This window comes from Ursus americanus, chromosome 1 (assembly GCF_024610735.1).
Source record: "Ursus americanus isolate L20-20 chromosome 1, mUrsAme1.1.p, whole genome shotgun sequence".
In the NCBI taxonomy this organism is placed as follows: domain Eukaryota; kingdom Metazoa; phylum Chordata; class Mammalia; order Carnivora; family Ursidae; genus Ursus; species Ursus americanus.
The window spans coordinates 106,750,570-106,988,846 of NC_142127.1; the positions used below are offsets into that span (position 1 = coordinate 106,750,570).

The 238,277-nt window shown below is 55.6% G+C and overlaps 5 protein-coding genes across 18 annotated transcripts; 3 read left to right on the forward strand and 2 right to left on the reverse strand.

The window, feature by feature from the left end:
* The first annotated feature begins 6,066 nt into the window (after nt 1-6,066).
* On the forward strand, nt 6,067-70,934 carry CROCC2 (ciliary rootlet coiled-coil, rootletin family member 2). The gene is made up of 29 exons (XM_087861062.1): nt 6,067-6,147; nt 15,081-15,231; nt 16,243-16,391; nt 18,405-18,511; nt 19,886-20,051; nt 24,144-24,247; nt 24,838-25,065; nt 26,284-26,380; nt 26,564-26,653; nt 26,801-26,989; nt 27,330-27,541; nt 29,288-29,479; nt 29,926-30,070; nt 30,369-30,962; nt 38,778-38,971; nt 42,556-42,683; nt 43,180-43,349; nt 43,901-44,077; nt 45,195-45,308; nt 48,141-48,284; nt 51,727-51,944; nt 52,536-52,695; nt 53,744-53,911; nt 55,481-55,838; nt 55,971-56,152; nt 56,527-56,647; nt 57,426-57,559; nt 63,112-63,261; nt 69,169-70,934. The coding sequence occupies exons 1-29, from the start codon at nt 6,067-6,069 to the stop codon at nt 69,253-69,255; spliced, it is 5,010 nt and encodes a 1,669-aa protein (XP_087717188.1). The 3' UTR covers nt 69,256-70,934.
* Nucleotides 70,935-75,492: 4,558 nt separating this feature from the next.
* On the forward strand, nt 75,493-160,644 carry SNED1 (sushi, nidogen and EGF like domains 1). 7 transcript variants are annotated; one of them, XM_045795875.2, is made up of 31 exons: nt 75,493-75,997; nt 102,805-103,092; nt 106,069-106,209; nt 106,914-107,076; nt 109,933-110,058; nt 110,314-110,427; nt 112,416-112,529; nt 112,636-112,749; nt 119,817-119,942; nt 120,174-120,281; nt 120,532-120,645; nt 121,192-121,308; nt 122,710-122,826; nt 123,015-123,131; nt 123,317-123,430; nt 123,707-123,880; nt 133,377-133,490; nt 133,824-133,937; nt 134,964-135,077; nt 135,526-135,822; nt 137,362-137,545; nt 139,317-139,429; nt 140,259-140,540; nt 141,653-141,797; nt 141,877-141,959; nt 143,482-143,607; nt 151,188-151,304; nt 151,911-151,998; nt 156,268-156,354; nt 157,301-157,344; nt 160,551-160,644. In XM_045795875.2, the coding sequence occupies exons 1-30, from the start codon at nt 75,785-75,787 to the stop codon at nt 157,335-157,337; spliced, it is 4,161 nt and encodes a 1,386-aa protein (XP_045651831.2). In that variant the 5' UTR covers nt 75,493-75,784; the 3' UTR covers nt 157,338-157,344; nt 160,551-160,644. The 7 variants fall into 7 exon arrangements, with proteins under 7 accessions (XP_045651831.2, XP_045651830.2, XP_045651833.2 ...); XM_045795874.2 differs by lacking the exon at nt 160,551-160,644 and adding an exon at nt 159,120-159,212; XM_045795877.2 differs by lacking the exon at nt 160,551-160,644 and adding an exon at nt 159,120-159,212 and having other exon boundaries at nt 143,482-143,595.
* A 2,527-nt stretch (nt 160,645-163,171) lies between these two features.
* MTERF4 (mitochondrial transcription termination factor 4) lies at nt 163,172-167,931 on the reverse strand. The gene is made up of 4 exons (XM_045795882.2): nt 167,648-167,931; nt 166,236-166,731; nt 164,245-164,429; nt 163,172-163,549 (listed from the first exon to the last, which is right to left on the reverse strand). The coding sequence occupies exons 1-4, from the start codon at nt 167,666-167,668 to the stop codon at nt 163,172-163,174; spliced, it is 1,080 nt and encodes a 359-aa protein (XP_045651838.2). The 5' UTR covers nt 167,669-167,931.
* A 1,500-nt stretch (nt 167,932-169,431) lies between these two features.
* On the reverse strand, nt 169,432-207,796 carry PASK (PAS domain containing serine/threonine kinase). 5 transcript variants are annotated; one of them, XM_045795870.2, is made up of 18 exons: nt 207,729-207,796; nt 198,599-198,770; nt 196,621-196,853; nt 195,869-196,039; nt 194,993-195,133; nt 194,334-194,468; nt 192,213-192,473; nt 189,990-190,158; nt 188,044-188,200; nt 182,875-184,712; nt 181,828-182,009; nt 181,266-181,433; nt 177,312-177,437; nt 177,062-177,196; nt 174,140-174,339; nt 171,822-171,955; nt 170,618-170,764; nt 169,432-169,995 (listed from the first exon to the last, which is right to left on the reverse strand). In XM_045795870.2, exons 1-18 carry the CDS (start codon nt 207,774-207,776, stop codon nt 169,886-169,888), a joined length of 4,527 nt encoding a protein of 1,508 aa, XP_045651826.2. In that variant the 5' UTR covers nt 207,777-207,796; the 3' UTR covers nt 169,432-169,885. The 5 variants fall into 5 exon arrangements, 4 of the variants coding, with proteins under 4 accessions (XP_045651826.2, XP_045651825.2, XP_045651827.2 ...); XM_045795869.2 differs by having other exon boundaries at nt 169,432-170,764; XM_045795871.2 differs by lacking the exon at nt 207,729-207,796 and adding an exon at nt 206,891-207,710 and having other exon boundaries at nt 169,432-170,764.
* Nucleotides 207,797-207,841: 45 nt separating this feature from the next.
* On the forward strand, nt 207,842-237,090 carry PPP1R7 (protein phosphatase 1 regulatory subunit 7). Of its 4 annotated transcripts, XM_045795887.2 has the most exons (11): nt 207,933-207,995; nt 210,587-210,648; nt 211,062-211,202; nt 214,909-214,964; nt 215,605-215,670; nt 216,201-216,331; nt 216,645-216,807; nt 218,498-218,614; nt 219,418-219,522; nt 222,885-222,971; nt 235,957-237,090. In XM_045795887.2, exons 2-11 carry the CDS (start codon nt 210,639-210,641, stop codon nt 236,131-236,133), a joined length of 1,053 nt encoding a protein of 350 aa, XP_045651843.1. In that variant the 5' UTR covers nt 207,933-207,995; nt 210,587-210,638; the 3' UTR covers nt 236,134-237,090. The 4 variants fall into 4 exon arrangements, with proteins under 4 accessions (XP_045651844.1, XP_045651840.1, XP_045651841.1 ...); XM_045795884.2 differs by lacking the exon at nt 210,587-210,648 and having other exon boundaries at nt 207,850-207,995; XM_045795885.2 differs by lacking the exon at nt 210,587-210,648 and having other exon boundaries at nt 207,850-207,995; nt 211,062-211,190.
* The last annotated feature ends 1,187 nt before the right edge of the window (nt 237,091-238,277 follow it).

The window sequence follows — 238,277 nt, forward strand, 5'->3', positions numbered from 1 at the left end:
TGCTTCCACGTCCCAAGAGAGCTGAGGGCAAGTGCGCAGCTCCTGCGCTTCTGGAGTTCCCGGATGTGCTGGAAGAGAGGGACCTGCACACAGCCCACCAAGTAGACCGTGGGGTCCAGCGGCAGACTCCGCGCTGCCTTGGCGTCACGGGATCATCTGGCGGGACGGTACCGGGTGGGCGCCACTCGAAGCCGCGGGTGAGCCTCCTGTGGCTGCTGTGACAGAACGCCAGGCTCAGGGGACTTAGAGCAACACAAGCCTATTCTCTGCTGGTTCTGGGGCCGGAAGTCTCAGATCAGCGTGTGGCAGGGCCCTGCTCCCCGCAGCACCTCCGGCGAGGATCCTTCCTGCCTCCTCCAGGCCCGTCGGTGCCTGCGTCCCCCGGGTGGCCCCCGGGCGTGTCTGTGTCACATCCTCCACCTCTGTCTTGCAAGGACCCCTGGAGGACAGGCTTCCATGCACAGCCCCGGCCGACCTCACTCACAGTCCTCCGCTCCGGCTCACCTGGGGCCCGCTCTCTACCTTGTAACAGTCACAGCTTCCAGGGCCCAGGAAGTGGCTACGCTTCACACCCAGTGGGACGGCCTGTCAGAGCCTCTTCCAGGACGCTGCCACGTGGCTCCTGTGCTCACCAGCCCCGTCGGAGAGCGTGGGGCTGCGGCTCAGATGCCCAGCCCTCCTGTCTGGGCCGCGCTGGCAGCTCTGGGCCGGCCTCCAGACGCTAAAGCAGACGCTCCTGAGTGGCCAGGCGCGATGCCCTGAAAAGGGTCAGCGAGGTCTGAACCAGCCACTGATGCCTGCGGCGACCCCTCCCTCTGGGCCCGGTGGCAGGCCCTTCTCTCCAGGACCTCATGGCCTCACTCAGCCCGCGTGCTCAGAGCACCTGCCGAAGCCCTCGCGCTCAGGGGTACACACACCACGGTCGGACCTCAAGAGAAGACATCCAGGAGCTGCTCTGCTGAGACTCTGGGCAAGCCACTGGCCGGTCTGGCCTCAAAGCCCTCGGCAGAGAAATGAGGAAGCGGCACAAGATGGGCTCCCAAGACACGTCCACGCCCTGATAGTGGCCGACAGCCTCTTGGCCACCAGCTGCCCAGAAACCAGCAACGCTTTCCGCACGATGCCCCTCGTGGGCCAGCAAGTTCCCGTGTGGCGTCGCTGAAGGGGCTGCTGAGATGAGTGGTCTGGGTGTGCCCAGCACCAGAGGGTCCCTCCCACACGTGGCTTCTGTGGGCTTTAGGCCGGAACAGCAATGCTTGCCGAGCTGGACAAACCTGGTCCTGTCTCCCGGGGGCCCTGCAGTCCCATCGTCATGGGGTCCTGGTCACCATGGGCAGCCCTGTCACGGCCTGAGCCTGGTCTGTGGCCCGACAACATCCAGGACACGCAGTCAAGGTGGGCAGGATCCGATACGTGTGTCTGACTGGCCTGGACGTGGCTGGGGGCGCTCATTTGTTGCTTCTGTGGAATAGTCAAGCCTAACAGGCCCCGTATGTGTGTCTGCCACGCCTGGTCCTCCTTCTCCTTGCTCGCCCCAGGAAAGGTGGCAGCAGCAGCAGCGAAATGAGGTGCCGCCTGTGCTCCCAGTCCCGGGCTCTTCCCTGGAGCCCCGCTTCCCTCCCAGCTGCCTCCAGCCTGCGATCAGGGCTGTGGGCCTCGGCCTCCTCACCTGAGGGGTGGGTGGGGGATTTGAGGCAGAAGTCCTACAGGAAGCACAGAGGCTGGGAAGGAAGCTGGGGTGGGGTAGGGGGACAGGGTATAGCCTGGGTGGACCAGAGCAGCTGGGGGTGGGGAGAGCCATCGTGCTAGTGGGGTCGAGGCCTGGGCCCCAGGAAGGAGGCCTGTCCTCCAGCTCTGGGGCTGCTGTGAAGTGGCCCCAGGGTGTGGACCCCGCAGCTGAGCTGGGCCCTCTGTGGCCCGCCCACCACACGGCTCCGTTGGGCACCAGGGTCCGTGGTCACTCAGGAAGGCTGCCCCAGGGGACATGAGGCAGGAGCCGGCAAATTAAAAATCCCTGTGGAAGGGAGAAACAAGTTCCTCGCAGTCGACACCAGCCCGGGTCACCGGGCCAGGCCTGAGCGGCTGTCTGACCGGCTGACCAGCGCAGCGAATGGAGCACTTGGTTGCTGGAAGTTTCCGGCCGGAGGGGCAAGGAGCAGACAGACAGAGCAGGAAGGAGGGCTCAGCGAAGGCCGGGCCCCACGAGCTTCAACACAGGACCCTCACCTGGCTGGGGGGCCAGCCGGGCAGGAGTGACAATCCCAAAGTGGTGGGGGGCTGGCAGAGAAGGGAGCCAGGCCCCGGGAGGAAGGGTCCCCAGCCCCTGATGAGACCACAGCCAGCACCCCCGTCCAGGCTTCCCTCAGAGATTTCCCGCTTGGTGTGGTCAGAGCGAGGAGACAGCTCCGGCCCTCGGCTTCCCCCGCGCCCTGCACGGCCGAGTGCCGGCGGTGCGTGGGCTTGTGCTGCCCCTCCGTTGCTGGTGCTTTCTTGAAGGCATCTTCCATCGGGTCTCCGGACACGAGAGGCACAGAGCACAGTAGTTAAATCACTGCCCCTTGTCCCCCAGGTCCCAGGGGCTGCCCTCCCGACCCCCCGCCCAGCACTGCCCAGGGGCGCCGCGGGTCTGCTTCCCCGCAGGCAGCCTCTCCCAGCCTCCCCAGCACGGGCCTCCCTCCCCTGGTCTGGGGAGGACACGGAGGCTGTGCCACCTGCCCAGGAGCCTGTGGTGGGGGGCTTGCTGCCCGGCCAGCTGCCTCCCCTCGCAGAGACTGGCTCTGGCATTAAGGCCGTCACCCGCTCCCACCTGTGCCGTTCCATCCGCGGGAGGTGAGAGGGCAGCCCCAGGGGTGATAGAGGGTGCCGAGGAGGCGCTGGGCGGGAAGCAGGCAGACCTTCTTACGGAAGCTGCACGTGCGGCTCGTCCGTCTGCTGCAGCTGCTGTCCAGGTGTTTGTGGACGCTCAGGATCCCCAAGGAGAAGCAGGTACGTGGCCGCCCAGCACGGTCACCCGGAAGGTGGCCACCCCAGCCAGCGGCAGAGGCAACAGGGAGCAGACAGGTAAGCCGTGAAGCTTTCTAAGGCGAGAAGGAGGCTGGGTGTGGCCACAGCCCAAGATGGGGACTGGCAGGGGCTGCGGGGGGAGGGGGGGCCTCTGAGGTCTCAGATCCAACCACTCCGTTGCATGACCTCCACCTCTGTCCCCTGGTTGGCCAGTGGCCTGGGGCACTCACCCCGCGGGCAGCAGTCCGCAGTTCTGGGTGGTGCCCGAGCCCGAGGGTCCAGAAGAGGCCTATATTTTAATATAGCCACAGAGTGCGAGGCCTGCTTCCTGTCCAGCACCTGCAAGGGACACGCCCGACAGAGGCCACGAACCCGGGTCAGTTGAACCGTGGCTGCCGGCAAGAGCCACTCCTCTCCTGAGCAGTCGCACCCCACACCCCCAACGGACTGTCACCGAGGACAGCTGGCTCCTCGGGGGAGGCAGGTCCCCAGGGAAGAGTCACTGAAGAGCACAGACTGAGAGCCGGTCAGATCCTAGAGCCAGTTAGGGTGGGACGGAGGCCCTGAGGGCCTGGGACAGAGGCAGGCCGTTCCTCTTTGCGGTTGCCCTGCATGTGACCTGTCTTCAGAGGACATGTCAGGGCCACATGTCCCATCCACGGCAGGCCCAGCCGCACCCGCCCCTGTCCTGTCAGGGCAAGTACAGGAGACGTGATGAAGGGCAGAAGTGGTGTGGCCTTCACACCAGGAAGCCCGTACTTTCGTGCAAGTTTTGAGGTCCCTTCCCCTCTCGGGGAGGGTCTGAATCAGGTGTGGCAAATTCTGGTGCCCCTGGGACCGGTGGTGGACAGAAAGAGCGGAGGTCATTCTCTTGCCCTGGGTCAGGACCAGCCATGGTCTTCCCTGAGCCCTGCCCTGCCCATCCCACAGAGGGTAAGGACCTCTATCACACCCTCCATCCATTCCAGAACATTCCCCAAGGGCCATGCCCAGGCCCAGGGCTGCCCTGTCCTGAGGGCTTTCCTTCTTGTCCATTGATGGCCCAGGACCAGGAGCCACAAGCGTAGACACCAAGCAGTGAGGCCTTGGGGTCACGCACAGGGCCTGTGGAAGTCCCAAGGGGCTGGGCTTCTCCCTGGAGGAAAAGGTACAGGGGTGGGGGCGAAGGCTGGCCACGGTAGGCTTCTCTGCATGGCCTGAGGGCTTAAAGGGGAGAATAGGCCGAGGTGAACATGGGGGTGGGGGGGCGCGAGACATGGGCAGGATGTCCCACCCACGAACTCTCCTAGTTCCCTGAAAGTGACCAGAGATAATCACGCCAGCCCCCACAGCCCCCTCGCGCCCCACCGTGACACGAATGCCCCACATGAGTTCCCCAGGCAGGAACTCTCACCGGAGGCAGGCCACACCCTCTTGGCCCCCAGAGCCCACCTCGTTGGGGTCAGATGAGGCCCAGCCTCTGAGCAACAGGAAATGCTGCCCCCCTTTGCCTCCCTGAGGACACCTGCCGCACACCTCTCCCAAGCTCCTCGGGCTGTAGATAGCCTTGGGTGCTGGGAGGTGGGTCCCCTGGGCCCTGAATCTGGATCTCAGCTTCGTGCCTTCGGAAGCTGGAGTTCTTGCTAGTCCAGAGGGGCCTGGGGCAGGACTGGCTAGGCCCGCTCCACTGACCTGTCCAATGAGCCCCGTGCCAGCCCTGGATGCCCGGTGGGACCGTGTCCAGCCGGAGAGCCAGACCCGTCCCTGCATGGGCACTCGGGAGCTGTCCTCCTGGGGGGCGGCGGGCAGGGCCCTGAGGATGCCAGGACAGAGCACACGTGTTTCTCAGGGCAGCTCCCTTTGAGCACAGGTGACCCTGTCTAGACTCTCCACTTTGAGGAGACAGCCTGGCCCCTAGCAGTCCCTCAGCAGCGCTCCCACTGAGCACCCCCCTCACCCCAGGTCCCCTCTGGCCTTGCCCTGGCAGGCTGCCTCCATCCTCCCGGGCTGCCTCAGAGGAGCCCAGGCTCTGGGAGTCTCGGGGACATCCCCAGAGTCCCCACACTGACCTCCTCTCATTCAAGGGGCAGTCATTCCCGGCTGCTGGGCCCAACTCCAGTGGCGGCCCCTGTTCAAGAAGGACTCTGCAGGGAGAGGTCAGCTTGGAATGAGGCATGCGGAGGAGACGCTCCAACTAGATGCCCGGTGCCAGATTCAGTCCAGAGGCCCCGGGAGGCCCAGGCTGAGAGGGACACAGGTCTATGCCTGTCCCTCACCTTGCCTTGCCCCTGGGCCTGGGTCCCACCACCCCAGTGGGTGAGCTCTGAGTGTCCCTCACGGTCCTTTACGTGGCTCTGGGAAGCTTTCAGTGACAGGAGTACGGCGAGTGTGGGACAAATCACTCATGGAGTAAATTACCCTGAGGGGGGCTCCAGAGGGAAGTGTCCAAGTGCAAGGTTAGGGTGACAGGCGTCTCCTTTGGTCCTTGGGCAGCTGGTTTCTCCTTCCCAGTGCTCAGTCTACCCATATGCTGGACGCCATCCCGCCACTGACCTCTAAGTTCTTTTCTAGATGTTAGAAAAGAAAGCCAGAGTGTATGATTCTCCCTCAGGGGGAAGCTGATGTGCGGCCCCAGGGCACACAGTCCTCCCAGGGAGAACGCCCCCTGGAAGGCTGGGAGCCCTTCCCCACAGGGTGCAGGGCGAGGGCTGGGGGACAGCCAACGGCACTCCTGGGTGTGGTCGCCCAGGTGGACAGCTTCACCCAGGGCGCTTCCAGGTCTCCAGGAAACCGCTTCCAGACAACAGCGTTCCTTAGTCCGCATGGCAACAGGGCCTACACGCCTGTTTCCAGGGAAACTCAATCCTCAGCGTCGCGGTTGCCACAGCAACGCCTCTGGGCTTAGTTGGCCGCTTGGTCGCCAACCCAGAGGGGGCAACTGGGCGCCCTGACGGGGGAGCCAGGTGCCGCGCAGGTGTGGGGCTGGTGCACTGAAGCGGGTCCCGGCCGGGCCAGGGTTCCGGGAGGAGACTCACCGGGTAGCCAAGCCCTGGCTTTCTCCCGAGTCCCGCGCTCCCGTCCAAGATGAGTTCCGCCTCCAGTGAGCCTGGCGATGGGGATGCTGCGGCGGAGCAGTCCCCGCTGGGGCTGGACACCGTGATCCAGGTCAGTGGGCGCCCGCCCTCCGGCACCCTCCTGGGACTAGGCTCCGAGGGCACGTTGGGAGGGTGCACGGAGAGGCCACACCTCCCCAGCTCCAATGGGCACTGGGTGCTCACATGGTCAGCATGAGCACACGCATGCGTGCGTGCACGAGCGCGCGCACACACAGTTGCGGCCTCAGCGCAGGAGAGGGGCCTGGGGAGAGACTGGACTGGGCACGGGGAGCCCTGAGCCCAGCGGCCAGCCTCCCCGTCCGTGCCCGCACGAGCTCAGGCTATCAGCCCACTTCTCCGAGCCTCAGGCTCACAGCCTGCCCACCGCGGGTGGGGAGGGACAGACGACCGTTCCCCACTGGGGTCCCACGTGCTGGGATCTCATTCGCTGCTTGCTTCGTGAAGGCAAGAGTGTGGGAGCCGCGATGGCTGGGTGGGCATGGCTCATCCCAGTGTCTCTTCGGTGACTTTCAGAACTTCTCCGAGCACTTAACAGCAACAACAGCAAAAGGGCTGGGAACTACCCCCATGCGCCTCTCTCCTTCACTCCCTACCTCCCAGAGTCAGTCCAGCGCCCAATGCCACCATCTCACCCCCTTAGGTGCCCACCACTGCCATCACTTGACTCTGGCCACCACGGCCAGGCAGTCCCCACCCTGAGTGACCCCTCGGGGATCCCAGCGAACCCTCGATGCCCCGGCTGACTCAGAGTTGTTTATTAACCCAGTTCTTAGACTCTCAGACTACGCTGTAGTAGTCAGCGCAGGTGGCCCTACATAAACAGCACAGGTGGCCAGAGAAGAGCACAGGTGGCCCTACATAAACAGCACAGGTGGCACCAGCTGTGGGCAATTGCCACGTGATTAAATAACATGGTGGAGCCACCTTCCACACGCGCAGGCACACACACACATACACATGTGCACGCACACACTGATGCCTACACAGGATACGACGTGATGGGACAGGATACTTGAATCAGATGATGCAACAAGACAAAACAAGGGCCCTTGACCAGCTCCCAAGGGGTGTCAATTCTCTGGATGGAGAGGACAGGTGGAGGGAAGGAAGGCTTGCATACTACAGTTTCAAGACACTTTCAGCCAGGCATCCTGTAGGGTCCTCCTGCCAGTCAGGACGATTCTATCATCCTCTCTGGATTCCAGGAAAATAGAGGCTTGAGGGTCAGAGCATGTTGCTATGGTTACCAGCGGTTGAGGAAGAGACACCGGCTGGGGCCACTGTCTGGCAGTGGGCATGGGTGCTTGGCAGACAAGGCTGCCCCCAAATCCCCAGTGCCTGTGGGAAACTGTCATCTGAAAGTCACAAGGAGTCCCAGCCCAGGTCTGCTCTGCCCACCTGGCCAACACCTGTTATTTGCATTGTGGTGATGGAGATCTGGGTGCCATCGCCCTGGGGGTGAGCAGGCAGGCAGGCGCCAAGAGATGCCCAGATAGGCCTGTCCAGACGGGGAGGCAGGGCCCAGGGCTCCTCCAGCCCCTTTGGCTGCAGACAGGGAAACTGAGGGACCTGGGCAAGGTGTGGCTTGCGGATGGGGGCCTCGTGTGGGACCAGGCCTGAACGTACTCCCCACGCCTGGGGAAGCCCTCCCTGCAGCCCCTGCCTGGCACCCTGGAGTGCCCGGTCCCTGGCCGCCCCCTCAGAGCTGGGTTCTCAGAGGGCCCGGACCCAGAGCAGACAGAGGCGGACACGGGGAGAGCCCCAGGCGGGGAGGCCAGTGCCAGAGGGCCCATGATTCCAGACTCAGTCCCCTTAAGAGCTACCGAAACGACTCTTTCTTTCAGGTGTAGATTCTGATTAGGGGGTATTTTCCTCGGAATTTGTCCACGATATCTAAATTTTCAAATTTACTGACAAAAGTTGTTCCCGACACGTTCTCGCTGTTGTTTCGATGTCTGAGGGTCTGAAGCAGGTAGCCGCCGGCCCCTGGAGTTGAGGGCTGGAGACAGGACTTCCTGTGGCATGCGGGGCATCCGGGGCAGGCCGAGAGGAGTCGGTCGCCCTGAGCGATACCCTGTGTCTTTCTGACTTCGGCCATTGGTTGATCCTTTTTACGGGACTTCGCCTTCCATCTCGTTAGTGTATAGATTTATCATTCCTTTGCTTTCCGGTTCTTTGGGTCTGTTGCTCACTAATTTTTTGAGATGTGTGCTTAGCTCATTAATTTGCAATCTTCTTTAAAAAAAATTTTTTTTTTTAACGGGGCGCCTAGGTGGCTCAGTCGGTGGAGTGCCCGACTCTTGGTTTCAGCTCGGGCCATGATCTTGCGGTTGTGGGGTCAAGGCCGGCCGTGGGCTCCGTGCTCAGCGCACAGTCGGCCTCTTATTTTCTCTCCCTCTTCCTGTCTCACCTCCTCTGTCTCTCCCTCTGCACACGTGCATGCAGGGGCTCGCTCTCTCTCTCTCAAATAGATAAATAAAATCTTCTTAAAAAATGTTTTTTTAACTTCTTAAAAAATTATGGCAAAAAATATATATACACATAAAATTTACCATTTTAACCATGTTCACGTGAGCAGTTCAGTGGCATGGAGCACATTCAATTTGTGCAGCCATCATTACCATCGCCTCCAGAACTTTCCCACCTTCTCAAACTGAAACTCTGTCCCCGTGAAACGCGGACTCCCCAGCCCCACGCGCCCACCTTCTGCTCTCTGCCTCTGTGAACGTGGCTACTCTCAGGACCTGAGAGGTGGAATCAGGCAATATTTCTCCCTCTGTGCTGATCCATTTCACTCAGTGCGATGTCCCCCTGGTTACCCACGTGCTAGCCACGGTCAGAATGTCCTTCCGTAGCAAGGCCGAATCACACTCCATTGTGTGGATGAATCACGTTGTGCTTCTCCGCTCATCTGTTCACAGACAGCTGGGTTGTTCCCACCTTTGGGCTGCCTGGACTACGCTGCTGCGAACATGGGTGTGCGAGTCTCTGTTTCAGTCCCTCCTTCTCTAGTTTTGGGGATACACCCAGAAGGGGGTTCTGGGGTGGTAACTATGTGAGGAGCCACCCTACTGTTTTCCACAGCAACTGTGTCATGTCCCACTTTTTCTTTTTTTAAGTATGCTTTTCTTTCTAAACAAGTTAGCTACATCCCATAAATTTTGATATAATAATTTTCATTATTCTCCAGTTCAAACTGTTTCCTAATTTCCATTGGGATGTTATCCATGGGTTATCTAGAGGTATAAATACCCTAATTTCCAAACATGTAGACATTTTCAAATTATTTTCTACACCTCATTTGACTATACTGTGCTCAGAGGTTTTGTTCGGAACATCTTAGAGTGGACAAGCCTATTAGCATCCAAGCGGGGACAGTAGGGAGGTAAGTAGACCTATGGACCTGCTCTCAGGGAAGGCTCCATGCTGGAAATAGACATTTGGAGTTGTTGGCAAGTGGGCAGCCGGGTGTGTACATGGCAAGAGGGGCTGGAGCACTCCCACACTTAACGATGGGAGAGGCAAGATCCTTCCAGCCAAGGAGACCAAGACGGGGGGCCAATGAGGAGGATACGTTTCAGGGAGGAGGTGGTGACCCACATGCTGCTAAGAGATCAAGGAAGATGGAGACCATGGACCACTGGGTTTAGCAGCCTGGAGGTCATGGGTGACCTTGACTGCAAGGGTACCTCATGGGGCATGTAGGAGCAACACTTTATTTTTTAAAGAGGGGCATAAATTAAAACAGTTTGTGTCAATAAGAATGGTCTGAAAGAGAGAGCAAGACCACTGACACATAAGCAGAAGGCAGGCTTGCTGGAGCGATGTGTTGGGTACATGACAGAAGGTGAGTGGGATGGACGGGATGGATGGGACGGGACCTGAGAGGGCCCACCCATGGGACAGGAGTTGGCATTGCTGGAGAGCATCATGGGGTGTGGCAAGCCCTCATGAGTCACCAGCCAAGGGCCAAGCCCTGTGCTATTTCCAAGCAAGCCAGGGACAAAGGCGCTGCCCCATCTCCAAGTCTTCCATCTATTTGCCCTGCTGCAGCCAAGGTCATGTCAGAGCGGGTCAGATTAACCAGCTACGCTAATCAGAGGGGCCACATCCCCCTCCTCATTCAGAAACACCGCTCTCCCCGCCGCCACCCCCTGGTCCAAGGGGACTGCGGCTGCACACCCATCAAGGGGGCAGGCACTCAAGGCTTCCACAGGGTCCTTTCCTGCCTTGTTCCCCCCGCCCCCGTCCCTGCACCCTCCTCCGCCAGGCCCCATGCAGACTTTGAGAACCCACCCCACTGCTGTTGCTTCCACTCTTCCCTCCACTTGGACAGCTGACCTGTGCCCCTGCTAGCTGTTGGACTCTTGCTTACCCTTCCAGGTCCAACTGACCTGCCACGTCCTCTAGGAAGTCCGTGTGGGCCCTGTGAACACAGGGCAAACAAGATCAACAGGGCCCTTGCCCTTCCGCGCATTCCTTAATATAAATCATTTTGTAAGTTAGTGATTTATCCCTTAGGCTGTGTTTTCCATCATTCACCTGGTGACCTGTGCCAAGCATTGATCATGCTGGGAACTCAGAGATAAATGACAAGCTGTGCCCCTCACCCCCAAAGGCCTGTTCAACGCCTGGCCCGGACCCCATTTATTACGAGTTGAGGACCAAACTGCCACCCATAAGAAGCATGGCCCTGCTCCTGGGGTGACACCCAGGGCCCCAGGGGGCTCCACAAATGCACTGGCCAGTGCTCAGACACAGCAGTCAGAGGCCAGCTGTGACCCCAGACACAGAGAAGCTCTTTCTCCTAAGGAAGTGGAGCCTGGCAGGCAAGCACCCCGGCCAGGGCCCTCTCCGCAGCAGGCCAAGCCACAGAAAGATGGCAAGCAGACGTCCGGTCCCTGCCTTGGCTGCAGGCCCTGTCCGCAGATGTGTTCTCCCAGCTGTGCCCGCTCCTGGCAAAGGCCAAGCCCGCACCGAGGGATGCAGGCAGGCCCGGCTCTCTGTTCCTCTGCCATCTGCCTGGGCTCGGGGACGTGCCGCACCGGGGAGGACACCTGAGGCCAGTGTGGCTGCTGAGTCCCGATTTCCAGCCGCTGGGAGGGTGCTGGGATCCACTGCTTTTTGTGAGCACACGACCTTGGGTGGGCCTCCTCACCCATAAAGTGCACGGGAAACCTGCCCTTTCGGGTCACGACAGCGGGTGTGACAATGTTCGCTAGGAAATCCTCAGGGGTGAACGCCGGCCTCGTGTCCTTCACTTCTCCGGGGGCAGGTAAGCCACGCACCCTTCCGAGCTTAGGAGCTGGGGCAGGCGCAGCCCCTGCAGACCCGCCGGCGGCCACACGGCGGCACTGTGGGAGCTCAGCCGCCCAGCCCCGCCGCTGGCCAGTCACCCGCCCAGGGGCCCAGGACAGCTCCTGAACGCTCACTCCCTCCCTCCGTCTGCCCTGCCCCGGGAGGCCGCAGCCTGTGGCCTGGTGGAGTCGGGACCGTCCACCGGACACTCTCCCAGGGTGGTGATTTTAATCCGAGGTTCTGCTGCCCCTCCCCACCTGCCACTGGGCTCATTGAACCCACCCTGGCGCACCCAAGGGTCTCCCTAAGTCAGGTGCGGGGAAACCTCGCTCTCTTCCATCCCGAAAATGCCAGGGTCCTCTTGTGGACTCATCCTCGCTCCCCCCGGGTAACGGGCTGTCTGTCCTGGTGCCCCTGGCAGCCTGGACATCCAGGGGGAGCTACTCAGGGACTTCTGAGGCTGCTCTCCAGCAACAGGAAGCAGTGAAATTGCTCTGCGTGATTTCCATTCCTGACCGACAAGCGGCCTCCTGTCCCAGACTCCACACCCCACCCTCCATAGAGCTGCAGCAACCCCCTTCCCATTTCACAGAGGACGACCTGGGGGCAGGAGACACACCTGGGGTCATGCGGTGCACTGGCTGTGGCAGGACAGGAACCCCAGCCCAATTCTCCTTAAGGGGAATCCTGCCCCGATTGGGGTGGGGTAGATAGGGGAGCCCATGTTTCTCCGTATGCAGGCTGTCCCCTCCACATAGCCACAATGGGGGGGGGGGACCGGGACCAGGGGGTGCTGCCCCCTTGGCCAGGATCTGTTTCCATGGGCCTTGCCACGCAGGGGCTGGGACCTTGCAGTGGCCTTTAGCGTAAGTTGGGCTGAGAAGGGCGCCGGGGGCAGGAGGAAGGGACAGGGCTGGGTTCAACTGAGTCTGAGGTCTTTGGGGAAACTGACGTCCTGACGTCCGTCCCTCCGACTGGCTGAGAGTCCTGGGAGGAGGGGCAGCCTTCCAGAGGTCTCCCTGTGCACTGCCCTGACTAACAGACGCCCACCCCCCAGGGCCCGGCCACAGATGGCCAGCCGTGGAGGCCCCCGGCCCGCAGAAGAGGTGACCCGTCCGGACCTGCAGGGTGGCAGGTGGCAGCCGGGGTCTGGAGACAGGAAGGTCTCGGGGCTGAGCGGCTCGGAGTGCGCAGCTTCTCTGGGCCAGACGCAAGGCGGCCGGGAACAAGCAGCGAGCCCCGGGCTCCCGCCCAGAGGTCCGCGAGGCCCCGCGCCCGCCCCGGATAGAGACCTGGCCTCTCTCCCGGCCCCGCCCCACTCCCGGCTCTACCCCTTCCCCTCCCGGCCCCACCCCCTCGTGGCCCTCCCCCTCCCGGCCCCGCCCTCCCCTCCTGCCCCTGCCCCTCCCCCTCCTGGGCCTGACCCTTCCCCGCCTCAACACCCCACGGTCCCTCCCCGCCGCGCGCCCCCCGCCGCGCCCCCTTGGCTCCAGCTGGGCCGCGGCCCATCGCAGGCACCCGGCCACAGCTGGAACCCATTACGCCCCCAGCGCCTCTTGGGACGTCTCGGCTAATAAGTGACCCTCTGTAAATGTTAGGAATGAGTCAAGTTTAGGCCGCGCTGCTGCCTTCCCGTTAGCGGGTGGCGCCTCGGATGCCCGAGGGAGCGGGGCGGGCGGGGGAGGGCGAAGGGGCAGAGTCGTTCCTGGCCTCGGAGGGAGAGCTTCCTGCAGTTCATTGTTCCTACAGCGGGGCCGGGTGGGTCTCGCTACCCCGCTGAGCCTCAGTTTCCCTGCGTGCAAATACAGGGTTTAGGGCAGACAATGGCTGAGCCCCTTCTGCCGCCTTTCCTCACTGGAGGACAGGAGAGGCTGTTGATGGTCTTGGCACCCGTGCCTCGCTTGGCCCAGAAAGGGTAGCAGGCACATCCCCCCCTGCCCCCCGAGGCAGGCTGCTCACTTCCCACCCGGAGTAATACTGAAGGGGTCATGGTTGGGGGGGGATGTTGGGGGATGGCGCCTTCCCAAGGCCCCCTGCCGGCTCAAATTCAAACATCCCTGCGCAAAGTAAGGCTCCAGCCTGAAGAAGGGCTGGAGCCCAGGTGAACCAGGACTAGGGTTCTCACTGCAGGGGGAAAGCAGTGGAAGTCGGTCTGCCGTATTTGCTCAGTGACCATCCAGCCACTGGGCTGCTGCTGGGGATCCGAACGGGGCCTTACCAGGTGTCATGCAGGAGCCTAGGTCTCAGGGTGACTCTTGGCAGTCTGGTCCGGGTGGAACATGCCTCGTGTCCAGGGAGAGTTTGAGTGAGGCGTGTGTGCAGAAGATGGCAGGTTGGGATCTCGCGAAGGAAGAACAGAGAGAGTGCACCAGGGCAGAACAGGGGTGCACCCAGGAAGCCCTCCACCCCCGCCAGCCAGGGGCTGAGGGTCAGAGCCAGGTGCAGGGGTCTGAACCTGGAGAAGGACTTCAGGGAGAGCCGGGAGGCTATTGGAGGAGGGAGGGGACAGGCAGTAGGAGGCTGCTCAGTGGTCACTCATCGGGACCCTGGGCTGGGAGGGAAATCGGGGGCGTCACAGGGTGGGGGAGCAGGCTCTGAGGGACCACAGGGAGAGGGGTCCTGGGAAGCTGGAGGAGGGGTGAGTCTGAGCACATGGTGGTGAGTTTCGGAAGTCTGGGACTGGGTGGGGCGTGATAGGAAGACCCTGGTTTGCAGCCCTGGAAAGTCACTGGGAGCAGACATCTGTCTCCAGGATCCCCTGGGAAGCATCCGGGGATCTTGCCACAACAAGCCCTCTCACGTGCAGAGTGAAGCGCTGTTTCACAGGCCCCTGAACATCCTTCCTATGGCCAGTGCCACAGTTAGACCTCGGGGGCCAGAGGGCGACCCCCAGCCCTCCCCAGCTCTGCCCATCTCACGGTGCACAGAATCCCCAGGGCCAAAGCAGCGTGTCAGCTCAGAGCCCAAGACCTCCCAACACTAGTCTCTGGGTATCCAGGACCCTGGGATTTCCTGCCCACGTCCAGACCTACTGAGACCTCTCCCACGGCAGGTCAGCTGCTCTGGATGGTCCAGGAAGGAGGGCTGTCCTCACTGTCCTTCCATAGCCCCTCCCTTGGTTCCTGCCCTGCCCTCTCCCAGGGCCCACACGTGCCCTTCCTGGTGAACAGAGAAAAGCCCTGAGCAGCTGGCCATGTCCTAAAGGGAGGTGGGTGGGTGGGCCTAGATCCTTAAAAGTCATCAATCCCTCCCAGCAACTCCCCCTGTGGAAGGGGTGAGACTGCGTGCTGCAGGTGGGCAGGAGATCGGGTCCCATGACCCGGGCAAGGGCACATGCCTCCCAGTGCCCCTGGAGAGACCCACCGTGAACACTGAGCCCGGCAGATGTGGAGCAGGGCCGGAGGGCAGGACGCAGTGACCAGCTAGGGTAGGCGTTCTCCTGGTCCCCAGTGCTCAGAGCACCGCCAGGATAGGCAGGGTGCCATCCCACTCTACAGGTAGAGAAACCAAGGCATGTGCTTTGGGTGATAGCCTCAGGCAGTCCTCTCCAGGACACTTTACTGCCGGGGTGGGGGAGCCCTGTGGTAGCCCCCACTAATCCCAGTGGGCTCGTTGGGAGGGGAGTATTTGGCAGCTGTCCAGAAAGCTGCCAGCCCCAAGCGTGTCTGGATGGCTGTTTTTCAGAGGCTGGAGGACACCGTCTTGAGTCCCACGGCCAGCAGAGAAGATCGGGCGCTGACAGTACGTGGGGAAGGCTGGCCGGCTTTGCCCACGCCTGTGCCTGCCCGAATCCGTGAGATCGTGGCTGGCAGCCTAGGGGACGAACCACACCAAGGTGACGAGCAGTGGCAGGGGTGACGATGGAGGTGGGGGTGGGCACCAGGGGAGCCACAGAGCCACCAGCTGGAGTCCAGCATCCAGGTGTCCCCTGCCCCCACAGTGTCCACCTCGGTGTTCCCAGCCCCACCTCAGCTGGCACCTCCTAGCCTGTCCTCTTGCAGTGAGATGGGGCATGAACCCCACCCTCCCACGGGGTCACCCACAGGGGTCACATGTCGAGACCTACAGCTTGCTTACCATGAGGCCACAAGGACTGTCCAGCGCTGCATTTCTGTTTGTGACACATTTGTGACTACCGGTTTTCATTTCGTCGTATGTGTGTTTCATGAGATGAGTGAAAATACCGAAGGTCCACACCCAGGAAGCACAGACACTGAGCAGGCCCGCCCCGCCCCGCCCTCTGCTCACCCAGCCCGCAGGCCCCGTGGGGCAGAGCGCTTTGCAGCCGAGAAACTGGCCCCAGTTTGGTCCCTGCAGCGGGGCCACCCAACTGGTCAGGCAACTTGGCCCTAGCTGGTGTGTGGGTTCCGAGACCCCTTTCTATAGTAAGGGTCTGTCCAGCTCCTGAGGAAACCCGTTGCTCATGGGGTGTGTGTTAAGGAAGAAGAAAGCCCACCGTGTGGTTGAAAAAGCCACTCAGATGAGATCCGGTTACCCCGAATCAGCAGTTGTCACTGCTTACCAGAGGGCGGGGGTCCCCAGGGTCCAGGCCACTCCCACACCCTCCACTCTAATTGGTTTGGGGCTGTGTCGGGGTTAAAGGTGTGGATGAGAGGTAGGACGTCGGTGGCCCGCCCTCCGACAGGAGAGGGAGGAAGGCCTGGCGCGTGAGGTCCACACACCCCACACCAGGGTGCCCCAGGTCAGAACTGGAAGAGCAGGGCAGACCGGCAGTGGGAGCCCAGTGACCGGCCCAGAGGCCCACCGTGGGGACAGCGTGCGGTGGCTGAGGAGGTGGAGAGGCCCTGGTCTGGCCACCTGGGCTGAGCCTGGCACCACCCCCCAGGGGCGCAGGAGCCGCTGGCCGCCTCGGGCCGCGTGCAGGAGGAGAACGAGCTCCTGCGGGAGGAGCTGTCCAGGCTGCAGAACCTGCTGGCCCAGGCAGGCTCAGAGCAGGACGAGCTGGCCAGCCGGTACCACATGCTCAGCGAGCGGGTAAGCACGTGCCCCGGGAGCGTGGCCAGGCGAAGGCGGCGGCAGCCTGGCCTGCGGCGAGGTGGTCACCTGTTGGGACTGGTGGTCCAACCTCTGGGTCCATTGTCGAGTCTTAGGACATAGAATGACAGATGATGTCAGCCACGGCACATCGAAACCGCAAGCCACGGTTGGGAAAATGGGCTGGAGAGGGCAGGGTGAGAATAGGACGGGTGTCCAGACCCTCTCCCCACCTCCTCCAAAGTCCCCCCAGGTCTCCCAGCCCATGTGTCCTGGCTGCCTGGGGGCTTTGGGGGGCAGCCTGGTCAGTCCTGAGCCCTCAGCCCCAGCACTTCACTTTTGGGGTCTGCTAGGAATTGGCCCCAACCCTCAGACAGAGGTCGTAGAGAATTGGCTCCAACCCCCCCACCTTTCCCTGACAGCCGAGGCCAGTGCAGACCTCAGAGGACAGCTGTGACCCCTGGGTCCTCGGTCCTCGGTCCCCAGGGGCACCCACAATGCCTTCAGCCGCAGCAAGAGGCCCTGTGGTTATAAAGTGTGGGGTTGGGGGTGCCTCCTGTCGTACAGGTGGGGAAACCATGGCAGAAAGCTGAGGAAACTTGCCAGGCCAGAGCCTCTTTGCAGGGTCTGCTGCCCCGAGCTCGATGGCTCCTGAGGCGGGACTGGGCCGGGGATGCCCAGCTCCCAGTGTGGGGTGCTCAGAGCCCCTGCTGCATCTGGCCCACCCCACCACGGCTGTCTTCAGAGTCCTCCTTGCACTATGTGGCAGGGTAGATGACCCCACTTTCCGGAAGAGAAAACTGAGATTCAGAGCAGCCAGACTTGCCCAGGGCTGTGCTGCCAGTGTTGGAGCCAAGACTGAACCAGGGGCTGGCCCTTTCCCCAGCGTGACCAGGGACCCGTGCCAGCTGCCCAACGGCCCCAGGATACGCGGGGCTTCCAGGAATCAGCGGCATCACCAGCCCCCACACTAAACACCAGCTCTCACTGCTGCTCCCGCCCCTAGGGAGCCCCTCAGGGCAGGACCACGAAGGGCAAAGGGCGTCCTCATCCCCATCAGGGCCAGGAGGACGTCAGCGAGCTCGCCTGCCCTCCAGGGCTGTCTGTGGCCTGGGCCCAGTCGTGGGGGTGGGGGACCTTCCTAGCACAGGGTGGGGAGATGTTGGGAACCGGCGGTAGGAATAGAAGCCAGAAATCCTGCGGACAGATGAGGAAGCCTCATGAGTCAGAGCTGAACTCCCAGACCCCGCAGTTCAGCGCACATGTCCAGCTCCCGCGGGCGTCTCAGCACTCCCGCCTTGTGCAGGCGCCAGAAGGGACCAGGCCTCCCCCATGTTACCCCAGAGCAGATGGGCAGGGCAGGGCGGGGGTCAGGGTGGCCAGTGTGACTGCTTTGTGGACACCCAGCCCCTGCCCTGGCCTCCTGGCTCTCCTGATCTCCCCGTGTCTCAGCCCCCCACCAACCTGTCTGCTGGGCTTGAGTTCCCCTCCCCAGACACCCCAAGCGTGCTCTGGGTCGGCACAGCGAGGGGCAGCCCCTAGCACTTCCTGTCCTCTTGGAGCTCCAGGTCCCCATCTGCTCAGGCTCCAGCAGGGAGCCAGGAAGGACGCAGGCTCTGGGGCTGACCTGGTCCAGCTCGGATGACCCCCTCCCCACCAGGCCCGCTGGGGGCTAAAGCCCACTCATGGTGGCCTTGGCTTTCTGCCCACCTGCTGGAGGAGGCACTGGGAACACAGACCCCAGCACTGGGCGGGGGCAGGGGGGCAACGGGCCCCACACTTTCTCTCTCTCAGCAGGGGTGACCGCAGGCCTGCCCCGGAGACCCCCTCCCCAGCCAGCCACAGGCACTTGGCACAGGGTCGGGGTGTGAAAGCCTGCCCCCTGCCCCAGCACGCGGGGGGAGGGGGCTGAACCTCAGCAGAGCCCTGCTGGCAGCCCGGGGGAGCCCTCCCTCCCCGCCGCTGCCTGGTGGGCTCGAGAGCCGTGGGCTCGTGGGCTGCTGTTCCCCGCAGCTGCAGGCCCGTCTGGAGACCACCGAGGCCCGGCTGCGGAGGTCAGAGCTGGAGCACAGCGTGGACCTGGAGGAGGCCCTGGGCCGTTTAGAGGCCGCTGAGCAGAGGCGAGTCCGGATGGATGCGGCGGTCAGGGCTACCGGGAGCTCGGCAGTCACCCTCAGAGGCAGGAGACCCCACTGTGCCTTAGGGCTATTGGCCAGTCTCTTCCCAAAGCGACTCCAAGTCAGATTTGCCTGGACGCGTTGGCCACAGGCTTCAGAGGCAGGGGAAGGAGTGCGCAGAGGTGGGGGGGGGACCAACTGGCTGTGGGCCTCAGGTGTGGGGTGTAGGTCTCACAGGTCTGGGGGTCTCACTGGCCCTGCACTCCCAAGCCTGCCACCTCCAGGCCCCCGGCGCCCACCAAGGCTGGTGTTCTGGTGAGCACAGCAGGCAGGCCCCCTGAGCTGACAGGGGCCCTCGTCAGCACAGCCAGTCCTGGGGTATCCATGGGGGCTCCCCCAGCCGCACCCTTCTTCACGCTCCGGCCCTGACTCCCAGGCCCCTTGGGCTTCAGGCCACTCTGATTTCATGGTCAGAGGCTCCTCTTTTCTCCATCGGCCAGTATGTGTCGTGGCCTAGCCTCCCCAGTGGTCACCCCAGCTCTCCAGAAGTAGCCCCGGAACCCCCAAACTCCAGGACACCGTCCCTGGAAGGGAAAGGCATGTGTCCACACTGCAGGGAAGACAGCCAGGCGGCGTTGAGCCCCTGACCTCGGCTGCATCTCCAGACCTGGGGGGGTTAGGACATTTGCGGAGTACTTCCCGTTAATTGCTTCATCCTCGGGGACTCTGGAAACACAAGGAGAGTGCTGAGAAGCATATTGAAAACCAGTTTTCAGAAACAGTGGGGGCGGGGGTGAGGGTCACAACCCAAGAGGAGGTGATGCCCAGGTTGCAAAGAGGAGCAGAGAAGGTCCCTTTTGCAGCCTTGCAGCCTGGCTGGGAGGACTGGCTCTCGGAGGGCTGCTCCACCCAACACGGCCGGTTTCAGTGGAGAAAGGACCCCACGCCACAGGGGGGCTGCCCCCTTCACAGGGCGTGCATGACTCCCTCTCTCCACTGCCCTGCCCTTCCTCCAGGCCCAGTCCCCTCAGCTGCCAGCACCACCCCTCCTGTGTGTCTCAGGGCTCACTTCTGCACCTGGGATGGAGCCAGGCACACTGGTGGGGCACAGGGGGACACTCAGCATGGGAGGAGGAGGGAGAACAGGCGTCTCAGAGATGGAGGAGGGTGCCAGGGGGGCACCCAGATACTGGCTCCCGTTTGAAGAGCCGTGGGGACCCATGGCAGGTGGTCACTGCCGCTAGGGGTGGCTTGGGGACCTTCACACCCGAGCTGGGTTGGCCGGGCCCAGGAAGCATAGGGCTTGGCTCTCAGGGAGCCTTTCAAAGGAGAAGCCACCTGCCCATGGTCAGGCGGCTGCCATTTCTACCCATCCAGGAGCACCGGCCTCTCCCAGGTGAATGCCCTTCTGCGGGGACAGCTGGAGCACATGAAGAAGGCCAACGACAGGCTGGCCGAGGAGCTGGCCAGGACAACGCACGGCGTGCTCCGTCTTCAGAGCAAGCTGGAGCTGAGGGAGACGCAGCACTGGACTGAGAGACAGGTGCTTTCCCACTTGTGCCTGTCGGCTGAGGACCCCTGTTCCAGCGCTGGCAGCTGGTGGCAGGGGCAGGCCATGGGGACCGGGAGCGGGTGAACGGGCTCTAGCCATGCTTCCTCCTGGAGGACAAGGCCACTGCCCTCCTGCCATACCATGTTCCCCATCCAGCTAGGCCACAGCAGTCTACAGAGTGGGGGCACCAGGGTAGGGAGGACCTCCCTTGAGAACAGGCAGGCAGGACCCCAAGATCAGACTTGGAAAGTAGAATGAGACCACAGGGCCAAGTCCTGGTTCTGGCACGGCCTGCCCCATTCTTGAGAGAGAAGGAGGTCTCCGTAGGCCTAAATCCGGCTCGGGCTGCGGGGGTCGGGGGCACGCAAAGGAGCCTGGGGCCACACCGTTGCTCCCAGGCCCTGGCCGTTGCCAGCAGAGCCCTCCTGCGGCCTTGCCTGGTTAGCCTTTGAAACCCTAAGCCCTTCAGGGGCTCAGGGTACAGTGCCCCAGGCTGCGGCCTCGGGAGCTGGTCACTAATGGCAAGCCCCCCCCCCCCCCCGGCGTGAGCAGGGGAAGATACTCGGGACAGATGATGCCCTGCTGCCTTTCCTGGTCCAGGTCTTCCCACGGCTAGGCTTGCGGCCACAAAGTGAAAAGAGGCACTCACTCCTCTGCTCTGCTCTGTCCTTGGACACAGGCCCCTGAAAGGGGCACGGCCTGGGGCAGGGCAGGCCTCTCCAGCTGTGGCCGTCCCTAGAGGGGGGCAGGTGTCCCCACGGCCTTCCCCCTGTCCTCTGCAGGTGCCTCTGGCACGATTTCTCCCAGACCCTGCCTGGAAGGTGGCCGCTTCCAGGTGAAAGCAGAGGCCAAGGGCATCCAGTGTGCCCGGGCCTCAGGCTGACCCCACACAGACGACCCTCAGACGAGCCCACCTCAGAGGGCCATCCTGCACTGCCCACCCAGCATCAGGCGGAAAGGACAGCCGGCTGGGCCCCCGCAGGCCCGGGACACGGCTGCCATGTGGGAGGGCTTGGCCCCTGTGCCCAGCCGTCCGTGGTTGTTGTTCCGTGGGAGGCTGGGCGGGCCCTCCTGCTGCGTGGAAGGGGAGGGGCAACAGAGAGAGGGTGCTGTCTTGACAGGGGTCACTGAGAGGCCATGTCCGTCACTTCGGGGTAGCAGCTGACAGCAGGGCCCCGAGTGAGGCAGGGGGCCAGTTAGACGCAGCCCCACGTCCCTGCTTCTGCCTCTTCCGACGGCCGGGCTCGGGACTGCCGAGCGGAAACGAACAGGTCTCTAGTTCTGCTTGGATTGGCTTGTCAAGGGTCTTCGTCTCCCCCTCGGCCTTGAAAGGAAGCCTCGCTGGTCGTCAGGTGTTCTCTCTCAATACTTTAAAGATCCTTTCTTTGTCCTCTGGCTCCGCCATCGCCATCACTCACTGCCGAAAGTGGGCGTCCAGGGCCTTTGATGCTGGCCTCCTCGCAAAGGTAACCTGTCCTCCCACCTGGCAGCTTTAAGATCCCGGCCTTGCCTGTTCCGTGGTTTTCCTAGGACGGGTCTCTGTGCAGATTTCTTTCTGTTTATTGTGCTTTGGATGCATCATGATGCTGTGTCTTGTTACTTCTGGAAAGTAGCCCTCACATCTCCGAGCGTTGCCTGCGCTCATCCTTGCTCCTCCCGACTCCAAACAGACCAGCGTCGCTCACAACCCCCCGACCCCCTCAGGCTTCTGAACCTGCGTGTCTTCCTTTTGTCGTCCTGGTTCGTAGTCTAGACAACTTCCTCAAATACCCCTCCCTGGTCAGCCAGTCTGTCTCTGGTGCCCAAGCTCTGTTAAGTGTGCCTGCTTTGCTTAAATTCCAAATGTTGTATTTTTCATCCGGAAGAATTCCAGTTGATTCTTTTCCATACACCTGACTCTGAGCTCACCGGTTCAGCCTCTGGTTTACTTGCTGACGCATACTGAAACCGGGTGCGTTGTCCGGGGTGTCTCACGTTCTGACATCTCCAGTCCTTTAAGGTCTGGTTCTGTTGCTTCTGCTGGCTCTCAATCATACTGCTCTGTTTCCTTGTGTCTTTACCGATTTTTCTGTTTTAATTTTAAACCAAGAGCTGGTTATTTTGCTTGGAACTTTGTGAAAGTTCTTTGGAACCTGGAATGGATGTGGTCTCTTCTAGAGAGGATTTTTGTTTGCTTCTGACAGGTGCGTAGGGGCTCTGACAGTGAAGCAAATTTTCATCCTGAGTCTTTTTTAAGCCACCAGGTTATATGACTTCAGACTGAAAACTGCATATAGACCGACTTGTGGCCCCATGTCCGCAGGGAAGATACTTTCCCTTCCCGTCTTACCATCAGGCTTGCTGTCACAGAACCACAGACCGAGGCTTACGTGACGCTCACAGTTCTAGAGGCAGGAAGTCCAAGATCAAGGGGAGAGACCATTCCGAGTGTGGCCAGGGCCTCTTCCTGGGACCTGGACAGCTCCTTGTCACTATACCCACGCACGCACGCACACGGAGGAGGGGCAAGGGAGCTCTCAGGAGCCCCTTTTATGAGGCCGCTAACTCTATCACGAGGGTGGAGCCTGAAGGCCCCACTTCCACATCCCTTCCCACAGGGGACTGGGTTTCAACATTCAAATTTTAGGGGACACGGACATTCCATCCCGGTTCCTCCCGGCATTGCCCTGCAGGCAGGCAGTGCGTGTGCACGCGTGCGTACGTGGGTGCATGTGTGTTCTGGTCAGTCACGGCCGACGCCCCTTACTTAGCAGCTTTGAGATCTCACTGGTGAGTGTGGGCAGATTCCCCCTTTGGATGGGCTCCAGGTTTTTCTCTCTGTCCCCTGAGCCCCTGTGGTCAAGGAAACAGGTTCAAGTTGCTGAGTTTGGCAAGAGGTTGCCTGTGTCCCTCTTGAGTTCCTGACCTCGCCGGATCCTGGCCTGAGTGTTTCTTCCCACGTTGGCCAGCCCAGGCCTGCCTTCCGGAAGCTTCGAGGTCTGGAATGTAACGTAGTTCATCGTAGTTATTAGGCCAGGCCAGGCCCGGCACCCACTCCTCCGTGTTACCAGGAGGCAGGTCCAAGCCCTGCTCCTTGATGATCACGATGGGGGTTGGGGGGAGCAGTGCAAGTAGACAGATAACTCTGGTCCCAGGCGTGCAGGGGCATGCCGCGGAGTGTTACAGGGCTCAATGAGGGGACCTCAGATATGGGATCAGACAGGGGCATCAGCAAAGGCTTCATGAAGGAGGGAGGGTGTGTGGGCCTCGAGAGCCAGCGGAAGCAAAGGCACTCTGTCTGAGAGGCGCTCCTAACAGGCAGGGAGGGCAGAGGGAACATGGGGCAGCGCTGGGCACACGGTGAGCCCTCTGGGGTTGCGGGAGCTCAGCACTCAGGACACAGCCAAGTGCAGGGACTGGGAAGGTGGTATGGAGACCCAGGACCCCTGGGCTTCAGCTCAGTTCCCTGAAAGGCTGGCATTGCTGGCCACACACGGCTCGACCCGTTACTGCCCCCAACTCTGTCCCCGGTCCCTCCCCCACAGTCCTGCAGTGGCCTCCCGCTCCGCCATTAACACCTGACTTCACTCCGCCCAGTCTCAGCGGGCGGCTTCCCCCCCCCCCCCCCCCGTTTCTGTGGCCCTGGCACCTTCAAGGACTGAGCCCTACACCTGGCCGTGTTAGGGGTTCCCCTAGAGTAAGAGCTGTTCTCCTGGTGCGGGGGAGGAAGGGAAGCCTGCCCTCTACGCTGGCGGGGGTGGGAGGCGCATTGCTGAGGGCTGCGGAAGTGCTTCCCACCCCAGCAGGGAGACCAGGCTGGGGGAGTCCTGGTTCTGGGCAGGATCTGGATATGGTCACCTCCCCAAGTCCTCTGGGTGAGGGAGTGAGCACTGCCCCCCAGGAAGCAGGCGATTGGTGTTATTTGGGAAGATAAGCCCATGGGAAAGGGGCTGCAGGACCATAGGTGATGCCGAGTCTGCTCCCTGCCGTGGGCGCCAACCCAGCTTGGCATCTGGAGGAGGGGGTGTGTGGAGAGTGTGAGTGGGGTGGCAGGGCTCCTCTCACCTCCCACGCCTGAAACGGACTCCAGCCTCTTGCTTTCAGAGCCAGAGCACACGCTCGGGGGGACCCCAAGACTTCCTCCTCCTGTGGAGACAGGTCACCGCGCTCCGCATACAGCTGGCCGAGCTGCGTGAGACCACAGAGAGGTGAGGGCACGGGCCCACCGGGGTGGAGGAGATGGGGCATCTGGACCGCAGCTTCCCCCGTGGGTGTGCAGGAACGGACGGGAGAGGCAGGCGATGGGGGAGAAGCACAAACAGAGGAAGGTAGGCAGGGGTGCCAGGGAGAGAAGGCAGTGGGGCAGGCCAGTTAGGGGGACACGGCAGAGCGGGGATCCACACGCACGGAGCTTTGGGGCCCCTCGGATCCCTCTGGCACCTCACACAGGTCTGATCTGGGATCCTTGAGGTACGTGTAGGCACCCCCGTTCACACAGCAGGACACTGAGGCTCGGGGAGGGGGGTCCCAAAGGCTCAGGGGGTCAGTTTGTGCTGGAAGCAGAGAGCTTGTCCTCTCCGGCCTGGCCCAGCCCCTGCTCCCCCTCCCCTGCTGGGATGTGGCCACAATCCACGCCTTGTGCTGGGGGCTTCTGAGGATGGCAGGGGAGGGGTCGGCTGTGGGCAGAGAACAGGGCCCACGTGACCAGATCCTGCCTCTCCCAGCGGCTTGCAGCCCTCGGGCCGGAGCCCGCGGACAGTCCTGAGGCTCAGCTGGGGGTGCTGCCCTTGTCTCCCAGGGGTCTCACTGACATGCGAGCGGAGGCGGCCAGGACGGCCTGGCGCCTGCAAACGGCCTGCCTGAACCTTGACTCCAACCTGCGGCTGTCGGCCAGCAGTGGGGAGGGCGCCCGGGAGCAGCAGGCCTCGCAGGCTGCACGGCTACAGCGGCAGCTACGGGACAAGGTGCAGGAGATGCTCCAGCTGCAGGGCCGCTGGGACACAGAGAAAGTGGCGCTCCAGGCCAGGTGGGTGCCGGCCGCAGGCTGGCCTGGGCCTGGACCTCCCACCCCTCCCCATCTCCCGAGCGGCTGCAGGTTCCGAGACACATGCCCACGGCCTGCCTGCAGCTTTCCCTCCTGATCTGCGCCCAGCATTCCCACGCCAGGGCACCTCCCGTGCTGCCACTCGTGCTCCCGATCGTGCTCTTGGCGGCAGAGGGACGGTCCCCAAGGTGGCGGGCTCACGTGTCCCTAACCAAACCCCAGAGGCCGAGCTAGAGCACCCAAACTTTGAGGGATTCAGGGAACACTGCAGTGGACACATTTGACCTGTGTCCTCATGGCTGGTTCCCAGAAGTGGAATTTCGGCCTCGAAGTACCTCCCTCCAGGGGTGGGCACCTGCTTTGAGGCAGACCGTTCAAGAAGCCGAGGCAGGTGGAGGGGCCCAGGTCTACTCCTGGTGCACATGAGACCAGGGCCCCTTCTGGGGTCTGTGAGCCTCAGAGCAAGCATACGAGGTTTTGGCACCGAACCACGTTGGTGGCTCAGAAATCTCTGGAGGGCACCTTCCGCGGGTAGTGGGGAGACGGCGCCCCAGGGAAGGCCTAACCTGCTGGCCCCGGGATCCCTCGGCCACAAACACCTGCCAAGCTGAGGGGAAGAAACCTGCCCTGCCCTCAAAGGGCCAGTTGAGTCCAATGAACCCCAGACCAGCACCAAAGGAGCATGATGGCCCAATGCAGCCTCCCGGGGTAGTGCCCCATGGCCGAAGACGCTGGGGCCACAGGAAGGGAGACCCAGGTGCCACCGAGGGGAGCCAGGGGTCTTTGAGAAGAAGGTGGCTCCTGGGAAAGAAGGGACAATGATGTCACTTACTCTCGGACTTTGGGTGGCAGAGGTGCTCCAGGCAGAGAAGCAGCTGGACCAAAGGCCCTAGGACGGGGGGGCCTCAGGGGGCCACTGGCCATGATGCTGGAGAGCAGAGTCAGGGTCGGAGTGGGGCCTGGAATGCCAAACTCTGATTCTGCACGTTCCTCCAGAGACAGTGGGGGCCACTGAAGGTTCTAGAGCAGGAGAGAAGTGTCTGACCAGACAGGGGACTAAGGCCCACTCAGCCAATGCAAGGGTGTAGGCCACACCGCAGGGGGAGGACACAGCCTGGGCATCGTTGCCCCCCACACACACACTCTGGGCTTTGTTCTCTGCTCTGACAACCCTTTCCCCGGCCGCCACCTTTTCTGCAGACTCTCTGAGCAGACGGTGCTGGTGGAGAAGCTCACAGAGCAAAACTCGGAGAAGGAGACGGCCATCTGCTCGCTCAGGATGCTCGTTCAGAAGCTGGTGCGCGGGGTGGGGAGGCGGCAGCTCTGCAGGAGGCGGGCGCGGGGAGGGGTGCGGGCGCGGGGCGGGGTGCGGGCGCGGGGCGGGATGCGGGCGCGGGGCGGGGTGCGGGCGCGGGGCGGGGTGCGGGCGCGGGGCGGGGTGCAGCTGCCGGCCCCACTGATGAGTCTGCTCCGGCTACAGGGGTCCCGGCGCACCGGAGGCCAGCCGGCGGTGGGCACCTGGGAGGAGGAAGTCGAGTCCCTGCGGCGTGTTCTGGAGAGTATCACAGAGGTGCAGGCCCGTCTCGGTCCTTCCTGCGGCAAAGCGGAAGAGCCGCTGGGATCCTGATGGCTGACCCTCCTCAGGATCTGGAAGGGCCCTGCTTGGCCACAGCCCTGAGCTCTCTCCCCTCCATCCCTTCCTCTCTGCGCCCTGAAGGTGGCCCGGGCGGACGCGGGGTACCCGGAGCTGGTGCGGGACGGCAGCACTGAAGCTGAAGAGGCCCCCGCACGATCGGTGTCCCCCCAGCGGGGCATGTCCCCACCACGGGCCCACGCCCTGGACACCCCGGACCCCGCACTGCAGGCCGTGCAGACAGCCATCGAGAGGCGGCGGCTGCTGGAGCAGGTGGGCGGCCACGGCCCACAGGGGCACCGGAAGCCAAGCTGCGCCCTGGTCCCCACCAGGCCCGAAGTGCCATTACAGGGCCTGCCCGCGGTTCACCCAGGGCCGGATACCCTGGGGCCACAGGAAGGGAGGCCCGGGTGCCACAGAGGGGAGACAGGGGCCTGTGGGAAGGCGGTGGCTTTGGGGAAGGGTCTGGACACAGCCAGCGCATCTTCCGGCCGGCCTGAGCTACAGCCCGAGGGAGGGGCTCCGGTCTTCAGTGCGTCTCTCCTGGGGGAGTCTGGTCAAAGGCCCGCCTAGACCAGAGGGGGCTTACGCGGCACCCCCCGCCCCGGGGCAGGAGCTGCGCCTGCGGCTGGAGTCCTCCCAGGCGGTGGCCGCCCGGCTCCGGGAGCAGCTGTCTGAGAGCCGGCAGGAGCTGCAGGCCTCAAGGAGGCTCCTCCAGGAGCGGGAGCGGGAGCAGGTGTGGGACCGCGAGGACCTCCTGCGCAAGCTGGAGGCACAGGGCCGGGAGGCACAGCACTGCAGGGCGACCAGCGAGCTCTTGCGAAGGTGACCGGAGGCCAGGGCTGGGCAGACCAACTTTGGGGGTGCTTCCAGCAGGGGACAGAGAGGGCCCCGTCTCCAGGCCAGAAACTGCTCCTGGCAAGACCACCTCCCTTGGCTTCAGCCCCACAGCCTCCTGCCTGCTCTGAGTCTCCCTGCCCTCATCTGGGCCTACCCGGGCTGCCTCCGTCCAGGACGCACCTTCCCAGAGCCCAGCTTCAGCACGTGCCCTGCCCCCTCAGTCTACATCCCCAAAGTGCAGCCTGGCTCCACTGCCACACCCTCTCCCACCTGCGGCCTCCCGCCTGACTCCCGGGACTCCTCCCAGGGGTCCTGTCCATCCTTCAGAAATGGTCCATAAATCCCCCAAACTCCCTTCTCCCCACATCCATTGGGGCGGCCTGAGGGCTCTCCTGGGGTGCCCTATGGATCTGGCAGCTTAAAGTGCAGTCGGCCATGAGGCTTTCCAGATGTTCTGTGCACGTCTTCCTGCCCTGGGGTTGGTGCGAGTGGGGAAGCACGGGACAAGAACCTCCAGGACCCACAGTCCTGAGAGAGGGGCTAGGTGGAGCTTCCCAAGTCCACACACTGCCTGAGCTGGGATGTGGGCGGCCAGCAGGCTCTGGCTGGAGGAGCAGAGGCTTCCCAACGGGGCCAGGAGAGGGAGCAGGTAAGGAGGCCGCTTCCCCTCATCACCCCTGGGGGGTCGGGACTGCGGCTCCCTCGAGGAGGCTCCTTCTCTGGGTGACCCGACAGTGCCCTCAGTGCTGAGACAGGAGATCGGAGGAGAAAGGAGCCCCGACCCTGCCTTGAGAGGCACCCAGGGAAAGACACGGGCAGAGGCGTTCAGCCTGGCGTGGGGCGTGGGACGTGGCACGGAGGGGTGGAGGAGGGTCTGGAGGGCTGAAGCCTTCCTGTGCCAGGGGGAGGCCTTCCCAGGGGCAGGTGGGAGCAGAGGTGGGAGAGCACAGAGCCGTGTGGGGAGCAGGGTCAGGCTGGTGGGGGCCAACACTCCCAAGGAGCAGATGGCAGTGGGGGCTCTGGGGGCTATTAGCAGGGGGCACCACCTTCCAAACCCATGGCTTGGAAGGGCTGGGCTGGTTGCTGGGGGGCAAGCTGCAGCACCCGGGGCAGGTTGGCTGGCCTGGGGGTGTCCTCAGAGTGGGGGGAGGAGGGGCCAGATCCCACGGGCATCTGGGAAAGGGAGGCTACAGGACTGGGCGCTCCAGGAGCCAGGGCCCGAGGGGGAGCCGCTGAGGTCCAGATTCCTGGCTGAGGGGTGGCATGCAGAGAGGACTGGGGAGTGGATCAGCCTATGAGGGCGGCTTTGCAGGAGGGTGCTATGTTTCACGGGCCCGGGGCCCTGTCGGGATGAGGTGGACGGGGTGCCGGCAGAGGAGGGGTTCCTTCCTTCCCTCTGAGCTCTGCAGCTAGCTGAGCTTGGCCTGTGAGCAGCAGAGGGCTGAGCTCAGGATGCACCAGGGAGCAGGACCCTTGAGTGCTTCCGGGGCTCCCAGAAGGCCTCCATGAGAGGAGCAGCCCGCCGGGACCAGAGGGGGTTGGGTCTCTCCTGTCCCCCACCACGCTTCCCCAGGCTGCTGCTCTGAATGGCCCCGGCCTGGCGCCCACCTTGCCCTGCCCACGCTCCTGGCACTCAGCCAAGGCTTGACTCTAGCCAGGACGCGTCCCTCAGCTCCCCTTCCCCAGACCCAGTCCTGGCACTGCCCCAACCTCGGCCTCCCCTGCTCCCAGAGAGAAAAGGGCTCTGGAGACTGCGGTGGAGGAGATGAGGGGGAAGGCGGCCATTTCAGACACAGAGAAGCAGCGGCTGGAGGCCCTCGAGGCCGAGAACTCGGAGCTGCACAGGGGCCTCCTGCTGTGGGCAGAGCAGAAGGAAGAGCTGGTGCGGCAGGGCGAGCGGGGCCGCCGGGAGCTGGAGACCAGGTGCGCCGGGAAAGGGGCCGCCGCGCCTCTCAGCCTCGGTGTCCCAGCCACAAACGGGCTCATCTCCAGGCAGGACAGTACACTCCCCCAGGCTGGGCCATCACACCCACCCCTACACCCCTGCTCCAACCTCTGGCCCAAGGCCTACTCCCCACCCTGCAGGGGCAGAGGTGGGCGCCGTGAGCTGTGCTTGCACGCATGTGCACACGACACACACTCACACTCCTCCTCCCCCCCGGCTGTCGAGGTATGGACCAAGAACACCCCCACCCCCACCCCCAGCCCTAGCCCTGAAACAGGACTCACGAGCCCCTGCAGGGCCACCCATGCTCCTTTGGGGCTCCCTGGGCTCGGAGGGAATTATGGGCCCTCACCCTGCCCATTGTGGCCCCCATCTTGCGCTGAGGTGACCTCACACTCTCTGCCCTCTGGCTTCTGGACCTCAGTCAAGGGCGCCTGGAGCAGATGGAGGAGAAGGTGTCGGGGCTCAAGAAGGAGCTGGTGTCAGCCCAGGAGGCGCTGAACTCGGCCCGGCTGCAGAGGGATGTTCTGGAGAGCGAGAGGGAGGGTCTACGCAGAGCCCTGGCCCGGGTACCCCCCCCCGCCCCCCTCCTACTTGTCTCCTCACCCTCCGGGGTCCCCAGCCAGTGGGGCTGGCCTACCCTCCCTGGCCACCAGCCAAAGCCGCTTCTCCCTGTGTCTCCCTCGGCTCCCCTGTCGCCTCTCCCGGCTGCAGCCTGGTACCCAGGGGGCCACCGTCCACCTCAGAGCCGCCCCACCCTGTCCCACCCAGAGCTCACTCCCTCCCTGGCCCAAAAGCGCTGCCTGGGCAGAAGGTGTGCGCGTGGATCCGAAAGTGTCATCGGGGTGACTGTGCCCTCCCCCCTAGGCCGAGGCCAGCAGCACCGACCTGGAACTGCTCGTGACCCGGCTGAAGTCGGAGGGAGTGGAGCAAAGGGAATCTCTGGCCAAGATGGCTGCCCTGACCGAGGCGCTGGCTCGGGACAAAGGCAGCCTGAGCCAGCTGGTCCTGCAGGTGAGGCTGGTCCCAGGGCTGCTCTCGGCGCCAGGCCCCCCTCGCGATCCCGCCTCCCCACTTCTCCATTCCTGCCCCGACAGCGGCTGTCGGGGCAAGAGGCCTAAGGGAGACTGCCAGGCCCTGCGCTGGCTGGACGGGGTGCTCGGCCCACGGGACTGGGGTGCACGGCGCGTGGTGCATGGGCCTGGACGCAGCCCCTCCCCCCGGTGGCAGCTGGAGCAGGAGCGGGACCAGCTGCGGGAGCAGCAGAAAGCGCTGGAGCAGGAGCAGGCGGGCGCCCGGGCGCGGCTGGCGCGGGCGGAGCAGCAGCTGGAGCTCGTGCAGTCGGAGCGCAGGGCCCTGCAGCAGGCCTGCGGGCGCCTGGAGGAGCGGCGGGAGCAGCTGGAAGGCCAGGCAGCCCGGTTCCGGCAGCAGCGGGCCCAGCTGCAGGAGCAGGTGGACCAGGTGAGGTGCCCGTGGGGCTCCCGCTCCCCCCGGCAGGGCTGCCCGTCTCCCTGGGCGTGGAAGGCCACAGGTCAACTTTAGAAGTCACACTGGCTCAGGACGTCAGCACCAGTGCCGTCCGCTGGCAAAGCTAACCGCTAACCCACGCGGCTTCCCGGTGGTGGGGGGTAGGAGACGGGGGAGGGATATGCGGAGAACGGGTACATGGGGCCTATCCCCGGTGTCCAGGGCCGGTCCCAGAGCCCCCCTCAGAGAATCGAAGTCCTCCGCCCCGAGACTTCCACACACTGAGGGGTCAGGAGCTTCACTGCTTCCCCCCGTCCTGCTTCTGTCCCCCCTGGACCGCCTCTGTACTTGCTCTTCGCTCATGCATTCCTTCTCCGACCTCTGACCTTCCGTGGACCTTGGCCTTCAGAGGAGGGCAGGCTCCGTGGGCAGTGGCACTGGAGCACTTCGCTTTCCTCCAATCCCGGCCTGTTGCCCCACGTGGAACCCTGTGCCTGCAGTCTTAGGCCCCAGGTGGCATTCAGACCCTAGGTGCCCTTTCTGCTCTGGGACGCAGCTCCATGTCTTTCTGTTTCTCCGGCTCTGTCCCATCCTTTTCCGGCTGACTTCTCCCTCCTCCTTTCACTGGAGTGTGATTTACACTCAGGACCAGTGTGCGTTCCCCGACTTGCGTGCACCGCCTGGCCAGCACCGAGAAGTGGACGGTCTCCCCGGGGCCTCGGGTCCACCCTGCCCCCAGGCAGCCTCTGCGCACCCCCACGCACGAGCTTCACCTGAGAGCTTCTGGTAAATGGAGCCGTGGTGTTGGGGCCGTTTAGTGTCCACCCCCTCTCAGCGTGATGTCGGCGGGTGTCATCGCATTGTTACATGTAGCAAGAGCTCGGGGTTTTTTGACTGCATGGTAACGTTTCGTGTGCAAATAAACCACATTCGCTTTCCCATTTCCTTGCTGCTAGACATTTGGGTTCTTTCCAGTTTGGTTGTGATGCACAAGACGGCCGTGGACATTGGTGTGCAAGTCGCGGCCGGTGCGGGGAGGGAGATTGTGGCCATTTGGTAGGTGTGTGTTGAATTTAGAAAGAAACTGGCAAGCGGTTTTCCGAAGTGCTCGTGTCAGTGTATCCACCGCCAGCAGCCCGGGGAGCTGTCCGCTGCTCCCCGGCCTTGTCCGCATTTGGCATCACGCATTTGTACTTGTCAGCTCCCGTGTGTGCGTGTGAAGTTATGTACCGCCGTGGCTTTGATTCGCATTCCTGGAGAGCCACTGGAGCGTGTTTTCATGCGCTCATTGGAAATTTGTATATCTTGTTTTGTCAAGTGTCTGTTCAAATCTTTTACCCATCTTTATTGGGTGTTTGTAGTTTGGTTATGGACATAGAGGAATTCTTCACATGTCTTCATGCTTAGTCAGACGATGCGCTTAGAATAGTTCACTCATCTTTGTGACTTGTCTGTACAATTTCTTACTGTTGTTTTTGGTGTACAGAAAATTTTAATTCTGTTAAAATCCAGTTCGCCAAGTTTAAAAAAGTGTATAGTTAGGATTTCCTAGATACTGTCTGAGACATTCTTGTGTGTCCCAAGGACAAGCCAGCGCCCTCCTGTGTTTCCACCCAGCTCTTCCAGGTAGGTCTGTGATCATTGCAGGTTGATTTTTCTGTATGGCAGCGGTTCTCAAAGTGTGCTGCCCAGACCAGCAGCAGCAGCACCCGGGAACGAGCTAGAAATGCAGATTCTCAAAATGCCGCACGGAACCAGCGGAATCAGAAACTGCAGGGTGGGCGGCAGAAGTCTGGATCTGAGGGAGCCCTGCGGGGGATTCTGATGCCCCACCATGTGTGGACCGCAGGTGTGTCGTGTGAAGGAAGAACTCAAGTCCATTATCTTTCACACTCATGTCCAGCTGTCCCAGCACCATTTTTAAAGATTGTCCTTTCTCCCTTGAATTACCTCGGCTACTTGTTGAAAGTAAATTGAACATACATGTGCACAGGTCAGATCGTCAATCTATGCAAATCATTCTGCTCACTCTTTCCCCAAAGCCACACTGTAGCTTCTCAGTAAGTCTTGAAATTAAGTAGCATGAGTCCTCTAATCTTATTAGTCTTTCTTTTTTTTTTAAGATTTTATTTATTTATTTGTGAGAGAGAGAGAGAAATAGCAAGAGAGAGCACCATCAGGGGCTGGGAGAGGGAGAAGCAGACTCCCCGCTGAGCAGGGAGCCTGACGTGGGGCTCGATCCCAGGACCCTGAGATCATGACTTGAGCCAAAGGCAGACGCTCAACTGACGGAGCCACCCAGGCGCCCCTTTATTCTTCTTTTTCAAAATGGTTCTGACTGTTCTAAAGTTTGTACATATCCACGTACATTTGAGAATCAGCTTGTGAATTTCTGTCAGTCCCCCCGTCCCCCCCCCCAGAAGCTTGCTAGAAACTTGATTGGGATTATGTTGACTTTATAGGTCAAGTTCAGAAGCCTGGACTCCTTAGGGACATCACAGTGTCCCTCCATGAAGGTGTGGTATATCTCTTAATTCTCTCAGCTGTGTTTTGTGCTCAGTGTAGATGTCTTGCCCGTATTTGATTAAATTGATTCTTAAATTGGATACTGTAAATTGCCATGCCGGTTTAATTTTATTTTCCTAGTGTTCATTACTAGTGTAGAGAAGTACAGTGTTGTCTATGAACTTTGAGTCATGCAACCTTGCCACGTTCACTCGTGAGCTCCGGGGTTTTCCATTTTCGTAATCATGGCATCTGTGAATTGCATCAGTTTTCCTTCTGATCGCGGTGACTCTTGTTTCTTCTTCTCTTGATGCACTAATTAAGGAGGTGCAGAACAAGGTTGCAAAGACCGTGAGAGTGGCCAACATTCCACCCAACCCCGTCCCGGGGAAGGAAGTCAGTATTTCACTTCTGTACGACGTTATCGATGGGCCTTTCACGGACGCCCCCATCACACTGAGGATGTCCCCTTTCATTCCCAGTGTGCAGAGAGGGGTCCTCGTCGTTATTATCATGAGTGGGTTTTGAATTCTTTTAAATGCTTTTTCTTTATCAAGATGATCACGTCATTGTTTTCCTTATTCTGTTAATGCACTGAGTTATATTGGCTAAGTTTTTGAAGGTTACACCAACCTTCCATACCTGAGATAAACCCTACTGGGTCATACATTAATAGCCTTTTTATGTATTTTTGGATTCGATGTTTGGTGAAGGATTTTTGCATTTATATTCATGAAGACTAGTGGTCTGCGATTTTCTTTTCTCATCATGTTTTTGTCAGATTTGGACGCAGGGTCTCCTAAAATAAATTGGGAAATTTATTCATTTCCTGAAAGCGTGATGACGTTGGTGTTATTTCTTCCCTAAATGTTGGTAGAATTCACTAGTGAGGTTATTTCAGTCCGGAGTGTTTCCCTTGTGAGAAGAGTTTTGATAATGAATTCAATTTCTTAAACCAGTGTAGGCTCTTGGGGTTCCTGTTGCCTCGCTGTCTGTTCTGCGTACTGATGACCACGCTCGCTGTGCTCTCATCATCGCACAGATCAAGCTATTTTCTCACTCCCGTGTCACTTCTTTTCTAACCTGTGGTTATCGATGTATATTGCCTAACTCCAAACATATGGATTTTCCAAGTACCAGCTTGTTACCCATTTCTAATATAATTCCATTGCACTCAGAAAACATACTCTAGGGGTGCCGGGTGACTCAGTCTGTTAAGGGTCTGCCTTTGGCTCAAGTCATGACCTCGGGGTCCTGGGATTGAGCCCCACAACGGGCTCCCCCGCTCAGCGGGGAAACTGCTTCTCCCTCTCCTCCCTGCTTGTACTCACTCTCACTCTCTGTCTCTCTCAAATAAATAAATAAAATCTTGAAAAAAATAAATAATAATTATAAAAAGAAAACCTACTCCATGCTATTGGAATGGATTGAAAGGCATGCTCTATGGCTCACACACGCTCATGTGAGAAGTGTGCACAATGCTCCTGGTGGATGTAAGATCTATAAATACCAATTACTTCCAATATTGTTTAAATCTTCCATGTCCTTATGGGTTTTTTGTTTGTTTGTTTGTTTGTTTGTTTGTTTGTTTTTCTTGTTTTATTTATCGGTTTTACTTGGCTGGTTGTTTTGTCTACTTGTTCTAACATTTAGTGCTGGAAAGGCATTAAAATCTCTATCTGTGATTATGGAATTGTCTATTTCAAACTTGAGTCCTATCCATTTTTGCCTCATCTTTTGAATTCCTATTATTAGGTGCATACACATTTGTCTTCATAATGCATGGACTCTTTATCATTATAAAATGTCCCCTCTTCTCTCCAGTGACACTCTTTTCTTTGACATCTAGTTTTTCTGATATTGATAGAGCCACACCAACTTTCTCATGCTAAGTGTTTTCATTCTATATCCTTCAATATATTTACTTTCTATTTGTCTGTGTCTATATACCTAGAGTGTGTTTCTTGTAAAAAGCATATGGTTTGGTCTTGCTTTTATATTTACTCTGACAGTTTCTACTTGTTAATTGGAGTGTTTGTACCATTTATATTTAGTGTAACCATTGATATGCATGGATTTATTCTGCCATCTCAGCACTTGTTTTCTATTTCTCTCATTAAAAACACATTTTTACATTCCTTGTTTCTGGCCTTATTTTGGGTTAGTTCTATATTTATATAGTATTCTACTTTATGTTCTCTATTGGTATTTCTAAGCTATACTTCTTTTCCTCATTATTTTAGTAATTACTCTAAAATTATGATATGCATAGTTTATATTCAAATAATATTATACAACTTCAAAAACAATTTAAGACCTTCACAACATTTATTACATTTATCCCTCCCATCCTTTGTGCTCTTGTTGCTATATATTTTATTTCTACATGTGTTGTTATAAACTATACAATATATTACTCATATTTTTACCTTAAATGGTCACTTTAACTATGTACACACACACACTTCAGTTATCTGGCGAAATGCTTTATCTTCACAGCATATTAATTATAATCTTTTTCAAGTCTTTGATAACTCCAACATCTGCATCTCCTCATGGGTCTCTTTCTATTGTCTTTTATCTCTTGGTTTTCAGTCACGTGGTCTTGCCTCATGATATGCATAATAATTTTGTTGAATAAGACTTTGTGTTTTTGCAGAGCTAATTTGAGGCTCTGAATGATATCAACTTTTTCCAGAGGGAATTTACTTTTTGCTTTTGGGAAATCAGAGCAGGGGCAGATCACCCTTAGCCAGCATAGGCTCACTCTGGTTTGTAAGTGGGTTTCAGTATCCTGTGAGGACCAGCCTATTTCTGGTGTGCCCTAGGGTACAACACAGCTCTCCCAGGCCCCTCACTGGACGTGTTGGATGCTGACCAGGACCTCTAGCTTCTGGTGAGCCCTACCTCCAGGTTTTGTTTTTTCAATTCTGTTAAGACTGCCCAAAGTTCTACCTGACTTCTCAGATTCTCATCTGCCACTTCTCATTCAGATTCACAGTTCCTTGGCCCTGTACTTCTTTGGAGTTATATTTAAAAAAAGAAAAGAGAAGAAAAAGCAGTACCATTTTTTTAAAAGATTTCATTTATTTATTTGACAGACAGCGAGAGAGGGAACACAGGCAGGGGGAGTGGGAGAAGAAGAAGCAGGCTCCCAGTGGAGGAGCCTGATGTGGGGCTCGATATCAGGACTCTGGGACCATGCCCTGAGCCGAAGGCAGAGGCTTAACAACTGAGCCACCCAGGCGCCCCAGCAGTACCATTTTTAAAAACAATACAGAATCTGAGTCTCCCCTCCCTTGTGATGTCTTCACCTCTCAAACCCCAGCTGCTTTGGTAGCTCTGAACTCCAGGTTAGGTCTCTCTAGTCTCGTAAGCCTGCTGAAACAATAAGTCAAATTCCCAGCCTTCTAGCTAAGGCCTTATCTTTGGCTGCAAAGGCTCTGGGCCTTGGAGCTGGCTGACACCACAAGGAAAATCTGTGGTGGAGTATTGGGCTCAGCTGGATCCATGTCTCCTTGGGTCTCATTTTGGCGCCTGTTAGGCCCTCATATGGTTAGTTATGTTGCAGGTACACTGCTCAGATTTTCTTGCTGTTCCAGGTGGGAGGGTTGGTCCTCAACAACCTCCTTCACCATCATGAGAGCAAAAAGTTCTGGTCTCTATGCTTGAAGAATTTCTTTACAGGTTATAGAATACTAGGATAGCCATTATTTGCCTTCAGCATTTTGATGAATTCATCCCACCATCTTCTGACTTTCCTTCTTGCTGCTTGGAAATCAAATGTCAGTCTTATTGTTGCTCATTTTAACTTCACATGTGTTTTTCCCCTCTGGTTTTAAAAGGTGTATTTCTTTATCTTTGGTATTCAGAAGCTTTACTAAGCCTTGTATCTGTGACATTTTCTTTGTATTGGTTCTGTTGGAGGATCATGGTTCATTTTAAATCTGTGGTTTGATGGATTTTACTGGAATTGGGACATTCCTGTGCAGTATCTGTTCAAATATTCCCTCTCCTAGTGCAACATCAATTGCACACATGTTGGACCTTTTTACCATGTCACATGTGTCTGTTACACTCTCTTCCGTGTTTTTCATCCTTTTTTCTCTTCATGATTCAGTCTGAATACATTCTTTTGTCTATCTTCCAGATGAGTAGTCCTCTCTTCTGTCTAAGCTGACATTGAACCCATATATTTATTAATTTTGGTTACTATATGTTAAAATTAGATTGTTTCTAGCTTCTAGTGCTGTTGTGAAATTCTACATCTTGCTATCCATCTTCTCAAATGTTGAATCACAGCTATCTTAAACTCTATGTCTGATAACTCCAGTATCTGAGTACCCAAGAGGGCAGGGAGGCATCAGGGTTTCTGTTCTTAAATGTGTTTTTTGCCATATGATCCTATCTCCTGATATGCCTGGTAATGTTGAGTAAATGCCAAATATCATAGGTAAAAAATTGTGGAAACAACTTGAGGATCCTGGTGACACTGTTCTTCTTCCAGAGAACACTTACTTTTGATTCTGGCAGGCAGTGAAGGTAAACGATCACCATAGTCCCTGGTTGAAGTGATCCAAATCTGAGCTTCAGCTTTTACGAGGCATGATCTATTCCTGATTCAGTTTCACTGCCAGGGTGAATCCCTGAGGTGAATGCAGCTAAAAGCTGGGCTGTTTTCTAGGACCCGTCTGCTATGAGGGCTCTGAACTTGAGTTTTTGTTGCGCTGAGGCCATATTAGTATCACAAACTCTCAGTTTTAGAAACTGAGAAATGGGGGCCATAACTTCTAGATCTGCAAATTCTGAGGAGAGAAGAGATGCCAAGTGGTGGGCTCATTCCTCCATGTCCCTCCCTCTAGGTCTCGGCTCCTTCAGTCCCCACTGCCTTGGCAGCTCTCTGAGGCCTTGTACAGCTGCCCATTTCATATTCTGTCCAGAGTCTTGTGATGTTCTTGATGGAAGTGTTTACAGCAAGTTAGTCCTCTGCCATCTTCTGCTGCCATTGCTGTGTGATGTTTCCTGCCCCTGGACGTTTGTGGGCCAACCAAGGTTATCATTTAGATTAGCGCCTGGCTCTTCCCTGGGATGCTTGGTTCAGGGCCTTCTCCACCATGGCTGTAAGAGTGGAGGCCCCTCTGCTGTGGAAACATGCACGTGCACTTCTGAGGTCCAATCTGTCTTCTGTCCACTCTCCTCCCCAGCTTTTCTTCCATGCCATTCTGCACAAAATTGCTTCCCTTCTCTTGAGAGACCCCTCGCCCTCCCACTCTCTGCCAGACTGTCCCTTCCCCCCTCCCCTAGGTCACATGCAAGAAACAGGCCCTGGAAGAGCAGCTGGCCCAGAGCCTGCAGGACCAGGAGGCCCAGATGGACACTCTGCAGAGGACCCTGCAGGAGAAGGAGGCTTTGTCTGAGGAGCGGACCCAGCTGCTGGCAAAACAGGAGGCCCTGGAGAGGCAGGTCCAGCTCACAGCTGAGGAGGCAGCTGACCTCAGGTACCTGGGGCCCTACCAGCAGGTTGTGTCCACATGGCCTCACCCTTGAAGAGCCTGGAGTGAGGCAGGGGCAGGCACTTACTCAGAGACTGTAGGGCACAGAGCAATTCTGTCTACTTGGGAGAGAGGCTTGGGAGAGGGGCAAACACGGTGCCTGGATCCGAGGAGCATCTAGAAGTGAATCTAGTGAGAGCCCTGGGATGGCCCTCCTGAGCAAGGCGGCTACACGGGCCAGATTCCAAGTAACCAGAAACCTAATTCAGACCAGCAGAAGGAAGGCATGGGATGTCTTGCTCAAGGATCTAAGAAGTTCAGGGTGCACACGGCTTCAGGCAAGGCTGGATCCAGGTGCTCCCACAGTGCTATCAGAATCCTGCCTCTCCCTGCTCAGTTCTACTTAACTCAGGGGATTTTGTTCTCAGCAGGCTCAGGGTAAGAGGTGGCAAATGGTCAACAGCCACTCCAGGCTCCCTCCTCCAGCAGACATATTGCCCTTCTCCCCACAAAGCCCCAAAGCTGCTGCCATTGGCCAGGATGAGCCACTTGATGTTCTGAACCAGTCCTGGGAGTTGCAGGGCTCAGATTGGCGGGCTGGAGTCACGTGCCCATCCCTGAAGCCAGGCAGTGTCTGCCCCAGGGAACCATGAGATTGAGGGCAAGGTGAGCTTCAAAGACCATCAGGGGCCACTTCCAGAAGACATGAAACAAGCACTTGGAGGTGAGAACAGGGTGCCTCTGGGCTACTGCCCAGGTAGCTGAGCTGGTCCATGGTCTCTGTGGAAATCCAAAGCTGGTGGCTTTCTGCTCCCAAACTGGTGGGCTCTCGAGAACATCTAAGTATTTTTGTAGAAAAGTTTCTTCCTGGAATCCCAGTTTCTGGGGGTCATGAGAACCCTTAGAGTCCCAAGTCCTTAAACATCCTCACAGACAAATCTCTTCTGCAAATGAAAACTGACAGAGACATGGGAACAGAAGCCTAACGAAGACTACTCTGGGTCAGCAGAAGCAGAGTGTCCCTGCCTGTTGCCCCCTCCCAGGCCCCCGTGGGCACTCAGAAGAGCAGGGGTGAGAGGCCCCTGCCACCTGCCAGCACCTGCTGCCCGGATCACCGGCAGAGGCTGGGCAGAGGCCTCAGCAGCCCAGGATCCTCTCTCCAGGCTCAGCACTGACCTCTGGACCCAGGACCTCTGCACATGGCAGCCCAGTGGCCCCCAGACAGAGCCAGCTGCTCGTTAAACAGCGTTTCACAGTGAGCAGTCTGAGCCTCTGCTGACAAGGCTGCGTGGGATTCGCCAAACCACGTCCGCCCAGCACACAGGATCCCCCGCGCGCGTAGCAAGCGTCCATCTGGCTGCTCGGTGGGGCTACAGGGTCTGACCATGGCAGTGTTAATGAGTCCCAGGGAACGCTGACAGCCGGCAGGTGCAAGGAGTCCTGCTGCAGCTCTTTGCTTCTCCCGCGGTGGGCTGGATGACAGTGACAGAGGACCCCCGGGTTCAAGGTCCTGCAGCCCCCATAGCCAGGCCCTGACGAGGCTGCAGCAGCAGGGACACATTCTCAGTTCACAGGGTGCCGGCTCCCTCGCCTGCCAGAAAGGTGCGTGGAGTCTCTCCCTGCGCCTGCCTGCACCCTGGCTACTCATGCCAGGCCTCTGCTTCTGGAGGCCGAGACGCTCCAGGGCTCCCACAGAAGGAGAGATTGGACATACATACCCTTAGATTCCCAGGCTTTGAGGTGACGGTGCTGGTGTCTGGGGGGTGGAGACCACTTCTCCCAGAGGGGACCAGGCTGGTATCTGGGAGGAGGTGGGATCAAGGTGTTGGGGAGAGCATCCCCCGCAGAGGGGGTGCTCACACAGAAGCGGGGAGTGGGGAACGGGGGGGTGCTGGCAAGGATAGGGACTGGAAGGGGGGGACTGGATATCAGAGAAGTGAAGTTTCTGGGCTCTACAGGCATCAGGGAGCCCTGGAAGGTGTCGATGTGCCTTACCACCCCCCACAAAGGTGGCAACATCGTGCAGGGAGATGGGGGGCCCGTCAGGGTCAGCAAGGTTCCCCATGGCCCACGGCCTTCCCTGAGCCATTAATTTGGGTGGGGTTGTGTGTTTGCTGTTTGTGTGTTCGTGTTTGTGGTGTTTGCCTGTGTGTTGTTTGGCCGGTTGCTTTCTTCGCCCTGAGTCGCCTGGTGCAGGGCAGAACTTCGTGGCGATCGGGCCACTCTCGTTGGCTGGTTGATGCTGACGGCTTGACTGTCTTCTGACAACAACCTCAAGCCACGGTATCACGCTCCCCAGAAACGAATGCTGCTGCGAGTTGCTGCGTACCGTGCCGTGTACTCTCTCGACATCGGCGTCCGCGTGCGCAGACACAGAGCAGCCCCGCGTGACGGCACCGGGCCGCGTGAGCCCTTCTGCTTGGCACCCGGCTTCTCGGGTTTCCACGCTCTCAGCGACAACTCACGAGAAGCACCATCGTTTCTAATGCTCTGCCGTTGATCAGCCCGGAAGCCACGTCCAGTCAAGGCCCCGACGGAGCTGCGGCGAGCATCTCGTACATGCCGTGCCGCTTCCTCTGTCGTTTCTAAAGAACTGGCACTTGGCAGTGGAGTTGCTGGCTCCAAGATAGGCACACTTAAAATTTTGAAATTTCCCGGCCTCCCCTCTGCAAAGACAATGGTCCTCACGTCCTTGCCCACGTTGACTATTACCGCTATTTAAGTTCTGTCAGTCCCATGCACGCGCAGTAACCTCTCACGGCGGTGCATTGAACTTCCTTGAGCGCCAGAAAGGCTGAGCAAGTTTGCATGATCATTCTCCCCTCGTGTTTTCTTTGTGAATTGCAGTCATTTTTCTCATGTTTCTGTAGAATCAGCTGACTTTCTGTCACTGATTGACAGGGGCTCTTCCCAGATGGTGGATATTAACTCTTTGTCTGTTTAGTACAGATTTTTTTCTTCAAGTCTCTCCCTTGTCTTTTAAACCGGTTTATGCATCTTTTCTGCACAACCAGCCCCCTGCCTTTAAGTGTATTTAGATCTGCTGGCCTCTTTATTTTTGCCTCCTGGCTTTTGTGTCTTACTTAAGATTATAAAATACCCTTCTGTGGTTTTTTTGACTTTTTTTTAAGAGAGAGAGCATGCGCACGAGCGTGGGGAAAGAAGGGGTGAAGCAGAGGCACAGGGAGAGAGAGAATCGTAAGCTGGCTTCACGCCCAGCATGGAGCCCAACACAGGGCTCCATCTCACGACCTCGAGATCATGACCTGAGCTGCAATCAAGCGCCAGACGCTCAACCGGCCGAGCCACCCAAGCGCCCCTCTACTATTTTTATTGTTCTGAGTTGTTTATTTGTTGTTTGTTTTGTTTTGTTTCATTTAGCTTTTTAACCCATCTGGAAGATCATTTTGTGCAGGGCCTGATGTGGTTTAAAGATTTAAAATGAATGAGATGTGCATTCTCTGTGTCTTCTGGCTGATGAGCCTGGCCTTGGCGGGCACCGTTCCATCGTCCAGCAAGTACACTCTGCACCGTCCCGCATCAGCAGGACTGCCTGGGTGACTGGCCCACTGTCTGATGACTCTCTGCAGGGCCGAGAGGGACTCTCTGGAGAGCAGCCTCTTCGAGACCCAAGAGCTGTCAATGCAGCTGCAGGCACAGCGGGAACAGCTGGCGGGAGAGGCCCAGAGCATGCGGCTGGCTCAGCAGGCCCTGCAAGGTGCTCGTCAGGCAGGCTCTCTCTGCTCCTCTCCCCCCTTCGGTGGATCTCTTTCCCCAGATGTGCTGCTCCCACTCCCCAGTCCCCTGTAGGGGCACAAACACAGGCTCGGAGCTCACGGGGCTGAGCGGCTCCTCCACTACTGTCTGGGAGGGATGGGCCCCCACCCCACCCAGTGCTGGGTCCAAGCGCACCACTAGGCGGTGGCCTCGGGATCAGCATGCTGGCTCCCCGCTCCTCCCCCGTGCTCCCGGTGCAGCCTGCCCTGCCTTGGGTGGCCTGGCCATAGCAGCACAAGGTGAGAATTTAGGACACACACACTGCAGTGGGGCACAGAGTGCTTTGCCACCCCTCCCCCAACTCTGGCAGCCCCTTCAGAGCAGGTGGCTTTCCCTCTGTGGGGCCGGCTCTCCACAGGGAGTTCGTAAGGACCACAGGGGGTTCCATGCTGTGGGGGCCTTGCGTCCAGTCCCTGATGGCACCTGTCACTTCACAGTGGAAATTCAGCAGCTGACAAGTACGTGGGAGGCCCAGGAGACAAAGCTACAGAGGGACGTGGGGAGGCTTCAGCAACAAGTGGCACAGCGGGAACGGGAGGCGCAGCTGGCCCTGGAGAGCCAGGCGCTGGCCCACCGCGAGGACCTGGCTCGGCTCCGCAGGGAGAAGGTCTGCTTCCGTTGTGCCACCCAGCTGCCTGGTCACTTCCCCAGAGTCCACCATGTCCCAAAATGCAGCAGACACTTGCGGGCGGGAGCCTAGGAGACCAGCCAGGAGACAGAGGAGCCCCAGGCATGCTGTGGCTGGGGCCAGAGGAGGACTCTTCCTAATTCGAGTGAGCCTGGGCTCTCCAGGGCCTGGACCGTGTGTGCAGAAGAGGCCAGACCTCAGGGGGGCTGAGCTGGCTACAGTCTGAGGGCCAGTAGCTGGAGGGAGCTTTCCCTGCAGGCCTTGCTTGACATATTTTACAGCTCATGAATGTGGAGGCTCAGGAGAGGGTTATGAGCCGCTCCATAAACGTGGGCGGCCAGGTGGTGAGACCCAGCTCCTGCTTCGGTGTCACTGTGCAAGACAGGGGGTATATGGCTGACTGGAGTGAACCAACTCTGGGGACCTGTCCTGCCCTGATGTCCCATGAACCAGATCTCACTTAGGACCTGCTGGTCTCACATGTCCTGACCTACGCAGCCCTCACAGCCTGTCCCTTTGCATCGGCCCAGGAGACGCTGAGTCTGTCTCTGACAGAGGAGAAGGAAGTGGCAGCTCGCCAGTTGGAACAGGAGAAGAAGCTGGTAGCAAAGAATGCAGCCAAGAGGGAGGCTCTGAAGGAGGAAATTCAGAGCCTGAAGCATGAGAGGGATGAGAGTCTCCTCCAACTGGAATATGAGATGCAACAGGTAATGGGGACTATGAGGCAGCAGGGAACCCTCACATCCACTTCACCGTGCCTTCCCTGACCCAGCAAGAGGGCTCTGAGGGCAAACTTTCTAGGTCACTGCTATTGCAGCTTTGGTCTTCCACAGCAGTTCTGGTGGACAGACATCCACCCACCTACTCATCCATCCACCAATTCATCTACCCATCCACCTACCAGTCCATCCACCCATCCACCCATCCATCATCCATCCATTCATCTATCCACCAATACATCCATCCCTCCACCCATCCACCCATCCATCCATCCATTCATCCACCAATTCATCTACCCATCCACCTACCAGTCCATCCACCCATCCACTCATCCATCATCCATCCATTCATCTATCCACCAATACATCCATCCCTCCACCCATCCACCCATCCATCCATCCATTCATCCACCAATTCATCTATCCACCCATCCACCCATCCACCCATCCATCAATCCATCCATCCACCAATCCACCAATCCATCCACCCATTATCCATCCATGAACTTGACTGTCCCTCCATTCATCTGTCAATCATCCACCCAGTCACCTGAGTAGCCATCCTTCTATCTATACACCTAGCTGCCATCCCACATACATGGCCATCTATCCACATACCCGATTTTCCATTCACACACCTAACCATACATCTGTCCAACAATTTGCTTAAACACCCATCCAACCATCCGTCCACCCAACTATCCATCCACATGTTCATATGACCATCCGTCTATCCAACCACTCACTTGACCATCTGTCTATCTATTCACTTAAACATCCTTCCTCCTCTCCACACATCCATCTGTCCTTCCATATCCACCATCCATCTCTGTGTGTGACCATCCACTCACCTGATCAGCCAGCCAGTGTGTGGAGAGCTGACTGAGCGAAGGCACGGAGGCTGGGCCATGTCAGACAGAGCGAAAGGTCCCGTGGACCCCACTCGGGACAAGGGCTGCCCCTGGGCTGACGCTCCTTCCCAAGCAGGGATGTGAAGTCAGGAGCACACCACGTGCTGGCAGAGGCTTTAGCTCCCAGTGTTGTGCCGCAGCCTCTCCTTAAAGAGGTCCCTGACCCTTACAAGCACTGCCTCCAATCCCGCCAGGCCCTGTCACTGAAAGAGGCAGAGGGGAGGCTGCTGAGGGAAGAGCTCTCCAGGTCCATGCAGGAGCTGCAGCATGTGCGGCAGGAGGCCCAGAGCCGCCACGAGCAAGCCGAGGTGAGCCCTGTGGGCCCAAGCAAGACCCTGAGCACCCGGCCTGGCCACCGGCCCTGCCCAGCAGGCCAGACAGACCCCAGGTGCACCCCCTTCCTGCCTGGTCCCGGGGACACAGGCCCCTCTATTCTGGCCCCCCGAGCCTGAATTTCACCCAGAGAATGTCCAGGTCTCCTGCTGGGAGGAAACACTGCCTTAATGGGAAGGAAAGACCCAATGAACCAAAGCTGGTGGTGGGTGGGGGCTGTGAGAGCCAGTCCCTGCTCCCCAGCAGCAGGCTCGGCCAGGAAGAGGCCACAGGTGAGCCAGCAGTAGAGAAGGGTGGAACCCAGACCTGGGCCCCGGCCAGCGCCACAGACACGCAGCCCTGCCTGTCTGTGAGCCTGAGCTGCACTTGGTAAAATGGGACTTCAGGGAATGTGTGCAACACCTCCTGGGGCTGGCTCATTAGACAGGTGTCTCCAAAGGAGAACTCCAACCTGGGAAGGCTGGCATTGTGCCCGAGGCAGACCCTCACTGGGAAGGACACCCACACAGAGGCATCCCCGAGGGATGAGGGACGGGAGAGACCCCCGTAGGTACCAGCCCCCGCTGCACTGAGGCTGCCTCGGGCAACCAGCTGGGGTCACCTGGGACTCCCGACTCCATCAGGAGCCCGTGTCCAGGGGACAGGGCAGGCAGCAGCAACTAGGACTCGGAGTGGAGGCAGTGACCCTGGGGGCCCTGTGCCTCCATCCCATGGGTGGAGCACCCACTGCTGTGTCCCATGGGGGGGCCTCAGCGACGGCGTCTCTTCACCTTCCACCCCCGCCCCACTGCTGCCTAACATGGTCACTGGGAGCAGAGCTGCCTGGACGGGCTGCTGGCACCTAGGAAAGTCTTATCCAAGAGCCTCTCTCCCTGGAGCCCCCACCCTGCTCTGTCCCACTCTTAGGCTGGGTGGCCCTTCCATGGGCACAGCTGGGAGGAGTGAGGGGCCCAGGAGGTTGTACCCTCCTTCCTCCCATCCCCACTGAGCTGCCCCCTCAGTCCCACCCATGGTCAGGGAACCAGCAACGCCCCCCAAGACCCTGGGGGCTGACACCCCAGCTCAGAGAGAGGCCTGCTCAGGGGCCTTCCCTCATGCTGGCTCTGAGTCTCTGCCCGGACTGGGGCTGGCCTGCCAGCAAGCGGGGCACTTCAGGGAGTTCGTTAAGGGTCCTTTTGCCACCTTGGCATGGAAAGTGGAAATTAAAACCAACAGAGGAGGGAGAGAGAGGAGAAATGCAGCTGAGGAAAGCCAGTTGTGGGATGCCATCAGAAACACCCCTGGCAGGCGGAGGGTGCCCTGTGTGCCCTGTCGCTCACAACCCTCCCAGGGGCTTCCCGGCAGGGCCCCCACAGCAACGCCAGGCCCGTCCTGGGGCACAGCCAGACCCGGCCACTCAAGGTGATACCTGTCAGTGGGGAAGGACAGCAGGGGCCAGGGAGGCTCCTTCACCAAGAGCAGGAGACAGGGCCTGATGGAGCCCCAGCCAAGTAGTGCCCTCGCCCTGCAGCGGCCGACCGCATCCCAGCAGGCGTGACCGGGAAGGTCTCTTAGAGACCCGCACAGGGCCAGTGGCGTGGGCACCTGCGCCTCCCGGAACAGGAAGCCAGCTCTGCCCCCCCCCCACCCCGCTGAGGAAACCACCGCCTGGGGGCCCCGACCACCCTGGAGCCAGGGCAGGGGGGAGGGCGGTTCCAGGCAAGGAAGCTGGGTCGGCCTCAGGCCCCGGGTAAGTAGGTGGTGTCCTTCCTCGTGGACAAGGAAAGCTTCGAGCTCTGCCACCTTGCCTGGGGCCCAGAGCACACGCCCCTCCTCCACGTGCCCACCGGCCAGTGCTGGAGAGGGTCTGCTTGAGTGCGAGGCCCCAGGAGGGCGGACTCCGTCAAGCTGAGTCCCAGATGGATGTCTAGGCTGCCTGAGTGTGGCTGTGAAGTCTCTACGGGGGCGGCCCCGCAGCCCCGCGGCCCCACGGCCCCTTTCCAGGCATGTCTTGGCTGCTCACACGTTTAGGCCTGCAGCGATTGTGCATATCCCCCACCTATGCGACAGCTCAGGAAACCAAGCGCCAGGCTGAGGGGCCCCTATGTTCACCTGGACTCAGGGACAGGGCTCCCCCTTCCCCACCACTGCCACGGCTTCTGAGCTGGGGTCCGCCTTTCTGGCCCTATGTGGACAGGCAGGGTCCCAGAGAGGGGGACTAGAAGCCCTTCGTCTGGGAAGGGTGAGCCCCCCGCACTGACCCCAGTGGACGCCCCGCCCATAGGGCCCTGGGACCTAGGGGGCTTCTCCCGTGCCTGGCAGGCCAGCGAGGGTGGAGGCCCAGCCCTGAGTTCCTGGGTGTGAACACCGAGCTCACTGCCCAGCCCAAGGAGTCCCGAAGTCTGTGACATTTGAGGGCAGGGCCCTCTCTCTGCCAAATGGCTGTTCTTGGCCCCTCAGCGGGGTGGGCCCAACAGCAACATTTTAGGGATGAGAGAGGTCAGCGCTTGAGTCCCTGACTGGGCCCCTGCCACCCACCCTGCCCTGGCCTTGGGCCGGGAGACCCCAGAGGAAAGGCGTGGGCGGAGGGGTCAGCTCCCCCACCTTGGGGAGACCCCTCTGGGGCTTCATCACCTTGTCCCCTGGGAACCTGACACCGGTGGCGTTGGCAGCAGTGGGCGAGAGGACCCTGAGCCCCAGGCCGCGCTCTGCCCCTGCCCACCTGGTACAGCCCAAGCGAGGACAGCATCTGGCTGCTCGCTTGGGCTGGAGCAGACCCCCAGCTGCCCCAGCCTTGGATGCTGTGGCCGGCTTGCTGCTCCCTCCAGGCCACCGTCAGCGCCACGACTGCGGAGCTGGAGGCCCTGCAGGCCCAGTTCGAGGAGGCCATCTCGGCCCATCGGAGAGAGGCCACGGCTTTGGGCGAGAGTCTCCGGGAGATGGCGGCAGAGCAAAGCCACGCCAGGAGAGAAGTGAGGGGGGTGTCAGGGGAGCGGGGAGGGGAGGGGTGCTGGGAGAGGAGGGAGGGGAGGGGTGTCAGGGGAGGGAAAAGGGGAGGGGGGAGGGTGCCAGAGGCAGTTCCAGGAGAGCAGGAATGCAGGGAGAGGGGAGAGGTGCCTGGAGAAGGGGAGAGAAGGCCTTCCCAAAAGGCAGGTGTGACCTGGGGAGCGGGGAGGGGAAAGTCGAACCCTCAGCCCAGAGATCCCTCCAGCGTACCAGCCCTGGGAAGAGCTCGGGTGAGGTGGTGTTGGCCAGGCTCTGCCTGGAGGCGGCAGGAGGTAGAGACCCCACGGGACGGGGCTCCAGGTGGGGTGAAGCCGCCCTGGAGGTGCCTGGGGTGGAGGGGCAGACATGTGGGGGCTTTGTGGGGTTTTCAGGGGCGACCATGCACGGACCTGGCCAAGGCCTCGAGGCCAACACAGGGGCCCCCAGGAGCCATGTGACGGTGCCCGGTGCCCCGTGGTAGGAACAGTCCTGGGAGAGGCTGGCCAGGCTGCAACACAGCAGGCAAGCAGATTGGGGAGGTGTTTCTGAGGGAGCTGTGACAGGACCTGGGGAGCCTGGGAGAGGGGAGGGCAGGAGGGCCCGGGGATTTGGGCTGGGGGAGGGTAAACCGGCGCCCAGGTGGGGCCCTGAGGACGGGGGGGGGGGGGGGGGGGCCTCGTGCAGTCCCCGGGCTAGGAGCCAAGGCCGCAGGCAGCGAGCACGCTGACCCAGAGCTCAGGGGAGCGCAAGCACGACCAAGAAGCAGAGAGGAAAGGGGCTCCTCGGCCCTCCCCCAGCCCCCAGGGGCAGGCCCCGGCAGTAGAGGGAGAGGGAGGGAGAGAGCATGATTTAACATGACAGGCTGTTTACTTTGGCCCCCAAAGAGAAAGGTCTCCTTTCAACAGATTTCAAAGTCAGGCCTGGTCAACGACCACACGGGGAAGCAAAATGAGATTTTAAAACTAGGGGCTGCAGGGGAGGGGCCAGGACGCTGGGGGCACATTTGTTCTGGCGACGTGAAAGAAGAAAGCATAGGCCTCCTGAGAAGTTCAGGTTCCCAAAGAGGGGGGCCCCCGGAAAGGAGGGGGGCCCCAGAAAGGAGAGGGACCCCCAGAAAGGAGAGGAACCACCAGGAAGGGGAGGGACCCCCCAGGAAAGGGAGGGGCCCCCAGAAAGGAGAGTGGGGGAGCAGGAGGCTGAGGCGAGGGGGCAGGAGGAGCAAGCCAGGGAGCAGCCTGAAGAGCCTCTCAGGCGCCAGGCTGGCCCGGTTGCCATGGAAACCCTGACGTTTTCACAGCCTTTAAACTGAAGGAAGGTCCAGGCTTCTCACAGCCCTGCCTAAAGCCCTACACGCGTGTGCACGCACACACACACGTGAACACACGGCACGGTTCATACACGTGCACACACCCCATGCACGCACACACCTGCACTCATGTGCAGACACAACACTCACAGGGAAACACATGGACACACACGCAACTGCACGCGTGCGCACACGCATCACACATGTGGACATGGGTCTGCACGTTCACACACGTGTGCAAATGCACACACGCTCACAGGTGCTGCATGCATACACACACGCACACGGAGCGCACATATGTGTGCTCGCACACGCGCGCAGGCCAGAGCCCCGTAACACCCCTCCCCTGCTTTCCCGCCGGCTGTGCAGAGTCCTGGGGCCACCCCCTGCAGGAGATTTCAAAAGACGCTGTTGATACAATTTCTAGTAAAGAAATAATTATTATAATCCCATTAAGTGATTTGGCTGTAAAATTCCTGTAAGAAGGACGGTTGTTCTCATGAGGGAGGCCGTGGGGGTGCGGGGGAGGGGCCTTCTCCGGCTTTGTTTTGCTTGTTTTCACCTCCTCGGCCCTGGGAAATGAAAACAGTTTCTGTTATGATGGATCGGGCCTTTTGCTGGTCCTTGACCTTCGCGGTGGATTTTTGCTGAGCTCTGCGGAAACTGCTCCACACGGTTGTGGCTCCCACATGTGAGGGGTGGGAGGGGAGCAGAGGAGGGGCTCAGGCCCTTCCCCAAAACAGAACAACAATAACAGCGGGTGGACCCAGGAGCCAGGCTGGCCGGGGGCCTGGACAATGTCCCACCGAAAGAGCCGGCAAAGTGGGGTTTGCTTTTGGCAAAGTGGCGCCTTGACATTGCTCAGAATTTTTGTGGCTTCCCCTCTCTCGGTGCTGCTGGCCTCCTCCACCTCCTCCTGGGGGCCGGCCAGGCCTGCACTGACCGCTCTCTAGAGTGTCCTGCTCAGGACCAGAGCATAAGCCTGGGAAGCAGGAGACCAGATGTCCTGGCCAAGCCTGGCGACCTCCCACCCTGTCGCATGCGTGCCGAGGGTGGGCTGGCCCTTTCCCGGGTCTGCACTCTCCTCCAGGAACCCTCTCTGGGCGTTGGGGGAGGGGGTGGTGCTGAGGAGAGGCACCCTGTGTCCCAGGGCAGCGTGAGTAGAATCCCGGGCCCCACCCATGCTCTGGCCCGGGCTCAGCTCCTGGGCCTCCCACAGAACCACAGAATCGGCAGGCCCTGCCTAGAAGCCCCCAGAGGGTGTGGAGGGTCCTGGTGTGGGGAGGACAGTGTGATGGGTGTCCCCTTCTGGGCCTGGAACAGGTCTGGCAGGGACAGGGGACAAGGACTCACCCACAGCCCCTCCCAATCTTGGGTCCGCTTGCAGAGGCCAGAGTCTGGGCTGCTGAGCCCCGAGACCGGGGTGGAGGTGCAGCGCGTGGCTCCCGCTGGCTCCAGAGCCTGCCCCCGGGGCCCCTGGTGCCGCCACCCCCTTGTGCTTGCGGTGTCCGCGCTGGGGAGCACTCTGCACAGAGCACTCGTGAGACACTGAGCACCTGCCACCTGAGCGGTTGGATGGCCTGGTCCGGGGGGGCCTTCTAAGGGCCACCGCCCAGAGACCACCCCTCCCCCGGCCTCCCATATGATAGGGAACTGAGGGCCAAGGCAGTGGATGTGCCCACAGCTATGCGGGGTTTGGGAGCCCAGGCCGCTGGCCCTGCTGCCCACATCAGGGTGGGCAGTCCCCTGTGCCATGCCATCACTGTAGGGGACAGCAGGTGGGGCGGGCCATCAAGCACAGGCCGCTGGACCTGAGTGGGGACAGTGCGGACATGGGGGCTGACCAGTGACCAGCATCCCCGGCGTCTAGGGAGGGGGCAAGGGGCAACACGAGGCCAGGAGGGTCAGAGCGTCACCTCCCCGGGCTCCAGGACCAGCCCTCGTGAAGCTCCTGCAGCCTCACGGCGTAGGAGAGGTGACCCCCAGGTGGGCAAATCCAGGTTACCTGCTTCTCCTTCAAGCACTTGGGGACACAGGGCTGGGGGTACATTGGTGCTGCCAGACCAGAGCCAGATGCCGATCCACAGCTCCTGACCCCCATACATCCCATGCTCTTCCCCCAGGCTGAGAGGCTGCAGGCCCAGCTGGACGAGGCCCGGGAAGGGCTGGCTGTGCTGCGTCGGGAGCTGCGGGCCAGCGAGGAGAGCCGTGAGGGGCTTCGCAGGGAGGTCCTGGAGGCCCAGCGGGCACTGGGTGATGAGGCCCGTGAGAAGGAGGTGCTGCAGCGTTCCAACACTGAGCTGCGGGCTGCGATCCGCAGGGCTGAGCAGGAGAAGGCCAGGTACCAGGCCCCTTGGAGCACCTGTCAGGGAGCCTGCCCAGCCCCAGAGCTCATCCAGGGACAAAGGATGTGGGGTGTGGGCGTTCTCCTGACACGGGCCAGATGGTGGTGGGGTGGACTCACTAAGCGGACCCAGGGTGCCAACTGCCCACGTGAAGCTCTACAGTGCTGACGTGCGGGGGGAGGGGGAGGCTGAGATGCCGACACCCCTGTCCTGCCCTCGGTGCATCCCACATGGCCAGTAGGAGACAGCCAAGGGCTGGGGAGCAGACGGAGGCCGCGGGGCCTGGTCCAGGGCTCCGGGGACAGCGAGGCTGGAACTGTGACCCTCGCAGAGGTGCTGGGCTGCTGCTGGACATTGGGTCTATGGGAGTGTGGCTGGAGAGAGGAGCACAGCAGGGGGAGGGTCCAGAGACACGGCGAGGGGCAGAGCCAGTTGGGCGCTCGGACCTCGTACGCCCCGAAGGTGGTAGGGAGGCAGCCCCAAGGAGGAGACCCGAGCCACGGGGGAGGCTTCTGGCCAAAGCCAGGTGGGTGGCAGGAGGTCTCTGTGGGAGATACTAGACCCCCAGCCTGTGACACGGTGCTCAGTTTGCAAAGATCCAAGGAAGAAGGGGAGCAGAAGGTGCTGGTCCTAGAGGAGGCCCGAGCCCTGGCCCAGAAGGAGGCCTGTGAGCTGCGAGCCAGTCTGAGGGAGGTGGAGAAGGCACGGGCGGAGGCCCGCCGGGAGCTCCAGGAGCTGGGCAGACAGGTGAGGGCGGCCGTCCCAGAGCCCCACCCCCAGAAGTGTCCCCACGCCCCATGCCTGGGCCCCGCTCTCCCCCCACGCTCCGCAGGGCACTCACCCCCTGCAGTGGAAGCTCCAGGGCATGGCCTTGCTGCCTGTGTCTCTGGAACATTCTGTCCCCACACTTGAAGCCACCAGCTGGAGGGCCCTGCTTAGACCCATGGGGCTCCCGGTTAGATGTGCCCCAGGGGGTGCAGATGACAAGCCTCAGACTTAATGGCTGAGAACAACTGCTTTGACACTCATCAGCGCTGAGGATCAGGAATTCAGCCAGGGCGCGGAGGGGACACCTTGGCTCTGCCCCACGGTGCACACGCCAAGAAGCCTCACAGAGGGAGACTTGCGGGCAGCGCTGGGCCGGCCTGCAGTGGCCGGGCTCATGTGGCCCGGGGCTGGCCTGACCATCAGCTGGGGTGCCCCCCGGGCCCGGCCAGGGCTTCCTCCCCGCATGGCCACCTCGGGGCTCAGGGAACGGCTGCCCTGAGTCATCTATCTGCCTCCACTTCCAAAGTCAAGAGCCACTTAGGCTGAGTTCACCGGGTGCCGAGACGGCTCAGAGGAGGGGCCTAGACACCCCTGGAGGCCGGAGGCCTTTCCAAGCCTCTGCAGCCAATTCTGTCAAACTCCTTCAGACTTGGAGAGGTTCGTGAGATGTCCTGTGCTCCCTCCGGACCACGCATTTCCTGCACCTACCTCCTTCTACCCCCCACAGCCTTCCTGTGAGGAAGGTTCTAGTACCTTCCTTTTCACATGAGGCCACGGACACATGGAGAGGTGTGTGGGACCAGGGTCCCTGTGAGTGAGAGCCGGCGAGGACCCGGGAGCCGCACCCCTGACGCCGCCCCCAGCCTGCTCCTTCCCACACGGTGTCCTGGCTCCGAGGGCACCCCCGCCTCCCATGTCCTGAGTGCGGGCACTGCCCCGAAGGAAGGCTCCCTGCCCCCAGGACATGCGAGCAGAGGCAAGGGTCCAGGAGGGCCCCGGCAACCCCATCAACGCCGCACACTCACAGGTGAACATGCTGGAGGCTGAGAACCGGAGAAAGAGCCAAGAGGTGAACCAGCTGCAGGTCCAGGGCGCACAGGACGCCCAGAAGCAGCAGCAGAGCCGGCAGGAGGTGCTGCAGACGCAGAGGCTGGCCACAGAGGCTGAGGCAGCCCGCGACGGCGCCCGGAGGGAGGTAGGAGGGCTGCCGGAGCTCCAGAGGGGCTGGGAGGCAGGGCTGCCGGGCCAGCTCTGTGCGTCCACCTGCTCGTCTTGTCTCCCACTTCCCAGCGGGTGCAGCCGGGGTGGAGGGACAGGGGCTCTGGCTGAGCTAACGCAGGGAAAATGGTGACCCCTGTGTCCCCTAGGGTTCTCATGTTTCAGAAAGGGACAGTCTCACCCAGGCGATGTGAGCGTTCTGAGCTGGGGGATAGTCAGGGGCCCCCAAAATGCCCAATTCTCAAAAAGCCTCGGGATTCGGAGTACACCCACATACACCCACACCTGCACGTGTGTCCGCAAGGCCCTGACCCATGTGCACGCGTGCACACACTCCCACCAGCTCTCTCCCTGCACACCTGGGTCCTTCTGCCCCGACAGCAGCTCAAAAGGCCCTCTGTTCAGGCCTGGCTCTGTGAGCTGCATGTGGTCAGGTGGCCTCATACCCACCCCTGCTCACAGCCTGGCCTGCCCGGAACCCCCGGCTCAGGCCCGAAGTCATGCACACAGTGGCTGCATTGACCAGAAAACATGGACTCCTCTCCCACGACCTGTGTGACCCCCTGTGCGACCTTGCAGCCCCTCACCTCCAGCTGTGAATGGAGTTGTTAATGCTGTGGCTGCCCAGAGAGGAACTGAGACGAGGCCTGGCCTTGCCCCTGGGCCAGGCCTACCACCCAGGACTTACGGTCTGGCACAGGGTCTGTGGCCTCCAAGTTTGTCACTTCCCTAGGGGTGACGATGTCCCCGGTGTTCCCACTGTTCGCTCACAGTTATGGAGAGGGCACCTCGTGTGGGTGCAGGTACCATCCCAGGGGCGCAGGGGCACGGGTCAGGCCGTGAGCAGGGTCTGCAATAGCAGACAGAGCGGTCTAACTGGAAATGAAGGGGTGGGCTGCTACAGACGGGCAGTGGGTCAGGGAGGGCCCCTCTGCGCCTGGGCCAGGCCGCCAGAGAAGAGAGGGGAGTAGGCCCAGCAGAGGACCCATGGGGAGGGGTGCCTGGGGGGCTGGAGTGAAGCAAGAAGGGAGAAACTGTGGCCCAGGCCGAGAGAGGCAGGGGGGCAGCCCACGGGTTCTGTGGGCTAGGGGAGGCTGTGGGGGCTGGGCCGCCCTCCACTGACCCACCGTGCTGGCCCTCAGAAGCCCGTGGCGTAGCGTCAGGCACCCTGAGGCTCCCCAGCCCTGGGCTCAGGAGGATGCTGACCCGGCCCGTGCCACCACAGGCCACAAGCCTGGGACTAGCTAGAGGTGGGGCCACGGCAGGCCACAGGAGGGGACAGCCTATGGTCTCAGTTCCGTCCGGACTGGGGTTTTCACGTATCTGCCAGGATGGGCTCCACGTCCTGGGGTGTCCTTCCCCACCTGGGCTCAGGGGTTCCCACTGCCAAACACGACTGGGAGGTGGGTCCTAGGTCCCCCCAGCTGTGACATGCCAAGGAGGGCATCTGAGGGGCTCCCTCAGGAGTGGACAGGACAAGATGCCTGGGGGCAGGGCTTCGGAGGGCAGGGGGCTCTGGGCTGAGGGCTCCGCGTCCCTCCCGCAGGCGCTGAGGCTGCAGCAGAAGCTGGCGGAGGTGGAGGCCGGTGCGGAGGCCCAGAAGAAGCAGCTGGAGGAGCGTCTCTACCAGAGCCAGGGGGCCGAGCAGACCCTCCGGGCTGAGCTTCGCATCACCTCTGAGAAGCTAGAGCAGGCCAGCGTGGAGGCAGAGGGCCTGCAGGCACGCCTGGACGAGGCCGGTCGCCAGATCCACAGCCTGGAGCAGAAGCTGGCTCAGGCCGAGGGTGCCAGGCGGGATTCGGAGGGCCAGCTGGGCCGGCTGTGGTCCACGCTATGCCGTGGCCTGGGGCTCCAGGGACAGAGCCCCTCAGGCTCCCCCAAGCGGCCCAGCTTCCCCAATAAAGGTCAGTGTCCTCAACGGCTTCAGGCAGGCTCCTGTCCCGGCTCTGTACCCCCCCAGGCCCCCCCAGGCTCCCTGTGGGTGCGGGCTGTCAGCACATCCCCACCCCGTCCCCTCAGCTGGCACCGTCCCGCAGGCTCAGATGGCATCCAGGCTCACTCCCGGCGGCAGAGGGCCAGCCCCCCTGCCCGGTCCTGCTCACCAGTGCGATGGCCCTCACCTACACCTGGGGTCCACAGCCCAGAGGTGGACGTGGTCTCCGTGCGAGACGCCCTGCGGGACTTCGAGCAGAAGCTGCGGGATGCCCAGAGGGAACGGGTAAGGTAGTGGGAGGACACGCCCCGGGAGCTCCTGCAACAGGGGAAGCTGCATATCACTGTCCATGCATCCATCCCAGGTTGCTGAGACCCTAGCAGGGCCCCGTGGGTCACTGGGCACCTCCGTGTTCACGCTGTCCTTTGTTGGGCACGATAAATAGCAGTAAATACCCTGGTCTCTCAAAACTCGACCGCCCCAAGTGGCTCAGCGTCCTCTCTTCCTCCGAAAGGGCCGCAGGGCCCTGGCTCCAGGTGCCGCTATGATGCCCACTGGGGTCCAGGTCAGCACGCCCGAGCCCCCCAAGCCTCCCGCCGGACACCCGGGCCCTCCACTCCCCCACCAGGCGGCCCCCTGACCTGGGTCCTTCCGCCCAGGACGACTGGCACTTCCAGGCCGCGAGCCTGAGCAGCCGGCTGAGTGAGGCGGAGAGCGAGTGTGCCCAGGCCAAGAGCCGCGTGAGGCAGCTGCAGAAGGCGCTGGCGGAGGCGGAGGAAGGTGACCTCCCTTCCCTCCCCCTGCCCTCGAGGGTCACTGGGAGGGGCACACCACCACCTCCCCAGGGGATCCCCAGGGTCCTTGCCCCTGGCTGCCAGGCGTGTATGGTCCTGGGAACTGCTCAGGCGTGGGCCGCGGGGGTGGCACCAAACCCGCGTGCCTCCCTGAGATGTACCCGGCACGTGGCAACTGACTGGCGGCTTTCCCAGCAGTGGCTTCCCCATCACAAGGGAAGAGAGTCCAGAGACCTTGCAGGGCCCCTGGACCCTGCCACACTGGCCTCTTACAGTTCCCACCTCAGGGCCTTTGCACTGACTGTGCAGACCTCCTACAACCAACCCTCTTCCACAGACAGTCATGAGGCCCACCTCCCCATCAGCTCTCTGACCCCTGTCACCTCAGAGAACGCCCCTGCCCTGCTGGTCACCCCCACTGCATTACTGTCCTCCCTCCATCAGCGGTTCTGCCCGGGAGGTAGGCCCAAGGCCTAGCACACTCTCGAAGGAGGAATGTCTGTGGAAGGAAAGAAGGTGGGAGAGAAGGAGAAGCAGGCAGAGGGAGCCAGGACCCCAGACCCGCCCCCAGGGACCCTTGAGCTTCAGATGGGAGAAGCGGGGAATTACTAGAGCGGGGGGCCTCTCCAGCCCCCACCATCCAGAGGCCAAACACCTAAATTGACAAAGCCTCAGTTTCCTTGCCTGGGAAATGGGCGGGGGCGATCCCCGCGTGGCAGCCCCTCAGGGCTTGGGAGCCAGGCAAGCCTCTGCTTGCCCCACAGCTTGGCGCCAGGCAGAGGGAGAGATGAGCAGCGCCCAGGCGGCAAAGACCCTGCAGGGGGCGGCGCTGCAGAGGCTGGAGCTGGAGCACTTGGCAAACACACGGGTGGCCAGCCGAGAGAAGCGGAGGCTGCAGGTGGGGCATGCGGCCGGAGGTGGGAGGGAGGAGACTAGGAAGGCTTCTGGGAGACAGGCGGTTTCTGGTCCCCATGGGCAGAGGCACAGCTGGGCCGGAGCAGGTGGCCTCGAGGGACATGGTGGCCCTGCAGAGCTCATCGGGGGCCCCCTGGTAGAGCTGTTTGGGAGCTGGTCCCTGCCCTTGTTTTACAGACTGGGGAAACTGTCCTGGGTAGGGAGCGACCTGGCCTCCGTGGCAGAGCTGGTGGGGGCCGGAGGCAGGGCAGATCCGCGGTCTCCCCGGCCTGTCCATCTCTCTGTGGCCACATGGGCAGGCCTAGGATGACAACAGCCCAGCCTCGGAGCCCTGTGTGGGGTCACAGTAACACAGCTGCAGGGCCAGCTCACCGTGTCACTCAGAGACAGAAGGGTGCTACACAGGATGAATTTGGGTAAATGTCCCCACACAGGGTCTTTATGCTGTGAAGGTGGCCTTGGGTCCCCTGCTTTCAAGTGAGGAAGCTGGGCTGGGGGTGAGGAAGGCCTGGCCGGACAGGGGAGCTGGCAGGGCCGCCGAGGACGCAGCACAGAGCGCCTCCGGAACTCTCCCATTCCAGGGACCGGGAGGGTGAAGGCTCCGTTCTCAGGGGCACGGTAGGCGGGGGGCGTCCCCGGGCTCCTCCTGTCCGGCACCTGCCTGCGAGGGGACTGGGGGCCTTGGAGGCCTCCCCTCCAGCCCGGGCCGTGCGTCAGCATCCCCGAGGCTCTGGCAGGTCTCCGTGCGAGGCTGCCACGCATGGGTGCAGAGGGCTCTTCTGAACGGCATTCAGCTCCTCTATCCATGGTAATTTTTCTCCTTAAGAATTTACTTAATTTTTCACTGAAGTGTGGGTACAAAAATCTATCAGCATCATGTCAAGTTGTTCCTAGAATTCTAGTGATTCTATTTTTAGGCCACTTGATTCCGTCTGCCTCCATCTCGTCGGAACCCCCAAAGTCTCTGGTCTCCAAACCTGAGGAAGGTTTTTCCCAACTTTTGTAACCTGTTGGCCATTGAGGTGGGCACCTGGGAGGGCGATTCAGACCCACCGGAGGCCCAGAGGCCCCAGGCCTTCTGACGAACAGCAGGTCCAAGCAGAAGTGTCTGCAGGGAGCGAGGGGCTCAGGTCCCGCGGCCACACTCCCTGCCGCCTGCCCTCAGCAGGTCAGGTGGCCAGGCCACCAGCGTGTTCTAGAGCGAGGTCTGCCTCTGACATGAGTGCTTTCACTTTCATGGACTGGGTTTCCCCCCGTTTCACATGAGCCAATGTGTTTGTCAAGAGAAAGTTAATTAAAAACATATTTTTCTAATTAAATGGTAGGCTGTGCTATGCAAACAGTGAGATTCTTGTTTGAGAGCGAATCCCTCCCCGTTTCCAGGGCTACTCTGGGAATTCAATAGGTCAACAATGCAGAAGGGCATCAGGACACGCACCCCACGCGGCACCCAGGGTCCTGCAGGCAGCTGGTGGCCTCCAAGCAGGGGGAGCGCGGGCGCACACGCCCCTGGGAGAGGCGGCCGGTGGGGTCCTCCTGTCAGAGCCACGTCGCAGCCTCCCAGGCAAGAGGGGCTCGCGGGGTCCTCGCGGTGCCACCAATCCTTCAGGAGCCACCCCGCGGCTCTGCACATGCCGCCCTCCTCTCCAGAGCCCTCCTCCGGGGCCCCAGCTGAGCGTCAGTCCAGTTCCAGAAGCTTGCGGGCTGGCAGACTGGGCCTAGCAGGCCACAAAGGTGGGCAGGGTCCACCCAGCTGGACGCACTGCCCCGCGCCCGGGAGGGAGCCAGATTTCTGAGTTTGGCTGTTACGATGGTTCTCTCTTCATACGATGAACCAGTGGGCTTTCCACCTTTCTCTGCCGCCCGCAATACACTGCCCCGGCTGCCCTGAGAGCCTGTGGCTTCCCGTCACCTCCACAGGAGCGGCTCCTCCCCCGCCTCCTCCCGCTCCTCTTGGGGCCCCTCTGGCCATCGCGGCCTCCCCCCTCCTACTGTGGCACGCAGGGCTGAGGCCCTACACGTGTTGTTTGCTTGTTGGTCATGTTATTTACATCGTCGTCCTGCCCGGAGCTGGAGCCGTCCTGTGCCCCGGCCCGATCGTGTTTGCGTCTGTGTCGTGGCCGTACCTGTCTCGTGGCGCTGGAGATTTCTGTTTGGTTCTCTCAATTCCACCCGCCAACCGTTCGTCTGTTTTGTTGGTCTTTTCACAGAATCAGCTTTATCTCTTCTCTCATTTGTACCTACGGTGACTCATTTTGGCTTCTGTTAATACTGCTGTTGTGATTTCCCTCATTTCTTAAACTGAGTAAGGGACGGATTTACGTGCGGGCTTTGTCTCTCGACAGAGCGTTTCGTGTTATCCCATCTCCCCCACCTGCAGTTGAGTGTGTGTGCCATGGATTTCTGGCATGAACTCTTTTTCTTTTCACCAGTTTTCTAGGAGTTTCCGTTTTTACTACTTTAATGCAAGGGTTATTTAAAAGAATGATGACGTGTTTGTGTCTCTTTCTGTTGACATGTAGTCCCACTGGTGAGGGGAGGCTCTGGGGCAGTTGGGCTCTTTTGATCAGCTTCTGGGGGATCTGTGTGTGTGTCCTGGTTTGTAGGTGTCGGTCGGTTGCTTGCTTTCTTGGTTTGCTCTTGTCCATTTTTTTATGGTATGTTTGGAGGGAAACAGGGCACGATGATTGCAAAGTTTACGGAGAAGAACAGGTGTTTGAGATTTTTAATGGAAACTTTGAGAAACGACAGCAAAGCTGATGATAAGCCTAGTGTGGTCAAAGCAGGAGGCGTTGGCACAACGGTGGACAAACCAGCAGGCAGACAGCGCAGAGTCCAGAGGTGGCCGGCACCAGAACCTTGGCTCCCGCCCAGGGACCAAGTCCCCCTTATATCTGAGCGCCGCCCGGCACTGGGCTCTCCTGGGACAGGCCCGAGGGCTCCCAGAGGGCAGGACCCTGTGTGGGGCTGCACTTCCCTTTTTCCCGCGGCTCCTTGAACCCTCAGACTGAACCTGGGTCTGCAAGCCTCGCTGGCCTGGCCCACATCTCCTAGGCTCAGAACCTCACCAGGACTCAGAACGAAAGCGACCCAAGAAAGGAGAAGAAGTCAGTGGCGCAGCGGGCGATGTTCATAACGGGGCGCCGTTCAATTATTACGGTTCATTTGAATTCCATAAAAGTTGAGTCATTACAAGAGGAGAATAAGGCTTCACATAAGGGGTTTGGGCCTCTTTAAAATACCACGAAATATTCAAGCCATATTTGAAGGGAACCTCTGCTTTTCTCCTGGAAACATGCACAAATAGGAAATGGTAGTGTCCAAACTTGCAGGGAAGGGTGAAACCTTGCCGTTTTAGGCGCAAGCACCGGCATTTGATGTCCATTTCTAAAGTACTAAAGCATCAGACAAAAGGAAATGCGTCCAGGCTCAGCCCACTGGCCCCTCCACCAGGGGGTCACTCGCCTCCCTCCTCTGAATCCACCTCCTCCATGAGCAGGGTCACGGTCACGTCAGCATTTGGGATGACTGAGTGAGAGACAGGATGGGGAGGCCCCCCAGACACACGGCACCCGGGACACGACTGCTGTGAACGCTGTGTTCGCCGGCACAGACAGGCACCTGTGACTTGAAGGCTGGTGTCTGCATGGCTCATTGGGGGTCCCGGTGCCTTCTGGCTTTCCTCTCCGGCTCCGTGCCCAGTCTCCCTCTTCCTAAACAAACACCCTCTTGTGCCCCCCCCATCCCCTCCCTTCTCTGCTGGCCCTGTCTCCCCTCCCCCAGCCAGGCTTCTGGGAAGAGCTGCCCTTCCCTCCACCCTCACTCACACGCACACGCACAAAGGTCATCAGAAACATTTGGTCCCATCCAAAGGGTCCCTTTTGGGTCTGTGTCTGCCCGACCTCTTGGGGCGTTCCACAGAGACGATTAATCTCTCCCTCCTGATTTCTGCCAGCCCTCTCGTCCTCCCTGGGCTGCCGTCTCCTCCTCCTCCCTCTGTTCTAACATCCACTTGGCCCGGGACCTGTGTTCTCCCTTTCTGGCCTCTCACCAGGACAGTCTCCTCTCCCCTGGGCCTCCAGAGCCACCTGGTTCTGTGACACTGTCCCCCACATCCAGTGACTCCTGGGCAGAACCTCTCAAGACTGAACTCAGAAACTTCACCCCCAAATGCCCTCCCGTCCACCTTCCCATCTTGGTAAGGGGGTCCTGGACCACCCCAGCAGTCGACACCTGGGAGTCCTTGGGATATCACTTGCTCCTCAGCCCCCACACAGGCCCCCAGGCTGTCTCTAAATTCTGAGTCCTGTCCTTCCACTTCTTGCCCCCTTGAGTCCAAGCTACCACCAGCTCCCGTGTGGACTCCCCTTAGCGCCACACCTCTGCTTTCCCGCTCAGCCAACCGAAGCATCAGCAGGTGCGACCCCGGAGTTTCCAGAGTCCAAGGTACAAGAAGGCACTGGCCACTTCCCCATGAAACACCCAGAAAGGTTCCATAGCTGGAGACTGGCCTGGTCTCACAAAGCATGGGACACCACGGCAGGACCGCGAGTTCCCTAGGTGACACCTGTAGGCTTCTTTGTGCTTGTCTCCTCCTGAGAGTTCTCCAGGCCTACGGTGCATCTGCTCCAGGGCCCAGGCGCTGTCCTCCTGGGCAAAGCTCAGAGCAGGGGGTGACAGCTGCAGCAGAGCAGGGACGATGGCCAATGGGAGGCCAAGCATCCCTGCGGGGAAGCCAGCGCAGCGCGGCCCGTGGGCTGAGAGGACATCGGGCGGTGCTCCAGGCAAGGGGCGGCGAGAGGCGCTCATTCGAGAATGGGCAGGGCAGTGGGTTGGAAGGGTTGGCCATGTTCCCTAGCCAGTTTTCATCCTGAAGCACCCTTCAACATACAGACTCAAATGTGTGGCCGGGCCACCCTGTGGGGCCTGCCTGCGGACAGCAATGGGAGGGCGCCGCAGGTGCCTGAGCAAGGGGTGATGGTTTGGGCGGGCTGAGGCCAAAGGGCCAAGGATGGGGCAGGGGTGGGTGAGTGGATGCGCAGGGAGGAGAAGGGGCCGTGGGCCATCCCAGGGGCCTGGGCTGTTGGTGCCTGTGGGGCAGGGAGCGGTGTGCGGGGCTGGACGCTCCTGGGCATGCAGCAGGGTCGGAAGGGCTGAGGCAGGGGGACACGTAGTGGTAGATCTCAGAGGCAGCAGGCGGGGGAGGGGGTCCAGGGGCTGAGCTCCACAGGTCCCATGGGCTCGGGGGGACTGTCCTGTTCATTCCAAGGGCTGGAAGCAGGGGAGGGATGCCAGGTGTCCTCTGAGGCCACTCTGACCACAGCAGAGGACCTGCCAAGTGGAGCCTCTCAGCAAGTCCTACACCCCGCCCCTCCCCACCAGGGTGCCGCTCTGAACTGCCTGACCTGCGCACATTGTCCTGGGCCTGTTCTCGCCTCTTCCCAGCAATCTGCGGCAGGGCCCGAGCAGATGCCCTGGGCTTCTCCTTCCCGGGGAGCCGTGTTTCCAGGAGACCCTATGCCTTCCTCTCCCTAGGAGCAACTGGACACGCTGCAAGGGGCCCTGGAGGAGAGCAGACGGCACGGCCAGACCCTGGCCCAGCGAGGGAAGCTCCTGGAGGAGCAGGTCGCCCGCCTGGAACGCAAATGTCAGGAGGCCAAGGGCGCGCAGGAGCCCTTCCTGCAGGTGAGGGGCCCCAGAGGGCAGGGCATTCCCTTTAGGGAATCATGCGTCCCTCGGGCGGAGTGAAGGGAGGCACTGGGAGATGCCAGAGGCAGGTGTTCACACCTAGAACCACCCTCTGGCTGACAGACGGGGAAACTGAGGCGGGAGGGAGTCCTAGGCTCGAGGCCTCTCCACAGTAAGCACCCCTATGACAGAGGGTCGGCTGTGGACGCGCAGCTCAGGGGGAGACAATCTGTGGAGCCTGGAGGCCCGGCCCAGGCACTCGCAGCCGCAGCCAGAACACGGCGAGCGGGTTGCGGGGCGCAGCGAGCAGGGAGGCTCGCCCCGCGGGACCAGACGCCGCGCCCGAGCAGGCCCGCCTGCAGGGGGAGCTCGCGGGGCTGCGAGCGCAGGGCGCAGGGCTGGTGGGCGGGCCCGCGGCTCCAGGGGGCGGGGAAAGGGGGCGGGGAAAGGGGAGCATCCGATGGGGGTCCAGGCCGGGCGCGCTGCGGGAGGCGTTGCACAGGCACCTGCTGATTACGAAGGGTCTGCTCTGCACCTGCCCACCCCTCTCCAAGCACAGGGCCGCCCTGGCACCGGAGGGTGACCCTCCACACCCCCCTCCCTGGTGGTGATACTCCTGCTACCTTTGCTCTCCTTGGAGAGGTACCACGGTCATAGCAAATCAGCCCGGCTTTGCCCTGCAGGGAGCTCTGTGGCCTGGCACACTGCCCACCTCCGGAGCCCCAGATTCTGCTGTCCGTGTTGGAAACGGCCCTGGGCTCAGGGCCCTACCGACTGGACCAAGGCAACGGGTGGGGTACACATAGGCCTACCCAGAGGGAGACCAGGAAGGCACACGTGGTGAAGGGGAGAAGCCGGTCTCACCACCCCAGCAGTCTCCACACAGGGCTGGGCAGGACAGCGAGCAGGCCCCCACCCCTGCAGACAGACAGGGAACACAGCAAGGCCGAGGGCAGGGCCCATCCCAGGGGCCCACTGGCCAGAGATTTTGACAGCCAAACTGTCCCCAGCTGTGAGTGGATCCGGTCTCCATGTATGAAATAGGTCAAAGCAAAGCTATTCGGGTTGAAATTGGGGCTGGGGGTTTCCAGAGCATCTTCCTGGGGCCCAGAGAAAGGAAATGGCATCCCTGGAACCAGGCAGAACATCACGCAGGCTCCACCCCCACTTCGAGCTCTGTGGGCCCACCTTGCGGAGCCCGCCACGCAGCGGGGCCTCCCCCTCACACGGCCCAAGGGGCAGTTCCCTTGTCCTGGAGGGGCTGCCTCAGCCCCACAGGAACAAGAACAGGGACAGGGATGTGTGGCAGGCCCACCCCGCTGCCTGCCACGGAGGGCGCCAGCCACGTTGTGGGCCCTGGGGTTCTAACACCCTCACAGCCCACTCCAGGGGCAGGCAAGATGGGGACTAGAGCGGGGAATATGGAGGCAATAGGGGAGGTTGGGGACAGCCTTTGCTGGGGTGACGATCTGGAGTCCGAGGCACCTAACCCTTTCCGCTCAGTGACCCCATCCACACAGTGGGAGAGCAGAAGTCCTGATGTGTGGGGCTGCTGAGGGCCTCAGCCGTGGTCCCCAGAGTCGGGTGGCTTCCCAAAGCTTCACTGGGGTGAGGATATGGATGTGTCCTTCTGCCCTGGCAGCCTGCCAGGCCGTGACCGAGAACCTCAGTGAGCATGCCTGGCCCTCCCTGGGCAGAGACCCTCACCGCCTGTCCCCTTGAGCAGGGGCTGGAAGCCGAGTGCGGGCACAGATGAAGGAGGAGCACAGGGACCGGCCCTCCCACCACAGTGCTGGCAGAGGTGTGGGAGAGGTGTGCCAACGTGGGCTCACCTGCACAAAGGGAACCAGACCCAGAAGGGCGGGCTTTCCCCACTCCTGGCTGCTCCAGGCAGCACGTGTGGCCAGGGTCTCTCGAGGCCGCCTCCGATACGGGAGATCCCTGAGCTGGCCGCCGCATCCCCTGCTCCCCGAGACCTGCAAAGACTGGCTTTGTGTGGGGCACGCTTATCTGGGCACTGTGGCCCAAGGGCAGAAGGGCCAGGGGACCAGAGAGCCCAGGCGTGGCCTCACCACCCCGAGTCATAGCCTATGGAGTGAAGGACAAGGTGGTGGGTGCCCTGAGCTCGCAGACTCTGGAGGAGAGAGGTGCCAGTGCGGGATGTGGGCACCAGTGAGGAGTGGAAGACAGAAGCCACCAGCCACAGCAGGAACAGCAAAGAGGGTGCTGCGTCTCAAGCATGAGCAGAACCCGGAGCAGCCAGGTCCCTGTGAGAGTGACAGCTGCCTTCGAAGCCCACCCTGTGCCCACCCCAGCCTCCGGCCCTAGCCTCTGGCCCCTCTCCAACAAGGACTGACCAACAGACCCCGTGGGAGAGCGGTGAGGCCCCACCAGGCAAGGGCACTGCTGGGCCTGGAACTGCCAGGAGGGTGTCTGCCCCACCGTGTGTCCCCAAGCAAGCATTGAACATCTGTCCTGGGGCAGGCCCTGGCCGCAGACACACACTGTCCAGCTGACATGGACTTGGGGACAAGTGGGTTTTCCAGAGGGGCGTGGCCAGGTCAGTGGGGTGGCAGTGGGGGCAGAGGCCCTGGGAACAGGACCGGGGTCGGGATGCAGACAGAGAGGCTAGCAGATCAAGACAGTCACTGGAAGTCACCGGCCAGCTGGTCCCTGCAGAGCCACCTGCCCTCCCAGGAGCCCCTACGGTCACAGGAATGCTGCTTGTCCTGGAGGGCGGGCCGGTTACAGAGCCTCTGAGCTAGGGGAGCCAAGGCCTCCGTGGCCTTTGCTGGGAGCAGTGGCCCGGCCACAGTGGCACTGCCCAGGGCAGCAGAGCCAGCTGGGGGCCCCCACAGCCCAGGTCGGGGAGGGGAGCAACAGCTAATGAGATCCAGGAGGTCAGCTGTGAGGGGCCCCCAAACCCATAAACCCTTTACTGGTGTCCCAGGAGGGGAAACCCGGATGTGGCCGTTTATTTATTTTGGATTTCACTTTTCTCTTTTCAACATGCACTTCCAGGAGTGTAGCTGGATTTTTAAAGAAACAGGACTTCCTTTTCCAGTGGACGTGGACTCTTTGTTTTTCTCATTGCTGAAGAAGAAAGGAGTCCTTATTTTTTGAAACTCTATCCTCCTATCACTGACCGCATAACTTTCCGGGCAAGATAGGGCCACCACGTCTCCTGGACTCTGTGGGACCAGCCCCGAGGGCGAGAGCACAGGGAAAGAAGACAGGGAAGGGAGGGCTGGCCTGGAGGGCCTCAGAGAGGCCGCCCCCGCCCGGCATAGGGGCCCACGGGGCAGGCGTAGCAGGGTAGCTGCGGGGGGCCTAGTTTGGAGAAGGGCCTGTGTTCTGATCCTGCCCCAGCTGCTGACGGGCCCATCGCCCGCCCAAGGACTTCCGGAAGGAGGCCGTCCATGTCAAGCACCCACAAGGCATGACCTGGGGCATCAGTTCCTTCCACCACAAGGATCACCCACAAGGGAAAAAAGGAGCCCCTACCAGCCTTCCCGTTGAAAATGCTTGCTTCCTCAATCTCTGATATTTAACCCCCTGTCCTGTGACTGGCATGGTGGGGAGGGTCACCAAGAAGGGCACTCTGCTTGGGCACTTTGCAGCTCCGAGGAAGACAGACAGTGGACAGAGACTTGCTGGGATGGGGTCAGTGAGTGGACAGGGCCTGGGAGCTGGCCGCGGGGGCCTGAGTGCCGGGGACCGAGGCTCCATGAGGCAGGGGGATGCCGGGAGGGGCAGGCCCAGGAGGCCACCCCAAGAGATGGAGCTAGTCCTGCCGGCTTGACACAGGCTGGCTCCTTGACCCTGTGCTCCTTCAGCCCCCTCCCTGCCTGCTCTCAGGGGACCCAGAGCCCTTTCCAGAGCCCTCGATGTGCTCCCCAGAGTGAAGGCTAGCCTGACCCCACACCCCTGCCACAAGGCCACCGCAAGTTCCGCCGTCTGGGCTCTTGCAGATGGAGCAGGAGATGCTGAGGAGGGAAGGGGACAGGGGACAGCCAGGGGCCGAGAAGGAACAAGGGCAGCAGGACGCGGACAGGGCCCTGAGGCCAGACCAGCAGCTGCAGGTCAGCTGGGCCAGTGGGGCTTCATGTGCCCTAGCCTGGGGGGTGGGCCAGGGCGGGTGCATCCAGGTGGTTGTGGGTCTCAGAAGGGTGCCCACACGCCCCCACAACCATGCCTACACAGGTGGGAAGGATGGGCTGGACCATCCCTACACTGGACAGAAAAGGAGACATGGCCCCAGACGACAATAGGGTCTACCAGGGTCACACCTCAAGTCCCAGGCAGAAGTAGAACCAGGACCCAGGGCTCCATGGACCCCTCCCAGTCTTCTCTCCGAGGCCCCGTGGCAGTGGTAGCATGGTCAGGGACCTCATGAGCCAAGGACAGACCAGAAGAGGGAGGCGTGTGGGAAGCACAGGGTCAGACAGGCCTATGGGCAAGTCCAGGGGCTGCCCCTGTGCATGTTGGGGGCATCTCCCCTTCCCCTGCTGGGCAGACCCCTACCTCTATGCAAGGAGTTGGCAAGTGGAGCAGGGGGCAAGAGTCAGCCTGTGAAGCCAGTGGGACCCCCCGGTCCAGCCAAGCAGAAACTAGGATGCCATTAAAACAGCTCTGAGGCCCACCCTGGCAGCCTAGGGAGGGCTCGAGGCCAGAGAAGGCCCAGGGGCTGAATGTGTGTGCTCACCCCTAGGTCTGCTTGCCAGTCCTGGGCTGGGGCCCGAGCCCGGCAGAGGGCAGTGAAGCCAGCTGGGGGCTAGATGAAGGAATAGCGGCCCTAAGGGGAGGGCAGGACACCTGCCCTGGGACTCCGTGCAGCTCTCAGGCAGGCGGGCAGCAGTGAGGTGCCCAGGTCCAGAGAGCGGAGCTGAAACCGGCCTGAGCCCCATGGCTCTGGGAACCAGCAGCCCAGCACCAGCGAGACCTGGCCCCGGAGGCCAAGCCGTGTCACAGGGTCCGGCTGCAGGCTGCACAGGCCCTGGAGAGCCGGGAGCCCACCACCCGTGGCTAGCGAAGGTCCTGGAGGAGCACGTGGGGCCAGACCTCTTTGTCCAGGCAGAGGGAGGGGTGCGGAGGGACCAGAATCCTGCAGTGGCACCCGCAACCTAAGGCCGTCCGGCAGTGGGATCCCGGCACTGCAGCCCGTGGGCTACAACCAACCCGGGACTCTCACACTTCCATCCGGTCACTCCCCCCGCTCACTGAGGGGCAGAGCGAGGATCCTAGGACAGGTCACCACCCTCTCTGTGCCCTTAAGAGGAGTGGTGGTGACAGTTCCTGACTCAGAGGTCACTGCATTTAAGTGTCCAGCAGCACCTGGAACATGGCAGTTGGAGCAAAGCTGGTCCCTGCACCTGTCCTTCAGAGTCACGAGGGGAGAACAGTGGCATATGTGGCCTTGGGTGTGGACCCGCTCTGCCCCCCTCCCCGCCACGCAGCTGTTGGGGCTGACCCTCGGGCTCTGAGCCATCAGGCACCTGGGAGCCCCCTGTCAAAACCCTCGTTTTACAGCTGAGGGAACTGAGACCCAGAAAGGTAAAGTGACTACCCAGTGTCACCCCCAAGTTAGTGTCCCTAACCCACCGAGCCCCATTTGCCAACCGTGAAGCCAAGGAGCATGTATTTCCTTATCGCCCTGAGCGCTTTCGCGGCCTGCGTGGAGCGGGGGGTCTGTCCACTGCAGGCGTGCGGGTCCCTCAGTCCCTAGGACCCGCACGCGTGGTTGGCGTCCCCATCTGGCAGCTGGCGAGCCTGCCCTCCTGCCTGATGTTTCTCTCCCACACACGCCCCCTCCCCTCAGCAGCCACAGAGCTCTGCACACCCCGTGCCGGGGGGTCCTGGCCGCGGGGCCTGCCCACCCCACCCGAGCTCCTGCCCTGTCCCCAGGTGGTCAGTCTGAAGAAGCAGCTGGACCAGGAGGTGCCTCGGCGGCAACGAACCCGCCTCGGCCAGGCTTCCCAGGCCAAACAGTGAGCCCTGCTGCAGAATGCCCCCGGGCGGCCTGCCCACCACAGCCGTGACCAGCCAGGGGCAGCGGAGCCCCCGCCAGGAACACAGAGGCCTCGTGCCGTCCTGAGAGCGTGGTGCGGGCAGCCACGGCCCGGAGCCCACCACTCCTTCCCCAGGGGCCCTGTGTCAGAGGCACCCTGCGACCACTGAGCACAGAGCTCCTCCCGGCCCTTGGGACCCCGGCTCCAGGACGCCCCTCGGCCACGCCCCCCGCTGCACGGAGCCCCCACAGCCCGCACCCGGCCTGGCACTGCTTCTGCTCAGGATGCGCTGATCTGGGCAGACCCTGGTAGCCAGGCCCCGTCCGGCCAGCCTCCGTGGCCACAGGCTGCATTCCATGCCCTCAGCTCTATAAACACGGGGAAACACGTGGAACATGTTTCCACCAACTGGAGCCAAAAACATAATGTCCTGCGAGGCCCAGCCACCACTTCCCTCCGTCCAGAGGCCGCGGGACCTTCTGTATCCAGGAACTGCAGGCCCGTCCCAGTGGCAGGTGGCTGGAAATGACTCAGAAGCAAGTCCCTGTGACTCCCTGGCCACAAGAAGTGCCGGCCTGTGAAAGTTAGAGCGCTCCTGAGCCTCCCACTTCTCCAGCTTATAAACTCTGGGAAATTCCTGCGGGAACCCAGCCCGTTTGCTGCGGAGACCGAGGCCGCCATCTCGGGCCTCGGAGGGGCTCACCTGTCGGCATTTTTACTCACGCCCCCATTAACACTGGTCAGAGTGACTTGCTCTCCTGTCTGAACGGCCTCTCCTGTTTTGTAAGTGGCGCATTCACAGTGTGGGGGTCAGCGGACCGTGCGGGGCGCTCCTGCAGGCACGGGAGCTGGCTGCCCTCCAGGCCGTGGGAAGGGCCACGGGCCCGTGGAGCCCACCTCAGCGCGGGCACCGCACCCAACAGACTGTCCCATCCGACTTGGCCTTCCGCGTGAACACAGCAACGGCATGAGCGCGTGTGGTGAAGTGTGCAAAAGCAGGGGCTAGAGAGAGATCGGCCACGGGCTTCCCGCTCTGCCCGGTTATCGGTGGCTGGGTTGAGAAGGATTCTGAAGTTCAGCTCAGGCTCAGAGGGGAAGAGCAGGGTGATCGTTAACAACGGTCGCTGTGGGCAGAGGGGCTGTTGGCGCTGGCGTCTGCACCTGACACCGGCCAGTGAGGGCGGATCACAACCAGGGGAGGGGAGCAGGTGGGCGCACCCCTCCTGATGGAGAGCGTCCTGGCGGGCGGGGGGTGGTGTGGGGGAAAGGACAAGAAGCTGGAGATGCGAGTGTGTGGGCGCTTTCCTCTCTGCCTGCCCGTGGCACCCTGGACTGTCACACATGCCACCCCTGGGGACTGAAGCTCCCAGCCCAGAAGAGCTACCTGATAAATGCTCATGGGTGAGAGGGGGTGCCCTGCAGATGCCAAACAGGTCAGGGTGGGTCCTCGGTGTTCAAATGAAAGCCCCCCGGAACCCGCCGGCATACTCTGTGGCGATGTCTGTGTTTTCCCCACATGCACATGGGGAACATTCAAAGCGCCTGTGAGACCTCCGAGACGTGTGTATTTTAACAAATAGTTTGGTCCATTGAAATGCTATTTCTGTTTATTCAACATAAAGCCATATACTTAGGAAAAAAGATTTTCCTAATGGAAGTAAATTGGTGTTTTCTTAAGCATCTCCAGCAGGGCGCTGACAATTCCCATGGACCCTGAGGAACCTGGCTCTGTCCCCCCAGCGGCTCCCTGGGGCGCCCATTGACAGGTGAGGAGAAGATGGGGCCTCTACAAGGCCTTGCTTCTGGACCAAGGCCACGGGGCAAGAGGTCAGGTGAGGCCCAGAGGCCCCAAGCCCATGCGACCAGTGAGGTTGCAGGCACAGTGTCCCGTTTACCGGAGGACAGAGACGGGCTGGGGGCACCGAGCAAGGTGAGGCCCAGTACCTGGGCTGCTGGAGCCCTGCTGGGCATCCCCCTGTCCTCACACACACCACCCACCCCACCCTCCTGGAGGTGAGGTCCAGGGAGAAGGGCCTGGGGGGGCAGGCTGAGCGTGCAGGAGGGGGGCCTGGACGGCTACCCATGCCCTCCCTGGAATCCGAGGGGACAGGCCACCCTGCGTGGAGGCCTCCAGCCTGGAAGAAGCCCAGCGGCCCCAGAATCCGTCCCCTCCCGCTGTGCAATCCTGGACAGGCTCTCTGGCCTCAGTTTCCTGTAAAATGGGGCAACTCCACCCCAGAGGGGCATGGTGAGTCCTCTATGAGATACGGCCCAGATTGGCAGCCATCATGAGCTCTCGGCGACTGGGGGCGGCACCATCACCCTGTGGCCCCTGTGGGTGGGGACCGCCAGCCATCTAGAGCAACAGCCTTCCCAGGAGTCAGAGAACAGGCCCTGCGCGCACAGCAGGGTGGGGGCGAGTGAAGGAGGGGCGCAGGAGAGCCATAGAGAAAACGCCACTCTGGGAGCCCGAGGGAGGCCATGATTCCCACAGCACAGGCCACGCCGGAGAGGGTGAAGGACACCCTGAGGGGACAGGCCCCAGCCCCCGCAGCTCCCTGGCTTTTGAAGGGACAGAGGTCTCCACTGGGACACAGCTGGAGCAGGAAATGGGCCCCAGGACCAAGGAGGCCAGCTGGAACCAGGGTCATTGATATTCGGGCTTCTAAAACATTAATATTTTTCAAATAACTGCAAATAAGAGTTTTAACAAAAAAATGTATAAAAAGAAAACCACCAACAACCATAACCCATCAGTGCAGACCCTAAAACCGGAGCACTTCCTCTGGCTCCGTGCAAGCCCGGGCCGGGTGCCTTCTGTGCCGTGCACACTGCGTCATCACATACTCTTGCTGAGGACTCGTAGTCGGCACTTTACCATTAGGTTTTTCCCACGTCATTAAAAATGCCACAGAAGCCTGATTTCATCAGCCGCCAAACCTCCCAGTGAAGGGACAGGCCATGGGCCGCCTGAGTGCCCCTCTGTGGCGGCTGTCCCTGGCGGCTGTGGAACAGTCGGGAAGAGGAGTCTTGGCCCTGTGCGCCGGGGGAAGACCGATGAGGCTGCCTGTTGGCAGAACAAGGTGTCTCTCATCACCCGAAGGGAAGAGAGAGCCCAAACCTGAGCCCCCCTCTCATCATTTTTGGCCTCTCCCTGCCGATTCTCCAGCTCAAAGTGTTTCTAATTCCTCTCTGTTTTTTAAAAAATAGAGCAGCAGTGAATATCCCAGGAAGTAAATGTTAAACCCCATTCTGGTCATTTCCCTAAGATCAAGAGCAGAAGTCCCGTCATGGGTGTCCAGGTGTGTGGGGGCGCTCAGAGTCTGTGGCCCTTTGCCGCACATAGGGGGAGAAGCCAAGTGGGCCCAGGACTCAAGGACTGTCCCTTCGTGTGAGGAGTGCTGCGCCCCTCTCGGCCTCAGTGGACCAGCTGTGCCAAGACCCCATCCAGCCTCACAGTGTAATAACCAGGTCGGTTGGGCTTCCATGGGAGCTGGACTCGACCTGCCCCTCCGGGCCCTATCACTTCCTAGCCTTGCTCCCGGAGCAGGCGGGGGGTTTACCTGAGGCAGGGTTTCTGGTTTCACATCCGTGGAAGAACCAGCCGCTGCCCCTGGAGAGAGAGATGTGGGAAGTACAGCCAGTCAGGTTCTGCCACTATGGCCCCACTCGGAGCCATGTCAGGGTGCCCTACCCCAGCCCTGTAGGGACCCGCCAAGCAGGCCAGGTGCATTGAGGGGAAGGACACTCCCCACCTTGCCCTGAATGGAGCCCCACGTCCTGGGATATCCTGAGGTCGACTCCAGGCTCCAGGGCTCCCCCATCTAAATTACACACACACTCGGGCCCTAAACTAAAATGTCACAGGCCTGTTGGGGAGGCTCAGATTTCCTGGCCGCGGAATATGAGCCTGCTTGATAAAACGATTTTGGTTTTGATAAATGTGGACTTTCTGTGGCAGAGACAAAGGCGCCCTTGAGTCCAGAGGGGAACCCTAAAACGGCACATTGCTGAAAAGTATTTCCTGATAATATTTTTAGCACCTGAAAAAAAAAATCAAAATATTTTTCCATCTTTTTTTGCCTGTGGAGTTGTCGGTGGGGGGTTGTTTTGTTTGGGGTTTTTTTTTGAAAGGTAATGCCCAGCAGTTGTGGGGCCTCATGTTAACCCCCAGTCTCCCAGACCAGGTACAAACTGGCCCAGCGTGAAGGCTGCAAAGAAGCAGCGAGGCATGGGCCCCAGGTAAGCTTGGCCTCACTGGGGGCCAGGACCCAAGGGTCGGCCTGTGGCTGGCTCCCCCCTCGTCCCACAAGCACCTGCTCTCTGGGGTGGGGCCCAGGCCTGAGCATTTCACGAAGCCACCCAGGGGATGCCCTTGTGTGGCCTGGTTGGCACACCCTGTCTAGGCCAACCACTGCCACCATGTCTGGAGAACGGTCCTTTTCTGGCTACATCTAGTGGACACTACCGTGTTCCCACGGGTATGCTGGGCCCTGGGGCAGCCCTGCTCCCTACGAGCCCCAGGCGGACCCAAACCTAGCCCCGAGACAGCCTTGACTAGGTTCCCCTGACGCATGCGCTCAGGAGAAGGTGCTGAAGAGGTCCACGTGGGCATGTGTGCACAGTTGTGTCTGTGAGCAAGTGTGTGTGAGCACATGTGACCGAGCATGTGTGTGTGGATGTGTGAACACTGTGTCCATGTGCGAGAGTGTGCATGCACGTGTGCATGAAAGCAAACGCAAGCAAGTGTGAACGTGCCCTTCCTCCCCAGGTTCTTGCCGGGAGCTGTGTGACCTGGAGATTCTGTTCCCAGCACAGCCCGGCCATCAGACGTCATCTCTGACTTTTGTCCTCCAAAGATGGGAGGCCTTGACCTTTCTCATCCTTCACTGAAACACACAGTCATCCTGCTGTCCTGGGGGTCCCCAGGGCAGGAGCCTGGCCCCAGAGCTGCCCCTCTCACAGCCGAGGTCAGCAGAACTAGAGAGAAGTTTTGGGGGAACTTGCTCTCGGGGTGGTGCCAGTGTGAGGTAGGCCCCAGCTGTGGCTGCCTCCTGAAATTCTGAGTCTGCCCTGATTCTAGCCTACACCTGTAACCGCAGAGTCAAACCGTCGCCCTCCGAAGCCCTGCCCGCTGTTTCTTCAAAATCACACTAAAGTTCCTAGCTAACTGCAAAACAACGCTCGCTCACTGAAGACGTTTTAGGACATACAGAAACACGCGGAGTCAGACACGAAAGCTCCCGGAAACTCAGCGCTAGTGATGGCTCTGCCTGCTCATCTTCGGTGGGTGCGCCGTTGTCTTCAGGGGCTCCGCGCTTGGCTCGCAGGGGGGACAAATGCTCAGAACAAGGTGTGAGGTCAGTTGTCCCAGAGGCGGGAGAAGAGCTGGAATGGCCACGAGCTGGGGACACAGAATCCAGATTGTGGGCTCTGGAAGTTCTATGCCATATCCACCAGGCCCAGGAGCAGCTTGCCCCCTGGCCACGTGGACCTGTCTTCCCCCACTGACAGCCACCAACCCAGGAGTCTGCTGGAGATTCTCTTGCTGTGAGGTGCCCTTTGGACCCTGAACCCGTCAGGAAACCTCCCTGAGATTTCTCCTGATGTGGCTGTGCACAGTGCAAACACCTTATCTAGTGCCCTAAAGTCCCCCAGGCCAGGGACCCTCGCAACTAGATGGGACCCTCACCCCCAGGGCCCGGAGCAAATAAGAGTCCACAGGCTCAGAACTCAGGGAGCTGCATGGTGCTGGCCTCCGGGGGACTGGCCCCCTTCCACAAGGGTATCCAGGCACTGTTAAGCGGGAGTGGCCCCTACTGACGACACTGCAGGGGGTGACCGGGTCCCCTGGCAGGGCAGCCACCCAGACCCAAGATCTCAGGCAGGCCTTAGGATCTGTCCCAGAACTGCCCTGTGAGCAAGTCGCCTCCTCTGGGCCTGCCCTAGTCTGGAGACTAGGGACCCACAGAGGAGGACGGTCCCGGCCGCAGGACGCTCGTCCGCGAAGCGCTCACCTCACCAAAGCAAGGGACCAGAGAGCCGCACCTCCCCGCCAGCGCTGGCCCAGCCGGGCGCGTCTCCAGCGCCCCCGCCCTCCCGCGGGGCCTGGCGCTTTAAGAGCGGTTTTATTTGCATGACCCCGCCCAGGCCCCGCCCAGGCCCGGTGACCGCCCGGCTGGATATTTAAATCGCGGCCCCTGGGGCGGGGCCAGCCCTGAGCGCGGTCCCGCCCGGCGCCTTCCTTCGCGGTGCGGCGACCCGAGCGCCGCCCGGCCAAGCGCGCGGAACCCCACCGACGGCGCGCCGCGCTCCTCGCACCCCGCCCGGCCCCTCCTGCTGCAGCCCCGCACGGGCCGCCAAGCCCTCGGTCCCCCTGCGTCCTCGCTCTGTCCCCGCTGCGTCCCCGCTCTGTCCCCGCTGCGCCCCCGCTGCGCCCCCGCTGCGCCCCCGCTCCGGCCCCGCTCGGGCCCCGCCGTGCTCTGCTGCGTCCCCGCCGCCGATCCCCGGCGATGCAGCGCGGCGCCGCCTGGGCGCTGCTCTTGGCCGCGACCCTGGGGCTCGGGGTGCGCGGGGTGCGCGGCGCGGTGGCCCTCGCCGACTTCTACCCGTTCGGCGCGGAGCGTGGCGACGCTGTCACCCCCAAGCAGGACGACGGCGGCTCCGGGCTGCGGCCGCTCTCCGTGCCCTTCCCGTTCTTCGGCGCCGAGCACTCTGGACTCTACGTGAGTAACCTCGAGCCGCGGGGGCGCCGGGGAGGGCGCTGCGCCCCGCCGCTGCCCGCCGCCCCGACTCCCGCCGCCGCCGCCGCCGCCAGCAACTTGGCACCGCGGCGGCCAGAGGTGGAATGAGGACAGCGCTTCCTCCCTCCGGCGGCCAAGGCCGGACAGCGGCCCGCGGGAGAGGCGGGCGGGGGTGGGGTTCGAGCTGCAGCCGGGCCACCTGGGCGAGGGGAGAGCGGCGCGCCCCGGCCCGGCCTCATCCGCCTGGAGCTTGGGCAGCGTGCGCGGACCGCGTCTGCCCAGAGACCGGTCCCCAGCGCGGTGGCTGGAGTCCTGGTCAGAAACAGCAGTGTGGCAGCAGCCACGTGCTTCCCGGGTCCTCAGTTTCCCGAGTCGGGCACCTGACCCTTTCAATTCCTCCCTGGGCCTGCTAAGGGCTCATCCTCTCTCCTGGACACTGAGGCCCCGCCCCCAGTTGACACCTGAGGCCCCCTGCCAGGGGACTGGGACCCCCTGCCCAGGCAGTCAGGGCAGGTCCTGCTTCTCTGCAGACCACCTCCTGGGTGTGGTGGCTGGGGGTAGTGTCCCCTCTGGCCATTGTCTCCCTTTCTCCCTTCCTCGGAGCTGGTCACTCAGGCCCATGTCCCAGACAGGACTCCCAGGGGGAGCTCTGGGGCCCAGGACTCAGGACAGCAGAAACTGCTCGGGCTGAAGAACAAGGCCTGAGGGCTGGTTCTGCGTCTGCTGCTCCCAGTGGGGGACACGGGGCCACAAAGGGCATGAAACGTTACGTCTCAGCACTGCACTGCACCTTTACTGTGGGAGGGCCCCTGGCACTGGCACCCACCATCCCCTGAACCGAGGCTAGAAAAGTGTTGGGCCAGCCTGATGGTACCTCCCCTTACCTGTAACACCGTCACCCCAACCATGACCTCGGCCACTTTCAACACCATCTACCACCACTGTCGTCAGCCCACATGAGCACCACCCCCTGCACGCCCCCATCCACGTGGCCACCTGCTCCGTCAGCTCTCTCCTCCCCACCACCTTCAAGGCCACCTCCACCACCACTCACACATCTTTTGCACCATGGACATCCTTACCCAGCTCTGTCCGAGTGGCCTCCGCCAACGTCATGTGCTCCCTCCACCAGTGGCCGCGGCGGCACAGCCTGGCAGCTGCCTCTCCCCACGCCTGTGCGGGACATCTTCTGCACCTCGGCAACAGCATGGGGTAGTGGCAGTGGTGGGAGGGGCAAGCGTCCTCTCTGTAGATGCCACCCTGATGAGAGATTCCCCCCACCCCCCGGCCGGGACTGACCTCCAGGAGTACGTGGTGGACAGCGTAGAGCCGTGCTCAGGGTCTGCAGGGACCAGAGGGGGTCCTTGCATTTTAGAAATGGGACAGCTCAGCTTGGCTCCATTTTCACAGAACACCGTTAAAATATTCTGTAAGCTTCTGGGCCAGGCTCAGCCTTCCCATCAAAGTTGCAGGAGAAAATATTATTAAAATGGTTGACCCTCTTCATATCCTCACCAAAAAGATCTACCCTTGCCAAAACCCCCAGGAGAAATGGCTCTAACGTGGAAAGATCTACTAGGAAAACAAATCGTTTCATCAGAAACAAACATTATAGCCGCTAACAAAACATATGCCTCCATAAAAACTTTTTCCTGAAACAAAGAGAGTATCGGAAAAACACTTGCCCGTGTGGACACAGTGGGCACGCTGTGCCTTCTCTTTCTTCAGGGAGAAAGACAGTGGAATTCCTGAGGGAGCAGTGCCCAGACAGAGGCCGGACAGGACGGTGAAGGCGCTGCGGTCATGGAGGAGCAGGGCGGGGTGGGAGGCAGGTTATAATCAAAGCTAAGTGAGAGAAGGGAAGGTGTTTATTCCACAGCACGTGATCTGGCCAGTGCCTCCCGTGCCCACCGGGTGCCTGCGCCTGGCCGATCAGAGGGCAGGTGGGGAAACTGACGCTCAGAATGCATATTCCAGGGCCTTTAGACCACTCTGTCCAGCTGCCTCCTTACCCTTCCATCTCAAACGTAGTGGCACCCAAAAAGAGAAGTCCTGCTTCCTCCCTGGACACACTGTCGCCTTTTGATGCTTCCCTCCTTTCCTTTGTCGCCTCATTGTCAGAGCCTCGGAAACACATCCCAGCATCTGCACAGGCACAGCCCTGGGCCTGGCCACTGTCCCCACTCATTAGGATGTATGTAGGTGCCCCCTTGCAGGCCTTGTCTCCTGGCCCTGCGCCTCGAGCCTGTCTGTAGGAGCGCTGCCCAACATGAATGAGATCCTGACTCTCCGTTCAGCCCTTAACTGCCGCTGGCCTCGAGGCTGCCCTCCAGCCCCTCTGCTCCAGCCACACAGAGCAGGCCACGCTCAGTGGTGGTGCTTGCTGTTGTTGTGGCCGGGGGCTCTTCCCCAGACATGCAGGTCTCGACAAGGGCCCCCCACTCCCCTCCCCCAACCCTGTCCCCTGTGCTCGCCCCTGACCCCACCTTGGTTGTTTCCTTGCCTGGTGTGCTCCTCCTGCCTGTGGACCTGTGTCCTACAAGCCGCATCAGCATGAACTCATAGCACATATAAATGTGTGTGTGTGTGTGTTCGCGCATGCGCACGGACACTGCACCTGTGTGTGTGTGTGTGCACGGATGCTGCACCTGTGTGTGTGTGCGCGCACACGTGGACGCTGCACCTGTGTGTGTGTGTGTGTGCACGGACACTGCACCTGTGTGTGTGTGTGCACGGACGCTGCACCTGTGTGTGTGTGTGTGTGCACGGACGCTGCACCTGTGTGTGTGTGTGCACGGACGCTGCACCTGTGTGTGTGTGTGTGTGTGCACGGACGCTGCACCTGTGTGTGTGTGTGCACGGATGCTGCACCTGTGTGTGTGTGTGCACGGATGCTGCACCTGTGTGTGTGTGTGTGTGCACACGTGGACGCTGCACCTGTGTGTGTGTGTGTGCACGGACGCTGCACCTGTGTGTGTGTGTGTGCATGTACCGACACTGCACCTGTGTGTGTGTGTGTGTGCACCGACGCTGCACCTGTGTGTGTGTGTGTGCATGTACCGACACTGCACCTGTGTGTGCACACGTGGACACTGCACCTGTGTGTGTGTGCACGCACGGACGCTGCACCTGTGTGTGTGTGTGTGTGTGTGCACGGACGCTGCACCTGTGTGTGTGTGTGCACGGACGCTGCACCTGTGTGTGTGTGTGCACGGATGCTGCACCTGTGTGTGTGTGTGTGCACACGTGGACGCTGCACCTGTGTGTGTGTGTGCACGGACGCTGCACCTGTGTGTGTGTGTGCACGGACGCTGCACCTGTGTGTGTGTGTGCACGGACGCTGCACCTGTGTGTGTGTGTGTGCACACGTGGACGCTGCACCTGTGTGTGTGTGTGTGCACGGACGCTGCACCTGTGTGTGTGTGTGTGCACGGACGCTGCACCTGTGTGTGTGTGTGTGCGCGCACACGTGGACGCTGCACCTGTGTGTGTGTGTGCACGGACGCTGCACCTGTGTGTGTGTGTGCACGGATGCTGCACCTGTGTGTGTGTGTGCACGGATGCTGCACCTGTGTGTGTGTGTGTGCACACGTGGACGCTGCACCTGTGTGTGTGTGTGTGTGTGCACGGACGCTGCACCTGTGTGTGTGTGTGTGTGTGCATGTACCGACACTGCACCTGTGTGTGTGTGTGTGTGTGCACCGACGCTGCACCTGTGTGTGTGTGTGTGTGCATGTACCGACACTGCACCTGTGTGTGCACACGTGGACACTGCACCTGTGTGTGTGTGTGTGTGTGCACCGACACTGCACCTGTGTGTGCACACGTGGACACTGCACCTGTGTGTGTGTGCACGCACGGACGCTGCACCTGTGTGTGTGTGTGTGTGTGTGCACGGACGCTGCACCTGTGTGTGTGTGTGTGTGTGCATGTACCGACACTGCACCTGTGTGTGTGTGTGTGTGCACCGACGCTGCACCTGTGTGTGTGTGTGTGTGCACTGACGCTGCACCTGTGTGTGCACACGTGGACACTGCACCTGTGTGTGTGTGCACGCATGGACGCTGCACCTGTGGGTGTGTGTGTGTGCTCTCGTGCGCGTGCACGGACGCATTTCCTGGCTCTGTCCACTCGGGGAAATGGAAGCTACGATACCGCATAGCACTGAGCACTCTCCTGGCGCTGAGCTCCTGGTTGCCAAACGTCAGTCTCCCTGGGAGGAACTAGGGCTCTATGGAGACAACACGGCCCAGGCAGGGAAAGTGCAAGATGACCCTGGGAATCAAGAGCATGAAGAAGTAAGACGTGCTCCAAAATGGTCAGGATGTGGCAGGAGGATACAGAGGCCATCAGAGGGGCTCTCTGGCCATACAGGGACAATCTGAGCATGAGAAGAATAGTAGCAGTAGGTTTTCATCCATCAGGTGAACAGGGAACCAGGGAGCTCGCGCTGGTAGAAGTCAACAAGTGATTACATGTGTGAATAAGGGGAAGGAGTGTGGGCAGGACCGCGTCAAACTTCCCTTTCCTGACTTGGGCTCCATGCGTGTGCTTCCAGCAGAGTGTCCTTGGTCGTGGGTAGAGGTGATCATGTCTGCCCCTTGCTCTCAAGCAGCTCGGGAAACACTGTGTGCAGACAGACAGACAAGGCGAGAGCCCGCACCCAGGGCACATCTGAGCGGCGGGTAGGTGTGGCTGGAGTAGGAAGACGCTCCTTGCTGTGCTCTTGCCGTTTTCCTGTCTGTGAAAGCAGAGTGAATGCCTGAATGTTCTCCCGCTGAGAACAGGCTTCTGTGTGTTTTCACCTGCAACTTTGATGGGAAAGCTGAGCCTGGTCCCAGAGCACCTGGACACGTGCCCGGCCCCCGGGAGGCCAGCCTGGCCAGCTGGGAATGAGTCTGGAGTCCCTGCCCCTTAGCTCTCTGCATGAAGCCAGAGCTCTGAGCTAGAAGTGATGCACTCACCAAACCCTGTCCCTCCAGATAGCTCACCGCCAGCACCGGGAGGATTCATTCCGCACGGACTTGTGCATTCATTCTCTCCAAACCTCAGCCGAGCCCTTGCACTGAGGCAAGAGCTACCGGCGGTGTTTTGGTTTTAGTATTAAAATCATTTCTGGGGGCACTGGGGGGACTCTGTCAGTTAAGCGTCAACTCTTGGTTTTGGCTCAGGTCGTGATCTCAGGGTCGTGGGATCGAGCCCCGCACCAGGCTCTGTGCTCAGCATGGAGTCTGCTTGAGATTCTCTCTCCCTTTCCCCTGCCCCTCCTCCCCTCTAAAACAAAATCATTTCTATTTTGTTCACTGTGCTGCCCCAGCTTCCAGAAGAGAGCTAGCTCACTCAATGTCTGTTGTTCATGTTCTGATCAGTGGGATGATACATCCCAAATCCCACCATCCAAAAATAAGCACTTTTAACATTTTGCTGAAATTCTTCTTGATCTGTTTTCAAGCATACCTAGGGTCCTGCAAGGCAAACCTAGGGTGCCACTTCATATAATTCCTATTTCCCATATTTCTTTCACTATTTTATGCCGTGAGCATTTCCCATGCCTTAAATTTGCAGAAACATGCTTTCTAGTGGCAGTCTAATATTCCATCCTGTGGCTCGGTCATAATTACCTGAATTGGCCGCTCTGTTGACTGCTGACAGTGGGTGATCTCCGTGGCCCCCATGAGTTAGTGATGTTCTGGCACAGGGCACCCTAGCCACGCCTTTACACGGGTCTCCCGGCCCTTCCTTTCCTTACAAAAAAAGTTCTCCAAGTGGGCTGACTGGGTCTGAAGGAACGCATCTCCCTGCTGCCCCCTGCCACCCAGAAGGGCATCCTCATTGGCAGCCCCCTCTCCTGGCCCCCAGCTCCAGTGGCTGTCCAGAACCGCATGTGCCCCCAGAGCAGGACCCCAGTGTGCGGGGCTGCCAGGTCACCTGGGGGCAAGGTAGGAATGTAGATCCCGGGGCCCTCCCAGAGGACCTGATTCCAAAGGCAGGCAGGGGCCCTGGAATCAGCATTTTAACCGGGTGCTCATGGTGCCAGTCTCGGGCTCCATTTGAGAGGTGCTGTTCCTCCTGGGGGCACCCACTGACCTGCCCTCCTGCCCATGGGTGGCCTCGGACATTCCTAACCTTGCAGGCTCGAGAGTTGCCTGGACAAGCTGCCCCAACAGGGCCCCAGGCACAGGTTCTCCCAGCCTCCAGGCCAGACAAGGCACCCATATGGTCTAATGGACGATGGGGGTGGGGGCAGAGGGCAGGGGGCAGGCTCGAGGACAGAACAGGAAGCGGGAGGAGCTGGAAGAACCTGGGCCCCAGGGACGCTGCTCCTGTGCGTCGGTGAGCAGGCAGTGGGGCAAGGCACCCAGCAGCTCTCTCCCCAGCCCTCGTCTCCGAGGAAGGCCGGCCTTACAGCCACAACATCCATAAACTGGTTCTTTACAAAGTGGGGCGAGTCAGTCATTAAACCCCTACTGTGTGCGTAGCCACTGCCCCACTCCCCTAGCACTCAACAGAGACAAGTCTGAGCTGGCAGGCCGGGTGCAGGCAGGAGGAGTGGGAAAAGGACAGGGTCCACGCTTGGGTCCCTGACCCCAAACCCTCCGCACAGCGGGGCAGCCCAGGACCACACTGTCCTCTGAGCTGGTCTGGGGGTAGACCAAAGCCAGCACAGGTCAGAGGGGGCATGGGCACAACCAGCTTTGGAGGCTTGCTGGGGATGGGGTCTGGGATGAAGCTGGGGCCCAAAGGAGCGAGTACTGTCCCCAGCAGTGAGACTGGCAGAGGGAGAGTCTGGGTGTGTGTGGAGAGTGGGTACATGCCAGGCTTGCATTTGGCGTGCTTCTCCAGCTGTGGTGGTTACGGGACGGCAGCGGACCTCACGGTGGAGGCAGGGGTGCAGGGTGGCTGAAAGAGGGCATCTCTGTCTGAGGGGTGGACCAAGCTGAGGGGCAACAAGGTCTCAGGGAGGCAGCGGCTCAGGCCAGTGACAGGCGCAGAGGGAGGGCACGGTGCCCAGGTGCTGCGGGACTGTATTCCACAGGGAGGCATGTCCAGGGGCCACTGGGGAGCTGGGCTCTGGGCCTGAAGGGGCACCTGGCCATGGTGTACCCGAGGAGAGGCAAGGAGGAGGCTTTGCCAGGGAGGGGGAGGCAGGACCTGCCGTCTACAAGGAGGCAGAGGGAAGACAGCAGCAGGGACAGGACGTGGAAGCACAGGTGCTGGGACGACGGAGAGGCTGCCCCTATGGGTGGGGCCGCCGACAGCGTGCCCAGGGGAGACCAGAGGGTGGCCGCAGGGAGCCTCTGGAGGAGGACAGGGGAGGGGAGGACACCGCAGGAAGTACAGCCTGGGGCTCCCAGCCCAGGAGGGCTTGGCCTGGGAGGGAGGAGCTGCTCCGAAAGACACACTGAGCTCCGCTTTCCCACCGTCCAGGGGAATCGCTCCAGCCCCCTAGCCCGCTGGGGGCCAAGCCCCCCCCCCCCAGTTCTGGTGCCTTCCCCAGGAAGTGGGCCCTGAGGTAGCCCCCCCGCCTCCATCTCCTGGGGTCCTCCTCCTGCAGCCCAAGTGCTGTTTCCTAAGGCCGGCTCCAGCTCTCTCCCAGTGCTGAGCCAAGGGCCAGCCTCCCCTCCCCTGGGCTGGGCGCGCGGCAAGCTCTGGCTCTCCGGGGCTGGGCCCGACCTGGCCTGTGAGCCCCAGGGGCCCTGCCCACTCGCTGCCCTGCAGGCCGGACTCCAGCCCCCAACTGTGCCGTGGGAGGAATCCTAATTACCCAGAAAGCTGCCAGGAAATAAAAAACATGCCTACATTTTTCAAAACAAGCTTATAAAAGGCCTCAGGGGCTTTATTGTTTTATTCTTGGCAGAGAAGTCAAAGCGGGAACCAAGACCCCGCCCTTTTGGGTATGATGTTTTCAGAGCTGGGGTGCTGTGGCCTCGGGGTCCCTGGCTCCCCTCCAGGCCCTCTCAGAGCAGCCCCTCCACCCCGCAAGGGTGGCACCAGCAAGCCCTCGAGCTCCTGGCTCAGGGACCAGCCAGACCCACGTCACATACTCTGGGCTGGAAGTTGCCTCCGAGAGACTCTCCAGGACATTTCCGCTCTTTCCTGGTTGTATCCAAGTCGGAAATGCCACCAGCACCATCCCTCTGTGCTTCTCCTGAACCAGAGTGGGGCCGGCCTGGGCCTGCAGGAAAGGTGTGGGCGCCCTCTGCCCAGCCCCCACACCATACCGCACACACGCACTCATACACACGCACAGGCTCATACACTCGTATACATACACACTCATGGCCATGCACACGCACGCACACACTTGTACACCCGTGCACACACTCATAGACACACTCATACACATACACACCCTTGTACACACAACACACTCATAGATAAACACTTGTACACACTTACGCTCATACACACATGCATATACACGCTCATACCCCGACACGGACACACACCCACGTTCATACACACTCACACTCATAGACACGTACAGTCATATACATATACACATGTATACATTCATACACACTTGTACACTCATGCACACACTCATACAGTCATCACATAACACCCCTGTACACACAACACACTCATAGATAAACACTTGTACACACGTACACGCTTACGCTCATACACACACTTATACATATTCTTATGCAAACACACTCATCTCACACACACACAGGCACACACGAGCACACACGCACGCAGGCACGGGCCCCTCCCCCCTCCCCCTAGACCTGCCGCCCTGCAGTTCACAGGGTCCCTGCAGCTTCCTGTTGCATGGGGTGGCTTCGGGGCCACCCCGGGGTCACTGACCAGCAACTCCCTTCCCAGGACCGTCAGCCTGCTCAGAGGGGACAGGAATACACCCTCCGTGGACTGACCGCAGGCTTCCGGCCCCCGCCCGGGAGAGAAGGGTGCAGGCAGGGTGTGGAGGGTGCAGCTGCCGGCTGCCCGCCCCTGCCCTCAGTCCTGTCCACCATGCAGGCCTCACAAGGCACCCTGTGTGCAAGTCCCACCCCGGGCTGGGACACCCGGGGGCAACCATGTTCCAGCAGCAGGTGCTCGCACCTGGGTAGTGAGGTAGCACCTGTGTGGGTGAGGCCTGGCTTGGGGAGACCACAGGGAGGGGCTGGCAGGGCAAATCAGCAAGTCCTCCTTCCCCTCTGCTCCTGGGGTCTCCCCGCATTTCTGTGAGAGTCCCAAAGGGCTGGGTGGGTCCCCCATACAGGCCTCAGGTCCTCACAGCCAGCCGGTGCAGGGTGGCTGTTCTGGGCCCAGGGGCCCAGCAAATACCCAGGCCCACGGTCAGGTTTCTGGGAAGTCAGTGGCTAAACAGTATGCAGGTGGATCCCCACTTCTCTAAGTCCCAGAGGGGGATGCAACCTGCCTTGTTCAGCTATAGGACATTTGCCTGTCGCAGGGGGCATCTGATGGGGAGTCTGGGTCTAATCCTTCCTCCTCGGTCTCCATATCCGTATCACATGTATTATAAAGTACTACTGCACGTAGAAAAATAGTAACAAAATTGGTATTTCGCGAAGTGGCATTTTCCCTGCCCTGAAGGAGGAGAGGGACCCCTGTGGGGGGTGGAGAGGGGCTGCTGCATGGATCCCCTCACCCCCCAGCTCCCTGCTCTGTGTCTGCTGCACCCAACCCTCTGGTCCAGCTTGCCCATGCCCCCCAACCCCCACCGGATGTGCAGATGTTCTCATCTGGATAAAGAAAGCCCAGTGAGGTTCCTGTCCAGGTGGGAGCGCCTGCCAGCAGCCTGCTTGCTCAGCCCGGGGCCCCCACCGCCTTCTCGGCTGTGGTCCTGGCCCTGCCCTGCCCTGCCCTGCCCTGCCCTGGCAGAGAAACAGGGCCGGCTTGTTCTGCCTCCTCCCTGGACCCCTAGGCTCCAGGCCCACACCCCCAGTGCGGGGAGGGCAGCAGCAGTCTGGGATGGGGGCAGGCCAGAGGCCTCTGCACACACCACACGCACCTGGGGGCTGGACTGGACTTCAAAGAAGGCAGAAAACGCAGTGGCGTGTCTGCAGGAGCCGTGGGTGGTGGGGGCCAGCTAAGGGATGCGGGGAGGGCTGTGCAGGCTGGTCCCACCCCAGCAGGTGACGCATGGCTGCCTGCAGGCCCAGCCCAAGCCCAGGGGCCCCCACTGCCTGCTGCCGTGGCCTCTGCCCTTCCCATCCACACGCACCTTTTCCACCTGTGACTTCTCACCCTCAACTCTTTTCCTAAACACACGCAGAAGAGAGCACCCACGAAATGTGCCGCAAAGGGGCGAATGTAGCGCCAACCTCGGTGGACCCACGGAGTTACACCAGCCCCTCCGTGCCCCTCAGGATGATACCCTGGCCCCCTTCCCCGCCCTCCCAGCACCTACCCCTAAGAGCACTCGCCAGCTCCATCTGATGGAAGCCCACGGAGTCCTTTCTCTTGCACCGGCCTTCTCTGCCTCAGGTCTGCCAGGGCCGCCCGCCTGTGTCTGGGGTAGCACCTTAGCGCACCCGCGCTGTTTAATTGTATGAAGAGACCACAACTGCTTGACTGTGGTGGACATTGGAGTTCCTGGTTTTAGACTCTTACCAGTGTTGTGTATGAAAGTTCTGGAACATGTATCTGGGCGTTGGGCCGTGGGGTGCACCTGTCTCCAGCTTCATTAGACACGGGGGCCTGTGGGTATTCCCGCCACACAGTGCCCTAGCCAACACCTTTACCCAGCTCGTAGTTGCGTGCTGGTGTGTTAACATGGCTTTAACTCCTTTCTTATCAGTGAGACCGAACACATCCCGTGTGTGTTCACCGACCATTGGACTTTCTTGTTTATAAAGTCCTTCCCCTCTTGTCTATGTTAGCTTTCTCCTGTTGATCTGTAGGAGTTCTTGACAAGCTCAGGTCACAAGCACTGTAAATTCTTCTTCCCATTCTGTGCCTTGTTTCACTGTTCTTTAATGGCATCTTTGGGTGAACAGGCGTTCTTAATTCTAATATAATAAAATGTGTCCATTTTTGTTTTTATGGTTAGAGGGGTTTGTGCCTTGTTTTAAAAATCACCACCAAAAGTCAGGAATATAGTCTCCAACAGCATTCATGCTGAATTGTTTTGTCATTCACAGTGAGGTGTCAGACACACCTGGAGCTGGGCTCTGTGTGTGGCACGAGATCCTGACTTAGGAAAGGAGAAGCACACTCCTCAGTGCCCCTGCTGTGTCCTGCGTGGGGGGGGGGGGTCCTGGCTCTCCCTGGCGGGGGCACCGTGCACAATCTCAGCGTCTGGCACAGCAAGTCCATCTGTCCTGTTCTCCAGAGGGTCTCGGTCATTCTTAGCATTGCATTTTCATATAAAATTTGGAATTGGCTTATCAAGTTACACGCATACCCATACACATACTTGTTGGGATTTTTTTGAGACTGCATTGAATATATAGAGGCATGTGGGAGAATCGGTAACTTCACAACATTGGGTCATGCAATCCGGAGCGTGGTGTTGTCTTTAATGTTTTCAATCAAGGTTTAGAATTGATTGCAGAGACGTCTTGTGCATCTTTTGTTAAATTTATTCTGAAGGACTTGATATTTTTATACTGTTGTTAGTGGTGTCTTTAATTTCTACTTATTGCTGGTTTGAAGAATCACAGTTGATTTTTTATATACAACCAAACCAACCCTCTTATTAGTTTTACTAAATTATCTGGGGAATCTTTCAGATTTTCACAACCACGTTCATAATGTGCACAACTCACGACAGCTGTGCTTCTCCCTGTCGAATCTTTTTACTTTTTTATTCCTTTTTTTGTCTCGCTGTGTTGGCTCTGGTCTCCAGGGCATCGTATCGTGGAAACGGTGTTAGCAGGATCCGTATCTCGCTCCCAATCTCAAAAAGAAACTTCCGTATTTCACCATTAAATGATGGTGTTTGTTCTTGTTTATTTTGAAGACACCCTTGATCAGATTATATTCCCTGATATTCCTAGTAATACTCTGAGAGTTTTTATCACAAGTGGACATTGACTTTTATTAAATGCCATCTCTATACCTAGTAAGATGATCACGTGATTTTTCTCCCTTAATCTGTTAAATCGATCATTTAAATTAATTAAATTAATTGGTAAAGCCAAGCTTGTATTCCTAACAAAAATCCAACTTGGTGGGGCGCCTGGGTGGCTCAGTCAGTGAAGCGTCTGCCTTCCTTCGGCTCAGGTCATGATCCCAGGGTCCTGGGATCGAGTCCCGCATCTTTGCTCTGCGGGGAGTCTGCTTCTCCCTCTCCTTCTGCTCCCCCACCCCCGCTTGTGCTCTCTCTCTCTCTCTGACAGATAAATAAATAAATCTTTAAAAATAATCCAACTTGGGGGGGCACTTGGGTGGCTCAGTCGGTTGAGCATCTGACTCTTGGTTTCAGCTCAGGTCATGATCCCATGGTCATTAGATTGAGTCCCACGACAGGGTCTGTGCTCATTGCGGCATCTGCGTAAGACTCTCTCTCCCTCTCCCTCTGCCCCTCCCCCTCTCCCTCTGCCCCTCCCCCTGTTCATGCTCTGTCTCTCTCTCATTCTGTCTCTCTGAAATAAATAAATTAATCTTTTTAAAAAATGCAACTTGGTAGTGATAAATTGTTTCTACTATTTATATATTGCTGGATTCAGTTTGCTGATTTATGGAAGATTGTGGCAACTTTTCGCCTCAGTGAGATTGGCCCGCTGTTCATCCACGTACTGGCCTGGCTGATCTGAGCCTCACGATTGTGCCAGTCTCGTGAAATGAATTCTCCTAGTTAAAAGGGCTGATGTATTTCTGGAGTTATTCCTTACGTGTGTGCTGGAGGGCACTGGTGGTGCCATCTGGAGCTAGAGTTTCCCCGGGGGGAGTCTATGCCGATTCAACATCTTCAATAATTAAATTTAAAAAATAGGTGTTCTATTTCTCCTCACGTTTGGTAAGTTGTGTTTTTTTAGGAAAATTTCCATTTTATGTACAGTTTCAAGGTTGTTCACATGAAACTGTGGTGGTCTGGGATTTGTGTGCCCTCCTCACTGGCTCATGCTAGCCTGTTACGGATTTGGGGGTGCTGGCCGGAGACCCCAGAGTCCTGGTTTGGAAGCATAGACGTTCACCTCATGGTGCAGCAGGCAGCAAAATCCAGTCGTCTGCAGCACGGCCTCTTGCTGCTCAAGTCCCACGGGGAACAGAGGGCCCCCACTGTGGGCTTGTGTCACAGCCAAGAAACACTGAGCTGGGGGAAACCTGCCCTCTGTCCGCAAGGGACACACCTCATCCTTCAAGGCTGATCTCTGCAAACACAGCCCTGAGATACAGCCCAGGGGAAGCAGGCAGAGCTTTGCATTCTTGGCATACCCAACAAAAACACACAAGGCACTCAGGACCCACGGCACATTGCCTCTCCCTGCAGTCCACCTCCTCGGCCCTGCACGTTCTTGGCCAAACTCAAATTTTCACATGGCCATTCCATCAGTCACTCCGATTAATCGGACCACAGAAGCCAGGACCAACTCTGTGTGATTGGGCTCACGACGCATTTAACTGAGGCTACTACGCCCAGGCTCTGAGCGGCGACGGGAAGCCCCGCAGTGGGGGCCTCTGCCTGGCCCCCAAGCTGCAGGTGCAACCAGCTGTGCATTAGCCCCAGAGAGGCCATGGGTCTTATTTCAGCCAGGACGTTGCCTAAGGCCAGGCTATTGTCCGTTGTACCCACACGAGGAGTTCACACTGCCCTGCTAGTCTCTGACGTCACCACCGATAATTACAGAGGCAGTAAACGGGCCAAGTAGGTGACACCCATTAGGGCGACCCTCTCGCCCTGCTTTCCGAAGCTTCTGGGGCTCAGCACCGAAGGGCCCAGGAGCCCCCTGGTCTCAGGCGGACGGGGATGGTGGACCCCTAATCCCCAGCCCCTGGACGGACATTCCGTGGCTCTCTCTCCCCCACACGCAAACGTATGACCCGGGGGGCACAGACCCCTGCGGTTTGAGATTTGACGCTAACTTGGCTTGGATCTCTGCCTCACAATCTGGTTGGGGTCTGCGGGCCGTGTTCACCACACAGAGCATAACCCAAGGCCAAGCGTGCACTTGGGTCTGAAAGACCGAAATGAGGTTGTATCCTCTGTGCATTTACACATTTTTGTGTCAGGCACAGCAGAATCGCTTGTGACGGGCTGCGTCCCGGGGGCTTTTCCATTTTTCTAGCGCACAAACAAATGCAAACCCAGCACGGGGCAGCTGGCAGGCACAGGTGCTGCCCGAGGCAGGGAGGCCTTGGGGGCTTTGCCAGGTGCTGGATCTAGGAGTGAAGAGCCATCATGCTTCCTGACGCCCGAACCCCCAGGTCCGAGGTGGTCCCTGCCCGGTGTCAGGGTGGGTCGCTCCCTCCACAGTGTGCCCATCTCTAGTGCTCACCTTCTCCCCACTCCCCTACTCACACAGTGGCCTCTCACCTGGAGATTTTAGGAGCAAAAGCAACAGGGGCATTCAAGTGAACTTTATACGGACCCATTACAGCCTCCGCTTTGGCCCCCGGGGACCCCCAGAGACAACAGTGAGCAGCATACTCAACCAAGTGACCTGTGTCTCCATGCCTGAGGGACGTTTTGGCCCAACAAGAAAATCCGGATGGCTGAGCGAGAGTTTCCTTCGAACCCTGAGGCCCCTCTCGGCCGGGCTGGCGTGTGCTGCTGTGAGGGGAGAGGGAGGTGCGCAGTCATGCCCAGAAGCCACGTAGAATCCCCAGCTTTCAAAATAGGCCTACACAACCCCGCATCAGGCTCCTCCCTTTTGTCCTGGTTGTTACCGAAGGGCAGCCAAGAGGAGGCGAATCCTGGCTGGGGACGGCCATGCTGAGTGAGCAAACGGCCTGACCACGGTGCGCAGACCAGGGCCGTGGGCGGCAGAGGCGGACGTCTCTGGGCTGCAGTTCGGGGAGGTGGAGCCAGGGCTCAGCGATGCCCGATGCCGGTGGATGGTGAGGAGCACGAATGGTCACCGGACACTGGTGCCACTGCACGGCGGCCCGTGACACAGAGGGCGCGTCTCTGTCAGGCACAAGTGACCCAGAAAGGTCACTGCAGTGATATGCGGAGCAGGCGGTCAGGCTGCAACAAGCAGCATCAGCACCGAGAAAAGTGAGACTCCCACGCTGGGCCTGGGAGGGGGTCAGTGGTCCCTCCCAGCAAGACAGAAACCAGGCCAGCTTCCAGGAGCTTCCGCACCTGCAGCACCGAGGTCTTTCTTTCTGCCGGCAGCCGGCGGTGGCTGCGGTGCCATCTCCGTAGAAGGAGGGATTCCCAGAGGCAGCACCCGCCCGGGAGACGCCTCCATCAGTGGCCTGTCTCCATCAGTCCTGTCGGAGAACGCCCCTCTCTGCGGGCCCCTCCGAGAGTGACCCAGACTACACCTGGGGGCCGCAGGGTGCGCCCAGGCTCGCAGGCCCCAAACATGGGCGTCGTTAGTCGGGCCGGCTGTGCCCTTCCAGGGTTGATGGGATGGGAGCCGGCCGGCTTTCTCAGCAGACGGCTTTCTGGCGGAAGGGCTCTGTCCATACTGAGCTGCGAGCAGCCAGGGGCAGGGTGCGAGCGGTGCCCTCTGTACCCCTGCGGAGCTTTCTTTACAAAACCAGACCGGGGGTCCGCCCAGGACAGCCCAGGAACCTGGCCCAAGGCCTGTTTGGGTGTGGCTCTTGAGCTAAGAATGTTGTTGATATTTTTAAAGGGCTCTAAGAACAAAAACAAAAGAGCAAAGAAGAGTATGTGATAGAGACCGTGTGTGGTCCCCAGGGCCAAACACATTCACTATCTGGCCCTTCACGGAGCAGTCTGCGGACCCTCAGCTAGACCATTTGCAGCAACCCAGAGGTCAGTAAAATCCGGGCGTGTCTAGTGAAGAGTCCCTCCTCGGCCAGGGTGGCTGCCTCCAATGGCTGACCTTTCCACGGGCTTCCCCGCTGGAACTGGGGCTGTTGCTCCTGGGGATGGCATCGGGTTCCAGCTTGGCTGGACCATCAGCAAACCAGGCAGGCTTTCAGGGGACGCTCAGGGGACCCTCTGTGATGGAGGGACCCCTGACCCAGCAGTTTTACTTGGGGCACTAGAGTGAAAGATGCGGTCCCCCAAATGGGGAGCTGCCATTTTTTCACGTAAAACCAAGATGACTTAGTGTCCGTGCCATTTCCATTTGGCCACCCACACTGCTCGGCCCTTCCCTGTTTACTGTTCAAGTTCGAGTTGACCCACCCCAAATGGGGATATTGGGCCAGAGTCACGAGGCCCCCATGTGTCACCCTGGCTTCTGCAAACTCTCCGCTGGGCCCTGCATCAGGCAGGGGGTGCTGCTGCCCTGGAGAAGCCTCTAGGGCCTGGCGACTCCTGGACTCCCCCGGTTTCTGCAGAAGAGTCTGGAGGCGGGGCTGTGGTGCTCTCTTATCTCTCAAGTGCAGCAGTCCCCAAAAGGAGAAGCCCCAACACTTCCTGGCAGAATGGCAGGCAGCAATCACACGCTCGGACCCCACCCACGAGGTCCCTTATGCTTCCTGTCCCCACTGCAACCTTGTCTCCCCCACAGAGCACTTCGTGTGAGTCAGGGGACCATGCCGTCTGCCTCGGGGAGCCCAGGGAGTGGGGTGGTGTGCACAGGGGAGGCCACCCTCTTGTGCAGGCTGCAGCTCCAGGCTGACGCCAGTGCTCCAGCCTTGCAGCCCCCTCCCTCTCTCCCTCCTTCCACTTGACTAAGATATAATTCACATGCCATACAATTCACTCTCTTATAACTCAATGGCTTTTCCTATATTTAGAATTGTACATTCATCACCACCATTTAGAACATTCTCCTTACCCTCCAAAAGAAAACCTGTGCCCCTCAGTTGTCACTCTCCAGCCCCCCAATTCTGCTCTGACCTAGGCAATCACTAATCTACTTTCTGTTTCTATTAATTTGCCTATTCTGTACATTTCATATAAATGGAATCATACAGTTTATGGTGTCTGGCTTCTCTCCCTTAAGGAATGTTTCCAAAGTTCACGCATGTTGTGGTGTGGATCGGTATTCCAGTCCTTTTTATGGCAGAATGATATTCCGTTTATCTTATCCACGTGTTAGCTGATGGGTACAAGCACTGGCTCCACCCGCCGGCTCTTGTGAATAACGCTGTTACGAACACTTGTGTGCAGGTTTCCGTGTGGACGTGTTTTCAGTTCTCTCGGGTACACGTGGATATACCCCTACCATGGAATGGTTGAGGCACAGAGTTATGCTCTTTTTAACCATCCGAGGAACGGCCAGACTTCTCCAAAGTGGCTGCACCATTTTCTCTCCTGCTAACAGTGTCTGCGGTCTCCGGCGTCTTTACATCCTCTCCAACACCTGTCATCGCGTGTCTGTTCTCATTCCAGCCATGCTAGTGGGTGTGACATGATCCCTGGCTATGGTTTTGGTTTGCATTTCCCTGATGGTTAAGGATGCTGAGCATCTTCTCATGTTACTTGCATATCTTCTTTGAAGAAATGCCTCTTCACTATTCAGGTCCTTTGCCCATTTTTTACTGGGTTGTCTTTTTTTAAGATTTTTTTTTTTTTAGAAGAGTTTTAGGTTCACAGCAAAATAGAGAGGAAGATACAGACATTCCTCATATACCCTCTGTGCCCCCACATGCACAGCCTCCCCATTATTAACCTCCCCCACCACAGTGTTAGCTTTGTCACAATCAATGAACTTACATTAACACATCATAGTGGCTCAAAGTCCACTGTTCAGGTTAGGGCTCACTCTTGGTGTTGTGCACGCTATGGTTTTGGACAAACGTATAGTGACATATATCCATTCGTATGGTATCATACAGAGTATTTTCACTGCCCTAAAAAATCCTCCGTGCCTCACCTATTCATCCCTCCCACCTTCCCTCCCTCCTCACCCCTGGCAACCACTGATCTTTTTACTGTCTCCGTAGTTCTGCCTTTTCCAGAACATCACACAGTCGGCAGCACACAGTGTGCAGACTTTTCAGATCGGCTTCTTTCACTTAGCAAAATTCCTTTAAGTTTCTTCCATGTCTTTTCATGACTTGAAAACTCATTTCTTTATAACATTGAGTAATATTCCATTGTCTGGATGGACCACAATTTATCCATTCACCTACTGAAGGACATTTTGGTTGTTTCCAAGTTTGGGCAATTATGAATGAAGTTGCTGTAAGCATCTGTGTGTGTTTTTGTATGGACATAAGTTTTCAACTCCTTTAGTTAAATACCAAGAAGTGCAATTGCTGGATCCTATGACAAGAGTATGTTTTATTTTGTGAGAAACTGTCAAACTGTCTTCCAAAGCGGCCGCACCATGTTGCGTTCCCGCCAGCAGTGCAACAGGGTTCCTGTTGCTCCACACCGTCAGCCACACTTGATGGTGTCAGTGCTCTGGATTTTGGGCATTCTGACAGCTGGATGGTGGTGTCTCATGTTTCTTTTATCTGAATGTCCTGATGACATAAACTGTGGGGCACCTTTTCATGTGCTTATTGCCATCTGTATATAGTCTTCGGTGAGGTGTCTGCTAAGGTCCTTGGCCCGTATTTGATCAGGTTGTTTTGGTTTTTTATTATGGAGATTTTAGAGTTCTTGTATATTTTGAGACAACAGTCTCTGTCAGATATGCCCTTTGCAAATATTTTCCCTCATAAGTCCATTTTGTGACTTGTCTTCTAACTCTCTTGATACTGCCTTTCACAGAGCACAAGTTTTTAATTTCAGTGAAGTCAAGCTAATCAGTTATTTCTTTCATGGATCATGCCTGTGGGGTCATGTCTAAAAGGTCATCACCGAACCCAAGGTCATTTAGATTTCTCCTATGTAAGCTCCCAGGAGTTTTATGGCTCTGTGCTTTGCCTTTGGGTCTATGATCCATTTTGAGTTAAATTTTGTGAGGAGTGTAAGGTCTGTGTATAGATTCGGGGGGTGTGTGTGTCTGTAGACGCCCAGTTGTGCCAGCATCATTTGTTGAGAAGATGATCTTTGCTCCATTGTATTACCTTTGTTCCTTTGTCAAAGACCAGTCGACTGTACTGATGGAGGTCCACTTCTGGGCTCTCTGCTCTGTTCCATTGGTCTACTTGTCTATTCTACCACCAGTGCCTCTCCATATAAACCTTAGAATCACTTCATTGATTTCCACAAGATAATTTGCTGGTATTTGTATTGCGACTGCATTGAATGTATAGATCAAGTAGAATTGACATCTTGAAACATTGAGTCTTCTTATCCACAAACATGAAATATCTCTCCATTTATTTACGTTTTCTTAGGTCTTTTTCATTAGAGTTTTGTAGTTTCCCCCAATATAGATTTTATACAGATTCCATTAAGTGTATAGCTAAGTATTTCATTTTGGGTATTGCTAATGTAAATGGAACTGTTTTTTAATTTCAGATACCCCTCCCTTGTTCATTGCTGGTGTATAAAAAATTGATTTTTAGGACTCAATTGAGAATATTGCCATCTTAACAACATTAACAGTGTTACAGCATCTGATTCATGAGCACGAGATGTTTTTCCATTTATTTAGATCTTCTTAATTTCTTTCAACAATATTTTGTAGTTTTTAGTGTACAAGTCTTGCGCCTCTTCAGTTAAATTTATGCATAAGTATTTTATTCTCTTTGATGCCATTATAAATGGAATTGTTTTCTTGATTTCATTTTTGGGTCATTCATTGTACTGTGTAGAAATAAAATTAATAGCTTCACTTTCTTTCTAGGGTGAATACCGTTTATTTAATTTTCCTGGGAGCCCCTTTCTTTTTGTTGCATACATGTCACCATAGTTTTACCCCACAGTCCTCTGAGCCTTCAGCCACCTCTGCTCCTGGCACCACTTTCCCCTAATGAACGGGTAGGATGGCAACTTGGGTGCCTATAACCAACAGAGCTGTAAAAGTTTGAGTCCTTCCCCTCTCTCAAGTCCCCTGCCATACTTGGCTTTTTTCTTAAAGCAGCTAAAGTCAGGATGGAGGAGGAAGCAAGGATCCAGGGACACAGCAGAAGACAGTGACTACACCAATAAGCAAGGCTTTGCATTTGCCACTCACACAGCTCAACCAAATGGACTTTCAATGTTTCTGGTCCCCTCAAACTCTAAATCCAAGAAAACCAAAAACCCAAACAAACAAACAAAAAACACCTCTAAATCCTCATTGCTAGAACCATTTCTTTCAGCTTTGGGAATCTTTTGACTGAGTTATCAGGGTCCTTCTGCTTTTTCACTGGGGTCTTGAAGGGTCGCTGCCCCTTTGTCATTATAACAACAACCAAAGCTCTGATCAGGTGGCTTGTTTCAAGCCTGCCTCTCGCTGCTCAGCTTAATAACAGGTAAAACGGTGGGCATCCTCACTCCCCACCCTCTACTCATCCAACACCCCACTTGTGGAGAACACCATCTGCCCGGATCCTGGGGAGTCTCCTCAGTTTCCCTTGGCCCAGTCCATGCAAGCCCTTGTCCTTCCTTTTCTAGAAAGTCATGACTCTATCATGCTAACACCCTTTCCTCCTTTATTTCTTCTTAAACCAGTTTTGGTAAGCTGCATTTTTCTAGAAATTTTTCCATTTCATCTAAAATTTTGAATCTGTTGTTATGATGAAGGTATTTATAATATCCTCTTATCTTTTTTGACAATGTCAGAGTATAAAGTCATATTTTCTTTTTCAGTCCTGATATTGGCAATTGATACCTTCTCTTATTTACTTAACCAATTCCGCCAGAAATTTATCTATTTTACTAGTAGTTTAAAAAAAGCAACGTTTGGTTCTCGTTTTGTTGATTTTATTTTCAGTGTTTGTATTCTAGTTCATTAACTTGTGCTCTTAATTTTTTATTTTTCTCTTCCCCTGGTTTTTTGTTTGTTTGTTTGCCTGTGTGTGGATTATTTACTAACTTTTTGGTTTATTTACTAAGTATACATACAAAGTATACCTACTAAGATGAGCATGCAAGGCTACCAATCCCTCTTTAAGTTCTGCTTGCACCGCACTCTCACAAGTTTTTGCTAAATAGCACTTTGTGTTGTCTTTCAGTCCAAAGTTATTTATATTTCTTAATTTCCATACACATAGAAGTGTCCTACCATGTTGGGGTTAATATATTTAGTATAATTGCACTGTGGCCAGAGAACAAACTCTATATTTTTTGCGATCACTTGAAATTTGTTGACACTTGCTATGTGGTCAGTATATGGTAAATTTTTTAAATAATATTCTATTTGTGTTATCTATTAGGTCACTTATTATTTGCATTGCTCAAATTTTCTGTATCCTGACAAGACTGTTTTGTCTGTCTAGTCTATTTTACTAGAGAAGGTATGCTAAAATGTTCAACTATGATTATGAATTGGCCTATTTCTTTTTTCACTTATATATGTTGAGACCTTGTCATTAGATATATAAAAATGCAAAATTGTTATATCTTCCTTTATTATTACGAAGTGGCCCTCTTTGTCTCTAGCTGTACTTTTTGCCTTGTGATCTGTTTTTTCTGATACTAATATAACGATAAACTATAGGTTTCCTTTGGTGAGCACTGGATAGCATATATTTTAACCAGAACATCTAATTCATTTTCATGTAATGTGTTACTGATGGAGCTCTGTTTCCATCTACTATCTTCTGTGCTGACTGTTCCACTTAGTTCATATTTCCTTTTCTCTCCTTCTTGCCATCTTATATGTCAAGTATTTTAATCATTCAGTCATATCCCCTCTATCAGTTAGGACTATATACACTGTTTATATTCTTTTGGTGATTATCCTAAGTAGTACAATATTCATTTTTACTTATCAATATTCACTTATAAGTTAACTAATGCCTTTATCCTTTTCCTGGAAGATAAAATGAGCTTCGAACACTTTAATACTCTCCCAATTTATAGGATAATATCATGAATTTTAGTTCTACAGATTTTTTTACACAATTCCACAAAGTTTTATTTTTTTATTTTTTATTTTTTTTAAGATTTTATTTATTTATTTGACAGAGAGAGAGACAGCCAGCGAGAGAGGGAACACAGGCAGGGGGAGTGGGAGAGGAAGAAGCAGGCTCCCAGCGGAGGAGCCTGATGTGGGGCTCGATCCCATAACGCTGGGATCACGCCCTGAGCCGAAGGCAGACGCTTAACGACTGAGCCACCCAGGCGCCCCCACAAAGTTTTATTTATATTGTTTCTTTATATGGTCAGTGTTCGTTTAGATTTTTTTCTCATACCTTCTGTTTTAATCTGTTCTGGCTGCTATAACAAAAATGCTATAGACTGGGTGGCCTAAGCAACAAACATTTATTTCTCACAGTTCTGAAGACCGGGAAGTCCAAGATGAAGGGGCTGGCAGATTTAGTGTCTGGTGAAGAACCACTTCCTGGTTAACAGACAGCCATCTTCTCGCTGTGTCCTCACACATCAGAAGGAGAGAGGGAGCTCTCTGGGCTCTCTGTTATAATCTCCTCCAAGAAGGCTCCACCCCCATGACCAAATCTCCTCCCACAGGCCCTGCCTCCTAATGCCAGCACAGTGGGGATCAGGTTTCAACACAGAACTTTGGGGAGACACAGACATTCAGTCCATAGCACCTTCTTTGCCTTTTTTCCTTCTTGCATCTCTGACTTTACATTTCCCTTTGACTTGAATTTCTTTCATGTGGGTCTGCTATTTAGTTACTATTTATTTATTTATTATTTATCTGAATTATATTTTGCCTTCAGTAATAAAGAATATTTTGTCTGGATTAAGATTATGTTAGCAGTTATTTTCTTTCAGCATATTAAAGATATGATCCCACTGCTTTCTAGTTCCCGTCATTGCTTGTGAGAAATCAACTGTTACTCTACCTGTAGGGCCCTTGATGGTAATTTATATGTTTTCTCCTTTTACAGTTGTCTGCTCGTTATTCATTTTCTGCATTTCCAGCAGTCATTTGTTATTGCTTTATTTTTATTTTTTCCAGCTAGGGAATCACTGGTACTGTTGAATATGTGACCTGGTGCCTTTCATCAGTGCTAGAAATTCTCAGCCATTGTCTTTGTAGCTCCTTACCCTCTGGTACTCCAAACCATACATTTATCTGATCATCCTACTGCTTCATATAAGTCTTATTTTTTCTTCTCTACTCTCCATCTTTCTGTCTCTGTTCTAAATTCCAGATAGTTTCTTCTGACCTATCTTCTAGTTCCAGTTCACTTATTCTTTCTTCAATTGCTTCAAATCTTCTCTTAAATCCATCTACTTAGTTCTTCATTTGTTATTTATTTAGTTTAAGTGCTAGAATTTCTATTTAGTTCTTTAAAATGGCTTTTTAAAAGATAATTTCCATCCCTGATGATTTTTTTAATCCCAGGCCTTTTAAAAACATTACTTATTTATGTAATCTTCACACCCAGTGTGGGGCTCAAATTCATGACGGTGAGATCAAGATTTGCGTGCTCTACCGACTGAGCAAGCCAGGTGGCCCCCCAGCCCTTTTTTAAATCATTTTTTTTAATTACAGACAAAACACATAATATAAAATTTACCGTCTTAACCACTTTTAAGGGTACAGTTCAGTGGTATTAAGGATATTCATGTTGTGCAGTCATCACCACCTCCCACCTCCAGACTTTTTGTCTTGTAAATGTGAAATTCTGTCCCCATCAGATGCTCCCACATTCCCCACTCCCCCCAGCTCCTGGCCATCCCCATTCTACTTTCTATGAATTTGACTACACTAGGTGTAGTGAAATCATAGCATTTGCTATGATTTTTGTGACTGGCTTAGTTCACTGAACATAATGTCCTCAAGGTTCATCCATCTTGTAGAGCATCAGAGTTTCCTTCCTTTTTAAGGCGAACCATATTCCATTGTGTAGATAGACTACATTTGCTTGCTCACTCCTGCACTGGTGGAACTTGGCTGCTTCCACCTTTGGGCTGTCATGCATAAAGCTGCTATGAATATGGGTGTACAAATATCTTTTGAAGGCCCTGCTTTCAATCATTTTGGGTATTGTTGTGGATGAATTGTGTGCCACCCAAAATTCATCTGTTGAATTGCTACCCCTGCAATGTGATTGTATTTGGAGACAGAGTGTTTATGGAGGTAATTAAAGTTATATGAGGTTGTATGGGTGGAGCCTTAATCTGATAATAAGAGGGAGAAACCCCAGAGAGCTCTCTCCCTCCTCATGTGCATATGGAGGAAAGTCCATGTGGTGACACAGCATGGAGGAAGCCATCTACAAGCCAGGAAGAGAGGCCTCGCTGGAAAACAACTCTGATGGCCTCTTCACCTTGGTGTCTAGCCCCAGAACTACAAGAAAACAAGTTTCTGTTGTTTAGACCACTCAGTCTGATATTTTGTTATGACGGCCCTAAGCAGACTAATATATGCCCAGAGATTGAATTTCTGGATCATGTGGTAATTCTATTTGCAATTTTTTTAGAAACTGCCAACTGCTCTCCACAGTGACTGTGCCATTTTACATTTCCACCAGCAGCGCACAGGGGTTCCAGTTTTTCCATATCCTTGCCCACACTTGTTCTTTTCTATTTTTTTGATAGTAGCCATCCTCTGGATATGAGGTGGTAGATCATTGTGGCTTGGATTTGCGTTTCCCTAATTATTAGTTATGCTGAGCATCTCTTCTTGGGCTTATTGGCCATTTGTATATATTCTTTGGATAAATGTTTATTGAAGTATTTTGCCCATTTTTTAATCAGGTTGTTTTTGTTGTTGTTGTTGAGTTGTAGGAGTTCTCTCTTTATTTAGGATATTAATCCCTTATTAGATATATGATTTGCAAATATTTTCTCCCATTCTGTGGGTTGCCTTTTCACTCTGCTGATAGTGTCTTTTGATGCAAAAAGTATTTTTAATTTTGATGAACTCCAGTTTGTCTTTTTTTTTTCTTTTGGTGTCATATCCAAGAAATCATTGTCAAAGCCAATGTCATGAAGCTTTTATCCTATGTTTTCATGTTTAGGTCTTCAATCCATTTTAATTTTTGTATATGGTGTTAGGTAAGAGTCCAACTTCATTCTTTTGCACGTGGATATCCATTTTTCCCAGCACCATGTGTTGAAAAACCTGGCCTATCTCTATTCGTCTTGTCACCCTTGATGAAAATCATTAGACCATATATGTGATGGTTTAATTCTGGGCATCCTATTCTATTCTATTTGTCTTTCTATCTTTATGCCAGTGCCACACTGTTTTGACTACTATAGCTTTGTGGTAAGTTTTGAAAGCAGGAAGTATAAGTCCTCCAACTTTGTTCTTCTTTTCCAAGATTGTTCTGGCTATTCTCTTGACAAAATTTAAAGTTTGTGCTTTCTTGGAACACAGTAAACTTAGCTATTTTATGGTCTTTGATAATTCTGATATCTGATGTTTCTCTCATTTCTGCTTATTTTTGTTAATGGCGTCTTGCTTCCTTGTGTGCTCGATTATCTTTGTGTCCTGGATTTTGTATCTGAAAAATTATTTATATGAATAGCTTGAGGCCTAAGATGATGCCATCTTCTGCCAGAGACGGTTTTCTATGCTTCTGCTTGGAACCTTGGAATGCTACCCATTAAACCAAGCCCAGGTTTGAGGGGACCTGGATTGCTCAGGTGAGGGGACAGTAGAGTGTGAGGCTACACAAGGACAGTGTACTTCAAGTTCACCCCACTTAATGTGGGGGTTTATCCCCACCCCTGAGTTCTGAGCTTCAACGTTTCTCTCCCTTTCCTTCCATGAGGCTACTAAAACTGCAGGTCTCCTTTGCAGCTGTTGCTTGTGAATCTGCAGATGCACTCACTCGGGGGGAAAGGAGCTTTGAGTGCCAGGCTCACCTCCAGTCCCTCCCTGTCCTCACTTTGGAATTGAAACACTGAAACTCCCTCACTTCCTTGTTTGCTCTTTCAGAAGAGAGCTGTGCTTATCTGTCTTTTGTATTGGTCTGGATTACAGAGATGGCTCTCACCTAAAGGGGAAGTCCAGAGGGTCTTTTCTAAAAGCACAGTTCTGACCACAATCTTATTAGGAGCAAATCATGACACTCTAGAGCCCATCTCTATGATCATTAATTCATTCAAGGCTGTCCAGCATCCTGGAGGCAAGAACTAGTGTTACCCCATCTCAGAGGTAAAAATCCAGAGCACAGAGAGGCAAGGCTAACTTGCCCTGTGGTTGCACAGCTAATTGACTGGCAGGATCAGCACTGGGACCAGTTGTGTCTTAACTGCAGATACTGCTCCCCCTTTTCTGCTTAGGAGCCTTCTGGGGCTCCCCACTGTCTGGAGTCCTGAGCACAGACCACCACCCCCCAACCCAGCCATCAACGCCCTTCCAGCCTCCCTTGGCCACACTGGCTCCTGCCCATCCCCAGCTCTGCTCCATGGGCGCTACCTCCTACTCGCCTGCCCAGACCTGGCTGGGACGCTGGAACTCTGCTGTGCCCTCCCAAGGCCCCTGAATAAAGTGGGACCCAGGGCCCCGAGCACCCCACAATGGGAGCTCCCCAACGCCACAGCACCAACCCAGGTCCAGGCACTCTGCAGGATATCAGGTACAGCAAACAGGTCAGAGCCTGTCCCCGAGCACAGGCCTGTCTGCAAGGGGATGGAGCAGGCCCAGGGGTCCCTTATCAGGGACCAGGAACTGTCAAGCCATCCTGGGGATGCCTTGCTCAAGGCCAGCTTACCCTTGGAGGGTGTCTGGTGGGTGAGGCAGGGGAGGCCGCCGGGCCCACCTGCGACCCCTAGGGGCCCATTGTTCCCCTCTCTGACTTTCTGACAGGTGAACAATAATGGGATCATCTCCTTCCTGAAGGAGGTCTCTCAGTTCACCCCAGTGGCCTTCCCCATCGCCAAGGACCGCTGTGTAGTGGCAGCCTTCTGGGCAGATGTGGACAATCGACGAGCAGGTGACGTGTACTACCGGGAGGCCACTGACCCAGCCACGCTGCGCAGAGCCACAGAGGATGTCAGGCGATACTTCCCTGAGCTCCCAGACTTCTCCGCCACCTGGGTTTTCATAGCCACCTGGTACCGTGTGACCTTCTTTGGAGGCAGCTCCTCTTCCCCTGTGAGTTTTTTGTCCTGGGGAAGGGAGGACATCAATTTGGGGTCTAGGGTCTCCCCCAGGGGCCCCATCTTGCTGAGGTGGGTCAGATATAATCACTGGTCCATGCCTGAGACGGGAAAACCTGGCTCGGGGAGGGAAGTCACTCTCCCAGGGTCACAGAGCCAGGTTGGAGGAGGACAGAGCCTTGACCTTCCCCAGCCCTCCTGGAAACCATCTGCCTCTAGGAAAATGCCAAATGCCCTGATACAGTGGTTTATACAGTAGTGGAAGTTGGGTTGTGTCAGAAGAATTTCCATTTGGAATGGTTCCATTCTCAATAGGCTAAGTGGGAAGTTCATTCTGTTTTACCCTTTATTCTGTGATAATGCCGGACAACAAAGGCATCGGGGACACGTCTCTCCCCGGGGCACATTCTCAATGCCAAGCACGAGAAGTGCTCAGCACAGCACAGCCAGGGGCAGGAACTCTCCCTGAGACTGCTATGCAAGCCACATGGGGTTCCGAGATGGCGGCATGGGATGGTTCAGAGCAGCCTTGAGGGACGGCTGTGTCAGGATACTGGGCTGCAGGGGAAAGGCAGAGTGGTCAAGGTCAGGGCGAGGTTTCCCGTCCTGCACATGGCTGGGCAGAGGGTGGGGGCAGGGGAGGCCTTTACTCAGGGTGTAGGGGTGCAAGTGCTAGGCGGGCATCTGGAGGTGTAGCTGGAGGCCCCAGCACTGGTGGCTCAGGAAAACAGTGCGAGTGGGAGAGAGGGCTGGTGGGCAGGGATGTGCGAGTCCCACGTAAACCCTGAGTTCTTCCAGCAGCCCAGACGACAAAGGGAATGCCAGCAAGCACGTCAGCCAGGGACACTGGGGGACCAACATGGTCACTGGTGGATTTCTTAAAAGGAGTATGACAGTGAATAGGGAAAGATGGGCTTTTTCTGTAAACGTTACTACAAATAAATGTTTACACTGGGTGAACTTTATTCAAGCACAGCCCCCTAGTATTTTGTCAGTTTTATTTGTTTTTCTTACCATCAATTTGTAAGAAAAACATCTTTGTAACAAAAAGCGAAAAAAGAATCAGTAAGTCCACTAGCAAGAGATCCCTCCCATTAAACACCTCCTGTTGTATCCTGACACACACTTTAAAAAATAAATAGCAGCAGCTAGAACGTGCTGTTTTGTGTTTTCTTCACTCAGCGGTAGCAGGGCATCTTCCTCTCTGTGGAGATCGCTGTCATCTCTGCAGCCACTCTGGGTATGCCCTTCCCCCTGGGAGGAGGGGGAGCAGAGCCCCTCCTGCGCCGAGAGAGGAGTCCTAACTCCTCCAGTCTGCAGGCCCACAGGCCTAAAGGCCGAGATGGGGGCTACGGAATGGTCATCCAGGCAACACAAGCATCCCTGGGAGGGATCAGAGTTCCGGGTTTGGGCTGGAAGCTGGTCTGTAACCTGGGAGCCTCCCGGAGCCGACTGCTTGACGGGGGGGGGGGGGGGGGGGGGGAGAGCACAAAGCTCCACGTGGGGCCTGGGTCTCCTCACACACGGACCTCGCCAGCTCACGAAGCCCCACGGCCGGCCCTGCTGGCCGCAGTCTTGCCCTCCCTCAGCTTCCCCGCCAGTCCGCCTTCACGGCCAAGGCGTCCTGGTTGTCTTCAGAGTATTAGCACCAGGTCTGCCTTCCCGAAGGGGAGCACTCGGTCTCCCTGCTGTCCATGTTTATGTAAGTGAGAGCACAGACCCTGTGCTGTGTCACCGGGGACACCTGCAGACCAGCCCAGCACCGGCAGCACCGATGGCTAGGCCCCGCTAGATTGGGGGCCATTTCCTGGCACAAGTTTTCAGTGGGAAGGCTGCTGCCTTCAGAGTCCTGCCCTGCCCCTCAAGCCTGTGCCCCACAGGTGAGAATAAGCCAGGTGCGGAAACCCAGGTCCCCCTGCGCCCAGCCAGGGGCCCAGCGCGCTGCCCCTTGCCGGCCGTCCCAGCACGCGAGGAAGGCCTTTCTCTATTACGCTTCATCCCTTTGGCTTCTAGTGTGGTGAATCTGTCCTGTATTATCAACTAGCTGTAGTCAGTGATAATGCATCTGTTCACACAACCTCAGCCCATTTCCTGTCTTTTTCTTACTGGCCCATAGAAGTTCTGCTTGAATTAAGGACATCAATAGTCTCACCTGGACCTCTGTTCCAAATACATTTTCCACTTTGCTGTTTGCCATTCAGTTCGGTCTACAGCACTTTTTCATATGCAGAAGCTTTTGTAGTCAGACATCTGAATCTCCTTCTTGGTTTCTGCGGGTAACAAACGGTACATGTGAAGTCCTTCCTTGATGCAGCCCCACGTGTTCTCCTGTATTTTCCTCCAGGGCTTTGATTTTCCATTCACAACCTTACTTGATGTGGGATTTATTTTCACGAGTGATATAAAGCTCTAATTTTATTCTTTTTCAGACAGTTTCCTATTTGTTTCAAGATCACTTCTGCAACAATCCCACCCTTTCCCCAATCTGAAATAACATCTCATATATATATACCACTCAATAATATCTTCATGGAAGAGAATTCCATGAAAAACAAAATTAAAACTGCTTCTCCTTGTTTCTTCTTTTTATCTGCCCCTCTTCACATTTTTGTTTCACATGAGGCAATTTTGTGGATTTGACCTGGTAAGCACTAACCCCTAAGCCCCAGCCGCCACAGGGCGCAGTGTCTGCTCCTGGCCCTGGTGGGCCCTGGTGACCCCTCGGTGTGTCTCCCTCACAGGTGACAGTTCTTAGGTGTCCTGACCTGTGCCAGGGCCTCAGGCACCAGGGACACAGTGGAGGATGAGGATGAGGCCATCAGCCCGATGGCGGATGGCTGACCAGCTAGTTGGGAGGACAGAGGAGCGGTCAGTGGCTGAGGACAGTGTGCAAAGGCATGCTGGAGGGGGCAGGGCCTTGCAGCGTGGATGAGGGAGCACAGAACCCTGTTCAGGCCTCACTCCTTGGCAGGTCAACACGTTCCAGACCGTGCTTGTCACTGATGGCAAGTTCTCCTTCACCATCTTCAACTACGAGTCCATCACGTGGACCACGGGCACACACGCCAGCAGTGGGGGCGACGCCACGGGCCTGGGGGGCATCGCAGCCCAGGTAGGGGCCCGGGTCCCCCACCGGCACGACTGTCATAAGCTGATGAGGCAGGCAGGCCCCCCTACACATACCCAGTACTGTGCAGAGGCCAGTGTGAGGCCTTCTGATGCCAACCCCAGTCCAGACTCACAGAAACATCCTGAGGTCAAAGCCACCTTTGTCCCGACCCACACTGCCATGGCCTCCAAGGGCCAGCTACAGCCGAGGCAGAAGGGCCCCTGGTTCTGTGTGCTCTAACTGTCCGGGGTCTGCCCTGGCCCGTGGCCCACAGAACTGTGGCCAGCAGGAAATCACAGGTGTGAAGGGAGAGGTCAAGTGCAAGTCCCCAGGCCCAGCAAGTGCTCTCTCACGATGGGAATACCCTCACTGCTTCCTAGCCGTCTACTTTCTTCTGAGGTCACACCTGCCTCTGGTCCCCACGGGATCCAAGAGGCTAGGGAGGGAGCCCCTCCGGGTGTGTGTGAGGGGAGCATGCTAGGGCCCGACAGTGTCGGTGGCTGGGGTCAGCACCCGGCTGAGAGGTCGCTGATCAGGACAGCACAACGTGGAGGGTGGTACGGGTACCCCGGAACCCATAAAGCTCCAGGATTGCAAGGCCATCTTCCACGTGATCTCTTTGGCCATGGCCACCGTGGCGGGGGCGGGGGGGAGGTCTCAGGAAATTTACTGCAGACCATCCTGTGCCTGCCCCCCGCCCCCCCCAGGCTGGCTTCAATGCAGGTGACGGGCAGCGTTACTTCAGCATCCCCGGCTCCCGCACAGCAGACATGGCGGAGGTGGAGACCACCACCAACGTGGGCGTGCCCGGGCGCTGGGCGTTCAGAATCGATGATGCCCAGGTGCGCGTGGGGGGCTGCAGCCATACAAGTAAGAGGATGGAGCCAGCGGCTCAGGGCTGTGGGGGTGGGGGTGGCTCAGGGAGTGGGGGGATGACAGGAGGGGGCTGGACCCTGATGGGGGTGAAGGGGGTGCTGGAGGAGGGGGCAGTACGCTGGGGACGGGGCAGGCCGTTGGCCAGGAGGGCATGGCCTCCCCCACCCATGAACCTGGGCAAGTACCGGCTTGCCCCTTGAGCTCCATCTCTTCCTGGGGAGGCTTTCCTACCTCAGCTCCGGGGCTGGGGCCAGGGAATCTGCTGGAGAACAGGGTTTGTGGTACAAAGTGGAAAAACCGGGGTTGCCCCTCTTTGGGGCCAGGAATCGACGCTCTCCCCTCATTCTCTCCCAGACTGCATCCTGGGCCAGGGAGGGGCACCACCTCAGTGTCCTCTATCCCCAGGACCACCTGGAAGGCAGGCGCTCTTTTCACCCATTTCTCCACATTTGCCGTGGGCTTGCTGCTTCCTGGGATTTGGTGCTTGTTACACATGGGGGGAGGGTTCACCCCAGGGCCGAAGGATGCATCCTGGCCCCTTCCCCTGTGTGGCCCTGGAGGAGGCACAGACCCTCCTGAAACATTATGCTTATAAATGGAGAGGAGGTGTCAAATGATTGATTTAGCCACTCTATGGAGAGCTAACCACAGGCCCTGCAAAGACCACAGTGAGGCCAGGGTCAGGAGGGTCCTAGTGGACTCGACTCCCACCCACAAGGAGGCAGAGGCCACCAAGAGGGCCCCTTCTCCACTTCTCGGAACACCAACTCTCTTGAGAGTGAACCCAGCACGGGCGGAGCCCATCCAGACCGGCCAGGGGAACAGGCACTCACTTTTCAGGGGCCAGGACCAGGGAGGGCAGGCATGCACCTGTGGGTAGGAAGGTCTCACCAGGACTGGGGATGATGCCCCAGTGAGAGATGCTGGGGGAACCCCAGCCCACCCACTCACTGGAGCACCAAATACGTCCCAGACTGAGTCTGAGCTTCGGGGATGGGAGAACTCTCAGGCCAGGGAGCCCAGAAGCCAATCATTTTGCCACTCCCCCACAGTGGCAAGTGGGACACCCAGGAATGCAAGCTCCCCTGCAGCCCCAGGCCAGTCCGCCTCCTCTGCCCACCTGGACTCTGGTGGGCCAGGGAGTGGGGGCGCTATTCGGTCTCTGATGGCAGAGAGGTCTGGTTGCTTGTCAACTCCCAGGAGCCAGGGGCTTGGGCTGTGGTTGAGGACCAAGGCACGGGTGCGGATGTGAGCTGCCATGAGCAGGCATCAGTGCAGCGTGAATGCAAGCCTGAGCAGCTGAGCAAGTGTGGGGACAGGTGGGGACTGGTGTGAGCAGGTGTGGCTGTCCGTGTGGGTGCAGCTGTGTGTACAGGTGGGAGTGTAGGTGTGGGCAGGCCCATGCCCCCTACGAAGGCTGCAGGCTGTGAGACCCTGAGACACGGGATCCCTTTCTCATGCAGACGTGCTTCTCCCGCTGTCGCAGGCTTCTGGGGGGAGTAGATGGAGGAGGCATCGCTGGGCCTTCCGAACCAGTGCACACAGAAGCTCACAGGAGCCCCCTTGCTTCCCCGTGGCCACACTGCAAGCCCAGGAGATGGAGCAGACCCCTTGGCTTTGCTGGGAAGGGAGGGCCGGGTCCCACCTGAGAGGCTGTGCGTGCACATCTGGAGGTCTGGCTCCTGAGAAAGGCAGGTCCCGAAACGCGGCCCATGCGGACAGCCAGCACTCTGCAGGGTGGCCAGACCACGACCGGCCGAGTGACGGTGTGGCTGAGTGGGAGGGTATGTGAGAGGAGAAGGAACAGTCCAAAAGACTCCTAGCCTTGATGGTGTTCCTTCCGGGAGTGCTCCCCCTTGCTCCCTTGATGCCACGCCAGATCTCCCAGGCCCCCCTCGTAACAGGAGATCTGAGACCTTGGGGTGCTCTAGTTACCCGCCAATGTGCGCTCCTTAATTGCCAATGTCAGTAGCCTTACTTCTCCAGAGGGGTAGGGCCCCCTGAGCTGAGCTCTGTGGGCTGCCTGTCCTGGAAGGCCCAGGCATGGGCTCGGGTGGCCCTCGGGGACTGCTGGGGCCCTCTTTGGCCAGGAGGCCGTGATGTGAGAAACCCTACCTTCCAGAGCTCTGAGGGCCTTGTTTTACATGACGAGACCTGGAGGGGCAGCTGGGCCTGTGTTTCTGCAACTACTGGTGGCAGCGCTGACATCAGACTGCACCCCCCCGAGGGTCTGAGGGCCCCCCCATCTCCGGTTCCCACGGGGTCCCCCTTTTCCACGTCTGTGGATGTTCTTCCCATGAGGCACACTCACGTCTTCCTGTGTTGCTGGGCACCCTTGGGTTTGCGTCTTCTTAGTTCCTCAGACAAATTTGGAAGTTGATGGATTAAAGGGATAAGAAGGTGCTGTGGGGGGCGCCTGGGTGGCTCATGTGGTTAAGCCTCTGCCTTCGGCTCAGGTCATGATCTCGGGGTCCTGGGATCAAGCCCCCTGTAGCGGTTCCCTGCTCACTGGGGAGCCTGCTTCTCCCTCTCCCTCTGCTGCTGCCCCTGCTTGTGCATGCATGCGCGCGCGCTGACAAATAAATAAAATCTAAAAAAAAAACAAAAATAAAAAAAATGGTGCTATGGGTATGACGGACACTGGGGAAGCCAGAGTCCCAGCTCGGGGATCTGAATGTCAGCGGGACACGCAGGCAGGCAGCCGACAGCAGACGCACTGGGCACCCTGGGGAGACCCGGGAAGCTAACCGTGGGGGCTGGACTGCCAGCAGACCGCACGGCCATTCCTCAGAGACGGGCCCTTTGGGTCAGGGGAGGGAAGGGACGGCTCGCTCCTTCCTGTGTCCACAGCCTCGGTGTGCCTGGCCCTGCGCCCGTGCCTCAATGGCGGCAAGTGCATTGACGACTGTGTCACGGGCAACCCCTCCTACACCTGCTCCTGCCTCTCAGGCTTCACGGGCAGGAGGTGTCACCTGGGTGAGTTCATACTGCCGGCACAGCTAGGGGCCCCAGGGCCCGAGGTCAAGGGTCTCTGTCCCCATGGTGTGGGCGCTGGGGGGGGGTCCGGGGGGAGTGCACGAACGCCGCGGCTCCCTGACTGGGCACGGTGGGCGGGTGCTACAGCTGCCCCTTCTGAGCCAACTCCCCTGGAAGTAAGGACCAGAAGGGGTCCAGGCAGATCCTCGTCAAGCTGGCTTGCTCCACTGAGGCCCAGTCTGCTCTGTTTTTCAGATGTGAATGAATGTGCTTCACATCCGTGTCAGAATGGCGGGACCTGCACACAGGGTATCAACCGCTTCAGCTGCCAGTGCCCGGCCGGCTTCGGGGGACCCACCTGTGAGGCAGGTAAGAGCAGCGGGCCAGGGCCCTACAGCCCCACTGGGGCAGGATGATTGGAACGGTCCTGCCCAACGAGGAGGGTGTGGTCTGCCTCACGGGAGCATTGGGTCAGCATCCACAAAGGGCTTGGCAGTAGGCCCATGGGGGCAGAAGCTCAGACTCGAGAGGAAAGCCCCATCTCGTGGGCATGGCAGGAGCACTGACCACAGCACTCAGGCCTTCTGGGCCCTGGTGTTCAGACAGGGATAACATCTTGAAACAGGCCAGTGCCTGGTTCCAGCTTGGCCATGGGGCCTGGCTGAGAGCCACCCAGGTACGATTGGAGCCATCACTGCCCCTCAGCTCTGGACTGGCTCGATGGGAACGTGGGGGTTCCTGAGGTCAGACAGACCAGCTGTGGGGTGCAGAAGGGCACAATCCCCCACCCCACCCTCTTCCTGTCTGTATCACCAGAACACCAGTAGCTCCCAACAGGACGGGAGGCTGTTCCTCTCCAGCCCCCAGGGTCTTACAGCCTAGGCATGGGTTGGGGTCCTTCTTGAGACCCCCTTGCTGCTTCCAGACAGCAGCTGCACCCCAGTGTGCCACCCCATTTCTGAGCGTGGCTCTTTTGAAGCAATGCTGGCAGATCCAGCTTCCACTTCCTGCCCTTCATCCAGCCCTCTCTGGGGCCCCTTCACTCTGGCTCTTTGCCCACCTGGTGAAGGAAGATGGGCCCCCCACTGCTGCCCCCAGTCTCACCGTGGGAAGCTACTAGGGGAGCCCAAAAAAGAGAGTCCCTTAAAATCAAAGCACCATGACCTCTAATCCCCACTGGGCTGGACCCACGCCCATTCCCCTAAATACACTTACTGATGTGTAACCATTACTTAGAAACACATGTAACACATTGTTAAATCAAGTGTGTACAAGTAACAATCGTACAAGAATGTCCCAGTCTAGAAGAACTATTTCTAAAGCGACTTAGAGCCACAAGAAATGTGTTAAAGTTTGTGACGCCAGTGTATACACATGTCTGGGCCCAGCGAGGCCCCTAGGAGGGCCTGACGCTGTATCCAGTAGCCCTGTGCCTTGGATTCCTCATGGCCACTAGGGTGACACTGACAGGTCCCACGTCCCCACGGAGGCTCACTGGTCTCGGGACACACCTGAGCCCCCTGACCACACAGCAGCAGGGATGCCCAGCAGCTTCTAGGCAGGGACATGTGTGCTGCTCGCCGGGAGCCTCCCCTCCCCACAGGCGCCCAGCGTGGCTCTTCGGTGGAGACAGGGGTCACCTAGCGCTATGGCCACCAAAGCACCCCCACACCCCCGTCCTTCCTCCCGCGGGTCCCCACGAGTCCAGGGAGGGCCACATGCTCTGAGGATCCCTTTGGCTCCTATACAGAGTTGTTTGGGGCATGCGCTGTTATCAGGACACATGACATAGCTGAGGGAAGGCAGTGTCCCCCCACCTTCCTGGCTCAGCTGCCAGGGCTCACGGGCCAGCAGCCACCAAGGAGTCTGACAGGCCAGCATGCTGGGTGAAGGTGGCCAGAGGCAAGCTCCACTCCAGCTCACTCCCACCTGATGGGGGCTGAGGGCCTTTGCACCCTGCCCTGCAGCAAGACATGTGACCTCCCCACCCCCGCACCCCAACCCCAACAACCGGCCCCCTCAGGGCCATTCAAACCCTTCCTGCACCTCTGCACACTGCACCCCCTTCAAGACCCCGTCACAGGCTGTATCCCTCTGCCCTGCCCAGAGGAATCCCACCAGCTAGTGCTCCAGAAGTCCGCTCCGTGCTGGCAGCTGAGAACAAGCACCCACTCGCCCCTGCGCCCCCAACCAGCGCACATGGCCTCCTTCCACCCAGGCCGTACTGAAACAGACCCCATGCAGCCAGGCACAGGGCTGCCGGGTGGGGACTGTCTAGCCAGGCCCCCCACAGCCTGACGCCCTCCAGAACGGGGTTCGGCAGGAGTCTGACGCCTGCCACCCCTCTGCCCTGGCAGCACTGTCTCCATGTGACGCCAGGGAGTGCGAGAACGGCGGCCGGTGCCAGGCGGAGCACGGTTCGGCGGTGTGCCTGTGCCTGGCCGGCTACACAGGCATGGCCTGCGAGACGGGTGAGGGGCCGGCCCCGGGGGGCGGGAGAGGCTCCCGCCCGGCCACACCAGGTGCCTGGGAGTCAAAGGCTGGCTCGAGCCAAGCTCCCACCTCCGCTGCCCCCAGATGTGGACGAATGTGCCTCCAGCCCATGCCTCAATGGGGGCTCGTGTGTTGACCACGTGGGGAACTTCACCTGCCTGTGCGCAGAGCCCTTCGAGGGACCTCGCTGCGAGACAGGTAACGGCCTGCGCCCACAGCCCCCAGTGACAGCAGTCCCGTGCAGTCATCTGGCCCCTTTCCCTCACTGTCCAGCTCAGCCCCGCTTCTGTCCCGGGGGGTTGTCTCCCCAGGCCTGCCTGTGCTAGCAGGTCCCTGAGCTGCCAGCTGGTCCCAACTCTGCTGCCACGTGTGGTGTGGGGCTGAGCGTGCCTCCTGTCTCCTCCAGTCTCCTCCAGTCCCGGTCACCATCTATAAAATGCCCTGCAAGATGGCCACCCTCTCGTGGCTCCTCTTCCTGCTCAGGAGATTCCTGGCTTTTTAACATCCTTCTTTCCTACTCCAGACCCCTCAACGTGCAAGGGAAGAAGCCACGGGAGTTGGCAAGAAAACTGACCTTTATTACATGTGATGAAATCTGCTAGTTTCTACTTCATGTTGTTTTAAATGCTGGTTATGACTTGGTGGATCAGTTAAAAGACCAAGTCAATTTTACAACCCACAGAATAAATTCAGGTTGTGAGCATCTGACATCGCCCTGACCGCCAAAGGCCTCGCTCGGTCCCTGATAGCAAAGTTCACAGCACGGGCAGCTGCTCCCCAGGGAGACAAGCTCAAGACAAGCTTGTCAGCTTTAGCTGGAGTCTAAAAATTTAAGAAGGAAATTAAATTTTACCCATAAGTAAGATATAGATGGATGCTGTGCCCTCCATCAGTCTCTGGTCAGAGGGCCACACAGAGGACAGGCTGTGTCCTGAGGAGAGGGTGAGGCTCTGCCATGTGGAGGGGAGGGAGGGAGGGCAGCAACCTTACCTGTTCGGCTGCTTAAAATCACTGTAATGGTCACAGTTCACCTTGGCCAGATTGTTATCTAAATATCTGTGTATTTAACTGAGCTCATGTTAGAAAACAGATGAGTGATTTCAAAAGATTTTGCAAAGAAACCACCTTTTGTACGGAAAGAATAATGGAAATGAAAGCAACCAAGAAGAAACAACAGAACTGACACCTCCACCCTTAATAAAAGCTTATTAGTCACATTACAAGGTGCCACTCTGGACATTCTAACCAGATTCAACAGGAAGTTTGCCAAAAATTAGAGCTAATTTTAAAAAATAGTACCCATTCTTCTGCTTCTGGCCAAGAAAGATTGACTGCTCTGGGAATTTCCCTCACCATCAAAACTAGAAAACCAGACAAAACATATGAAACAACTGTTTTCAGCCATTGAAACAGGCATCACAGGGTCGTTACCCCTGGGAGGAGGCACTGAAATGAAGTGCACCCTACAGTTGCGCCCAAGTCTGCCTGCAGGAAGTTTCCAGGCCACTGTGCAGCAAGCGGATCCAGACTCTAGCAGTGCCTCTGAGTCTCTGGGTCATGAAGACAGAGTTTCTTGTTTGGTAGCTACAGTTTGTGGGGAGAATTCCAGAAAGGATGGAGTTGAGGGATTGGGGAGAGAGCAAGAAGAATCTCTGAAGACATGCAGAGGGACCCCTTGCCTCTTCACTCAGCACCGTCAGATGAAATCCATGAGGCTGGGGAAAGAACCACTGGGAGTGCTGAGTCAGACGATCCCCGGAACTCGAACAGGCTGGGAATAACTCACTTCTCTACAGCCAGAGTGCATGCAGAGCTCCTCACACCCAGGGCCAAGACTGAGTAGAGTCCCCACTGGGGTATCAGCTTGCTGGTATGGATAAATAAACTCTAGAACAAAGGCTAATCTGACCTGTCCTAGCAAATATTACAGGAAAGTTTGAAAGGATCAACAATCCCAAGTAATTTAACCATATGCCAGAATCAACCCCTATACTCTTCAAAGGAATATAACAGAATCGAGGACCTCAAAATACCCAACCAAAAATTATCAGGCATACTAAGAAGCAAGAATATATGACCCACAGCCAGAAAAAAATAGATCAATAGAAACAGATGGCAGAGATGATGAAATTAGCAGATATGCACATTTAATCATCAACTATGAACATGCTCCGTGTGCTCAAGACCGTTGAGGAAAAAAGACACAGAAGTAGAAGATACAAGAGAAGAAACTTCTAGAGATAAAAAACATAAAATCTCAATTTTAAAAATACACCGGCTATATTAACAACAGGTTACACATCGCAGGAGGAAAGATCAGTGAACTTGAAGAGAGAAACAAGCCAACAAGCAGCACAGGAAGGAGAGAGACTGCAACCAAGACCATCTCTTCAGTGACCTGTGGGGCACACACCAGGCAGTCTGGTGTGTGTATGTGTGGAGTCCCAGAAGGAGGGAGGGGACCAGAGGAGCACAGAAAATGAACGAGGAAGTAATAGCCCAATATTTCCTAAATCTGATGGAAATTAAAACCCACACATCCAAGAAAAGCAAGAGGAAAATCACATGAAGCATGTCATTATCAAACTGCTGAAAACCAATAACAAAGAGAACATCCGAAAAGCAGCCAGAGGAACAAGACAAGACGCAGTACACACAGAGAAACAAGAACCGCGACAGACTTCTCATCAGAGACGACGCAAGCCCAAGGACAGTGCACGCTTGACCTATGGTCTACACACAGGAAAATTACCTTTCAAAACTTAAGGTGAAATTAGGATATTTTTATAGACAGCAGAAACAGATAATTATCCATCACCAGCATATCTGATTTATAAAAAACATTAAAGGAAATCCCTTAGACTGAGGAAAAATGGCACCCAATGAGAATCCAGATCTACACAAATGAATGAAGAGCTCTAGAAACAGTAAATGCCCGGGCACACCCCATTTTACTGCCCCTCACTGATACTGTGTTCTGTGCAAACTGAAGCTTTGTGGCAACCCTGCACCAAGCGAGTCCAACGAGGCCACTTTTCCAACAGCATTCATTCACTTTGTGTCTCTGTGCCACATTTTGGTAATTCTGCGGTATCTCAAAATTTTAAATTACGGTGATATTTGTTATGGTGATCTGTGGTCAGTGATTATGACTCACTACATCTCAGATGATGGTTACCATTTTTTAGTAAAGTATTTTTTAATTAAGGTGTGCACATTTTCTTAGACATGATGCTATTGCACACTTAACAGACTGCGGTGTAGTGCTGACGTAACTTTTATAGGCACTAGGAAACCAGAAAATTCATTTGACTTGCTTTACTGCCATATCCGCTTTATTACAGTGGTCTGCAACCAAACCCACCATATCTCCAAGGTATGCCTGTAAAATACTTTTCTTCTTAATTTTTAATCTCTTTAAAGATAATTTTAACACAAAAAATAAAAATATGTTATGGGGTTCATAACATCTATAGAAATAAAACGTATGACCTCAATAGTTTAAAGCACAGTGTGTGAGCTTTTTCTGTGAAGGGCCAGATATTAATAATTTTGGCTTTATGAGCCATGTGATCACAGATACTCAACTCTGCCCACACAATGCAAAAGCAGCCAGCCACAGACATACATAAATGAACGGGCATGGCCGTTTTCCAAGGAAACTTTGTTTTTAAAAATGGGTGGCAGGCAAGATTTGGTCTGCAAGCCATAGTTTAGCCATGTCTGGCATAAAGGATAGGAAGGGAAAGATGGAAATAATATACTAATGACCTTACATTATATATAAAGTGGTGTGATATTGTTTGAAGGTAAACTACAATAAGTTAAAGATATAAATCCAGAGGAACAAGAAAAATAATAATAATAAAGAGTTATAGCCAATAAACCAGTGGTGGAAATAAAATGGAATCCTAAAAACACTTTATCCAGAAGGCAGGAAAAGAAGACAAAAGGAATAAAGAATAATTGGGACAAATGATAACCAAGAGCAAGATGGTAGGTTTAATCATATTGATAGTTACGTTAATTGGTTAAACACACCAGTTAAAAGGCAGACATTGTAAAATTGAACTGAAAAGCAAGATGCAACTATACACTATCTACAAGAAACCTACTATAAATATAAAGACACAGATAAATTGAAAATAATTTGAAAATTGGAATGGGATTCCGGTTTGGGGTAAGATGGAGTAAGCACACTCTACCTTGTGTCTCCCACTGAATGCAGCCATAAATCCTGGACAGAATGCATGGAGTAGCTATCTGAGGACTCTGAAAAATAAATAGTAGCAGGTGGATTGGGGAAGAGGACCAAGCTTCGAAGCACCACAGAACCAGTGGTGAGTTCACCATTTTTTTCCTCTGGTGTCCCCCCTGCCTGAATTCAAAGCAGCTCCCAGACCAGAAGTGAGCATCAGATGGATGGAGAGAGCTCCAAGAGCAGCCACCAGCTGGGCACGAGAAGCAGGACCAACAATAGCAGCAAGGGGGGGGATTCCCTCAGGGGCCTCAGTGGTCTGGACAGGAGGAAACTTCCTCTCCAAGTGGAGGTCCTACAGCTCCATGAGGCTGGGCAACTTCCATCGTTTTTCTTTTTCTCTGTCCACTCACCACTTGGCCCAGACATGAGTGTTCTCACAGGAAGTAAGTAGTAGAGTGGGGCCATAAAAGCCCATCTCTCTTGCCAGAGGACTATAAAGGGCAACCCCAGAGCACTGGAAACTATGGGGAGGTTGCAGAGAGGGGGATCTTGGGGCTGCAACCCTACAATCATCTATGAACTCCTGAGTTCCCTCCATTGGGCATTGTAATCTGATCCAAAATATTAACAACAATACCATTTATAATAGCTTCCCTCAAGCTGAAAGACTTTGGTATAAATCTAATAAAACATGTACGGGACTTGTATGCTGATCTGAATAAATGGAAGGACATCCCATGTTCATGGATTAGAAGACTCAACATAGTAAATATGTCAGTTCTCCCCAAACTGATTGATGGATTTAACATGATTCCAATCAAAGTTTCAACAGAGTTTTCTGTAGCTTTGGACAAGCTCGTTCTAAAATTTATATGGAAAGGCAAAGGAATTGAGATAGCCAAAACAATTTTGAAGAAGAATACATTTCGAGGCATCACAATACTTAGTGTTGAGACTTACTATAAAGCTACAGTGGTCAAGATCCTGTGGTATTGGCAAAGGGACCGACGCACACATCCGTGGAACACAAGAGAGGGTCCACAAGTAGACCCACACAAATAGAGCCAAGGTTTTTTAAAGGCGTGGAAGCAATTCAGTGGAGAAAGGATGATCTTTTCAACAAATGGTATTGGAACAATTTGACATTCTCATGTAGAAACTGAACGTCAACCTCACACCTTGTACAAGATTAGGTCATAAGGAATCGTGACCATAACATTCTTAGAAGAAAACATAGGAGGAAAATCTGAGTGACCTGTGGTTACATGAACAGTGCTTAGATAAGACCTGGAGAGTACACTCCAGCAAAGAAAAACAGAAGTGGGCCTCATCAGAATGACACACGCTGCTCTGTGAAAGACACGGTCAAGAGAACGAGAAGACAGGCTGCGTGCTTGGAGAGGTGCTCAAAGCACTCCCATGTGACAAAGGCCTGGCATCTGGAACACATAAAGGACTCTCCACGCTCAACTGTGAGAAACCAACCACAACACGGACAAAAGATCTGAACAGATATCTAACCAAAAAGGATATCTGGAAGGCAAAGGGGCAGATGAACAAATGTAGGCATTTGTCACTATCATTAGCCATCGTTGAGTTGCAAATTAAAGTCACGATGAGACGCCACCACAAACCTATCAGAATGGCTAAAATAAAAAGTGCTGACTGGTGAGGACACAGAACTGTGGGAACTCTCACGTATTTTTGGTGGTGATGCCAAATGTTTAGCCACTGTGAAAACAGCTTGGCAGCTTTTCATAAAGTTAAACATACACTTATAATATGATCCAGCAATTCCATTCCTAGCTATTAACCCTAAAGAAATGACAACTTACATTCACACAAAATACACAAATGTTTATAGCATGTCTATTTACAATCACCAAAACCTGAGAACCCAAATGTCCTTCCCTGTTCGTGGGACACGTGACTTCTGATCACACAACTGAGACAGACCCCCGAGGCCTTATGCTGAGTGAAAGAAGCCAGTCTCGAAAGACTGCGTACCGTTCAAGAGTAATCTTCCACTCTGGCATCCTTAAAGCAACAAAGCTGCAGTGATGAGCAGATCAGTGGTTGCCGGGGGCTCAGGAGGGGAGGGAGTCTACAACCCTGAAGATACAACAAGGAAGTATTTGGGGTAACGGAGTATGCTGTGTCCTGACTGTGGCGGGGGCAACACAAATCTACGCACGTGTTAAAATTCACAGAAGTGTACATCGAGCAAAAGTCAATTTTGCCATATGTTATTTAAAAGATAAATTCTGAACCACGAAGAAATCAAACATCTAAACAATGAAAAGGGATAGGCTGACAAACACTGAGCAAGAGAAGTCAGAGTGGTTATACTCATGGCAAACACTAAACTCTAGAGAAAGGAGTACTGCCAGAAACAGAAGGGTCTTTTATGACAAAGGTGTCAAGTCATCAAAAGGTAGAGCAATTCTAATGTACTTGCCCCTATGAACACGCATCAAAATACATGGGAAACAAGGAGAAATGGATCTGTAAGCACAGGCAGTGGTCCAAGCCGCCGCTCTCAGTGATTCGCAGGATCAGCAGAGACCTCAAAGACGCAAACAGCACCGTCAGCCCACCTGACCTAAGTCATGTTACAGACACTCACATCCTTTCCAAGTGCTCATGGAGCACTCACCATGAGAGCCCATCCTGCAGGACATAAAATAAAGCTCAATCAGTTGAAAAGGACTGTGTCCTCTGATTACAGTAGTTAAACCAGAAATCAACAAAAACTGTGTCTGGAAAATCCCAACCACATTACTAACATAGATGCTTGAGTAGAAGCATCTGTTTGGAGCCCTCTGGTCTTAGCTGGGCCCTTTGGTGCATACCGTGGGGTCTCCATACTCTTGCTTTTGCCTTCTGCTCCACAGAGGAGGCTCAGATGATGAGGCGCAGCTAGAAACCAGCTTCCAGAAAGTGGGCCTCGGGCTTAAATCCCACTTGCACTGAGAACTGAGTGCTGTAGGGCCTGGGCAAGGGGGCCCTCGGCCCCAATCCCCCCATGCTGTGCAGCCTCTGGTGACCTCTGTCTTTCTTGCAGGGAACCACCCAGTGCCAGATGTCTGCCTCTCAGCCCCTTGCCAGAATGGGGGCACCTGCGTGGATGCAGATGAGGGCTATGTGTGCGAATGCCCCCAGGGCTTCACCGGCCCGGACTGCAGGGAGAGTGAGTCTGGGCTGGGGCTGCCAGGGCTGCGGTCCAGGGCAGGGTCCTCCTGTGGGTAGTGCATACAGGAAGGCAGACAGGTGTGTGTGCGTGTGTGTGTATGTGTGTGTGTGTGTCTGCACAGCAGTGTTCATGGGAAGATAGCCACAGGAACAGGGCAGGTCAAGAGCAGGAGACGGCCCCAATCCTCCAGCACCCCCACATTGGAGCCTCCCCTTTGGTCTACGGCAGGAACCCCTGACCACTGTGAGTGCCGTAATGGTGGCAGATGCCTGGGGGCCGCCAACACCACCCTCTGCCAGTGCCCCCCAGGATTCTTTGGCCTCCTCTGTGAATTTGGTAAGTGCCCAGGGCTGCAGTGGGGCATGCTTCCTGCCCTGCCCCTGAAAATCCCCCAAACCAGAGTATAGCTCGTGGCTTGGGTCTGGGCCCAAACCCTTAACTAGCGGTCCCACGATCCCCGACTCCCACCCCAGGAGGGGGCCCGCCACAAGAGTGCCTGAACCAGGCCACCCTGGCGGGGCCGCCTGACCCCTCTCAAGAACAAGAAGTCCCCAGGAAGACGAACGGGCCTCTTCCTTCCCTGCAGAAGTCACAGCCACTCCCTGCAACGTGAACACACAGTGTCCTGACGGCGGCTACTGCATGGAGTACGGCGGAAGCTACCTCTGCGTCTGCCACTCGGACCACAACGTCAGCCACTGTGAGTGGGCCCGCCTGGAAACCAGGGAGGGGGGGTTAGGAGAAAGTGGGGGCAAAGTAGGCAGAGGCCAGGGCTTCTCTACTGGCCCACAAGAGCCCCGTAGGTGCGTGCGCCTGGTGTCCGCTGTAATAGGGACCTGGCAGTCTACCCCCTCCACGGCAGGAAGCTCACAGCTGGGAAAGCACCTCTGGATGCCTACAAGCTCTTCCCTAGCTTAGCCATTAAAATAGTTCATGGCTGTCTAATTAAGTATGTGATGAAATACTACTGTGTATTTGTGAGTGTACAAATAATGAATGGCTTGCATAGTGTATAACTACACGTGAAGCTGACGGAGGTGCTGGTACAAAACCATCTGTGCACCACAGCTCAATTCTAGCTCCTAGGAGAGGTAGGGTGAATTCTGGAGAAATCGAGAACAAAAGAATTTCCAGGGAAGGGCCTTAGAGCCTGGTGTGAAGAATCAAAACCCCTCTCCCCAGAGTGTATTTTAAGTGGCCTTGGTTCCAGCTGAAATGTCAGGGTGACCACCCTCTCCCCCTGCAGCACTGCCGTCCCCCTGCGACTCAGACCCCTGCTTCAACGGAGGCTCCTGTGATGCCCATGAGGACTCCTACACGTGCGAGTGCCCCCGAGGGTTCCATGGCAGGCATTGCGAGAAAGGTGGGCAGCAGGGGAGGGCAGCGCGGGGCTGGGAGGGCAGGGCAGGATTAGGAGGGCAGGGCGGCACAGCGCAGGGCTGGGAGGCCAGGGCGGGGCAGGGCAGAGAGGGCCCCGCTCACCCTGAATTGCTACTCTCCTCGGTCGCCCAGCTTCCGTGTGTTGTGCCCCCACGGCCTCCCCCTCCCGCCGCCCAAGTGCTGCTTATTCAGATAGTGGTTCTGCTCCGTGGCCTCCTGGTCACTACTTGGTTTTCCTTAGAATAGGCATCGCTTCCCGCTCAGCATTTTTCCAAATCGATTTTAGAATCCTTGATTTTTTAAAAATTCATTAGGGCCTTATTAAATCTAATTGAACTTGGAGAATGTTAGCGCTTCACACTTCTACATATTAGCGAATGTCTTCTTCCGTGAGAATGTGGCGGCGGCGCCATCCCGCCAGCGCCTACCCTGGCCTGTGTCTTCCGCGCATTCAGACGCGGTGCTCAGGGCTCTGCAGTGGTGCCCCTCGGCAGAGCCCAGCGGGCCTCAGCCTGTCTCCTGGAGCTCAGCACCTGCGCCACGCACACGCCTCTGGGCCTCTCACTTGTGCCGAGAACAGAGGCCTCGGCGGCTAACCTGGAAGCCTCTTCTGCTCCCGTGGTGGTCCTGAGGGCAGGTCCCTGCTACTCTGACCCACGGAACCCACAGCTTCGGCCACCCCTGCAGGAGGAGGAGGGTGTTTCCAAAGTGAAGCCCTCCAGCTTGGTTCCCTGCAGAGGTGGCCGAGGTCCTTCATCTTCAACAAAGGCATCCATAAGCGGGGACACGGGGCGGCAGCTTTTGGGGGAGGGCGGCTGGAAGTTAGACATGCAGTCTGTGAGGCCCTGCAGGGTGTGGGGTGGTGGGGAGAGGAGGGCTGAGCATGGTGACAGGCAGGCCCCCTTCCTGCTGCACGTTGCTCCCAAGAATGTTGAGGAAGCCGAGGGTCTACACTCCTCCGTGGGCCTCTGAAGGTGCCACTCCTCAGGGTACAGGCCTTTAAGTATGTAGACGTCTCAGGCACAGGCCAGCATGTGAGCCCCTCAGGGCCCTGGGAGGGTGTTAGGACCCAGAGAAAATGCACTGGTGCCACTAGACACACAGAAAACAAAAATCAGACTGCAGTGGATTCCAGCTGCTATCAGCTGCAGCTGCGCTCCCGGCGATGCGGGCCAGTTCTCCACCAGGAAGGGCCCAGTGGTCCCCAGGGCCTGGGACAGACAAGAGAGGATGGGTGGGCAGAGAGCTTTCAAGGGCCTGCGCCTTCTGGGTCCACAGGACCTACCGGTTGAGATGTGAGTAGGGTGTCACGGGTGCTGCAGGGCCGGGAGGCTGACCCTGTTCACCTGCTTCTGTCTGTCTCTCCCTATCCTTGTCCACACAGCCCGGCCACGCCTGTGCAGCTCGGGGCCCTGCCGGAACGGGGGCACGTGCAGGGAGGCGGGCAGCGAGTACCACTGCAGCTGCCCCTACCGCTTCACCGGGAGGCACTGTGAGATTGGTGCGGCCCCCTGCCAGCTGGAGTCAGCCTGGATGGGGGGAGCCAAGTCCCGACCCAGCCACCACGTGTCTGCTTGTCAGGAGCACCCCCCTGAAGGCGCACCAGCTCTGGGATGTTGGAGATCAGGGGAGGGGCGCTGGGTGGTGGGTGCATGACACCTGACTCCCATGGGGTCCTTTTGTTTCCAGGGAAGCCGGACTCCTGTGCCTCAGGCCCCTGTCACAACGGCGGCACCTGCTTCCACTACATTGGCAAATACAAGTGTGACTGTCCCCCAGGCTTCTCTGGGCGGCACTGCGAGATAGGTAAGGTGGGCAGAGGCCAGTGGGCTAGACCAGCTGGGGGCAGCACAGCCAGGGTGCCTGAGGGCCACTTCTGCTCCCAGTAGGCAGGGGTGGCCCTGCTTCAGAGGAGTGGGAGGCAGAGCTCCCATGAAGCCTAGAGGTCTTTGGGGAGGACACAGCGATGATGACCCCTTCTGTCCTTGCAGCCCCCTCCCCCTGCTTCCGGAGCCCCTGCATGAATGGGGGCACCTGTGAGGACCTGGGCACAGATTTCTCCTGCCACTGCCGAGCAGGGTATATGGGACGCCGGTGCCAGGCGGGTGAGAGGGCTGGGGGTTGGGGTGGAAGGCATGGGATTTCTTCCTAATCCCAGAAGAGCAGAGCAGGGCCAGACAGGGAGCTGAGAGGAGGGAGGGAAAAGAAGGAGAAAACCAATGGGCAGCCACTCCTGAAGTCAAGGCACTTTCACCCTGGGAGGGCTGTGCGGGGAGCAGGGGTTCCAGGCACTGCAGCCTGGCAGAGCAGAGGGCGAAGCAGAGGGAGGGGCCTCAGGCAGGTGCCCCACAGTGCAGGACAGGGCTTCTGTGTCCTTGCAGAGGTGGACTGTGGCCCCCCAGCGGAGGTGAAGCATGCCACACTGCGCCTCAACGGCACTCGGCTGGGCTCCGTGGCCCTCTACAAGTGTGACCAAGGCTACAGCCTGAGCTCCCCCAGCCACGTCCGAGTCTGCCAGCCACAAGGCGTCTGGAGCGAACCTCCACAGTGTCACGGTGACCTGCAGGCCCTCTGGGGCAGGGGCGGGGGGCAGGCGGGCGGAGCCAGTGGGGCCTACACCCTCCTCCCCAGGGCCACTCAGAGGAGCACAAGGACCGCAGTTCTGACCCTGGCCCTCCCCCACCTCCCACAAAGAGAGGCCATGACCCTGTGGGGAAGGTGGTGAGGACTAGTGCCAGCTCCACTCCTGACTGTTCACTAAGGGCTTCCCTGTCCTCAGAGCAGGACGTCCAGCCCATATGCCCACCCTGCAGATGAAGCAGCTGAGGCCGGGAGGTAGCCTGAGGGCAGCGTCCTCAAGAGGCAGATTAGGATTCAGGGCCTGTCTCCTGCCCCTGGCCCCACCCAGACCCTTGGAAGCAGACCCTGCATTTGAACAAGGCCCCGAAGAACCCCCATAGCCATTTGAGGAGTGCTGCTTCAGAGAGCATCGCCTCAGGCTCCCACAGTGTGCCAGGGTGCATGGCTCGGAGGCAGGCCACCCCCCCCCCGACTGATGCCCCTGCAGACAGAGGGACACTAACACAACTGCAGGTGTGTTGCATTAAGCCTAAGCATCCCTAACGCTGTTCGTCAGAAAACCTGTGCGATGTTGACACATCTTTCACAAAACAAGGATTTTTAAACAGAGTAGCTCAGGGACCACAACAGCACCCAGAGATGGGTGGGGCACATAATGTTGCTCTGTCCCAATGCCCTGCAAAGCCCAAGCTGTGTGGCCCCACACAGGTGAAGAATTTCGGAAGACAGATGGGGCTGCCTAGCCCCAAGCGTCTTTCCTGTCCTCCTATGTATCCAAGCCCAGCCCTCTCCAAAGGTAGCAGCAATAAAGTCCAAACAACATATACTGCTGGGAGCAGAACTGCAGAAGGTGGACGAGCAGATAAGTAAGCATGGCAGACGTACAGAAGGCAACATGGCACTGGTCATAAGAAACAGCGTGGATAAGTCATTTTTAACAAAACAGAGTGGAAAAGAGGACTGAAAAACTGTAATAGTTGAAATAACAATTTATAAAGGGATACAGATGAAGGCTAAGTTAATGAGCTAAAAGACAGTTTGAGGAATCTTCCCACGAAGAAGCAGGGAGGTCTGTGTGAATGAGATGCAAGCACTGTGGAGGGTACAAGTGCCAACACTGAGGTAACAGGGGTCCAAGACGAGAGAAAAACAGAAACACGATGAAATGTTGGAGCCACTATGGAGCTCAGTTCCCAGAATGACAGATGAACCACCACAGGCTGAAAGGGCCCCAGAACATCAAACAGGAGAAAAGAGAAACATTAGCACATTATAGCAAAATTTAAGAATATCAGAGACAAATGGAAAAAAATTCTTAAAATATCTAGAGAAAAAAGGAACAGGAATCTTCAAAGGAACAATAACCCCGTTGGTACCAGACTTCTCAACAGTGACATGAGATACAAGATAATGAAATGGTACATTTTAAATACTGAGGAGATCCATTCAGTGAGCATGGAGACAGTCACAAAATACCATCACTCTGTAACATCAAGGACCCAGAGAACCTGTAAAACCATATCATTTAACCTATCAGATTGCTGAGTATGCAGAGAAGTACAAATGAGCCCTTCCTGGATGAGAAAGACTAATGGCTGCTCTCATCCCAGGAGCAAATCCACTGTGGACAGACCATTCTGAGGAGCTGGAGAAATCCAACTAAGCTTTCAGTGATTATGTGAGGAAGCACGATGGGCTGGAATCAGGAGTCACAGATGCAGAGCAAGCGCTCAGCACCCACCAATTCTCCCCCCCACAGGATTTTTACTCAGCGCATGGGAATCCAGTGGCTGGTCCGGAAAGCAGAGAGATTTCATACCCTCACGAGGCTGAGATTTCCCCAGTCCACCTGGAGGGAGAGGTCTGTTCCAACCCTCAAGCATCTAAAACCAATCATTAATTGGCACTAATGAGCCCTGCGCACCAGGCCTAGCCCAGCTAACCTCCGGATGATATCAGAGATCAGCTGCTCAGGCTAGTTGTCTGACACAGAGTAGAGCATGGCCATCCCAGGGGTAGGTATTTTCTACCTTGGTCTCTCTGTTCTTGTATACAGTATGTCTAAGAAGCAAGAAATTATGACATATAATCTCACAAAGCAACAGTCAACAGAAACAGACCTGCAGATGATCTGCATGTTTGAATTAGCAGACAAGGACTTTAAAATAGCCATTATAAATATGCTAAAGAGAAGCAAGATGAATGAGAGAATAGAAAATTTGAGCAGAGGAAAGAAAACTTTTAAAAGTAACACAATAAAAAATACAACATCTAAAATGAAGAATAAATTGGATAGACTTACCAATAGCAAGGATACCACAGAAGACAAAGTCACAGAACTCAAGGACAAGTCAACAAAATTATTCAAACCAAAGATCAGAAAGAAGAAATAAATTATGAATTATTTATAAATGAATTTTTTTTAAATGGAGCATAAAAAATCTGTGGGAAATATCAAACAAACAAGCACATAACTGGAGTCCCAGAGAGGGCAGACTAGGCAAAAGAAATATTTGAAGAGATAATGACTGAGTATTTTCTAAAAAGGAAGAAATACATCAACCCACAAATCCAAGAAGCTCAGCAAATACCAAGCAAATAAACTTAAGACCTAAAAATGTCTATTCAGTCGAACTATTACTCAAATGTGAGAGTGTAATAAAAAATACCCTCTCGCAAACACAGCTTCAAAGACTTAGCAAAAAAGGGTGGGTTTTTTTGGAGATAGTATTTGAATAGTAAGATAAACCTAGAATATTCTGTAAGCAGTAAGAGAAGGGAGGATTATCAAATATTGCAAGAAAGTCTGTCACTCTCTAAAAGGAGAAAGAAAAGCAGAAAAAAAGTGGCAGGGTTAATATTATGATGGAAAAAAATGCAGACAAATAAGAATGAGCTAAATTCTCCAGGTAAAAGACAGACTGCCAGACTTACTACAAAACAAAACAAGCTATGGACAGCTGGGCAGCTCAGTTGGTTAAGCATCCAACTCTTGGCTTTGGCTCAGTTTGCGATCTCTGGGTCATAAGATTGAGCCCCACACCAGGCTCAGCACTCAGCACAGAGTCTGCTTTAGATTCTCTCTTTACCTCTCCCTCTGCCCCCTTCCCTCTCTCTAAAATAATAAATCTTAAAAAAAAAAAGCTATACTCTCCTAGAAGAGATACTCCTAAATCATAAACAAAAAGACAAAGTAAAAATATGGAAAAAATATCAGGTGAATACAGATCAAAATAGAGAAGTCACAGATGCAAGTCACAGTTTAGCTACACTATTATCAGCCAAAACAGACACCAAGATGGAAAGCATCATTAGGGATGAGAGGGTCTCTTTCAATGATAATTGGTTCCAATTCACCAAGATCATTATAAACATTCAAGCTCCTAATACGACAATGTCAATACATATAAAACAAAAATTAACAGACTGCAGGAAGAAACTGACAGATTTACCATAATACTATGAAATTTGGAACCACCTCTCTCAATTCAGGTTAAGAAACTCCCCTCCAAAAAAAAAATCAGCAAAAAGAAGATTCAAATAATACAACTAACAATTTGAACTAATTCATTCTCTGAACACACAGAAAAAATTAAGTTATTAAGGACAAGAAGATAAATTTTAAATCTCCATGTTTAGATATTTTTAAAGATACTTTGAAATGGCTTATGGATCGAAGAAGAAATATGGACAGTGACAAAACTTTAAATGAATATTAATGATCATTTTCTATATAAATACTTGTCTGATGTAGCAAAAGCAGTGCTTCATGGGAACTCAACTAAAGGAATGAAAGGAGTACTTAAAGCATTTTCCCACAATGAAACTCCAGGACCAATGTTATAGGTAAGTTCTACCAAGTTGCCAACAAACAGATCATTGCAGCATTATACAGGTTCTTCCAGAGAGTAGAAAATAGGGATTATGTGCCAACCTATTCTGTGAGGCCAGTATAACCTTGATACCAACACCAGATATGGACAGCTGGAGAAAGTAAAATGATGGATCTGTTAAACATATGAACAATAGATGCAGAAATCCAATAGTCTATTAAGACTATATATACCATTATCAAGCTGGATTGTTGCAAGAATAGTCTGATATTAGGAAAACCTGCTATATTAACCAACTGGAGAAGAAAAAGCATATAAGCATTTCAATAAATGCATAATAAGCATTTGACAAAATTTATACCCATTTGTGAAATAAATTCTCACTAAATAAGGAATAAAAAAGTACTTTCTTACCAGATAAAAATCACATCACACATACGCACACATGTACATACACACCTCTAATACCATGTGGTATAAAATATATAGGATTTATTGGAGGAAAAACTTAAAAGAGAGATGTAGCAGAGCCCACATAACCCCCGAAGTGTGCATCATCCCATAGAGAGGTGTGCTTAGGCCAGGCATAGCCAGACTAGCACACTATGTGTGGCCAAGCAATAACACTTCACACATTTATAGAGAAAGAAGTACAGGTTACATCGCGAGAGCTCTGGAACAATGAGTCTCCTGATCCTTGTTATGCAGAGGTAGGATCTGGGACTCAAAACCTGTGCTTCTGTTGATCTGACTCAGTCATGCTGAGTTACCAACAGGGGGAAGGAAATTAGCTTCTGAGGTAGTTTTAGTGTGCCTCTCCTCAAACCTCAAATACACATTATCCTAAATAGAAAGACATTCCTCTTAAAATTGGGGACAACAAGGGGAGCCTGGGTGGCTCAGTCAGTTAAGTGTCCAACTCTTTTTTTTTTTTTAAGATTTTATTTATTTATTGGACAGAGATAGAGACAGCCAGCGAGAGAGGGAACACAAGCAGGGGGAGTGGGAGAGGAAGAAGCAGGCTCATAGTGGAGGAGCCTGACGTGGGGCTCGATCCCGGAACGCCGGGATCACGCCCTGAGCCAAAGGCAGACGCTTAACCGCTGTGCCACCCAGGCACCCCAAGTGTCCAACTCTTGATTTCAGATCAGGTCATGATGTTAGGGTTGTAAGATCAAGCCCTGTGTCAGGCTCCACACTGGGGCATGGAGCCTGCTCAAGATTCTCTCTCTCTCTCACTCTCACTCTACACCCTCCCCACCTCTCTCTCTCCCTCTCTTAAAAAAAATGGAGACAAGGATGCCCACTGTCACTAAGCCTCATCAATATTATCATATTGATATCAACATTCCAGATTGGAAGTACTAGCCAATGTAATAAAGTAAGAAAAAGAAATTAAAATCATGAAGACATGAAGGTAGGGAGTAAGAATGTCAGTATTTGTTGTCTTTAATCTATAAGCAAACTTTACTCTATAAGCAGTATGGTTGTCTTTGATCTATAAACAAACTACTGAAAATGATAAAAAATGTAATATGTTTAGTGGATATACGTTATTATAACAAAATTGCATTTCAATACATCAACAATTAGAAAATGTAATTATAAAAGATATATTCAGAGAAAATCGACGAAACCAAAAGTTGGTTCCTTGAAAAGTTCAATAAAATTGATAAACCTCTAGTTAGACTGATCACAAAATAAAAAAGAAAAATTAGCAATATCAGAATGAAAGAGAAGACATCACTAAGGATCCTGCTAGCATTTAAAGGACAAGGAAGAGACTGTGAACAAGTTGAGGCCAATATATCTGACAACTTAAAGAAAAGGGATAAATACCTTGAAAGACACAAATTACCAGAAATGACAGAAGAATAAATAGAAAATACAAATAGCCCCGTATCTATTAAAGAATTCTAATATGTAATTAAAAACCTTTCTGCAAAGAAAATGGCAGGACTGGACTGCTTCACTGATGAATTCAATCAAACACAGAAGAAAAGAATACTAACCCTACACAAGCTTCTTCAGAGACTAAAGGAAGAAGAGCACTTGATTCATTTTGTAAGACCAGTATTGTCTTGATACCAAAACAAGAGAGATGTTAGTTTTTTTTTTAAATGAAATTAGGGGCACCTGGGTGGCTCAGTGGGTTAAGCATCCAACTCTTGATCTCAGCTCAGGTTTTGAGCTCAGGGTCATGAGTTTGAGCTCCATAAAAAAGAAAGAAAAGAAAGAAAAGAAAAGAAAAGAAAAGAAAAGAAAAGAAAAGAAAAGAAAAGAAAAGAAAAGAGAAGAGAAGAGAAGAGAAGAGAAGAGAAGAGAAGAAAAAAGAAAAGGAAAGGAAAGGAAAGGAAAGGAAAGGAAAGGAAAGGAAAGGAAAGGAAGAAAAAAAACAAAATTACAGACTAATATTCCTCATGAACATGGACATAAAAATCCTTACAGAATATTACGAAATCAAATACATTGTTACATTAAAAGGATAATATATCATGACCAAGTGGGATTTATCTCAAGAACACAGGTCGGTTTAACACCTGAAAATCAGTAAGTATAATTCACCATATTCGGATATGAAAGAGAAAACCATATGATCATTTCAATAGATGCAGAAAAATCATTTGAAAATATTCAACTACTATTTAAAACTCTTAATAAACTAAGACTAGATAGAAGAGAATGTCTTCAACCTGATGAAGAGCATCCATGAAACAGCAACAGCTAACAGAGCACTTCATGGTGAGAGGCGTACTGCTACCACCGGTAATAAGGCAGAGTGTCCTTTAAACTCATTTCTTCCCACATTGTCCTGAGGTCCCAGACAGGGACACAAACAAGAAAGGAAATAAAAGTCACATCTGCTGGCAAAAAGATGACCTGGTCGTGCACGTAGGAAATCCTAAGAGATTCTACCAAAAAAGCTATAGAATAAATAAGCAAATTCAAGTGGGTCACAGGACAGGGACAATATACAAAACCTTACTATTTTCATAGTCAAGCAGTGAACACCTGGAAAATAGAGTAAAATGAACAATATTATATATAATAGCACCAAATATGATAAATGTTTACATATGTGAAATGAATTATAGACATTAAGTGTAAAAGCTAAAACTGTAAACTTCTAAAAGAGCATAAGAGAAAAATCTTCACAACAGCAGGAAAAAATGGTTATGCATTTAGAAAAATATTAGATTGTTCCCTACTTTTCACCACACACAAGAATTCATTCCAGATTAATTAAGGACTTAAATGTTTTTCTAAAACTATAAAATTTTATGTGGAAAATATAGGTATCTTTTTGGCCTTGGGATAAGGAAAGATTTCTCAAGCCACAAAAAAAGCACTAACTATAAAAGAAAAAATGGACAAATTTGACTATATAAGAATTACAAACCTAAAATTATCAGTCCTAAGGAAGAAAGTGGGATATAAGCTACAAACCAGGAAACGAGATATATATATATGATTGGTTTCAAGAATATATAAAGAACTCTATGAATCAATAAGAAAAGAATCATCAACCCAGTAGGAAAATCAGCAAAACACACTGAGTAGGGCCTTTCATGGAAAAGGAGATAATAAAGCCAACAAAAACAAAGAGAAATATCAGTAAGCAGTGAAATGCAAATCAGAAGCACAGTGAGGTGCATTCAGTTGACAAAACTGCAAAGTCTAAAAAGCCATCTACTGGTGGTAATGCGGCTCAACAGGGTTTCTTACAAATTGCTGGAGGGAGTGTAAACTGATACACTTTGAAAAGGGTTTGGTAATCTGCCTGTCAAGTTGACCATGCATAGAAACTGTGTCCCAGAGACACCACTTCCAGGTTTAAATTTAAGAAAATGGGCACATTTATACCAGGAGCTATGAAAGGAAATAGAAGCTTTTTTTTTTTTTAAAGATTTTATTTATTTATTTGACAGAGAGAGAGAGAGCCAGCGAGAGAGGGAACACAAGCAGGGGGAGTGGGAGAGGAAGAAGCAGGCTCCCAGCGGAAGAGCCTGACGTGGGGCTCGATCCCAGAACGCCGGGATCATGCCCTTAGCCGAAGGCAGACGCTTAACAACTGAGCCACCCAGGCGCCCCAGAAATAGAAGCATTTTAAAAAATAATAACAAAAAGTCTGAAATCAACCCAAATGCCCACCAAACAAGAATGGACAGAGTATGGTAGACTCCCGCTGCGGATTCTGACTACTACTGTCATGCTCACACAGAGACCCACAACAGTTCAGAGATAGCTCATTAATATCATTTTGAGCGAGAGAGGTGTACATATATCACAATATCCTTTTAATAAAATTCATAAATAGCAAAAACAAAACCATACATTGTTTAGGTAATTCATAAAAATTAAAACACTAAAGAGACAAGGACATCATAACCCCAGAAAACCACGTCACAAGAGACAGGAAAGTGCGTGTGACGAGATGAGCCAGTGAACATTCTAGCTCCTGGGTGTCATTATTCACCACCATTTATTTACTTCGTTACATTTTAAGCATTAAAATTAAACTTCTCTATATTGAACATTATGAATTCCAGACCACAAGTCCCAGTTTAAAATAAAAAACAAGCCTGTGGCAAATACTCTTAAGTAAAGGCCTCATCCCCAAACGTACTGGTTTTATACGTGGTCACTGTGTATGAAATTGGCAAGATGGGGCCTGGCCACCTGGCAGCCAGTGCAGTGAAGTCCCACATGGTCTCTGTGAGGTCATGATGAGCAACCCCCGTCCTGGGCCCGCTGCCCACTGCTTCGTCTCCAGGGTGTTTCGGGCCTCTCCAAGCACTGAGGGGTGCTGGAGAATTCCATCCGGCTCCTCAGAACAAAGCTAATTTACATCCATCTTATTTGGCTTCAAGCCACTGCTTCCAGTCACAACACCACTTTATTCTTGGGGTCTCTCCCAGTGCCTGTGCACCTGGGCTTCCCTCTCAGAAGCTGGTGAGTGCGGATCCCAGCCGAGCCTGCATGGGAGCTCCTACCGGGTCCCTATGGGTCTCCCGCACAGGGCACAAAGGAGGCCCCGTGTGCCGGGTAAGACTCCTGCTCCGCTAGGCTGCCTGGCCCAGCATGGCCTGCTCTCTGACTCCTGCCTCTCTTTACAAACATCTCAGCCTCCACCTCCCCAGGGAGACTGACAGCCCAGCTGAGCAAGCTGACCTTGACCTCCTCTTGCCTTCTGCAGCCCCTGCACCAGGGGTAGAGAGGGGGGGTGGAGAGAGTCATACCCTGACTCCTGGCCCTGTGCTCCAAGCAGGCAGAGGGAGGTGAGGCCTGCAGGGCACACTGGGGGACGAGCCCTGTACCCCTCACACCTGGGTAGGGCTCTAAGCCCTGAGATGGGCCTAGCCCCTGAGAAGCCTGACAGTGACATGCTGGAGTGACCTGGGCTAGGGCCTTTGTCAGGCAGACAGTGGAGAGGCTGGGTGTCAGGCTAAAGCCTCAGAGCACACATGATATCCCGGGGGCTGTGGAGGCTCCTGGAGGTCCGCATAGAGCCCACGCAGGGCCGTGCAGTCCTGTGTAGGGCTGTAGGGCCTGTGTCCCACCTATGTGGAGCCTTATAGGGCCTTGCAGCCTCCTGTCCTGTCTCTGCAGAGACAGACAAGTGCCCCTGTCTCTGCAGAGACAGATGAGTGCCAAGCGCAGCCCTGCAGAAACGGAGGCTCCTGCAGGGACCTCCCGGGGGCCTTTGTCTGCCAGTGCCCTGCAGGCTTCACTGGAGTCCACTGCGAGACAGGTAGGGGCTGTGCTTGGGTGGGTCCCCTGAGTGGCTGGGCCCTCACCCACATTCATGATGCCCTGGACGGCCTGGACAAACCTATTTTCAACAAGCATAGACCCTGGGCCACTCAGCAGAGGGAAATGGCTGGGCTCCTGGCCCAGCTAGACAGCCCCCCCCGGGGGGGGAAGGACCCCGGGAAGGGAGCTCTGAGGCTGAGGGGGATTTCCCCAGCAACCCCCCCCCACCCGGCATCTCTCCTCGATCCCCCTTCCCTTCTTCCCGCTGTCCTCTCCTCCCTCCCCCAGACACCCCCTTGCGGCTCTGGCCGACTCTCTGGGTGTTCTCCAGAGGTGGATGCCTGCCACTCCAGCCCCTGCCAGCACGGAGGCCGGTGTGAGAATGGTGGCGGGGCCTACCTGTGCGTCTGCCCAGAGGGCTTCTTCGGCTACCACTGTGAGACAGGTAGGGATGCAGGAGGCAGGCCCCGGATCTTCCAGAGGCCCCTTCCTCTGGCCTCTGCTGGGTCCCCTGATACAAGCTACCCAACTCCTCCTGCACTTGCCCCTCCAATGGCCCCACCTCACCCCACGAGATGGGCTGGCTCCGTGGCCAGCCTGGACAGGTGGAGCTCACTGTAGCCCCAGCGTCCCGGCACCCACCTCTCCTTACACCTGGGAACTCTCCCCACATTTTCCTCCTTTATAGGACTTGCCATACTCTGGAACTGTCTCTTCAATTTGCTGGTCTCAGCTCTCCTCCTAGAATGGGTGTGTCCTGGGGGCACATCCTGTTCTAGCCCCCAGGCTGGGCTTGGCTGGCAGCAGTCCCTTGTGCGGGGTGCATGAGGCTGCTGGGCTCCGGTAGCACTGCAGGGCAGTGATGCCTGTGCTGGGGGTGAGGCCTAGGGCCCCGGGACTGTGGGGCCTGGGAGCCTGGGCATAAGCATGATGGGGACCCTTTGTGCCCAGGGAGTCTCAGGGCACAAGTTTGGGGTGGCTGAGGGCACACCTGGAGAACCAGGGTCAATGGCCGTTGACAGTGATAAGGGGCCCGTGTGGCTTCACTGGGAACTGGCGGGCAGTGGCCCCGGCTGGGGCAGCTCAGGTCCCCTCGGTGCCCACAGCCCCAGTGCAGAGGGAGGCTGCCCCGGCTGCCAGTGGCTCCCCAGGAGGGGCCAGCCCTGTGCTCACCCCACTCTGAGTCACCGCCTGCCAGGCTACCTGGGCTTGGAGTGGTGGTGGGATGACCTGGCTCAGAGACAGAAAGGCAAAGCTACCCAGCCTCTCGGGGAGACCTCTGGCAAGCCTTGCGTTTCCCCTCAGAGAGCGGCCCCTCCTTCACCTTCTCAAAGCGCTGCCTGTTACGGTACTACCCACATCCACCCCACAAACACGCCCACACAGGAAGGACCTGCTGCCCCTGAGAGCAAGGGCCCACGGGGGGAGCAGATAAGGCCCCAGCGTTCACTGCTCCTCTCCTCTTCCCCAGTGAGTGACCCCTGCTTCTCCAGCCCCTGTGGGGGCCACGGCTACTGCTTGGCCAGCAATGGGTCCCACAGCTGCACCTGCAAAGTGGGCTACACGGGCAAGGACTGTGCCAAAGGTGAGGTGGCAAAGATGCCAGCGTAGGGGATGGGCCCCCACTCATCCATGAGGACACAGACCCCCCCCAGGGGACAGACCAAAGTGCTGAGCACCCCCAGGGCAAAGCGTCTAGGCAGTTGCTTACCCGGGCTCTACCCAAGAAGCAGGGAGGGGCAGATAACCGCCCAGGAAGCATAAATGCAGTCACAGGTGCACACAAACCCGAGACCCTCCCCGAGAGTAAAGGCAGTCATCTGTGCACGCGCACGGAGACCCTCCAGGGGGCACTGGTCAGAGACCAAGTAAAGAGGTCCACTGTGGCAACAGGAGCTGGTCCCCCACCAGCAGTAGCTCACCTCTGCCCCGGGGTGGCAGGCCCGAGAGCCACCAGGTGAGACGTCTGGCCAGGCCTTCCGTGGCTGACAGCTGACCACCCCCTTCCCTTGTTCTTGACTGAAACCCTGAAGAGCTCTTCCCACCAACGGCCCTCAAGGTGGAGCGAGTGGAAGAAAGTGGGGTCTCCATCTCCTGGCGTCCACCTGAAGGCCAGGCTGCCAGGCAGATGCTCGACGGCTATGCGGTCACCTACACTTCCTCGGACGGGGCCTACCGCCGTACAGACTTTGTGGACCGGAGCCGCTCCTCGCACCAGCTGCGGGCCCTCGCGGCCGGCAGAGCCTACAACATCTCCGTGTTCTCAGTCAAGCGCAACGCCAACAACAAGAATGACATCAGCAGGCCGGTGCTGCTGCTCACCCGCACACGTGAGAGCCTGCTGGTGGCAGTTCTAGAGAAGAGGGTGGGCAGGGAGGGTGCTGCTGCTCACCCGCACACGTGAGTGCCCACCTGGATGTGCCTGCAGCCACCTGCAGAGATGCACTGGCCGGGCACCCAAGGCGCCATGGCTTAGCAGTGAGGCCGGGGAGAAGTGGGGGGGCTCCCTGAAAGGGCCCCTGCCACGAGCCAGCCCATGTTGTGGGGTGCTGAAAGGACAGGCAAAGGGCCCAGGGGATCACCGAACACACTGAGGGAGACAGCAACACCAAGGGGGTAGGGAGGGAGCCTGCTGGTGGCAGTTCTAGAGAAGAGGGTGGGCAGGGAGGGTGTGGCTGCACAGGAGGGGAAAGCATAGTCTAGGGAGGCCTTGGGGCCTTACCTGGTTTGTCTGCTTCTGGGATCTACAGAGGAGGGTCTTCCACAGGGAGGAATGGATGGTGGGCAGAGGCCAGGGGACCGTGGGAGACTGTGGAAGGGGCTGCTGGGGGCTGGAGGAAGGAGCATGGATGAGGCAGTGGTCCCCTGGGCAGCACAGAGGGCCCATGAGGGCAGCTGGCAGGGGTTCAGAGCGTGGCCAGCACACAAGGGTCTCTGCTCCCACCATACCAGGTGCTGGCACAGGTCAAAGCAGGAAGACAGGGCCAGCCCCATGAGCACTGTGAAGACAGACAGCCATGACCCATCAGTGGGGACTCAGGATGGGGAAGGAGGGAGGCGAGGATGCTCAGAGGCACGGACAGGAACTTCGTGGGAGGAGGAGGGAAAGTACCCTGGTGTCACCTGCTGGCCCGAGACAGACACTGACCATGAGGACATTGAGGGCCAAGTGAGGGATAAGATGAGAAACTCAGGACAGGTATGTGGTGGGGAAGGCCAGCCAAGAGGCACTGAGGATGCACCTGGGCCAGCAGGAGGGCCTGAGTGAGCTTGTGTGGCAGAGCGGGTTCAGCCTGAGCTTGCTTTAGGAAGAAGCGGCATCCCTCCCCCTCCACCGCCAGAGTGGGGTCTCCCCAGGAGCCCGGGGCGGGCAGAAGGCACCACTGCCCACTGGACTGGTCACTGCACTGCCAGGAGACAAGGGCTCCCCTCCTGCTCCTGAGGTCTACGCAGACCCTTCCCCACAATAGCCCAGGATTTTCACAGCTTCCATCCTTGGTAGGCCCCAGCATTGCCCAAATGTTCACTGTCAGTCACCAAAACATCCAGGGAGAAGGAAAAGGAGGTTCCAGGGTCCATGTGTCCCAAGGCCCCGCCCCACTGCCCAGCATGTCTAAATAGGCAAGACTGCAGGCCTCTGGTGGAGATGTCTGCTCTCCAGCCCCAGGCAGGAGCCTGTCTGATTGACCCTAGTCCCATGGGGCTGAAGGCCGCACCCAGCAAGCCCAGGTGGGCCGGCGCCTCGCTTGGGCCCTATCTCAGTGACCCCCCCAGCGCACTTCCTGAGCCCTGTCTCACGGTCTTAAGCCCCTGCCCTCCCCTGGAGCAAGCAGGTGCTAGCATCAGCTGAGGGGCCGATTGCCCCCCAGGACCCCGCCCGGTTGAGGGCCTTGAGGTCACCAACGTGACAGCCAGCGCCATCTCGGTGCAGTGGGCTCTGCACAGGATCCGTCACGCCACCGTCAGCAGTGTCCGCGTATCCATCCGGCATCCTGAGGCCCAGGAGGACCAGTCCGCTGATATGGACAAGAGTGTGGACAAGTTCACATTCGGGTAAGAGCAGGGAGCCATCCTTCCCTCAGGGCTCTGGGGCTTCCTCCTTTCTCCCTCTGTGCCCCTCCCCTGCCATTCCACACCCGCCCCGCCTGCCTTGAGAAGTAGGGGTGTGTATGTGCCTCTTGTGTTGCAGAGTCCCCCTCTGTCCTGGGCCTCGGTCCTGCCCTGCCCCATCACAGGTGCTCCCAGATGGGTGTTTGGAAGTGCCCTGACAAAGCAGGGACGCTCTAAAACCCGGGGGGTCATGCCTCCTGCACAGATGAGACCGAGCCACCCAGAGAGTGGCAGAGCTGTCCCAGCCTGAGACACGCAGGCCCCTCTGAAAGGGGGACACAGGGCATCCCTACACTTACCTTAAGTTTTTCTATTGTTCAAACCCTGTGTTAGAACCTTAAACTAGGCGTATAAATGTCTTATGCTTAATTATTACAAATCAAATACAAACAAAACTGCAAAGTAAATACAACTCACATGAACATCAGTCATTCAAACTGGCTGAGGACGGAAGTAAATGCTGGAACGGCCCCACAATGAAGGCTCAGACTTCACAGCCTCGGCCCCCTCGGGTCTGTGACGGGCCCCTGGGGGTGGTTCGCCAGCCAGAGAGGCTTCTGACACCTGCTGGGGGTGGTGCGAGATGACGGAAAAGTGGGGAGGAAGACTGGCTGGGGTCCCTGTGCCTGCAGTGAACACAGCTTCAGGGGAGGACCCTGCCCCCCGAGTCGGCTGTGCCTCTGACAGCAGACAGCCGGTCGGCTCTGTGGGGACAGACCAGCAACATCCTGCCTGAGCAGCCACAGGCTGTGGCCATGGGGAGGGGCGCCTGGAAGGTGGGCAGGGGTTGGGGCAGGCAAGCCAGGCCAGGAGGGACACTCGTCCCCTCTGCATCCCGGAGCCCCCCATACGGTTGCACATTTCTAGTTGGCAGACTCATCAAGACCCTATTTTGCCTGCCTGCTGTGCTGGAAACAAGACCCTGCTTTGTGTTTTAAGTGTTGCTGTGACCTTTCTTGATTGATGTCCTGCTCACTTCCAAGGACTGGTGTGACAAAAACATACATGAGGTCCGGGGTGGGCGCTTGGTGACTGAGTCAGGGTCCCCAGGACCACCCAGCTCAGTGACTCACGAGGGTCCCTCCCAGACTCAGCAGAGGCTGTGCTCCCAGCTGGGACTCACAACAGAGAAATGGTGCAACACAAAGAAGGGAGAAGTCGGGGGACAAGGGGTGAGCTTCAGGGGCACCTCGTCCTGGAGTCACACAGGCCACCACCAGGCGTGACGACGTGTGAGAGACGCAGCACCCAGGGCTTTTAACGGGGGCTGGGCATGGGGCACCCCGTCTGCTGTCGATTCGGGGTGCCCAGGAGGAAGCGGGTGCTCAGCATGAACGACGTTGCACCAGGTGTGGGGGCAGCGAGGTCCTCGCATCCATGAGGGTGCTGGGAGTCTCCCGGGCACTCCCGCCGAGGGCCACCCAGGAGGGCACCCTCTTCTGCACAATGACCTCCAAGTGCCCTTTTCTGGCCTTTCCTGCCTGAACACCGCCTTGGCACCAGGGCCATCCTAGGCAGCTGTAGGCCATTCTTGACCCTTGCCCTGTACTAGCGAGACAGACCAGGAAGTAGCTCCTGCCTGAGGAACACACGGGTCTCAGGCCACAAATCCGGTCATTCTGGAAGCCACCTGCAGGACCACCCACAACTCATCCCACCTGTGTGGAAGTAGTTGCAGTCCAGCAGTGGTCTCTCCCTGGCCTCCCTCCCACAGGGCCCTGCTGCCAGGAAGGAGATACACCATCCAGGTGACTGCCCTCAGCGGGCTTGGGGGACAGGAGCCTCCCACCGAGAGCCTGGCCTCAGCCCCACTACACGTGTGGACTCGTGAGTACATGACCTCAGGTCTTGTGAGACCTTTGGAAGCTCTCCCCTCCCTCCAGCCCGAGTCCTACCAAAGTGGCCCTGGCACCCCAGAGGTCTCTTCCCCACAGGTGCCAGGAAGGGCAGGCCACCAGGAAGCCCTCTGTTTGGGTGTTCACCCAGCACCCAAAGGCTCCTGGGTTCCTACCAGACGGGGGTCAGAAGTAAAAGGCCAGAGGGCATGCAGGTGAATGCCCATGCTGTCCACTCTCTGGTCTTCACGTATCTGGTGGGGAGGAGGCCCGGACCTCACCATCCCTCCCACCCCAACGCAGAGGGGGACACAGTGCCATGCTGTCCACACCAGGGGGACCCGTGAACAAGGGGGGTGCGTGGTGAGGAGGGAAGGTCTGGGCAGGGTCTCAGTTCCAGGTTCCAGGATAGCCCGCCTGGGGGACATGCATGGACAGCCCATTGTGGGGTGGGGGGTAGTGAGGGCCGGCTCAGGTCCTGGTGCTGACCTGAGTGCTGGGGCCCTGGCCAACTCCCAGCCCGTCTGGCCCCCTCCCACAGCCCAGGGCCAGGCTTAGGGAATCAAAAGGAGAACATGCTGACAGGCTGCACAGGCACGGGGCCTCCGTGGCTGCTTCCAGGCAGCATGCTGGGGGGCCTCGCAGGCAGAAGGATGCACTGCTGCTGACCCAGCTGCAAACACCCCTCCACACCAGCCTTTAGGACTGTAAGGCTGTCCATCATGAGCACGTGGGTTTCCAGGAGACTTCAGCAGTCTTGTCAGATACTTAAACTTGGTGGTGGCCCCTTTCACCTCCCTACCCTGCTCCGTGCCTATCAGGGCCTCTGCCGCCAGCAAACCTGACAGCCGCCAGAGTCACGGCCACCTCTGCCCACGTGGTCTGGGACACCCCCACTCCAAGTACCTTGCTGGAGGCATACGTCATCAACGTGACCACGAGCCAGAGCACCAAGAGCCGCTACGTCCCCAATGGGAGGCTGACGTCCTACACAGTGCGGGACCTGCTGCCAGGAAGGCGCTACCAGCTATCGGTGACCGCCGTGCAGAGCGCTGAGGGTGACCAACTGCACAGCGAGCCTGCTCACCTCTACATCATCACCTGTAAGTACGGCACTGCCAGGGACGGTGGGGCGGGGACGGCCACGCACACCAGGCCTTGCAGTCTGTTCAGGACTGATGGGGCCATGAAGGCGGCCCAGCCCCTCATGCTCACTGCAGGCCCCCAGCAGGACAGCAGCCTGGGGATGTCACATCCTTGCCCAGGAGACACCTCAGCCCCAGGACCCACACGGGCGATACTGTCCCAGAGACTCCAGACAACCGCAAAACAGGACTGTGTTCACACAGGAGAATTTGGGAGTGTGAAGATCGGTGGGGAAGAAAGATTTCATGGACAGTTAGTGCAGGGTCCGTGCACCAGGAATCGGTAAACATAAGCGTATCACTCCTCACCTTGTCCCCGGGGAGTGGCCTTGAAGCCAGGCCTGACCCATGAGAAGCCTCTGGACAGAAGGATGGGAGAGAGGGCCAGGCTGGCCACAGGGGGGGTGGCCTGGGAGAGGCAGGAAGGAGACCCAAATGGCCAGATGGAGGGAGGAAACAGCTGAGGAGCGCAGAGCCTCAGGCCACACGAAGGACGTGATCTGCTCCTCAGTGCACAGGAGGCCCGCAGGGTGCCACCAGGTCCGGCACGACCCTGCTGCCATGTTGCAGCCCAGCAAGGTGCTGTGGGAAGATGGCGCATCCGGACGGATGCTGCGGGGAGGGCAACAGGGTGAGAAGAGGGAGCAGGGAGGCGGACAGTAGCTAGGGCAGAACGGAGCCCCAGAGAGTAGACACACAGCACCTCGCAGGAGGTTCAGACCCTGTGCGGCTGCAGGCACACCTGCCTGAGGGAGGGCTGGGGCACAGTGAGGGGACAAGGACCCACAGAGAAGCCTCGCCCTCACTCTCCGGGCAGGTGGGGCTGGGGGCCTCTCTCAGATGTCCTGTCAGGTCCGAGTGGCTGACCATGCCCTGCTGATGGAGATCCTGGGCTTAGGGTGGGCAGAGAGCAGGGCCTGGGGCTTCCTAGAAAGCCACAAACCCACTATGAGGCCCCACAAAGCCGCCATGAGGCCTCAGGGCCATGCACACCGTCTCCAGTGCTCCCCTCCGAGGGGCCTGGCGGGACCAGCCTCATGCAGCCACCCACTCCTCCCATCTACCTGCAGCCTCCAGGGACGGCACTGAAAGACGCTGGCACAGGGAAGGACTGCATCCCCGGGTGCTCAGAAACAGACCCCCGCCCGCACGCTTGCCAGAGCTGCGCCTACTCAGTGACCGCGACATACCTGAAACCCAGACCCTGGCCCCCAGGTGCAGCCTCGGCCATCCCCCCACAGCGCGCGGCCCCAGGCACATGCTCCGCAGTGACCCGTGGTGACTCCCTTGGCAGGTTCTCAGAGCTGGTGGATGGCAGAGGGCGAGTGAGTGCGAAGTTTGGGGGCTCACCTGGCAAATCGTTCACCACGAGATCACGTGAGTGCCTCACCCAGCCCCAGGGGCCTCACTGCCACCTCCTCCGGCCCATGTCCCCAGCACGATGAGGGACGAAGCCCCTAACACCTGGGCTTAAAGACCACCCCCAGCGCCCGATACCACTTCCAGCAGGGACACAGCACAATGCAGGCCCTTGCACCTGCATGGGCTCACAGAGGCCTTCCCGATACGGCAGAATGGGTTGAAACAGGCTGCTGGCAGGGCTCAGGGTCAGAAGGTGGTCTGGGGTGCCCAAGCTGGGCTTGCCAAGCCAGGAGTCCCCATGTAGCTTAGTGAGCAGGACGCAGGAGAACACGGCACCACCTAACTCCTTGCCGCTCAAAGCGAGGTCCTTGGACCAGCAGCACCAACCTGGCCCAGGGGCTTCTAGGTGGGCAGGATCCCAGCCAGAGCCGTGCAACTGGAATCTGTCTTCGGTAAGGAGCCAAGTGATTGGCATACACACCACAGTCTGCAGACTGCACCTCTCCGTCCCAGTAACAGACCATGTCCCAGGTTCAGATCCTGCTCGGCCTGGACTAGCGGGACCACCTGTGGCAGACCAGCGGGCCGCTCTGCCTGGCCCCAGCAGCACAGGGCATGAGCGATGGGTCGAGATGGCCTGGCCCCTTCCCACGTGGTGTAGCAGGAAGGAGTGGGCCAGAAATCTGTCTGCAGAAGGTCTTCCCCAAGACTGTGGCACAGCAAGCCAGAAGCTACATGCCCACTGGCTGACCCTACCCTGAAGGGCCTCAGGACCCTAGCCAGGGCAGCCCAGGCCTAGTCCTCACCTGTAAACTAGGTCCTGTTCTCATGGAATTCCCTGGCACAGAACCCAATTACCAGTTTAGTGAGAATTTTCAATCAGCACAAACGTTCCCAGGCCAGGGAAGAAAAGGGACAGTGATGAGCAGGTGGGGGCGTCGCAGCCCCAGTGACCAGTAGAGGAGCAGAAGAGCTCACTGGACATGATGACCAGGAAGAGGTGTCTGAGAAGCTGGGCAGGCGGAGTTGTGACCCAGACACCCTCCTAAAGCCATAGAGGCAGTCATAAAAAGCCCAAGTGCATAGGCAGGGACCCCACAGAGAAGCTGACTTGCATATAGGGCCGGCCAAGTGCAAGGTCTGCCTGAGGGTAGATGTGGGGGAGGAGGCACCATAGTCCCCAAGAAGCAGGGGTAGAGGGGGAGGAGAGTGGAATTTGACCATAAGAGGGACAGCACAGCATTAGCCACCTGGAAGGATAGGGCATTCGGCCCAGCCTCGGGCCACTGGTGACCTTCACCAAAGCAGTTCTGAGGTTCAGCAGGAGGATGAGGGATGGCCCCCATCTAGAGAAAAGCTGTCCTACTGGAGGCAGCTCTGTGCCCCAGTGGTGGGGATGGCCAGATGAACAGGCCACACTGAGCCCTGACCACGGCAATCTCCACACCCCGAGGGAGAGAAGCAGCTCAAGAACAACCCTGGGCATGAGGCAGCAGGCTGGGGGGTCAGCACGCTGGGACATTCTGATTTCTCCTAGAACCCACGGCTCCGGCACAGCTTGGGAACACGGAGGAGGCCCCCAAGCAGGTGCCTGAGCAGGTCAGCCTGGCCCTCCAGCTTCCTGAACACGGCAGTGACAAGGACATGGAAAGTAAGTCAGCAGGTATGGACTTTCAGAGCTGACCACCCTACGGGGCCTTAAGGGCTGTAGGGGGGGGGGCACCCAGAGTGAAGAAGTGTGAGACTTAGAGCTGTGCAAGGGGCAGCCAAGCATGCCATTCTAGAAAGGGTGGGGGGAACCACACCACGCTTTTACAAACAAGGAGCAAGCCTGCAGAGCAGACCCACCGAAACTACCCAGGTCTGCCCCGGAGGGACTGGCTCTCATTGCAGAGATGTCCCCTCCTTCCCTCCACGTAAAGCTGAGCTCACCCCTCACCTGTCCACAGAGGAGCACGCTGAGCAGGATGCAGCGGTCATGGAGGGGCAGCCGCTGAGCGTGCTCCAGACGGAGGATCGCCGGGCAGGCCAGCAGGGCCTTGCTGACCACACAGGGCATGGGGCCTGTCTGGTGACCCCCACCCCTGCAGGACATTCTTACGGGGCATTTCCCCTTTGGGCACGTGTTCCTTACACCAAGTCAGACTCTGGCTCTACCTCCCCTCCTCTCTCTAACCCTTGGGGCTCTGTCCCTCTAGGGACAGTTCTTCTAGGACCCAGTGGTTCAGACTGTGCTCGCACGTCAACCAGACCCCAAGGAAGGCAGGGTACTCACTAAGGGTAAGTGAAGTGCCCCTCCTGTAGACCCGCCCCAGGCTACCCGAGGACAGCTGCACACGTCAAGAGCACCTACGCCAGAGGGCGTGCTGGCCAGTAGTGGCTCCACTAAAGCCACGGCTCCGCAGGCCCCTCACAACGGGAGGCGTGGAGTCGGGGTCAACCCCGGTGAGCGGCAAGAGGGCTAGTGTATGAGTCAGGTGCAGCCAGTGAGTGATTCTGTCAGTTATGGTGGGGTTTAGAGAAACACACACATGCTACCGCTGCTCTGTCAGTGACAGAGGCACACGTTTCATCCGACGGTTCATGTTACGTGAGCCTTCCCAGTGTCAGACGCTGAGTTTCATAAAACTCAGGAACTAGAGGGATGTGAATGAACTCCCCTGGGTCCCTTCTGAAGGACAGATTCAAGGTGGCACCAGACTGGTCCCAGATGTCCCTGCAGTCTATAGTGTTTGGTAACGCGAGAGATGCAGGCTGGCTGGGGGAGGGGCAGAAGGGATTTTAGGTGATAAATAGGGGGAAAAATCATTAATGGAGCCCAGGTACACCCAGTGAATCGTGGTTTTTCGTTCCTGTTACATCTAGTATGAGTCCGTGACAGCCCCTTTCGTCTAGGTTAGTAAGTCAGCTCTTGCTAATTTTGGATGTGGAACCCGACCCATGAACTAGAACATGAATAGGAACTCGTATCGTATCTTGCTGTTCTACCCCCGTTAACCTCGAGCCTGGATTTTGTGTTTACAGTCCCTTTGCTCTGCGGCAGGGGGGCGGAGGGGAGGAGGGCTCTCCCTACATATCCACGTGTGCCTGAACAGCTGTAGGCTTCTTGTTAGAAGGTGAGCGTCTGGCTGTGCCCAGCCTCCCCGACTTGTGTTTTCACCCCACGTCCGCAGTGAGGCTGGTCAGTGCTGCTGTGTGCGGCCGCAGCTTGCTCACTCACTACTGAGTGTCTGGTCTGCCAGTGACTTCATCATAGCCTCGTCCGCTCGGCTCAAAGGGCGCCTGGGCTGCGTTTGGCTGTTATCAGCAGGGCCGCTCTGCTCTTACAGACGTCTTCTGGCACACGTGCAAGAATACAAATGCTAGGGCTTGGGATGCGTGAAAGCCCAAATCGCAAGAGAACACCAAGTTGTTTTCTAAGTAGGAACATCAGTTTACAGTCCCTCCAATTGTGATCAAGAGATGTGGTTAATCCAGTCTCTCCAGGCCTGATCTTGCTGGGTTTCCAGATCCTGCCAGCAACATGCGTGTGAAGTGCGCCCCTTGGGGTCTGGATTTGCGTCTCCTGGATGCTGATACGGTCAAGCATCTTTTCATTGGTATTGACCAAAGGCTCTGGGTCCACGGCTCTGTTCCACTGTTTGGACTTCTTGGAGCCGACACCAGGGGTTTCAACAACACTATCTTTGGTGAGGCTTGCTGTCCTGCAGTGCCCACCTGCTCACTTTGACCTCAGTGTCACCTGCTCTTGGTCCTTCACATTTCTATAAAAGTTTAAAATCCAGCTTGTCGAGTCCCATCAAAGTACTTGTTGGTACTTCACCTGGCCAAATGTTTGAGGCCCTACATGCCTGAAAATACTCTTAGTAGCTCTCACATTTGAAGGGCAACTGGAGGAGGTATAAAATTCGAGGTTCAGAGTTCAGTTCTTCAAACACTTCCCTGTCATCTTCTGTCCAGCACTGCTGTCCATGGGTGTCAGTCTTGCTCTCGTTTCCATGTAAAATATCTGATCATTTTCTCTGAAAGCTCTCATGGAAAGAAGGATCTCCAGAGAGCCCTAGACACCCCAAGAGCACAATTAACACTGGCGTTTGACTTGACTGGCGTTTCCTCACCAAGCAACTCTCCAGGTTAGGGCCGCACCTTTGAGCTCCTAGGGGAAGCTCATGGAGAGGAGGAGGGTCCCCAAGATTGTAACCTGCCACCATGGGGATCTGGAGTGGACACTAAAGCTAGTCAAATTCTTCCTGTTTTCCCCAAATTCTTACCCCAGGAGGGCTTTGGAACTCTCCTGGTTTTATCCCCTGGACACCACAGAGAGGCAGGCAGTGTCCATCCTTGGGCGATAGCAGGCAAGGGCAGAACTTAAACTTCTTTACTCTGTAACTTACTGTCACGTAGGAGCCACCTACTGCCACCACCCCAGACTGCAGCCATATCCCTGTCCCCCACCCTATCCAAAACAGCCATCTCTCTCTTTTTTCTTTTACTACAGTGGGCATGTCTGTCACAATAAACTCAGGATTCAGGGGGGCTGACTTTACAGGATGAGGCTACAGTGGGCAGTGCCCTGGTAAAAACCCCAAGGCTACAGGAACTGCAGGCTTCAGGCCTCAGCTGCCCAAGAATGGAACAAATTATCAGTCAGGCTCTGCAGCCTGGCGTCCCAGTTACAAAGGGTGGGGACTGCTGGCACAGGATCACAGGTTCTAAATACTCCGACACACTGCCATGTTCTGTAAGGTTGTCATAAAATATCTCTGGACAATTGTTTATGTGTCTAAATTTCATATCCTATTTGACACCCCATTGTCAAAACTTACTATAAAGCAATGGTAATCAGGTCAGTGAGATGCCGGCACAAAGACAGACTTACGATGAATGGAATAGAATTGAGAGTCAAAAAATAAACCCATACATCTGTGGTCAACTGATTTCAACAAGGGGTAAGACCATTCAATGGAGGAAGGAACAGTCTTCAACCAATGGTGCTGGGAACACGGGATATCCACATGCAAAAGAATGAAGTCAGACCCCTACCTCACACCATTCACAAAATTAACTCAAAACAGATCAAATATCTAAACCTAAGAACTAAAACTATAAAACTCTTAGAAAAAGACAGGCATAAATCTTCACGACCTTGGATTTGGCAAAAGATTTGCTATGACGCCAAAGGATGAACAACAAAAGAGAAAAAAATACAAACTGGATTTCCTCAAAATGTAAAGCTTTTTGTGCTTCAAAGGACGCCATCAAGGAGTGAGAAGGCAACCCACAGAATGAGATAAAATATCTACAAATCACATACATAAAGGCATTTGTATCTAAAATATATAAGGAACTTCTATGACTGAATAAAAGGAAAAAAACCCAATTAAGAAATAGGCAAAGGATCTGAACACTTATTTCTCCAAGGAAATGGCCAACAAGCCCATGAAAAAGATGTTCGACACCATCAGCCATCAGGGAAATGCTAATCACGTCAGCGAGATATCACGTCACAGCCACCAGGACGGCTGGAATGAAGAGACGCAATGAGCGCGGGGAGGATGTGTAGAAGCTGCCGGGGATGCAGAGTGGTAAAGCGGCTCTGGGGTAAGAAACAGTCTGGTAGCTCCTCAAAGAATTAAACACAGAGTTATCCCATGACCCAGAAAATCCCACTTCTAGGTATACACCCAAGAGAAACGAAAACAGATGCCCACAGGGGCACTTGTACACGAATGTTCATAATAGCATGATGCACGACTGCCAAAAGATGGAAACAACCAAAACGTCCACCAGCTGAGGAACGGACAAACAAAACGTGGTCTAGCCACGCAAGGGAACGTTATCCAAGCACGTGAAGTACTGACACACGCTACAAGATGAACCTTGAAAACATCATACTAAGTAAAAGGAGCGAGGACCCCATACGATTCCATTCCCATGGAAGTCCAGAACAGGGAAATCTACAGTGACAGAAAGTCCATCAGTGGTTGCTTGGGACTGGAGCGTAGGGGTGGAGGTATGGGGGGGGTGACAGCTAAAGGGTATGGGGTTTCTTTCCAAAATAATAAAAACATTCCAAAAGTGACTACTGTGATGGGTGCACACATCTTTGAATACGCTAAAAACTTAAAATGGGTGAATTATATGGTATCTAAGTTATATCTCAATAAAGTGGTTTTTAAAATGTAATGTGCAGAACAGTGTTTAGGGTATCCCCTTTGTGTAGGAAAGTGGGGAAGGGAAATACGAATATACCTATTTTCTTACATTTAGAAAGAAATAAAACTAATAAGAATGGTTATGTGAGGAAGGGAAGAACAAGGGAGTAAAAGTACGGAGGTGGATACCAGACTTCTCTGAATGTATCCCGATAGTTTAGATATTAGAACCGAGAAAAAAAATTTTAATGACACACATAAATAGCAACACCTAAGAATTGAAAACAAACTGAAATAAACTCATTTATCATGTTGATGGCATAACCACACAGGACAAAGGTATTTCAAGTGACTTTAAAAATAGCCTTCCAACTATTCATTCCTAGAGGGATACATTCTAATAAGAATTCTTATTACAGGAAGAATTGCAAGAAATTTAAAGTGGCACTCGAAGCTCTCAATGCTAGTAGTAATACTGGTAATATTTTTTTTAGAACTGTTACGTGTACATTGTGGGATAACGAAAATAATTATATCAATGTCACCAAGATTTTCAGCGTAAAGAGATACAGTATAAAGTCAAGGGAAGTTAAGGGGCGCCTGGGTGACTAAGTTGAGCATCTGACTTCGGCTCAGGTCATGATCTCAGGGTCCTGGGGTCAGGCCACGCGTCGGGCTCCCCGCTGAGCAGGGAGTCTGCTTGTCCCTTCCCTCCCTGCCCTCCGCCGCTCGTTTTCTCTCTCTCAAATAAATAAAATCTTTTTAAAAATTAAAAATTTTTTAAAAATCAAGAAGTAAAAGCCCTGTGTTTCCCTTAACTACTGATATAAACTCATAATTTCTTTATTTTTATTTTTAAATCTAAGTTCCTAGTTCTGTCTACTGAAAAGGCCTCAAGCACTGACACCCCAGGAGCAGTGCGCACGTTGGCCGCCCAGATTGTGGGCTCTAGATGCCCAATAGAAGGAGCCAGAGGTCTTTGAGAAGTGGCTGATTCCAATCCTGAAGTGGAATATGGGCAAAATGTGCCCAGGACGTACTTGTAGAGCCAGCAAGCTTTTCAAAAACAACTGGGAGTGTCTACAGGGCACAGGAGTCAACCTGGAAGGCTCCCGCAGGCTGAGGATGGGTAATTGGGGCATCAGAAAGACTAATGGCAGCAGCAGACCGACCCCCATCAAATACATAAGAATCCACGAGTTCATGAGGATGCTGAAAGAAAGCACCATGTGCTGGTCCCTAGCGCTGGCCGGGGACCAATGCTTACTGTGCAGGAGTACAAATAAAGGACAGGAATGAAGCATCTATCTGCCCGGCCTGGATGGACCAAAACTCATCACTGCTGCTGCCGTGACCAGGTGGTGGGCAAGGGAAAACAGGTCTTCATAGAAGACTTTCTGGCTAGAGAGAGAGAAGAGTGACAGGCTGGGTTAGATGCGGCCCTAGTGAGATGACGGATCTGCGACCTAGACTCAAGATCTCCATGGCCGCTCAAGCCGTCAGGTGCAAAGCCTAGAAGAATTTTCTCCTGGATTAATCAGGCTGCCAATACCAAACCCACGATCAGTCCTCACATTACTCAAACTGAAACTGGAGACCTGTCACACCTCCTGGGGGGGGGGCTGAAGGGTGAAGCAGTCCTGCAAAGACCAGGGGAACCTGGATCCTATCAAGCCCCTTCTCTGATTTTTGGTTTACAGGAAAATGTGGAGATGGGAAATGAGTTAACGCCATAAGAAAGCATTAAGTAAAATCCAGGAGGGGGATTCTACAGGGCAAATGACCTGGTTTCTTTAATAATGCAGAGGGGGGGAAGGTGAAAAGTTACAGAATAAAAGAGAGACACATCAAACTATGGCTGTGTGCCCTTATGAATCCTGACGAGATCAGACCAGCTGGAAATGATGTTTTTAAGATGACCAGGGAAAACCAAACAAGGACTGCAGTTCCTCACGGTCCTAAGGAGCTGCTGTTGCTTTCACAAGAGCATTGTGCTCACATAAAAGTTGGTTAAGTCTGTACGTATTAGACTCCTGCTGTATTTACAGGTGAAATGGTTTCTGTGAACTGCTTTGAAATTCGTTAACAAGAGAAAGAGGGGCACAGAGAAATAGGAATAGATTAAATGAGATTGGCAAAATGTCAATCCTCATTGAAGCTGAGTGACAGCACATGGGACTTTTCATGCTCTACATTCTGCAGGCTTGAAATTTTTCACAATAAGTTTCTTTTAAAAGCCGACAACTCACCTTTAGCTTCCAGGAAAGACAAAAAGACAAGGCAAGTCCCAGAGTACGGTCAGGGGAGAAAGGAGGAAAAGTGAAGCAGATACAGTGAGGAGTACCACAAGGGCCCAGGAAGGGGACAGAGGAGGTGGGCAATCTGACGGTCAGCACCCATCCATGAGATTTTGAGAAGGGAGGCGTGGGAAGAGATGTGGAGGGAATGAGACTTCTGGTACTGGAAATGGTGGGTGTATACAAATCTCACTCTTTTGTGTTTGTCAATTTTTTTAGTTATGAAACTAAACAGCTATCTTGACAAAGCTGAAGGAAAGAAAAGGGGGGTGGAGCGAAGGGAGAAGGCCAGGCCTGCGTCTCCAAAGCAGCACTCTGAGCATCGTGCCTCTGGTGGCCAGCAGTGCAGTGAGGATGCAGGCGCCAGCACGGAGCCCTTCAGAGGGCGGGCTGGGGCTGGGCATGTGGGGACAGGCACTGGGGGACCAGGAGACGCTCCAAGTGGGGCTCTCCTCGGGCGGCAGCAGCAGGGGTTCCTCGGGCGGCACTGGGGCTGGGAGCCTCTCTGGAGGACAGCCAGAGCCCCTCATAATCAAAGCCCCAGGTTGTCTCTTCTGCCACATGCTGGCTCAGCGCTGAGGGCCCCACAGAATCGCTCCTCCCTGGAGGTAATGGGGTCAGGGCCAAGCCTACGGAGGCCAACCTTCCTGCCTCTGCTCCCTCGGACCACCTGAAACAGGACCACCCCCTAGGGCCCAGCAGTGTGGGGACAGCAGGAGGCAGCCACATGGCAATGCTGACAGGCCTTCTTCTGGGGTCCTGGCAACTAACTGCTCATGGCCTGTTCGCAGACACCCCTGGGAACTGTTCAGAAAACCCCTGTCAGAATGGAGGCACCTGTGTGCCAGGTGTGGACACCCACAGCTGTGATTGCAACCCGGGGTTCAAAGGCAGACGCTGTGAGCTTGGTAAGTCGGGGGCCACTCCCTCCTGGGGGGACCACCAGGGCGCATGCCTCAAGACACTCATCACAGTAGGCTGTGTTGGGCCCAGGGTGGGTTTGCCACAAGGACCTCAAACCTTGAGGTGCCAGGATAGGGGCCCAGCCTCAGTGCCCCAGACTTCCAAGTGCCCAGGCAGGGATACTGAGAGGCAGTGAGCCACTGGGCCTCCCATTGCCCCAAAGCGCCAGGCTGAATGGTACTGCCCAGACGAGTGGGGAGTCCGGGCCCCAGAAAGCAAGGGACATGGAGTGCCCCACAGCCAGAGGTGGGTGCAGGGGCTCCTAGGTTCAGGGCCCACACATGGTGGTAAGAGGGAAAAGAGCCACAGGCCTCCCTCCCTAAGAAGAATGTGGGACTGAAGATGGGAGGTAGGGGGACAGAAGCCCCCACACCAGCTGCACCATCCCGAGGCCTGTCAGAGACTACCGCCAGCCCTAAGGGAAACCAGCCTGGGGGCTTCCGGGGCTCAAGCAGCCCCCGCAGTTGCAGGAAGGGCCCCCTCCCGGGATGCAGGAAGAGCGCTTTCTCAGCACGGCGCCCCTGTAAGCCCCTTTTCCTTTGTGCCGGCAGCCTGTAAAAAGGTGCCCCAGCCCTGCACTCGGCTCTTCTCAGAGACAAAGGCCGTGCCAGTCTGGGAAGGAGGCGCCTGTCACCACATGTAAGTTTCTCTCCTGCTTTCACCACAATTCGTGGAAAGTTCCTGACTTCCAGGAAGTGTCTTCACAAAGTCCAGCTCACCCACCCTCACAAGCCCTGAGGAGCTCTAGAGGTCAGGGTTACATGGGGCCTTGCACCCACTCCCTCCACGTGACAAATCAGGAAGCTGAGGCACCGAGCCTGTGCACCAGACACCAGTCTCCTGGCTCCCAGGCCCTGGGGCCTTCCTTTCCCGCACCCTCGAGAGGAAGCTGAGGCACCGAGCCTGTGCACCAGACACCAGTCTCCCGGCTCCCAGGCCCTGGGGCCTTCCTTTCCCGCACCCTCGAGTGGAAGCTGAGGCACCGAGCCTGTGCACCAGACACCAGTCTCCCGGCTCCCAGGCCCTGGGGCCTTCCTTTCCCGCACCCTCGAGTGGCATCAGTCCCTCTCCACTGGATGGCAGGGCCATGGGTACATCGATGCCAGGAAATGACATTCCTCTCCTCTCTGCCTCAGAGCTCCCTGGAAAGATCAACAACAGCACAGGAGCACTCGAGTCTCCATCCTGCCATTAAGTCATGACATTCATGCCTCAGTTTCCCCATCTATAAAATGGGCTGTAGAGGGAGAACTTGCCTGGCTCACCTCGCAGGTCCTTTTTTGCTAACACTCTGTGACTCTGTGACTCACGCGTACCATCTATTCAGTCAGCAAATACTTACAAGCACCTCCTGTCCGCCAGGCACGCCTCTAGACACACACATGCCAGTGGCCAGAACCAGCCAAAGCCCTGCCCTCGCGATCCTTCCATTCTAGATGGGGGAGGCAGTACACCAGGAGCAGGAGGAAGTACGTGGTGTTCTAGAAGGGGGTCAGGGCTGGGGAAAAGGAAGAGATGAATAGTGGGCCAGGAGAGCCAGGGCTGGGGACAGGGAGGGGCGAGCTGCAGCACTGAACAGGGCGTCCGGGGAAGCCTCACGGAAACATGACACTGAACAGACATGGAGGGGGAAAGGGATATCTGAGGGAAGAACTTAACAGAAAGTCAAATTATCAGCTGCCAAGGCCCCAGATCAGGAGCATGTCTGCTTGTCAGAGAAGCGGCAAGGAGGCCGGTGGGGCTGGAGGGGAGCGAGGGGGAGCGGTGTCAGGTAGGGCAGGGGGATCCCAGCAGGGCCCTGGAGGCCCTTGGAAGGACTCTGGCATGTGTTCTTTGGAAATGGGGAGCTACTGAGGATGCCGAGCCGAGGAGTGAGCTGTTTGATAACGTGTCTGAAGGTCAGTCTGGAGGGGATGCAGGAAGGCCAGGCAGAAGGCTCGATTTGAGCTTGGACGCGAAGCCAGACTTAACACAGAGCAGGAAACACAGCATACCCTGATCTGTACTGGCCCTGAGGGTCCCTGCGTACAGACCGTCCGAATTTGGGTTCTGCGGAATGGCAGCCCTAAGCTGCGGTGTCCCCCATTTTCCAACTGCTAGTGACCCACTAGACCGCCAAGTACCTGACGACAAGAGCCCCGGACTGTCAACAGCTCTCCATACTCCACTCTAACCCATACACGTCTGGGCATCACTTTCTTGGATTCGGCACCTAGCTGGGTCTCTGGTTTGTACTGCAGTGTCTACACCACTTACGTGTTACTATAATGACTGATGGGACTGGGTTTAAATCCACCATAATGCTGTGTGCTATGTGTCCTATCTGACCACTTCTCCTTTTTTTCTCTTTTCCGGCCTACTTTGAGATTAATTATTTCTCAGGCTTCTAATTTGCCAGCACTGTTGGTTCACTGGCTCTACTTGTCTGGTTTAACTTTCTAGTGGCTGCTGTGGGATTTACGATATGCACTTGCAACCTCCCACAGTACCTCCTTGCTGCTGCTCTCCGACCTCAGGGTCCCTGCTGTCCTGCAGCGGCGGGCTCCACTTCCCCTAGCACTCCTGGCTATCGTAGCCAGACGCGCCACTTGCACAGTCTGTGACCCACACGGTATGGTATGTTTGCCCCCCAAAGACAATTATCTTCGTAAAAACTGCTGAGTAGAACGTCTTTTGTTCTTCCTTCCATATCTACCATTCCCAGCACCTGGCACTCCTCTACAGACCTGAGACACCGTTGGGCACCACTGGCCTTTGCCTCCAGAACTCACTGTGACATTTCGTCTAGTGCAGGTCTGCCGGTGATGAATCCTCTCTGCTTTGGTCTGTCTGCAAAGGGTTCTATTTCACCTTCATTTTTGGAGGATATATTTGCTGAATATAGAATTCCTGGCTGACAACTGTGTTTTTCCTCGGCACTCAAGAGCTGCCATTCCCTGTCTTCTGACTTGGCATGGCTGTGCTCGTTCTTACCCACGAGTGTGAGCGCCCCCAACCCCGCGGCTGCTCTTATGTCTCCTCTTTACACTGTTTTTGGGAAACTGTGATGTGCTTTGCCATGGTCGTGTGTGTTTTTGCTCACAAGAGTGTGTTAAGCTTCTATCTCTGAGGTCTTGGCTTCAGTCAAATCTGGAAAATTTGAGCCATTAGTTCTTCAGGTATTTTTCCCGTCCGTTTCTCTCCTCTCCTGCAACTCCAGTCACACAGGTGTCAGACTGACGCCGTCCTTCTCTCTACGTCGTTGTGCCTTGATTCCACAGCTGTGCCTTCAAGTTCCAGAGTCTGTCCTTGCCACTGTCATAACCTGCCACTAATCCCATTCAGTGAGACCTTCACTTCACACTCTGGGTCTTATCATTTCTAGAAATCCCATTTAGTCCTTTCTTCAATCCTCCATTTCTCTTCTCATTGTTTCTGTTTTCCTTCAGAGCACTGCACATGTGGGAGCAAATCTGTAACGCATGTGTTAAGGGCCTTGTCTGCTGTTCCTGCCTTTGCCCTCACCTCTGGGTGTCTATTCAATTATCGTTTGCTGCTTATGGGTCACATTTTCTCGATGCTTTGTGTGAGCCTTTGAATATCTTACCGTTTTTTGTGGATGCTGGACATTTAAACCTTTTGGTCCTGAATGCTAAGTTTTGTGTGTGTTTCCCAGAACATTTAGCTTGTTCTCAAGGCAGTTAATTTTAGCCTGATCCTTTGGAAGCCCCTTTTAGGGTGGTTTAACCTTTATTCTGGGTTAATTTTGCCCCACTTCTAAGCCATGGTCTTTCTGGAGTTTCTATTTTATGAATGAACTGCGGTAGCTGAGCTGTTCAGCTTCTCAGGAGCTCCCCTTACCCAGCCTCATGGGGTTCTTCCCTATGCATGCACAGCTTCGTCTTCAAGGGGACCCCTGTCCCGGCCTCAGGAGCTCTTCCTCTGCATAGCTCCCTCCTCCCCAGTGCCCCACAGACTCCACCTGCCCCTGCCTCCTCAGCTCAGTGGGACCCCTGCTTGGCTTCCACCCCTCCCCCTCCCCCCGCAATATAATCCAAAAAATGCTTCTGGACCAAATTCTAGGGAGATCACAGAGCTCATCACATTCGTTTCCCTTCTCTCAAGAAACACAGTCTTGCACTGCTTTCTAACATCTGAAAAGGACTGCTTTTCATATTTTGTCTAAGTCTCTGGTTGTTCACACTGGGGGGTTAATTCCAGATCCTGTTACTCCCTGACGGCCAAAACCAGAAGTCTCACCAAAGGCCCTAAATCCCAAGGGCTCTCCCAGACAGCATGAGTTGGAGCTTTGCCCATCAAACTCCCTGGATCTCTCTTTTCAACAGCTCTGACATTTGAGAGCTTTAACAAGAACAAAAACACTTTCCTATTCATTACCATCTACAAATTTGTGAGAGGGGTGGTATGAGTAATTCCCATTCCACACAAAACTGAGGTCTAAGTTCCAGAGACATGCTCAAAGTGGACTAGTTAATCAATGGGAAGCAGGGCTAGAGGTCTAACTGCCCACATCAGACACCTGCACCCCCAGGGCTCTCGAACTTCCCCAAGAACTGCCCGTAGGGCCCAAGAGTGAGCTCGTACTGCCTCAGGTCTTCAGCACCCAGTGGACTGCCAAAGCAGAACATGTCCTTGAAATTTCTTATCTCTTAATATCACTCCTCAAAATGTACCTTAAAATGGATGTATCTTATGTAAAGCATACCTTAGTGAAGTTAATTTTTTTTAATTATATGACTTTTTGTTGGACATTTTAACACATCCCTATGAGGTAATGTTTTATTAAGAAAATAATGGCCTTTCCCTCACCAGCTACACAGTGACCCGTGGGTGCGTGTAGCCTAGCTGCAGCAGCTGGGCACCGTTCTGCTCTAGTCTCCGGCTTTACAGAACTTTCTTGTGATGCAGGTACAAAAGAATCTATAAAGTGCACCAGGACATCTGCTTCAAAGAAAGCTGTGAAAGCACAAGCGTCAAGAACACCCCGAACAACAGGTGCTGACTCAGGGAGGAGGCCCACACTGTGTCCTGCCTGTAGTCCACAGGGTAACCGGGCAAGGGTGGCCCCGGGAACTGAACACTGGGGGGCGCCACAGTCCTGTGGGCCGAGCCAGGTTGTCCTGTTTGTCCAAATGTGTAGTGATCTGAAGGAAACTGTGTGCACATACGTGTACATCTGACGGATCAGTACAGCTGGCCATGGTGGGTGCCAGGAGGTCACATGGGTGTTGGGGGGGTCACACGCTGGGTACTGGGGGAGATCACACAGTGGGTGCTGGGAGGGTCACATGGTGGGTGCTGGGGGAGATCACACGGTGGGTGATGGGAGGGTCACATGGTGGGTGCTGGGGGAGATCACACGGTGGGTGATGGGAGGGTCACATGGTGGGTGCTGGGGGGAGATCACACGGTGGGTGCTGGGTGTCACTCCAGTACTAGAATTAGGAAGCATGGATCATTGTTGATAGATGCAAGTATGTAACTGTAAATACAGTAAATCTCTACTTTTTATTCACTCACAGCCAAGTTCTTTCCCCAAAGGGCTCAAGGGAGTCACAGGAATTATTACATAATGTGCTGCATGAATGTGTTAGGTACCTTCCCAGCAGCAGAGCCCTCACCCCAGTCCCTCTGCACAGGCCCATCAGTAGCCACACCCCCTAAGGCTTGCATTACTGTCAGGAAATGCAGTTCAACACCTGCCTGACCAAGCACTGTACCTGTCTCTTCCACTTTCCTTCTTCTACACCCTGCTTTCCCTCCTCATGACTCACAGCCAGCCAAAGGGGCACACACAGACTCAAATGCTAATCTCTGCATCAGTGTCTCACTGACGGTGTTCCCCAAAATGGAATATATATGAGCCAAAGACAGGATACCAGCAGGCAGCCTGGGTTCCAGGTACACCTTCTTTTTCATAAACCACCTTTCTCTATTTCAGGAAACACACTAGCAGTCCAACACTGAAGAAATCTTAGGGTACAGGTACGTTCCCCACCATGGCTGGCAGAGCTGCGGGAAAGCTAGAGGGGCTGTCCCCATGTGGCCTCTGGGAGAGCTGCTGTCTACTTGGGGAGCTCGCTCGTGCCCCCTTTATTACAAACTCCCAGACCATGAGTTTCAGAATTCCCTGAGGGGGTTAAAATGGGAGAGAAAAAAATACAGAAGGACTCGCAATAGAGGTAAATCAGGTGCAGAGGCCTCTCCAGGTGGAAATGAGGCTGTCTGGGGGTGAGAACGAATCCCACTCACCTCAAACAAATGGAAAAACCCCTTTCCCATCAGCAGCAACAGCTGGGGGTGGGGGCAGTGGTGAGCACTCAGGGAGGGGGGGGGACCAAGAAGGGCTTCTGGAAGGGGTGGAAGCAGGGGAAGAGTGGGGAGGAGAGAATGGTGGGAGGGGCCCAGGATGCCCAGATGTAGGAGTGCAGGGATTCAAGGGAGGGCTTCCCAGACCCTGAGAATGGCAATCTATCAAAAGAAAAAATGGGGTGTGGGGCCTTAATCACGTAACTTTGAGGAAATCCTGAAGACTGGGGCATTCCCAATGGACACAAGAATCCTAAGCATTCAGAATCCTGGAATGAAAGAAACTTTCTACCTCTATTCCTGCTTAATCTGGCATTTCCCAAAGTCTTCTGGCAACTCGACACCATCCACCCCTACTCCCCACCCATAAACTGTCAAGGTCTTCATCACAGTTGGGGAGATACGGGGTTGCACCATGGCGACCCCTCTACAGCTGTACTCAGTCTCACACTGCGCGCAGTTTCTCGTCGGCATGATGTCACCAGGAATGAAGGAGGAATTCGGCCGGCCTAGGGCAGCTCACCCCTCCCACTCCATAAATGAGCCTCCAAGTCCATATTCCTGGTGTTGAGAGGGCAGTGAGGCACTCCAGGGGACAAGCAGCTTCAGGAACAGGCTACACTGTCTTATGGGGCTGAGGAAATGAAGGAGAAATGTTACCCAGAACCTTTACAAACAAGCCAAAGCAAAAGAGTTTCACAGGTGTGGGCTGAGACCACAGGAGGAATGTCGGCACCAGCCAAGCCGGGAAGGCCGAGGCTGGGATCCGCGAGGCGTGGCCTGGGCAGCCATCCCTGGTCAGACTTCTCCAGAAGCCTCTGCGTTCATCTCCTGTCTCCTCAAAGGCATTACTTTCCCCCCCAACCTCATGCTCCCAAGACACACAAACCCAAAACATGCTCCACAGCTCATAAACAACTCACTACTAGGATTAAGAACCCACAAACATAAATTGGATTTGAAATATTTGTATCACGGTAAGTCACCTGAAACAGCATATCTTTTTTTTAAAACCCAGCAAATCCATTTCTATAAAAACAAATCAGAAACCCTCAACTATAAAATTATCAAATACTAGCTTTTAGAATACCCATTCTTGAAACAATGGAGAAAAAACAAATAAACACTGGAATTCGTTTCAACCCAGAGCAACAGGGGACAGCCCAGGTCTTCCGAGGAAGGATAGAAGGGCATCATCAAATGGAAGGGGAGCGGCCTGCAGCTTTCAGTCTAACAGCTGCAATGCGCCCCAAACGTCCCCAGCCCTAGGCCACGTAGTCCATGCTCTCAGCACACCTCCCCCCCCCCCCCCCCGTCCATGGCCACGTTAGAGGCAGGAACACCGGGTCCTCTGGGGGCAGGGACCAAGGGCTGCTAAAAGATACTGAAGCTGCATTTTAAAGAGGAATGGGTGTCATTCTCTTCATGCCCCATTCTCTTTTCTCTTCAAGGGATTCAGGACATTCTTGTTACACTCCATCAACCTCATGAGCTCCTAAAACCCAGGAAGGCAGGGTTTAAAATTGGATTGAAAGGACACCCTGAAAGACCAGGTCCTGGCTCGCATCCGCCCCCTCTGCAACTTCCCTCCTCCGGCCTCTAGAAGTTAGATGGCCAGGCTGGGCAGGCTCCAGCCCACCTCCCTTTCAGGCCGCGCCAGGGAGACCCTCTGGGCCAAATCACCTCCAAGTCCTGCGATGCATGGAACAGCCCGCACTGTAGCCCTGGGTGCTATCTCCTACAGGGACCGTCTGCGCCGTGGCCAGGGAGCAAGCACAGCGTGCTCGTGGGCCCTGGATGAGCGAGGCTGCCAGCCAGCAAGGCTCCTGCAACATCCGGGAACCAGTGCTCAGATTCCAAAGTCGGAGGGCTATTTTCCCCAAGACCTAACAATCAAACTGAGGAGGAACTGCTCTCCAGCTTCCACAGCGAAAAAGGCAGTGCTCGGAAGGGTTGGTGATGAGGCCAGACAGAAAGGGAAGCCAAGTTCTAGGTGCCTCACCCGGCTCTCCGCCGGCAAATTCTTTGTGCTGATATATGGTAGGCTAGCACCCCATCACATGGACCAGTAGATTACGACAGAGAAAATGTTCATTAATACTAAGATGGAGTTTAGGCACTTTTAGTCTTCAACTTTTTCTCAGCAAATATTTTTGCTTTTGTGGACCACCTCGTCCATGTGGCAACTACTCAGCTTGGCACTGGTGGCATGACTGCAGCCACAGATACGTGACCTTAAGGGTAGGGCTGTGTTCCAGGAAAATCGTATTTACAAAACGAGGGGGAAAGTCCCACCGCCATCCTTGGCCAAGCCCTGGTCTATCACATCACCCAGGCCTCAGCCTTATGCAGAGAAAGCCACCCCCCAGATGACAAGTCACGCCACAGCACCAAAAAGCCCCGAGCCTCCCAGAAGCACAACGTGGCAGCCCAGCACATGCAGAGCCTGAACGACACGGAGATGGACAACCAGGGCAGGCCAGACCCGACCCAGCTTAAGATTCCCTTCAGTCCGCGACTCGAGCAGCACGGTTCTAGGCTGTCGGCTAGCGTGGTTTTTCACACATTTCCCTCTTTACCAACAGAACGCGGCACTGCCTTGCCACAGGGGCTTCCCAGCACACTTCCCAACGGCTCTGCCTTCTCCCTGCCAACCCCACCTCGTGTCAGTGGAGCATTTTAGTAGCTGACCCAAACTGGAACTCAACCACCAAGCATCGGCCACTGACTCTGTCCTGAGTCAGCCCTACAGCCACACAGAGGGCTCCTTCTTTTCATCTTTTATAAAAACATTTTTTGAAGAGTTAGAGTATATTTTAGGCTTTTTATTTTTATTAAAATTTTGTGTGCATATGTCTGTGTATTACCCGATTTATTTTCAGAGCAGAGGAGCTGTCACTTCGAGAAGTCTCTACTGTACTCCAGAGCGCCCCTGGCGCCCCAGGCCCACCTGGAGAAGACAGCTGAGCTCAGTCAGGGGCTCCGGCACCGCGCCAGTCCAGAGAAAACCATGTCCGCGCACACATTTTGCGGACTTCTGCAGTGTCACCGGGGCCGGTCACTGCGCATCTATGTAAGCTACAGAATCGTTAGTGTGTGGCAAGAGCAAGTGACATCACTGGAAACGTAGATGAAACTCTCTACTACGGTGTTAGTAACCTCAAGCCCCTCAGCCACGAGGCGAACACTAGTGTGTTCCAGTTTTTAAATTAGAAACACTTGTTTCTATAAGAAACAGTCTACTGAATGCTGAGCTTGGTGCTGTGTTGTCTTATGCTTAACCCCTCCTGATGTTTTACAAATTAGATACCTAGTAAAAAGACTTCCTGATGCAAAGGAATTACAACTCATCCTAGAAACATTCTAAATGAGACACTGCTTTTTTCACACAATTCCTTTGTAAAACTCCGGCGTCTTCCTCAAACGTCCACTCAAACTCCACCCAAAAAAATTAATAACAATGCAATCAAAATTCTCAGGTGCATAAAAATTTATTTCCATATCAAAATGCAAGGAGCAATCATGAGTTGCTAAATTAGCCATTCTAATCATGCAAATTTATAATTCTCCTTAGTCCCCCGACTGGACGCAAGAACCCATCTGAGGTTCCAGGGAAAGTGCCAGTCACTTGGGACGCCACCACATGGGAGACTAAGTGAAAACAGTGGCAGAGTTAAATGCCTTCGTTTTCAATAATTTTGCGCATGGCCAAGAAAACCAGTGGAGACAAAACTTTCCTTCCCATTGCACGTGGGCTGCCACAGAGGCGGATGAGGAGGCCGGCACCAACCCCACCACTCTTTGGCCACCAAACCCCACATCCGGGACTCCTCCAGCTGGCCGCCTACGGCCACGACATCTCACTCCGACGCACAGGGACTCACTGAGCTACTTGTCTTTCTCTCTGCCGTCACGCTCGAACATGAGCCCGGAAGAAAACAAAAGCATCTACATGTCAGTGCTGAGTCCCCACAGTAAACACAGCTCGAATCCACCAGCAGCGTTCCAGCGCACGCAGGAAAGGAACTTAAAAACTCAGCTCTTTACTTTCTTTTAAATAAAAGAAATATAAGAAATGTAAGCCTGCTTCCAATCCGGCGTTGCCACGAATCGCTACAGCTGCATTCCGCCAGACCGGGCGCGCTGCTGACACTGCAGGCTCGATTCTGTTTGAGGCCGTCTGCGCACCACGGGATGGTTCACGGCAGCCCAGCCTCCAGCCGCTGCATCCCAAAGGCACTCTCGCCCGGTCCTAACAACCAAAAATGTCCTCAGATGTTGCTGGGTGTTCCCTGGGGGCAAGATCACTCCAGGTCAGAACTGCAGCCCGACAGGATTTTGACACGGTCTCTGCAGTTTTACCTAGTAGCTAAAATGCTGCCAAGACCTGGATTTTGGTCACATCACTAAAATGTTTTCTGTATCATCAACCATGTGCCAGCTCCCCCCAGGGAAGGGATACGCAGGACGTCCTGGGGTGCACCAGTCCTCCCTCACAGAGCCCAGGCCATGGGGGCTGGGCCTCTACCTCAGAGATGACGAACACCAAATTCCAGCCCCTGACGGACTCTAAATTACCCCTCGGGCCCCCCAGGTTCCCCAAGGGGACTCCCAGCACCATGGTGTCCTGGGAGCTCCCTGGATGACACTAGACCCGCCCCGCTCCAAGACCCCATGCAAGGGCTCTTCTCCTCCGGTCCCGGAAGCTGCAGCTATGAGCTGGGTGACGGGCAGGTGACCAGACGGCACCGCCCACGGCCCCCTCCTGCTCTGGCGCACACCAGGACACTGCTCGCTGGCCGCCGGAGACTGCGGACCTGCTGACGGTCTGCGGGCCAGGAGCTGGCGTAAAAGCAAACCTCCCTGGAAGGTCAGAGCCAGGGCCCGCTGCTCACGGAGAGAGAGAAAAGGACCCCGGCACTCGGCTGGCATTAAGGAGCTGTGCCAAACAAAACCGTGACTAAGCACCTTCCTCGACAACGCTGCCCACTGAACACAATGATGAAGCAGTATTTGTGGACTGAAAACACGAGTGTTTTTGTGGAAAACCTGCTACTTGTTTTCATAAAATAAAGTGCTGTGATGAACTAAAACCTCACTGCCTGCTCATAATTTTATCTTTATCATTACAAGGAAATGTAAAATGACTCTCGAACCAGAGGAAGGAACCCCACCCCCCACATAGTCATGGAGTTATCACATATCAACAGAGAGAAAACAAAACCTCATGCTGAGGTCCTGAGTCCCCTGATTTTAACAGCTCAGAGTCTGTCTTCCAAGCAGGAGGGAAGAGGGCCCTCCCCAAGGAGACCTGATAACGGAGCAAACTAACACAGCTCCTATTTAGTCTGACCCCCTCTCAGGTGATTTATAACAATGCTTCATCAGACGACCAGTTTTAGAAGGAAAAATAACCTGAGCAGACCCAAGCGAAGCTCTCAAAAGCTTTGGGAGAATCACAATATTCTTTGGTATCTGTGGGCTCTTCAAGCCAGTCCTTCCGTCACTCCTCCTCCTCCTCCTCCTCCTCCTCCTCCTCCTCCTCCTCCTCCTCCTCCTCCTCGTCCAGACTTAAGCTTTTGTTGTCAGGCATGTGGCTCGCAGACCCCTCTTCCTCCTCCCGAGCAAGGAGCTTCTTAAAAACTTCAAACTCCTCAGCGGAAGAACAGGCTGTCCTGGCCAGAAACTCAGCTTCTGAGACTCTGAGAATGTCCTTAAGTAAAGGATTGGGAACCTGTGTCTGACCCTTCTTATCGGGGGTTTGGTACCGTCCTAGGCGCTCAAGGAACACATGTCTCTGCTTGATCTTGGTTATGGAGTACTGTAGGAAGTCGGTCCGCACCACGTCCGCGTGTTTAACCCCCATCCTAAAATAGGCATACTGGAGACACAGACACAGTTAGGAGTCCTGAGCACAGCAAAACCTGCAACCTGTCCTGCCCAGTCTGTAATCAGCTTGAGCTGTCCAAAAGCACTCACAAAGACCCGCCCAACCAGCAGTGCCAGGACACTATGATGCCCCGCGCTCGTGTGACGGCTGACAGTTTTCAACACATTTTCAAATTCATATTGAGAAAAATTTAGCAGAAAACAAAGGGGTGAGAGGGATAAATTCAGTTGTTTCGCAGAAAAAAAAAAAAACTGTGAGTATGGAAAGAATAGGCAAAAAATTCAGCAAACATCTAGCAATTTAACCTAAGTTGTCATAATTGTTGCCCAAAAGTTAGGACAACTGTCACAACTATGCTTCCAAAATCAATATGCAGAATAGGTTCTAAAGAAAGGAAGATTATTAGCCCTTGTTAAATTAGCTATTTCAAGGAGAGGCCCCATTTGGACCCCAGGAATGGGACGGGGTCATTCATTGTTAATGGCAGAAAAGTTGCAGGACAAGCTTTCTCTAAAGAAACGAAGGACCAGAGCTAGATGCTCTCTGGCTGGTGTGTGCAAAGAGGACCTAAGCCTTTCACCTCATCCACTCGCCCTTGGGGTGCCTATGGCTTCTCATCCATGGAGCTGACCCTCACGACAAAGAATGTGTTGTTACTTCCCGAGTCCCCTACCAGTCATCCTCACCTGGAATTTGTATTCCAGTTCACCAGGGTCCTCCCGAAGAACAAAGGGGCATCTGTGCAAAATCTTGGTCACCTGTTGTACCGTGAAAAGACATTTCTCCTTGAGAACACCAACAATGCTCTCAATGTCCCTCTGATGCATGGTGAAGATTTCAGGGCAACAGAGAAGCACCGTCTTTAATTTCCCTACAGAACATAAAAAAGGGCAAGTACATAATTTCAGGACATTCCAGAAAACCAAGGCGCTTGCCACACCCAAGCCAGCATTTAAAAAATGAAGGAGGCCTCAGCTTCTGAGGCCTGCCCAGGAGCACATGGCAGTGGGAGGGGCCAGAATGACACATCTCCTCACTGACCCCCACCCTGGGATAGAAATGAGGTCTCTTGCCGGCCTCCCAACTGAATGGCATAAACCTCACACTCTAGGCCTCCTCCTCTTGCCCTCTTCATCTAAAGAATTTCCCAGGGGATCTACTGGAACGATCAGACAGTAGGATGAGACAGTAGCTTCCCCCACATGGGGGCTCTGGCTTGATGTTTCCTTCCACAATACAATAGTCATTGAAGCATCCACAACCAACGTTCCTAAGATCTGGGAGCCTGAACCTGATGAAAAGGAGTTCCATAATAATAATTACTAAAAGAATAACGACAAGAATACTCGTGACGCACAGCCACAAACACTGATGTCCTAGTTAGTGGGGTGACCATACCTTTTATCCACATTAGGGCAATACTGAGCAAAAGAGGCCCTATTAACAAACGCATTAGGGTAACTGAGACTACCGAAGGGAAACTGGGGCTTATGGTCTTCCCATGGATAGCTGAGCAAAATTCAGTACCTGGAAACTTAAAATCACTTATTTACACTGGCATTAACAATCTTCCTAGGGGCGCCTGGGTGGCGCAGTCGTTAAGCGTCTGCCTTCGGCTCAGGGCGTGATCCCGGCGTTCTGGGATCGAGCCCCACATCAGGCTCCTCCGCTATGGGCCTGCTTCTTCCTCTCCCACTCCCCCTGCTTGTGTTCCCTCTCTCACTGGCTGTCTCTATCTCTGTCAAATAAATAAATAAAATCTTTAAAAAAAAAAATCTTCCTAACCACTGAGCTACTCACTGTCTTGCTAAAATGTGTCTGGAATGACTTTCAGGAGTTTAGACTTTCCCTCTGCAGCAGAAGGCTTTGCTGAGCTTCGCAACATATAATCATAGCCCATGAAGTATTAAGTCTAGCCCTCTAGATTATACTGCCACAGGTAATCTGTCAAGAGAAACGCAGAAGGCTATGTTCTTCCTTATCTCCTGGAGAAGGAGGCCCACAGAGAACCTCTGAAATAGGTCCCCAAACAACAATATCTCCCCCTCAACGATATCTTACCAGTAAGAGTCAAGAATGAAAAAAATAGTGGCCCTCCTGTGGTCAATGTGCATAAGGATCCCTGAGGCCCTCCTGGGCTCCCAGCCCCCTTCTCCTGAAGGCCCGAAGGCCCAGCCGGGGATCCAATGAAATCCTAGGATCCTTGAGGTGTGAATCCTGCTGGGGGAACAGTCACTTCCCCGTTTCCTAGGAGTCTGGGACGATTGCGGGTTCCACTAGAACCCACGTCTTTACAAGGGACTTTGCAGTAAGCCTTTGGTTTTACGTCGTATGGACAACACTTCAAGCTAAGGTAAACGTCAAAGACCGCGTAGGTGCGTAGGTGCGCTAATATTACCACCACACACTGACCTCTATCTGCTGAACGCAAGCACATACCACATGCTGACCACCCACTGTTCCGAACACTAGAGCCCCCACAGTGAACAAACCAGACAAGTCCCCCTTCCTTCCTGCAGTCCGTCTGCAGTGGTCACTGCTTCTCACCTCCAGGCCAAACCACACATTACTCTCAAGAACTTTCCCCAGAAGCCTCCCCTAGCCCACCCCACCTGGGCTACTCGTCTCCCAGCCCCGACTCCTCAGCACTGGACATAAAATCAGGGCCTTCTTGTACCTTCTCCAAGACCAAGCTTTCGCAGGTAACCAGAGCGCCTCCTCACGTGTGTTACAGGCAATTTCAACAACTGAGGACTTTTCTTCAAGGCCACATATACAGGCTCTGGGTTCAAACCCAACAGTATTAATTCTGAAATGATGTCCAGCAACTGTTGAGGGTGCATACTTGGCCACAGACAGAGCAATTCGTTAATGTGGATGTCGCTGAAACCCATGTCCAGGAGGGAACAGACGACCTTCTCTCGCTCTATGAACCCTGGAGCCACAGCAGTCCTCTGCTTCTCAAGGGGGCACGGAATGAGACTTGTCCTGCACTCTGGTTCCCGCACATACTTTCTGGATTCCACATGGGATAAGTTCTCGAGGCCCCCTCCATTGGAGGCTGTGGTCAGTTTACACAACAAAGATGCGGACGTTCTTTTCTGTTCTCCGTGATGGGTCTGCCTAGCAACGTGGGACCAGGTGAGGGGGACCAGGCGATGCCAGCCGAAGACCTATGAGACACAGCACCAAAAGGGGATCAGCTCCTCACCACTCCAACATAAGACACCACAGGATTCTGGAGCCAGGTTATTTCGTGCCTTGGTCCCACATAAGCACAGCAGGCTTTTTCACAACCTGCAAACTCCGATCTGAGCATGAAAAACCTGCAGAGAAGACAGTTCGCAAACAGAGAGCAGAGCATCGCCAAGAGCCAAGCAATTCTCTACCAGCTCTTGCTGCCCTAACGGAGGGGACCGGGCACGAAGGAGCGGGAGAGAACGATTCCAAGGCCAGCCTGTAAAGTGGGTCTGGGTGTGCGCGGGTCCTCTGCCTCTGCCCTCTAAGGCGCGGCGCCTGGGGGGCTGCAAATTGAACTGAAAAAAGATGAGCATGAAGACAGAAGCCAAAGTGTATCCGTATGCATATGACCGCTCACAAAAGGGGTCGCTCCCTAAAAGGTAAAGTCAGGGCCCAACGTGCAGGGAGCGGGGAGGCTTCCGCGGGAGGGGCGTATGTGCGGATGTTGCTTCACGCAGATGCCAGTGCCCTGTCTCTTCGTGGCCGCAGAACCACGCAGGACACAACACCTGGCAGCCGCACTCCCAGAAGCCTGCTTTTTCCTGAGCTCGGGGAATCTGTCCCACGTACAACAGCTGACAGTAACTTCCAGGCCAACCCCGGGGGTGCGAGCCGGTTCCCGCCCGGGAGCCCGGGAGCTCCCGCGAGTCCCGCACACTCCGAGCCTAAATTCATCCCACTAGCAGGACCCGGCTCCGCACGGCCGGTCCGACGCGCACGCCGGGCGCCCGAGCGCGTCACACCCTCCCGCTCCCGCTCCCGCCCCGTCGGCGGCCCGCCGCTCCCTCCCCCGGCCGCCGGGAGGACTCCGCTGGCGAGGAGAAACACCCGGCCCGGGCGCCACCTCACCTGCCGGCCACAGGCCGCCATGGCGCGGAAGCGGCGACAGGAAGCCCGGCGCCGGAAGCGGACCCTCAGCGGTCCGCCGCGCCAACCTTCCCCTGACAAGCGCTTCCGCCCTCGCCGGCCCACACTTCCGCCCTCCCCTCGGCAAGCGCGAGCGCGCGGGAGGCGCGTTCCGCCGCGGCCCTTCCCCGGTGCGGTGGCCGGGGCCGGGGCCGCTTTGCTGTTCCGCCGTCCAGGGCTCTCCGCCGGCGCCTCGCACGCACAGCCCCTTCGCACGCATCCGCGCCGCACGGCCGCCGGCAGCTTGGGTCGTCCCGAGACGAGCGCGGGGAGCGGGGCGCCCTCCCGGCCCCGGCCGCGCCCCCGGGCTCCGGAGTCTGACACCGCGCGTGTACCCGCCACGGGCCCGGCGCCGGAACTGCTCGCGTGGCACAAGCACCGTGTCCAAGAAAGGGTGCTTGTGTTCGTCGTTTTTCGCTCGAATTTTCTTCTTAAAGCGCTCAGCTGTCTGCACCTCAAAATAATGCTCAACAGGAAGCCCGTGGGAGCCCCCCCCCCCGGCGGGAGTCGGTCATGAGCCCCGCGGGCGAGGGGCAGGGCTCACTCCCCAGCGGACCGCGCCGTCAGCCAGCCGACCGCTGTCTCGGAGCCGCGCGTGGACGAGGGGGACGTTCGCCCGGCACTTCCCGCCTGCAGTCTCCCCGCAGAGAACGCTCTGGAAGCGCCAGACCGCCTGCTGCCACGGGGGCGGGGGTTGATGAGCTGTTCTTGGACGTCCGCCCTGGAGAGCTCGCACCGCGCGTTCTTAGCCCACGGCGCGGCTGTCTGCAAAAGCGTCCTGTAGCTTCTCTCGTGTGACCGGCATCGTGTACTACGGGGCAAGACATTTGGGGGTTTTCACTCCTGAAAAGGGTTCTTAAAATATCAAGAAATTCATTTGAATTCTAAAGACTAAACGTCACTTCTTACTACACGCTTTAAAAAATGTGTCCCTGAAAACCATGTTGATGCAGGAGGACGTGCCCCACCCCCAACGGCAGTCATCTCTGCTGGGGGCAGGGACCCCGCCGCACTGTCTAAGGGAAGGTGATGGCAATACCCACTATCCTCGGGTTGAGAATAAACTCAGCTGCTATCCGGTGTCCTAAGATACTGAAAGACAGCCGCGTGACCCTGAGCATCTTCCTGAGGACTCAGCAGGAGGAGCCTTCAACCTGCAGAAAGTGATGACATGGCGGAAAGGGGGTGGGATGTCTCGGGTTTGTCTCTTCTTGCCATCTTAGCAAAGAATGAAAGGTTTCCCTCTTAGTCCTAACCACTCCCTCCCCTCCAACACAAATCAAAGGCTGCTTTGCACGTGCTCTCTGAGCTCCCTGATTCTGCTTCAGAGGGGGTGGGCTGGAGCCTAGAGGGAAGGAGCCAGCTAAGCGTGTGAGAGACGCCCTGGCACCTGAACCAGATGGGAAGCAGGCTGGATGCCCATCGCAGACGTGGGGCTGGGGCTGGATGTCAGGAGTGCTGGGAGGGTGTCTGGGTGGACAGCAGGTCCTAGACAAATGGGGGGGCTGGAGCGGTGTGCAGGGGAGAAGGGAAGTGCTTGACAACAGCTGGCCCCCACCCAGCCTCCTTAGGCTGAGCAAGCTGCGGGGCTCCGGAGGACCCCCAAACCGATGGGAGGCTGAGCCCCTCTCCAGCTGGGGCAAGTGAAGGTGCACAAACATAAAAGCAAAGAAATAAAATGCTTCCCACTTCGCACTGTGGAAGAATTCAGACAGTCCAAGTCAGGATCATGGTTCACTACAGAACTGCTTTAATTTGGAAATGTTCAAAAAAATAAGGTAATGAAATAGTCTGGCCATTTGGGTAACCAGTGCTACAAACTCCACACATCAGATGAGCACAGGTCAAGTCAGAGGAAACAAACCACACGCGTATACACAAAATCAGAAAGGTTAAAGACTCTGAAATTCACAAGTAAAAGCCCTTTAACAATACAAAATCCAACCAAACACCAGTATGCTTTTCCAAGGTCAAGTGAAAAGTGAATTCCAAGTCTATTTATAAACCTAAAATCTTATAGCACCACTGGCTTTTGTTCCAGCATTTCTCAAACTTGCATAGGAGTTTTTAGAAGGTGAAGTGGGCCTAAGGCTTGAGAATTTACTTTCTTTGACTGGATGGGGCCCGAAAACAACTTAATCCCGAGAGTGAGGAAGCGCAGTGAGGAGCTGGAGTTCGCTGTCAGGGCCCTCCCCGGGGGCACAAGGCCCCGCAGGGCTCCAGAGCCCAGGCCACTTCCCTGGTACACCTGCTTTCTGTCTCCAGGCTCACACCGGACAGAGCTCCGCTTTCTGAAGAAAGAAGACATTTTATCAGGTGTTAACACAAGATCCTAAGACACTTGCTTCTCTCTGGTAGAATTCCTAGGAACAGAAGACACCAGCGGGACCCCTGAGAACCCCCTGCACGGGTGCGGCATCCCCAGCCCCTGCGGAGGTGCTGCAGGGGGTCCCCGCCTGAGGCCGCCAACGCCAGTGTGGTCACAAGGAGAAGCAGCCGCCCTGCGCTGCTGCCGCCCAGCTCTGTACCAGGAGCCTCATGGGAAGAGCCAGGGTCCCTGGGTCCCCCCCAGAGCACCCCACTCGCCATCTGCAGCCTTACCCTCCCCTTCAGCTGGCTCAGGCCACCGCCGGCTGCCCTCAAACCCTCTGCCCCCCGCTCCCAGCCCCTCCTGTGGGTGCCACCTTGTCAGGGGCTCCCCTGGGTGCTCTCCCACCTTCAAAGGCCCCAGTGGTGTTCAGAGGCCTCTGGAACAGAATCAAGCCCCATTTGTTCCACAGGGGACAAGCCAGCTACAGGTCCTGACAATTCTGCCCAGGACAGCATGGAGGAGGGAGCCTCCTCCTCCCCAGACCCAGGGAGGCAGCCTGGGGAACCTCCTTGCCTTCTTGGCACACAGGTCATGCCTCTCACCTGGCTTGTTGACGCGACACACCTCATCCCAGGTGTAGTTAGCAAGATTCACAGGCTGTGTCACCCAGGGGTCTGCCACTAGCTTCTCCAGGGTAGTGCGCTGCTCGGGGACAGGCTGCAGCAGCCCAGACATGAGTTCCATGAGATCTGGAGGCAGAAAGACCCACCTGGGCATGTGGCCAGAGGACCGATGGTGGGTCCGGGCTGGGTTCGAGTGGAACGGGTCTCAAAACTGCGGGTAATGGGTCTGCCCGCCGTGAGCACCTCTGACGGGGCAAGAAGTGGCCCGGGACCTCCGTCTGACGAGAACCTGGGGTTCTGGGTTCTGGGGTTCAGGACCCACCCTGCTCACGTAACCTACATGTGGAGCTTCCAGAGCTCAGCCTGCTCTCGGGACTCTGGCCACGCACAGCCTCGAGTGACACGGGGTTCACGTGATAGGAGCGGAGGGAGGTGGCCGCAGGCAAGCCCTGCATCATCCCCCCAGAAGGAAGCACAGACTCTGACAAGAGCCCCAGCCTCAGGTCTAGATTTGGGTCCCATTTCCTGTAACAATGTGGGTGTCTCCTCAACAAGGCTGCTCTGAGCCTCACACCCCAGAGGAGGTCTGAGAATCTAGTGAGAGGACCCGTGGAATGGCTCTGTGGGCGAACCGCACACTAGAAGCAGCATGGTTCACGGGAACCCAGAACCTTAGCAAGGCTCTAAAAATGCTCTTCTAGGCCACTACAGACCAAACTGTGTCCACACCTCCCCCACCCCTAGGGTGAAGCCCTAACCCCCAGTGGCCCCTGGGAGGTGAGCAGGGTCACATGAGGTCGTGAAGGTAAGGCCCCATGATTAGTGCCCTTGTAAGAAGAGAAACCAGGGCACCTGGGTGGCTCAGTTGGTGAAGCGTCTGCCTTCAGCTCAGGTTATGATCCCAGGGTCCTGGGATCGAGCCCATGTTGGGCTCCCTGCTCAGTGAGGAGCCTGCTTCTCCCTCTGCCTACTGCTCCCCCCACTTGCGCTCACGTGCTTTCTCTCGCTCTCTCTCAAATAAATTAAAAAGTAAATAAAATCTTTTAAAAAATTATCTTGAGGGTTTAGTTACATTCAGGTTACCCTTCTGTTAAAATCAGTGTCTGACAAATGGAAAGAAAGCAATGAGGCTGTCAGCACGGCCAGAGTTGCTGTGCTCGAGGCGGGGACCAGGCGCCCTCACCTTCTGACACCAGGTACGGGGGGTGGATCATGGCCTCCATGGTCTCCTCCAGCTCGCAGAAGGGGTTCTCCTCAAAGATCAGTGTGTACAGCGTGACCCCCAGCGACCACATCTCCAGCTCCGGCCCCTTGTACCTGCAAGGGGGAGGTGGTGGCAGCATTCGGGGCCTGCTGGGGCTTGACCCACCCCACACGCGGCCCTTGACAGTGGCCCCCAGTGCGTCCTGCGGCCCTCCTCGACTACGCCCTCCACTCCAGCACCTCTGCCCCAGCCAGCCATGCTCCAGCCACACGCCCGGGGTGGGGGGCGGGGGGGCAAGACTTCATGTCCAGGCAGCTAAGAGATGCCCACCACCATCTAAGAGGGTGTGTGAGAGCAGAGTGCCTCCTGATGGGGGGCCTCCTGGAGGAGGTGGATAGAAGGCAGAGCAGACAGAGTGGAGGCTCCAGTCCACACAGGAGCAGAAGGAGGGTCAAGGCGACAGCAGCGACCTAGAGAGGGTGAAGGAGGAGGTGGAAGGGTCCAGGCTGGGCCAACCGGGCAGTAGGCTGGGGGCCAGGGGATGGCGGTGCCCCGTTGCCATGTTTTGTCGTTGGAAGGACAGACCTCACCCAGCTTCCATTCATCAGACCCTGTGAGATGCCAGCGCTCTGCCAGGCATTTTACATGTCCAACCCGAAACCCCACAGCTGGCCTGAGAAACCGCACCCTTTACACAGAAGGCCTGGAGCTGTGGCCGAGCTGTCCCTGGAGCCGCTGGTCACTCAGCTCTGGCCCAGACAGCAAAGACAGGAAGCTGCAGCTTCGCCAGACCACGGAGTCAGACAACGTGGCCGAGAGACACTGGTGAGCAATGAAAGGGTCCAGGACATCAGGAGGCAGAAGACCAGGATGGGAGGGCCCTGGGCACTGGGAGGGGTCAGGAGGACAGACGTCAGGGAAGTGCGGGACGACAGACTGCACAAGCCAGGGTGAGAAAACCCCATTCAACACTTTTTGTTTTCGTGTTGTTTTAGAAAGACAGATTTCAAGAACGCTAGAGAGTAAACAGAAAAGTCCGAGGAAGTACAACATGATAGCACACTGTTTCTGTAAAGCACCAAACAGAAACACTTTAGGCTTGTGGCCACGTGACCTCTGTCGCCACAGCGACACTCTGCCACGGCAGCACTAAAGCAGCCACAGATGCCACATAAGCCAACAAACAAGGCTGTGTTTCAATAACACTTTATTTATAAAGTCCAGTGGGGGGCCGGGTTTGGTCAAGGGCCACAGTCTGCTGTCTCCTGGAGTAGAAGGACACAAAAACAACGAAGGAGGAAGCAGAGTTCTGAGCGGGGGTCTAGAATCAGCCCAGAAACCCACTGGCGCAGTGAGATGGGGGCTAGGGGGAGCAGGATGGACCAAGGAGCTCAGAGGAGGGCGCCTGCAGGCCAAAGAGGAGGGAGCAGGAACGGTGCAGGGAGGGGCTCCAGGAGAAGGTAGGGACACCTTGGGCAAGGCCAGAGGTCCCTCAGCAGCACTGAGGTACACCATCGCCCTGCACTCACCTGTGGGTGCTTCCCAGCAGGGGTACAGGAGGTGGGGTGGGGGGCAGACGAGCCACAGAGCACATGTCAGGGTCCCCTGGACAGGACATGCAGCCCCCTCCAACTCCAGTGGCCACCACAGGACGAGACAGCAGCCAACAGCACGCTGGGGGCACCAGGGTGATCAAACTGCATCTTCAAAGAAACTCCAAGGCCCTTCCTGGACGACCCCCACTCAATATTTCATACTGTCTCAGCGCTGCCCAGGACCCCTGCAGGCCACAGGCTCCGGGGCAGGGACACACCGTCCCCCCCGGCAGGAACAGGAGGCCCGGCCAGGCCCCGAGCCGACACGGGTCCTCTGCACCAGTGCCTTCTCTGCTGGATGTCGCGCAGGCCAGCCTGGCCCCCTGTGGCTGGCATTGACTATCATGCTTCTCATCACAATGACTAAACCCAAGTGAAGAGAAACCCTCGCCACCTACTTGAAGGGTCTCAGGTTTGGGACTCTTAGCTTGATCTCTCGTCTTGTTCTCAACCTCTAATTACATAAAACTCCAAACACACAGAGAAGTTGAGGATGTAACACGACAAAGCACGGCGGCCACGGCCCACCTTCCCTAACCCACCTCGCTTTGCCTGACGGCCCACCTGGGAACAAGACATAGGTCATCACTCTACAGCCCTGTCACAAAGAGGCACAAGCGGAAACCATTTTCCCACCTAAACCACTAGCGGCCCCGGGGTCCCGACGGAGGACGCGAGGTCAGGCCGCGGCGCCGTACGTACGGGTTTCCCATGAGGACTTCGGGTGCACAGTACTCGATCGTCCCACAGAACGTGTGAAACAGCCTGCCCTTCTCCAAGTAGGCGGCGGAGCCGAAGTCGATCAGCTTGATGGTGAAGTCCTCCGCAATCACGATGTTCTCGTCCTTGATGTCCCGGTGAATGATGCTCTTCGAGCGCAGGTACCCCACCGCCGACACCAGCTGCAATCAGGGGCCACAGGGACTTTTTAAGAAAGCAGTTCAAGTAAAACACACGTTTAAAATAAGGACCAACTTGAAAGCAAGACAAAACAACCAAGAAAAAACACCTCTTGTCTAATTCCTAATGAACTATGGCCGGACAGAACCCTGGACACTGCAGACCCAAAATCCAGCTCAGCGGGGGTGACACAAGTCCAGGCGGGGTGCTCGGGGTGGCCGGCCAGCTACACCCGCCGGCAGCAGCCCCAGTATGGGATTTTTCTTTAAAATTTCATCATTCTCATCATTAGGGAGAGATACTCAGCACATTGTTAAGTATACGACACACTACCGTTGGCTGTGAAACAGGACTTCGTCTGGTGTAACTGACGCTTCGTGCCCTCTCGCTAACACCCCACTTGTCCACCAGCACAAATACGTGATTCTCAGGTGCTCTCTGTGCGCTACGGACAAGGCCTCCCAGCAGACAGTCACTCACCGCTCAACACACAGCGTGACAATCTCGGGAGGAAGGGCAGACCGACCACAAGCAGAAGCTACAAAGACACGTGGTGGGCACTTTAATGAGCGTGGCTTGGGCGCGAAATGGGAGGCGGCCCTAGAGAAAGACTGAGTGCGACACCTGCGGCTCACACGCAAGGACAGTGCCTCGACCAGAGTTCACGCCGCAGTTAGGGTCAGAGCTGAGAGCAGAGGCCACGTCTCCAAACCGCCACCTCAGGGCTCTAGCAGCTTCTCAGAGCACAGCCCCGGGCATCAGCCACACCGGCCCCAATGTGCGCGGGACTCTCATCCATGTGCACATAAAGCAATTCCCCTGGAGATGGGCGCAACGGTGTCCACTCTGGAGGGAACAGTGACTGCGGTGAGCTGTCTGCCCCGATCCGGAGAAGCCTACACCACACTTCTGATGACAGCGACGAACAGAAGGAAGCTCTCGGTGAGGTTTAAGGAAGATCAGTAAAATTTCTGACTGCATTCACAATTTGGACAGCAATTACACCAATCAACATAGTGTCTTCATGGACGGAGTCATCGTGGTTACAGACGATTTTATATTTACAAAGGAATACCCTTGAATCAGAGGCTACAGTTACGGGGGGTCAACTGTGCCCAATTCATTAACTTACAACTAGTACCTAAATACATATTTATATGCACGTGCATGCAAACATATGCTGATCTATACGCAGTTCCACACAGCCACGCTTGCGCACAGATGCACACGTGTGCACACTCACACTCACAGGTGTGTGCACGTGCATACACACATGTGCACGCGTGTGTGCCAGGCCCGCTGGGAACGGAAAGCCTGTATTCATCTGAACAGGGAACGTTTCGTGGAGGGTTACTAATCGGCAGCAGATTCATTACAAAGGTCTGAAGAGAACCTGGGCCCAGGCAGCAAAGCCTGTCCTCCCGCAGCCCGTCCACTGCCCTCGCTGCACAGGAGAGCTGGTCTGTGAGGGCCTGAGGCGCGGGAGCCGAGCCCCGGTCGCCGGCACCCGGCACCGTTCACAGACACACTGGCGTGTGATGGCATTTTCTATAAGCCTGTGAACCCCTACTTACACAAAATAGCTCTTACGTACGTAAATCCACAGAGGGCCGTAGACACTCCTGCAAAATTATACAGTATGGGACGCTGTCGTTACAGATCGATGGCCCCGGAATTAACAACTGAGATACAGCAGCATACGGTCTGCTTGCCGTGCACATTTCAGAAACAAATGTTTGCCATGCGTTACAGTAGATGGGTGTATAATCTGGCAACACGGTAAGAGCGAGAGAGGGGACGGTCCGAGCAGAACCACGATGCCTGGAACTTACAGGCAGGTGCCTGAGAGACCTAATATCAGAAATCCAATAACTTCTGGGAACTTATAGCTCTGAGTAAGAAATGTCAACTTATGGAAACTGGCATTAGACATCAAGTCCTCACCAGGAAACAAATGGTGAGCAAATCTGGGAACAGTTCATATCCCCTCTCCAGGTATTTCTCCATTGTCTCCAGGGAGCTAGGAATAGCCTAGGATGAAACCACCACCTTCTCCTAAAACTCAAAACAGGAACGACTGTCTCCTCTCCACCCCACCCCAACCTCTCCGCCTCCCAGGATGCCTTTCGATTTTGCTGATCACTCTCCCACTCCAACAATGGACAAGATCAACACATAAAGAGACATGAAAGAGACCAAAATAAATACTGTGAGACGAGACTGCCAGAATCTCAATCTGCACTGATGACTTCAGTTAGCTGGACAGCCACCATCTATTGAGTACTTACCGTGTGCAGGACACCATGCCACACACAGTACCTCAGAGGCTCCTCTGATTTAACCCCAACAGCCTCCCCTTGTCAGTCCTGTAATGACCCCTGTGCCCAGATTAGCAATGGTTTCCTGCTGGGAGACGAGGGCTCAGATCAGATGCACAGGCCTCAAAGCCTCACCTGACAGCTTTGTTGGCTAAGTTTTGCAACTGGTGTGGATACTGTATGAATAGAAATAAACTTCAGTCATTAAACATACTTCCCTCATCAGTCCAGGATGGTATCTGGCCTCCCACGTGTATCTTAATATATATCTTACTCCATAAAATCCAAAATCTGAAGGCTAGATCCTAGCTCACAGAGAGAAGTCAGTGTGAACCATGCATGTCTGCAGCCTCGGGCCCCATGTCCCAGCCCACAATGCCCCCCAGCATGGCTCTGGCTGGCTCACTTGTCGGAAGATGTAACTCGCCAGGGGCTCATCAAGGCTGGGATGGCGGTCAATGAATGCAAAGAGGTCCAGGCCAGAGCCGTGCTTCTCCATCACGAGCTGAAAGAATGCTTGGTTTTCAAATACACCCAACACCTAGAAAAAGACAAAGTCAGGTCTGGGCCTGCTGACATACCTTCAGAACAACATATTCAACAACTTTTCACGTGAGTGACGTCAGGGCACCACTAAACGGGAAATGGCACTCCACCTTGATGATATTGGCGTGGTCCACCCTGGACAGAATTGCAATCTCTAAAGTAACTTTTCCAAGTTTGGGATCCTCAATCCAACAGTCCTCCAAAACCTTCTCCTTCTTAATAAACTTCACCACCACCTATGAGGAAGACAGAGGGGAGACATAACTGCCAGGGTGCCCCTGGCATCCCGTCGAACATGGCGCCCGCTGCTGACTCAGCAGACACAACCCCCACGTGTGCCTGCCCTGAACCCCAGGGCCGGGAGAGAAGAACCCCAGGACTGCCCCCACCCCCAAACACAGCACGAGGAACAGAGAGGTGCAGTGGCAGCTGGCTGAGGAGGTGGAAGAAGGGCACGGCGGACGGGCCACGAACTGGGCCAGAGACCTTGGAGCAGGTGCTCCCCATCAACCGTGTCACCCCCATTTCACAACCGAGGACTGGTGCCCTGACAGAGCGAATGAAAGAGGAGGCCTGGGAACTGGAAAACACAGACCAAAGCCGTCACCCCCATCGGCTGGGAGCTAAGGGGAGCCCAGCCAGACCGACGGACACAGGCCACACAAGAGAAATGCATCGCTGCCTGGGACGACGGGGAGTGTCACAGGGCGGAGACGCCGTGCATCAGGGAGATGAGCACGGTAAGTCACTCAGCAGAGCACTTGCTGTTGTGGACAGCCGGGCACGTGGCCAAGGGGCACATGGTGAGCAGGGCCTGCAGGCCAGGTCTGCCCATGCTTCAGCTGGAGACCCCACAAGATGACCCACGAGCCCCGTCTGATGAGCACATCGTCTGTGGGGGGACGGCCAACACGCGGCGCACACTGTGGATCGGGCGAGCAGGGAAGTGGGGCCCGCCGGAGGGGCAGGGGGCAGTGGGAGGGGAGCACGCACGGGCAGGAGACCCTGCAGGCAGCACGGGGGTGGCAGCGCGGTCGGCCGGCGCAGAGGCAAGAGGGGCAGGGAGCAGCGTCGGCAGCACCCAGTCAGGCCTCACAGTGACCACGAGAAAAAGGTGACGGCTTAGCACCAGCCATCAGCAACAACAAGTGCTCAAATCCTGAAGATCGTGTGAAGAGACGGCCCCGTGATTCCACAGGCCAGAGGAGACACGTGAGGGAAGGCAAGAGGATGAGGGAAGCAAGGCCGAGATCCTGGCACCCAGGAGCACGGCCTGGTGGTGAGACGCAGAGGCTGCAGCTGGAGGCAGAGTGCCCGCAGCCCGTCCCACTGCAGGGTTCAAGGAGGCGAGAAGGAAGGCTGCTGCCATGTGCTCCAACACACCTACAGGGGGCTTCCGGGGGAAAGTACAGAGCAAGAAAGAAGGAAAAGGATTAACAGAACAAAAGAATAAATTCTCTTAAGGTAAAGAAAGCTTTAAATATTCAGGTCAAAGTCTTACCAAGCATCAAGCAAGAATAAAGAACACACGCACACAGAAATACATCCCGGGGAAATCTCTGAAGTCCAAAGATTAAAAGAATTCAGAAAGAAAAACCATCAGGTTGCTCTTCAAAAGCACGCTAGAGGACACAGAGCCGGGCTCATGCGCTCGGAGAGAAAGCGCGCAGGTCGCCACTAACACGTGGGGGAAGCAAACCAGTCAGAACACGTGTAAGGACACGACATGCGACACCCACACGTCCATCAGTAACCAGTATTCCAGCAAACGAAAACTAGACACAAGAAAGAGAAGAAACCAGATATGGAAATACTGCAGATTTCAGAAACAACGGGCAAGACTCTCTCACCGAAAACCACAAAATATGCTGAGAGAAACGTCAAGATCTAACTAAGCACTTGGAAAGACACCCAGGTCGTGGGTCACCAGAGCCACTTTGTGAACATGGCAGTGTCACTAACTGCCCTGCGGACGGAGACTCCACAACCACGCTCGTCCCCCAATGGTGGCCTCCCCCTCACGGGGCCATGCTCTAACGGGCTGCCTTCCGGAATCATCTGTGGGCCTGGTAACACTGAAGTTGGCATCTCTGTGCTCTGAGACGCAAAAAGATTCATGTGTTTCCTTTTGAACGAAGAGAAGAGACGAGCCCCCAGGCTGCTTCTTCCTCTAGGTCTGGCGGTCTACAGAAACCCCGTAGCCGTCGGGTTCCTGACTCAACCGAGAACGAGACCCACCTCACAGAGATTAGACACAGCAACAGAACCTTAAGAATTAAACCTCTATAAACCCGTGACAGCAGGAACAGCCTGGCCACGGCCTCCGGAAGGCGCCCACTGTGGGCTCAGAAGACGCACCCTGGAGGTGCCCGGTTCAGTAACAGCCCAACCACCCACGGTCAACCCAAAACACCAGAAATATAGCCAAACTGACTTGCAGAAAGTACAAATGTTTGATGAATAAAGCAGACAATTCTTTGACAAGTCTAGCAAAGACAAGAGAGGGTGGACACAAGAATTCGGGCAGCCGAGGGAACACAAACCACCACAGACGAGCGCCGTATGACTGACACACAGCACGCCGCCGACTCTGCGGGCCTCCTGCGACTTCGACATGAAAAGAAAGGAAGAAAACCGATGCACAAAACAGAAATGAAAAAAAAATCCCAAGTAAAAATATTAGCAAACCAAATTCAGCAGTGCATTAACAGAATATTATAACCAAGGGTTTGGTTCTACGGATATAAGTTGATTGGTGTTATTCGTTATATTAATAAAGGAAACGAGACTATGATCATCTCAACAGATGCTAAAAACACATCTGATAGAACTCAACACTCATTCCTCCAGAAAAATTTCAGTGAGCTGAAAATAAAATGAAATACCCCAGCAGAAGGTCTCCATCGAGAACAGAATGGGGGCGCCTGGGGGGGCTCAGTCAGGGGAGCATCTGCCTTCGGCTCAGATCATGATCCCAGGGTCCTGGGATCGAGTCCCGCATCAGGCTCCCCACTCAGCAGGGAATCTGCTTCTCCACTTCCTCTGTCCCCCCTCCCTGCTTGTGCTCTCTCTCTCTCCGCCCCCCTTTCAAATAAATAAATAAAATCTTTAATAAAAAAAAAGAACAGGGGCGCCTGGGTGGCACAGCAGTTAAGCATCTGCCTTCGGCTCAGGGTGTGATCCCGGCGTTATGGGATCGAGCCCCACATCAGGCTCTTCTGCTATGAACCTGCTTCTTCCTCTCCCACTCCCCCTGCTTGTGTTCTCTCTCTCGCTGGCTGTCTCTATCTCTGTCGAATAAATACATAAAATCTTAAAAAAAAAAAAAAAAAAAAAAGAACAGAAAGGAGCTGCAGTGACTGACAGTGACTGGCAGGAGAGCTGTTAGCACCCCTGCTCCTGAACACAGCCCTGCGGGTCCCAGAGGCCGGCAGGCTACAGACCACAGAGAAGGAGAGACGGAGCTGGCTTCCCCGCAGGAGAACAGCCACTCACCTAGGACATCAAAGGACCGACTGAAAACATGTTAGAGCCGAGAAGAGTGGCACAGGCATGTGACGTGTTAATGCCGACACACAGCTGGTAAAGGCCAGCAGTAAGTGGTTAGACCCCTCAGGGGCCGAAAGACCCACATGTGCACGGCCCCCCGGAACTCAGCAGGCAGCACGGGGACACCTGGATAGTGTCACGGTATTTGCAGGGACAAGCAGGACTGTCACCACGTTGATTCCCTCAAATCACAAAATGCTTGATTACAAATACAATCCCAACAGGACTTGGGAGGAGGGCAGCGAGGTCTCAACCTGCCAGTCATCCCCCAACATCAGCCTCTGAGTGAAAGGACATGGTGTGAAGCCCAGCGTGCCCCTGAAGTGGCGAGCAGGACGGCCAGCCCAGACAGCTCTCCAGGGCCAGTCCCCCATGCGGGCTGCACCGTGTGCTCTGTGCTACATGGAGGACTCCTCTGTCACGGCAATCGCGGAGTTTAGATGCAAAGGCACTGAGGCCACGGCTGCATCTGGGTGGGGCCCCAACTACTGAACACGGCCCGAGAGCCACAGTACCTCCTTGTTGGCTTCCTTGTCCACTGCAGTCCAGACGAAGCCAAAGGCCCCACTGCCCAGTGGGCTCAGCGTGCTGTACTTGTGGGAGTATGCACCCTCGCAGGCCGCCAGCCCCTCCAGCTCCACAGCCTTGGGGGGCTCCTCAAACCAGGGTTTGCTTCTGAGCATCTGTGGATGAAATGCAAGGACTGAAAGGCCACACATGACCAAAGGAAAAAAGGGGACAGCAAGCAGACTCATGTCATTGGTCCCCCGTCCCGTACCGCACACCACTGCACCCCGCTCCTCCCATGCCCTGGGGGCTGGGCTGAGAAGTGCTCTCCATGTCTGCCCAAACTGGCACACACACCGAGACCCTACCCTGCTCGTGGGGCAGACTCAGGTTTAAAATCCCACGTGTGGCTTCAGACTTACCCACAAGACCAGCAGGCAGGGTGAAAAAGCCTCAGACGGACCCCCCTCCCATCCCAGAGGAAGCAGAAAGGAAGAGCGAAAGGCCAGGCAGGACCCCTTCCCACACCACGAGTGGGGTACAAGGCAAGAGCTGAGTGCAGAGCCACACCTCCCCCACGCTGGATCCAGAAAGCTCGCGCATGGAGTGGCTGGAGCTGGGCAGGCTGGCCAGAAGCAGGCGGGTCCGCGTGGCCGAGTCCTGGTGGCTGTGCAGCAGGTCTTTCACGAGCCAGCAGCAGAACAGGGTCGCGGAGCCCTGGAGCTCCACCCGCTTCACCTCAAACTGCACACCTGGAGCGGGAGGTGAGGTCAGCACGATGGCGTCACGGCGGAGGAGGCACATTCCCCAGAGCGCGCACACGCGGACGGGGGGAAAAGCCTGGAAACCTGCATTCAGCGCCACCCCCAACCCCGCTCTGTTCCTGCCCCGGCTGCCAGGAACGCGCGCGGCCTCGACCACGACCACAAACACGGACGCCCGTACAAGGCACACTTTCACACGCCCACAGGCGTGCGTTTGCACAGCCTCCAAGGTATGAGCCAAATAAGTGGGGTTATCCATTGGGGGCATTTACAGGTGACGGTCTGTTCTTTTTGTTGGCATTTTCTAGTATTTCTACAGATAACATATATTACTTGCATAACTTTTTAAAGTTTGGGGGAAAGCCTCAGTAACCAACACCCCGAAATCAGTAGTAAGGACACAACTGGCTAACGTGACATGGATCTGGTAAGAAGTGAAGAAAATACAGAGAAAAGAACCACAAAGATAATCAACTCCAAGGGGCAAGTGAAGGGGCCTGATCCTGACGCCCCTTCTGGAGCAGAATGCACCCGACAGCACAGCAGCCTGAACCCCAGCAGCACACGAGGGGCTGCCCCGGTGACCACAGTGCTTGCAGTGGCCTCCAAGGAGGGACACAGGGGCAGCTGGGACCTCAGGCTGCACTCTTCCTAGGCACGGGCACTTATAACCCTAATTTTCAAGAGATGACCTATCACTACAGAGCCCTAACATCCCTGCCAAAACTATTCGGGGAGGGGGCAGGGGTGGCAGCCCCATCAAACCAGGACAAGGAAGGCCCTGCACCCGGCCACGCCGTGCTCTGGCGGCAGCCTCCCAGGGGGCTCCAGGGCACAGTCGCCAGGCACATACTCAGCTGCGCTCCGTCCCGGTGGTAGCAGCTGCCGGCGTAGGTCCCCTCCTGGATCTCCTGCTGCACGCGGACGGGCCCAGGTGTCACCGGGCTGTCCCCTCTCACAGGCGTGGAGGTGACCTGGAAACTCAGCCTGGGCTCCTCTGATGGGCACACATCTACGGGGCCGGCCCCTGACGTGGGAAGGACGCAGGCTGGGCTCTCTCCGCCACTCACTTCATAGTGTTCTGAGGCCACCAGACCCGTCTCGGAGGGCTCTGCTTGATCGGGCCCCAGACGGCTCTCATGAAACTGCTGGGCCTCCCCAAGATCAAAGTAAGTGCCGGTCAGGAGCAACAGTTCTCGGTCATCTAGAACATCTGATCTCCGCCCGTGCAGACCACTCATATCTACATCAGAGCCGGCCAGCGAAGCAGACGGTGTCCCCACAAGCTCGGACGCGGTGCAGGAACAGCTGGAAGAAGTTCGATCTGTCCGTTCATTGAAAAAGAGTTCCTTGAGGTTCCAGGAAAATGAATTCCCATCAGCCTCCTGGGCCTGCACGGGGTCCAGGACACCAGGGAGGTCTGTGGCCAGAGCGTAGTAGGCTGAGGAGCTGCCCGCACGGCGGCACCGGCCTCTGCTTCCCGGGTCGCACAAGGACACAGAGGCAGAGCCTTGGGGATGTTCCGCTGGGGCCAGCTCGGTGTAAGAGCCACCCCGGGGTCCCACGAGGCTCAACTTGGACAGTTGCTCCTTAATTAAGCAGGTCTGTAGCTCCTCTCGGTCATTCTCCACCGCCACCCACGGCTCATCCAGGGTAGGCATCGAGAACGGGAGCTGCACTGTCCCGGGGGGGCTTCCTGACTGCATGCTCTGCTCACCCCCGTATCCAGGACAGGGCATCAGGGGGCCCTCCCCTGCCGGCTGGCCTGTGGCATGGGGCTTGGGCTTGATGGAGTCAGCCCGACGGTTTGAATTGCGGGCATTACTCAAGCTTGTCCACTCCTGATACAGGCCGCACATTTCAGCGTGCCTGCTCCTGTCCTCAGATCCTTCACAGGAAGCAGACATCCGTGTGTCCACTGGGTCAGACCCACTTCCTCCCACGAGGTCCTGTCTGAGGCTCTCTGGGGCTGCAGGTTCCTCCTTCTCCAAGAGAGTACTCAGTTGGTCCTCGGGTGATGACCATTGCTGGGCTGGCGGGCTTCCCTCTGGGATGTCTGGCTGGTCCTCGGGTGATGACCATTCCTGGGCTGGCGGGCTTCCCTCTGGAATGTCTGGCTGGTCCTCGGGTGATGACCATTCCTGGGCTGGCGGGCTTCCCTCCGGGATGTCTGGCTGGTCCTCGGGTGATGACCATTCCTGGGCTGGCGGGCTTCCCTCCGGGATGTCTCGCTGGTCCTCGGATGATGACCATTCCTGGGCTGGGGTGCTTCCCTCTGGGATGTCTGGCTGGTCCTCAGGTGATGACCATTCCTGGGCTGGGGGGATTCCCTCCGGGATGTCTCGTTGGTCCTCGGGTGATGACCATTCCTGGGCTGGGGGGCTTCCCTCTGGGATGTCTGGCTGGTCCTCGGGTGATGACCATTCCTGGGCTGGGGGGCTTCCCTCTGGAATGTCTCGCTGGTCCTTGGGTGATGACCATTCCTGGGCTGGCGGGCTTCCCTCTGGGATGTCTGGCTGGTCCTCGGGTGATGACCATTCCTGGGCTGGGGGGCTTCCTTCTGGGATGTCTCGCTGGTCCTCGGGTGATGACCATTCCTGGGCTGGGGGGCTTCCCTCTGGGATGTCTTGCTGGTCCTCGGGTGATGACCATTCCTGGGCTGGGGGGCTTCCTTCTGGGATGCTGTCTACCCTGAGAATTATAACATGGATGATGTAGTTACTTATGGGCCACAGAAGAATCAAAAGGAGAGGTCACATGGATCCCCCTCTATTAGAGACAAGTACAAAGCATTTAACACCATAAACTATGACCAATTCACAGATAAATCGTCATTTAGCAATGATCTAGCACAGCTGGATAGCACCGAGCACCCAGGACCATGTGCTCAGGGCTTTGGTCAGCATTCTCATTTCACAGTGAGTGGGTCTCCCTGACACCTGTGCAGCCGGCCTCGGCCTACCCACAAGGTGACTGGGGGAGTACGGAAGAAGAGATCATGTGTTCTGTGCACCATGCAATGGTGACATGTGACTGGCTACAAATGCCATCAGAGGTCACAGCCGATGGGAAGAGGCCAGCACAAGAAGAAGAAGGGGCCACGAGGGCAAGGTCTCATGGGGGGTGGGGGCTAACTGGTTCCTAAGAGCTGGGACACAAGCCTACAAGCGTGCTTAGCATGGAGGCCACTGAGGGAGAGGCCACCTCAGAGCCGAAGGGCAATCGCAGAGCGCAGGCCCCCAGGTGGAGACTCCCTCCCCTGCAGCGGGCCTGGCCGCAGTGGCCCCACACAACAGAGGCGGCTGAGCTCCTGCCTGGGGTCAGCCCCAGGCCTGATGCCAGCCCCGAGACCAACAGAGAGTGGCTGTGCCCAGCCTCGCTGGGGGCGGAGGTACTGGTGACCAGAGGTTTGTGAAGAGGCACGTGGGAGAAGGACCCGACACACGGGCAGGCTCAATGCATGCAGAGGACGGAGCTGTGAGCTGGGCCCTGAGCGGTAGCAGCGGTTTTCTGGAGAAACTGAGGGGTGCGACAAGGGCATGTAGAGGTCAGGCAAAAATCATCTATGTCTCTCACTATACCTCTCTAACTCCATCCATTCACCCCACGCCACGCCAGCAAATGACCAGCCCTGTACCAGCCCCCAGGGGACAACACGTCCTCTGCATGGTGGGAAGATGAGGCAGAAAGCTCTCACTCCCCTTTCTAAGCAGTACAGCCACCCCCTCAGAGGTGGGCACGTGGGGTCAGGCCCCAGGGCAGGGTAAGACAATGCCTTCAATGTGGGCGTGTGGGGTCAGGCCAAGGGCGACACTGCCCCCGCATCCCATTCCCACATCTCCCCAGCAGCTAGGTGTCGCAGTGTCACTAAATTCTGGCCACGGTAAAGAGAAGAAGCGATAAGTAGGCTTCTGGGAAAGACTTTGAGTACACGGGAGGGTCCTCTCCTCCCACCTCCTCCCTTCTACTCAACTGCCCAAGCAGAGGCGCCATGGGGACCTGAGACCCCCACCAGCTTGTCTCAGGGGCGCTTCACTCAAGGTCACAACACCTGACCTACAGTCTAACAATCCATTTGGCTTCATTACCAACTGGCTACAAACAGTAAGGCTCGTGGGAGAACCGGGGAAGAACCAGGAGCCAGCACTACCCCAGTCCCCTAGACACAAGACACTCCCTACGTCCTGCTTCTGACCTGCCTTCCCACCTCCCGGTCTCACTAGGTTTACTGAGGCAGCTCACCTGCTGCTAAAGAACGCGTCTCAGAGATGAGCCTTCCAGTCTTCTGCGATGTCAGCTGAGTGAGTGATGAGTAAGTGAGTGAGTGAGAGAGTGAATGAGGGAGCAAGTGAGGGAATGAGCATGGGAGTGAAAGAATGAATGAGGGAGGGAGGGAGTGAAGGAATAAGCGAAAGAACGAGTACATGAGTGAGTGAGTGATCCCGTGAGTGAACATGCGAGTGTGACTGAATGAGGGAGTGAATGAAGGAGCGAGGGAGTGAATGAACGCGGGAGCGACTGCGTGCGTGACGGGGGAGCCCCAGCACCGGGGCCTCTGACAGACACAGGAGCCGGTGCGAGAACTTGAGCCTCTCCCCATCGGAGAGGAAGGGGGAATCCGCTCATCTGGTGGGACTTCCTGTTGCACAACCTCGTCCCAGCAAGTACACCACAGGGCACGGAGCGCAGCACACAGGAGCCCCCACCAGGACCCCCAGCCCCACGCCTTGCAGCAGTGAGCACCCTGGGGGCAGGGGGCAGGACCCCCCTCCTCCGCAGACGGGCACGCAGCACAGAGAGCTCACGCCATGGGGAAGGAGCAGCAAGCCAGGGAGTCTACGCGAATGGCGGGAAAGCACCGTAACGCCTGTCAGCGGGCAAACATCCACGTAAAGCCGTAAGCCACACGCTGGACAGGAGGTGACGCACACACATTCAGGACAGCGCGCACGGTGTGATCCTACGTGTGCTACAGGAGCAAAAGCAGCTGCCCACGAGCGCACACGGACGTGCAGGATGCACCCTTCGATTTGGGGGGCAGGGGAGCAGGGACACGGTCGGGCAGGGCACCACGGCTGGCGGGGGCAGAGGGAGCCAGGCTCGGGACTTTCACTTTTTACCATCACTGTGCTGTACTTAAAAAAACCACATATCCAGGTATTGTATATTTTTTAAATAATTTCAAGGAAACTGAAAAACATAACAATGTGGATAAATCTCACAAACAAAACAATGAGCAAAAGGAACCAGAAATAAGGAACCGCCTACGTCAAGTTCAAGGACAGGTACCTCTGACCTCCATCCTACCCCAGGACAGCGAGGGCACGAGTAAAAAGGACCATGGGTGGCAGGTTAGTGTGAGCTGGGCATCAGAGATTTTTAAAAAAGAAAACTAGTTGAAAACCACCAAAATGCTGCGTACGACGGGCTACGATACCCAACCAGGGATAAGCAATGAGTTTCTATTCCTGCTCACCTACACTTTCCATATTTTCTAACGTGAGCTTGCTCCACTCTCGACAGAATGCTTTGTGATTCAAAAATACACAAAGAGGGGCGCCTGGGTGGCACAGCGGTTAAGCGTCTGCCTTCGGCTCAGGGCGTGATCCCGGCGTTATGGGATCGAGCCCCACATCAGGCTCCTCCGCTATGAGCCTGCTTCTTCCTGTCCCACCCCCCCTGCTTGTGTTCCCTCTCTCGCTGGCTGTCTCTATCTCTGTCAAATAAATAAATAAAATCTTTAAAAAAAAAAAAAAAATACACAAAGAGAACAGATAGAAATGATTTTTAAAATGAGAACATTAGGCTTCTGTCGGTTTCGGGAACCTACCTACACATTTCCTCATCCACGGACTGGTACCGTCTCCAGGCGGCTGCCGCGCACCACGCCAAGGAATGTAGGAGACGCGGCGCCCAGTGGCGTTCAACAGCTGTGAGCTGCGAGCGCCACCACTAGGGGCTCCTTCGCTGCCCCCTGCCAGCCTTTAGCTTCAGCACCCCATGCCTCCCACAGAGGACTTACCCTGGGGTGGGCAGACCCAGGAGGGAAGAAGGGAGGTGGCCTCCAGCGTCTGCTTGGGCCTGTGTCCTGGCGAAGTCTTCTTGGCTTCCCACTGGCTCTAGGGTCTCCCCTCGTGGCAAAACGTGGTCTCCAACAAGTGCGCTGTTAGCCCTTGGATCTAGCGGCAACAGAAGAGACTGTTCCCATCCGTAGCGCACAAGCTGAACAAGTCTCCTCTCCTACCCGTGACTCGTGAGCCATGGGGGCCCCCCCGACCTGACCTTAGAAACTCCGGCAAGCCCATGTCCACGGCGTGTTCCAGACCAACTGCCTCTCACCACCCTGCAGTGAGCTGTCGGGCCGGTGGCCCCTGGTCCCCCTGCTGCCGTGTCCTGGGCCCTGCCCTCGGCCAGCAGCATCCCACCAACACCAGAGCTGGAGCAGTCCCTTCGTCTGCCATGAGCTCCAGGTAAAAACCACAGTCCCTGCCGTGACTCCCACGGGCCTGGACCTGGCTCCTGCTGCTCTCCCCAGGGGCCTCTGGAGCAGAGCCCTCTGGTCTCCCTGTCACACCTGGAACTCCTCCCTATCCCTGGAATGCCACTCCTGCCTGCCCTGGTGCTTCACTAAAAGTCACCTTCCCAAGGGGCCCTCCCAGGCCCTCCCACATCCTCCCCCTGCTCTGCTCTTCCTCCTGAGAGCTGGTCACCTACACTTCCAGCCCATCCCTGTGTGTCTCGGGGTCCTGGAACGGGCCCATGTTGGGCTCTCTCCTCAGCGGAGAGTCAGCTTGTTTCTCTGCCCCTCCCCCAGCTCGTGCACGTGCACTCTCTCTCTAATAAATAAAATTTTGGGGGAAATAATTAATTAATTAATTAAACGAAATGAAATGTTACAATCTAACCTCTAATGCCCCAAAAGCAACCCATGGAGCATGGCCACCCTCCCAGCCTCGGGTGTGGGGCCCGGTGCCGAACAAATCTCCCACAGAACCCAGGAAACTGAGCACTGCCCAGTTACAGATCAGACCCCGCATGGCCCCGCTTCCCCCTCGGGGACTGTGTTACACCCACGTGTGTGTTCATTCAAACAGAAAATCCATCCTGCAGTGACAGCATGTAAGCCACATGTTCCAAGGGTGCCCTGAGCCTGCCCCGTGCGGTGGCATCCCAGCAGCACCACCCTCCAACAGGGCCACGGGAGAGCACCCTGGAGACACGCAATCGCCTGGTGCACCCAGAGGCCCTGTTTCACTTCCTGCGGCCCCTCCCACGGGGACCGCACCCGGTCAGCCTGGCTGGGCGTGCAGCAAGGGCACGGCCCAGGGAGTGGGCGCTGGCAGAGAGGGGCCCCACAAGCTGGGAGTGCTCCCGAGGCAGAACCAGGGAGCAGCTCCTCCTGGTTCCTTATCCATGGAAACGTGAGCACCAAGGGGGCTACCAGGAGGCCCCAGTGCCTTCCCAGGAGCACAGGCACGGGGTCTGCAGTCCTATGCTCCCAGGTGCCCCAAAGCCACAGTGGGACCCTTCAGGGCAGGAGCCATCTGCCCACACTGTCCCCTACGATGTTCATGTCGTGGGGACTTGAAGCACCATGAAAGGCTAAATTAAAAGTACAGGGGCTAATCATGACTAGCAAATATGGCTAGGACCACTTAACTCAGGGGTCACTCTGATGGTTACGTACAGCTACACAGGTCTACCATGCAAAGACTGCCCATAAGCGATTTCTGTCCTAGATCCGGTACATGGTGACGAGAAATCCCCCAGGACCCTCTCTATGCTCACATATGTGTCCCATCCCCTGGGAACACGAAGGTCCACAAGGGACAGAGGACATCCGACTCACGGCAGCCCAGCAGCGACTCGCTTCCGTTCTCCACCCGCCCAACACACCCGTGTCCTGAGCCCTCCCCACCTCCCTTGGAGGCATGGAACTGTGCCCCTGCGGGCGGGGGCTGGGCTTACCCGTGGCTGTGCCGGCCAGGTTCCAGCCCTGCTGGAGGCCCACACTTGTTTTCCCAGGCCCACTCTGGTTGCCAATATCCAAGCAGTCAGCCAGGTCAGGCAGCGGTAAAGAACTGTCACACGCAAGGCCCATGTAGTGGTAGAAGCCGGGAATCAGGAAAGTGATATTCTAGAAAACAAAGTGACATTTCAGAACCTGGACCACAGGACGGTCCACCCATCTAATATGGGGAGAGAATAAAAACAACATGAGCAAGTCTCTGGACAAGGTTCGGAAAGACTCCAGGTTGTATTCCTTTTCACCACAAACCCCCTTTGACACCCAACATGGAATTCATGATTTTTTCCTCCTTTTCTTATGAAAAAGACAAAATCAACAACTCTGAAGCTAGTTACACCAGCACCTCTGTGTCTTCCAAGCAGATGTCAGGCCTTTGCCCCATGTTGCCCTGACGCCTGAAAGCCACATTTGCAAACTCCACCTTACGTGGCTCGCAGGGAGTGACAGGAGCCCAGCATAAGGACAAAAGGACCTTGGGTGCATGAAATTGGCCCCTGGGGTCCAGCAGGTGCCTTCGTTGTGCTGGCTATGGCCTCAGCACTAGGGTCCCAGGCTCAAAGCTGCAAGGACACAGGCTTTCTCTGAACCCACATCAACGCCTACTCCCAGACGGGTGCCCACAGCCGTGTGAATCCGGAACAGTCTAACCTCAGAGGCAGGGTGCCTCCACCCCACACACACTCCCTAAAAGGACCAAATGCCCTCAATATTCCTGCAGGAATCACCCGTCCAAATATCATACTAAGTGCGTTTTCATTAACTTCAATCAAACGGAGTTTGTCTTCAGTTAACTAAATTCTAGCTTACTTGCTCCTTAACATTCCTTTTTTTTTTTTTTTAAGATTTTATTTATTTGAGGGAGAGAGAGCGCACGAGGGGGGGAAGGGTCAAAGGGAGAAGCAGACTCCTTGCTGAGCAGGGAGCCCGATGCGGGACTCGATCCTGGGACTCCAGGATCATGACCTGAGCCAAAGGCAGTTGCTTAACCAACTGAGCCACCCAGGCGCCCCATGCTCCTTAACATTTCTATTAGAAGACACAGAGGGACCCATTTTTGGAGCCTCAAAAGAGGTTAAACCTCTGGCTGACTGTCACTGTGTCTGGGGTCAGCCCCACTGAGAATGACAAGAGGGGACTCCTTCCCACCGTTTGTAGAACTCCTGGAGAACAAGGTCTTCAGGGAAAGGCTGCAGCCTTCAAGGCTCCAGGCCAGCCAAGCGCACGGACACTGGGACCACCGGACATCATAATCAATGCACCACTCAGCAGCCTCTCCTTCCCCTGTGACCCTCCTGCCATTGAGCAGGGGGCCTGTGTCCCTGTCCCAGGACCCAGGAGGACTCTGGGACCATCTGAGGAAGAGCATGCCACAGCTGCCTGAGATGCTCACCTGCCCTTGGAGCTCAGCCATCAAGTGACACCAGCCTCAGCCACCGTCCCAGCCAGCCAGACACATGAGCAGACACGCCTTGGGAGGATGCCAGCCCCAGCTGATTCTACATGGAGCAGAATGAGCCATCCTGCTAAGCTCGGCCCAAACGGCCAGTTTGTGATCTAAATACAAGATGATCATGTCCGAGGCCCCAAGCTTCTGGTGGTCTGCAGCAACAGACACGGCTCAGCACAGTGCCAGATGAAAACGGGGCAGTGGGCATCCCTGACAGGCCTGGCTCTCACTGTGCAGAGACCTCCACCCCGTGTGCAAGAAACTCAGAGAAAGCTCGAGCCAAGGAAGACGTTTATAGAGACACCTTCCTCTGACCCTGACCGCACAACAGGCCGCCCAGGATGGCGCCCAAGGCAGAGGAGGTATGGACAAGCCCCGACCTCCGGGTGCACAGCTGTGACATACACCCTCGTCCAATAACTTCGACCAGACCTCGTTCAAGACAGGGCTCGAGGAGACAGCCCCTCCCTCTCCTGGGACAGCACATGGGGACAAGTCTCTGGAGATGGTCCCGGAGGTCACTGAGTGCTCAGCGTGGGGTCCAGAGAAATGAGAGCCGCTAGGGAGAACGGTGCCCAGCAGGTCCCGGGGAAAGCCAGTGGGCCAGGCCAGCAGATGTGGATGTACAAGGCCTATGACAACCACACGTCCTCACTGTGAAAATGGACCAGTCCCCTGCAGGGGAGCGCAGGCTGGCCACCCAGGGAGGGCCCACCTTGCCCAGGAGCTCCGTCTTCCCGTAACCAAACAGCATCAGCGCAAAGCTGTGGTTGATGCCATAGATGGTCCCGTCGGGCAGGAGGGTGATGAGGCCACTGATGGTGGAGAACACCCAGATGGATGCCGAGTAACCCCACTCAGGGACTGCGCTGCTGTCTTCCACCATCTCGCTACTGGACTCAGACTTCAGTTTTAAGCTCAGAGGGAAGGTGGTGCCATCTCTGGCTCTCCCGACAGACCTCTGAATCTTGAGATTCTGAAAGAAACACAAACCACGGAGCTGGCAGCAGCATCTCACGTGGTCCAAACTTTGAGTCCTTGCAGCTTTAGACTTGAATCTGTCCACACATCATGGGGAGCAAGCCCAGAACACCTCACCCCCTACACTGCTCCAATCTTCCTGCACCCCACCTCTGCCCCAGGGAAAGCAGAGCCCTGACCAGGAGCTGTGTCTGGGGGCGAGGGCACCACAGTCTAGCAGCTGCCCCCCACTCCAGAAAGGCCTGAGGGCAGCAGATACCAGGGCAACCAAGAAACGCACAAGGACTGGACTCACGTCTGCGCCAACCCCGCAGGGAGGGAGGGCCGGCAGGTTTCCGCCCGCTCTCTGCCTCGGACCACCAGGAACCCCAGGGTCCCACCTCCACAGATGGCCCCCACTGCTCACTCTGTCCTCTGTCCTCCAACCTGAGGGCCAGCTGCTTCCTGCTGTTGCAGACTGTCCTCCATCTGTACTTCTCAGCACCTCTATCATCCACAAAACCACATCCTTGCCCTGTTTCCCTGCCTTAAACACTTGGAATGTATCCAGTTTCAAGGAAATCTTGACCAAGGCCACATCCTAACCAAAGGCCTTGAGAGTGTGCTCCATTTGGGTTTTGAGATGGCCCACCAGCCCAGGGTTGTGTGTCTATCCCCTCACCCAACTCCACCTGCCCCTTTTAGGGTCAACCCTGGGAGACAGGAGATTTGATGGGGCCCGTGTTGTGGGCATGGTCCTGAAAGCAGGGGGGCTTCCACTCCCCCAGTGCTGCACCCTAAGCAGGGGCAGAACTCAGAGACACCAGGCTCCCCACACCAAGGCTGCAGGCCAGGCCCCAGGTCCCAGAGGGCCCTAAAAGGAACAAGGGGTGCAGCACCAGTCTCTGCTTGCTGCTGGGGTGTCGGGGACCCCCGCTGGAGGCTATCACAAATGTGCTGCTGAGAACGCACTCGCGCATGCCTTCTGGCACACACTTCTCTCCGAGGGGTGCCTGGGGTGGGTCTGAGGTTTGCCTGTGTTCGCAAGGAGCAGATGCTGCCACACAGGCTCCCAACGTGGCTGTGCCCACGGATGCTCCCACCAGCTTGGGGACAGAAAAAAGGACACAGAGACAATAAGGACTGGGGGTGGGGTGAGGGCTCCAATTGAGCTGGAAGCTTGAGAATAGCGGCGAACCAGCTCACAGGGTTCAGCTCTTAACCTCAGGCCGGCCAGAGAGCCAGGGAGTGCCCACGGACATGCCCAAAGCATCTCGGATTTCTTGCAGCAGCAGAGGGGACGTTAGGCAAAAATCAAGCGTCCAGGCAGACACTGCAGATCACTGGGGTGTGACATCAGTGGACTTCACCGCAATGAGGGTCATTTGTGTGAAGGACGCATGCTAGTAGGAAATGGGGCATCTGGAAACTGGGAGGATTCAGTCAGTAACAGAACCTCCCCCCACCGACCCCAAACCTCCACTGTCCCTGGAGCTGCCGCCCCCGCCCCCATCTACCTGTCACCCTGCCCTCAGCCAGTTCTCCCTGCTCCAGACCCCCAGACCTCTCAGTAAAGAGAGACCCCAGCAGGCAATACCCACTCTAGGCTCCAGCGGGAGGACCAAGGGGACAGGTAGCCAGTTGGAGGGCCGCACAGACTCTGACCCTCGGTTAAGGCCTCGGAGCCCAGAGAGCAGTCAGGGGACCCGGTGCCACTGTGCACACACGCAGGACACTCTTGCTGTCAGAATTACCAGCCTGCACCCCAGGCCATGGCTCCTGGTCTAAGAATTCCATGGAGTAAACAGACTCCAGTGGCCACATGGCCCCAGGTACAGCTGCAAGGTGTGGCGGTCAGGGGTTCGCAGGATCCTACCTGTGGGACAGGCTGGCCAGGGGGAGGGAGCTGCATGGACGGGATCAGGTCTGTGATGTGCTGCCCGAGCACCTCCTCCCCAGACGCGTACCCGTGCAGGAGAGCAAACAGGCTGTCACAGGATGTTATGGTGCCCTTGGAGGAAAAACCAGCATTTTTAAGCACCACGTTTAAAATTTCTGGCATTTCAGCTTCAAACATCACTGAACGCCAAGCCTCAGGTTGAAAGCAAGACCATTAGCAGCGTTCCTATGGCAGAAGAGCAAGGTGGGGGGGCAAGAACATTCCTCAGGTCCTCATTCTCCTGCTGCTGGAAGCACCCAAATTGTTGACCTCCGGACGCATTCTGCAGAAGCCCGGCACAGCCAGCCCAGGCACAGCTCACGTTCGAGCGCTGCATGCCGGCCACCATTCGGACGGCTCTGCACGTGCCACCTCACTGACAGGCTGAGACAATCGCAGGAGCGGTCCCAAGTACATCCCCATTCTACAGACAAGGAGACCGAGGCCCAAGGGCACACACAGATGAGGGGCGCCGCGGGGGCCGACCTTCCATGAACCCCAGGGGCACACAGCAGGCCACAGTGGGGGCTGAGGCCGGGAGAGGCGGCACACACATAGTAAGCTGCACACGGCTGGGATGCAGATGGCACACTCACATCGCTCTGGAAAGCGACCCAGGCCGACACGCGCTCCACAGGCTCCAGCACGACCACACAGCACAGGCTGTGGTCCTGCTTCACCTTCTTCATCCACACGGAAACCGGGATCTTCTCCCCACTGCGGCTCACGACGTCCACCTGCGGAAACACACAGCCTTTCCCCCGGCCCTCCCCAGACCCCAGGCCCGGGGGTGCCTGTGACTTCTGCTCCCCTGCCTCACATCTGAGCCCAAGCACACGCACAGCTTCCAACACAGAACCTTAGTCCCTGAGTGGACACTCTCAGAAGAGAGGCTTTTCTCATCGGCTTCATCGCAAGAGAGCAGGAGGAGGGCCACCTGTGTCATTTCATCAGGAAACAGACACCAATATGTGCTGAATAGTCCGTTTTCTTCTGCACAATCGTCAGCCCCGTGGGCAGTCCCCAGGACAGAGCAGTGGACCACATCTAACATCCTTCAGGGCCTGGGCTGAGGGCTCAGCGTCTCACATGCAGTTTAACCTGTCAACATCCCAGCTGACCCATCATACAGGGAGGACCAAAGCCCCGGGGAGACATTTGCAGGCCTGGCAGCCCCGCCAGCGAACACCAAACAAACAGAACTGGAGAGTCAGGGGTGCAGACAGTAAGATCATCGCACTCCCCGCAGCATCCTGCCAGTTTGCAAACCGCCAACCGAGCTTCCTCCCTCGTCAGGTGGGACCGCCCCTCATGCCAGGCCTGAGGCCCCCCCTTCTGCTCCTATGACGCTCTGCCCACCACCCCAGCTGCTCCCCACACCAGCAATGAGGGAGGACGGCGACCATGGTGACCAGTGACCGGCCGTGTTTGCGGTGGCCCCCAGAGGCACAGCCCAGGGAAGACACACTCACCACTGTGCCAAACACGACAGCGGCACGGCCGTCAGCCTCCACGTGCTCTTCGCTGAGGGCCTTCACCACGTCGGAATCGGGCTTCAGGAAGAACTGCGTGAGCTTCTGGCCGATCAGGTCATGGCTGCTGTGCCCCAGGAGCTGGCAAGCCTTGTCGTTGGCAACCAGGATCTGGGGGTCGCAGAGAGGAGAGGACACGAGCATCACCAGCAGCACCTCTAACACTAACCTAGAGACCCATCCTCTGCCAGCGTCCTGCAGCTGGTGGGCTCACAGCTGCGACGCCCTTGGATCCTCCCGGTCTTACCCACGGGGAAACAAGACACACCAGCACCACGACTGAACCCGCGTTTCCTTCACCTGCCAGGATGGGCACACCATGCCATCAGGACCACGTGGAAGAGGTGGGCACTGGCACCACACTCCCTGCCCACCTGGCGATCTCAATTATTTGTATGTAGGTGCCCATGATGCTCACACGGTCACCTCAGACTGTGAGTACCCGTTCTCCGCGTCGTGGAGCCATCACCTTAGTGAGTACAAGGGACTCACGTGGATCATCCCTGTCCTTGACTCTCCACCTTGACGAGAGGATTCAATTTGTTTTGATTGATTCATATTCAGGTCTCTCTTGCTACTACGTAGGGGGAGCCAGATGTTTCTCTAAATGCACTTACCACACATAAATCCCTCTGTTTGAGGTTACAGGTTAAAGGCACACTCACAGCAGGGTCACAAACCAAAGCCAATACCTCTGTGGTCCTGGCATCCACGGTGAACACAGCCTTGTTCGGGTTGCACACAGGGGTCGGCAGCAGGGGTGTGGACCACCCCGAGGACAAGCCCCGCAGCAGGGAGCAGCAGGACATGCTGCCCAGGGACCCAGCCAGTTCTGTCTGCTCCGGTGCCACCAGGCAGTGCAGTTTGCTGGTACAAATATTCTGGGCAGCCAGGGACGACAGGCAGTAGGAGTTCCATCTGTCTTCTGGAAAGAAAAGGAAGAGGAGCTTTAGACCTCACAAGGCTACCAAGAGTGAGCTTCTCAAACACACCAAAGCACACAGCCCCTGCCTTCAACTCCTGCAAAAGGATCCAAGGGTCACATTACCCTGCAGGGTTCAACCTTCACACTCCAATGTCCATCTGAACAGCCCCGCGTCCAACTAAACACCCCCCAGGTGCTATCCAGCCACAGATCCACGTCCTACGGAAACTCAATGACCCAAGCTCAGCATTTCTGTGTAAACACTCTCTGAGGTCCCTCCCCACCACCCCCCGCAAGGGGTGCTCTCCTGTGTCTGTCCTTATAGACCCACGGCCCCTCCAGCTAACCCCCTGCACTTGTTCCTGGAAAGTCTCCAAATTCTGCTGTCTCGGCCCCTCCCTCCGTTCCCTCATTCGCAGGCCAGGTTCACTCACCACCACTCCAGAAAACCTGCTCTCGGCAACATGTCCAGTGGCCCCCGAGATGCTCAACCCCATGACCAATTCTCAGCGCTCACCCTCCCCCAGCCCTCAGCAGCGCTGGGCCCAGGGGTTCCTCCCTGCCTCGTAAACCACCTGCCCCTGGCAGGGCTCCCGCTCCCCTCCACCTTCCTGACCTCTCACCACTGCAGAAGCCTGGGCCCAGGCTCGCCCCTCCGCTCCAACCCACCCAGTCCTTGCTGGCTTCAGATACACTCCACATGGGAAAGTGCTGCCGGCCCCACCCTCACACTCCTGCCCGGCCTCTCTCCTGTCCCATCTCAGTAAACAGCAACTGCATCCTTCTAGCAGCTCAAAATCCAGACAGAAACAACTCTTCCCTCCTTTCCCCTTCTCAGTTCACGGGCCCATCCTGGACCGTTCTCTGGGCCTGGAAACCGCATGGTCGCCTTCTTGGCCCTCCTCTTCCCCAACTGCTCCAAACTCAGCTTGACCTCCTCACACCATGGGACAGGCACTGTGACCCTGGCTCTGCCCCTGCTCCCCACGCAGAGACCAGGAAGCCCATGCTCCTGAGGGCAGCTGCCTACCTCACAGACCTGCCCAGCCCTCCCCACAGAATCTCTGGCCTTCACCAGGAGGACCCGGCATCTGTTTCCCTCTAAACACTCCCACCCTGTGCTCGCAGGCTGGTGTGTGAGCTGAGCTCCAACCCTCCTCTTCCTTTGTGGGACTGTTCCCTCCTCCTCCCTTCCCCAGCCGCCCCTCTCCTCCAGCTCCAGACCTTCCCATTGTCTGACTTCCCCACGCTCTAGGTCCACCCAGCTGCAGGCCTGCACCTGCTGTCTCTTCAAGTATCCCCTCAGACAACGAGCCCCTCTGAGCTCTGGAGGCACCAACTGACTTGGAGAAACAAGTGAGTGAGTGGGCAGCAGGTGCCTCGACCTCTCGCCCAGCCTGGGCACTGTCTCCAGCACTGGGAAGCTGGCTGCCCTCAAGCCCACATAACTCATCTGCATCCAGGAGGAAAGCATGAGCCTGCAACAGTCAGTAAATAGTTACTGAACTAAATCAGCAGAACTGTACCTCACTTGCACGGCAGCCCGGCCCAGGCCCGTGCTCGCACACACTCTGAAGCAAGGAGAGTGTCAGGCCCAAGAAACACAACAGTACCAATGCAGCCCGGAGGGGCCACCAGCATCGCACCAGCACACACCCAGTACCTCGTCCGCAAGAGCAGAGCCTACAGTGACCATCATCTTCATTCTCAACATGGACACCCACAGTGCCCGGGAGAGGGGTTACCGGAGAGGCCCATCCTGCTCTGGCAGAGCTTGGAAAGCCCATTCCTTCTGCTCAGGTGTCTGTGGGCCGAGGACACGGACTCGCTGGGCTCGGAGGCGGTCCGCGCAGCCGGGCTCTCGGGGAAGCCTCCGTCCTCCATCAGGAGCCAGCTGGCCAGGGGAGCAACCGTCAACTAGAAAACAAAGTGAACCCGATCAGCATCGTCAACACAACAACAGGAGAGCGGTTTAACCAACTAGTCCTTTGCCAGGCTGAGTGCGGCTCGGCCCCAGAAGGCTCCCACGCACCACGCTGCCACGTGGGCCAGGACCTCCAATGCATGGCCAGTGACCGGAGCCCTGCTGAAAGAAGCTCTTTCGGAGAAATGCAGAGGAAGAGATGGGGAGAAAGAAGGAAGCAGAGGGAAAGAACAGAACAGGGCACGAGGGGCCGTGAAGGCGGCAGCTCCACACGAACTGAAAGGGCTCCCAAAGCCACCTCCAGCCTTCTCTGAATCCAGTGGTTCTGACCAGTCACACCCAGAACCTTCCCTGGGGCCGCTGACAAACTAGCAAAACAAAGCCAAAGCACAGAGTCCGGAGGTGGGCCTGGTACCAGGGATTTGTGTATTTAGCTGTGTATTTCTAAGTACTTGCAGATTTGGCAAGCAGTGGTATGGAAGAAAATACAGAAAAATCTCATGTGTCCGTCACAGTTTCCTCCAGACAGCGCTGGAGGCCCAGGCCAGGGGCCTGGATGAAGTGTAGAGTCCAAGGGGCCCGGGCAATGTGCCCACCCCGAGCCCGGGCGCCCTCTCCACAATCACCTTCTGAGCATGTGGAACCCACTTCCAAGACCCACACAGGCCTCTTCCCCCATCAGGGCCCCCTCATGGGTACACGCAGGCCTGAAGACTGGCCGAGGAGCTTCCTTTACAAGAAGACCAAGCTTCAGTATGCAGGCGGGGTGCCCACACAGGCGGACCTGCTATGGAAAGAAAGGGGGGGGGCTGGCCTTCCCACGCCACATCGCAGCAAGGAACTCTAAGGAGGCCCAGCCGGCTAGTTCTATCCTGGCTTTAGGTCATCATGAAGATTCACCACCAGCACAGGAGGGCAGTGACTTTCATAGTTAACAGTCTGTGAGCCCAATTTATAAGTCTGCATATGGTGATAACAGCGTGGGTCTCTAGTACGCTCACGCCCCAGGCCCCTCAGCTGCTAGGGCCTGGCCAATGCTCGCCTCAGCTGCCAGCTCCTGAGCGTGGTGGGCAGGGGTCCCCAAGACAGACAGAAATCTGAAGGCCCCACTGTCACCAGCGTGGAAGGATCTTAACATCAAAACATGCCAGGGGCACCTGGATGGCTCAGTAGTTAAGCGTCTGCCTTCAGCCCAGGGCACGATCCCAGAGTCCTGGGATCGAGCCCCGCATCGGGCTCTTCTGCTGGGAGCCTGCTTCTTCCTCTCCCACTCCCCCTGCTTGTGTTCCCTCTCTCACTGGCTGTCTCTATCTCTGTCAAATAAATAAATAAATAATCTTCAAAAAAAAAAAAAAACACGCCAAAGAGCTACACAAATGGAGACCACAGGTCCTGCATACTGGCTGTATGTACAGCAGAGGAACAGAGAGGACAACAGGACACAGTCCGCTTCAGAACAGACCGACGTCTGTTAAGGAGCGTGGCAGAAGTGGCGATCAATGCAGAATGGACAGTGCCCCCGGCACGGCGAGGCCAGGACAGCCTCCCGGCCCCCCACCGTCAGCCCCTTCCATGCAAGACGTGAGTACCGATAACGCACACCTCACAGTGCTCTCGTGAGGACCCAAGGACCGAAGCTGGGGCTGCAAACCATAAATGCTGAATAGTTGTGAGCTGCCAGTTTTAAAAAGAGTGGAATTAGACCGGGTTAAGGTAGCATCCCTGTGACTTGCCGTGTACAAAAATTAGTTCCAGGTGAATTTAAAAATGAAAGATAAAAGTTCTAGAAAAAAAATTAGATCGAGAATACAATGGTCTGGATAACTACTGAGCGGTGCCCGCATTTCAGAGCAGCTAGAGCTCGTCAAGGATATCGGTCTGTGGCATCTCTGAGCTACCTGAAAGTGAGAGGATAAACAAGGACGGGAGCTGGAGCTGGACCTGTGAGAGAGTCACTCGCGTGAGCCGGGGGGGGCCCCCCTCAGAGAAGCCAGGGGCCCTGAGGAGGGGACGTGTGGCCCCAGCTCAGCAGCCTGGGCCCGGGCAAAAGCAATCTTCCCAGAAGCAAAGCATCCCAAGTACAAGTTTCTAAGAGCACGAGCAACCAAATATGCTCCCTCCCAAGGACACAGACAAGGAAACAAGCCCCCGTCAGTGAGAGTCTACAGAAAAATCAAACAGACTCAGACACATGAGAACATCAGATACTAGAAATGCCTGTGTATACGTTTAAAATACAAAAGATGGGGGTCACAAAAGTGAGAACAAGAGTTTCTCAGAAACGACTACATATTGAAAGAATCAAACCAGCTTTTTAGAAATTAAGTTTTTTTTAATTTCAGCATTAAAAAAAATGAATTTGTAATTTAAACTTTCCCTCAAACATCTGCAGGCCCAGATGGCTTCACTGGTGAATTCTATCAAATGTTTAAGAAGGAACTAACATCAGTACTACACAAACTCCCCCGGAAATTAAAAACTGGCAGAGCACATCCAGCCCAGTGTTTGAGGCCAGCATCACCCTGATACCAATACCAGACAAAAACATTGCTAGAAAAGGAAACCACAGACTAGTAACTCTCTTGAACAGAGATGCAAAAATCCTCAACAAGATGTTAGCAAACCCAGCAAGGCAATATGTAAAAAGGAGAATTCACTACAACCAAGTGCAGTTTATCACAGCAATAAAAGGCTGGTTTAACATCTGGAAATCAGTCAACGTAATTCACCACATCAACAGGCTAAAGAAGAAAAAAAAAAAGGAGGAAAAACCACACAATCATATCAATTGACATCAAAAAGGCACTGGACAAAATCCAATACCCCTTCATGGGAAAAAACACTCAACAATTAGGAAGTGAGACCATCCCCCACCTGCTCAAGAGCCTACAGCCAGCGATGCTTGCCGTCCAAGGTCAGGAGCAGAGCGAGGAAGCCCACCTAGGCTCTGCTCTTCAGCACTGTCTTGGGGGGCACAGCCAGTATGCAAAGGCAACAAAAAGAAATAAAAGGCACATATACCAGAAAGAATGGCATAAAGCTGTCTCGATTCACAGACAACAGGATCATATACATAGAAAACCCTTAGGATTCATAAGAAGACTAACAACCAGAGATTTTTTTAAAGGGAGCTGAGGGTAAAGGTTTCACCAAAGAAGGTGTACAAATCACAAAGCAGCACATGAGAAAAACGTTCACCACCATTAGTAATGTGCGAAATGCAAGTTAAACCGTCACGAGCGTCACATACGAGCACGAGGGTGGCTAAAATTAATAACCAAAGTGTGCAAACACAGAGTGGCGGTCAGGATGGGAAGCGGCTGGAACACTCGTGAGTATTGGTGGGAAGACACAATGTGCACACGCCCACGCTGGAAAGCAGTCAGCCAATTGGCCCAGGACGCGGTACTTGCACAAAGTGTCTGCCCGGGATGGAGGAGAGCACACGACCACATGCGCTGCTGCAGAAATGTTGACAACAACTTTATTCAGAACAGCCCCCAACTGGAAACAATCCAAATGTCCCTCCACGGGAGAACAGATAAGCAGATCAAAGCATATCCGCACAAAAGAACCCTACTCAGCAACAGAGCGAATGCACAGGAGACAGCGATGGCTCGGATGGGTCTCAGAGCTGTAGAGCTGTGCCGGAGAACGCTGCCTGCAGGGTTCTGGCAGCGTGAAGCCCGCGCGAAGCCAGGCCTGATCTCGAGGGGCAGGAAGCGGAGTGGGCGCAGACCAGGCCAGCGGTGGGGAGGGCGGGGGCTGACTCAGAAAGAGCACAAAGGGGCTTTGGAGGGCGATGGGAACGCTCTCCGGCTCAACTGCGCTCGCGATCCTGCGGCTGTGTAAACATCTCAACAGTCCCTGAGCTGTGTACTTACCATCAGCACGTTTTACTGTCTGTAAATTATCTCAATGAAGTTAATTTTTAATGTCAATGAATAAGACAAGCAGGTAGTCACGGCTGAAAAGAAAATTAGAGGCTCGGTAGAGCTATGTGAATAAACAACCCAGAATGCAAAGGAGGGAAACAAGAACACAGAAATAAAAGAGAGAAGTTAAGAGATAAAGACGGGGAGACCTGAACAGCTAACTGGAGAGAGAGTGTAGAGGAAGAAACATTTGAAGAGGTTAAGAGTGAGCAACAAATCCGCAGATCCAGGGCCCTGAGGGGGCAACTCAGCCTACCAGATGGGAAACCCGACTGGAAGCCACGGTGTCCAGGCAGGAATGACCAAACTGATCAAAAGAACAGACAGCGGCCAGCCCCGGACCACAAGGGTACAGACGCTGGACGCCTGGCTGCGGGAACAGCGCCCAGCACTGGAGAAACACAGCCAGCCGCACGCAGGGAAGCCGAGGCAACTGTCCAGCCAAGAAACAGTGACAGCAGAGCGATCAACACACCACATGCGAAAAGCCATGTCTGAACTTGTGAAAGTCAAAACACTGAACTTTTAGAAGAAAATTAGAAAGACCTTCGGTGAGACTTTGGGCAAGGAAGGTTTTCCTCAACAAGACACAAAAAGCTCTAACTACAACATAAGACTGATAAATTTAACATTAAAGTTGAGAAGGCCTGTTCGCCAAAAACACCACAAACAGAATGATATAAACCCCAAGTTGGAAGAAGATATTTGACACATATATAGCCAGGAAATTAATGTCTATGATAGTTTAAAAGGCCAGTAATTTAAAATTAAAAAAAAAAAAAGACACAAAGCTCCATGGAAAAATGGAAAAAAGAATTTCACAAGGAGGAAGTGCTGGTGGACACTAATCCTACACCAAGAGGCTTAGCTTCATTAGCATGATCATGACAATCTTACACCTACTAAACCAGCAAAATGTAACAATTCTAATAATATCAAATATTGACAGAGAGGTGGATTAATGGGAACTCTAACAAATTCATATAATCTCTGCAGAAAACAATTCAAGTCACACATCAACCTACTGGGACAGTACCTCCCACTCTTAGACTTACATTCTATAGAATCCTTGCACATATGCAGCAAGTCACACTCAAGAATGTTCGGGGCAGCATGGCTCACAATGGCAAAAGAAAAAAGGAAGAAAAGAAAAAAACTTGAACATTCGTCAACAAGAAAACAGATTTAAAATTCCAGTATGTTCATACTATACAATGAAAACAAATTCTATACACGCAATGAGGATAAATCTTAGTGATACAGTAAGTGAAAAAAATCAAGTTACGAAAGACTACCAACAGTAAAATTCCCTTTTTACAACGCCCCCCCCCATTGTGGAGGGGTACACACGTATGTGAAAAACCCAAACTTTGGGCAGAAGGGTTCCTCTGAGGGTCCAGCAGCAAGCTGAAATGGAAGACCACACAATGGCCCAGGGTCTTTCGGTTCCTAATTTGGGGGGTGGGCTTAAATGTGTTCACTGCATTGTTATGATTCATGACTAAGGTCGCATTTATCCTTTTGAACGATCAACTAGCAAACACTAAAAAGTTAAGAGATGTTTTCTACACATATGTATATGTCCAGCACCGGATCATAAGAGCAACAACTGATTATGAACCAAAAGAGTAGAAACAAAAGAGAAATTAAATAGCAAACTACTAGAATGTGTTGCTTTCCTTCTCTAAGCATCTAAATGGACTAATTATTTCTAAAATAAATAACAAGGTGACCATATTTTCATTTCTATTTCTATAACCAACCTACTGACAAAGCACAGAGACTTGATTATAGCTTCAGACTACTGTGAATGTTATAGAACTTTGATTTGTAAAAAATCAAAAACATGACTCTTCAGACTGCATTGTAAGTCTACTAATAAAACTCTTCTGAATACATTGTAAACAGTTGAGTTTGTAGAAGTAACAAGAAGGGGGGGAGAGAAGTGTAGGGAGAGGAAGGGCGATGCTCGGTCTTGAGTGGGAGGAGGTAGATAAATCATGTCTAAAGCGGACAAATCAGGGGCACCTGGGTGGCACAGAGGTTAAGCGTCTGCCTTCGGCTCAGGGCGTGATCCCAGCGTTATGGGATCGAGCCCCACATCAGGATCCTCCACTAGGAGCCTGCTTCTTCCTCTCCCACTCCCCCTGCTTGTGTTCCCTCTCTCGCTGGCTGTCTCTATCTCTGTCAAATAAATAAATAAAATCTTTTAAAAAAAATAAATAAAGCGGACAAATCAAGCGGATGTAAGAAAGCCAAATCCTTTTTCCCTTTGTGGCCTCTGTGCCCTCCGTGGTCGGCCATGGGCCGGTTAGCGCTGCACACCACACCCACGCCATGTCAACAGAGGCCCACTGGCACCTCTGCAGAGCCACCCAGCGCCTCCAGCTCCACAGGCACAGGCTGGCCTCAAGAACACAGAGCCTGGCTTCACACGTCCTTACGTCACTCACAAAGGCTAACCAGAAACTGCTGCCAGCCCAGCCCTAAGTTTTTAGAATAGTTTTCCTGGGTTTTGGGTTTTTTTGTACCCGCTCTGAGCGAAAGATATAGGATGCTGAACCCAGAAAGCACCTGGTGGTGTCTCAGGGTGATCCCACTGCTCTTGCTAGTTTTCATTTCAGAAGGCACAAGGGACCCCCCCTCAGACCAAACAGAAACAAGGAGAGATTAGCAGGGAGCTTCTGGGAAAGTACTCTGAGTTTATGGGTGAACTTCTGGAAGCAACCATCTTTCCCTCACAAGCTAGGAAGCAAAGAGCTCCGGTTGCTCCCAGCACTGCTATACCCCCAGGAGCAGAAGAGCCTCAGGATGAACACGGTGGACAGTACGGCACAAGGCAGCAAGGGTGTCGTTCCCTAAAATCTGCCTTGCTCTAGACTTCAGGTGTGGGGGCCCATAACTACTCATCCCCAGAGCCTTTCTGGGACTGTGTTTCTGTTTCTCGCCTGGAGGCATCTTTTTTTTTTTTTTTAAGATTTTATTTATTTGACAGAGAGAGAGAGAGAGAGCACAGGCAGGGGGGAGGAAGCAGAGGGAGAAGCAGACTCCCGGCCCAGCAGGGAGCCCGATGTGAGGCCAGATCCCAGGACCCAGAGATCATGCTTCCAGCCAAAGGCAGATGCTTAACGGACTGGGCCAGCCAGGTGCCCCTCACCTGGAGGCATCCTAAAGAATATCTAGAATGATGACTGCTGTGATGGAGGATGTAAGCAAGGTCATTTCCCAGACCTGAAAGGTCAACAAGGGCTTCCTGGAGGAGGCACCAGTCGAGCTGAGCACTGAAAAAGGGTAGTGAAGAAGCCTGCCAGGCAGACAGGCAGAGGCACCCTAAGACATAGATTCCCACAGCACCCTCGGGTTGGAGTAAGTGGGGATGGCACTGAAGAAGTCAGGCATGACTCCCCGGGTCTCCTATGCCTGCCCAGGCAGCTTGGACTTTTCCCCAAAGATCGACTTTAAAAGGGTCTATGCTTGGGAGTAACATGACCAGATAGTCTACAAAGATCACTCCAGGGGCATGGGTGTTGGGGGAAGAGGGAAGCTACAGTAGGACAGGCAAGAAATAGGAGGTCTTAAACTACACCAATGGCAGAAAGATGGGTGGGGAACACATCAAACAAAATTTAGCACAGGACTGACCTAGATTTACTGGGTGCTGAGGTGCGGAAAGGAACGGACTGAAAGGGGTCAAGACCGCATCTCGATTTCCGCGCTTAGCGGAAACCGGTGACGAGAGGACTAAGGATAAGGGCAGGTACGTATGGGACAGCCCAGCGGAGATGTCTGGCAGCCGTGCGATCTGCCGGCGCCGGAGAGCCGCTGCGAGCCCGCCGCGCTCTCGGGGCTCCCGCCGCGCTCTCGGGGCTCCCGCACGCGCCTTCCCGCAGGAGGACGGGCAACAGAACGTCAACAAAACGCAGGCGGCCAGCTCCGGGGCGCACGGGGCGCCGGCGGGGTTAGGCCCTGGCGCGGCCCCGGCGGGGAGCTGCGGCCCGGTCCCCCTCCCGTCCCCCAGGCCAGGGCGCCGTAAACGGTCGCAAGGCGGCAGCGGGCCACCACCGGCCGGAGCCGCACGGAGGGGGCGCGGGGGCGCAGGGCTCGGCTGGGGCTCGTCCACCGGCCGCGCCACAAGCCCCCGAAGCCAGGGCCCGCTCTCCTGAGAGCAGGTAGCTCACCTGGGGCCTGCCAGGGTCACCCAGCCGAGTTCGCTTCACCGCGCGGAGAGCGAGCCGATCCTCGCCTCTGGCCCACCGGCCAATCGTAGAACAACTAGTGTCGATTGACAGACCCTCCGAGCCAACCAGTAGCGTCTGTGGGCGGGGCTCAGGGAGCCCTGGCGGAGAAGCCCGCGCTAACGGTTGCTAGGGACGCACCGGACTCCCTTTACGGCGCCTCGGAGGAACCAAAAGAGACGGCGCCTCTGCCTGCCAGGTCCGACCAACTCCGTTTCCTCCGGTCTCCGAATCCGGAAGGGTGAGCAGCGTGCTGCTCCCCTCTGAGGACTCGAAGGCGGGGGTCGCAGGAAGGCTCCCTCAGCGGCCAGGCACGCCCGCGGGGCCGAGGGGCCGACGGAGGCTGCGGCCCGCAGTGGACTGGGTCGACGTCCTGGAGCGCGACAGGCCGTCCCCGCACCTGCGGGCGGAGCTGACCCCCGGTGCCCCGGCCCTGGCCGCTGGCCTCGGCTCCGACCCCGGCACGAGCGCGGGCGTCCAGCGCTGAGCGTTAACTGGAAGCGGTCCCTTCTCACTGGCTAAGTCCGCGCGGCGACGTCGGGACGAAGTCGGCCAGTATACAGATGCAGCCGCTGAGGCCCGGAGGGGCCAGCACGCACTCGACTGGCCCGCACTTTGCAGCCCCACGCAGAGACCCTCCACGAGCCCGCGAGCCCCCAGCATCTCCCAGATTCTTCTCTACGCTCGCCTGCAGTCACGGTTCCGTGCTTGCGGCCCCGACCGCCCCTGTCTTCTTCCCCGCTCCTCGCCTCCAGAAGCCTCCGGTGCGCTCTCAGATTACCTGTCCAGGGGAGGTGAGGCAGGCTTCTCCTGCGGCTGAGGAACGCATGGCCTCTCGGGTGAACTACAATTCCCATGAGGCGCTGACGCTGCGCCGGCGCGTCGGGGTTCAAACCTGGTGTGGGATTCCATTGGCTGAGCCGGCACTGAGTCGGGAGTCCTGATTGGCTGAGGGGCCTGAGGCGACAGATTCCGGAAAGTGGAAGAGCAGTCAACATGGCGGCGGAACGCGGCGCGGGCCAGCAACAGTCGCAGGAGATGATGGAGGGTGAGCGGCTCCGTGGGGCGGCGGCCCAAGGGCCCAGCGGGAGGGGGGGCAGCGGCCCGCACCGGCCTTGCCGCAGAGAAACGGGCCGTCCCGCCAGTGGCCGTGGAATGGGCCCCGACGCGCGCCCTGACAGCTGCCAGCCGGCTCGGAGGGGCAGGGGCGGCCCGGGACCCGGGGACCCCGGGCAGAGGCTGCAGTGGCCAGGCAGGCGCGGGCGGCCGGGAGGCGCCGAACCCATGGCCGGCGGGGAGCAGCGGTGCGGGCGGGTGGGTGCGTATTGACGACGTGGTGGTCTGGCTGCCCAGTCGTCCACCTGCTGGTGGGAGCCTCGCACCGAACCTCTGAGCCTGGCCCGCCGGGTCTGTCCCCTGGGCAGCTGTCGGGGAAACTGAGGCGCAGGGCGCCGTGGGACCTGCCTGAGTCGGCTCATGGGTGAACGTGGTGGAGGCGGAGAGGGTCCTCTCGTAAGCGAATGGGTTGTAGGGAAGGGGTGGAAAGGAGTCGAGAGATTGAATTACTAAACAGCGGAAGCCTGTTTTCAAAGCTATCATAGTTCCGAAAAGACTAAATTCAACTCTTTAGTTTTGTTCAAAAAAGTCATTTGCATATTATGTGTCCATGTAGTTATACACACACACCAGTTGGAGAGTCAGACATGTCTTCGAGCGCATACATGCTTTGGTCTCCGCTGGTCTGGGGGCGGGGGGGGGGGGGGTTGCAGAGCTCCAGAAGAACAGCCACCGTCTTATGTGAAAAGTGCTAGGGAAGAAGGATGGGAGGTGGGGTGCGAAGGAAGAGCTGGCATGTTTAGAGTGATGGCTGCCCAACCAAATCCAGCTCTGAGCTGAACCTTGAAGGATAACTACAAATCGCCAGGTTGGGGAAAGATCAAAGATCATTTCAGGCCAGAGAAAGACAAAACCAAAGGGCTGTAAAAGAAGGTGGTCTGTTTGGAAGAAAATTTGACCAAGAGTGACAGTCCTGTTGGAGGAGGGTGGCAAGAGAAGGTCATGGAGTACCTTGGTGAAGGGTCTTGGATCTTTTTAAGCAAGGAAGCACCTCTTCGTATCCCCTCTCCTCGACACCCCTCCTCCCAATCTACGCCCTCCTCTTCACCTGTTCCAATGTCCTGGTAAATGGCAAATACAAAACCTAAGTGATTTTCTCTCTCCCGCTCCCACCCATCTAATTAATCAACAAGTTCTGATGCCTCTGTATTGTTAATATCTCCAGGTCTTCAATACCTCTTCCATTTCCGCTCCCAGTACTTTGAGCCAGCCCATTGTTCCCAGTATCCCGAAGTTGTCTTGTATTTGAATCTACTACCTCATGCTCCAGACCCCCTGCCGCCTGCAGGATAGAGTCCCACAATTCACTTGGGCTGCCCTTCATGAGCTAAGTCCCTGCCATCCTGGTCACAGCCACACCACACCCAGTAGAATTTGCTCTCTCTTAGCCTTGAGCACAGAGTACCCTGTGCCTGCTAATAACTAATTACCGAGTGTTTACTCCATGTCATGCACATGCTGACTGCTTTTGTGCCTTTTCTGCTTTAGTCCTGAGAGCACCTCTGGTCTATGGGTCCAACCTATCCTAGCCCCTTGTACAGATGAGAAGAGTGAGGCTTGGAAAAGCAAACAGCCTGCTGTCACTGTGTCTCTATGGGCAAGGCAAAATCTCAGCAGGAGTCACTGGCATTCCAAAAACCTTTGGAGTCGGGGCGCCTGGGTGGCTCAGTCAGTTAAGTGCCTGCCTTCGGCTCAAGTCATGATCCCAGAGTTCTGGGATCGAGTCCCGCATTGGGCTTCTTGCTCAACAGGGAGCCTGCCTCTCCTTCTCCCTCTGCCTGCCGCCACTCCCCCTGCTTGTGCTCTCTCTCTATCAAATAAATAAATAAAATATTTTAAAAAATAAAAATTAAAAAAAAAACTTTTGGAGTCAAAACTCAGATTTGGATTTTAGAATCACGTCAGATTCTCTGTCAATGCGGAATAGATTGGACAGAGCCAGAAAAGCCACAGAGAGACCAGTTAGGAGGCCAGGCAGGAGCCCAGGCAGTTCCGAGGGTGGGGAAGATGGAATGAATTTTGGAAGTTTGGGAGATGGATTTCATAAGGACTTGGTTTTATCCAGCACTCCTTCCCTGGGTGCTACTTTTCTAGGCCCAGGAGGAGATACAAAGAAGAAATAAAACTTATTTTCCTCAAAGAGCACACCCCTTTGTGGACAAACTGTAGCCAGGAAAGAAAGTACTTTCAGTATTGTTGATAACTCCCCGTAACTTACTACTATTTCAGCTCTTCAAGATAGACTTCCAAGGGAGATCATGAAAAAAGCTGGAAAAAGGAAAATTATTTGACAGTCTTACCAAAGAATTTTACCAGTTTGCCGTATTTAGTCATTGCCTTATTTATTAATTCAAAAAATAATTTACCAGCCTTTCAGAGCTGTCAGCTGGTATCACTGTGTGCTGATGTTTGGCATCGGTGACCTTTACGTGGGGCATTTGGCACTATTGGCTGTCTTCCCCTTTTTATTACAGCCCCCCCTCTGCCCACAGTCTGATTTGAGTTAGTCTTGATTTCTTTCAGAACGTGGGCCTGTGAACTGGGCTGGCTTTCTTGGCCAAATGGATAGTGGAGCATGGATAAAGGTATGTGGTGGCAGGGTCACAATGGTCCCCTCTGTGTGGACATCCAGGCCAAAAGCAAGCCGCACAGGAGATGCCTCACTGTGTGTCACCCAGTAGTACGCTTGGTCACAAATGGCCCAGGGCTTTTACAACACCTGGTAATTCTTCACAGTTTCCTTGAGGGCAGGAATAGTATGTTGCTCGTCTTCGTACCCCTGTGTCCTCCCTTCTCTGCCCCCCCCCACAAGTTGTCCCCACCACTGTACACCTCAGACGGTGCCCGAGACACGAAAGACACGCGTTTGTTGAGCTGACTTCAGCCAGTGTTTCTCAGTGAAGTCTTTTTGACTTACAGCTGGATGTCCATCTGTTAAGTGTTCTTCAGGGAGTCACATGAAGTGGCTGTGAATTCTTACTGATGTGTGTGGGCTCAGTTGACAGGCGAATCGAATCGGAAGAGTCTGGCGATGAGGAAGGGAGGAAGCAGAGCAGCGGTATAGTGGCGGACCTCAGTGAGCACAGCCTAAAGGATGGAGAGGAGCAGGGAGAAGAGGACCCAGAAGGTACCAGGCCCAGTTAAGAGCCTTAAACTCTCTAAGGGGGGACGGTGCGGCCGTGTTGCCTGAGATCTGCCCAACCCCATGCCACCGCCTTGTGTGGTGGGGAGGCGAGGGCTGTGGGAGGACTGCTGTGGGCCGTGGGAGGACTGCTGTTCGAGAGGGGTATTCATTTGGCTGGCTCTTGATCTGCTGATGCAGCGCTAGAGGCCCGCTGGGGGCTGGTGGCCGTGTGCTCTCAGAGCGCTGCGCCCCCTGAGGCACTCTCCGAGCTGACTCATTTATGGCACTTGCAAGCAGGATGCATTATTTTCTTAGTTCCACCGAAGGCAAATGCTGCTACTAAGAACGCTAGTTAGTACTAGCATGTCATCTGGGAGGGAGTCAGAAAATTGTTTTATTAACCGTATATTCAGCAAGCAAGATTTAAAAAAAATTTTTTTTTCACTGACAATGCTTTTGTTTCTGATCGAGTAATGTAAACTAATTTCAGAATAACACTTTTTTCTGAGTCGTGCTTCACCATATGAGAGGCCTGAGGATTGACTTCTAAATTGCCAAGATGTTAGGAAAATTGTTTCATGCAGAAAATATCTCAATAGCCTCCTATTGTTTTAGTGATTAAAAACAACAAAATAATATAGAGATGAGAAAATTAAGTTCTCAGTCCATAGTGGTGATTTTTCACCCTCCCCAACCATGATCTTTGTTGGTTTGGTCAGAAATTCGATTTACATTGAAAAGAATGAGAGAGGGCATATGAACAGACAGAAGGATGTCCATTATTAGGTGAGAACAGCACATTTCCAAACAGTATGCATGTTAAAGTCTTATTGTTAAAATTATTAATAATATGTAAGTTTTAACACTTTAAAGAGAAAGCACATCACACTGCAGGTGAAGGTCTCTGAATAGGTCTGAGGGTGTGTGCCTTCTGGGCTGTCTAGAGCTATATATGGTGTATGAACTTTTAAGGTAGTAATAGTCATGCTCTACCCTATTGGTAATAAAACCCAAAAATTCTAAAAAAACAAAACTAATTTTTAAAATAACATTGTGCTCTGTGCCAGTGAAGATGATTGGTAACTATGGCAACCTAATTTTAAGGCAAAGGGAGATTACCACAAAAGTTATCAGCCACATTTACTTTGGAGCTCCAGAGTCGATATTCTGGAAGTGGCGTGGGTGGAATAAGTACACGGGAGTGATGGAGGAAAGCTTTCGTTATGTCTAACCGAGTCACGGAAATACCAAGTGGGTGGGAGCATCACCTGCTCTCCTGTCTGAACATCCAGCGCTCATGGGGGACTGGAGAGTTGGAGGAGCTCTGTCCTGGTGATTTCTCTTGCTGGGTGGTAAGCGCAGGCTCCCTGGGGCTCACCCTGGGGCTCACGGTGACAAAGTAGAGCAGCAGGACTTGAACCCAGCTTGTCCAAATCCAGCGTTCTTTCTTCCAGACTACTAGCTGATTAAAAGCACTCTGGAAAATCTTTAAGGGCGGGGGTGGGTGTGGGCACCTGGGTGGCCCAGTCCGTGAAGTATCTGACTTCGGCTCAGGTCATGATCCCAGGGTCCTGGAATCAAGTCCCACATCGGGCTCCCTGCTCATCAGGGAGCCCGCTTCTCCTTCTGCCTCCGCCCCCACTCATGCACATGCTCTTTCTCAAATAAATAAATAAAATCTTTAAAAAAAAAAGCGCTCTGGAAATACGCAGTTTTATAAGTCCTTGAGAGAAACCAGGACTTGCTCTGCTCCCACCTGTATTTAAGTCCTAAGTTCAAATAAAATTCAAATGTGTCAGCTGTTACCTTTCACTTATTTTCCATAAGGTATTTTAAGAAAAAGAGAAAGATGAATACATGATACATTTGGGGAAACATTTTAGGCTGGTAACTGTTGCAGAGGTTAAGCCGTTGTTTTGAGGGGCCCGCCCTGAGTGCTGGGTGTGTTAAAGACACAACCACATTAAGCTGTGTGACCACCTGTCCTGAGGATCCCAGGCCTGGTTTCTACACACCAGCCGTGCTCAGCTGTCTGCAGCACTGCCTTGCACCCTCACGGTGTCCTGGTTTGGACTCTGGGTGGCCTGGACATCTGTTTTCATTGTGCTGCCTCTCTCATTGCAACTTCCAGAGTTCACGAACCTTGGATTTGTGCAGTCTGGGGATGAGGAGTAATGTGGGTATATCTCTTGCTTTTGCCCAACTCCTTTTATTTCATTCCTAGGTTGGTTGATATCTTGTAAAGTTACAGCAAATAATTCTAGTAAATAGGGGCGCCTGGGTGGCACAGCGGTTAAGCGTCTGCCTTCGGCTCAGGGCGTGATCCCGGCATTCTGGGATCGAGCCCCACATCAGGCTCCTCTGCTATGAGCCTGCCTCTTCCTCTCCCACTCCCCCTGCTTGTGTTCCCTCTCTCGCTGGCTGTCTCTATCTCTGTCAAATAAATAAATAAATAAAAATCTTAAAAAAAATAATAATTCTAGTAAATAATAAACTATAGTAAAGGACATGTTTTTTTTTTGACTGGCCATTGTTGATTGTTATGAAAGAGGCATAGTGAGAAGACTGGATTCCGCCAGTGCCAGCCAGTGCTTCTTTGTTAAGCTGGTCAGTCCCCTGGTAAGTGCATCTCTCTGCTGCCTCCAGTTTAGGGGCTGGGCTGGCCAGCAGACAGACCAGACCCCTGGTCCTTGGGAGGTGCTGGGAGCATGGGGTCTGAGGGCTGCAGGCCCATTCCACAGCAGAAGCAGATGCAGCTTGCTCTAGGGAGAGGCAGCAGTACGAGCCGGGCTAAAATAGCAGTGGTGACAGCCGGTTTACGGGAGAGCAGCAGCCACACGCTCCCACCAGAAGCGTGGCAAGCCAGGTGGCCCAGTTTCCTCAAAGAGCCAAAAGGGACATTAGAGAAATGTCATCCAGTCACAGTATATGACCTTATTCAGATCCTAATACAAGCAGACTGAGGGGAGAAATCGTCAGACAGTTGATAAAATCCAATAATCACTTCCTTTTTTAAAGCATTGAGCTGTTTTTAGACACTCACACTTCCGTCAGTTCAGGGGAAACGGAGACCAGGAAGCGGCTGATTCCAGGCCATTAGCTCCGCAGCGTGAGCTCATGTCACAGCTCTCCCCCGGCACTGGGGCATTAGCTTGTGCCTCCAGTGGAAGAGAAGCGTGTTTAAATCGGTCAGGGCTCTTCAGTCCCACTGTGGAGCTGTGCTTTGTTTTGGTCCTCTTTGTAGAGATAAGTGTTTATAGATACGAGGCCACTTTCCAAAGCAATAAAAGGCACATCCTAGACCATCTGACATGCCCAGCATGAGCTATATTCAAATGGTCTGATTTATTGCCACAGACGGGAAAGGAGAGGGCAGGCCGCTGCCAGCTGGGCATCTCTGGGCAGCTCCCCTGCTGCTGCCTGGGCTCACCTGAGGCTCCGTCGGCCTCCCGCCTCCTTCCTGCAAACAGCTTCAGGCTACGTTTCCTTCCCTGGCAAGTTCAGTGGCACAGATGGAAGTTTGGAGACCTTTGCCAGTAGCCAAGTTCAGGAAAGTCCGAATGCCTGAAAGGGACTGACTGGAGCAGGGCGTTAACCCTGCCACGCCATCCAGAGCCTCCGTGTACCGCCACGTGGCTTCTCTGAGCCAGGCAGCCTGAGTCCTGGTGCGATGCAAACTAGGGCTCTGAATGGGCTTTTTTCTGCCTTCTCATTTTTTCAGAAGGACAAGAGCTGCCAGTGGATATGGAAACCATCAGCCTGGACAGAGACGCAGAGGTAATGCGGCCTGCTGGATGCAGCCTTGGGGGGCATGGTGATGGACCGCTCTGACTGTCAGGGTATCTTGTATGCAGGCGCCAGTTTAGTAAGTGATTTCCTAGGCGAGGTAGTCTGAGCCCGACTTGGTTGGGTCAGATTCCTTGTGTCCTGGTTGTTTCTAATACCAGTGACCGAAACCCCAGCTCTGTGTAAGCAGAAGGTTGGATCGCCGATGAACTGCCCTTGTCGCCTAAATGACATGAGTGGGTCAGGTGATTACATTGTCCGTGGCGGGGCCTCAACCTCCCCAAGATCTGAAGTGCACTGAACGCTGGCAGCTCCAGGCAGGCGGGAGACGGCCAGGAAGCATCACCTGGGCGCCCCACCCCCACTCCAAGCCCACAGCTGGCAGCGGGTGCCTAGGCCTGTGTTTGCGCTCAGGGGGCTGTGGGGCGAGAGGCTTTACGCACTGCTCATTTTTACATCAAACTGCCAACGAGCACCTGGCAGCCATCCTTTGTGTCACCGTCGCCTGTCTGCAGGCTCGCCAGCGTCTCCTCACCCTCCCCTGCACCCACCTCGCCAGCCCCTTGGGCTCCTGCTCCGGGAAGCAGGTCTTCCCATGCTCCTCATCACCTAGATTTCCTCTTCATTTCAGGATGTGGATCTGAATCACTACCGCATCGGGAAAATTGAGGGATTCGAGGTGCTAAAGAAAGTGAAGGTGAGGGCGACTGTCCTTCCGCTGGAGGGAGTGCTGACGCCCCAGAGTCGTCCCAGCTCAGGGGGGAGGCACACGTCTAACTGAGGTTGGTTCTGCCGAAGCTGCCGGTGTCCTGGACTGCCGTCAGCACTTTCTGTCCTGTTTACAGTGTAGTTTGGGAGGCCGATAGGCGCTCCCGGAGGCCAGACGATGAGCCGGTGCAGAGCCTGCCTGCCCTGAACTGTGTAGTCTTTCCTCATCTCAGTTAAATTTGCTCAACTTTGAGCCCACTAGCAGTTTGCTCTGCTGGGAACAGCACACACCCCCAACCCTGACCAATGCCTCCCTCACCAAGGAGGTCTGCCCAGTGCGAGGCCTGCCTCCAGCCTCCCTTTGGGTGTCTGCCTATCCTCTCCAAGGTTGGCACATTTCTAGAAAACAACGGGAGAATGAAAACCATGTCACTTGCCCTAGAAGGCTGGTCCTGTAACATAGCTGGCATCTCGTGACCTCCCTGTTGCCTGTGTCAACTGTCCTTTTTCATCCCCCAGACTCTCTGCCTCCGTCAAAATTTAATTAAATGCATTGAAAACCTGGAGGAGTTACAGAGTCTGCGAGAGCTGGATCTTTATGACAACCAAATCAAGAAGATTGAGAATCTGGAGGCGCTAACACAGTTGGAGTGAGTCATGAGTCCGGGGGGGGCAACTGAGGGGCCTGTTCAGTCTCCCCAGAACCAACCCTGGGCCCTGGCTCTCAGCCCTGGGAGGCCACCTCTGCTACAGGGTCCTGCCCGGCGCCTGTTTCCGTGGGTGGCACTGGCAGGTCCGGTCTGGGGCCAGCACGATTTCCGTCCTCAGTGCAGCACCGAGAGCCCGGGGGCAGCTGGGGTGGTGTGTGGCCCACCTGGTGGGGGGCTGCCTCCAGCTCTGTTGCATTCTGAGCTCCATGCCACCTGTGCTCATTTAAAAATGAAATGTTTTGCTTATTCTCAGGATTCTAGATATTTCTTTCAATCTGCTGAGAAACATTGAAGGAGTTGACAAGCTGACACGACTGAAGAGGCTCTTCTTGGTTAACAATAAAATCAGTAAAATTGAGAACATAAGCAACTTACAGCAGCTGCAGATGCTGGAGCTGGGGTCCAACCGCATCCGGGTAGGTGCGGGTGCCGGGCCAGGGGATTGGCCCCTAGGACTAGCGGTTCTGGGTGCTAGGTGTGTGCTTGGCTGAGTGTTTCATGTGGTGTGATTTTATTTTGCAGGAAGAGAATGCTAACTGCAGGTCAGTGTTGATAAGAACATGTGCTCAAACTCTGGTAAAGCCCTTTTTCTGCACGTAAATTTCACTTGCTCTTCATCCCGATCACAACCTAAGCCTTAACAAAGCATCCCAGTTGCATTCTGCCTGGGTGAAGCACTTTGGTTTTACATATGCTGAGGGTTGTGTTCTTTGGTGAGCCTCTCTGAGATGACAGTGTCCCAGACACAGCAGAGTGGTGGCTTGCAGCGACCTGACCTTCACACAGGGGCCGTAGGAAGCATGTTGCAGCTTGGTGCGTGGTTAGCCTGTCCTCCCTGGACAGCTGCGTACAACTGGGGCACACCCGACAGCAGCCTTCCACCCTGCCATGCTCTGTCCGACCTCTGGGAGCATTAGGCAGAGTAGACAGAAGAGGCTTTGGGAAAGAGGTTTGGTGTCCATAGGAGCAGTGCTTTACCCATCTGATGATAGCTGCTGGGCAGAACCCATGGTGCAAAACACAGATGGGGTCACAGAAGGACTGACATTGGCAGTGGGGGGGGGGGAGATGTCAGTGGTGGTTTGCCAGCAAAGAGGAGGAAGGGTCACCAGGACAGATGAGGATATCTACTAGCCAGAAGACCACCTGACATCCCAGTGAAGCCAGTTGTCCAAGCACTCTTCCCCCAACTCTGTGTTGCAGATAGCCGTCTGGCTGGCTGTTGGACAGTCACAGCACACTGTAATCAGCCTAGCTTGGCCCTTGAGAGCTGGGCAGGATTCAAACCCAGGAGGGCCTCTTGGGACAGTTGTGAACAGTCACGTGGCTCACGTAGCAAAGTAGCACATTTAAAACTAAAGAGTGAAGAGTGGCCCGAGCATCGGCATTTTATCAAGTATCTCTCTCTGCAGTGTTTCTAGGAGAAGGGTGTTTCGTCATGGACCAGCGTAGGCAAGAGCAGTTAAGGATGCCCTCCTCCTGAACCCTCATCCTCAAGTCCTGCTGGGATGTGCAGGGTGGGACACGCCTACCTGTGAACCTGCGCGTGGGTTAGTGCTGAAAAAGCCGGCAAGAAGCTGTTGAGAGGCAGCAGTGAACTCAGGAAGGGAGCAGGTCTAGTTAGCACGTCCTAGTGGCACAGGCTGACTAGACCACCTGCTCTCTGCACGGCTCTGGAATTGACGGTTGACTAGAGGAGCACAGGATCCTGGCGAGAAGGAGGGTTGTGGATCCTGAGATGGGGCACAGAGAGCCACGGAACTGGGACAACTGCTCCCAGGAATCCCGGGTGGCATCCTGAGGTCAGAGCTGCTTCCGGGGAGACGTAGGCTCTTGGAATGCATTTTCATGAACCCTACGCAGAATAACATGATAATGCGTCAACTCAGAACTTTAGCACTTGGTGGGGGACTGCTCATCTGTGGGTGTCCCCTGACCTCGAGCCTTGGACAAGGCCTTGGACTATCTACCTTTTAAGTGAGATTTCACTGGAGAATTTCCAGAGTGGAAAAGTAACTTGCCCACATCCCAGGGCCGCAGGCACCTTGCCTACCCTGGTCTAGCTCGTCGGCCACAGTGTTAACTGCTACCCTGTCTTTTTCATAGGCGATCGAAAATATCGACACGTTAACCAGTCTGGAGAGTTTGTTTCTGGGGAAAAACAAGATCACTAAGCTTCAGAACCTGGACGCACTCACCAACTTGACAGTGCTGAGTATGCAGGTACTGACCCGCCTTCGCTGGGCCAGCACCGCCCAGTGCCCTGCACGTTTGTCCTCCACCGTGTCCAGGGTCAGCGCTCCTCTCACTACCAGGGAGCAGTTGAAATGTTCGCTTTCAGACACTCACACGTCCATACACGTAGAATGCCCTTCCCTGGGTGCTTCCCAGCCACAGGGTCTCTTGAGAAGGTTGGGCTTATGCTAAGGCCTCCTGAAGTGTCTGACTCCTGCTGGAAGCTTCCACGTCTGCACGGAGAGCAGACCCTATGTTTGCGAGTGGGCAAGCACCTGAGTATGCCCAGGGTTCACACTGCCTTTTTTGCTGGAAGCAGGTGAGCGGAGCCAGGCCCTCAAAGTGATGTGTGATGGCGAGTTCTGGGTGTGGCAGGTCTCCCCAGACTGTTTATGCCTTTTGTAAAGCAGACGCTCTGCAGACTGTTTTTAAAAAAGGACCGTATACTTTGAGTTACAATATATACTAGAGAAATGAGAAGTAATTTATTTTAAAATATTCAATGGATTTGACATTTTTGAATTATTAAATTACGGGGATAGACCTTGCCCAAGCACATCAAAAAAGTGAGTTTTTCACCGAAAAGCCTCTAACTCTCACACATGTGTTTTAGCCAGCACGACAGACTCAAAATCTTGACATCTCTCTCCCAGTAAGTTCCATTCTGGCACGCTTGGAACGCAGTGTCCTAGTGTCAGGCCTCTTCAGGATAAGAGGTTTCCTTCCCTAAAAGCCATTTTGTTTCCTCCCCTCCATGCTGCTCTGACGGCTGTCGGCCCTCCCTCTCGCAGAGCAACCGGCTGACCAAGATGGAGGGTCTGCAGAGCTTGGTGAACCTTCGGGAGCTGTACCTGAGCCACAACGGCATCGAGGTCATCGAGGGCCTGGAGAACAATGTAAGACGTCTGCTCGTCTGTCGGGGGCGGTGCGGGCTAGGCCTGGTCTGAAGAAGACTCGCTGCCTCTAGGGGTTATGGTCAAGACCTTCCCCGCTCGCATGAAGCTCATGCAGTCTTCCCTCTCCCTCCGCGTGAGCGTGGAGCTGGCCAGCACTGGTACCTCAGGGCAGGGCACGCTGTGTGGTCCCCAGCAGCACCACAGCCTCTTCCCAGGCGCCCCATCCTACAGAGGGCTGGCCGGTCTTCTGGCCTCCCTGGCCCTGCACTTCCTGACCCACAGCTTTCCAGAACACAGGGGCCACGGGACCTCAGCTTTGAACTGAGTTCCCACGCGTTCTTCCTCCTCCCTGCTTTTCAGCCGCCCTCGCAGGGCTGCGGAGGGCTTGTTCACCTCCCAGGGACAGCCCTGCTCTTGCCCTGCACAGGACAGCCTTACATGTGCTGCGTGGGGCGGGCAGGCGGCATTGGCTCCTGCCTTTCTCAGCTGCCTGTGGGTGAGCCTGCTTTTCCTCCCTGCAGTATTCAAGACAAATAAAGTACTTTTTCTCATTCAATTTTACTGGGTTTTTTTTTTTTTTCTGTTTTGTTTATTGCCAGCAAAGGTAACCATATGGTTACTTTTGTTATTGTAAACCTAGCATTTCAGTCTTAGTAAAGTCTCCTTTGGCCTCAGCACCTCAGCCTCGGAGTCCAGTCACCGTTAGCGATGTTTCGGAGGGCAAACCACATTCTGAGTTTCATTTTACCACTATCTAGAATGTTCGAGGAGGTAGAATTGGCCCGTGGTAAGTGTAGTCACCTTCCTTCGCCTTGCAGTCAAATTGAGAGCTTACCAGACTGGCGTACCTTCCAGTTGCACACTCGAGTGGTGCAAACGCTGAGTGGAGGCACAGTTGTGAGAGGCCAGACTCTACAGAGGCTGTGAAAGCACAGCTGGCAGTCCATGCACACGGGTGTCCAGCCTGAGTGGCCCATGCCCACGGCAAGCTGTGGGTCTCCCCACCCATGCCCCCCAGGGTGGGCCGAGGGTGGTGTCTTGCAGCATGGGTGACTGAGCGCAGGTCCCCAGCAAATGGGGAAGACGTGAGAGTGTAGAATTTTACTGGTAGGCGCTACGCTGCAGTCTGGGTTCAACTCCACTTCATTGTTGGGCCTCTGAACAAAACAGAAAAAAAAATAATAAGGAAGGAAGGAAAGAAAAGAAAGAAAAAAGAGAAAGAAAAGAGAAAGAAAAAGAAAGGAAGGTAAAGGCAGTTGTGGCTTTAAAGGTAATTATGTTATTAGAACATTTGTCATTGGTCCAATGTGACAGGCTCCTCAGGGCTTCATTCAGTTGGAGATCAAATGTTTGTTGAAGTTTTCTCTCTTAATTGATGCGGAATTTATTTTTGTTCTGGGAGGTAAGGAAGTAAACATATGTTTTTCCCAAATGGCAAATCCCATCTCAGCACCACAGGCGATGCCACCTTCCCCAGCGTTCGGGCACCCCCACCCCGCTGTGGCTTCCTTCCTGCGCGCACGGTCGTCCATGGTGTGTCACTGCATGGCGCACGCCCCGTCAGCTGTGCTTGCTCCCCACCCTGCCCCGTCCCTCTTTTTTTTTTTTTTTTTTTTTTTAAGCAGTTCTCTACTGATTTGCTTTTGGGTGAGCTTTCAAAACACTGTCTAGCTCCCCAGAAGAAAAGACAGTGTCGAGCACTTAGCTGAGTCCCTGTGCTCAGAGGCCCAGGACCAGTCCCGTCAGCCACAACGCCCCCGTGCTGAGCCCTCGTACGGGGCTCGCATCACGATCAAAGCCTCCTTGTGTCCCCACACGCACACCCGATGACGCCAAGCACCGCAGGACAGGTTCGGGGGGCTGGAGATAGCTGCGGTGGCGGCCTCGGCCTGGCACTGCCTGCCACCCACCCTCTTCTGCCGAGTTCCCCTAAGTCCCTGTTTGCTGCAGACCCCCCAGCCCCTAAGGCAGGAGCCTCCCTGTCGCACTGCACTCACAGCAACGTGAGCGCACATGATGGGCCCGACACAAGCCACTCAGAGGAGCTCCTCTGCATGCCTGTGCCCAGCTGGCACGTGACACGGCGTGGACCCCGGGGCTTCCTGGAGGGTGCCTGGCCGGTGATCTTGCTGGGTGACATTGCAGGGGCAGAGGAGACGGGCAGGGGCGGGCCCCAAAGAGTCAGACCAGGGCCGGAGCCCTTCCGAGTTAGCACGGCTGCGGGCTGGTGTGTGTGTTCATGGATTTGTTTTTATTTTGAGACAGTTTTTAACTTTCCCTTAAAACTTGGGAGGATTTGGAATCAGAATCCCAGGAATGCAGCAGAAAATGTAAGAAGGGATCCACAGTCAGAAATGGGTGGACGAGAAGGGAATGAGCGTTCATCTGTGGCTGTCAACCAACTTCTAAATGTTTCCCTTTGGATTTTGGAAAAATTTGCTGGCTCTTTTGATTAAACCTGGTTCAGCAAGCAATGCAAGCTTTAACAGACTTCATTTTTACTACAGTGCTATTCAGCTCTGTTAAATCTTAAAACTGAGCTTTAAAAAAATATTCCCGAGGCTTAGCTGATGTGTATTGGAAAGAGAGTGTCTGCTGAGCGTTCTTAGGAGCAGGGACCGTGGGGCACAGGCTAGACACAGGAGACCCAGCGTGGGCCTGCAGAGGCTGCCTGGTCACTCTGGACACTGTCCGCACAGGGCCGAGCGCCCCTTCTGCTCTCTTCTGTCAGCTGTAAATCCCAGGCTGGCACCTGACGCACTCTCCCTCAGCACCTGGGCGTTTGCCTCTTCCCAGAAGAAGGGCGTCCTCCAGGAGCACAGCCTGGGGCCAGCAGTGCCCCTTCTGCCACCTCTGATCGTACCTGGGCAGTTTCCTCCCCTTGGCGAGCCCCAGGCTCCTCGTCTCTAAGTGAAGACATAACTACTATTTTGAGGATTATTTTTGACGTATTGCGCGTGTTCTCAAGGTAGGCTGAATAGAGGTCACTGCAAGTCTCACCCCTTCTTCAGAGCCCACCCAGAAGCCTGCCCCGAGCCCCAGGCCTGCCCTGCTTCCAGGGGGTGTCACTCTGCTCCTCTGGGACCACGCATCTCACCAGGTCGGGGACGCTGGTGCACAGGGGTCCGGGGCTGGGAGCATCACGTGCCAGTGGTGCTGAGCGCTCCGTGCGGTGGCTGTGAGCGTTCTGTGTGCGAGTGAAGCGGGGGCCGCACTGCCGACCTGTTAGCGCACTCCCGTGCCGTGAGGGTAGAGAAGGTGGCTCGCCCCCGGCACGAGGCTTGGCGCCCAACACCGTGCGCGTGGTCACAGTCATTGTTGAACTGAGGTGATCCAGGCAAAATCTTATCTCCTTATTTTAGAACAAACTCACGATGTTGGACGTTGCATCAAATAGAATCAAAAAGATTGAAAACATCAGCCACCTAACAGAGCTGCAGGAGTTCTGGGTAAGTGGCTGCGCGCCGGGGCGGGTGTTGCTTCTGCTGAAATGATGCCTCCGAGTGGGGTGCTGTGAGCGAGGGCAGCAGCGCCGGCCCCGGAGCCCCCAGGAGGGTGAGGCGGGCGGGCACGGTCGTGGAGTTCGGTGTTGGCTTTGTCTGTGCGTCAGCATCACACGGGAGCAGAATCTCAGGCCCCAGGTTGCTCCCCATGGGGAGACCCTGGAATTGCCGAACCCAGCCCGGGAGCTCATGCGTTCGTCGCGGGCATGCCCACAGAAGGAGAAGTCGTCCAGGTTTGTGCAGTCCGTCCTGGACTCTGCCGAGTCTTCTCTGATGTGTGGTGTGGGGGAGTCGTATCGCAGAGCCGGTAAGAAGCAATAGGAAGAGAAACAGGATGTAGGAAGTCTTAACTTCTTGAGTCCTCTAGAGGCGTTGCGAAACGATCACTGAGCTGAGGCCTCCATGTCAGGATCCCGTGGGGGTGTGTGCTGCCTGTCCCCAGGCTGGTGGCCCCGCAGGGATCGCTGCACACATCTGACCCTGTGATGCTATGAGCCGAGTGTTGTCCTGGATGTGCTTAGTCTGACCAGGATTCGTGCTGAGTCTAAGGCACGGTCCTTCCTTGTCTAGCTGTGCTGCTGACCCTGCTCACATCCTGTGTGGTTTTCTTTCCTCATCTTAAAAGATCACCCAGGTTTCCCTGGAACGCAGGTAGCCCGATGTGAAAATGTCCCTGGCCCCTTATTAATAGCACTGGGTCTTAGGTAGTGTCAGGTTGTGATGCCAGAGCAAATCTGGGGACACCAGACCCAGAATTAGAGAGGTAGGAAAGAAAAGGGTCTCAGGCTGGGGGCACCAGGGAGCCATGTTTGTCTAGTGTGCCGCCCACCCCTGCAGGAGGGCGTGGCTGGGGATAGGCTGCTTGGATCAGAGCAAAGGGGTTTGGCTCTGGAGATGCCAAGGAACCACACAGAGAAACCCAAGGACAAACGAGGAACCCAGTGGCAGAGGGCCTGGGTGACAGGGACACCAGCTGATTCTGAAACATGTGATTCCTTCTCCGTGCCCTGCCAAGAGACAAGAGCGTGGGATGTGGGGTGCTGAGACCACAGGTAGGGGCCAGTGGGGCACCCCAGCCATCGGGGAAGCAGGCAGGCTGGCCATGGCTCAAAGCTGGATAGTCCCGGCCCTGTCACAACCAAAGGAGCTGCTGCTTAGACCCCAGATGGAGACAAATGAGCCCGAGCTTACAGTGCTTGGCGGTGTCCAGACCGCTCTCTGTTGTCGTCTCCTGATGACAGCAACCCTGTGAAGCAGGTAGGATTGTGCGTTCCAGGAGGGTAGGTTGCAAACCAGGATCTCTCAAACCCTTCTGTGCTCATATCACACGTGGGGTGTGCTTAGCTGTTAACTAGTCTCTGAAGGAGAAATGGGAAGCCAGTCCTCATAAATTTTTATCCCCCTAATTCTGTGTTTATTGATGTTCTATTTGTTCTTCCAGTGACCAACAGAAGGATGTTGAAATGTCCCAGCTATGACTGTGCACTTGCTTTCTCCTGTCAGCTCCATCAGCTGTTGTTTCTTGTATTTTGAAGGTTTTTATTAGTTGCGTAGACATGTAGGATTGTAGTGTCTTCTTGAAGCATTGTCTGTTCATCAGTGGCATGTCCCTTTTCCTCACTGCCTTCTGTTCTTGTCCTGAGGTCTACCTGTCTGTGTTAATCTGGCCATTCTGTCTTTCTCCTGATTACTGTTTCCATGGGTATCTTTCTCCATCCATTTACTCAGCCTGTGTCCTCATGATAAGTAAAATGTATCTCGTAGACAACACAGGGGGTTTGCTTTTTCCTCCAGTCTGACCGTCTCTGCCTCTCAAGCGAGGTGTGTGCCCTACTTGTATTTAGTATGATTCCACGTACTTGCATTCTGTGCCGTGGTTGGGTTTAAGTCTGCCATCTTGCTATTTGTTTTTCCTTTGTTCCTTTTTCTCTCTTTTCCTGTCTTCTTTTTGGATTGGGGTAAACGGTATTATTTTAGGGATAGCCCATTTTATTTCCACTGTTGACATATTTGCTTATGTCTGTGTGTTTTATTGTTAGTGACTATTGTAGGAATCACAAAGTATATTTTTAATTTATCACAGTCTGCCTTCAAGTAATATTACACCACATCCCATGCAACGTAAGACCCTTACAGGAACGTGCTTCCTTTCCTCTCCAGCAGCTAATATTGTCTTACGTTTCACTTTTGATAGGTTATAAACCGCTTGATCTGTCATTGTATCCATTATCTTTTAAGAAAATTAGTTTTTGGTTTTTGTTGTTTTTTTTGGAGAGAGAGAGAGCACACATGTGGGGAGGGAAGGGCAGAGAGAGAGAGAAAATCCCAGGCAGGCTCCACGCTCAGTGTGGAGCCCGACACGGGGCTCCATCTCATGACCCTGAGATCACGACCTGAGCCGAAATCAAGAGTCAGATGCTTAATGCACTGAGCCACCCAGGGGCCCCAAAGGAAATTTAATAACAAGAAAACCCACTTGTTTTACCATTTCTGGCATTTTTTATTCTTTTGTGTAGTTTGCACTGTGGTGTTTCCCTTCCTCCTGAAGAATTTTAACGTTTTCAATGTGCATCATGGTGTAAACCAATTCTTTCAACTTTGATTTATCTGGAAAGTCTCTTTGCTTTGCTTTCGTTCTTGAGGGGAGTGTTAGAGATGTGCAGCCCTCATGTGGCGTGTGGCGGGGGTGGCCTCGCAGCGCCGTGTGCACGCCCCGCGGGGCCCCGGTTCACGCTGCTTCTCAGGGGAGGTGCGGCGGCGTGCTCGTCCGTGTTCCTTTTGTGTGCAGTGCGCCTTCCTCCCTCCAGCTGCTATTTTATGTTCTTTTCATCACTTTGCTTTCTTGCCGCTCGCGTGTCGTGCGGTTGAGCTTTTTGGATCTATGAATGTATAGCTTTCAAAGCCAAATGCAGAAAACTTTTGAAAATAATTTCCTCAAAACATTTTTCTGCCCCTCCTTCCCCAGTTTCTTCCTAAAACTCCCAGTGATGCGTGTGTTGTCCGGCACATGGCCTCTGGGTCACTGCCTTTTACGTTGTACGCTCCCGTTTGTGTGACTTCTGTGCCCGTGTCTGCGGCGTCACGACCTTCTCTTCTGCAATGTTCATGTGCCGTTAAGCTCATGTACTCAACGTTTTATCTCAGATGTTATATTTTTCAACTCTAAAAATATTTGGTTCTCTTTTTGTAGGTTCTATTTCTCTCTTTCTATGTGTGCTTCTCTTAGAGCCTTCCTTTTTCACATGGCTAGTGATTTTTGTATTAGACGTTGGCCATGAGGATGGTAAGTTATTGGGGTGCCTGGCTGGCTCAGTCCGTAGAGCATGCGACTTTTATCTTGGAGTTGCAAGTTCAAACCCCATGTTAAGCATAGAGATTACATAAAAATAAAATCTCTTTTTAAAAAAGAGATGTTCAGTTATTGACTCTGGATCTCTGTTGTTTTCCTTTAAAGTGTGTTGGACTTTTTACCTGGCAGACGTTGAGTCACCGCTTGATCCTTTTTGTTTTCAGCTTTATCAGTGTCCTCTGAGGCTTCTCTGCTCTGTTTCTAGGCTGTGCCCTTTCCCAGGTATCGAGCGAATGCCCCGGGCATTTAGCAAAGTCTCTGCCTCTGGGCAGTAGGAGCACAAACGTGTCCTTTGCCTGAGTGAGCTCAGGCCTGGCCCAGCTCATGGCTTCTGGCGGCTGCTCTTGGGCCAATCCACAGTCCGTTTTCAGTCCAAGATTCCAGGGGACACCAGGTGCACCTACATAACTCACCCCTTTCCAGGAATTCCAGCTACCTCTGCCTCCCCAAACTGCATGCACTGCCTCAACTCAGAGTGTCCCCCAGGCTGTGCTTGGGTTTCCCCTGTGGTCCACAAGTGAGCACAGAGCTCACCTCCCTTGTTCTCCTGCTCTCGGGAGTCACTGTCCTGTGTTGCCTATTGTCCAACGTACGCAAACCATGGTTTCACATTACTTGTCCTGTTTTCCAGCTTATGACAAAAAGGCAAGTCCAGCTCTAGTTATTCCATCACTTGAAGTGGAGTCCTGTTTCTTTATTTAATTTTATTTTTCTGTCTCTCACCTACTGCAATGTGTAAGCTTTGTGAGGGCAGAGGAATCTGTTTGCTCACTCTTCTTTTTTTTTTTTTTTAAAGATTTTATTTATTTATTTGACAGAGATAGAGACAGCCAGCGAGAGAGGGAACACAAGCAGGGGGAGTGGGAGAGGAAGAAGCAGGCTCATAGCAGAGGAGCCTGATGTGGGGCTCGATCCCATAACGCCGGGATCACGCCCTGAGCCGAAGGCAGACGCTTAACCGCTGTGCCACCCAGGCGCCCCCCTGTTTGCTCACTCTTACCTCACTGGCCCCAGGAATAGTGTCTGGCACACCCCTGGTTGCATGAGAGGAAGGAACTTAGGAGGGGAAGGTTGGTTAGTTGGACAGAGACCACCTGTAGGTAACATTGAAAAACATGCTTGTGCAAATATGTGAGCTAAAGGTTAATATCCCTATATTAAACACAGCTCATACAGAGGGGCCATTGGAAAACAGGGTAGAGGGGCCCCGGGGTAGTTCAGTGGGTTAAGCGTCCAAGTGGTAATTTCAGCTCAGATCATGATCTCACAGGTCGTGCCATAGAGCCCCCGCAGCAGGCTCCACACTCAGCAGGGAGTCTTCTTGGGATTCCCCCTCGGCCTTTCCCTCCACCCTTCCCCCCGCTTGTGCTCTCTCGCTTGCTCCATCTCTCTCTCAAATAAATAAATAAAATCCTAAAAAAAAATGGGGTAGAGCATGAACAGGCAAGTCACAGAGTAAGAAGTAACAGAAAACATTTTCTATTTCATTAATTTTTAAAACACACTGAAACAGTGAGATGCGACGTTTGGGCTGCCAGGTGGGCAGAGCCTTTGCTGGAACGCGGTCTGTGCTGCGGCAGGCGCTCCGTGGACTCTGGTGGGACTCTTGTCGGCACACAGGCTCTGTGGAGTCTTCAGGGCCTTGAGACCCTAACAAAATGATGAGAAGTTCAAAGATTTACGTAAAAAAATACATAAATATCAGGATTCGTTGTTTTACAATGGAAATAGCTTTGTTGTATTTTCTATTGATAAAGTCTATCTGTTCATTGTAAGAAAGAAAAAGACCAGATTACACAGAAGACAAATCTGTCTTTTCCTTGCTTTTCTGTGTTTAGTGTCCAGTTCAGAAAAGATTATAAACCCAAACCTTGTAAAAACAATTACCCAGATTTTCTTCTGAAATTTTAGGTTTATGTTAGTCATACAATTTTTCCACCTTTGAGAATAATAAAATGATATATCCATATGATGAAATACGCCACTATAAAACAAGACCTTCAAATGATGTTTTAAAGGAGATTTAATTACGGAAAAATGCTCATGATATAGTATTGATGAAAAAGGGGATACCCAGAGTATTTTGGGGGAGATCCAGGTGTTGTTGAACTCAGTGCCTGTGGACACATACAGGCAGAGAAAGGACTAGAAGTGCGGACACAGAAACGAGAAGCCTTGGTCTCTGGATTATAAATATGTAGCTGGTTTTCCTGTGTCTCTTTATACTGTTTGGTTCCTCCAAGTTTTCCATACCAAGCATGTATTTCTTTCATAAGTGAAAAGCAAATGTGTAGAAAAGTATATTCTAAGAGAACAAGAGGTAAAACTCCCTCTCTGCCGAGGGAGATGGGCTCCCAGAGAAGGCTGAAGAAAGCAGAACGTCGACAGCGGTCTTCCTCATGTGGCGGGACTGTGCGTGATTCTTACCTTTCTTTTAATACTTTGCTGTACTCCCCGCTTTCCGGCAATGAGCATTTTTATGCCCGGGAAGAAAAGGAGAAGCAGGTGTGTTTCCATGGAGGCTGAGGAGGCGAGCGTGTGGCTGCTGAAGTGCGCTTCGTGCTGGCAGGACCGCGGAGGCCAGCAGGGGCCCGGGGCCCTCCACGGCTGTCTCTTCGGCCACTATGGCCACGTGAGCAGACCTGGCCTGAGGCAGCCGCAGCAGGGTCAGAAAGAAGGGAATGAGTTTAGGAGAAACGTCAACGGTGAATCAGCAGAAATCAGTGACCTAGGGAGGGAGAGGCGAAGGTCACGGGCAGGAAGACATGTGAGGCTGAGCAGGAAACAGCAGAGAGGTTGGAAGCTTCCTTGATAGCCTCCCCTTCACCAGCTCATCACAGCTCCCAGAAACCAGCATGGACAGGCCCCAGATACGTCGTGTGCAGCCCGGAATAAGTGACCCTGTGGACACCCATATAAAGTGTATGAACAATAACAATACCTCTGTCCTTCATTTCTGCAAAGAGAAATACCGGAAGGGATAACCTGCATGAACGGTCCCGGTGGGACCTGGGGGGCGCCAGCTGCGACTTCTTCTAGGGTGTCTGTTTGCGTAGTCTACTTTTGAGAATGCTTTGCAGTTTGTTAATGTTTCACACCCTGGCCCGCAGCTGAGGGCACTTGCCGCAGACAAGTGGGCACAGACTCAGCGCTGTTTCCCTGGACAACGGAGGCGGAAATCGGGGCTGGTACTCCCGGGGGCTGAAATGTTCTGGGCAAGTGCGCAGCAGGGAGATTGCTGCACAGGGACGGAGCCCTAGCGATAAGCCTGGGGCTTCCTTAGCCAACAAATCAGCTGCACGTATGTGTCCCAGCAGCGGACAGCTGTGGGGACTCGAGGCCAGGTGGAGATTCCAAACACCACGAGGCCGTGGAGGCACTGGCGTTCCGACCTGCCAGAGCAGAGGGATGATGCCAAACACCCCAGAAACTCCATTGACACCCCGGCACAGCCATCCGTCAGGGGCGGATAAAGCACTCTCCCAGAGCCTGTGACCAAGCCTCCACAGGACCAAGAGGCTCTGCCAGACCCACGCTTGTTAAGGGAGGATGGCAAAACTCAGACTCTGTGAGCAGCGTTGCATCCACAGTATTCAGTGTGCAAAGAAGCAGGAGAATGTGACCCGTAACGAGGAGAAAAAAATCTCAGTAAAAGGCACGGGAGGCAATTGGTAACATGTCCCCCTCGCCCAGGTCCTAGCATCCATGAGTGTGTGCGGGCCTCACTGACTCGTTTCTAACAAACAAAATACAGCAGAAGCAACAGGACTTCACCTCCCTGATTGGGTTATGAAAAGACCGGCCTCTGTCACGGAGGCTCTTTCTGCCTCTCTCTCTTGAGTCCCTACCATTATATGAAGTAGTAGACACCTCTTTTGACACCAGCAGCAACAAGGCACACCTTCCCTTTATTGAAATGTCCTACTGATTTTCAAAAAATAAGTGATTTTGACATTCTACGAGTGGTGTATGAAATGTAACTTGAGAATTCTCCCACACCTCTAAGATGTTACTGAGTTTGGGGGAAATTAAGTGTATGTTTTCTATATAAATATCAGCCCAAAAACCATCATAAGGCAGAGAAATACGTCCTGTGAAGTTTGAGTCTTGATAACCATGAGAAGTCTACAAGGAAAATGTCAGATGGGACACATTCTGTAGCATAATTCCAGTAGTGGATTCAGGCAACGCTTGTCACTGGAGAGCTGGATGTCTGCTGTGTGTCACCCCACATAGAATTTGCTAACTGAAAGAGGGAAATGTGCTCCCCAGCTTACCAACGTGATCAAACTTACCATCCCTGATAGTGGGACAACCTGATGCTATATGTCCCCTGATTTGACTCATCTATAAAGCATACTTGCCAAAAATGTTTAATCTGCTCTAACCGAGCATTTAGACCTAACTTCAAATTTGCAGGAGATATGGAGGCTAGAAGAACAAGCTAAATGACACCACAACACAAGTGGATAAATCCAGAATGAGCAGCATTTTACAAGGCAGTTTTAACTGGGTTTCTTTAAAAAGTCAATTTCATTTAACAGAAGAAAATTGTGAGTACAAGGTGGGAAATCTTTTGGATTAAAAGAGACTAACAATTGTACCTTCTGAGGAGATACTCTAGGAAGGGAAGGGTCCCACCCCAGCCCTGCTCCTTTACATCCCTGTTGTGAAGAACTTAAAAGGAGAAACATGAAGGCGATCAGTTTTCCCCTCATGAGTGTAACATCGTTCCCCCGCCCAGGGCTCAGGAGACCCTGGAATGTGTATGGAAACAATGCAAGTGAATGGTTTTGTGTTCCATTTTGGAAAAATACAGAGATAAGACTCTAAGAATTATCTGTATCAAAGACATCCGTGTTCCACCAGTGGTGATAAAACTTCCAGTTCCGCACTCACTGAATCTTGGAGAAAACTGCCCTGAGGCTGGGCTGTGGCTCGTCCTAAGTGATGAGATCTGGAGTTTATAGAGATAGCCCCCCACCACAGACGAGTGACGGGCAGGTATTAGTGCTGCTGTGTGGCAGATAGGAACAAAGCCAGATAGTGAAACCCAGGAGGACACAGGCACGCCACGGCCCCTGTGCCAGAGCGGATGCCGGCGTCAGCCACCATGATGGCGGGAATATGTTTTTAAGCAGACTATGCCACAAAAAAACATGTTTTTTCCAAACAGTGTCTTACTGCGGCTTGTTAGGTGAGTATACTTGTTGTGTGTTCTAAGGTAAAAGCAAGGAGGTACAGGCACCATTTAGTGATTGTGCACTTCAGTGCGCTCCTTGTCTTAACTGACCTCCCCAGCACAGCCACGGCATCTCACTTTGCACTTGGCCATGGGAGCAGCTCAAGTTGTACAAGTGGATAGTCTTATGCTTGATAGAACAGCACTTAAGAATCTGTCCTAAAAGAGTTCTCCGGTATCCCTTTCCAGGGGAGGTGCTCGCTCACGCTGACAACAGAGCCTTCTCCATGTCAGAGCCCTCGTGACATGGGCTTTGGTCCCTCCACAAGGGCCAAGACCTGGGTTCTGGAAATCTAGCTCTCCCAAAGCAGGTGGCACAGTAGGCCCACAAGAAGTTCTATGAAAATAGGGTTCCTTAAATAGGTGGGTCTGGACGTATGCGTCATCGCAGAAAGTTATTCAAGACAGTTGTCTGGCCGTGGCTGTGGAACTGGTCACAGACTCGCCCTCTGGCCATGACCAAGTACAAAGATGGTTTGGCTCTACTTGGGCAGCGCATAGGCTGCCAGCGCCCCTGGGAGAGTGTGGCAGTTCGGTTGAGCTGAAGAAGCAGAGATCAAAGCTTACGGCAAGACACGGCACTGGAGAGGGGGTAGCTGTGCAGAGAAGGGGCCCCAGAAGTCTGTGTGGGGATCCCCTGCCAGCCCATGGCGGAGGGCTGAGCAGTCTGGGCACAAGGCCACCCCCCTCAAGGCTCACCCAGTAGTGCCGCTGAGGGTGGGTGCGGCTCAGCCCTGCCCAAGTAGAGGGATCTTGCCAACACTCTTGGCTCCCAGCTAGACTCCAGAAAGGCCATTCCTGAGGGTAAGGATCACAGGCTCAGATTGGACCCACTTCAAACCCACCCTAATAAAGTCTGAAGTCGGGCTTCAAAAATATCTCCAGAGCAGGTGGAGTTTGGAGGTTGGTCCCCAGCGAGTTAAGGGGGCCCTGACAACGTGTGACACGAAGCCCACGCAGCCCGAAGCTGATCAGTGAGTAATTGAGTTGCTTTGTTAGAACAAAAAATCAACGCTGTTCAAAGAATCCAGTCTCTATAGCATATTATCCACAATGTCTAGTGTTCGATCCAAAATCACTAGATATGTAAATAAGAAAAAACTAGATATGCTTAAGAAAAAGTAGTGGTGAAAAACCAAACCATCGCTGTTTAGTACAGATTTATCTCTGGGTGGGCCTGGAGGTGGGCTGTGTTGTTCTCGTTACCACCTCCCGACTCTTCCTCCTCCTCCCTAAAGACCTCCCAGCGCACGGCCCCTGTGGCCTCAGCCCCTCCCTCCCTTGATGTCAGAACCCCACTCGCGCTCCAGCACCGCTCCGGCCACACGTAGTCCTTGTTTCAGTGTCCGTGTAGAAGGGTCCCCAGGGATCTGGCATCACGCTGCCTTCACCTCCTCACCCTCAGGTGAGCCCATCCTACCTACCCCCCCAGTGCCTTCCTGCCTTTGGGTCCGAGCTCAGTCACTCTTCTCCGGGTCCATTTCCTCTGCCCTCAGCGGCGGTCCTGGCTGAAGAGAGACCCCACACTCCCAGCCTCCCTCACAGCGGATGAAGCAGTCCTCTGAGGCCACATCCTCTTCACTCAGGGTCACCCCGCCAGCAGCGCCCCTGCCCCAGCCCCACAAAGTCTTTTCCACCCACATAGGAGCATGCTGCAGCACCTCCCACCCTAAAAGCCCTCCACGGCCCTTGGCCAGGACCCCGCCTCCCTCTGCTATCTCTGCCCTCTTTGCAGCCAGCCTCGTCACCTGGGTGTGTCTGCTGTGCCCTCACCCCCGCACTCTCTCAGACACGGTCCAGCAAGCGCTTCCCGTTGCCTAGAAGTGGCGTGCACCCCAGCCAGCAGCAGGGCCCAACAGCCAGGCTCATCCCAGGGGCCGGTGCCTTGCTCCGCTGCCCAGGGAACATCGGGACTAGCTCTCCCCCAGCGGACACAGAGCCAGATGCCGTGTCCCTTGCACCCCTCACCTGACATTGACCTCAGTAGACCTCCCCAGTGCGGGATCACTTCTCCCTGAAACACGTTCTTCATGTGGCTTCCAGGATATCAGTCTCTTGGTTCCGCCTTCACCTTGGTCGTGCGTCCGTCTTCTTTGCTGGTTCTCCTTGGTTGGTTTCCTCCCACCAGTCTCTAGAGTGCCCACAGTTCAGCCTTGTACTCTCTCTCTCTTCTCTTTTCCTAATGAGCCTCTCCCATCTAAATAAGTACCCATGTGTGCTCCCAGCACGGGGTGTTGTTGGCTGACTGTCTGCCACCCAAACACAGCGGCACGTCCTGCCCTGAGCCCAGGAGCCTCCCTCCCCAAGCCCTCCTCTGCTTGGTTCAACATCAGTAAAAGTGGACTCCAGCCTCCCAGTTCTTGAGGCCAAAACTCTTGGAATCTTCCTTTATTTCTCCTTTTCTCTTAGACATCACACACAAGCCTTCTCCCTTCTACCCGGAATCTAGCCTCTGCCCTGTGCCGCTACCCCCGTGGCCCCAGCGCCGTCCTCCCTGACGTGCACCCCACAGCACGCGCCACACAACAGTGATCCTTTTACAGTCCACACCTTCCAAGGGCTGCACTCTCACCTCGGAGTGAAAGTCGGAGTCCCGCAAAGTCCCCACAATCTGCCCACCTTCACCACAGCCACCTCGTGTCCTCAGCTGCCCCCCCCTCGGTCACAGACACAGCCTGGTGCATGGCGGCTTCTCACACATCCATCCAGGTGCTGAGCGGCCATGTGCCAAACCCAGGGCAGCGGCACAGAATTCCATGCTGACTGATGTGATCTCAGAGCACTGAGACTGGGAAAATCTTTCAAGGAGCCTTCGTCCAGCCCGTCGAGGGCTTGAACTCCTCTCTGGCGTTCCTGCCGAGGGGCCATACGTGGGTTCCTGGAGTGGCTCCACTTTCTTCTCGTTGCAAGCTCATTGCCCAAGTGTGGGCAGCTCTTGTCATCACTGCTCTGTAAGTGGAGTTGAAATGGGCCACCCCGTGGCCTCTGCCCCCATAAGTTCACAGAGGACAGGTCTGTCCCTTGGGAGGGGCCCCTGCTCTCTGCCTCTGTGCGTGTGGGAGGGCCCCGGGGCCACCATCTGTCCACGTGTGATTTCTAGAACCGGCACGATGGGACCTGGGGGATCAGACCAGCAGGTACGAAGCTGGTGTGGCACGCCCTCGGTAGTGATGCCTACGCTCCCAGCAGCTCTTCAGCTTGCCCTTTATTTGAAGTTCCTGTCATCCAAAACCCTTGTGAGCAGACGGGCTGGAGCCAACTTAACGCTGGCTTGTCGGGGGCAGCTTTGCGCCTCATCCCAGCTCTGCTCTCGGGGACGTGGTGTCGGTGGCGTGAAATCAGCCGCCGCGGGGTGTCTGCACCACAGACATTGGCAGGCGGTACCAGTCAGGGCTTTTCGGTTTTCCCGGGAGCTGGTTGCTGAACGTGTACGTGCGCGGCCCCTCCCACACGCGCCGGCCCGAGCCCTCGCCTCCACCTCCACCCAGGCCCTCGAGCGCCTTCATCTGTTTTCACGTGTCCCTCTGCGCCCCCTGCCCTGCCCCCCGTGGAGGAGCCATGACCAACCCCAGGATAGGTGTGGACCGAGCGTCAGAGGCACGTGCTGCGACGGGCACTGTGAAGCCAGAGGCCTGCCATGCCCTCGTCTTGACCGTGGTTTAAAAAGTCAGAGAACTCTTCCCGGCTCGGGCCGGTCCCCTCCAGGTGGCCTTGGTGGTCAGGAGGGTGGACCCTAACCTGCTTTGAGCCGTACAACTCAGACCTCTGAGCCCCTCGTGCAGCTTTGTATACTGGGGACATCACATGGGCAGGGGGAGATCAGTGGTGGCGGGGCATTTCCCTCACAGACACCAGCAGTGGGGATCCTAGCAGGACAGGCTACAGGCAACTTAACTTACGGGACCGATAGACATTTAGTTGGCGTGGCCTCTGCCCTGCTGGCCGTGTTACGGTCAGAGCACATCGTCAAGCCTTGGGAACAAGAACAAGTTGGTTTGTAGAAAGTACAGTCGAACCTGCTTTCCCACTTTGCCTGGAGACGCGGCGGGGCTCGCAAGCAGTGTTGCTTTGTCTTTTCTCTGCTAATCTTAACTCGGATTAGCCCATTTGGTGATGTGGCCCAAATTCTCGGCGTGAGTGAGAGTGTTCCCCTTGGGCGCTGCTGAAAGGCGGCCAGGAGGTGACAGAGGGCTCCCTGAGGTGCCGGGGAAGACACCACGCTGTCTTCCGAGTGGGGAGGACTGGACCGCGTCGGTGGCCTCGAACTCAGATGTGGGGGTGGGGGGCTGGAGGCTGTTCTGTCCTAGAAGCTTTCCTAACGTGTATGCGTCTCCTCCCAGATGAACGACAATCTCCTCGAGAGCTGGAGCGACCTCGATGAGCTGAAAGCAGCTAAGAGCCTGGAGACGGTGTACCTGGAGCGCAACCCCCTGCAGAAGGACCCCCAGTACAGGCGGAAGATCATGCTGGCCCTGCCCACCGTGCGGCAGATCGATGCCACCTTCGTCAGGTTCTGAGTCCTCGGGGCTCCTGCCGGCCCTGTCTCCACAGGAACTTCCCAGCCACGGTTTTTACCCACCCGTCGCTCCTGAAGCCGGCACGCCCGCAGCAGTCACAAACCCAATGGCAATAAAAAGGCACTGAGTGATAATCGCCGTGTGTGACGCCCGCGCCGCTTCGGGACGCCGTGGCCCGTATGCCGCCACCGGGTGTTGTGCCCGTGGCGCTCCTGCCACGTCTGTTTCCTCCTTCTGTCAGGGAGGCCTCGACCCTCCTGAGAAGGGCGGGCCAGTGGGAGTGAGGGCGCTGCCCCGGGTGGGGCACTCGGGGCCGGCCTGGCAGCCCAGAGCGGTTTGGTCTTACAGACCAGGTGACGCCAGGGTTTTTCTAAGCCTGCGTGTTTCAGAACCAACCCGTGGGCATAGGATCGCGCAGTCCCGTGTGCTGCAACCCCCTGGGCTCCTTGACAGCCATGGCCGTGCGCCAGGCCCCTTGCCGACCGAGGCCGGGCCGTCCATCCGGGCCGTCCATCCAGCCGGGCCACAGCTCTCCGAGGGTAGGGCGGCCCGTGAGCGCGAGAGGGGCGGCTTCCTGAGGGCCCGGCTGCGCGGAGCTGCCGACAGAGCGCGGACCCCGCCGAGGCTCTGCGCAAGACCTGCTCCAAAGAGCTTGTCTCCTGACCGCTTCCAGTGTCGCTTCCCAGTCTCACCCCGTCCTCGTGCCAGCTTCTTAGAAGAGTTACATCGACAGTCACCCGGGTCTGAATTTAATGCTACAGGACCTCATCCGCTCTTGGGGTCTCAGATTTCCCTTCTGCAGAAAGAGGACTGAATCAAGTGGTCACCGGAGGTCCCTTCTCCAAGACTGTAGAGTGCCACCGTCCAGTACAGGCACCGCTCCCCACCCCGTGTGGCTGCTTTAATTCAAATTTAAATGTGTTAAAATGAAATAAAACATTCACTCCCTCGGCTGCACTTGCCACGTTCCAGGTGCTCAGTAGCCACATCTTGCCGGGGCTGCCCTTCCTCCTCCACCCTCATGAGCAGCCCAAGCAGGTCAGAGGTGCCCGGGCGGCCAGATGACCCCTGCCAGGAGTTGTAGATGTGGCCGTAGTCGGCCTGAAGTTTAAGCTCACGTCCAGTTCCCGAGTCTAATCTCCATGAAAATTAACCATGTGGCCGGAAGCCAGGAGCAGCTGCCTACGGAGAGCAGATGCTGCACAAGGGGGGGGGGGGGTTGGTGCCGGCCCTGAAAGGGCCTTAGTGTGACCGCCCTGGAGGCCACAGAAGAAAGTTAAGGCACAAGGATCAGGACTGGAGTGCCCTTGCTGACAGCGTTGTTCCCAGGAGCCCTGCCCCCACCCCCAGCACGAGGTGCAGACCCTCGGGAGCCCAGCGCCACTCCCGGCAGGGGTGCGGGGGTGACGGGCCTGCGGAGCCCTCTGCGAAGCTGGGGCGGCGTTCTGGCCCTGGCACGGGACGTGCCCCGAAAAGACAGTGTGTGACGTCAGCCATGAGGTCATCGCTTTTTAATCTGGGAGGCAGAGCGTGGCCGGTGACGGCAGAGACGGTGCCCGCGCTCACCGTGGCGAGGACTAGGAAAGGGGGCGATAGCTTATAAACTGCGCACGGGAGGCCGTAGTCCGACCGTCGCCGCTAACTGAACAGGTGTTTCCTCGCAGGTAGCAAAAGAAACCCGAAGAGCCTCGAGCAAGCAGGACAGTGGGAGAAGGCCTCCCCAGGCCCGCCCTCGTGGGGATGGGACGGAGACGCTTGGCCAGGGCATCTGTGCCTTCACAGACCAGGAAACTTCGGGGGTGGAGGGGGCGGGACAGCGTGTGCTGAACCCAGCACTGTCCTAGCCGTGTGCCATCTGCATGTTTGAGGGGCTCATTGAGCCCTAAACCCACACTGAACCTTGAACCACTTTGGACAAGAGGCAGTTTCCTGCTGGATCCCGAAGGCTGCAGACCGGGTTGGAGGGACACCGGGCGCCAGGCAGGGCTGGGCAGGACGTCCCTGCAGCGCCAAGTCCGGGGGGTCTGAAACCCCGGTGTGAATGGGAACATCGGAGGAGGGGCTGTGGGCTCCCCAAAGCAGGACCGCGAGATCGGCCTCTGGTGGGTTCATTAGACAGAAGTGCAATTCCTGCAGCGCACGGG

Excerpts from the sequence above, each read along its gene's own strand:
- CROCC2 (XM_087861062.1), top strand. The coding sequence starts at position 6,067 with ATGAGTTCCGCCTCCAGTGAGCCTGGCGATGGGGATGCTGCGGCGGAG. Across the intron at positions 26,654-26,800 it reads TTCTGGAGAGTATCACAGAG|GTGGCCCGGGCGGACGCGGG; the intron begins GTGCAGGCCCGT and ends TGCGCCCTGAAG. Across the intron at positions 42,684-43,179 it reads GGCTCAGCAGGCCCTGCAAG|TGGAAATTCAGCAGCTGACA; the intron begins GTGCTCGTCAGG and ends GTCACTTCACAG.
- MTERF4 (XM_045795882.2), bottom strand. The coding sequence starts at position 167,668 with ATGGCGGCCTGTGGCCGGCAG. Across the intron at positions 166,732-167,647 it reads TGGCGGCCTGTGGCCGGCAG|GTCTTCGGCTGGCATCGCCT; the intron begins GTGAGGTGGCGC and ends TGTGTCTCATAG. Across the intron at positions 164,430-166,235 it reads AAAGCTTGGTCTTGGAGAAG|GGAAATTAAAGACGGTGCTT; the intron begins GTACAAGAAGGC and ends TATGTTCTGTAG.
- PASK (XM_045795869.2), bottom strand. The coding sequence starts at position 207,776 with ATGCGTTCCTCAGCCGCAGGAGAAGCCTGCCTCACCTCCCCTGGACAG. Across the intron at positions 182,010-182,874 it reads CCGGGACGGAGCGCAGCTGA|GTGTGCAGTTTGAGGTGAAG; the intron begins GTATGTGCCTGG and ends CTCCCGCTCCAG. Across the intron at positions 177,438-181,265 it reads ACAAGGAAGCCAACAAGGAG|GTGGTGGTGAAGTTTATTAA; the intron begins GTACTGTGGCTC and ends TCTTCCTCATAG.
- SNED1 (XM_045795875.2), top strand. The coding sequence starts at position 75,785 with ATGCAGCGCGGCGCCGCCTGGGCGCTGCTCTTGGCCGCGACCCTGGGG. Across the intron at positions 103,093-106,068 it reads GAGGCAGCTCCTCTTCCCCT|GTCAACACGTTCCAGACCGT; the intron begins GTGAGTTTTTTG and ends ACTCCTTGGCAG. Across the intron at positions 119,943-120,173 it reads CGGCCCGGACTGCAGGGAGA|GAACCCCTGACCACTGTGAG; the intron begins GTGAGTCTGGGC and ends GGTCTACGGCAG.
- PPP1R7 (XM_045795884.2), top strand. The coding sequence starts at position 207,944 with ATGGCGGCGGAACGCGGCGCGGGCCAGCAACAGTCGCAGGAGATGATG. Across the intron at positions 207,996-211,061 it reads GTCGCAGGAGATGATGGAGG|TTGACAGGCGAATCGAATCG; the intron begins GTGAGCGGCTCC and ends GTGTGGGCTCAG. Across the intron at positions 214,965-215,604 it reads GCCTGGACAGAGACGCAGAG|GATGTGGATCTGAATCACTA; the intron begins GTAATGCGGCCT and ends TCTTCATTTCAG.